A 204,088-nucleotide genomic window follows, 5' to 3' on the forward strand; every position below is an offset into this window, starting at 1 on the left:
TTTTTGAGGGTCTAAAACTAAACCATTTTGAAAATAAGTTAGTAGTTTAGAAAGTAGATTCAAAGGACTATTACTTTTATTTTTGTCATATCTTAAAATTTTGAGCGTAACAATATTCAAATTCTTGTCAAAGTTCAGAAATTGGTAATTTTAGAAAAAAAAAGTGTCCACTTATACCCCCCTTTTGGCACCACAACTTTGTGCACTTACCCAGAAATAAGAATTCACACATTTTGAAACAAATATTTAACGTGAAAATCTTGCAAAGGGAAAAACCACTTGGGAACCAACAACCCAATAATTTCACTCTTCTGAAGTGAGCTCTACTAGGAGCCAACCATGTTAAAGGTTTACATGCATATTTTTAGTGTGACCTAGTTAGAGGATTTTAACCTAAGATCATCTACACCTTATCACTCGTTATCATTACTAATGAGTGACCTACTCTAAAGGACTTATAAACATCACTAATCAATGTTACCATGTAGGATTTCACAAATGTGTTGGGTCCACTTGGTTAAGATATTTTATCTACATCTATGGTAAGAAAGTAACAATCAAATAATCTACTAGGTTTAGCACTACCTTGCTTGTTCAGATCTCAGTTTCACTCAGTTTCTTCCTTTTGATCTCTTTCTAGCTAATTCACACACCATCTCTTCACTTTAACACTTCCCTTGCTTGATTTATTCACCACTATTTTTTGTACTTCACCTTGTCTTTATCTTCTTCTTCAATTCTTTCATGTCATCAGAAATACCAACAAACAATCAGCAACCAAAAATTGTCTCATTCATCTCCTTAAATAGCTAACCTTTTCCTTCCAGATCCTTACAAATTTTGCCGCTTAATTCAAATCATAGATCTCAAATTCATTACATCTAGTCATTCAGTCAGTAATAGTTCACCTCAAAGTTTGTGCTCATTTTGAAAATAGAAACCTTCTCCATTCAAGCATCTTTGAATTATTTCAGCTTTTGATCTCATGAAAAACTTCATCTTTATCCTTTATGCTTCTCGAACATTCTCAAATTTCATCATTTGTTAGCCTCAAATCAAGTTTTTCTTGTTTTATTCACTTTATAAACATTAGAATTACTTGGTTAACACTAAACTTTAAATCTTCTTTGCTAGGTGCTCAGTGCCAACCGTAATCACTCGATTAATATTGTGTCTGTTCTTTCACCAACTCACTAGTTATGAACTTAGTCACAACAGATAATGATTGCAAAACAAGCAAACCAACATTATATTATCATAGTCAAATTCATTTAAGCAACCATTAAATACCAATACTTATCAACTCTGTCATCATTATACTTTCTTCAAATCCTCCTCATCAATCAAATGATATGGTACTATATTGAATTAGCATAATGTCTAACCAACTAAGGCTTGACATCAATGAAAAAATAACAATTGATATGAATCTTTTACATACATTAATAACATTATTAGTTACATGATTAGTTGGGGCTAGCAGAACCCATGTACTTAAAATCCCAAAAAATACTAAATACAATTGTAAGATTACTCATTTTTAATTTATGATAATTTAAAAAGTTTCTGGAGCTTCATTAATCCCTCGTAGCTAACACAAAAATGTGTCACATTTGAGAAACCATTTCAACTTGAATAAAGAAAATTGATCTCTTTGAAACATTTTAACATTTCTTATCTTTCTAGTTCTAAAAAGAAGCAACTTGAACTTGACTAAGAAGTTTCTTGCATTCAATAACAACCTTGCATCAACCAAAAACATTTTCTTTGTTTTATGTTTCCATTTTGTTGACCATGTGAATAGTCTTGCTCCTCTAGCTTTGTTTCATCTACGAGCATAGGTTTGTGGAGAAGACCTTTCTTGGATCATATCTCTTTGATCGCAGTTCTTAATGTTTTGTCATTTTTGTACTCTTATTTGTTCTTGCTTGTGGTGTGTTCTTCTTTTGGCACTTCGTGTAGCATGCGAGGATTTGATTACATCATGTTCAACCATGTATGGAATCATTTGTGGCTTCTCATGTTGGTTTTTGGATCACATGTGTACCTATATTTGGGCTCGCACATTCTCTTATGTATAATTGTGTGTTCACTCATCTCTTTTATTGAGACATGACCTATATGTTGTAATACATTTCCTAAATTGAGATTTGTGATCTTCTAGCCAAGTTGCACGTCAAGGTGTCTATATTATATAATGAATTATGTACCATAAAGGAAGAAAGATTGGATAGATTAAGCTCTTGAGCAATTAAGCTCACACATAGGTTTTTCTATTGTAAATCAAGGTTGGAATTGTTAGCATGAATGTTGATGATACTACTTTGGGGGAGTATCCTAAGCATTGGAAAGTATTGACGTGTTGCATTCGTAACTCTATTTATCATTGATGTCAACATAGTATGGTTTCTATAAAGATTGACTGAGTAGCAGATAGAGATCTTAGTCGTATGAAAAATGGTTTGATTGTCTGGTGATGTGCAACCATGGATGTGCTCTTTAATATGTCTTGATGATGTGGTTTAGTGCACAAAATATTAGTCAGAGATGTATGAAAGTTGTACCTAAGTTTCAGAAAGCAGTTCAGAGACAAAGCATTAGGAAAGCAGTTCCTGATGGTTATTTGGTATCTTTCATCTAAGATGTAACGAGAAGATGTGCAGTCAAGTAGTGACAGAGGACAATCCATTGGTGATGTCAACAAGTGTGCAAGCCCTAGTATCACACATGTGAAGTTTTATATTGACTGTGAGCTGACAGTGCTATTGTAATTGTAATTAATTAATTATCTTATTATAATTAATTGAGAAAGCCTCAAGGTCGACTCAAGGAACTATTTTGAAGATATGGTATAATGGAAAGATGTTTTCCTTCATTATAATGTGTCTTGATCATTGTATGAAGTGTGAAGTGCAAAAAGGAGTAGAGTGTTTGGTAAATGCGTGTAAGAAATCCAAGGAATTATTGGATGTGAGATTTGTGACCTAGTTACAAGATTAGAAGGAGCAGAAGTCTGGTTGATAGGACAGAGGAAGAGGAAGGAAGTACATTTCATTTCTATTATTCTGCAAGGAATAATACAAAGATCATTTAGACAGTGGGTTCATTGGTCTTAACCTTGAATCTATTTTGGTAGTGGGTCCAACCGTCTTCCACAACTCCTAACAAGGTTGGTGCAACTCCCAACAGGGTTGGAATCTCCTAACAAGTATTCAAAGTCTCCTAACAGGGATTCATATGTACTGAATGTATTCATAGACTCCTAACAGAGTCCATCCTCTAACAAGGAAGATTTATATTAGTACATCATCTTGTGGGTACCATTCCCACTGAGGTTTTCCCTTTGATCAAGGGTTTCCCTTGTTAACATATCTGGTGTTATTGTGTATGAGAATCTTGTTGTGGTTTGTGATTATATTGCTCATATGGTTAAGTTTGTTTAAGGTTGATAATTGTGATAATAGTTGGATAATTTATTCACCCCTCGCCCCCTCTCAATTATATTGGTGGACTATATATTCTAACAATCAAGTAGGCATTACACTCGGCATGTTGTAAGCAAATTGAATTGGATCTTTACTGAATTAGTTGAATTTTTTTCTTTGCTTCTTATCTCTCATGTTTTGCTCCCCTGTGTTCACTCTTGCTGCTCTGTTGGACATCTCCTTTGGGGATTCTCCATACCTTGCCTCATTAGGTTGTCTCTATTCTCTTGTGAAAAAATCTATAAAGAAGAAAGGTTTTAAAATCTCATCCAAGCTTTTAAGATCTTTAGTTCACAAACTAAGCTATACATCCAATTACTAGTTTTGAAGGCCCCATTTTCTATATTGTAGCCACGATAATACAAAATAATACAATATATGATGCTTTTGTTCCAATTTCTCTAGAAAAATTTTGGTGCATCATGGTAGGTGGATCCCTTCAACATTTTAGAAGAAAATTCTCTATCTACTCTCGACAAAGACATCGATAATTGCACGTCCTTAACCAAAGTGGACTAGAAGGTGACTCCCCAAGCTTACATTATTACACTAGATGTTCTAGGTAATGGTTTTCATTTTAGGAAATTTGTTGCACATTCTTCTGAAACTCTCACATTTACAACAATCATGAGTGGATGAGATAGAGAAGTATTTTTTTGAAAATTCAGCTATGTGAATTTGGTTTTTCTCATTAGTATTTTGTATCATAAAATGAAAAATTAAATAGATGTATTGTTGTTTAATCCCTACCATTTATGACATAAACCACAATCCTTAATGAAAATAAATGATGACTTAATTATATTTGCATGGGGTTAAAAAGAGGTGTTAAAAAGAGGTTGAGTATGTAAAGTGAGTGAGTGGGGAAAGTATGAAGGAAGAGAAAAATGATTCTAAGAAGTGACATTGGCCAAAAAAAAGTAGAAGACAAGTTTATTTCATATAGAAGGAATCAATTCTACTCTTAAAAAATGTTGTCCATAAATGTCTATAAACTCTCAACCATTAATAAATATAAACAATTTTTTTTAATTGGTAAACAACTAAAATCTAATTAATCATTTTTTTTAATGTGTTAAGTGAATTTGATCCCAAGACCTCCCATATAAGAAGCTTACAAGTTACCATTGTACTATAGGCTCTTGCCCATAAATATAAAGATAAACAATTTTAATCTATACAATGCTCCAAAAAATAAATTTATTTAAAAAAAATTATAAATACAACTTTATATATATATATATATCAGTGCAAGATATTCTCTTGAAGTGCCCATTGTTAACTTAATTGTCATGTACAAAATATATATATACAATTATTTTTAAAATAAATTAGAGCAAGATATTCTCTTGAAGTGCCCATTATTAACTTAATTGTCATGTACAAACAAATTGAGAAGAATATCTCTCCGTCAATTTAAATAGCTTTACGCTATAACTGAAGATTTTCAAAAAGATTTTAGATTTTTTCCCCCAAAATGTTTATGATTCTTAAAGACGCCTCATAAGGGTACTTTATAACATCTAATTTACTTTCCATTTTTGCTGTGGACGGCAGCGGATTTTGTATCAGGTGACCGTTAACCCTCCAACGTCTTTATTTCTTTGTGCCCTAGTATATTCCCATACTCAACTTTCCTTTTCACGGTGATTGGGATTTGAATTCTTTGGTCGGTTGCTATTACCTATAAGAAGCATTGCCTTGCCTCTCCGAATATTTTCCCTTCATTCGATTAATTGTCTTGCATTGTGTCCGATTTCTATTAATTTGTAGCAGTGTTTCTCTTTGATTTTCTGTTTTGGGTGTTGGATGCTCTCATTTGGGGCACGCCCTTTTATCTGCAAATTGTTTTCTTTTAGGGGTTTGCATAATTACATTCATAATCACAATGGAGAACGAGTTTGTAACTCCTGCAAAGCAAATGGCAACAGCAGGGCACTTTTCCTGTCCCCAGGTTGCATCTGATGAGAAAACCCCATCAACAGAAGAAACGAAACTCGCGCCTGCATTGACGGAGCAGCAGAGCAATATAATGAAACCCACCAAAGGAGAAGGCCAAGAGGAAGAAGAACAAGGGAAAACAGGTAGACACCCCGAGCGCGTTATAGTTCCTCTTCATCAGCAGAAGAAGCTATGGAGCATGGATGGAAGGTGCAATTTTCAGCCCAATCATACAGTCCGTTAAATGATAGTATATGTGTTTTCTTGTGAATATAATACATGGGTTCAATGCAGGTACATGAGCCCTACAGATCGCATTATGTCTCCAGTCACCCAAGTCCTACTTGCAAGGAACAAAAAGGTTCCTCTTCCGCCCTCAAAGGTAGGTTTCCTCACAGAACTTCGAATTCTGTGTTTGTCAGTAGGCATAATGTTTTCACACTCTATGTAAGTTATTAGGTCTTCGTGTAAAAAAAATCATCATAGGTTTGTATTACATTGTGGGGTTCATCATTTGAATGAGGGGAAAAAAATGATGGATCACGGAATGTGATCTACCATGTTGATGAATTAAACTTAGTCCTTTTTTCCAGAAGTATTTTAACTTCCTCATTTGTTTTTAATCTACGAGTGTTGGATGCGGGGCATACAATCTAGTCCTCAAACTGATTTCGTGTACGCCCTTTGTTTTCGGCATGCTGTGCTTCTCTTCATTTTTCTAATGATTGCAGTAAAATTTGTGTAACAGGCTGTAGATGGCATTTGTAACGATTCCGAACCTTCTGCACCATGAGTTGTGTATTAAGAAAGCTTTCTGGACGTTGATGCGGTTTCCAGACTTTTCCTGTTGTTTAAAGTTTTTCATAATTAGGGTATGATTTTAAACTGTCAGAATCGCATTCGAGACAGTATACCTTAGATGTGTGCTGGAAGTTGAAGGCAAAAATTGTACAGCTTTTGTTTGATAGGTGTATAGATTAACTGTGAGGAAAATGATGGTTTGTCATTCTCAAATTTTGTTTGAGATTTGTGTTTCTCTTTTAAATCAAGGCAGTAAAAAGAGGATTAAAATCTTCCGCTTCTTGTTTATGTATCTTTGATCCTTGAATTATTATGATGTATATTTGATGATATGAACTCTGCTCTTATTTCACATATATCTGTATTGTACTAATCATAATTGTTCTGTTCTGAGCAATCTGTCTCTACTATAAATTATAAAACGTCTCCTATAGATTTCAAATATCGCCGAGCTTTTGACGCTTCACAAGCATTTATATTTTAACGTGTATATTGATCATCGTTGCTGGTTATTTCCGAGTATATTCTCATAGTTGCCATCATCATCATTGTGGTCATTTGGACTAGGATTTTTCGATCTCTGTTTTTTTATGTGACTCACGGCTCTTCCAAATAAGGGTCTCTTAGTACATTAACTGTGGTTGCTTGGACTAGGATTTTTAGTTATGTTTGTTTATATGATGGATAATGACTCTCGTCTCTCCTAAATAAAGGGGCTTTTGGTACATTAGTCCTCTGGTTGCTTGGACTAGGATTTATAGTTCTCTGTTTGTTTATGTTATATAAACAAATTTAGCACGAGGCATAGTCAGTTGTGCTGTTCAACTAACACCTCTCATATTATCTTGTTTTTGGCATGTTGTGCTTCTCCCACTGATGACTGAGGCCTAAATAAACAAGAATCTGCTGATGTTTTTCCAAACAAAAAGACACAAGCAAATTTAGAATCAGCAGAACACTTTGTAGCATACATATAATGCATATTCTCCCTAATCATATGAAATGGCTGAAAATTGTTGCAAGCTATTTCTGGATTTGATTGTGTAAGTACTTTTGCATCAACATTTTGGATCACACTCCATGATCCTGATGATGGATCACACTATACTGATGTAGTTTGCAATGACCTGATATAATGCATATTCTCCCTAATCATATGAAGTGGCTGAAAATCATTGCAAGCTATCTCTGGATTCGATTATGTATGTATTTTTGCATCAACATTTTGAACCACTACTACATGATCCTGATGATGGATCACACAATACTGATCTAGTTTGTGATGACCTCATATGATGCATATTCTCCCTAATCATATGAAATGGCTGAAAATCATTGCAAGCTATTTCTGGATTCAATTATGTAAGTATTTTTGCATCAACATTTTGGATCACACTCTGCGATCTTAATGCTGGAACGCCCAATACTGATACAGTTTGCAATGATCTCATAGATTGTGAAAATCTACTTTTGCTCATGGCTGAAAATATCAGTTTCCTGGCATTTTGAACATTTTCAAACATAAGAAAAAAAATGAAGAACTAAGTTTTCCTTGTTCTTCAATCTTTTCTCCCCTTTCTCTGCATTTTCCCTTCATCCAATATCTAATTGTTGATGCAATATTTTTTCTCTTTTCTCCCCACCACATTGTCTGTTTCTGTTTTCCTCCCTTTTTTTATGTACACCAGATGCATAGGAACTGAAAGGTACTTCTCAAATTGTGGGATGATGGATAAATGATAGAATAGTTGTCAAAAGTACCACGTCTACGCAGTTATGTATGTCATAATGTGAAACAACATTGCAGATAGCACACAATAATGAAAGCTCCATAATATGGAAGTGTATGCAAATAATCACTATGTAATCCAGATTGTTGATGCAATATTTTTTCTTTTTTCTCCCCACCACATTGTCTGTTTCTGTTTTTCTCCCTTTTTTTATGTACACCAGATGCATAGGAACTTAAAGGTACTTCTCAAATTGTGGGATGATGAATAAATGATAGGACAGTTGTCAAAAGTACCACGTCTATGCAGTTATGTATGTCATAATGTGAAACAACATTGCAGATAGCACACAATAATGAAAGCTCCATAATATGGAAGTGTATGCAAATAATCACACCTGCCCACCTCCGCAACTAATATTACTCACCTTATTTAGTATGTTACAACAGTTTTTCAGTCCTTAGAAAAACACTAGCATTTAATTACAAATTTAACATCAACTATCTTTTTCCTATATATTCTGTTAACATAATTACTAACTTATTTCTCGGCCAAAAATCCAATTTTTCAAAAATTCTCATTAATCACAAAGGAATTTTTAAGGATGAGATGGAAGTTAAAATCATATTATGCAAAACAACTTTGTTTAGCTAAAAAGTAGGTAGACATAATATTTAGACTAGATGAACCTCTTGAACCTTTCCACAAATACATTAAACCTCCATGGAAAGTTCCTATCTGAATTCAGATGTGGTCTTTTTCCTGGCCTTATACTCTGTTTACATAATGACTAATAACTCAGCCAAAAATCCAATTTTCCATAAATTCTCATTAATTACAAAGTAATCCTTTTAGGATGAGATGGAAGTTAAAATCATAAATGCAAAACAACTTTATTTAGATAAATAGTAGACATAATATCTAGACTAGATGGACCTCCTGACCTCTTAAGAGAACCTGCATGGAAAGTCTCAATCTGAATTCAACTCTGTTGACATGTATACAGACCTGCATGGAAAGTTCCTATCTGATGTCAGATATGATCTTATACGAAAATACGACAAACTGGGTAACCTCCCTGTTTGCCCCACCACATTGTCTCTGTCTTGCTCTGTCTCTCTAATCATGGGACTGAAACGCACTCATACATAAGAACTGAAAGGCACTCAATCATGGGATACAATTCACATTGAACCTGTGTGGAAGTTCCTATCCGGGCTTAAAAACTTCACTCCATTTTAGTGAGGGTGGAATCCTACACCAGTTTAAGTCCAACTCCAAATGCAGTTGTCTTTTCTAGGGGCTTGATCAATGGATATGTATTGGAACTTAATTGATCCCCTTTGAACCTTGTCTTTAAGTGAAATGATGTTTGAAACAATGTATTGTTTGAGAGTTCGGCAGAGCTCTAATTATCATAGAAAATGATTATGGGATCCAAGTCTTGATCAAACAATGTGCACGAAATTTGTGGTCTTATACCAATTTAAGTTTGACTCCAAATGCAATTGTCTTTTCTAGGGGATTGATCAATGGATGTATTGGAACTTAATTGATCCCTTTTAAACCTTGTCTCAAGTGAAATGATGTTTGAAACAATGTATTTTTTGAGAGTTTGCCACAGCTCTAATTATCATAGAAAACAATTATGGGATCCAAGTCTTGATCAAACAACATGCACATAATTTGTTAAGCCAAATGACCTACTAGGCAATATTGGCTGCTACAGGCTTTGCCCTAACTATGCTTAGTGCCACTGAAGTTTACTTCCTAGTCTAAGCAACAGCACAAGGTGTTCTTGTTTTTGGCTGCAGTACTTCCTCAATTAGAGTCTGTATAACTCTACTTCTTCAATTCTCCATCTTATTGGCCTGACTATGCTTGGTGCCACTGAAGTTTGTTGCTTAGTCCATTGATGTTCACTTCCTGTTTGCTGCACTACTTGGTCATTTAGAGTTTGTAAGAACCTTGCTCCTTCAATTCTCTATCTTCAAGATATCTCAAACCATATTCCAATGGGTCCTTCGAATATTCAAACAAATGTTTTTGCTAAATAAGGCACTTGCCTTGGTTATAACATGAACTAGTATTGACCAAATTCATCGAGAATGTATTTATTGCCTAAACAGTGTGTGGGATAAATCACCTCTGTGTTTTAAGTTGTTTACCTTCTTTAAATAAGTGATGTTTATGTAATTCTTAATTTGAAAATCTCTCTAGGATGAATGCTCATCTTAAGATCTCACTAGGAAAATCTCTCCTGATCCTTGTGAAACATCATACCCAATAAAATAATGCATTAGGATGAATGTCCGTCTCAAACTCAGGATTCAAATTTGAGTTGCTTTACACCTATAATGAACAAACCATCTAGATAAAATATCAAAATAAGAATATCTACATACAATATCAACAATTATGTAATACAAAGTAGATTTGCTTCACTTTTGCCAACCTCGTAGTTAGTAGATTTCCATCTACTGTAGAATACAATAATCTCCATCACTTTTGTAAATTCTAGGCTAGATTCTTCTGGATTGATAAAAACTTGTTGATTTCATAACCTTTATCGTACATCACTGTAATTGAAAGCAAATTCTTTTTGAGAGTAGGAACAAATAAAACATCATCCAAAGCTAGCTATAGAGGTTCTTAGATGTAGTCGAAAGGGAATTATGCTAACTATAGAATTCTGCTCTCAAAATATGTTAAAATATTTCTAGGTTGATGTCATATGTTGAGAGGCCCCATTGTCCACATACCAAGCACTTCACAAAATTGTGCTAGAAAAAAAAAATCATTGAGAACTCTTTCTCAAACTTGTCAAAAAATTAGTTCAGTCAAGTTTTTGCATAGGTTACTACTTGTCTTTGGGTGCTATTTTCCTTGGTTCTTCTTGTTTGGACAATGATGCTTAATCACCAAACATATGAAAACCAAAACACTTGTTTTTACCCTTTCCCTCACTATTAGGATGTCTCCTCATCCTTTTTGTTACTCTTAACTCTCTTCCATTCTTGACCCAGAACTGTAGGTTACACTTGCTAACCTAGATAAATTGTGTCAAAAAGCCACTCGAAATATAAACCCTAGATGTTGCTTCAAACCCTAGCAATAACCTCAAAATATTGCTGCTTTTAAATGAAAGGAAATTGAGGTAGCAAAACAACTTTATATACTAACCTTGTGTAATGTCCCTGTTTGGGAGGATCTTGGATCTTGCCCTAAAATAACAAGTTTCATAAAATGAAGAAACATAACATAATTAGAGTTATATATAATTCTACCAATTAAAATGTTTTAAGCAACATAAATCCTGGTTTAGGACTTGCAATCGTGCTAGATATTATTGGAAATATAATCATAAGACCAATTTGTTTTATTAGCATTAGGGTTTAGCAACTAATGGTTGCATATAATCAGTAGCATTAGTGGTCATTTGTAATAACATTAGATCAAACAGGCAACATACTTAAACATACTAATCAACCATGTTGGAGTGTTGAGTGAAGCAACATGATATGGTGCATAGAACATCCCTCATCTAAGCTCAAGTGGCAAACACTTTGGACATCCAGCATGGGACGATTTACATAGTGGGGAGCCTGTTTCTGCCTTACCTATTTGTGCTACTTCATCTAACCCACATACAAGTGCACTGACCATCAATCTACACAGGTTTCAGAGGAAGCCACAATCTGGCACCGAAAACGTCTCATCCAAGCTCAAGAGCAGGTCATAGGCACATCAAACATCTAGTGTGGGGTGGTCTACTTAGAAGGAGGTTATGTCTCTGTTCTCTCCCCCTTGCACTCCCTTACTAAACTTGTCATGATTGATAGCAGCAATAGAGAAGATATTATATATTATTGCCTATATCTAATACATGAGAGGTTATGTAAATATTGTATCATGTTGTATACATAGTATTTCATATGTGATAATTATGTATAGAAACATTATCATACAACAATATTTTCTATAATCCCAAATGGCTGCATTTTGAGATACAAACCTCTTTACTCAATACTGGCTCGTCTTTCACTTCCTTGATTTCATGATCTTCTTATTGAATACCTTCTACAAATCAGGCTTCCTTCCCTTTATATCCTCCATATAGATAGGGTCATACCTTTTTTTTTTAAATTTGAAAGGATGGACCTATTTGCAATTGCTGTCCTTATACAAAGTCACAATCTTAATTGCTTTCGTAATTCTTAATTTAATTTTATTTAAATGCTTTTAGAAATCACTGCCCATAGAAGTATCAAACATATTAATGGATTGATATTCTATGAACTGGTATTTTCTTTTATGAGCACCAATGCAAATTGGATTGCTTTCCTTCCTTGATGCCCTTTTTTTCCAAGAGGAACAATTTTATATAGCTGATGGGAGGTTGAAGCACCACAACACTTACAATGGTGGTGTCCCTTTCTAACTTTTTCACTGCCCTTCCAAAACTAAATGCTGCTTTATTTATTAGTTAGCTGCTACTTTAGGCACTAATCTAATCACTGTCTTTTATCTATGATAATCAATGCCTCAATTGCGTAGATCGTTGTCTATTAACTGATTGCTACTTTTAATTGCCTGATACATGGATATCTGGGCAAGATAAGTTCTATTTGTTTTACTCTTCCTTAGACCAGGTCATGACACCTTGGGAGGAGGGTTAAGCAGGACTTTAGAGATCTTTACAATAATTACAAAAGTTTAACATCAATAAACATAAATATCATGCATACCACTACAATGATTTACATAGGGAAAATGCTTTCAGGAGATAAATCCCACACTCTAAAAACCACTCAATGTATTATTAAAAAATCAACAATAGATTACAATTTACTTGCAAAGCAGACTTCTCATGGGAGTATCACCAACGGAGATCCAAAAGGAAACTCAACAATTATCAGATTCTGAGAATGCATCACAATACTGAACCATGATACAGCACCCTCTTAAAATAAGGCTTCCTTCTAGGGCAAGCATAGCACACAATATTCACAAAAAGCACACAATATTCACCATTAGATCTATGACCTAATAATAATGGTCAATATTTAGAATGACAAATTTGACATAAATGTGGCTTTTGGGGGTACTGCCCTTGAAACCCCCATTGGAAAACCTCCCATGCAATCTCCCATGCTCATTTATCAACAGTAACCTTCTATTATTGCAAGGTAGAGATGCCAATTTCTGAAAATAATAATGGCTAAGAAACTCTTGCCACAAATTTAAATTTTTGCCCATTGGAAAATCTCCCATGCAATCTCCCATGCTCATTTATCAACAGTAACCTTCTATTATTGCAAGGTAGAGATACCAATTTCTGAAAATAATAATGGCTAAGAAACTCTTGCCACAAATTTAAATTTTGGAATACAAAGTTGTATGTTACTTTTTTTTTAAAAGTCTGAGGGCTTTAAGCTGCCAAGGATGCTCCTGAATTAGACACTTAGGGTAGGAGAAGACATAAGCTCCTCACTCATGCTCATGAATTTTTCATGACTTGTGAATTTTAGCGAATCCATCCAGTGACCGGCTGTGATGACTAATCTACAGGAATCGTTGAAGTGGCGTCTTTAGTGATTTTACCCTCCCACTTGATTAGGCATGTTTAGTACTCTTCACTTCATGTTTGTTTGACAACTCAAAAGTTTACTGATTGAACCTTGTATTTCCTTTTTAGGTAGCTTCTGCCGCAATGTGGAAATTGCTTTCACTAAGCTGGTCCTCAAGATAAAGGTACATGTTTACAACATTAAAGATAGGTGAAATGTCCACTCCATCTGACAATTCTATTTCATATGCATTTAAAATATTGTCTTAGCACCTTGCATGGCCTTTTAAAATTGTCCACTTAAATTTGTCACATGTCCCGTTTCAGACGTCTCTTTTCTTAAGTGGGTAAGAACTATGTTAACAACCTGAATATTTACTGTCTTCAAATCTGCATAGATATGGACATTTAATAGTTCTATGACTATCTTGACAACATATAAAATATTTGCCACCAAATGATCTACTGCTTTGTCTGTCATATGTTTATCTTCTTCTTGAATGATATGCTCCCTTCATAAATGATTTATTGTGATCTCGTGAAGACCCTGCCAATGTAGGAGGGCAGGATAACATGGGTAGGGAATAATCACCTCCCACCTGTTTTGGCCCTTTTCGCGGGGTGGGAAAGATCCTATCTATCTACCTTGGGAAGACCCTTACCTACCAATCTACTTATTGCCTAAACTAAAACCAAATTCTCTTCATATCTTCCCCACCAATATAGCGCAGTTTGAGAAAAGAAAGGCAAGTTTGAACCTACTTGGTCTGGCCCTTACATCATAGCGTCTTCTGGCTTAGAGGCATTTCAATTATCTACACCGAAAGGGGGAACCTTGAATGATCCCATCAATATCATTCACCTCAAAAAGTTCTATGCCTGAGTCATGCAGTGTGTCCCACCTTTGGATAAGTCATACAAAAATATCATCCCTCCTCCCCGAATGGAGGTCTAACTAGATTAGATTTCTTGCAAATCTTGGTTCCTTCTAGTCACTTCTTGTGTATTTTGCCTTTATTAATCTTTTCACTTCCTCTTTCTGAACTTTGCTGCTATATAAATAACTTCTCTTCAGCTTTTAATGTGTATTGATGTGCCTCATCCACAGTATTTTCTTTGACTAAGATTAAGTCATCCTCAAGTTGAAATCTTAGTCCACTGAGACATCCAATAACTGTGTCCTCTCCTTGCATGTTTGTTCTGATTTGTAGGCAGAATTTTTTTCAGTGTGGTCTTGTACAGATAATTATTTCCATTTTTAAACTTGAAATTGTTTTAACTGCTTTTGTTGGTGATTTGAGGATAATAAGATTTTTTAAGTTTTAACATCTTAGGCTGTAAGCTTACATGCTCCTTGCCTTGTCTTATTTGTGATTGCTGAAGACTATCCCACCATAGGACAGCATGTGACTTGATTTGAGTTACCAGAGTTGATTCGACTTACCACAAAATTAGCCCTCCCACACCATCCTCTCCCAAGGTTTCTATGTCAAAGTATTTCTCAAACTGCTTCCCCCAACCCACAAAAGAGATTCTGGTTTAAATCCCCTGTATAATCTGATACGTAGGGCTTATAACTTTGACTAATCTCTCCATGCGGTCTAGACCCTCATTAAAGCTCCTTGTACCTCTAATTCACCTTCAGTCTAGCTACCAAATCTTGTAATATCCTCACCACTTGTTTAATTGGGTGCCTTGTTGGCTCCCTTTTGCCTCTCTCAACTCTAGCAAAACTAAGTCTCCTGTTAGCCCATTTTCAATGACCACTTGTTCTCTGCCTACTTGTGCAAATAGATAACAACTTTATATCCTCTACACTCCTTTTTCTTAATGGAGGATACAGGGTAGCCTTTAAATGTATCTTAAGTTCTCTATCTTTCTTGTTTGAAGAACTACATTTTCATTCTGCTTCACACTTCTATAGCATAATTGATGCAGCTCTAAAGCAAGGACCAAATAATCAAGAATCCCACCAAGCAGCTTTGAACAAAATCATGCTGTAACTGAATAGTTGAAAGGTCACTTTACTGTAAGTAATTATTTATTAGTAGAACAGATATGTCCAAACAAAGGACTAACATGTCATGATTTCAACAAGCAAATTTACACACAACATATCATATACACGTTCTAGCAGTACATGTAATGATTCTGGACCCTGCTGTCCAGAAGAAACCTGATGCATGCATTCAACATGTCAGAAATTTTAACTGGACATCAGCGATATTTTGATAACTGTTTTTTAAGGTTTGTATGATTACATCATAGCGTTATTATTTTGATAACTGTTTTTAAGGTTTGTATGATTACATCATAGCATTATTATTTTGAAATGGTCAAAAGTTGCTCTTGAAATGTTATACTTATGGCGTGTGCTGTAAGAATAGTTACGTGGTTATAAAATATTGATTTGTTCACTGGAGGTCAATGCTTTTTGGACATTCTCAATTCTCATAGGAAGTTTTCTTAAATTGCTATAGGAATTGAAAAATTCACGGAAACATGACAAATCTGCCTTGTCCATAAACTTCAGATCTAGCTTGATTTCTTAACTATAGCTGGAAGTTGAAGGATGGTACAGTATGGCCTTATTCTCAGGAAAACAATGATTATCATTCTCAAATCTTGCGAATAATTAGTTTCTATGTTTCCAAAGTATTCCCAATTCTGTTGCTTCCTTGTTTCTGCATGTTAAAAATTCTGGAGATTATTATAACAGACATTGTTCAGTGGATAATAGGAACAATGCTTTTATTCCATATATATCTGTATACATGTTACATTTTACATAAGTCTGTATATTATTATTTTGTCAATTGCCTTAAGATTCTGTTAAATTCAAGCTTGAATGTTTTTATGGAAGTCTAATTCTGTCCATTTTATCTTCCGTACCTAAGCCACATGTTTAAAGCTCATTAGACTCTTTAAGTTTATGTATCTTAATTTTAAAAGCTCTAGTTTGCCTCGTACTCCATTTGTAATAATAACTAATATAAGGAGCCATAGTTGTACCAATTTATCATATGTAGGATACTGATGGATATTTTGGAAGCGTGAAACTGTATTTTTTTCTGCTGCACATGGCTTGACTAGGCGTATCGAAGTCAAAAATTTAAAAATATTATTACTTTTGAGTTTCTCACTACTAAACTCCAGGAATATTGTCACATTTAGATCGTATTCTTTACCAAACATTTGCAGTATTATCATATTCGATCCTTACATTATATTATATTTAATTTCTATCCAGATCTGGTTATATCCAGAGGTATCCTCATTTGCCAAACAAAATGCAGGTATTGTTTTGTTAGATGGATTACATCTCATTCGTCAATATCTAAATATTTTTTATTGCTTCAAATATAATTTGATCAAGCTTGAAATATATGTTCTGGAAATTTTATTGTCTTGGCTAAAGAATAATATCAATTGTTTTGTGGGGTTAGATAGTGTGACAACATCGCACATGCCTAGGGAAGGAAAGTTATTTCTTCGTCTTACCAAAGGATAATTACTATGTTCCAATGTTATTACATGTGAAATTCATCTCTTTCTGAAGAAGATCAGGGGACTATGATTGTATCCTTTGATCAGGGACTTTTGCTGGCCTGGATTCACTATTGTTATTGATTCAAGTTAAACAATACCAAACAATCCAGGAATATTCTCATATCTGCCAGTCAAAATACCTGTATAGTTTTGACTGATGAATTACACCTTTCACACTCACCTTTATGAAAATCTTGTTGTCTTGGCTGAGTAAGAGGATCAATAGATGGTGGGTTGGATACTATTATATTTGCTCTTTATCCTATAAATTGATCCCTTTCTAAAGGAGTAAGCAGGCTATGGTTCTGTCCTTTGACCAAGGACTTTGGCTGATTTTGATTTACTATTGATGTATCAATAATAAAATATTCACTACTTTTATTCATCTGAAATAGGATATCTTCGTGAATGCTTTTTTGGCAGATTGCTGTAAACTTTTTGAAATGTCCTTTTATTGATTTTGTATGATATTTCAAGCCTCTAATCAGATCTTTAAGATCAAACAACCAATCTTTCAAAGATCCACCAATTTCTCAATAAACCCCAAATCGAGTATGCCGGAAATAGTGCCAAAAACTTCACAGCTTCACATATTATTAGTAAATCTGAAAGTGGACATTTTTATAGAAATTTCAGCAGCATAACAGCCTACAAAATGACATTTTCAGATCTGTATAACATTTACACAACAACTCCCAAAGGGAGGATAAAAACAATGCTCATCGGCCTCCCAAAAACAACATAGAATAGCTCGGAAACACCACAAAAACACTAATAATCTATCACAGAAGTATAATCACGACCAAATACATATATTCAGCTCTATTTAACATCTAAATGTCTGAAATATAGCAGCAACTCAAACTGATATGAAATACTCAACTAAAAACATCAAACTCTTACAAAAAACACATCCGAAAAAAATCACAAATTTGCACTGTTCAGCACAAAGGCAAACTCCGCATGAGCATGCACATGGAATGGCTTCAAACTCCTGTCCTTAGCCTTCCTGGAAACTTGCAAACTCCCGTTCTTGGGTCTCCTTCTCCACAGGTTTGGCAGTCTCTGAAGAATAACAAAGAAATGAGCAAAAATCAAGTTCTGAAATCAGCCCCAAAATGCCTCCAAACCCCTTAAAAGAGGGCATAACCCTAACTCACGTCCAAGAGGGGTTAATAAAACATATTTTAATAATAATTTTCATTTATTAGTCCATTAGCTTTCAAAGATTATCCCCTTTTTCTAAAATTTCACCTTTTTGGGCCTGCATGCCTTAGAAAATATTATTATTTTTTAATTATTTGAAAAGGGGACATGACAAGTCCTCCCCTTCCAAATATTGCTTGTCCTCAAGCAATGGCTGAACAATAAACCAATCAATCCACCTGGATCCCAAATGTAGTCATGAACTATACTATTGTCAATTAACACAGGCTCCTGCAATATCCTCTGCAATATAACCAAGAGGAATCCATAATCAAACTGACAATTACTGCTCAACCAAACTCCAAAGTCACAACTTCCACAGTCAGAAACCCACGAAACACAAACTCTTAGAACATCAAAACTCAAGTAAAGTGGACAAATCAAACTACCAACACAGTAAATACCATCAACGCATCCCACTGGCCTATATGGAAAGTACAATCCAACTCTGCAACAATGGTGAATGCTCCTGAATGAAACTGTACCAAGTATGGAGAATCCACACACTATACAACTCCTGCAGTCAACACAACTCTGCAGATCACTCGCCATTGTCTCATAACCATAACTCCCATGTACCCTTGAGGGTGAAAAGCCATCACAAGATAAACAATAAGAAATGGAACCCAAACCAAATTTGCCATGAACAAGTGATATAGCCCACTGTGATTGACCACCAGCTAAGTCAGGAGATGTCATAGCCAAAGGAGTAGAATCAGTAACAACAACTGCTGAAGCATCACTCCCAAACTCCTGCTCTAAGTCATGTATTATCAAGCTGTCAACTACAGAACCTATCGCCATGTCGTGCCCATCACAACTCTCATCCCGAGGTGTCAAACTATTCCATAACTGATGATAAGCACTAGGAACCAAATTACATCTCTGTATCATCATCTCATCAACATGGTCATCAAAGGTGAATTGATGAGCATATCTCACAATGTAATGTTGATAGAATGCGCCAATCTCAGTAAGTGGCTCAGACTGCAATTCAAATGTAACTAACTGCAATCAATCACTAACCAAGTTGGAACTGACTACTACTTTTGAAGACATTGCCAAGGGAGTAGTATTACTAGTAGGAACCATGCCAACTGTCAGCTCACCAACATCACACATGGTCTTTGATACAACATCTCTAATTTTCGTGCCATTACTACTAGAGGTCACCACCATGTCAGGCATACCACAAGAATCTACTGCAGCACCCAACTCAACTGAACCTGACTTTAGTGGGGATGAACCTGATATGCCAATGTTAGTATCAAGGATGGATGCATCCCCATCTCCACTGTCTTTGACAATCTCGACCATGGACATCCTCAGATCACCAGACACCACAGCTTGTGACTGTACAGAATCTGGTAAAGACTGTAGTTGCTCTAACTCCATGGTCACCTTAGCCAAATGAAACTGTGACTCCTTGAAAGCCAACTGTGCACTCTCAAGAATCTCAGAAGTCACCTCAAGCTGCTGAGTAAGCTCACTCACCTCATCTTCCTTGGCCAATAATGCGTCATATGCTGTACTCCCCCATTCCGTAAGATAATCTTTGTCGGCTACCAACTGCATATAATTTTGTCTCAAAATCCGAATAGCCTCCCATAAAGAGTGGATCTCTGTCAAGGAAAGATAACTACCTTCTTGCTCATCACTAGTAGGAGAACCCCATCCATAAACTGCTAACAACTGACGAGCAGCATCGAAATGCTGGCAAGTGATAGCAATGTCTCGGTCACTAACTCTCAACTGATTAGACACATGATGGCACTGGCTTGACTGTCTCCTAGAAACCTCCTCTGATGCACTGTCTAAAGGAGTATCCTCAAAGTTACTAGTCTCTAGAGTATTACCATCCATATCCTGTGAATCAACCCTAAAGCTCATATCAACATACGGAGTATCAAAAACTGTAGCACTGCTGTCCAACTCCTCTATACCCAAGGAAACTAAGTCTTCAAAACTGCCCACTGCATCCTCTGGATGTCATCAATGCCAATATGATCCTGGGACTCATCTGTACACACTGCCAAATATGAAAGATCATCAACACATTCCAGCAAGTATGGTCGACTGGATATATGAACAAAGCCCAACACCGGTGTATAAAAACTAATACCAACATCGAACAAGCTACTAGCACAAGAAAAGACAACATCGTGCAATCTGCTAATCAAATCCATGATAGCACCCAAACAAACACTGCTACCAAAAAATGTTAAAGATCTCCAGTCAACTGAATCCCAAATGCCAATATAACAATCTCGAGTCCATATCTGTAAACTAGAATCAGCTGGTAACTCAAGCAAAATCTTCACTTGAGTAATATGACCAATACCAACTAACTCCACATACCTGTCATGATGAGATAATGAAGTCACAATACTATCTTTGTTCACTTTCAGCTGGCTGGACAAATCGTGTGAAGTACTACCAGCCTCAACCTCATGTGACGAAGCATCTAATTGTGCCTGGTACTCTTTCTCAGCAAAGTCATGAATGCTCAATGTCTGCTCATCTCTACTAGGTATCTCACCATCATGCACAACAACATCCTCATAATCATCATCTGAACCCACTACGCTGTAGTCACTACCTGTTGTAACTATACCATCCTGAATACCTGTGATATCACCCTTTAATGACCTGTATACAATTGTCTCAATTTGAGTATCAAGTTGACCATTACTATCAATCTGCGTAATATCCTTTCTCACTACCTCCTGTGGGGGAGTAGAATCTGAGACCTCTGCTTGGCTATAAGCTAGTTTCTCAAACTCCTCATGCAAGTTCTTGGTAATTGTGTCATCTGCCCTGTGAGAAAATTTGCCAAATAGAAATCCAGTCAACTTATTCACCTTAGCTGGGTCGGACAACATGTCATTCATTATACGGTGGTGCTCAACCAACTGTTCAGACATGTCATGGCTTATTTTCCTAAGTTTATCTTGAATGTCTAAATAACCATCCTTTCTACTATTCTGACTCTGGATATCAATTGTCCAAGATCGTGTCCTCTGAGACTTTGTACTATACCTGTCCATTCTGGATAAAGTAGACTGTAACCCCAATAGGTTATAACTTTTTCAAACACCAAGAACTAACATGCAATTGATTAGAAGCAACATGCAACCACCAAATTCACCAGGAACTAACATGCAAATGATTAGAAGTAGCATGCAACCATAAATTTTGACATGCAAGATTTGGGTAGTTGTCAAAACTGACATGCAAACTTCTACAAACCCTCAGGCTGGCAAGATCATAGCTCTGATACCATTGAAATGTCCCTTTACTGATTTTGTATGATATTTCAAGCCTCTAATCAGATCTTTAAGATCAAACAACCAATCTTTCAAAGATCCACCAATTTCTCAATAAACTCCAAATCGGGTATGCCGGAAATAGTGCCAAAAACTTCACAGCTTCACATATTATTAGTAAATCTGAAAGTGGACATTTTTATAGAAATTTCAGCAGCATAACAACCTACAAAATGACATTTATTTGTATAACATTTACACAACAACTCCCAAACGGAGGATAAAAACAATGCTCATCGAGCTCCCGAAAACAACATAGAATAGCTCGAAAACACCACAAAAACACTAATAATCTATCACAGAAGTATAATCACGACCAAATACATATATTCAGCTTTATTTAACATCTAAATGTCTGAAATATAGCAGCAACCCAAATTGATATGAAATACTCAACCGGAAACACCAAACTCTTACAAAAAACACATTCGAAAAAAACCACAAATCTGCACTGTTCAGCACAAAGGCAAACTCCACATGAGCATGCACATGGGATGGCTTCAAACTCCCGTCCTTAGCCTTCCTGGAAACCTACAAACTCCCGTTCTTGGGTCTCTTTCTCCACAGGTTTGGCAGCCTCTGAAGAATAACAAAGAAATGAGCAAAAATCAAGTTCTGGAATCAGCCCCAAAATGCCTCCAAACCCCTTAAAAGAGGGCATAACCCTAACTCACATCCAAGAGGGGTTAATAAAACATATTTTAATAATAATTTTCATTTATTAGTCCATTAGCTTCCAAAGATTATCCCCTTTTTCTGAAACTTCACCTTTTTGGGCCTGCCTGCCTTAGAAAATATTATTATTTTTTAATTATTTGAAAAGGGGACATGACACTTTTTGCTTGAGCTGTGTTTTTTGTGTGATAGGTCTTGTGTTCATTCAAGTTTAGATGACCTGGACTCTTGGCTCTGACTTCATTTTGGGAGAAAATTGATATAATGTTGAAGTTTGGATTTGCACTACTTGTGTGACGGCTCATAATTATTCTGGTTTAGAATACCTTGTAGCGCACTCTGGTTGTGATTGCAATTTGAGAGAACTCTTGTGTGGAGGATCATGTGGAAGACCTTGGAGGATCTTATTTTGGAACTTTTTTTCTGATCATGTTTAAGTTGGGCAATCTTGGTTGTGACTTCATTTTGAGAGGACATTGATGTAAATTTGGATCTTTGTGTTTGTGTATTGGATCATGTGATTGTTTTGGTTTGGAAGACCTTGTAGGATCCTTTTTTGGAACCGTTTTTTGAAGTTATCAAGTTTTATTTGCTTGTGTTGTGGGCTATTTTCTACATTACATTGTAGGGAAAACACCAGTTATATTGTAGGGACAACAATCTGCTTGCTTATGGCAAAAGAAAGTAATTTTTCTTAAAGCTAATGTTCACATTGAAAATTGGCATATAAGACTAGGGTATACTGAGTGTAGAGCCTTATGAACCTTTTAGTGTAATGGGTGTCATTTGCTTATTCCCATTTAGATGACCAAGTATGACACTTTTGGTTTTTTGGTTGTCATAAGGAAAGGATGTACTTAATGTTAGGATTAAACTACAAACAGAAATAACAATTACATGCAAATATAAGCAATATTAGAAAATAATAGATCACAAAGAAAAGCACACAAGACACCAAGATTTAACGTGATTCACCCAATCCTTGGGCTATGTCCACCAAACAAGAAGTCCGATATCATTACGATCTAGTGATTACACCCTGATTACAATTCGTAATCCTTCACTGCTCAATACTGCCACAAGAACCAATTTTCGCATCACCACAATAAAACAACCACTAACCCTAAGCCCTTTTATACAAGTATTTTTACCGCCTTAGGGTTATAATTAATAATTACATGTCGGCCCAAAATCTCGATAAAATAGGGCCCAAATTATTTTTTTCGTGGCATAGAATTTATGAAGCATGTAAAGTACTTTCCTAATCAGTCACCACAAACTAACAATCTCCCACTTGGGAATTGATTAGACTCCACATTAGACAACAATCTCCCACTTGGAGACTGATCCTGTAGCAATACCGCTACCACATGGGGCACCCACTGGATTAAACCACCTTGGACTTCGCTGTTCTTTTGTTCCTGTTTAGTCTGGAAGACCAACCGAAGCCGAAGAGGAATTCAACTTCTCCCTTGTCACTACCTTTGTAACCATATTCATTGGATTGACATCTGTATGTATCTTGTTCAGTTTTAACTGTCCATTATCCAAAATTGACCGAATGAAATGGTACCACAACTGTATGTGCTCTGTTTTTTAATGCAGAGTAGAATTCTTTGCAAGATGAATGACATTGACTATCTGTAAACAAATAATTATCTTTTTTAGGGTGTCCCAATTCTTCCAAGAAGAACTGAAGCCATATCATCTCCTTCGTTGCCTCTATAGCAGCAACATACTCTGCCTCTGTAGTGGATAAAGCATTAACCTTCTGTAACCTAGAAACTCAGCTCACGACTGCCCCAGTAAAGAAATAACCTATAGTAGTCCACCCAGTATCAATATCCCCTGCCAAATCTGAGTCAACATAGCCCTGTAAATCACTAGTAGAGCTCCCAAAGTGTAAACACTTATTGGATGTTCCTCTCAAATATTTGAAAATCCATTTGACTGCATTCCAATGCTTAATTCCTGGATGGTTCATATACCTGCTAACGACTCCCACTGCATGTGCAATATCTGGCCTTGTACATACCATAGCATATATCAAGCTTCCTACAGCTGAAGCACAGGGTACCTTTGACATCTTCTCCTCCTCTTCTTGTGTCTTGGGGCACATCTCCTTAGTCAACTTCAAATGACCAGGTAAAGGTGTGCTGACAGCTTTAGTATTCTCCATAGAGAAACGTTGCAACACCTTCTCAACATAATCAGCTTGAGATAACGTCAATTTCTTGTTCTTCCTATCTCTGCAAATCTTCATACCAAGGATTTGTTTTGCTGCCCCCAAATCCTTCATAGCAAATGCTTTGCAATCGAAGGTTTTGAAAAACGAATAACTCACCTTCTTACCAATCCATGCTTCCTCTGGAATGCCACAACCCAAAGGATTAGAGGGACTTCTATTAATCCAATATACAATAGTATTCACAACCTCCGCCTACATGTGTAAGGACAACCCAACATGCAACCTCATACTTCTTACACACTCTATTATAGTCATGTTCATGCATTCAGTCACTCCATTTTCCTGTGGAGTCCTTGGAACAATTTTCTGTCTACGAATACCATTAGTGGAGCAATAATCTTTCAAATTCATGATTGCAATACTCACCATTATTATCAGATATGAAACATTTTAATTTCTTACCATTCTCATTTTCAACCAAACATTTCCATTTCTTAAAAGTTTGAAATACATCAAATTTATGTACAAGGAAATAAATCCATACTTTTCTAGTTTTATCATCAATGAATGTAACATAATAATGAGAGCCACGAAGGGAAGATACCTGAGCTAGTCCCCATACATCGGTATGCACAAACTCTAATTTCTCCTTTTTATTTTCTTTCTCAGTCTTCACAAAACTCACTCTCTTTTGTTTTTCATACACAAAACTTTCATATAAATCCATATTAGCACATTTTTAGACCTGGTAAAACTTTCTTTGAATGAAGTACTTTCATACCTTATTCATATGCCCAAGTCAATCGTGCCACAACGCTGTATTAGAATCTATATTAGCTATTTGTTCTCCTTGCTCAACTGCAGCAAGTGTTCCTGAACATTTATTTTTCTCTCAAACAATTAAAGTAGAAGGAACAATATGACTTGTACAAAGATATAAGGTGTCTACTTTCACACCTTTTGCTACTACAAGGGAACTTTTTGAAACCTTCCAATTTTTATCATTAAAGTAATTACACAACCCTCATCACCGAGTTACCTTGTTGAAATTAAATTCCTACTCAACCTTGGAACATGTCTTACCTCATGCAGTAGCCAATGATTCTGATTCTGCAACGTAATCTTAAGTTTTCCCTTTCTAACAATCTGATAGGGTTCATTATCCCCCAAATAAACAAGTCCAAAATCCCCTTTGACATAATCAATGAAATAACCTCTATGAGGTGTAGCATGAAATGAAGCACCAAAATCTAAAACCCATAAATTATGAACACTTTCTAAAGACAAAAGAAAAGCATCCTCTTCGGATTTGCTACTGACCCCATTTTCCTCCTTGTCTCCATTCGGTTTATCTCCTTTATTTTTTTTCGAGTCCAACAATTTTTTTTTTATGCCCTAGTTTTCCACAATACTAGCAGTCGTTCAATCCTCTCGATTGAGACCTCCTCCCTTTTGACTTTCCTCTTGATTTTTCACGATTTCTGAAATTACTTCCTCTCTCAGTCATTCTGCCTTGACTTTGTGCATTTAAAACACTTATTATGTAGATCCACTTGTGGTTTTCTTACGAGTTTCTTCACTCAAAATAACACCAATCACATCATCATATTTTAGAGTACTAGATCTAGGAACATAATTACTCACAACTATTACCAAGTCATACCAACTTTCAGGCAAAGAACACAAAATCAAGAGAGCTCTAATTTCTTCATCAAAATTGATACCCACAGAAGGTAACTGACTAGTAATAGTATTAAATTTATTTAAATGATCCGCAACATATTCATCTTCTATCATTTTCATACAATTTTGCTAAGGTTTTTACAAAACTCTTCTGTTGTCTTCACTTTTGTAATATTAAATGCTGGTGCTAGGCATAATCGAATGCTTCCAAGTGCCTTTCCATCCAAAAGATCTCAGTTGTCATTTGACATAGATCCCTGATTTTTGGTTTTGCCTTCCAACAACTTCCATAAATTCTTTTGATAAAGATAGTCTTCCATTTGTATCGTCCATAACTGAAAGTTCTACCCATTAAACCTATCAACCCTTAGCTTACCCTCGTTTGCCATTGCTCCCACTCAACCGTGAGACTCCCACTCAACCGTGAGACTTTCCTGCAAAGGATAACTGAAAGAACAACCTCGCTCTGATACCACTTGTTAGGATTAAACCACAGATAGAAATAACAATTACATGCAAATATAAACAACATTAGAAAATAATAGATCACACATAAAAGAACACAAGACACTAAGATTTAACGTGGTTCACCCAATCCCTAGGCCACATCCACCAAACAACAAGTCTGATATTATTACAATTAAGTAATTACAACTTAATTACAATCCATAATCCCTTACAGCTCAATACCGCCACAAGACCCAACTTTCACATTACCACAACAAAAAAATCCCTAACCCTAAGCCTTTTTATACAAGTATTTATGAAGTATGTAAAGTACTTTCCTAATCAGTCACCACAAACTAACACTTAAGTACAGAGCCTTATGAACCTTTTAGTGTAATGGGCGTCATGTGCTTATTCCCATTTAGATGACCAAGTATGACACTTTCGGTTGTCATAAGGCATGGGTGTACTTAAGTACAGAGCCTTATGAACCTTTTAGTGTAATGGGTGTCGTATGCTTCTTCCCATTTAGATGACCAAGTATGACATTTTGGTTGTCACTACATTTTATAGAACACTGATGCAAATGTTCAACTTTGGGACATTTGCTTCTTGTGTCAAGGGTCATGTTCTTGTGAAAGAAGAAAAATACCTTGGATCTAACATCCACATTGATTACTATGATAAGACAAGGGCATCCACAAAGCACAAGCTTATTAAGTGCATGCAGCCTTGTGGACCTTTATTGCCTCCATCAAAGAGCTCCATGATAGTAGGATCAGTGGTTTTTGCAATCAATATGTTTTTTTGTTTCTTACAGATCTATATGGTGGGTTCAAGATTACTTATATTGGCTCCTTGAATATTTTTTTAGCTCTCTATTTGACATCTTTAACTCGGATTATGTTTAATAAAATTTTCTTGGTTGCGTGGAACACAATTACTGGTTTGTGGGGACAGAAGGGACTTACGGCCTTACTTTCGATACCGCAGTGTTGACATCAATTGAGCGGTAATATGGGGTTGTGCTAATATACATATACTATAGGAGAATACAATTATTTAAAAGATGTATAAAAATTACAAATGAAACTTTTTTTTTGATAAAAAAGAGGCCGAAGCCAAGATTCATTATTATGTGATGTGATTAATTATGATTATTAATTAAGCTTGTGTAGAGTCGAACCCAAGATCTCTCGGATAAGAGGCTCACAATTTACCATTGTGTTGTACGCTCTTGCCTTAAATTACAAATGGAACTTAGGCAAATTAGTCAAATATTAAAGTTAAATAATACTAAATTTGAAACGAAAATTAACTATTTAACATTGAAATCTGAAGAATAAAAAGTATTGTATTCAAATTTATATTATATTTAGTATTTTTATAATGGTGACTATTATGAGCACAATGATGTCAAATAATAGAATGGAGTGAAGTGGGGTCTCTAATCATGCTCAAATTCGTCACTTTAGAATTGCTGGAAATGAATTCCACATGGTCAAGCTACACCAAAGTAATGTCAACTAGCCCTACCTATTTAGTGAGATCATCCTTATTAATTTGTGCTACTTGCGCTAGCTCTACATCACACCATGTTGTTAGACTCGGTTTGTACAAAAGTGTCTTGTAAAATTTGAAACAAAGGGAACAACCGATAGACAACTTTGGATGTGACGATTTTGATAATTGTTAACTTATTAAAAGTTTGAATTCCTTTGGAATTCTTTTAATGGTTGAACTAGTTATTAATTTTTAAATATATAATATTTGTTATGTATGATCAATATGTAAATATTGATTCATTAAAGTTTGCATTGGAGTATTTTTTATTTATGAAGAGAATTGATGTTGTTATTTTATTTTGTACAAATTTGAAGGAGACATTATTATATAATAAGAATGAGATACTTTTTCGTTATTATAATGTTTAGCAAAAAGTAAGTATCATTTGGGTTTGTGATATTTGTTCTATTTACATATCGAATTAGTAAACATTAATTTTATATCAATGCATTTTTAATAGTAACTGGAATGCAATTTTAAAATTATAATATTTGAACATAACATTGTATGTTATCATCAAATATAAATAAAAAAATGTTTATAGTTAGCTACTATATAATGTAATAATCCTACATCTGAAACTAACATTTTGTATATATTTTAATTGAATACACATAATATTTGTCATTATGCAATAAGAAGTTTGTGAACAAATGTATTATAATGGGTTGTTGCACCCAATATTTGTAGATTGTATCAATGAAGACTACCTTTTTTTGATTCGCATAATCTCTTTTTCTTACATATTCATGCAACCCTAAGGCTTTTATATAGAAATATGAGGTGTGAAAGTACCCATATTGATAACAATGATGAATGGAAAGCTAAATAGTTGTACAAATGAGGGAAAGAGTGTGGTGGTAACTACAATGTATAATATTTGACAAGCCTAGTGTATAAGACTAGTAATAACATTGCCAAGCTACAAATTCATAGATCAAAAGATAGATTTCATTTGTTGTTCCAGTAGAAGAGTTGAATTGAACCTTCATTCTAGTGTGTGCATGTGAATTAAACATTCCTCTTTAGAGAGAGCATTGTCTAAAATCCAATTTCATAGAAAACTATATAGTTTGGTCATTTATAATATCAAATTGGATAGTGCCTTGTTGCTAGAAACGCATCCATAGGCTTGAGGATGATATTGTCTCAATTTTTGCAAGACATTGCTCTACTACTAGTGAGGCGTCCATAGCCCTAGTAGACTTACCTGCATTACATGATTTTCTCAACTTTTCCTTTTTTAGTTAGTTGTGTTTTAGAAATGGAGACATTGAAGTCATTTCTAGGTTGGAAATAATTATTTGTCAGGTAATGACCTTTTGATTTTTCAGTTGACACACTAACTCCTATAAGGGTTTATTGTGTATCTTTTCAAAGATGTAATGAATGGTGCCCATTCAATTTTATGTAACACATAATAAGTCTACTCAAATGATGTAAGAGCTTGTAGGATAACAATGTCAAACAAAATCCTATGTCACAAATAATTTGAGAAATTCTACTGCTTTGGTGTGCTAGAGGAAGGATTAATTGTGCAAATTGTAAAGATAATCCAATGTCCAATTTGCGTATGAAGGAACAGATTTGTGTCCTTGGATGAATTGGTGAACTATAATTATAGGAAATATTGCACTAGTCAATGTGTAGTTTTGCAACCTTATTTGTGAATAACTTTAATGGTTTGTTTGTGACAAAGTCAACTTTTCTAACTCATGTCCATTTATTCCACCAATGAGAAGCAATTTTTTTTTCTCATATTTGGTAATGTCTTCTTTTTTTCTGTCTTGTTTAAATGATTCTATTTTTAAAAATGAACATAAAATATTAGAAACTATGCATATGGAAAAATTAAATAGACATTAACTTGGTTGTGAAATATACCAATGTTTGTTCAAGAAGAAAACTATACCTTGTATGATTTTCATTTTGGGAGATTTTTGAGGTTTTATGAACATGCCAATTGATGTTGAATTGCAGGAGAGCTAACTTCTTTCAATTTGTGTTGTTTCATATTTTTTAAAAGTTGTGTCGACTGGTACCTACATTGGAAACAATTAAATTCTATTATAATTTTTATTTTTATAAATTCATAGTAGACATTTAAGAGTAAATGATATAGACCTCTCTTATCGAATGTAGAAAGTAGATCTCCAATACTTCTCTCTTTTTTTATTTGATATGTAGTAGATTCAAAATAGTAGTTGATTAACGGTAGTAACTATTAGGTAATAAAGAAACAAAAAAATACAAGATTGTCAGTATGAATACTACCACAATATTTTCCATCCATGGGCAACCTTTTTTAGGCTACCAATGTCTCCCTCGATGTGTTGTATTTGGAAAGAGTAGACTATTGTAAACATGGGATCATTTTGTTTGGTATCCTGTCATTCTCAAGTACGTCATTTTGTATTGTTGGTTATTGCCTTACTTTTATCATTCACCTCAAAAAATGTTTCTTCTGAAAATCATTCTTTTGAAATAATGTATTTGTAAAGTTTGAGGAAGGATAACATGGTGTAGTGATATACTTTTTTTTGAGATGCTAAGTAAACCTTGTATTTATCCCTTGCTTGCTCTATATAGTGGTGATGAGTAATCTAGCTAAACGAGATAGTGTACTTACATGATCTGGAAGAGCTTGTACTTTAGTATTTTATTTGCAATAGTCACTAATAGGTAATAAAGCATAATACAATACAATCTTGTCGGTATAAATGTTTTTTGAACTAATTTTGCATAAATAGCTTACCATTTTTTGTAGGGTAATTGTAGGTGAGATCTTGTCTCTATAGATGTGTTGTTTTGGCCAATTACTTGTTTGAATTCTCATTGAGAATAATGTGATGGTTCTATCTGAAGTTGTTATACGATTTTTCTTAGATAGATGACACAATGGTTCCTTGGCATTTGACTTTACCCATATTGCTTATGAGCCAATCACTTTAAAAATGTGTAGAGATGTTATAGTGACCATTCTAGAAGACATACAATGGTGATCAATCAAGGTTCTTAAATTTTGTCATATTCCCTTTGTAATGTAAGTTATTTCCATTTTTTCTTGTAGTGAAAATCAATGTAACAAGTCAATACATATTTATTTTTAAATACTTTGTAAATTTCGTAATGTATTTCTAGCATTGAATTTGAAATTGAAAAAAGAGGAATTCATTTTTTAGGAGCATTAAATAGATAATAATGTATAAAGGAAACAAACAATTTTGTGGGGGAGGAGGCATGTCAAACTTCATCCTCCCCTATTCTTCTTGTTTGAGAGTAGATCTATAGATAGTAAAATGTAGTATTTGTGAAACTATAGTAGTAATATGTATTAATTAAGCACTGAATATGATCTTATTAGTGTGAAAAATGTAGACATTTTTGGTCTTACCTTTCCTTGCTATTTTGAGAGAAATTGTAGACGAGTCTCTTCTTTTTTTCTTATAATGTTGTATGGATTTGTTTTTATTTTGAAATAGTGATCAAATGAGAACGGTGGTTGTAGTTGAAGTCCTTGTATGTTTTAATCCAAGATACTGCAGTAAAGGTGAGGTCTTGGTGTACAACTTTACCAATATCAATCTTTCCCTTCTTAAGTTTCGAGCCTTGTGATTTGTGTATAATGATAACCCATGCCATTTATAGAGAAATTTGCCTACAATTATCTCATTTTATTGGTTGTATTGATATTGTTTTTAGATTTTTTTTATCCCATGGTGGACCATTGTAGTTGTCGAATGTTACAGTCACACATGTTCTTAATTATGGTGCTTTTGGTGCTTTTGGTCATCTGTAGTAGACAATATCTTTGACTTCTCCAAGTGACCCATTTACAAGGGTATCCGAGATCCATATGTTTATCATTAGCATTACACATTGTGATTGTCTTAGTAATACGTCTTGGGATAGTTGCTCATCATTATTAGCATTACGTAGAATTTATGTTGCATGTTTGTTGTAAGGCTTAGTGAAATATGTACATTTAGTTGTTGTAACCTTTTTTTATTGTGTATTATTATAAGTTCATTTGTTCGGAATAAGTGTATGGGCGGGTCAACATATTCTTGTTCAGTTTTTGTTAGGTTTTCATTTGTGTGTATCACTTAGGATTCCCAATCTAGTTGTTTTGGTTCTACATTACACATGTTTTGTAAGGTTTCTCAAAATTGTATTTGTATTCAATTGCCACCCTCTTGTCCATTTTTTTTTTGCAATGTTGCAACTATATTAAAATTATGCCATGGATTTTGTGCAATTGTTTGAGATGCATAGATAAGTTTGTCTGTCATAGGCAATAAATAGTTGTGCAAAATTGCCTACAAGTATGATACTAATGCTCCCAAAGAAAAGATGTGTATTTTGGGGTATTACTGCATAGAGCATGCTATCAATTTTTAGAAGCATCTTTGGTCCAATGAAGCTCATCTCATCAAAGAGAATGTATCTTACATTTTTTGTCTCTTCTTAGAGAGATGTTAACAGTTGTGCTTGGAGAGGTTGCATGTATCTAATTGGAATCTTTAGGGCTACATGTTTTGTTGAGGTTTGTATATTAAATGTAGTTATTCCTATTGGAGCAAGAATAATGAGTGGGTTTACTTCATGTTTTCCTTGTCTTTGTAGTGTGTTTCTTATGCAATTGATGAGATAAGACGTCCTAGTTCTAGTTATTCCTTGTATGACCATATATAATGGTTGGTTGGAAGAGATAGCCAAAGAATTATTTCTAACAATATTAAGTGCATGTTCTTATTATAAAGATAAAGTGCTATTTTGAATGTGTACATCTATGGCTATTTATATATGTTGTTCGCAGGTCTTGTTTGTGCTTACAAACTCAAGTGTGGTATCATGCAAAGCTAGTGGACATTGCGATTTTCCCAAATGATGTTGTCAAAATCATGTCAACCTAGCATTGTAAGATCATTTAATTTGAAACTAGTAGAAAGTCTCATTTGAGATAGTAGCTCCCATTCATTTATTTATACATAATCTTGAATTTTCATTTGTTCATCTCTATTTTTTGAATGCAAGCATTCAAAGTTTTATAGGTCTATGTCTATATATTATCAGTAAAAGAATGCTAGCTATATAGACTCATCATAATCTATATTGGAAAAGAAACATATACATTTTTTGCAATAAAACTAGCTATCAAGTTTTGAAGGGAACTTGGAAACCTATACAAGCTAAATTCATATTTGGAATATAGTAAAGGAACCTTGAAGTAAAGAGTGAAGGAAAAGAACTCAAAATTAAATAGACTACTATGAAAGTTCACTTATTTGTAACATCCAACAAACTACGAACTTTATTGAAAAACATTAAACCATTTATGCATATTTTGATGTCCTTAGATTCATCCAAAAAGCTTGTGGAGTGCAAGCTGAAGTTTTGATGCATTACCCATGTTGCAGTACTTGTCATAAGCTAACTCTCACAAGAGATCATAAAACGCTTCCAATTTTCACATCTAATGTGGAATTGGTGCAATGCTTCTCCTGTAGTGGTAATTTCAACGTGTTGTACATCATTTGTATTCTCACTCACTTGAATGACAATATCACATATCTTAGTGTCAGTTTCTAGAAGGTTGTTTGACAAAATCATACTATTATTTTGGTCATTTCCCCTCCAATTCACAGATGTTGACATTTCAATTAGTGTTGGGACATCCTTGTCAAACTCATCTCTTGAAATGTCTATAATTGGTTGAGCTAGTTGATTGTTTTCAATAACCTAGAAGTGAAATATAGTGGATAAAGTAAAAAGCATACATTACACCCTAGAAATAGGGATTGCATAATCTAAGTGTACCAATTTAAGAATGTCAAATACTCTTTTCACACCAACAACAATATTGAAGGACTTAATTCAAAATAGCACAATATCAAAACGAGTGCACAAAATAAGAGCTAAAAAAAGAGAATTTGAAGAGCATTGGTTAACAAATATGTAAACCCTAACACGTAGAGGAGATCATGGAAATAACAGAATGACAAAATAAATATTTTTTCTAAAGATTGAATGGAAAAGACACACCTCTTTGTGCATGTACCTCCTCTACTTTGAGACAATCAATGCAAACCCTTGCTATAGAAAAACCAAGAAAAATAGTATTTAGTAAATAAAATGATCAATTGACACTTACTATACAAAATACAGACAATTGAAAATCCAATTTGAACCTCATTCATATGAATATTTCAAATATCTTTCAATGTGTGAGTCTTCTCAAATTTGTGGTTCTTTGAAATACTTTGACAGTGACCCTATATTTATAAGCGAAATTTTAACACATGAACATATTTATGCATAGTTTTTAAGGTAAATATTTAATACTCAAAAAATAGATTTGTTTATTTATTTATTATTTTAGATATATAGGAATCTTATTATTATTTATTCTAATATTTATTTTTTATTTATTTATTTATTTTTGTTTAGACTGCAGGAATCGGTGCAACACGGCCCCCCTATAACCTGCAGTGCGCCTGGTAAACTTTTTAACGTGACCGGTAGCGCTGGTGCGACATGCCCACCGGTACCACGAGGGCAGGGGAGACTAGAACCCATGACCAACCCCCTGCAACAGGGAAGATTTAGCCAACCGAGCTAGGGCCCCCACCCTAATATTTATTTTTTATTTAATAAAATACATAATTTATATTAATTATTTTAATTATTAAAAATAGATTAAAAACTTTTGATTTTATTGCCAAAATAAAAATAAAAAATATCTTTTTCAATTAATACAAATATGTTCTATTTAACACAAATCTATTTTATTTATTACTCTAGAGATTTAGATATCTTATTATTGTTTATTCAATTTTGGTATTTTATTTAATAAAAAATATGACTTGTATTAATTATTTTAATCATTAACAAATAGATTTAAAAAGATTACTATCAGTTTTTTTTTAAAATCAATTAATACAAATCTATTTTATATATTATTCTAGAAAATTGGGAATCTTATTATGGTTTGTGTCAATTTTGATATTTTTATTTAATTAAAAAAATGATTTTATTGGTTATTATAGTTAATAAAAAATAGAGAACAATAATTTTTAGATTTCAAGCCTTGAAAATTACCAATGGGTAGGACTCAATAATTCTATGTCTAAGTTTGGTGAGGAAATTTCTGTTCATTCCTTGAGAAACTCTTTGGACTCCCCCCACTCCCTCTGATGTCAAGAATAGTACCCTTACCTCACTCGAAGGGAAGGAAGGTTAAAATCCCTTTCCCAAACCTCGCTCTCAACCCCCCATTCATGCAGGTTCTTTTCATGGAGGTGGCTAAGGACACTGGTGGCTTGGTCCATTATGGGTTGCTGGGAAAGATGAAAGAAAAGCTTGAGAAGTAGGAAGAAACACTGTAGGAGTTCAGAGGTGAGGTTGGTAGCTTCAATAGGTGGATTGAGGACTCAAACAAGTTTTCTATCAAAGTGATACATTTTTTTTTTGTTCACTATGGGATGATGCATGAGAAGGTTTTTGGGTCCAAGCCTAAGATTAATGAAGACTATAAGGACGTGTTTCAGCTCCTTAAAGAAGAATGAACTCCCACACTGCTTTCAAAGCGTTTGGGAGGCAATTAAGTTGTTAGTCTTATGGTTTTTACTTCTTTTTTTCATTAAGAGCCAGGATGGCTTTAGAACTTTTACCCACCCTGTGTGATGTAGACAATATGTTTTTATTATGCTACAAGACTCTACTTTTAGTCGCATAGATACTTTGAACTATTTGGTTTTGATTTTTGATAGATAAAAACTATGGGTTGTTGTATATATCATGAAAATGTTCTAGTATTATTAATGTGCTATTAATTTACTAGATTTGTTACATGGGCCATCACTCTCTTGCTGCTTTTATTTATCAAAAACAATATTTTAAAGATTTTATTGTCATAAAAAAATTAAATTATGATTTTTTCAATTAATACAAATCTATTTTATTTATTATTATAGAGATTTATAAATATTATTATCCTTAATTTTTATGTAGATTTTTTAATTAATTAAATACATTAGTTTATACAATATTATTATTTATTTTTATTTCTAAATTGATTAATAAAAAGGATACTTAGTAATGATTATTTTACTAAATAAAAAATAGATAAGAAGAGAATTTTCAAATAAAATTATAAATATATAATGCTAAACATCATTTTCTTATCATGAACAATTTTTTTGACCATTGCAAAATGGTTTTACGATTTTCTAAAGGTTGTTTTGTGGTTTTTAAAGTAATTTCACAGTGAGACAAATATTACGATCGAAAAATACAAAGGAAATCCCACAATAAAAGCCTATCAACTAACAAGAACAAACTATTGTAATCTCATAGGTAAGTTTGTTCCTTTAAAGAAAGTGGGTGAAGCTATATGTAGACTAGCTCCTACTAGAATAAGAAGAACTAGAAATATTGAGATAGTAGTTGAATAGATAGAGTGGTGGTATTCAAAGAATCAATCCATGCCAATTTCACCTCAAGATCGGGTATTATAAGCCATATCCATTTTGGTTACCTTAAAAGAATTCCTAAGAGAGGAAAAGTTGTGCACTCGATAAGAATGATGTTAGCCTCTATAGGATGCTACATCTCTCGGATGGCTTCAAAGAGTCGTGCTTTCACCTCAATATCATGTATGTATGCATATAACTCTACTTGATCTTTGCATGTAATACTTGGGGTTTTTAATCCAAAGCCAACTATGTGCAATGTAGTGACAAGATTCTCCCTTCGATGAATGTAGAATGGTAAAGTGACGTTCTTTTGTTGCACGATGACTCATTTGGTTAAGTATAGTATCAATGCACTAATGCACCTTTCCAAGGCTAGGTCCATTAGCATCCCCATATGTAATGACATGAATAATTCAAGTAATGACGAAGACTATAATTTGCATCACCCCATAAATCATCTCTAAACTACATCCTTCACCTCATTCCTTTCTCTATATTGGACTCAAGTCATTGATTCTATTCTAGTGCAACTCAAGCATTTTGTCCAACAAAATAAAATATAATGTACATATAGTCTCCATAATTTATAGGAATTCCTTCTTAGAGAAGGTTCTAAAGAGTGTATATGAGGTATAGTATTTGTAGATAAGTATCTATAAATCTCTAGGATCATTGACCTCTATTTTGATCTAATAATCTTTCCCATGTCCTCTAGTGCAATGTTCATAGCTATACACAACAAGGTGTCCACAAAAAATATCTATGAGTTGTATTGATTAACTTCTCTACAACCTTCCATACATGGGTTCCATCTATCACTACTTGGAACATATTTTGTGGCCTAAACTCTTTAGTAGCACCCTTGTGTTAAATTCTAGGATCATTTCTGTAGATGTAGAATCATAGCCATTGTTATTGATGTTCTTCCCAATGTAGATTTGAGGACTCATAGATATGAGAGGAGACATGTCTCATGAAGAGACATGTCTCTACTATTAAACATCACTAGTTAATACATTAATATAATAGTAATATAAATAACCATATATGTAATATTATTATATTATTATATAATGTAATACACACACACACACACCCCATCAACAAGGTATCTCATGATAAAATCAACCCAACATAAGCTACAACCTTAACACTCCCTCTTAGCTAGGGAGGATTTATAGAACATATTATGCTCTCAAGAATATGAAGAGATGTCATCTTAATATGATACTCAATTCACTATGAGGCTAAATTTCTCACCTTTCATAACACAAAATTGAAGCAATTTTCATAACTTTAAAACACCACCTTAAGTGTGGTCTATAGCAGTAAATATGGTGTCTGGCAAGATCCATCCCAAAAAACCATAACAAGTTGGTTATCATGGTGTTCGAAAAAATCAAGCCCAAAGAACCATGATAATAGGTCTACCATTTATGTTGGTGTAATTAAGTATTTACCAATTACACTTTACTTAAAGTTTACTTAGGTTAATGCATTAGCATATTAGTTGTCATGTAGACACCTAGGAGTTTGCATATTCATATGAGTTGTCATGTAGACAACATAGTAGTTTGTACTCCAATTGAGAACATGTTGTCTACTACATCTCTTTATGAGATACACCTTTGCATTCTTATCTTCTCATTGTTGCACGTACATTCATGCACAATGGAGGATAATCCACTCTTGGTGGAAATGTGCTTAGTTGTTATGATCATCTCTTTGTTGACTCCTAGTCATATTAGTTGCCTTTATATACAAGGCATTTCTATAATGTATTCATCCAATTATCTGATATCCAATCATCTAATACCCATTCTCATTTGATCATCATTTGTCTCTCTTGTGCTATCTACTGAGCTTCTTGATCTTGGCTTTGAATTATTGCCTTAGGAAAATTGTTACATGGTATCAGAGCTATACCAAATTCTTACATGGTATCAGAGTTATAGGAGTTTCATTTTTTAGCCATTAGAGAGATTTTTTTTCGCAGGTCAAGATTAGAGCCTGCTGGTGCAAATCAGATATTGGTATCATATTCAAAAAGTCAAAAAAACCCCAAATCAACTATTGTTTCATCAAAATCAAACATCTCACGTGAAATCTAGAGTCATTTGATTTTTGGAGGTGCGACAGTGACAATTCAAGAAAAATAATTATAAAGAAGATTTTCAAACAACGATATCTCCCTTATACGAACTCTTTTTTTCAAGCAATTTTTTTTTTTTTTTGGGGTAGAATTTTGTGATCTACACTAGTGTAGGTTGTTTGTGATCTCTGCTCCTAAATGTTTTTGAAAATTGCAATTCTCAATTTTTACAACTTCAGAGGCTTCATTCGAGCTCATATGAACACATATTCAGGTGCTTTTTTTTTGAAAGTGCATGATTTTTCATCTACTTTCCAGATCTAGTATCAGTTTGGAGTAACTGTAAGTAGATATTGTACTTTCAGCATTAGGTCATTTGTGACCTATTTTAGCACTTGTACTTGGTTAGATCCTTGAGAGATCTAGTGTCTCCTATACTTGAGTTTGCTATAACTTCATCTTTTCTATTGTAACTATCAAAATCAAAAGTCCACTTTTTTTCCATTTTGACAACTGGCCAATTGTAAAAGCACTATATATAAAGTGCCAAAAGCATCACTTTTGGGGGTTTTTTTTTGATTGAGTAATTTGTGTGGGGGTGTCTTGTGTTCTTGTCTCTCTCTCTCTCTCTCTTTTGCTCCTTCAATTTTTGCATCATGGGTTCACCTAAAACTCCACTTTAACTTCACACAATTATACTACATGGAAAGATATTGTATGGAATAGACTAATGGAAAAAGGTTTAAATCTATATGTCGATGGTACAATTGTAAAAACCATTGATGTTGATGCATATGTTGATTGGAAAATTAAAGACAACCAAGATTTAGGAATTATGAGGAGTTGTGTTCGTAGAGATCTCTTCTTCCACATTTCTAGCTTTAAGGATGCCAAGGGTGCTTGGGACAAACTTGAAGGGTTGTATGGTAAGGTGGATGAGGAAAAGGGATTCCAAATTGAGGATGATCTACTTCTCTTGGATTCTAAGAATTTTGACACAATTCAAGACTATGTCAAAAAGCCAATGAATTCAGAGCACTACTTAAGGATTGTGGTAATCCCATGAAGGATGATAGATTGATTCATCACATCTTGAAGAGGCTACCTTTAGAGTATGCATCTTTTGTTTCAAGTTACAACACTCACAAGTTGACCATGGGAAGTGCCTTCACCAAGGCTTAATTTGATGCATTTGTAGAAATGTTGATGTTGGAACAATCCAAGTTAATAGATATGGGAATTCTCAAGTCATCAAAGTCTAAGGCATTGGTGGCTAGTAATGAGAACCAAACAAATCAAGATGGAAAAAGTTTCACCAAAAATAAGAAAAAGCAATGGAAGCCAAAATCACAATCAGGGACACAAAAATCTTCCTTCTTACAACAAGGCAATTCTTCTTCCAACAAGAAGGGAAACAACAACAAGAAGGATAAACTATTTTGTGCATATTGCAAGAAACCAAATCATGATAAGCATCATTACAAGACTAAGAGAATAGATGAGTTGGAAAACTTACTTAGGAAGAAAAAAATCAATGTGCCAAATGCTTCCAAGGATTCAAATCCATCCACTTCAAAGGGAAAAGGGCAAACACTTATGGAAACTTCAAGTTCTTCAAGGGAATGGATTCTTGACTCAAGTGCCTTACATCATATGGGTTCTTCAAAAGAACATTTTTCTTCATTGGAGCAATCTAAGATACCTCACATCTTTGTAGGGAATGATACACAAGTGGAAGTTAAAGGGAAAGGACAAGTTGAGATGGAAAATGGAGAGTTCAAATATGTTCTCAATGTTCCTCGCCTTAGCACCAATCTCCTTTCAATTTACCAAATCACTCACTGTGGAGGTGGAAATAAAGTTGAGTTCCTTCCTGATTCAGTAATGGTATGAAATCTTATGGATGATTCATTGGTTGCAATGGGTAAAGTTAATCATGACACAAGGCTTTATTCTTTCTCCCACTCTGTGTCTAAGTCTCCTTCACATGCATTATTGACACATTCACAATCACAAAGTAAATTATGGCATGAGTGGTATGGACATCTTGTCTTCCGCAATGTTCATCAACTTAGCTCAAGAAATATGGTCAAAGGTCTACCTACAATCAACTTTTCTAAGGGTGAATGTTCAACTTGTTCAATGGATATGCATCTAGAAGAGAAGTTTGACAAAGGGTAGTCTTGGAGAGCATCAATAGTTCTTGAGTTGGTTCACATGGTCTTGACAGACCTTTTTTTAGTGATATCAGTTAGCAAGGGTCACTATGTCCTCACTTTCATTGATGACTTTTCATGCCACACATGGGTCTACTTTCTTGATCACAAGAATGAAGTGTTTGATAAGTTTCTAGCCTTCAAGAGTCATGTTGAGAAGAAATCAAGTAAAGCCATCAAGGTTCTTCATATGGACAATGGAAGTAGATATGTGAACTCAAGACTTAGAAACTTTTGTGAAATTGAGGGTATCGATCTTTAGAATCCTATAGCATTTAGTCCACAAAAGAAAAGTGTTGTAGCAATGAGGATTGGAACTCTTAAGTCAATGGAAAGTTGCATGATTCAAGCTAAGTCTCTTGATACATCACTTGAGGTAGAAGCTATAAGTAGTGTCAATCACATTCTTAATAGGTCTCCTTATAATGTCTTAGATGGAATGACTCCTTTTGAGGCATGGTGCAAAAGAAAACCAATTGTGAAACACTTTAGAGTTTTTGGTTGTCTAGCATGGGCACACATATCTTCAAGGGACTACAAGGAACCACCACCAAAACCTTGTACTTTCATTTGATATGAAGAAAGTGTTAAGGAATATAGACTTATGGATCCTGAGACTCTTGAGATATTCATAAAGAGGAATGTTCACTTTGAGGAAAGTTCACTGAGCTTACTCTCTAATCCTCTCCATACTTCATACATTGTGGAAACTGATAGTGACAACAGTGATAGTGATTCAAAAGGCTCACTTGTGGGGGATCCTTTTGAAAAATGCAGGATGAGGTCACAACATCAACAAATTCCACATGCATACAATGCTACAGTGATAGGTCCATGTAACTCAATACAGTTGGGTACACCTTGTCTTCTAGTTCCAACATTAGGGGATGACTACTTGATAGATATTTCAGGTTTTTTTGTGGAATTCTACATAGCAGATATGGTAGACATTATTGATGATATACATCTTCTCTTTGATGAAGATGATCCTTCTTCAATTGTTGTGAGGGAACACTCTAACCCTCTTGACCATTCTCTACATGATCAATCTTACAAGGTTGATATGATTATGGATCCTTATGTACAACAGTTGTAGGAGGTCTCTTTATCATTCAAGGAGACAGTTGGTTCTTTGGGATATGTTCTACATCCATCCTTGCTAGATTCAAACTTGTTCTTTTTAGTAGTTTTGGAAGGGGTGACCATCAGTATTGACACAAGGATAGTTGAGCAATTTTTAGACACCATTCATCTTCAAGATTCTTTCTACACACTGGGGAAGCATCTCATATGTACCTATGACATTGTTTCTTCCTAAGGGAAGGAACGTTATTCAACAATCGTGGATCAACTTCTACATTCATCTTGGACCAACTATCACTAATAGGCATTCTACATTAAGGGGAGACTACCTTGTCTCCTTTCTTGTTGTTTTACTCCTTCTCTCTTATAGGGGGGACCTTTTCCTCTTATGGGGTTTTTTGTACTTCTCATACTTCTATATTGTATATACATGATGTATGTTGTGATTTTTTTTTTTTGGGGGGGGGGGGGGGGGTGTCTTAATTACTCCATCCATCCATGCATATTATTTTTTCATCTCTCTTTTAAGGGAGGCTTTTTTCCATGAGGTTTTCTCTCTTTCTCTACTTTATGAGAGCTTGTATTCTTTTTTAAATTTTGTACATGGGTACCTAACATGGCCTAGTAGTCGGGACCCATATTGCATTATCATCTAGCTTTTTTGAGCTTAAGTGCATTCCCCTAAGTTGCACTTGGGGGGGGGGGGGTTGGTGCAATTAATTATTTACTAATTACACTTTATTTAAGTTTACTTAGGTTAGTGCATTAGCATATTATTTGTCATGTAGACACCTAGGAGTTTGCATATTCATATGAGTTGTCATGTAGACAACACTGTAGTTTGTACTCCAATTGAGCACATGTTGTCTACTACATCTCTTTATGAGATACACCTTTGCATTCTTATCCTCTCATTGTTGTACGTACATTCATGAACAATGGAGGATAATCCACTCTTGGTGGACATGTGCTTAGTGTTATGCTTATCCTTTTGCTAACTCCTAGTCATATCAATTGCCTTTATATACAAGGCACTTCTATAATGTATTCATCCAATTATCTAATATCCATTCTCATTTGATCATCATTTGTCTCTCTTGTGCTATCTACTGAGCTTCTTGATCATGGTGTTGAATTATTGCCTTAGGAAAATTATTACATGGTATCAGAGCTATACCAAATTCTTAAAATTTATAAGATTGCTACCTTATAATGGTTACCTTATGTATGGTTGTTATCATGACTTACAACACTCTGGGACAATAATTTAATGAAGTCTATTATGATAACAAGTCTACCATTTATAAGATCGTCATATTATAATGATTACCTTATGTTTATATATGTCAATGAAAGATCGTCACCTTTCATTACATATCATAACAACATCATGTAGTAACTTACATGATATCCACCATGAACCACCATATCTACTACTAGAGGGTCGAACAAGGATTTTCACCTCAGACTTCTCTCTCATAGAGGAGAGCACATTACAAGGAATTTCACTTAGAACTTCTCCTCATAGAGAAGATATCATCCATAAAGGATTGCATCTCAAAATTTCTCCGTTTGAACAATGATCCTAGGAAGTCAAGTCATGTAGTCACTTTGTCAAAAACTCTCTTCACCCAAGGATGCCTATCGAACTCACTCTAAATCTTATATCAATATTTTGATTTTCTAGTGATAAGTCAATACTTCCTCATGATGCATTCTAGAGTAGGCCCATCAAAATCATGCAGTCACATGCGTGTATTTCTAGAATCCCTTTGAGTATCAATCTTCTAAGCTCCTGCATTGGTTTAGAAGAAGTTTCATACTCCCTCTTAATGTAGAAGGATCTCATAATCTCAATCACCAAAGATGTTTTGTTCAAGACCTCACTTTATCCATCGTGATCATCAGGACTTTCGGAGCTACTATCACTAGATTGATTCTACACAATATTTGGTATCATGTGTAAAGTACCAACCTTCTTTTCCTATAAGAACATCTTGGAGCATAAAGGAAAATATCAAGGAAAATAAACTTATAATATGCATAGAATTACAAATAAGAGAGAGGCTACAATGAGTAGATAAATGTAAAAGATGAGAATACTTATTTGCACATGAAGATTTAGAATTGTCTTCTTAGGTAATTTGAGAACGGAATATCTCCCATCTAAAGAAGGTTCAAGTGGGAATAGAACATTGACTATTATTCCCCACACAATGTAAAATTCCCACTCATTCTTATATTTTTGACAATTTTGTATCAAATATGACAACTCCTTCCTAAGTTCCAACTTGCTCTTTTCATCCATTGAAGGTCCAAACATTCATTTAGCTTAATAGTAGAAGCAAAAATGTCCTTCAATTTCTCAAACTCATCCACAATATGTCAATATCTTGATTGAGTATGATTGTGCCACATAATTGAATCTACAACTCAAATGTCAAGTATCATTCATCAAAGAGAGACTAGTAGATAGTTCAAATGAATCCTTAAAAGCTTCATTGATGTCTCACAACTACTCAAATTTCCTTTGTTCATGCAAAGGTATTTGTTTGATCTTTTGATTAAACACACATCTTGCAATCTGTATATTCCAAATTTATATTATTAGTGAATCCTTCACAACGTGGTTTACTCCCTCTGAACTAATATGATCAATGATCACCAAAGGTTGACTAAATCATATCCTCTATGTGCTCCCGCTCTTTTAAAGTTGCCTCAACTGTCAGCCCTCTGAATTTCAATCTCTCTTTTTAGAATAACATTCTCAAAGGAAAAGATCAAGACACATTGCTCTTATAATATGTATTGAAAATAAATAAAATAAGAGAGAGACTACACAAATATTTAAAGATAACCAATAGTTCTACATAATAATACTATTCCAATAAAATATAGATAAAACATATTTTAAACATACATGCATATGTTCAAACTTTTCTATGTATATATTAATCTATATTTTAATATGTTATGTTTGTCGATCAATTTGTGATAGATATTTTTCTTTTACATTTTATATTTCATAATATTTCCTAATTAAATTTCATTATTGAAATATTATAGCATCCTTATACTTTTACATCTATTAGAATACCAATTATGTGTTAATAACTTCTACAACACATTTTAATAATATCAAAATAAAACTTAAAAAAGATGGTTTTTCTTTATTATTTATGTTTATGCCAAGGTAGGGGGTGATTGCTTCATGATCATCCTTATCACTTTTTTTAACACTTACTTACCTTTGTTCCATGCACATTATTTCTTTCTAGTTCAATTCATCCTCACTCAGTCAACCTTGCGCAGGTCATGTAGAATTTTTTAGAGGAACTCGAGACTTCTTCTTACTTTTAAAGTTTAGCCAAACACTAAAACACCAGAGGTAGGTGTTGGTGATGGATCTTAGTTTCATTGGGCATGTTTTTGGCTTTAGATGTTTTGCACACTTTATCAGTGGAGGATAACTCCCACATGGAGGAATTTCAATTTTGAAACTCATTTATTATCCTTTTTTTTTTCTTTAACACACATTATATCGATGCCATGTATTTCTCCATAGTTTTACCGCACTCAACATGCATTTTGATTGGCTCAATGTAAGTTCTTACATTTTTTTATAATCGTAATATATTTTGCATGTGACCATGGTAAGTTATTGACATCTTTGCATGTGACCATGGTAGGTTATTACTTCACTCGATGATATATTATAAAACTTGTAGGAGGAGCATGCCCACTGAAAGCCAATTTCTTGAAGATAAATGTTTCGCATATGATTACCAAAAGAAAACTATCGTTTCTTTAACTTGCCTAAGGATAGTCTCCATCTTGCAGAGACTTGGGAAGGACCGCTCACTAGAGATGATTTATTTCTTACAATAATATTACTGCTTCTATGATATACATTGGCTTATCTTTGCTCCCTTTTGATACGATGGTCTCATTCAGTGATATCCATTGCATGGACTTTTTCATCACCTAGGGAGACACAGTGATTCATTTCATTGGTTGTTAGTCTTCTTTGGAGATGTATGATTTTTACCCATCATTCAAAGTTACAAGTCTACAAAACTAAAACCCAATATAAGATACTCTTGGTGAGAATTATAGTGATTCCTTTCCCTTCCATGTTTCCATTTCTCATTTACCTGTATAGGCTAGTGGTGACTAAATATTTCCTCCTTTTATTTTCTACATTTGCAGCCTACAAATCTGATACCATGTTAAATTCTATAATAACTTTTGCAAATGTAGAATCATAGCCATTGTTATTGATGTTCTTCCAAATGTAGATTTGAGGACTCATAAATATGAGAGGAGGAGACATGTCTCTTCATGAGACATGTCTCTACGGTTAAACATCACTAGTTAACATATTAATACAATAGTAATATAAATAACCATATATTTAACCCATCTTAAGCATATATGTGATATTAATATGTTAACCATATATGTAATATATTATTATATAATAATATATAATGTATACTATATATAATAAATATTATATTACATATTACATATTACATATATATTATATATAAGATATTTATCTTAAAGATGATTTACCATCAACAAGGTATCTCATGATAAAATCAATCTGACAGAAGCTACAACCTTAATACCTTAAGGATGTGATACATAAATTTGACATCTATGCAACATCTTAAACAATCAAGTACCTTAGGAAAATATGGGTGTTCTAAAAGTATAATTATAATATTGATAAATAGATGATGTCTAATATGTGTACACCCATCCATTGACTATACTGTCATTCCAATGTTCCCCTTTATAAATATGAAGCCTTTATGGAACAAGTTTGACCATCTCCTAAAGTTTCTCTTATTCATGAGGATATTTTCATGCAGGAAGAGGATGTTATTAACAATTATTTCAATGATCTCTTTCTTGAAGATGAAGCATTGAAGAATGGTCATGACTCTTCTCTTAAGACTTACCTCCTTCGTAAGAATGTTTTGGTGCAAGAGAAGCATGGTTTTAAATGGACAATTCAATGCAAGAGGAGCATGCCTTAGACATCAAGATAATCTGAATATTGACACATAATGGTCACAAATTCCTATTTTCTCCTAGGGACTACTTTATTTATCAAGACATTTTATTGCAACATGATGTTGTTCATTTATTAATGACATGTCACCTAATTTTATATTTTGTAGAGATGAGACATTGAAAGATACAAATAATCATAATGTTCACAAGAATAACCCAATGAAATGAGACTTCTCTACTTCCCACTTGGATATGGATGATGTTAATAAACACATGTGTCCTTCCAAAAGGATTAATTTGTATTCATTTATTCATCCCTATAGTATTTCAAAGCATTCTTACACTAACCATTTCAATGACGATTGTGATGAAAGTCCTTCCCTTGAGAGTTTCATACACATTACAATGTTGGTTTTGACGTGCTTCTTGTTAAAGTAACTAAGATCGTATCTACAAATGTACTTCCATTGTCATTTTAATTGATGATTTCTAAATGCAAATTTGGATCTCATATATGTATAATATGAGAGGAGGAGACATGTCTCTATAGTTAATCACCATGTTATAAATAACTATATGCATAACTCATCTTTAACATATATATAATATATATGTTATATATATATATATATATATATATATATATATAACACATAATATATTATATATTATATATATAAGAATCAACAATAACAGTTTATCTAAAACATAAACATAGATATAAAAAGCATCATTTTACTTCTATTGATACTAAAACATTAACACTCCCTCTTTAGCAAGGGAGAAGTAAAATACCATTTGAATTTCAGAGTAGAACACTTGATAGCTTTATTTGATCTTCACACAATGAAACAGTTATAGTTAGATTAAAAAAATCACCATGTTATAAACACTATCATAATGTATATTATAATCTCTAATTATCTGAAACAATATCTAGAGTAATCACAATGAAAATGTTACCGATGATCTCTAATTGCCCAAAGCAATGTCTAGAATTGTCCATAGTGATAACATAAAATTTCATGATCTCTAATTGCTCGAAGAAATGTCTAGAGATGTCCATGAAAATTTGTTACTTGTGATCTCTAATTGCCCGAAGCAATATCTAGAGATGTCCATGATAGTGACATGAGTTTGTTATCTATGATCTCTAATTGCCTGAAGCAATGTCTAGAGATGTCCATAGTAATAACATAAGATTTCATGATATCTAATTGCTCAAAGCAATGTTTAGAGATGTCCATGAAAATTTGACGCTCATGATCTCTAATTGCTCAAAAAAATGTCTAGAGATATCCATGGTAACAGGCCTATTATTTACAAGATAATCACCTTTTAAATAATTACTATCTGAATAAATATGTCCATGAAAGATCATCACCTTTCATTACATATATGATGCTACTAACTAACAAAATAGAAGCATAAACTCACATGAATTGAATTTTTTTTAACTCAATATTCAATATTACAAATCATACCAAGTTTTTTTCTTTAGAACTTCTCCTCATAGAGATGATATCATCCACAAAGGATTGCATCTCAAAAATTTCTCCCTCTGAACATCGATCTTGGGAAGTTAGGTCCTCTTATTACTTCCTCAGAAACTCTCTTTTCCCAAGGGTTCCTATCAAACTCATCACTTCCTCATGATATACCTAGGAGTAGGCCCATCAACATCATGAAGTCACCCACATGGATTTTTAGACTCCCTTTGAGTATCAATCTTCTAAGCTCCAGCATTGTCTTCGAAGAAGTGTCGTACTCTCTCTTAATGTAGAAGAATCTCATAATCTCAATCATCAAAGATACTTTTATCAAAAGCCACACTTTATCCATCTTGATCATCAAGGTTTTTGGAACTACTATCATTAGATTTAGTTTGCACAATATTTGGTAGGATATTGAAGTACCAACCGTCTTTTCCTGTAAGAATATCCTCAAACATAAAGGAAAAGATCAAAACAAATGACCCTTATAGTATGTATGGAATTACAAATAAATGAATAGATAAATGTAAAAGATACAAGTACTTATCTACCCATGAGGATCATGGAATATCTCCTTTTCTAAGGATGATTCAAGTGGGAAAGAAATGTTGCCTATTATTTCCCCCACAATGTAAAATTACCATTCATATATCATCGAACACTTTCACATCACATCAGATTTGAATACTTCTTTCTAAGTTCGAACTTGCACTTTCATATCATGTACACAAGGGGTAGGTCCATTAAGATCACATAGTTGAATGAATTATAGTCCTCTTTACTATTACAATTTATCGATCATTGAAGATTCCATCACAACATGGTTTACTCCCTCTGAATCAATATGATCAAAGATCACTAAAGATTGACTGAATTATATCATCTATTTGCTCTCTCTCTTTCAAAGTTGCTTGAAGTAACATTCTCGAAGGAAAATATCAAGGCACATAGCTTTTATAGTATACATAAGAATCTTAACATTGGTTAGGATTCCTACAACATAACTATATTTCTCATTAATATAATCACGATTCACTATATAAATAATCTACAATTGTGAGAAAATAATTTTACATTTATAAAATGAAAATTCATAATGATCTAATTATGTATATAATATAATAATCTTTATATAATTTCCAATATAATATAAATCAAATAAATATTTAAATATATACATATATTCAATATGTATATTTTAATCTATGTTTTCAATATATTATTTCCTCATTTTAATATTAAACATATTCCTATTACTAACAATAACATAAATAATTGTAATATTTATATTTTCATTAATAGAAGTAATAACTTAATCTTCCATACTCCCATATTAGATCTCTCAATCATTATATCAAATTGAATGTCATCAAATGTAATTATGCATATATAAGTACATGCATACAAATTCAAACTTTCAATTATATGTTAATACACATATAAATAATAAATCATTACCACTTTGCACAAAGATAAATTAACACAAATTAATCAACACAATACTTACTTTTTGATGAGATCAATAGAATCATACCATGTTTTAGTGAATCGTCACCAATGGATGTAATGTGATGAAGAGACGTCATTGTTATGATAGTGTTCTTACATCAATCCAGACTTCAGTAGAATCAAACCTCCAATAATCATTATTGATTACTCCCCTGTTATCTACCTGATGCCCCTTTCTCCTTTAACAAATTGCCTTCATTCTATTCATCACATGCACTACAACTAATACCAATCAAGTTTTCTTAGAATCGACATAGAATGATTTGAGAATTCCTTTTGGTGTATCTGAATGATTTGTCGATTCCTTATTTCATATTCTTCACTATATAATTCTTTGAATTCTTCTTCTCCTCCACACACTTACTCTAGTGTTTCACTTCTCTGCCTTATTATTGCTTACATTTTTTTTCATTTTTTTTTTATCAATTTCTTTTAATCTTTTATATAGGATTCACAAGTGTTTTCATCTAATAGTCATGTCCCTTCTTTTATATCTGATGACTCTTCATAGATAATCTTCTAATTATCATTTCATATTGTTATTTTAATTGCACTCTTCAAAAATGTTGCTAGCTTCTTTATTAACATTTTAATATTATCGGCCTTGTAATTTCTTTCCATCAACTTATGTAGCGACTCTTACTTCTGCATTTTAATAATCAGTTGTTGGAGACTATTGTTTTTGTGTCTCATATCTCCTTGGAAAACTATCTGTATTCTTTCATTGCCAATATTCTTTCAATTTACCATTGTGACCATGTTTGTACTACACTTTATTGATAAATCATTTCTCACATATTTCTCTCTTATCTTGGATGATTTCTCTTTTGTCTCTTGAATGATATGGAGGATTTTGACATTGTCTTTGATACAGATTATATGTTTCATGGTACATTGACTTTTTCATTCAAACCTTTATGCCACAACATATTCTAATTTTTATGGCTACTTGGTCATTGTAGTTGGTCTCGATGTGTAGAAACCTAAAGAAAGTCTCTTTGTTATACACAAACACTATTGTACCCTTCATTTCTTTGACAGAGTAAATTCATATGTGGCTCCTCTGCTGGAAAATTATATCAATAAGTTTGGTTCATCTTTCACAACTGATGATGCCTCTATCGGTGGTACTACAATGAATCTCCCGACAATGTGTTGTTCCATATATCCCTACTTTTAAAGGATTACCATGTCGTTGATTTGTTTTTGATATATGAAGGCTACTGATGGTATTTCTAGAAAATGACTATAACAACCTAGGCTATCATATGCATAATCTTTGTGTTGCCAAACATCTTTTAATATTTGATTTTGTTGTTTGAACTCTTATCAAATATTCATCGTTGGCTTGTCATCTTTTTACTACTGGATTCAAAATTTGAATACGATAGATAGGTTATTGCATATTTTCTTTTATTGCAATCCATAGATTATCTGCATCCAATTTATTTGATATCAATTGTTTGCCATCATGTTGCTCTAGTATCGTTGTAGTAATCTAAATGTTTTCTGTGCATAATATACCATTTCACAACTCCTGTGACTTACTATGGATACTAAAATATTTGATATCTTCTCCAACCTATACGTGTTTGACTTCTAGACCTGTAGGTGTTGCAATCATAGCTACTATATGTCTTTCTTCATTCTTTAACAACCACACTATATTTATATGTCTATATATATTCAGATTAATGTATTGCTCTTTATTATCTCGATGTTCTTTATACTGATGTTATAATCACTTCACTATATATTTCTTGTCCACACACTATAAGAAAAATTAATCTCCTACTTCATAATAGTTTGTTCCTTATCCCCTTTCTCTTATGAATGTCGAAAGAAAATTTCAGATTCCAAATCTAGTCTACTAATATACTACTCACTTGCATTCGATGCTTTGATTTCACACCTCCAGTCATATAATATTTCAATGCCTTTCACCATAGTCATTTCTTATCATTTTTTTTTCTTCCATTTACAACTAGGCTCTGCTGCCATGTTAAAGTAACTAAGATCATGTCTACAAATTTACTTGCATTTCCATTTTAATTGATGATTTTTAAATGTAGATTTGGATCTCATATATATATAATATTAATATATTAACCATATATGTAATATATTATTATATCATTATATATAATGCATAATATATATAATACATATTATATTACATATATAATATATATGTTATATATATAAGATATATAATGCATAATATATAATATATATTATATATATAAGAATCATCATTAACAATTTATCTAAAACATAAACACAGATCAAATAAGCATCATTTTACTTCTACTGATGCTAAAACATTAACACTTCTAAACAAGTATATAATTGACATGTACTTCAAAATTGAACAATGAATTAGGGTCCCTTTAGAACCCACAACTCATTAGTATAAATGAATAGGACTCCCTTGTATTTTCCCTCCACATCCTCTATTATCTCCAAACATAAAAAATCAATTTCCTTTACCTGGCATTGACATAGTACCTAAGAAATTTCATTTATTTAGAGAGGATATAATCTTGTTAAGACTCTTGAAAGGTCATTTTATGCAAGATTATAGAATTATAGAATCTGATTACATATATATCTTTTGTGCTTACCATCACATTTATGGCATAATATTAAGTAGAACATTTAAGAAAGAAGTCAGACAACTTGTTCACTATTCCTATGACATAATTCGATAAAATATTTGGCATATTATGTTGCTTCTCATGTTGTGTTTGTAGCTTACCACTTTAGGGCTCATTTCCATTCATGGTGATACAATTCCGTGTTTAATCATACATAGGTAACAACATAGCCTAATTACTATTGTCTATTCATAGGTGGCCAAGAGTATTTTTAAAACGTATATCCTTTATAAGGTTCTACTTCATCTTTTGGAGATGTATGTTTTTAATGATTTCCTTCGTTGCATGGAATTAGATGTCCTTTATGATGAATTTTTCATTTCTTGAAGGTGTACATAATTGATTATGACATTTTCCTTTCTTGAAATTGTGTATCTTTTATAAATGATTTATTCATGGTGTTGAAAACATGTATTCTCCATTGAGAATATTGTATCCCAACTCTTGGAAATGAGTGTATTTTTGCTAAGGACCTATTACTCTTCTATGAATTTAATGTCTTGTTTGTCTGAAAAGGATATTTCTTCGTAAAGGTAGCTATCCTTAGACAAATATTTCTTCTTCCCTCTTTAATAGTTGATTATCTCTAAGATGAGGACTCATTTACCATTATTGAAAAATGTTTCCTTTACAATGATATCTTGCTTGAATGTGTGCATTCTTTATAAGGATCACCTTCCTAGCATATTTTCAAAAAGGACATGTCCTTGGTGGTGAAGGTGGTTATGGATCTATATCCTCCATAAGATGTCAATGTAGAAACATGATACCTTAAAGGGGGTAGATGGGGTCTTTTTTAATCTTGTATTCAATGATGTACACTCCAAAGTGGTTGTGTTGTATTGCATAATGCCTCTTGAGTTTTTGTTATTAATCTATCTCCAACAATTTTAATGGCATATAATCATTGTATTGATCATTTATTGTATTGTAGCTTACTAGTATGATTCCTTGAACCATTAATATCTACGGATCACCTAAAATAACACAAGTTGCTAGCCAGTGGTATCCATATGACTCATCTTGATCATTTAGCATACACAAACTACTATCTTAATCCCCTTTGAACATTCATTACACACTTGGAGGTGTTGATCAACTAGTATAGTAATTATTGGTACATTAATCTTTGTTTATGTCCCTAAAGCATTGGTCAACTAACATAACAAACCCTCTTAGCATGTCATTGTTATCATTTAGCACTCTTGAAGGTATTGATTACATAGTATAATGAGGTTTGTTATGTTTCCCGACTCCCAAAACCAATTGGTGAGGTAAGATTAAAGATGATTAAAATAACAAATTTGATTGGTTTATCGGGCTAATAGAAATTTTGAGAAATTGAAAAATAGAGTAGCTAAGAAGCTCATCTTGGCCATACCTAATTTTAATAATGTTTTCACCATTGAGAGTGATACAAATGGATTTCTATAGGTGTTGTTTTGACCCAAAAAAAAGATGTCTATTGCCTTCTTAAGTTAAAGGTTTAATGAAGCCAAACAAAAGTATTCCTCTTATCGTCTTGAAATGTATATCATGGTATAGTCATTGAAAAATGGAGACATTAATTTTTCCTAAGGAATTTTATGTGTATACAAATAATCATGCATTGCAATTTCTTAGTAGTCAAGAAAATCTTAGTTGTAGGTGTGTGAAGCAAGTTGAATGCCTACAAAGTTTTACTTTCACTATTAAGGACAAGAAAGAAAGATCTAATATGGTAAAAGATGTGCTAAGTAGGAGAGATTTTTTGATATAGTAAGTTCAATTACATAGTGTTGGTATTGATTCTTTAAAGGGCATGTATTTGGATGATGAAGATTTTAAGGAAATATATGTAAATTGTACACAACCTTGTGGTAGTAGCCATGAAAAGTGATTGAATTTTTTGATTCAAGATGGCTTACTAATTAATAGGGAAAAATTGTGCATTCCTAAGAGTTGCATGAGGACTAAGTTGATCAAAGAGAAGCATTACAGTAGCCTTGCAAGACATTTTGGCTTAGATAAGACTTTGGAATGCCTTAAGAGGCATTATTATTGGCCTAGGATGCAAATAGATGAGAGAAATTTTGTGGAAAGTGTACTATTTTCAAAAGAGTTAAGGGAAATGGAACCAAAGCAATATTGTATCAACCACTTCTATTTCCCAATAGGCCTTATGACTCAATAATCATGGATTTTGTGATGGGATCACCAAAAGCTCAAAGATATTGACTCTATTTATGTTGTGGATGGATTCTCTAAGATGAACCACCTTATACCCTATAAAAGTACCAATGATGCCTCTTATATAGAAAGTCTATTCTTCAAAGAAATTGCAAGGATCCTTGGATTGCCCCTTAACATTGTTTCATACTATAGTAAAAAGTCTATGGGTCCTTTTTTGGAGAAACTTGTGGAAAAAGTTGAGTAAAATTTTGAGTTATAGTTATACTTATCACCCTCAAAAAAATTGCAGACTAAGGTGGTGAATAGAAATCATGGAAATCTTGTTAGGTTCCCAACTAAAGACCATGCCATACAATAGGGTCCAATCCCTGCACGAGTGGAGTTTTCCTACAATGAATCTATGAATATGACTTTTGGGAGAGCACATTTGATATTGTATATGGTTTGTAGCCTATGGATACCTTTGAGTTAAGAGATGTAAGTAGATTGGAAAGGATAAGTGCATAAGTTGAGCACTTTATTGTGGTTACACAAAACATACAAAAACTTGTCTTGAGATCATTCTCCAAAAGAGTGTAGACAAGTATAAGGAAGGTAAAAATTTGAAGATAAAGGAGGTTCATTTCAAGGCAGGAGATTTTTATTGGCTCATTTGAGGAAGAAGAGGTCCCTTAGAGGAAAATACTCTCAACTACATGGAGAAGATAAGGCCATGCAAATTTGTCCACAAGTTTGGGGAGATTGTCATAAAAAATATCTTCCTCCCAATGTTTTCATTTCTCCTATTTTTATTTTTTCTAACCCTTATCCTAAGGGGGATGTTGTAGGTGAAAGAAAAAGTTTATTAATGCTCTCAAATGAGGATAGAGTTAGAATCTACCCATGCCAGCCATTGAATTAGGAGTGCATATTGGACAAGGAACTCAAGAAGACTAAGAACATGATCTATATCACTTTTTGGTTAAGTGGATAGGTATTCCAATGTAGGATGAAACTTGGATGAGAGGATGGAATTTTTAAGCATGGACAAACATTTGTTGACTTGTCATCAATTGGGACATGATCACTTATTTCCCCTACGAGTATGTTCTAGAAGTACCCATAAGCTTCATGTCTCTACAAGGCACATATGGTCATTTTGGTTGATCTAGTATTAATTCCATGAAATAAGGTCTTATTAGACCATGCTAGTTGTTAGGAGTCTAGTTTGGGTCATTGGCTATTAAGAAATGCAATAATGTTCAAAGTCAAAAGTTTACATGCAACTTTGTACAAAAAATTATTTTGTTAACTTTTAATTCAAAAGTGGTTGCTAACCATTGGGGAATGTTGGAAAAATATATAGCAAGCCTTTTTTCATGACCAAAATATTTGGTTGGATGATTCATAGACACAAGCAATAAACCGTTGTTATTTCTACAACTCTCACATGTATTTCTTTATTTTCTTGCATTATACGGCACTGTACTAGATTAGGACTAATTGCAAATAAAAGAGGGGTGAATCTAGTTTCTAATACAGTTGGTCTCACTTCATATCATTGAGTTGATAAGAAAAAAGTTGTATTTTATTTGTAGGTTGCTTGAAACTCTAAGTTAGGGTATAGTGACCATTAAAAATGTGTTTCTTGCCATTTGACTAGTGAAAAATCCTCTAACATGGTTAAATGATGTATATACATGTTTGCTTTGTTTTCTCATACTTGCAGAAGAATTCAAGGTCTGATGATCTTTTAGAGACCATGAAGGACTGATATCTCTATGTTTCAATCACAAGAAGCCTGAGAAGAGTGAAATTTTTCCTTGAAATTGATTGGAGGAAGGGATTAAGGTTAGGAATAGTTTAATTGGGCCCTAAATGACGAGTTTCATGTGTTGAAATAATAGTCTGAACCTTTGAAAGATTTTGGAGCTAAGCCCTAGCATCAAGCCTAAAAATCATTGTCAATTAGGCCTAGTGAAAGAACATGATGGTCAATTTTTGACCCCTTCAATCCAAAGAAACCCCTACCCATTTCAATAGGTGTTACAAAAGAGCCAAATGGGTTTCTTAATTTTATGTTGGTTTTGGTATATGAAGCCTACCTTGAAAGTTATGCTTTGTTAGACACAATTTGGAGGGCTACTAGAAAATATCCTAATTATGAGCAAACTCTATAATTGAATCATGCCCAAAATCAATTGTGCATGCTTGATTTAGTTGAAAGATTTTAATCCCCTCCTTTACATCAAAAATATATTTTACATGAAATGTTACCATAAATTAAAGCTTGTTTGAATTTTAATATCGAATTATACCAAATTAATAAAAATATAGATGAAAGAGTTTCAACCAAAATTTTTGTGCCATAGAGGTGCTAAGCAGCTATAGATGAAATGGTTACTATCCAAATTATTTTGTTTTCCCAAAGTACAACATAGCTATAGGCTTGGACCCGTACATAAATACATGGACTTTAGTAGCATCAAAAGATCTCGTCAGTTGCTATCTATATATCTAATCAACATCAATCCAATGATTTGATGTATACCAAATGGAAAAATTGCATGCCATATACATAATTTTCTATTGGTTTTATTATAAACAAACAAATTTTACTTGAATTTTGTATAATTCTTGATAGTTAACTTACATTGTACATGATATTATGTCTATTGATGGTAAGATACATAAAACTACTTACGTGTGTACTTATTCTTTCATTACCATGATTGGTTAAATTCTAATTCACATTCAATAGTGATATAATCAAGTTACCCATTTCATTCTAATTGTATCAAGTGATTCAATTTCATACTTTACTTGTTAGATAAAAACATCATTATTCAAGAGTCTTTTATTCCATAGAACTAATGTACGCTAACATGAATCTTACCATTTTAATTCATTTTTCATGACATTTTTGAATTCATCTATTAATATTTCACTAATGCTAGTGTAAATCAAATTATAGATGTAAAAGCTAACTATATACTAAAACATTAATACCTATGGATTTGCTAAAGAGTGTAGGTTCACTTAGACTCCTAAAGTTATTTTATCTAAAATTAAGTTTAATTATTCTACTATGATATAGGCTCTTGGTGCTTTCTTGAGTCCATAAAGATTCTTTTCTAACTTAAATTTTGAGTCCATAAGCATCTTAAAAAATCATGCGTAGGCAATGACATTAACAACTCCCAACACAATAACAAAGACATACAAAAACCTTGCTACCACTTGACATAAATTTTCACTTAATGATTTCATGTAAATATCACTACTACCTCTCATAGCTTGAGCTCAACCATGATTCCTTGCAAGAGCCAAAGTTGTTACTCAAATCTTGTAAAGCTATGGAATTTAATGAAATCTATATAACAAAGGTCTCTAGTGAAATTAAATTAAATTATGATTATTAGCTTGGCACTCTTAACATCTCCTTTTTTACATTTCTTAATTAAAAATAATAATAATAGATTAACAAAATGCAAACTCTTTCAGATATGCAAAACAAGTAGGTTAGACATTCAATTTTAGAAAGAAGGCTAAAAACCCTCATTCGCAACTTTTGTCAGGCAACAGACCTAGAGCAAATGTGAAGACTCGGGTTGGACCACAATGTCCTCCTGACATAAAAGAAATGGAAAGATAAAAACTGCAGTCAAAACTGCAAATAAATTCTCCATTCTGGAGAAATATGAGGAGAAAGAAAATTAGGGAGATCTTAATCACCATAAAGCCATGATAGAAAAATAGGAAACAAGAAGACGGGTGGTCAATCCATCTATGTTCAACTACTCCAAGTTTGAATCTCCTTGCAGATCCTCTGAATTGATAGGTCTTTGTAGATCTCAGTCAATTATCTTTACCACTGACAATCTAGATAACCAGATTAGGGTTTTTAATCTTACTAAGTACACCCGTTCAAACAGCTTCAGTCTGTCTCATAAATAAATAGGGTCTTGTTGGAATGAGTCTACAGATCAGTTTCATTATCCTTTAGATCATTCCAACAGATTAGGGCTTTTGTATCCACCATTTATAGGTGCCTCTCGTAAATCGTATATCCTCCCCATCAAAGATCTGTGATTAAGAATTTTAATGGTCCATCAAATCCTAGTAGGCATCTAGGTAGTCTGGCTCCATCATTTTCTAAAGAAAATCCTATCATTATCAACAATGTGGCAAGAGAAGACAAATGGAATGAATCTCAAATAGTCGGGGTCTTTGATTATTGGAACAGTCCCAAGAAAGATTTACTCAATCTCGCTAATTGGCTAGAGGAAAATTGCGAAGAGCAGGTAAGTATCTCTCACTTTTCAGATAGAATTCTTTATTTTCACTGTATGGATGAATATGTTTAAAAAGATTTTATTTTTACTTCTATGTTTTTTCAAAGGTCATGCCATTAAATTTGTAGAATGGTTCCCAAATTGTAGAGAAGAAGTTTTAGATATCATGTTACCAACATGGTTTAGCATACAGTCTCTGCCCCCAAATTTGCTTCAATTAGAGAATCTTAGAAAATTAGGCTCTACAATGGAGACCTAATAGGCATAGACTCCTCATAACACTATTGTAACAATCTGAATATGCTCATCAAAACTAAGATTAATCATTATGCTTGTATGCAAAAGAAAGTAATTACAAATAGAGCAACATATAATCTAAATTTGCATACCTTTGAAGGTAAAATATTAGAAATCATAAGATTAGATGATAATAAAAAGATCAGATTCAAGACACTACCACTTACATCAGATTTCAACAGTAAGTTCCCAATGAGGAGAATCAGGAAAAATAGGATATGTCGAATGGATGTTGATCATAAGACTCCTATACATTTTCAAGAGAAGATTGAGATTCATTCAGATCCCACATGCACAGAAAGGTTAGATAAAAAAGGGAAGGGGGATTTAATATCAGCAGTAAGAGTAAATCTTAAGTCGGTTATTGTGGCCAATAATAAGAAGAGTCCAGGATGTAAACAAACAGACAAGTCAATAGGAAAGCAAAGGTCTTGTAAAGAGAATCAAAGAGCTTCAAATAGCAATAAAGGATAGAGTAAGTCAGCAAAAGAAGGTAAAGGCAGTGAGATCAACACAAATTTACACCACTCTGATAGACAGTCAAGATCCTTATATATAGGGAAGGAAAAATATAGTCTTATTGATACTAAGTATCAAGGACTTAATATAAACTCCAGCAAAGACAATATGGATAAAAAATTTAATCTAATATGTGAAGAAGTCAAAGATAAGGATATCACAGAATTACAAAAAATAAAGGCATCATTCGACATTGAAAAGGGTAGTTTAGAGGATGCAGAGAACTCACTCTTATTTGAATTAAATGTAGGAGAAGGGGGTTCAAAAATCCTAGAGGAAGAGATTAAATCTAAACAATGTCATGAGCATATATAAAGGATAAAGTAGTAACTCCCATCAAAAAGGCTCCTAACAAGTTATGCAAATTTTGGCAAACTCCATCAGCTTCAATTATTTCACCATTTACCCTAGGTAGCACTCAAAAGGAGAAGAATAGTGATTTAAAAAGAGCAGATACTTCTCTTGCAAAAGAACTTCATGATTTCTTACATAAAGATAATATATGGGAAGAAGATTTGGAGAACATGAGCATATCAAAATCAAAAGAAGATAGCCTTGAGCTATTAACTGAGGAATTAGTGCAAGTGTTTAGTTTTAAAAATATAGACAAAAGCATTGAAGCTCGAAAAGGAGACTTAATCCAGAGAGTACTCAAACTAGGAGGAGACAATTATACATGCAAAGATTTAAAAAGAGACCTGTTAAACATTGAGAATGAGAATAAAGTTAAGAGTCAATTCTAGGAGAATAGAAATGGAACATATACATAGCAAAGGGATAAGGCTTTGGGAAAATTCAACAAGAAATGTTCAAATCCAGAGACGGAAAAACAATCAAGCTTAATAAATCAAATCTTAAGAGAAATGGAAAATGAGGATACAGGAGGGAAAGATAGCTCCAAGCTGATAGCTACTCAAAATGCAAAAAAAAGCATGGAACAGCTTGGGATTCAGATGAATCAGGAAGGTCTAAAATCACCTAAGTGTGGTAAAGTGAAAGGTAAAAGAGGAAGAAAATCTTTGAAGGAAGTCAGGGAAGTTGATGGCCATAATAGAGAATAGTAAAAGATAGATTAGTTATTGAACAACGAGAAGGGGAAGTGCCTTCCTAAGGACTTATGAAGAATAATACATGGAATGCTAGGGGATTAAATGCCCCTAGTAAGAAAAGCCTATTAAAACTAAATCTAAAACCATTCGAATCTAAAATCATATTATTACAAGAAACAAAATTAAATAAGCTAGAAGGAATTAAATTAGATAAAAAATTAGGCATTTGGAGTTCTACATTCCAAGAGTCTTTAGGTGCATCAGGGGGTATAGGATTCATTTGGAATTCTAGGAGGGTAACGTTAGATATTTTAAACATAAATAATAATTGGATTAGTGGTTGTGTCCAAAGTTTGAAATCCAATCTAAAGTTTATTCTAATTAATGTTTATGGTCCTATAAGTAATCTAGAGAAAAAAATAGTTTGGGAAGAAATCAGCATGTTTATGAACAATTATAAGGATAGTCTGATCTTAGAAGGAGGAGATGTTAACACTATTCTAAATTTAAATGAAAAAGATTTTAAAGAATGGTGTGATGTTCATAACCTGATTGATATTCCACTTAGTAATGGGAACTTCATATGGAATAATAGACGGAAGGATTTTGCTTATATTGCTAAAAAAATTAGATAAGTTTTTTGTTAAAGGAGATTTGGATGTAAACAATTTGAATATCCAATCTTCAATTCTACCGATTGTTGGGTTTGATCATTACCCAGTTCAATTAGAATTTTTGAAGCCCCGTTAACCTGCAAGGAACCCATTTAAATGCAAGAAAATGTGGTTTTTAGATCTCATCTTTTTGGGAAATATTAAAGAATGGTGGTCACAAGGTAATTTTGAAGGATCTAAGATGTTTATTTTTGTCTCCAAAATGAAGATGCTTAAGGAGAAGATTCTCAAGTGGAATAAAGAACATTTTAATAGAAAAAATTAAAGAGAAAATTGATATTGAAGAAAGATTAAAGGAATTAAATTATGAAGTAATTAAGAATGACATGAATAATGATAGCTACTTATTAGAAAAATAATTACTCACCAAACAAGAGGATATTTTATTCAAGAAGAAATTTTCTAGGGACAAAAATCTCAGGAGAGATGGTTAGAGGAGGGGGATTGGAACACAAAAATTTTCCACAATTCTACCCTCTATAACAGAGCTAAGAGTAAAATATCAAGCATTAAAAATCATATAGCTATCTCTACTAAAGATCTAAATGAAATTGTAGAAATTTTTGTGGATCACTTCTATAAAACATTAGACAATTTTGAGGGGTCAAATAGAGAAGATCAAACAAATTTGCACAAAGTTATCCCCAAAATTGTCACAAAGGAAGATAATAAATATTTAAGTAAACCTATCTCATTGCCATAAGTTAAATCAGTGGTTTTTCATATGAATTCGGATAAATCTCCAGGTCCAGATGGTTTTTAGACCTTCTTTTTCTAGAAATATTGGGACATCATTGGTCTAGACCTCTGGAAAGCTACTGAAGCATCGAGGAATGGTGGAGCTCTATTATCAGAAATCAACTTTTCCTTTCTCACTCTGATCCCCAAAAAGGCAGAGTCTGGGAGTCCTGGAGATTTCAGACCGATTGCGCTTTGTAACACTATTTATAAAAAAAATTCCAAGATATTAGCAAATAGATTAAAGAGTATCCTTCCAAAAATTATTTCCGAGGAACAAACAGGCTTTGTTCTAGGAAGATCCATTCTTGATGGAATCCTCACCATCCAAGAAACTATTCATTCAGCTTGCAAGAGTAAAGAGGCATGTATGTTCATGAAGCTTGACATTCAAAAAGCCTATGATAAGGTTGATTGGCATTTTCTTTGTAAGTCCATAGACGCTTTCAATTTTGCTAAACAATAGATCAAACTTATTTTTAAATGCATATCATCTACTAAAATTTTAATGCTTATCAATGGGACCCCTAAAGGTTTTTTTTGAAACTTTGAGAAAAGCAGATCTTTTATCTCCTTCCCTCTATATAATTATGGCTGAAGCATTTGGGAGAGCTCTCACTGAGGCTTATAATAAACATAAGATTAGAGGCATTACTGTCACTAGGAATATCCCAAATATCACTCATCAACAATACACAGATGATACGATTCTGCATGGCAATAGTACAGTAAAAGAGGCGATTGCGTTAAAATCCATCATAGACTTATACATGAAAGCATCTAGGCAAAAAGTTAATGAGTTGAAATCGAAGATATATTTTTTGAATACAGACCCAAAAATAGAAAATCAGATTTGTCACATCATGGGATACAAGAAAGATTTGTTTCCATGCAAGTACCTAGGCATTGAGCTAGAGAAAGGTGTGAAATCCTATAAGGTATGGGATAGCACGTTGGAAAAATTGGATGCTAGGATTGGTGGTTGGAAAGACAAATGGCTCTCAAAAGTAGGTAAGAGCATTAAGATAAGCTCTATTATGTTAACTATTCTGACTTACCCTCTTTCTTGTTTACCTTTATCCTCGTGCCTTCTTCATAAATTTGAGGCTAAACTCAAAAATTTTCTTAGGAATGATTGCGAATAATACAAAAAATTGGCTCTTATTAAATGGGATAATATATGCAAACCTAAGGATATGGGTGGATTAGAGATTAAGAATTTGCAATGGAAAAATGAAGCATTAGGGGCTAAATTAATTTGGCATCTCTACAAGGAGAGAGAACGTAAGTGGGCAAATATTATGTATAATAAGTATCTTAATGTGGATGATCCTCTATCAATTTTTAGAATGAAGACCCCTTCCTAAAGGGTCAACAAGTTGGAACTTTATGATAAAGTGTCGTCTTCTTATCAACAAATATCTAACTTCGAATGTCGGTAAGGGAAATGACACCCTATTTTGGGAGGATTCTTGGGATGGACATCCCCCAATAGACAAGAGCCTCATCCCTATAGATCTCAAAGAGAAATTAATCAATATATGGGGAAGTAAAGTCAATGATTACAAGACCGAGATCACAACGAAACTTCTAGATGGATATGGAGATCACTAAAGGGCATAGAATTGGACCCAGTTGTAGTTTAAACATGGGAAGAAACTAAACAAGTTAGAAATGTCAAGCAGTCTAAGAGAAATGACAAACTCATTTGTGCGGCATCAAATGATGGCAAGTATAATGTGAAAAATGGATATAAAGCATTAATACATTCAAAAAGATGGAGTGGAGTGGAAATTCCACTTAATCTCTACTAGGACCCCGCCTGTTTGCCAAAGGCAGGATTTTTCTACGGCTAGCATTCCAAGATAGGATTCTATCCGTAGATGGATTTCGTAAATTAGGCTATAAAGGTCCTTCTAGGTGTGTTTTGTGTAAACAAAGCAACGAGGACACTAACCATCTATTATTCAATTGTTCATATTCCCAAGTTTGTTGGGATTTGCTTAGGCACATGTTAGGATGGCCTTCTCCATTGCCTAATTCATTCATTGATCTCCTCAAAGGATGGCCTGTCAACCCCTGTAAAGGCATTTACAGTAAACTCTGGAATATTTGTCCTTTTATTCTGGTATGGGAAGTTTGGAAAGAAAGGAATAAAAGAATTTTCTATGATTCAAAGTTAAATCCAGTAGAGTTAATTTTTAAAATAGAAGCCAGTATAGTTGAAATAGCTAACTCTCATCTCAAGAAGTCCAGGAAAGAAGAGGGCTCCTTTTCTATTTGGGATGGTCATATGGAAAAGAAATGGTTGAATTTGATTAATTTTCCACTGGTCTATGTTAAGAAAAGCAAGGAGGCTAGGGAAAATTGCAAATGGTTCTCCCCTCTGAAGGGATGGGTAAAACTTAATTTTGATGGGGTAGCTAGAGGCAACTCGGGAACAACAAGTATTGGTTGTATTATTAATAATGGTTCAGGTAAATGGATTGCTAAAAAAGCCATGTCTAGTAATCCAACTTCCAATAACTTGGCAGAACTCAAAGCTTTAGAAAAAGGGTTGCAGCTTTGTTAAAAGTTAGGATTTTCAAATATCGTCATTGAAGGTGACTCGCAAATTGTCTTAAATTCGATAAGGAATCAAGTAATCCCCAAGTGGGTTCTTAATTCTAAGCTAGAAGAAGTTCTTGGGCTCCTAGATCGATTTGGAAATATTTGTATATGTCATATTTATCAAGAAGGTAATCAAAAGGTGGATCACCTTGCAAATGAGGGAGTTGATGGTGTGAACTCTTTGGTTATCAATGATAGGTTATAACCTTCAATTTCAGTTATTATTTTAATTTTTTCTTTATTCCTATTAGGAGTGTTCTTTTAGATTAATGTAAATATCATTTATAACAGTAATTAATAAAGCCTTTATCCTAGAATTTACTTAGTATAGGGAAGTATTTAAGGTCTCCAATGATGGTAAGTCAGTAAGGCTAGCGGCTCATCTTTATTTTCTTAACCCATTTTTTTCATCCTAACATATATTTAGGGATTTGTCGATATGATTTTGGATTTATGATGCATGTTTTGCTTATTATTCATCTCACTTTATCATCATTAACTAGCCAAATTTTGATCTATTTAATGTCTCCTTGTCGCTTTGGTTCCCATTGAAGGGAAGGCTGTAGTATGATTACACTTATGTCACGTCAAGCCACTAAGATTTTGAAAGAAGAATCAAGGTGATTCTAGAGTCTTCAAGGAGTTTTTTGTCTATTCTTTTTGTGTAGGCAGTGCCTAGTCTGTGTCATTGACTTGCAGATTGTAAGATGGAAACTTTCATATGTGTCTTCCACACATCAGAGGTCTGCACCATGGCCTTCCGAGGCAGTATCAAACCAGAACGATGGAATAGGGTGCTGAGGTTGATTGATGGGATGACATGTATTGCAATAAGTAGGGCTAGAGAGGGTTGCTTTGAATATGACTTCACCTAGAAGACTAACAATGACATAATAGGGACCTTCATAGGGTGTATGGCAAGAGCTAGGATTAATAAATGGGACATAGTGAGATTGTGCTTGAACTTATTTGACCCTATTTGGTGGCTAAATTGAAGTGGTTATGAGCCTAGATGAGATGACTAGAGTGCCCCTGCCTGAAATGTACATGAACCAGCCTCCGGGGAGCCTTATTGTGGCAAACATTCTGAGGTGGCCTACATTGGTAGTAAGGGACCAGGTTTCCTTTAATAAGGTATGGCCAAAGATGGAATCTTATTATCATTTCCTACTTAGGTGAAGAAAAATTAGGATGGATAATGGCACAAAATGGCTCAGCAATTATCTCGGTTTGTTTAATGCATACATTCACTCGAGGGTCAATTTTAGTAACTTCGAGGCTCCCAAATTTTGTACTCCCAATCTTGAGAAATCCAGTAGGGAGAAGTCCACCCTGGAATTCCTCGCTTGTTTCAAGTTAGAAAACCCTAATGACATTGCAGAAGTCATTATGGTGTTTTGGAAGAAAAAAGGAGCTCCTGAATGCTAGTAGGACTACATTGGTTTTTGATGGGTGTATCTGCTTGCTTTATTATGTTTTGATGGTCTAGTTTTGGTCCAGCGTTGTATCTCTAACAAGGAATTTTGCCATCCTTTCCTTGGTCTTAAAGCTTTTAAGATTCATATTATCTGTAGTATTCAGTTTCTCTCTAGTACAGTTCTACCCTTTAGGGATTTTGCTTCAGCAGTTTGGTTTTATAGTTAGGTCCCAGTCTGGTTTAATAGTAAAGGGGCAGAGCAGTGACCTATGGTATATAGTTGGTTCTGTACATTTTTAATGAACTCAAAGCCTTAATACATATGTGTTATTATTACCAGATGAGACTCTCATGATTTAATTGGTTGATAGCATATTCTCATAATTGCAAATTTAATGAGTTTCATGTGGCTTGTTTCATTCCGATTAAAGTAAGAGAATATAATTAGATATGACTTGCTAGATTGAAATGAATTTTGGGTATCTCTTGATAGCACAGATACATAGTTAAAGTAAAATTCAAGGTTTTCAAGAAAACATGGCTGCTTGTAGAATGGAATAGGGTTCTCAAGTGGTTTATTTCGGGGTAGTCCTCATTCTGATTATGTTGTCTGTTAGGTCTCCATGATCAGATAGTAGCTTGTCTAGTAATTTTTTGAACATAAATGGGTAATTCTATCATAGTTTATTTATTAAAGTTTTCCCCTCTTTTCCTATTCTATTCTTGTTCTTTGATGGCCCTATCAGTCCTTTAGATTTCATGTTTTTTGTTTTTAGCTATGGAAGATGCAATCAGTTCATGGGTTTACTAAGATTGCTATTGGATGTTTAGTTTGTCCTTGATTTTCAATAGGGCAGTATGTTCTTAGAGGAAATCAAGATCTCCTCTGGTTCTAATGGAAGACTTTAGCTAGTTTTAATACAATAAAGGTTGTAATGTATGGATGGTTGATTTGTATTGACATTATGATTTATGTAATTATATGTAGGATAAGTTTATGGATATTTCATTGAATAAGAAGGATGGTTATGAGTATTTTGTTAGATATAGTTGTTCTGATCCATTCCCTAAGGCTATCTAATTGTTTCTTATTAGGCAGATTTTGAATATGTGACTACTAATCATTTTGATGATCTTGTTAGAAAGATTTTCAATGATATAACTCTTAGCGATGAATGGAGCTGATACCGGTTGGCTTGGTTTTGAGGCCATAAGTTTTCAAATGGTATAAAAGACAATATATTAAGCAATTTTATGGATTTAATTCATAATATTGTAATAAGATCAGATGTGTAATAATTTGACTAGGGTATGCCCCTTTTTTGTAATAATAAAGGACTACGGTCCCAAGCAAGACTAAAGGTTTTCTTCTTCGTTCTTTCCTACTAGTGCCCATCTGAACAGAGACATTCTTTTGTATAATATTTAACCTAATTAATACAATCGAGGCTTCAGTCATTTATTGATCAAAATAATAATAATAGATTAATATGTTTACCTAATAGGAACGACTCCCTAACTCAACAGCCTTAATTGACACTATTTATTATAGGTCAATGGAAGTAAAAGGATCATTACATCTAGGTTACTAAATAATTTTCTCTATGGGGGATAAAAGAGATGTCTTCAAATACTATCATCATCAATTCAGGCTTCTCTATTGAGTTTTAAATTGTTTTCTCTTAATGAGGGTAGATAATTATCCTCGTATCAAAATTTTCTTAAATAAAATAATGATCCAAGAGAGAAGCATGTCATTTTTTTGGGTTTTATATTAAACTTATATAACCAATTAGTTACTTATTATATGAATATAAGCTTTTGTTTAATTTTTTACTGTTTAACATCATATTCTTGCATTCAAAGATTTGATCTATGATCAATTCATTTAAAGTCCTGTAATTTGCTTGTCTAATTCACTAAAACTAGATGTGACCTTTATATTTTTAATTAGGAAGTTGTATCTCAAATTTAGTTTAGTTAGTTATTTGAAATGAGAATACAATATTTTAGATTAAGATTTCCTCTATTAATAAGCAAAGAGATATTCATTCTTGTTCAACCGATAATCATTTTTTGTCAAAATTGTCTAGTATATAATTTTAACTTCATTTCTATATCAGAACCATAATTATGCCAAAGGCATTCCTATAGTGAAGTTGTTCAACTTCAAAAATCAATCTATTGCCAAAAATTCCTTATACTGGATGCAAGATGATTGAATCAAATTGGTTCGTCCGCTTTTTATTATACATTTATTATATTTCCAATAAAAAACAATAGACACAACGCAATAAAAATCATCAAAATATCAATTGATACTGAAAAAAGCCACATGTTTACCTCCTTCTGTAATAGACATTAGCAGAGTATTAAAAAGTCGGCTCCCATTATCTTCCTTGAGGGCCTGTTTGGCAATGGGAATACAAGCGGAATAAGCATATGTAAATTCTTAAAATTTTGAATTCTTTGTTTGGATGCACCAAATTAGAATAGGAATATGAAGTAAAATAGGAATACATATTCCAATTTTAGTCAAAAAATGAGGTTTTGTGATTCCATCCAAATAGGTGGAATTGGAATACGTATTCCTATTCTAGTTTTATTTATTTTAGAAAACATAAATTTTTGGGTCCGCAAATTCCCTATCAAATTCTGGCTAAACCAAACAGAGAATAGGAATACGTACCCCCATTTTCTATTCCAGAATAGCTATTCCTATTCTCGCAACCAAACAGGCCCTGAAAACATTTCTCATTAACAACCCATAAAAATTAAATTGGCAATTTTACTTTTTTAATGGGAACTCTTTTGGCTGCTAATAGTGGTAAAGATATTAGAGTTTGACAAATAAATTAGTACATTTATATAGTTTACAATTTGATATGGGAATTTATTTATCTCAATTTAGTTTAAATTTAGTTTAGAGTAAGTGTTAAGGTGATTAAACTTAATATTAAGTTTATAATTAGAGTTGAATATTTCTTATTATAATTGCAATTTATGTTCAATTTAGATATTTTTAATTAGGATTATAAATTCTAAGATTTAACATTTATTATTTACAAAATATAAATTATTTTTTTGTTAATATTTTATATATAGATGAAAAGTTTAGTATTTTTTTAATTTTTTAACATTTATAAATTAAAAGTTTTTTTTTTAAATTTTTTAAATTAGAATTTATATATAATATAGACTAATGTAAACAAATCTAATTTTTTTGTAGTTCTTATTTTACATTGATGCAAATTTATATTATTATGTTATTTTAAATTAAATCTTAATTATATTATTATATTATATCTATAGTATAAATATATAAGAACAAATGTATATAAAGATCAATAACATTTATAACATAATTAAATTTGAAAATTATTTATTTATTTAAGCTTACAAATATTTATAATTTTAAGTATAATGTTAATTTGATTGAAATCTAAGTTTAACAATAACCATTCACTTTAGAAATATAGAAATAAAAACTTAAATTTAAAAAGTAAACCATATCAAAGCTATAATATTAGGTATGTTGATAATGAAAATTGGTTTGATAAACATCTAAAGATTCAAAAGGTATATTTTTATTAGCATAATACTTTCTCTTCTTTTTTCTCTTTTTCATATTTGATTTACCATATATTCTTCAATATTTTTATTATTATAAAATCAAGTGGATTTTATAGATTATAGAATTAATTTTTAAGTTTAAGTTAAGATGCATAGGTATTTTAATAGCTATTATTTCTCTATTTAGACATATTTAAGCTAAAGGCGTCCCTATACTGAAGTTGTTCAAAGTCACTTTCTACATCCATGATTGACACTCAATCTTAAGGCTTGCAAGACGACCAGAACAATCTAAATTGTCCATTGCCTTTATCTACACAATCACCTCAATAGTTCTCTGAAATTGCTAAAAAGTGGGGTGATGATTTGCCACATCTACATGCGGAGGATCTCCTCTACGAAAGCGGTATCTTTCGAATGAAATATCATTGGGCTAATTAAAAATTCCATTTGCTCAATATTGGGTTGCAAATGAGGAACATTTATTTTGTCCTCCATATTACTTAGCCTTCTAAGAAATGCTCGAATGTAATTAGTGATATTGTATTCTTATTTCTAATCAAGATATTACTTCTTAAGAAATATTATTAATTTTAAAAGTTACCTTCATTTTAATTTAACTATTAAAAAATTATTAGTTATTATTATTTATAAATATTTGAATTTTAGTATAAATATATTTTTTGTTAACTAATTCTATAAATCTAATTGTGTCCTACTGTATAAGAAGAATACACCAATTCTGAATATTTTCTACATGATAAATAAGTTTATTTAAATGATGAAGATAGGTGTATTTTTAAGTATAATGAAATCATCTTTCTTATGTTAAGGATGTATAATTTAGGTTAAAAATAATTATATACTTTTAATTTTAGACTTAAATAAATATTTATATAGATGTGAAAATATCTTAGTTGAATCAATCTAATCTACTTAACTCTAATGTAGGAAAATCAATTTAATTTGATCACTTGAAATAGGCATTCAGTCTTCATTGTGTGGTCATCTCCTCTTGGTGCGTATTAGTGTATCTTGCAATAATTGTAATCCATAATCTCATTTTTCTTTGATCATAGGTTAAAAATATATATTAGTGCTCACCAAACTTCTACACTTGACATGTATGTAAACAAGATTTTTATGTATAGCGTTAGGATTGTTGTCATTGCAAGGGTAAGCATCATGTATTTTATTATGGTTAGGGTTACAATTTTGATTACAATTATGAGTAAGGTTAGGTTTGAGGATTTATTTACTTTAGCTAATTTTATGGTTCAAGTTAGGGCTTTTATTAGAGGTAGGATAATGGTTTCAATTTATGTGGCGACTAGGGTTAGGAGTGTATTTACAATTTGGGTTCTGATTTTATTTAGAATTATAATTTTGGTTAAGATCATGCTTCAATATTTGCAATAAGATTCAAGGTTAAGGATTATGACAATAGAACATGATTATCTTCCTCATTGATAAGTTTACCTAAATTTAATTGAGGTTTATGATGGATAGTAGCAAAAATGGAATTTTTTGCTTTCCATGCCAACCTAATTTGCTTCATTCCATCCATCCATTTTAAACCCTTAAAGCTCAAATATCGCTTAGTCCAAATAAACCCAATATGTGTGTATGCTTTAAACTAAACAAAAAGAAAATAAGAACAATCTATGTATTGGAAACCCTAAATAAAATCTCTTTGGTTGTTTGAGTTATGAATTAGCTCAAACATAGATGGATCCATTTGTGTTATTGCAAATTATTATCCAAATCGAATAGACCAAATACTTCTATGAATTGAACTTTAATATATCTTCGGCGCACCCATTACACCTTACGGTGCGATTGCTAGTTTATACAAATATCATTTCCGAAATAGTTAGCCTACTCACCTTATTAACTCTATAAATATGTGCAAAATAGATCTAATTTTATTTATCTTAATTGCCCTTATATATCTATTCGGCATACCCATTGCACCTTAAGATGCAATTGCTAGTTACACCAAAGGCATACCTATACTGAAGTCGGGGACTTCAAATTTGCATCTATGGTTTGCATTTACGCAATGCAAGACGACTGAAATGTTATTGATCGTTTGATCGTGTTTACCACCATTATGCCTTTACACCACATTGAGTCATTTCGCTCTTTGAGCCACGCACTTGGTGTGGTGTTCTATTTGTAGCACAATAATTAAGAAACTACCACGTGCTAAGCAAAGAAAATACGTGTCCCCTTTCATCCTCACGAGTTCCTGCAAATTCCTTGCCTAATCAAACCCAAAAAAAATCATGTCCACAAGAGAAGTGTCTGAAAAAATAAATTGGTCTTTGCTGTAATTTGCGAGCAACAGGCATGTCTTTAGCCGAGAATAGTAATAACAACGACGATGATTCAACACATAATTGATTAGACCTCATTAGGCTGGATGTTGTTGGATATGTGAGGAAAATTCCCAAGAAGTTGTGGAATGCGAATAATCAGTGAATAAGCAAATGCCTCTAGTACTCCTGAGTGGGCAGTTCAAAGGAATCATTTCTTTCAAGCAATGATATCCAAATTCAAATAATTTTTTCCTTTCCAACAATAATAAAATAATTAATTACGCCAAGGCATCCCTTTTTCGAAGTATCAAAACTCTATTTAAATTAATATTGTTAAATTAATCTACAACATCTATTTGATATGTACCATATAATAGGGTGTTGTCCACGAGACAACATATATGCACCATTATTCAATAGAAGTATAAAAGACTTCCACTATTCAACACTTGGGAGGGGTGCATATATGTTGCCTCGTATCCACTGGCATATAATAGGCATGTAAACTTTGTAAATCTTCTGACATGACATAACAACTATGTTTTCTGACATTTTACTACATTTCCCATTGATGTGTTTTCCATTTTGATCCGTCTTTATTGTTAATTAAATCAATGTACAAGAGTTGGTAGAAAATACAGTAACATCAGAATTTTTCAAAATAAACAATTAAATGTGTTCTCATCATCTATCTTATTTTGCATTAGTGGAAGACTTTTAAGTTTCATGTTAAAAAAAAATTTAATTACTTTTAAATGATATGTAGAGTAATTCTTAATTTTGTAATTGAATCGATTGATTTATAAAACATATTTAATATATCTTTTAAGAAATTAAAATTAAGTATTTGTGTATATTATGTTGACATAATTATTATAATAAATATTGACATAGATATGTCTTTAATATTGATTTTATTTTAATCCTAATCCTATTAAGAGTGATTTATTTAATTTTGATTGTTTAATAATTTATAATTATAGATATATTTAAGATGAGAAGTATTTTAGTTTTATATTAAAAGGCTTGGAGATGAATTTTATGTTTAATTCTTTTTAATTTTAATAAAATTATTAGTAGATTTCATTTTGATGTTACTTTTAATTTTTTTTTAATATTTATTAATAAGACTTTTTTTTTAAATTAAAGTAATCTTTAATTTATTACAATCCATAATATTTTTAAAAGTATTTAAAATATATATATTTATTTTCTTTAAAAAAAAGGTTTATATTTAGATTATCATTTAAGAGCATCTTTCCCAATCCCTGAAAAGAAGGAATTAGTTTTTAAATACAAATTAGATGGTTATATATATTTATTGTAAACTATTATTTAATTATTTAATATACTGTTAAAATATTTTTTATTGCTACTAAGACAAAATAATATTTTTTTTACTACTATGCAATTTAATATATTAAATAATATCAATTTAGTAAAAATAAATTTAAAAAGTATTTATGTCAAGATTAAAACTAAATATTTTCTAATAATAGATTTAACAAATTATACATAAAATAAAAATATATTTTATTTATTCAATATATACTTTAAATTTTGTTTAGAAAAATACATTTAATAATCATAAATTTAATTAAAAAATTAAACTAGCAATTAAAAACAATATAAAACTAAACATATAATCTCTTACGAAAATATTCAAATGAAATAAATGTCGTAAAAAACATTCAAAATAAAAAACACTAATATAAAATAAAATAGATGACCAAAAGTAAATTTTTGAAAAGTCTAAAGTCTATGTATATATTACTGACGGTAATATGAAGTCTGTGCACATGCTTACTTAACCGTATTTGTGTTAGGTAGTACGTCATATCATACATGAGATGGGCATATAAATGGCTAATGACTTGGTGAAAATATGTTGCACTGTAGCATGTGCCCTACTTATTGACTACTTTACAGTTTCGCTATTACGAGTGCATGATAATAATTTCTATTTAGGTTGTGCCTTTGTGGCTCTGCGATATGAGCTACTACCGTCCTACATTTTGGTGCAAATGGGATAAGTTTCTGAACTTACCAAAAATTTCGGCTGCACCCTTCAAAGCCTTTGTCAATTAGCTTCATTTGTTTATACTACGTTTTCTACTTCCAAATTTTCTTTGCCTTCTCTTTGTTTGGATAGATTTCATTAGGTAATGAATTCAATGTTTTTTTCCCTCGAATGGTTCTACTAATGAAGAATTAAATTAGTTGATTTATTTGAAAACTTTATCTCTTTGCCCTTTTATGTTTATGGTTTGCTCTCTTTTGTTGAATCTTCTGACTTATTTTTCGAGTTGCAGCAATTTCTGCAAAAAAATTACTTTGTTGTGTTTTTTCAATTAATGTGGGTGTGTTGTTTTTGCTAGGTTTTTGGAATGTGAATGGAAGGATGGCTTCTTTTCGTTCAGGTGACAAATTCACCTAGGTTGAGGGTACAATAGGAGAAATATATGAAGCGTGGTGGCTTTGGGGCTTTGTGTTGTCTGTGCATATGAAGCATGTTGTCTTTGGGGATTTGTGTTGTTTGTGCACGAAATTGAAATTCTCCATCTTGCTAGGATAATTTTGGTAAGAGGCTCTTTCCCTGATTTGAGGTTTGGTAGAGGACGTCGAGTGCTATGTTCTAGCGCAGTGGCTTAGTTCGTGGTTTTCCTATGAGGGGGCATTTTGTGTTGGAAATTTTATTAATGTTCCTCAACTTTTACCTAACTATTATGTGTGCAGTTGCTTATTTGGTGGTTTTAGCTTGGTGGTTTTAGCCCTCTCCATTTCTTGGTCTCTTTTGAGTTCCTATGGTTTGACCTACGTTGGAGAGGGTGCTCCTGCCCCTTCAATTTTTTAAGAGGATATTGAGGCTTGTGTTGGTTGAGTTGTAGGTGCTTTGTTGAAAAGTGTCTCTTGCCTTGATACTTCATTGCAGGGAGTCAAGGACTGGAATGTTTGAGCTCGCACTTCTATTTCTGAATCCCTTTGTGAATTCCTCTTGGGAGTACTCTGGTGTGTTTTAGGGCTTATTTTGATAGAGCTTGCTTTCTCTTTTAGGTCTTTCAAGATCCCTCTTATTGGCTTCTGATTGTTGTATATCGTCCCTCTCCATCTCCTTCTGTTATGAGATCTTGTGTGTGTTAAGTTCAATAATCTATCTTTTGAGTAATTGATTTATTGAAATTAAGGCTTCTATTTGTAGTTACAACCCCACAGTTTGCAATGTAGAAAAAATGAGACAATTCTTTTAGCGTAATGCTCATCAATACATTTTTTTGTGTTTGAAAATTGATAGTAGCTTCTGCACCATTTATATCTTTGTGCTTTAAACTTACAAGGTATTCCTAATTGTCAATAATATTTGATGAAGCTATTTTTCTCTTTTCCAAACCTATCTATATCTGATTTAAGAAAATGCAAACAAGACATCTCAATTTCCTTTTGGAGTGGCTCCTAGATTATTGGGTTCATGATCAGCATATTTTATGGAAAAGCAATGACTCCCTATAATGGTAATCAATATCAGTCGATACATGCTACAAATATGTTGGCATAGATTTGATATGACCCCAAATAGAAACTTACTTCTAGCATAAAATGAGTATGTATAGATGATTGTCTAAGCAAGCATGTATGCAATCTAACACGCCTTTCTATGTTATATAGAAGAAAACATTTATTGATTGCTACTTCGGTACTAGACATAAAATTCAGCTCAAGCAATTCATAGTTATCTTGAATAAAGGCTATTAAGTTTCCTTTCAGAGGTCTCCAAAACATGATAAAATTTGAATTTGATCATTTAAACTGAGAATCTTTAAATGATATACGCTAGTCATGACAGTTGTTCTATTTGAATTGGATCATATTAAATTATTGATGTCCTCTGCTCAAAGTCTTTCTATTTGAGTTGGACCAGGTTCATCTATCAATTTTGTCCACCAACAACCTCTTTGGTACCAAATTAAATTATCAAACCAAACATTTCTATCTGATTTGGGCCATGTTAAATTATTATACCGATAGCTTACAATCTTTCAACTTGAGCTGAACAAGATTAAAATTATAAATGTCGTATTCTAACAATTTTTCCATTTAAGTTGACCAGGTTAAATTATCAATGTTGTCCTTCTCTTTGAGTTGGACCAGCTCGAATGATCCATGTTGTTTGCTACAAGTTTGTCAATTTGTTTTGGGTCAAACCAAATTAACAATGTGTCTTTGTATTTGAGTTTGATGAGCCTCATTTATATAAGTAAATCTCATTTTCCTTCTCAAAGCAAGAACAAAATAGAGTTGGATCTAGTTATAGCAAGAAATTTAGATGACAGGAACTCCCAAATCATAAATAAAGGGTTGGTTGTGTATATTTAGATATCATAATTGCTAGGATGGTAGGTGTGCAGAGTGAGACCAAGATTTTGATTGCAGGGGGCGGCATAGGTGGATTAGACACTAGACTTACTCTCCATAGGTAATTTTTCTCATTTGAAATGAAATCCTGAAGGAGTATAAACATTTCAATAAAAAAAATCCAATTGTGGTTAATCTGCTTGCCAAACCCTAGAAGAATTCAATTTGTGTCAAATACAAAAAACAACATTTCCACCTACTAATGGTTAATGGTGTAAACTTCCAAAAAAAAAGGACTAATGAACAAAACGGATTACAAAGTTTGTAATTCGAATAGTAAAGCAATTGAAAACTCAACAAATTGTCCTCACAATTCGTTCCAGAAATTATGAGTGTGCTTTTATGATTTCAAGTCTTTGTTGTACATGAACTACAACGAATATCCCTTTCATTTATGTTCCTTCTATTGCTTTTAGATTGTCATATGGGTTTCTAATATCCATAAATTTATAGAGTTGAATGATCAACAAGTTCCTTTTTTTATTTCCAGTGATGACAACTTTATCTTTCACATTGAATCTGACAATTGGATTCTTTTTTTGAAACAATTTTTCTTTCTATGACATCCCAACTTTATCTTGGCTTGTCACATCATGGCTCAGATATTGAATGTTACACGCCCTTATAAACAAACCGAGGTATGTTGTTCTCACTTTTTAGCCTATTCATTTTCTAGAAAATTCTTTGGAAAAATTAAATGATCAAGATTCTTGTTAGGTGAATTTGGTAAGGTGAGCTATAAATTTAAAATTCTCCATTTCTTCGTTTTATGATGAATCATGTTAGCATTGTGTTGCAAATCGATACCAACTAGTTCTGTACAATGTTATTTTGTTTAAAAATCATTCCATAATTTAAATAATAGCAAGATCTTTTGATTTTAAAGTTTTATATGAAATAATTCATCTCTAACCTATAGAAAACATGGTAATAATTGTTTAGAATTTCTGTAACCATTTTTCATTTGATATTCATCTTTTATAGGTAGGAATTTGATAGCCTTTTGTCCTTTTGCAAGATTCTATTGAGTTGCATATGCTCATACTAGAATTTGCTTTGGAATTGATCAAAGAGTCACTCCATTAAGTGGTTTACATAAAAAAATACCTTGCTTGGAAAAGAAGAAAATTCTCTAGATCACTAAAAGTTGTTTTCTAAAAATATTGTATTATAGGCTAGGATCTGGAGGTTATTTGTTGACAAATTTGTTATAGATTCTTCAATGAAGGCTATTTCAAGTACATTGATACCAAAAAAAATTGAGATTTAAATTTTGCAATTATCTGCTTTCCTTTTAATAAAAGAGTCTTTTTCTATGTATTGTTTTTCCAATCGCATGCACCTTGTCATTACATTTCTGATCTATGTATCATTTTTTCAAAAAAACATATTGGTTTTTGGTATTATTTGCCTACCTGCTAGTTTTTTTTTAATGCTTTTGTGTTTTCCAACATTCTCTGAATGTCATTTTCCTTTGTTGGATTTGTTATTTGCTAAATTGTAGAATGCCATATATCATAGCCAAAAAAACAAACTCACATGGGTTTGCAATGCTAATTAATCTTGAAATCATGTTCAATGCTTTACATAGACAAATCTTACGCATCAACATTTTATTTAGTTTTTTTTTTTTTTTAATCACTCTAACTAGCTACATCAAACAGCATTTTCGAAAAAATAATATTTAGTTATATTTATGTCTTTTACTATGATCTTCATCCGTTACACTCAAAGGTTCTTTGCAATTAAATAAAGTTTCAAATTAGAAAATAATTGAAGGTTAAAGTTTGAAAATTTGAAAATTTGAAAATCACATTCACAATCTCATTGTTGTCCTCTGCATTATATACCACAAAATACATATTCTAAAAAATAAAATAGTACATTATTAAATACTAGTAATTTAAAATAAATATAATATTCTTCGGCATTTTTATTGCAGCCTTAGGTGCGATGGCTACTTTTAACTTCATTTCTATATCAAAACCTTAAAACCTTAAATCCAATCAAGCTTGATTTCTAACAGACTTGCTCAGAAGCTTGATTTATATTATTTTTTATTAAATAAATAATTTATATTACTATTATTATTATATATTGATTTATTTGAGTTATAGTTCATATAGACCAGTTAAGACTTGAATCTACGATCTATCATTTGCTACTATAGAACTTGAACTTATAAGATAAGATAAGATAAATATATTAATGTCCAACAAAAGACCACAACGTGGGTCTATGGGACTAGAAGCTTACAACAAGGAAAAAGCAGACAAACGGAGCACCAAACAGTGTCCAAAAAAGAACAAGCACAACAAAAGAAGAAAGCAGGAAACATCACGGAAAAGATTAGGTATCTGTCTTCACAAGGAAAAAGTCCAACAATGACTGATCTGTGCGGCTACCAGAAGCCCTGTGATGAAGTTGAGTGCCATGCCACTTCTACTGTTGTTATATTTTGCTACTTAATATGGTTTTCAATGGACATTTTAGATTTTCCTCTCTCAAGTAGGAAGTAGTTTTTGACACTTTATAGACAACAATCTATAACACAATGATGAATTGCAAGCTTCTTTATTTCATTAATTTTTAAAAAAATTGTAATTTTAAATTCGTTTTGAAGGTTTCACTCTCTTCATTGTTCCCAAGTCCACACAACCTTCAATCTTCATGCCTCTCTATAATTACCAATAGGTAACAGCTCATCGGATAGTCTCTACATCTCTGCATGCAAAAGTAAGTAGCAAAGTGGAGAAGAAAAGGTTAATTGGTTCAGTTTGACAAAGTTTAGACGTAAACTATAGAGTCATTGTCAATGTATTGATTGTTTGTAGGCTAAAACCTTTGTAGTCTAAGTAATAGTTCATATATATATATATATATATATTTATATTTATTTATTTATTTATTTATTTATTTATTTTGAAATAGGTTTGACGATTCATAATGAGATTGAGATGATATAGATGCAAATTTCAATATTACTATATTTAATTAAATTATAAATCATTTTATATTTAGAGTGACTATCTTGACTGTATATATTTTAATTAAAATTTTGAAATAAGCTTGACAATTTATAATGAGACTGAGATGATATAGATGTGAATTTCAATATTATTATATTTAATTAAATTATAAAATCATTTTATATTCAGAATGACTATCTTGACTATCTTTATTGTGATATTCTTATACATTCATATTTTTTAATACATTCATAATTTGACATAGTATGAGATAACCAAAAAATTAATTATTAGTAGCCTTGATATATTGATCAGTAATACATTGTAGCGATCATGATATATTACTTACAATACATGCCTTTTTAAAGTTACAATTTATAAATATAAAAAATATATATATAAATATAAATAAAAGAGATAAAACCGGGGAGATCACAAACAACCTCATTATACTAACAGGAACATCCCAATAGAAATTTAAACTATGGTAACCCCTAACACCAAGATCCAACCATCACACAGTACAATGGATCATTCTAATATTTAACCTTTTAATGTTTGAAAACACAAAAATAAAAAGTTCAACTTTTAAGCAAGATTGGTTCGGTCTGAAGATCATAATGAATTGTGTTGGTATCAGGAAGGAAAGAAAAGGTAGATGTGGTGCATCTGACTCATGCAACAAGCTTTCCGTTTTCCATCTGAGATTGGAGTTCGCCTCATTTGCCGTAGCACCCTTCTCTGTGAAATGGTACATGTTGGTCTTGTTTATGGCTAATAAGCAACGGCATTTTCCTGGCTTTTTGGATAAATTGTCTAAATGGGCTGCAAATTGAAACATGAATCGTTCCGCCAGTACACATTCTAGGTATCATGCATCCACTTCAGCTTGCTTTCTTCTTTCCTCCTTCCCTTCATATGTATCCTGAGATTTATATATTTACTCAGTTTGAATGTTGTGTTGGGTGTGCATACAGTATTCTCTGCCTTCGGAGAGTGCAGGGTGACACAAATTCATGCAAGATTCCATCTTGGAGGTGAACAAGAAAGAAGCCAAGGTTATCAGCTTAGGCCTGCTCAACCAGGTAACCTTCTATTTGAATTATGTTCTCTCAATTCTCATAGTGGCCACAATGTATCTGGGCTATTTGTGCATTCTGATGTCCGCAGGTGACAGTATAGAGTCCAGTCCTACACCTATTCCATTTCACGTCCTTTGATAAGGTTCTACAGAGTCTATGATGATAATTTTCTGATTATAATGGGAACATAATAGAGAAAGCTTATACAGCCAGTGTGTTGAACCGTAGGAAATGTATGGTGTTATTCTGGCATATTAATTAGAACAAACTGGTTGTTATCATTACTACTCATTTGGATATATGGACGTGATTGGTTATTGATTATAACAAAATAGTTTAGTTGAAATTATAGAGATCGTTGAAGATAAAGTTTGGATATTATAAGAGATGATATTAATATTGTGTTTTCATGACTTTCAACTAAAAATGTTTCAGCCTAAAACTTGTTCTCTGTATCTATATCAAACTTATTCCGTGTGATTTTTTCTTATTGATTGATCACTGAATGTGATCCTAAACATCATCTAATAAGTTCTACACAATTTTATCCAGAATTTGATATTCAATACATCAAATGTTCATAACTAAAAAACTATTAGTCACTACCTTAACTTATTTGCCATCCTGTTACCATGTGCAATTATTTATAAGCATCAATGACTATTCAATTGAATACTTTGTTCTCTTGTACTAATGAGGGAGGACATGGTAGAGTGGGGATCTTAATGCAAGCGAAGGGCTGTCTCTCCGAAAGCAACGAGACCTAAAAGCCCGTAAAGTGGATGGAAACACTCTGGCAACTGTTCATGTGTGGAGGAGAGACCAAGCTTGGATATGCCATTGTCCGCCTTCTCTCTGAACGAAGGATCAGAATTCAGGTACCAATTTCATTTTTCTCTATAATAAAAAAACACACAAAAATTTGAAAGAACATATCCTTTTTTTCGGCTGAAGAATGTATAATGATTGGTCATCTTGTTTACAAGATAAATTGGTCCATGCAAGCAGATATGAAGCAGGCAACAACTGCAAGGTGAGGCATCCATACCCATTTTATTAAACTATTCAAATAGATTGAACATGCCCATGTTACCAAACTCTTCAGGTATTTTTAACCTTTAAAAAGTATGAATAGATGGTGTAGTTTTTAAAATATTTTTAATTTTGACTTGTTTAAATGACTCCTGACAAATAATATCAGTAGATGGATTCTATTGAAAAAATTAGAAAGATTTGAGAACCAACTTAATAAATAAAAGCTTAAGATATTTTGTTTAAATCCCACCACCAAGTTAATAAGCATATGAATCTTTAGGATGTACAACAGTATAGTTTAAATAGTACACTACAAGTTTTGATATGTTTAAATGGCTCCTTTTAAATCGCCCTAATACATGAATCCTTCTAAAAAACTGTTGTCTGAAACAAAAAAATCAAAGCTCAAATTAGCTATTTAAGCTCGATCATCATGAATGCTGATAGGTACATATATAATTGACCACCTCAATTTTAAAAATCCATAACCATGATTCATATGGTGCAGATATGCATAGTAGGGAGGTAGGTGAGTTCGAAAGATCAAATGCAAGCACACCAGGGAGCGCACTTTGTTCCATTTTCGGCCTTTCCAATAACAGATGCTAGAGAAGACTGCACCTACCATAACACACAAGCTATTATCACCCAATTCGGAAAATGTGCATAAATGTGAGGTAAGATGAGGCTTAAACATGCCACTTTGGAGAATACCCAATCACAAATAATAAACAATGTTAGAAGAATAAGCTGCCACACATGACTTAATAGGAATGAAAAATGGAAACAAATGTTGTTTGATTTCTATGGTGGGATTGTGTATCAGAACTGGCTACCAAGAAGAGTAACGAGCGCATGGAGGGCAGGAGAAATAGCGAATGCCTTACAAGGGTGGGATCAACATACAGCAGATGTCAATGAAGTGCGGGAAGCTGCACTCAAACATGGCTTTCTTCCTTTCAGTCCTTCGCTGAGAGAATGCGTGGACTGATTCTTCTCCTCAGTTTAAGATCTGGGCTTCTCGGGTCGGCAGGTAGGTGGCGCCCCTCCCGCCTGTTCCCGGCATAGATGATGTCACGTATAGAATGGAATACGAGCGAGCGCCCTATCCATAGTAGCTAGGGCCCCCGGGCGGTGTTTCGGAGAAGCAAGTTCGGATGATAGTTACTTAAGAAGCTCATAGAGACTCACTCAATAATTGGTGGGCGATCTCTTTGGCGCTGCTTTTTCGTATTCTATAATGCATGCCATCCGAGGGAACCCGTATTCTAGAATGCCATCCGCCTTTAGAACAGTAGGGGGCACCCTACAATTCTATGGCTCGCGGACAACAACTATTGCCCTACTATTATATGCCCGCCACCGATGCAGGGTGTGATAGGAGAAAAAGTGATAACTTTGGTAGGTAGGCACACTCCGGTTCAATCGTGTTCAGTGAAGGTTTAAAAATGGATGGTAGGCAGCTTAAGATCCCTCCATCAGCTTTATTACCTGCCCCCCCCGGTTCATCGCCTATTGCCATGGTAGGGGGATGGTAGGCAGCTTCTCCATCCTCACGGAGCTAGATGCCGTTGTTTCCTCCCACAGGGGTTCAACCGTTGGGGCCCCTTCCTACAGCCCCGGTGGGCCTATAATTTATGGGGAGCCCATAGAATTGTAGGGAGGCCCTATTATTCTATTATTGCCTACCTGAGCTTTCCCTACTATCTATAGGCTCATCGCGGGTTCTCATGAGCTTGATCCAGTAACAAAGCAGCAATTCTAGAAATGCCAGGGCACCCCCTGCATGCAGGGTTCATGAGGATGGAGACTTAAGCTGCCTACCAATCTACCACAAATATTTTGACCCCACAGCATTCTGACTTATATTGAATCAGCCTTCTCATCACATTGTGTTTTTCATTGTTTTTAGTTCAAACATGTTAATGTTTTGTTTAGAAATAAAGATGAATAGTGATAAACAAATGAATAACAATAAGATACATAAAGATACAACAATTTATTTTGGGAAAACTTTCTAATTAGAGTTAAAACTCAGGTACACCAAAAATAAATTTCTTTTATTAAATAATAAAGATTCAAGTACAATGCTTCTAACTAAACACCATACTTAACACACAAAGTAATCATATATATATTGAATTGAGAGAGACTTCATATCATAACCAAATGTCTCTTCATTTTCAAAATTCAAGTCTCTTCATATTTCCAAATACATCTCTTTGCATGTCACATGTCAGATATTTAGAGTGAGGCTCCTAGCACACCTTGAATGCCACATCCTGCTAACTCGATTATAAGAAAGATACAAATGAATATGACTAGACATTTCATCATAAATTTCTTCTCCAATAATATCAGAGGTAAAGATTTCTATCAGCTATAATCTTCAACAAAACATAGTTTACCATAGCAATAGATACACTTTTTCTTAGCGATACCTGCCATTAATACTCTTCAATAAGGTGTAGGTAATCTGCTTTACCAGAAAGCTACAAGATTATTATCGATTTCAAGATGGAATTATGTAGATTATTACTGTGGGTAAGGTTATTTAAAAAAAAAAAAAATCTAAAAAATTATTATTTTTATTTTATAAATTTTTTTTCCATTCAATTTTGAAAATAAGTTCTCTCCCTTCTTTTTCTTGTCTTTTCCTTCATGTAACTTCTAAAAAATAAATCATCAATTGAAGTTCTAGATTTCCACCTTACTTCATTAGACAACAAAGATCGAACCACCTACTCAAGCTTCTGCTTAGAAACTGTGATTTTTGTCCAATTGTAACAAGACACTATTAAAAATATAGTAAAGAACATAATAAGGTTAAGCATTGATCTACATCATCCATTTTGATAGCATTGGATCTCAACTTATTTATTAGGATGCTGAAAGTATTCAAACTTTCCTTAATTCAAAATGCACAGCTTGATAATTAAACTAGCCTATATCTAATATTTGGTCTCCAAGAACCATTAATGTGGCCAATTAACTAACATGTTTTCCATTTTAAATTTTCATAATTCAAAATCCATTCTATTAAATTTTTCAATATACATTTGTCAATCTCAATTAATTGCACCTAAAAAAGATTGATTTCTATAGGTAACTCTCACTAAAATCCAAGGTTTTACCAAATCTCTAAATTAGAATCAAGAGTTGAACAAGCAATGATACTAAATGAAAGGAATGATAAAGCAATCTATCTTAATTTTAGTAGAGTTATTATGAGTTACAGAATATACTTCAACCTTATAGCAAAAACACAACAAACAATAGAACTATTTATAACATATATTACATTTGTTATAATGATACATAACAAGAATGAAGCATGTTTTATTCAAAAGTTTTCAATATGGAGAAGTTTTAGTTAGCAACACACGGACCACCTTCTTAGAGTAATAACTTACCTGCGCTCCAATTTCTAAAATAGACACTAGATTTATAATGAAAATTAAATGATCACTTATACTACTTAAATGCCTCAGTCTATGCACAACATAGGATAAAACAAAAACCACATCCCAAGAATAACATAATAACATTGTGTTGCTGAGAAATTGTCCCTCTAAAAAAATTGGCAGCTGTATACAGTATAAGCATCGTTTGCCAGCAATTTATTCAAAAGACTATACATTGCTAAGTAGTTATTGATTTACTGATGAAGTTGCCAAGTTCCTGAAATGCCACCGTAGATTATTTCTTATTTATTGTCTTCTAATTGATCTCTGAACATCCTAGCTATCAAGTGATATCATGTTCAAGGAGTTTGTTCCGCTGTAATTTATTTGATTTAATTAAGTACGGTGAATAAAACAGCTTAATCACTAAACAAATACGGGTAAATAAGATGTTACAATCTAAATCATAATTTTGAATAATGGAATAACGAATTGAAACATTTTGAACCCGGTATACTTAGCTACAGGTTCCCACTTTATAGCAGTTACAAAAACCATAGGATCCTTGTCCTGTATCACCTACATACTGCAATAAGTTTTCCGCGGTATGAATATTATATGAATTGAGTGTTAATAAGGCAGCTATATTAGGCCACAGACTAACCAGCAACCCTCATGGGTACATCAGTTCTCCTCGGGGAACAAAGAAATTTCAAAATAGCTCAAATTTGCACCTCTTTATGCTTAGATATTTAATAAGATTTGTGATGAATCAGACCTTGTCAATCTTTCTGAGTTCCACATACACATAAGTACAGATATAGTTAATTTCTTATCCACTATAAGTTTACCAGCTATAAGTAGTTAGCATCTAAAACTTTGCTGAGTACAATTAGCTTCCTTTGATTGCAAGCAACTTCTCGGAGTTTCCCTCACAACATCACTTGTCCTTCCTACAAAAGACCAGCGACTGTTTTAATTGCATTCTATTGAAGAAATCCCCAACCTTGCATTGGGTATGTCATAGACAAATTTATAGGTCTGCTGTTGGAAATTGCCTAACACAGAGCGTCCAGAGGAACTAGGAGCAAATGCAAAGCACATAACTCCCTCATCAGCAGGATAAAGTATATGCACAGGATTCAAATGAAGATCTGCATTATTTTGGAAGTGTAAGGTAATCAAAGGTATGTTTATCTCATAAATAGAAGAAACTTGGAAACAGGTATCAAAGGGCGAAACTGAGGAAGCTTTTTGCAATTTGGGCATGTTTTGGTTAAAGGTGTCCCTCAATTTACCATATATAGATTGCTCCAACCTAGAAATCACTGTGCCTGAATCAACCATAATGGCGGTAGATATGGCAAGTAGGTCATCACCAACACTAATATTTATCAATTTAATGAAATACTGAGAAGAGCTGGATCTGCTACCCACAAAAGGGGTAAACTGCACGTCATAGTCCAATGTAGCCGCTTCTCCAAAGTGTAAAAATCCAGAAGGCACAGAAGAAGACACACTAGGAAGGCAATATGAAAATACTTGCCCGAAGGCTGAGGAGGTCTGAGATGGGAATCCAATGGAGCTTTGACCCAAACCCAGCAACCCTGCAGCCCCACTAAACAACCCTCTATTGGCATGCCCACATCCAAATGCAAAATCTGGTACTGAAACAAGGCTTGTATCACTAGATCTCAGTGTTAAAATATCAAGGGAAAAGTCTCCTTTTGTCGTCGAATTGTCTCCATAGGAAACTCTATAATTGCAAGAGGAATTAAAGCATACCTTTGAAAACCTCTTGAGCTGCTGACATGTGGAGGAGTTGCAGGGCAGGGCCCTGTACGAGGTGGATGCCATGGGCTGGAACATAGCGTCCTGCTGCTTGTAATATTGAGGGCAAGGATCACACTGGATCCATGTAATGTCACTGCCCGTGTCAATTAGAACATACATTCCAGAAGAAGGGGTGCCAAATCCTACTCTGACAATGTAGTTCCCTGTACCAATGGTCTCCCCTGATGCAACCCAACTCTCCAGATCCCCACTTGAATCAACGGTATTAGCATTCTCCCTTGCAACATCGCTTGCAAGAATCCCATGAGCAACTTCAACCAATGACACATTGGCAGGCCTCTTTATTGGGGAACATGAGCCATAAACATGATGTATTTGAAATCTAAAATCGTTTCCCTGCCCTTGCTCAAAACCCACATTATTTAGCCCAATAGGGCAAGGATCAATAAGCCCTCTCCATTGCAAAAACTGCAGGTTGGTTACTGCAAAGCCCTTGCTGGATACCCCTTTAGTGAATTCTATCTGTACATAGATAAAACACAACACAAAACCGATTCCCAGCAACCTTTTGTCTGACATTTGTTAAACCTCTATTCACTGAAACAATTTCCCCGAATTGGAAATTTTCTACTAAAGATCCATACAACTACCCATTTAAGCCTAATGTGCTTAAACTTAAATGGTCCTTGTGTGGTCTGACCAACTGTTCCAGTTCAAAAGGTTTTTAAAAATAAACAAAATTCAACTTCACCCAATAGGAGGACATGTATACCACTATATTTACCAAAAAATGCTGCGTCGTAAATTGAAGCTAATTTAATGTTATGGGCAGAACCCACATGTAAACCTGCTCCTACTTACCTTGTGGGGCAGCCTTGTTACTTTGAGAAGCCAATCCAGTAGAATTAATGCTAAAAAGCACTGGTAAACAGATTTTTTCTCATCATTGCCAAAACGCCAACTTTCAGGGAAGTCCAAGCTTCAGATTACAGTTAGCACGTACTCCCTTAACTTCCAATTGGAACCGGCTACAAAGATGTCATCTGAGTTCGTTCTCGGCTCCCCGGGCCACGCTGAGTTTCGCTCCCTAGTGTAATTTCCAGTAAAACCTTGAAATTATACACCCGAGTAACAAATTTTGAAATAAATTTCCAATTGAAAACCTATAAACCTACAATTGGCTAGACAGAATCATAATTCATGACCAAACATTGAATCTTAGCTACAGACTAGGCAAACGACCTAGATACATCTAAGTGTGTGGAAACGACCTAGATGCACTTAAGTATGTGGAAATTGAGAGCTTAAAGCTAACCTTTCAGCTTTGTAGAACTCATAGATGCCAAATAGTCTAGAAGTGTCATTTTAAAACGTTTACCCGATTACCCGTCAATAAGACCCCCAAATAGTGGTTATAGTACTTTTGGCACAAACAGACCAATCAACAATTAAGAAAATTTTAAAAAGTTTTAAAAGCTAACGGCTATTGGTGTTCATGGTGATTTGTTTTGGCATGTTTGTGGGTAGGTACTAGGTTTTTTGGACGATAATTGGGGGGAGAGGTAACAGTTAACTGGTTGGAGTGAAAGGAAGCAATAATAAAGTTGTTAACATAGCCAGGAACTGCGTATTGGGCACTCACATGAGAATTCGCCTATACGATATCATAGCTAACTTACCCCATGTCCCCATGTGGTTGCTTAAGTGCAATTTGTGGTTAAGTTTAAGCAACTACAAAATTTAGAATCTATCGCTATTCTTTTGGAGCAGCCACTTCTTAGGTTGCGGTCCCATGGAAGGGGGCTTCTTTCAGCTTAAAAATTTTAACTCCTAAATTTAAGGTCCATGAGTTTGAGAGTGAAAATGGTATTAGATTTTAAAATTATTAATTAGCTTTGATGAAAAAATAAAGGAAGTATTGACATGTGGCAACAAATTCCCTAAGCTCAAGGGGCTATTTCCAACCCCACCCCATTTCCACCCCCTCAAATTGAACAAGCTAAAAATTGGAGCTCCTATTTAGTAGGAAAATATTCTAAATAAACCTCAAGCCCTACCCCTCCTTCCCCCAAAATTTTAAATTATCATGGGGTTACCCACTCCACAAAAATAGAGCCCAAGCCCCTTCCATGGGACCCTTGTCTTCATATTTAAAAATAAGCTTTGAAATAAATGGGGGACTAAAATAAGCAGCAGAAGTTGTTTGTTGAGAAAAATGACACATGGCTTCATAAGAAATTTCCCATTTTTTAGTGTATCTGATTTTTTCTCACTAAATTTATATACAAATTTTATTAAGCCTAACAGTTGCATAGGGACCTGCCCTTAAATACAACCTCCAAACTGCAACTCCCTGAGTATGTATGGGCATTAAATGCACAAATAAGGACATTGACTACATCAACCTTTGAATAAAATATATAGGTGCCTAGAATAGCACTGTCTAAAAATGCATTGGTTAGACAATTTATTTACCATTATGGTATCTTAAGTGAATTAGGAGGAAAATTTGGTCTATTATTTTGCTTATATATTTTTGTAACTAATAAGGGTGGTTAGACGATTTAACCATGCTTTGTTATAATAAACTTTATCTTAAAACTTATTAGAAAAATTAAATCATAATCTTAACCATAACCTTAATCCTACATGAGTTCATAACCTAATTTGTAAATACAACCCTAACTCTAATCATGAATAAACCTAAACTTATATCCTAATTCTAATAGTAATAAAGACCCTAAATTTAACCATAAACTAACCATGTTCTTAAATATAATCTCAAATGTAAGCTTAATCCTAACCATAATCAAACTTTTAACCTCAACCATACAATAATAACCATGATGTAACCTCTTAGTCTAACTAAATCATATTGACATCCCTAACCTTAATCGTAATTATATCTCTAACCCTAACATAAATATCAAACCCTAATTCTAAACAAATTCATAACACAAACTCTAAACCCATGATGTAAATTTATGAACTCTTTTGTTAACCCTAAACAAAGTTTTAAACTATAATGAAAATCCTAACCTTAACCATAATTACAACCACAACATAAATCTTAAACCTATTTCTCATAACCCTAACAATAAGAGTAATGATGGCATAAAGGTCAACCTTAACTATGATCCTAACCATAAACACTAAAACATAATCATACTCCTAACCATGAACTATCACCATGAACCATGATACTAACCATTATGCAGATCATTGTTAATTATTTAATAAATTTAATTAAATTCTAAAATAAATAATAAACTAATAAAATTGATAAGCATATAAAAATTATAAGTTAGATTCATTTGATTAACTTTATTTATTATTTATATAAATAATTGAATTAATTTGTCCATTAAGTAAAATCTCAAATAAAAAATTACAAATTCATTTTTAAAAATAATTATATTTACAGCTTTAATTACCAAATTTACTATTAACTTCTCCTTTAATTTTTTCACAACATCAATAACAATTTATTTTGATATCTAAACATAATTTATGCAAGGCATACTACCCCACTTATTGTTGTTTATATTCTAATCAAATTTTGTTGATGTTTGGTAGCTTTTGTCGGATAAACTTATATATAAATTATATATGAGATATAATTTATATATAAGTTTATTGTTATGTGAGAGAAATTGATATATATATATATATATATATATATATATATAGCTAATGAATAGACACCTCCCACATGTCCCATTCATGGGACATGTCTCTTCATGGCTTGTTCTCAATTTAAATAAAAGGTTGTTGCCATTTGGAAAGCACATACCAACGACAATAGCAATGCTTAATACATTTACAGCAATCCTTAAATAAACCAACATGATATCAAAGCCAGACTATTAATAACATAGAGTTCTACAAAAGTAGTTCCAAGTTTTCTAATGCTGGTTTGAAATAATGATAGGTAATATAAAAAATATAATAGGAAGTGGACTTATTTTCTTTACACATTTTATGCGAAGTACTCGAATCTTTTGTCGTTTTAGAGCATTTTAAACATATTTGGTACAATATGGTATGTTATATTGAACAATGTAAGCTTTGCTACAACATGGTCTGATGAATGGGAGTTTCCTAGCTTGATTGAGGATGAATCCATTTCAATAACATAAGCATTTGTGTGTTTAAGTGCATCTAAAATCTAGCTCATACTTGATACAACTTGCAAAGGATTTTTAGCGCATCTTGTAAAGCAATTTGATTCCAATGTTTGCAAGAATTCAAAATTGTAGACAATTGAATGTGAAGGGCAATTTTGTAGAATCAATGTCAGTTGCATCATTAGAAGTTGTGTTTTAGTGCAGAAAGTTTTAAAAGTAATTCATTTCTTGATCTTAGATATGAACAACTAGTGTCTACAAAACATTCACATCAATGAATAATAAGGATATCACTATTTGCTAAGAACGATATTGGGTCAAGGATGACTGTGCTTAATATCATGTGAGAATGTTATGATCAGGTTAAACATATAATATAGAACAAAACAATAGAGAGACATGTCCCTCTGAGTATCCGATAATTGTCTATTTAATATGACTTAATGATTATGTTACCCAACCGATGGCACAACTACATTCTAAATTTAGATAAGATAAGATAATTTTATTAATGTCCAACAAAAGACCACAATGTGGGTCTATGGGACTGGAAGCTAACACCAAGAAGAAAGCTGAAAAACGGAGCACCAAATGGTGTCTAAAAAAGAACAAGTACAACAAAAGAAGAAGAAAGGAAAAGACATCATAAAAAAGATTAGGTATCTGTCCTCATCTAGAAAAAGTCCAACAATGATTGATCTGTGCAGCTACCAGAGGCCATGTGATGAAGTTGATTGCTACGATAGGAGTTTCGTTGGTGAAGAGATCACCTGTGGGGTCTCACAGATCTAGAATGACCTGTGTTAGGGAAATTGTATGGTCGCTTCACACCCTGAGACGAAGCTAAGGGTGAGAAGAGGGGCATAATAAGTTGTGTTTGGGTCTGATGCCTAGGAAATGATAGCTATAAAGTATGGTCATGAAGTTGTAAGGACTCACGGAGATAGATCGCAATGCAATGCTAATTTGTGTACCTATAAAAAATCTAAGACGAATCTGCAATCTCTAAATAGACAATAAAATCTCCCTTTAATCTCGTAGTATATAGGGCATCTGAAAAGGAAATGGATCTCAGATTCTTCCTCCACTAAGGTACAAAGTCTACACACCCGATCCTCTCTAGCAATATGGTGATCAACTTGGATCTGGAGTTTGTGCTAGCCCATCTTGAAGGAGCCAAGGGAGATACGCAGGCCGTGTGTCCAGTACCTGTGTAAGTAATCAAGGCGTAAAATAATCTCATACCGAATATCTAAGAAGTGCTTGGCGTAGAAAGCCATCCTTGGATGTAGTCCCCCTAGAGGATCCACCTAGGTCCATATGATATACTGCCTATAAATGTCAAGTTTGACATGCCCGTTCAACTCCTACCGAGAGGGGAGTAGATGAGCAAGAGCGTCCAATGAGAACTAGTAGGGATGGAAATAGTCAATGTCGATCCCAACTGAACTCAACAAGACAATAGCCTAAGCATACCAACAATGGGCTCTAGTGGCTGGATCGGAGTCTGTAATAGCAACTGAGGAGTAGTAGGCTAAGGGTATCTATGTTGGCCTTCAGGTGAGTCTGCAAAGCCATGAAGACGGTGGAGAAACCAGATCAGGTCAAAAATGATTGCAAGCCTAAATGGGTGAGCTCCAAACTCAACCAAAATAATATTGTGAGGGGTAGATCTATGACATCTGATAATCCAACGGAGGAGCATAGTTTGGGTATGCTCCATCATGGCCCAATCCAAATCTAAAAAGGAAGGACTCAAACCATTGAACCATAGAGCACTCTGGGTCTTACAAAGGAATCCAAAAGGGATAGCTTAGACGATGTATCCTGAAAGTGGTGTCTAAAGCACTATTTCTTGAGCATGGCAAGGGAACCCAACCCTTTATTAATCTAAGGTTGAATGGTTGGTCTCAAGCTAAAATGAGATCCAGAAAACTTAACCCTAAGGTATGTGTAAGATGATGTAATCTCAACTTCCTGACCCTAGAAGTGAAAATGGAGATGTGAGGTCTTCAGACCATTGAAGACCATAACACAAGTCTTCTCAAGGTTCATGACCAACTGTCTTATGTCGCAAAAAGATGCAAGTCTACCAAAAGCCTCTGAAGATCCTCAAGAGAAGAGGCAAGAAGAACCACCTCATCAACAAAGAGAAGGATGGAGATCTATACCTGGTGTAGATGACAACCATCATCCAGAAGCGAGGATTCACTAAGAAAGGCCTCAGGCTCATCAATGTAGATCCCAAACAAGGTGGACAAGAGGGGGCAACCCTACTTCACCAAATGGTGCTCTGGATAGGGTCGGAGAGGCCCTCTATGGTCCTGAGTCTACCAATCACTGTCTCATATAACCTAATGATAGTTGTCAGTAAGATCTCAAAAATATCAATATCTCTCAATCTTTGAAAAAAGGCCGCTCTAGGGACAGATTCAAAAGCCTTACGAAAATCCACAAAATAGCAGTAGACTTTCTTCAAGTGGTGTTGAGCCTCCTCGATAATAGCTTGTAGTGTAAAGATATGATCCATGGTCTGGTAGTCTGCCTTGAATACTGCTTGACTCTTAGCCCTACAATTCTTCCTATCAAGCTCACTAGATAAAATAGTATTCAATGTTGTAGCATAAAGTTTGGTAAATGTATGCCCAATCATGGTGGTCCTATAGTTTTCGAGATAGGAGGCCAACCCAAACTTATGGATCAGGTGAACAACGTGTCTTGACCATGAGTCTGCAAAACCAAAACAAACCACTCTATTAAAGAGTGTAGAGAGATAAGGGCCCAGGATTATGGTACCGAGCTTGAAGAGCTCAGCTTGAAAACCCTCCTCATCAACCACCCTGTTGCATCTCATAAGTTTGATGGCCTCGTAAATGTTGGAGGTGGAGAATAAGTGACAATGGGGGAGTGGGTTGGGAAGGGGAGAGAGCTAACCCAAGATTTCATACAACGTGGAGACATGGGAGGCAAGGAGGCAAAGGTTGGGGTGGACTGGGGTTGGCTAGACCAGGGGAACATGATACGCAAAAACAACTTGGGATATTGAATAAGCGTGTCACGAAGGGATCTGTCCTGTGAAGCAATAAATAATCATTTCTTATGGCGAAGAAAGCATTTGTAAGAGTTGTAAATTGGTGAAAGTGAGGGAATGAGTATCAAAAGCCAAGTGCAAGGAGCGGTGGAAAGTTTTACAAGCATCATTAAACCACTGGTTCATGGGACAAGTGTTATGTCCAACAAATCTGGGAGTGTTGGGAATGGAGCGGTGGGGGATAGAGAGGAGGAGTCAACTCCCAAATTGCGGTAGCTAGTGAGTGAAACATGGTGGATACCTGATTGTGATCCGTGAAGCTAGTAGGGCAAAGGAATCTTCTCAAATGAAAAATGAAGAGGTCTTAATCACTATCCTCAAAATAGAAACAAGTATGGAGGTGGATATGGGTAGGGTGACTAGAGGTGGGTGGTAGAGGGTGGGAAGAAACACGAACCGAAAGGCTAAGGAGGGCATGATCAGCCAAGGGAAGACAGAAGATAGTAAAGTTTTGGATGGAGAGGAGGAAAGAAGAAACAATGAGGATATAATCAACCATGCTTGCACCCCCACTATAAGGCCAACACGTAAAAAGCTTAGAACCCGAAAAGCAAGAGAGGCCATTCAAATACACCAAGTCGGAGGACTCACAGAGTTGGAGGAGGTGGCAACCATAGCAAGTTAGAGGTCCACTCTGATCCTCGGACAAATGCTTCAAAGCCCCATACTAGTAGGATCCCTCTTAGTAGTACAAATCAAGTTGGACCCATGGTCATACTAGGGGTCTGGAGATCTTTAGTCCGTGCATTAAAATCACCTAAGATTACGATGTCACTCATAGCCCCAAACTTGGAGCTGCTCTGGAATAGGTCTGTAAAAGGGTTCCCATCCTCAATACTATCACAAGGTGAGGAAGTCAACGGAAAGTAACATACGGCAATAAAGATATCAATCTGATAGCAACTGGTGCCTCCAACCGGGATCCACATAAATATGGCATGAGTGTCAGAAAGAACCAATGTGGTAGTACTAAATAAATCATCTATAATCAAACAAGGAACCCCACCAGAACCATGCACACCACCTGAAGCAAAAACCTCCTGTCTGCAAACTGAAAGCCATTGATACCTTATGTAACTTGGAAGGAGCCGAGCAAGACTCTCGTGAGTCTTGGTAACAACCAACAAATCAACATACCCAACTGCATCATGAAGTAAGACTGGCAAAGACCACAAGGAGCCATTGCCATTCCAATAGTTGACAAGCAAAGAGCCAATGAAGGGCTTAGACTTGCCCAATTTTTGGTGCTCAGACCATCATTTGGCTTGGGTATGTTTCATATCCCAACCTTTGGGAGGTGAGTCACGAATAACTGCTTTTAGATTCCTTGTTACTGCCCATTTTTTGTTACTCCTTTCTTCTACCACAAGACTCCTAGAGTGCTTTAGTTCAGCTATTTATGATTTTGTGAGGTCCTCATCAAGAAATATCTTTGTGGAAGAAGGAAGAGCTTCTTCTTTGCCTTAAGAGCTTGTAGTCAATCAGCCAATGAGAGAAACCTAAGAAAAAGAGTACCATCGTGTCCAAACCATGCTCTATTTAATGTAATACTAGAAATACCCAGTTGCTCGCTGAGAAATGAGTAGCTTGTGGGGAGAGGATCAATGGAGGACGAAGGAAGATCTCTAACCTGAAGGTTGAGTTCCCTGAAGCGCCTAACTTGGTCTTCTGCCAACTTCTCTTGGACAATTTTTTTGTCCTTTAGTAGAGGCGTAGTGCTAGAATTCTGCAAGTGGAGGCTCGAGATTTAATTTTCTATTTTGTTTCAGTCAAGAGAGATGTTTATTTATAAACAAGCTCGGTCTGCTTGTCCTTGAGGTCTCCAATATCCCCAAAGTCTTCAATAATGGAGCTGATACCTTTTGCAATGCTTGTTGTTTGTGTGGTAAAAGTTTCAGAGAGGTCTTGGATGCGTGAAGAGTTAGTCACAACCTGTTGGTTTAAGTCATTTAATGATTCAAATAGGGAGTGAATAGTGTCCTAGACAATTTGGTTCACTGATTCGAACTTTTGCAACTATAGTAAGAGACCTTGGGAAACTATCAAGAGAGAAAGAGTTGTGACTTTCAGAGCTGCATTATCCTTCTCTGATAATGTCAAGCGGTCAACTATCTATTGTAATGTTGTTGGATTAGGTGGGGGGTTGATGATTCAAAACAATACTAAGTAGTATATGAATAAACAATACTAAGTTGTATTTGAATAAACCAAAGCAGATATGATACCAGACATTTTGTCAAATAGTTCTCATGCAATTTGGTCTTGATATTAGGGTACCGTGGATAATCTGCTTGCAGAGGTATATTGTCAAACACTCAGTCTGGTGTACCGGCACCCCATAGTATAATAGCATCTGATCAGTGATTAAGAAACTAAACATGACTTAGTTCACCAACAGATACGATGCTAACAAATGTTATGAGTATGGTTATTTAAGAAGAACAAATGTCATATATCTAAGTCAGCAAATAACTAATGGTGAAATTAGTAAGTGAAATAAAAGAAAGGGACCACAAAAATAAGTCCAAGTAAAAGTACTTACGTCAATTTAATAAACATCAAATCAAGTGTGGAGTGTAAAGAGCAATATATAAACATCTCTACATCTTTGAAAAGATACCCCATATGGATACCATCAAAGTAGGGGTAGGGACCACTATTCATACATTTATGTGGTAATGTCACCCGCTAGATGGGGAGTTAGTATAATATATGAGAGAGATCTCAAGCAACGAAGATGTAAGGACATAAAGGATAACATTGGAAAGAAATGACATTGGCCACCCATTATAAGTAATAAAAAAATATAAGAAGGTGAGAATACAAGTAGTCTAATTTAAGGGATAGGACTATAAAGGGGGTAAAGGCATCCTGCATTGACCCATTAAGGTATATATAAAGATATGGTTTTAGGCATTTTATTATATATCATATGAGATATTATAGTTGAGAATATATACGCTCAATAACATATAATGTGTTTTGTATAGAATATTGTGATATATATATAAGTTCATTCAAAAATGACATTTGATGATTTGATTCATTATGAGAGTATAAAAGGTAAAGGTGAAGTTTAGTATTATATTATGATTAAAATTAAGTATTATGTTATCTTAATTCTATTATTGAAAATATAAAATAAAAAGTTATCTTACAATTATTTATGTTATATTGTTAGTAATAGGCATGAGTTAAATTACTAACATCTTGATTAAACTCAACATTCTATAAGAGTTATTTGCCTTGATCTTCTCCGAGAATGTTGTTGTAGGAAAAGGGAAATTGATTTCAGTGTCAAAGGGAGTTCGACACTTCTTCAAAGGTAAAGGAGCTCAAAAGATTGATATTCAGAGGAAGTCTAATACATTCATCTAAAGGAGCAAATAGAGGATATGGTTCAATCAACCTTCGGCGATCTCTATCGTATTGATTCAGAGGGAGTAAACCATGTTGAGATGGATTCTCCAATGATCAATAAATTGTAGCAGTCAAGAGGATTGTGATTCATGAATATACATCATGACTGTGATTTTAATGGGCCTACCCCTCTATGTACATCATGAAGAAGTGATTACTTCCAAATGATGTCACTTGTATTTGAAGAAGTTATTGAAAGCTGACAATCTTAGAATAACTTGATTTTCTATTATGATGGATATCTTACAATGTCCATGCAGATCATGATAGATTAATACCTTGCATGGTGGATGTTTATATAGTAAACATTATGGGAATGTGTGTGCACATACCTTATAAACATTTTTTGAGTATATGGTGAATGTTATGCAAATTGATGTTCTAGAAGCCATTACACAAAGTACGTGGTGAATATCATATAACTTGATGTTCTAGAGGCCATTACTCATAGTACTTGGTGAATATCTTGCATCTTAACATTCTGAAGACTGATACTCATGATGTCAAAATGTTAGATATCTTCTTATCAAAGATATCCTTAATCTTGTTGACTTGATATTACTTTGAGGTAATACATGTGTTTATCCTCCCTAACTAAGAGGGAGTGTTAATGTTTGGGAGCTTCTGTTGAATAAACGTATATATATATATATATATATATATATAAGAATGATTGATTTTTTATCATATTAATTATCTAACTAATGAATAGACATGTCACATTTCATGGCTTGTTCTCAATTTAAATAAAAGGTTGCTGCCATTTGGAAAACACATACCAAAGACAATGGCAGTGCTTAGTACATTTTAAAAATCAATAAATTTAGAGTCACTTACTAATTAAAACAAAACTAGACAATGAAGGTTCCTGGATTCAAACTCTAGACTATAAAGGAATTCTTTTCCGTTGTAGGGTCTGCTCCGGGACTAGACATATTGTTGCATACTATCCTACGGAATTGAGGAAATCAAAGAAAAGACCTTGGTGGTTTGGGGATTTTGTTCAGCGTTAATCTGTCCTTAAAGACTCTGCTCCTATGGATTCCTCTGCGTTTGTGATGCAGGAGCATCTTGGGTTTGCTTGCACTCCTACATGTTTGGAGGGATTTTGGTTAAGTGTTATGGAGCTTGGCAAATACTGGTGTTTGGCATACACTAGGAGCTTGGTATGGTCTTTGGTTGCTCGGCATGGTCTGGGGACTCGACATGGTCTTTAGTTGCTCAGCATGGTCTGGAAACTCGGCATGGTCTGGGGACTTGACATGGTCTTTGGTTGCTCAGCATGGTCTATGGACTCGGCATGGTCTTTGGTTGCTCAGCATAGTCTATGGAGCTCGGCCTTGCTTAGGAATTTGGTGCTTGTTGCAGGCCATGTAACTAATTTTTCACAATGATTTAGAGGATGCAAATTTTAGGGATTCAAGAGGGCCTAGAGTACTAACTACGGTTCGAAGTGTGAGTTCTAATTCATTTGGAGCTAGGAGATATCGCGATTTTACTCAAATATTGATTTTGGGCATTTAATTGTTGTTGCAAGCCAACTTGTGGCATTTAATTTATGTATTGTTATTTAATTTGTGTTCTAGGCCGACTTGTGGCTTAGATTGGTACAAGTAGAGGTTGTGGGGAAGTCTTTGGTCGTTATTCATCCATCTGGAAGAAGAGGAGGTGGTAGAGGAGCAAATTTTGAGAAGGGCTAGTAGTTACGGCTTGGAAAACAAGTAGATTGCTTGGTGGGCTTGCGAGCATGAGTTTAGATCTTCCTTGGAAGTTTCTACCAGAGTGTGATCTGGACTAGCTTAGGTTTGGATTGGATCTTGAGGGATCTTGCAGAACTGTTATTGTAATTGCTATTGTATTTGGCCATAACCGAGAAGGCCTTACAACCTAGCACATTGTATGTAACAGTTATTTTATAAATAAAGAGTTGCGATTTGGTATTAGATCTTGCATTGTTACTTATTTCTTTTGTATTTTTGTTGCATGGTTATTTGTTGGGGGCTAGGACATCTCCTTTGGGGATTCTCCTTCATTGCGCTGCATCAGATGGTATCAGAGCAAAGGTTATTCCTAAATGTGTTGACAGATTGTCAAAGCAGAGGTAGTTTACACCGGGACTTGCAGAGAAAGTTGATCTTTTGGCTGATTGATCTTCTGGATTAGTCAATATGTTGCTTAACGTTTGCTAAATTTTGGAAGATGCCTCCAAAAAGATTGGATCCTAAGGAAATTGATGATCTTAGTGATGTTGTAGAAGAAAGGATCTTAAAGAAGGTTAAAACAAATTTCAGATCTGAAATGGAGGAGGTTAGAGTAGAGTTCAAATCTCAGATAGCATTGATGAAGAGTGACATGATTGTTGAAATTGTGTTTTAGGTGGTGTACCTAGGCATGTGGGTATTGAGGGTAGTTATGAGGAAGTTGTTGAAGACTTTGAAATTGCTAGATCTAGTGGTGAGGACAAAACTGATCATGTGGAGAGACCTATCGGAACTAGGGCTGGTCAGTTTGCTAGACCTGGATCTCAATTGAAGTTGAAGCATAAGATGGAGGTTTCTAATTTCTCAGGTACTTTGAATCCTGAAGACCTGATTGATTGGATTGGTGAATTAGAAGACTACTTTGAGATTGAGGATATTGAGGATCCACTCAGAGTAAGGTTGGCACAAACTAAGTTGAAAGGACATGCTGCTCTTTGGTGGAAAGAATTGCAAAGAGATAGAGAAGAGGAAGGTGAAATGAAGATCACTAGGTGGAGATTGATGGTGACTAAGTTGAAGGATAAGTTCATTCCTGTTGATTATGAACTTGAGTTGTTTAAAAGATTGTATAATCTAAAGCAGAAAGATATGTCTGCGAAAGATTATACAGAGGAGTTGTACAAGTTGACTATTCAGTCTGGTCATAGAGAATTGTCAAAGGAAATGGTACCTCAGTACATTAATGGTTTGAGATTCAATATTCAAGATGAGGTTGGTATGCTAAATATTTCTTCAGTTGAGGATGCTTATCAATATGCTTTGAGAGCAGAGGATAACCTAAAGAGGAAGAATTAAGGTAGTTTCCGAGGGAAGGAGAAGCAGGATAGTTCAGCACAGACTAAACCAAAAGCAAAAGGTGAACCAAAACCTGTTGAATAGAAAAGAAGGACAGGTGGAGGTGGATTCAAAGGTAATTGTTTCAAGTGTGGTCAAGAAGGGCATAGATCTTCTGAATGTCCAATTGGTAGGACAATTGTTGTTGTGAATGAGGTTGCAGTCCAAGATAGTTAGCCTGAGCAAGGAGAAAGTTTGCTGGCTTGGCGAGTACTGGTTAGTGAGAGGACATAAAATTCTTGTCAGAGGACTAGTTTGTTCAAAACTCATTGTAAGTCTGGTGGTAAAGTCTGCAAAGTGATTTTGGATGGTGGTAGTATTGATAACCTTGTTGCTGAAGAGATGGTTTTGAAACTTGGTTTGAAGAGAATGAGACATCCTTATCCTTATAGAATTGGTTGGCTGCAAGGTGAGCATGCTTTGGAAGTGAGGGAGCAATGCCTTGTTGATTTCCAGATTGAGCAATATAAAGATCAAGTGTTGTGTGATATTGTGAATATGAACAGTTGTCATGTGTTGCTTGGTAGACCTTGGCAGTATAATTGTAGGGTTGTGTATGATTGTGTCAAGAATATGTTTACTATTGAGAAAGGTGGTAGGAAGTTTTTCTTGATTCCTGTGCAGAATAAAGAGCTCAGTAGGAGGAACCTAAGTATTGGCAGCTGAGTTGAGTTGGCATATTTTGAGAAGGATGGAGATCAACATGGAAAGAAAACGTATGGAACACCTGTGGTGGATGTGAAGAAGAAGAAAGACAAGGGAAAGAGTGTACAAGTTGAAGACTCAGAGGATATGTATGTGAAGAACCAGTTTGGGATTTATGTGTTGAATCCCATAAGATGTTCTTCCAATTACTAGAACATCTTTTCCTGATGCAGAAGCATCTTAGGGTTTCTTGCAACCCTGCATGTTTGGAGGGATTTTGGTTAAGTGTTATGGAGCTTGGCAGATATTGGTGTTTGGCACACACTAGGAGCTCGGTATGATCTTTGGTTGCTCGGCATGGTCTGGGGACTCAGCATCATCTTTAGTTGCTTAGCATGGTCTGGGGACTCGGCATGGTGTTTGGTTGCTCGGCATGGTCTTTGGTTGCTCGGCATGGTTTGGAGACTCAACATGGTCTTTGGTTTCTCAGCATGGTCTATGGACTCGACATGGTCTTTGGTTGCTCGGCATAGTTTATGGAGCTCGGCCTTGCTTAGGAATTTGGTGCTTGTTGCAAGCTATGTAACAAATTTTGCACAATGAGTTAGAGGATGCAAATTTCAAGGATTGAAGAGGGCCTAGAGTACTAACTATGGTTCAAAGCGCAAGTTCTAATTCATTTGTAGCTAGGAGATATCGTGATTTTACTCAGACATCAATTTTGGGCATTTAATTGTTGTTGCAGGCCAACTTGTAGCATTTAATTTATGTATTGGTATTTAATTTGTGTTCTAGGCTGACTTGTGGCTTGGATTGGTATAAGTAGGGTTTGTGGGGAAGTCTCTGGTCATTATTCATCCATCTGGGATAAGAGGAGGTGGTAGAGGAGCAAATTTTGAGAAGGGCTAGTAGTTGCAACTTGGAAAACAAGGAGATTGCTTGGTGGGCTTGCAAGCACGAGTTTAAATCTTCCTTGGAGGTTTTAACTAGAGTGTGATCTGGACTAGCTTGGGTTTGGATTGGATGTTGAGGGATCTTGCAGAACTATTATTGTAATTGCTATTGTATTTGGCCATAACCAGGAAGGCCTTATAGCCCTGCACATTGCATGTAACAGTTATTTTATAAATAAAGAGTTGTGATTTGGTATCAAATCTTGCATTGTTACTTCTTTCTTTTGTATTTCCGTTGCATGGTTATTTGTTGGGGGCTAGGACATCTCCTTTCGAGATTCTCCTGCCTTGCATTGCATCAGTTTGTGATTGCTAATGGTGATGGTGGCTCTGCCCTGTCTAACCTGGCTATTGATCCTTTGTTGGATGTGGTTGTCACAGTTTCCCCTCCCTCTGCGGGTCGAGTTCCAATGGGCAATTTATCTGGTGAGGTTTTTCTTGTTTCTCCGATTGGGCATGTCAATGCTTTGGTTTGGAAGAAGGCTTCTCTAGTAGTGGAAGGTTGGACAAAGGTTAAAGGGAAAAAATACAAATGTACCCAACTGTTCTCTAATCAACTTCTTAGATCTCACTCCTTTGGTAGTAAAGGGTCCTAAAGGATTTTATTGAGTATTATGTGGTAGCAGAAGTGTATTGTGATATCTATGAGGCCACCCTGGTCACCTTATCTTGGTTGGTGACCTATTTCACCTTTGGTCTCTTGTATCTTTTGGTCGGGCTCCAATGAAAATATTTTGATGTGTAAATGGTTTGAGGCTCCCTTCAAAACCTATTTTACTTAATCAAAAACAAAACTAGAATTTAAAATAAATTAATTATCCAAACCATGAAAAATATTTATAATTGTATCTAAGTTATTTTATATAAATTGAAAATTTGTCTTTAAAATTGATTTTATAATATTATTAGACTATACAAAATATATGAAATAAATAAATATAAAATGTTGTCATACATTGTATAATATAATTTATAGAAAGTCAATTTATTAAAGACCATTGAAAAGTGTGTAACTAAATCGCACTAAACTTAAGAATCTAGACACATATGAACCATCAATTATCAACAAAAGTAGAAAAGTTACATGTTGGCCAGTGGATTTTGCGATATTTTCATTGTTCTTTAAAATATGATATTAATGAGGAGCAAATATAAGGTGATGATCTTAAAAAAGAAACTTTCAAAGGATAATTTACAACACAATCATTAAACTACAACAAGAGTGGGTAGACAATTCACCCACCATTTGGGAAAAGGATGGAAATATGAGGAAGAATTACCTTTCCTATGTTGTCTAACAATAGACCAAACAATATTATCATTAGGATTCCCTCCACACAGAGCAATAGGTGAGCAAATCCTCTTTGTGAGATTGTTAATAAAAGAGGCAAAGTGTTGGCAAAGGCTCACATGGCCTAAGGGGGTCATTATCTTTTTCCTTTTTACTAAGGATATTTGAACTCAATACCATCTAGGCATCTACAACATGGCTAGGTCATTACACCAAATGCCTCTTGTAATTTAAAATTATTCTATAGTCATATGAGATAAATTGAAACCATAGAGTACATAAAAGTAAGTTTGTTTTTTTGTGCAATATCTTATAAAAAGTTCAATTTATTCAATGATTTATTAGATTCAATTTAAAATATCAAAAAAAATTGATGTTTTAATAAACATGAGTTGTTGTAGCTGGTGACAAAAAGGATCCTTGTGGTAAGGTACCATCCATTGAGAAGACATTGGATGTGAGACCACCACAATGCACCCACCGATAATGTGTTATTTGTCATCATTAAACTTGAAATTTTGACCCACAAATAAAAGTGTAAAAAATGATATCTATATATATATGACTGACGTATCATAATAATTAGTAGATTTATAACTAATCATGGATTTGTAAGTTGTGGACTCAGAAATAGTGGCAAATTCATCGCCAAGAAGGCATCTTGTCAAGAGCTAAAGAATAACAAGCATATGTGTGTCAATAGCTTGCAATCCTAATAGTTGATATGTTTGTTGTTTATTATTTATTATTTATTATTTATTATCTCTAGGCTCTAATGTAAAAGGTTGTCCCACTTTAAAATGGTTGTATTGGTTGATGTGGCAATAAAATGGATGAAAAACAAAAGCTTTCACAACAAACATATGCACACTAATACCAAAAACTATCATGCCAAAGTGAATAAAATACTGCAATAAACTAGTATATGTAAGAGAGGAGGGTAAGAGTAGACCACTTATTATCCTCCAAAAATTGTAAAAATGTGGGAAACTTAGGACAAGTGTGAGAACATCTATAAAGTCCCTGTGTGAAGAGATATAAAATAACTCAAAAACCTTTTAATGAGCATAAATATAGTTTGAATAGCCTTACTAGGGAAAAGTAAACTAGATAGTTAAAGCTAATCTTTACTCAAACACCCACCCCTATTCATACTTGGGCAAAAGGCTAGAATCGTTAAAAAAATGAATCCAAGATCTAGACCTAATAAGATACACGAGCACAAAAAATGTATCTCACAAATGGAGAAAGTGAGAAGAAAAATCCCACAAGAAAAAACTATCACTATAAAAGGGATAAATACAACCATCAACAACTTCATTTACCCCAAGCATATGTCACAAATCAAGATAGCAAGGTGATGCTAAAGGTTTAGTGAAGATGTTTGAAACCAACCTTTAGTAGACAAATACTAGGGAGATAACATCATAATAGATAAGCTAACAAATGAAACGCATATGCATATTGATAAGCCTCACCATTTAGTTCTCCACTAGGTTGTGATAAATGTGAGTGGTACTTTGGTTACCACACCAAAGAAAAGTAGGATGATCATGAAATATACCAAACTCTACTGTAATTGACCAAAGCCTCAAAATTAGTAAAAAGGTAGTACTGTGATTGAACTCTCCGGTAGTATGTTACACTGGTTGCAGTCTGTAGTTCAGAAATTTTGAAGGCAGCAGTCAATTAACTGTACTGCTCCATGGAAAATTGGAGGAATTTGATACGATAACTTATATTAATGACTATGAACCTATCAACCATAATGCAAACAGGAGCTGCATTTATTCATAGAGGGAAATTTTTTGCAAAAACCCAGAAAGTTGATCTGGGTACTAAGTCTTGTTTTCATACAAATTGCTTCTGTAATAGGCAAGCATAACGGGCAAAAGTAGTTAGTTTAAGTAGAGAATGGAATCGCTAGCAGATCCAATACTAAATTGTGAGTGTACTTGCCAGCAACTGATAATTAAATGATCATTTCGAACAAAAATCCAAGCATCATTACAAGAATTACTTGTGTATACTTTGGATTTAATCACCTTTTGTATAAGATTGTTCTACTCTACCTCTAAACTTCCTTTTATCCTCATGAATATTATAAAAATCTGCTAGATATTCAAGGGCTTCTAAGTTACATTTACACACTTTCCACAAGGAATCAACTTCCCCATCAGAAACAGTGCCCCACTGCTTACAAATATCAAGGAAGTCAAAAAGTTTAGAATAGAATCCATCATAACTCATCAATACAAATGGAACTGGGTACTTTGACCCAATTCTTCCCAGTTGGAAAAGGGTCAGGATCTCAAAAATCTCATCTAAGCTACCTATACCCCCTGGCAAACCAATAAATGCCGTATGGTCTACAAGATTGTTTCTCATGGCTGCATCAACTAATCCATGCTTTCGTGCTGAAAAGAATCTGTTTGACACAAAATCAGGACACATCAGCTGATAAGAATATACCACTGGAATAGCAGAAGCATATAAAATTACTCAAAAATAAACCAAGAAATAAAAAATTGTTTGTTAGCATAAAGAGTGACAAGCCTGCATGTGAGATATGTTTCTGAAGGAAGATAAGGATGAAAATTGGAGCTTGTCCACTGTCCAGCTTCTTGTGCGATTTTAAGTCCTCCAACTGGTTTCTCTGCCTTTAGTGCACCCTTGGTAACAGCATCCATCAATCCCGGTCCAGCTCCTGTCCATGAAGTGCACCCTAAAAGATCTGCCGTCTGCCAAAATAGGCCATTTTATTTCAAATTTTGTCTAACTAGCTCCCTCAAACGTAGCAGTTGAACAATGTTTTTTTTGAGGACGTTTAAAATGACAAGTCCTCCTTAACATGTTAGGGACACCTCTTACTCTAAATACAGATAATAATAGGAGGTTATGATTTAATGTCATAAGGAAGTACATTTTCAAATTATTTTTTAGGGAGAAAGTGATGCTTTGCCCATAAAGCATACATCTGCAATCAGGATACTTGTAGGTAGACACCTTTTACTATTTTAACATTATATGCCATCTTCATCATTGTCTACAACTCCAGAACTTGAGGCTACATGACATTAGCCTCAGATCCATAAAGTGTCAAGTTCCTCATATCACATACAAAGGTTTGGATTTTTTACTTCTATGTCCCAATTCAGCTGTGGATTTATCTTTCTCTTTTCATAATGTAGCAGTAGCGCTTTTTAGAGAGATGACAGGTGACCATACTTGAAGCTCCATGCCCTAAAAGAAAGATGAAAGAAAACAATCTCGCGTTTTAAACATAACGCCACAATGTTTTAATTTCTCCTTTGAGCACATTGTACCATTGTTGCAAAAAAATCTTGCATTTTTAACATAACGCCACAATGTTTTAATTTCTCTATTGAACACATTGTACCATTGTTGCTCAATAGTCCATGCAGATTTAAAACCATCAGTTTTAATAGAGATGATCGCTGGGAAACGAGATTGATATGTAAAATTTGCACAATGCAGAAAACTCACGTGGATCACATATATTGTTTATATGGCTATAACAACCCTTGTTCAAGGGTTAAGAGAGTCCATTACTTCATGGAACAATGGGACTCAAAGTGATCCTAATTTGAATTGGGAAATGAAGATTTGGAATCCCCTCTTGAGAATTATGTGAAAATGAACTTTGATGGAGCTTCTAGGCATATTCCAGGTACTGCTGGGCAATTGATAGTTTACTTAGAATTTGTGATATTCTGAGATAATTAAGGATAGATCCAGAAAAAGCTTGGGCAATTTTTGGGTGGTCAATACTACGATTTCTATTATTTGGCAAGTTTCTACTGAAAGTTCATTAGAAAATTTAATGGGATATCTGTGCCACTAACAGATTGCACACACTAGGTAGATTTGATTGATCAATAGTTGTAGGGAAGAGCTTTGATCTTCTGAAGAAGGAAATGGATGCCCCAATATTGGCACTCAAAATTTTGAAAAGGTGTCTTTAGTGAACTATAACATCAACAGTAAGGCTATTGATGTTATTTTGAGTCAAGAATGAAAACCTATTGCATAATTCAGTGAGAAGTTGAATGAAATTAAACCTCAGTACTCAATATTATTGTTCAAGCTTGTGTAAAGAAGATATTACTTATTGCCTAAGGAGTTTTGTATTCTGATCACGAAGCATTGACGTTTCTTAACAATTAGACAAGGCATAATCAAAAAAAATGAAATTGGTAGAGTACTTCTGATTCTCTTTTGTTCTCAAGCACAAGACAAGTCTGACCTGGTCTGACCAATCAAGTGTCAAGAAGCTTGCACAGAAGGCAAACATTATTAACTACCAAGACAATTGAGATGGTAGGAATAGAAGTAAGGGTTCTTTTGAGAATTTCTTTTGGCAGGAGGGATACTTATTCAAGAGAAGATAGTTGTGTATGCTACAAAGTTCCATAAGAGAGAATCTTATCAAGGAACTACACAATAGAGGATTGGGAGGACAAGTTGGTCATCAAAAGATATTGACCATGTTCTAGGAGTGGTATTTTATGGTCATGTTCACAACAAGATGTCAAACAATTTGTGGAGAGATGTCCAATTTACCAAATTACAAAGGGTGACAACTACAAGATTATACAAGCCATTACCATATCCAAAAAGACCTTGGGATGAAATTTCTGTAGACTTTGTTCTCGGATAGTCACAGACTCAGAGGAGTTATGAATTTATCTTTGTAGTTGTTGAAAAGTTGTCAAAAGCGGTGCATTTTCACTCCTTCAAATGTTGAATAATACTTCTGGGATTGCACATTTCTTCTTCAAAGAGGTAGTAAGTTATATGGGTGGGTTTCCACAAAATGTCATCTCACAAAAAGATACTCAATTATTTAGTCATTTTTCGCACATGCTATGGAAGAGATTGAACACACAATTGAATTACAATCCAACTTATCATCCACAAACAAAAGGTTGAACACACGTTTTTAACAAGAGTGGAATACTTTGTTGCCACAAGAGGAATTTGCATTCAATAACTCTATAACTGGTCTATAGGCAAGACCTCTCCTTTTTAGATTATTTATGTCCGCATCTCCTTGGGGTTGTTTAGAGTCGGTTCCCACCGTCTTCGGTGCTAGACTAATCACCACTTGTTCCAGGAGGATCGGATTTTCCGCCTCAGTACTTTATCCGAGGTTTATACCGAGACCCATTTCATTTTTAGGTGTCGTATCTACTATGAGATTAGAGGCAGGTTCTATTGCCTATTCAGAGACTACAAATCTCTTTCGGCCTTCTTCAGCTACTTCGACCAGTGGTGTTTAGCTCTTTACCTCTGGGAGACCTCCCAGCTACGAGACCATACTTTACAAATCATATTTCCTCAGAATAGCTCATTACTGCCTTTTTTCCGTCTTTGTCTCCTTCGCGAGGTATGAAGCGACAACTTACTACACCCATCTCCGGACATACCAGATCAGTTAGACCTCGCCATAGTTTTCTTAGATGGTGGCACCCTACTTCCAATGCTTCCTTGAGACGGGCTCGGACCCCTATTTGTATTGAGCCTTATCCTTCTATGCTTGACTTCTATTCACCAAGCAAGGATCTCTAGTCCTTCTCATCTTTTGTTCCCTTTGATTGGTTTCTTGTTTGTGCTTTCCCGGACACCATTTGGTGTACCAACTATTTTGATCTCTTTTGTGTTATTGTATCCTCCAGTCCCTTAGACCCTAGTTGGTCTCTTGTTGGAAATTAATATTATTATCTTATCTTATGTAACGTCCTCAAAAGGTATCATAGACTTGTTGAAGATCCCCGATGAAGAGCACATTAGCATAGATGCATGAAGAGTATGTTAGAATAGATGCAGAAGATTTTGCACAACACATGAGGTGTATACCCAGGTACAGAAACAGTTGGAAAAAAGCAGTAGAAAATATAAGGCAAGTACAAATGAAAGATGTAATGACCCCACTCCTTGGGACAACTTTACCTATAGAATTTATTAGCAACATTGTCTATTAAATTGAATTCTAGTGATTGACAATCAAGGAATTCCATTATTTCTACACACCCTTAAGGATCCCTTTAATCAAGCTTCCTAACCCTCTAGGAGGATCCTCTGTGTCCCAAGGAACAATCCTCGATTAGTCGGCCTTCCTCCCTGAAACTACTTTTCAAGTCGAGCTTCATAATCCTCTATGAGGACCCTTTGTGTTCCACAGGACGACCCCCGATTAGTTAGCCATCTTCTTAAAGGTTACCTTTAAGGTCTGTAAGATTTGTCTATTCGATCTTCTACATTTGATCTTAGTGTAACCTACCATTATTTCTTATAAATATATTTATATTGTCTAATTTCTTACTAATGTATAGCAATTACTAATTCTAATTATACTCCTCAGAGTTCTTTCATTTAGTTTATATAGTCTAAATTGATAATAATACTATTACTAAATATTAGTAATAATACTATTACCAAAATAACTAAATACAATATCATATCCACATATTTCTAAATATAATTAATAATAAACATTACTTTTTAAATATAATTAATAGTAAACCTTACTTTTCAAATATAATTAATAATAAACACTACTTTTTAATATAATTAACAATAAACACTACTTTTAATAAAGGTAATTACCTTAATTCCACTTACCTCAAGTGATGCCACCGTGGGCCCTAATTCCTTTGTCTTGTCCTTTTTTTATGGATTGCGTATCACCTTTTGTGGCAGGCTATGTGTTTTGGCACCGGCTATGATGCAACTTATTTGCACCGTGCCGTTTGCATTTCCATCCGTCTCCAACGCCTGTGACACTTCCGTCCTCCGTCCTCCTATTTCATCGAAAATTGTGCGTTGTTTCCAGAACATCCGTATTCTCAATTGTTTTATATATATTTTTATTGTATGAGTTTAGTTTTGATTTAAGATTATTTTTATTGTATAAGTTTAATGTTTTGATTTAAGATTTAAAGAAAAGTATTGTATTTTAATAAATTATTAATGGGTTTAAAATATTTATATAGTATGTTAATAATATTATTATTTTTATAATGAACTATTGTAATAGATAATTATTATTAGTAAATATTAAATTATTATATTTATTTATGATTTTATTTATTAACTTTTTAATATGTGTTTAATTTAAATAAATTTTTAATAATAGTTATTCATATATCTTAATAATAATATGTATCTAATTTAAATAACTTTTGTATCAGTTGTTGGACCCTAATTGCCTTTAAGGTGGTCTAGAAAATGTTGCATTAGAATTCTATGTTTATAAATACTAATATAGTATAATGTATGAATGTATATAAAGAGTATTGCTAACATGAATAAAGAGTTTAAAATAGAATTAGAAAATAAATTAGACTTAGGATAATCAAATCTTTAGAATTGCTTTTGATAATAAAAGCGACCAAAAGCAAGGGGGTCGGCCCAAATACAATCAAAAAGCTGGTAACTAGCACATTACCAACCAGAAACACCAGTAGTCAAAAAATTAACTAAGCAAAGATCCAAAAGTCTGCAACCACAAACAAAGACCAACAACTAAGCTAAAACCAACAAGGCTACAAACTAACTGCTAGATTTCAACACTGTCCAAAAAGGTACCCAAGCCAACCCAAGTCTTAATCACAGCTGATAACCACCAAAACCAATACTGCCAGTAAAGTATTAAAAGTCTTTGGATCCAAAGATCCCAATAACTGATAAGAACATAAAAAAACTTAGTTTTCCTTTTTCCCTTTCCCCTTTGCATGTAGTAGGATCTGGGTCCAATCATCAGCAAGAAACTTGAAGAGCAACTTATGGTCCTCCATGTCCAAGCCCGCATCCTCCTTTTCCTGTGCCAGCAATTGAAGGGTTGTTGCCGCAGCATGGGTAACTTTAATGCCAAATTTGGAAAAGGTGAAGACCCCTCCTCCAAAGCTTTGACCCTTCTTTCCAGATGCATATATCGCTCGTCCATCACCTCGGTCCTATCTTTAGGCCCCTCGTCTCCCTTTGCAGCAACCTCCTTCATTTTCTGCACTTGTGATTTATCCTGCAAAACTAGTGGGTTAGAGGAAACCTTCGAATTCTCCTTAACAGGGGATGAAATGGTTATGGGGGAATTATCCTTCTTGCTGTTCTCTTCACAAAAGGTAATAGGTTTGAGGGAGAAGCTAGCAGACACATGGGTGGTCTCAGTTTTCCCCGCTTTTCCATCAGACACCTGGGTTTGAGTATCATCCACCAAATTGTTCCCAGAGTTAAAACTTTTCTCCCCCTCCTCATTACCATCATCCTTCTTGGAGTTGGGAATATCTTCCTCCTCCCCTCTATCACTGTTGTTGCCAGAGCTATCTTCTTCCACCTCCTCCACTGGGTATCTAAGGGACTTCTGTTTGCACCTAGCCTGGGATTTGGCAAGCCTACCAGACGACCTTCTAGGTTTACCCCCATTATCCTCCCTCGAATCCTCTCCAACAACCTCCACTAATTTTTTAATTTTAATTCTTCTTGTTTCCCTTTTGTTCTAAGGCTATGTCGGAATTTTTCTTTTTCTTAGTTTCCTTACTAGGGGATGGCCTGGGGGTGTGCATTTTTGTCCCCATGCTTGAGCTCGGGGGGGAGTCCTGACCATGGCATGGGTTTTCCACAACCACCTCTCTAGGGGGACACAAGGCGAGGTGAGACTGATAAAGGCAGAAAATTAAGCCTTGATGAATTATGGTAAAATTTTAACCTTTACTCTTTTTTTCCCTAACATCAGCAACCATGTCTTCAAGAGAGTATAGTAGAAAAAAAGGAATAGAAATGAAGTCCCTATTTTTGAAATGATTCAATAGAGGAAAATGGTAGTAATAGCATACACCAAACTTGCCCTCCAGCATCAGATACCTCATAAGGACTAGGCACACATCATCCCAGGGAACGGGTAACTTGTCTCTTTTAAACCCACCCCTGTAGCGAATCGGTTCCTCACCCTCCGCGAAAAAGCTATTCATGCTGGCCTTGTTTGTAATTTTGGTAACTTTCCTCCATTTTTTGCCCTTCATGGATAGGCCGGTCGCCATGGCAATTACTTCCTCTGTGACTTGGAAGGTGATACCATTGATTCGTAACCTTCCTATCATTCCAACTATTCACAAGCTGGTGTGCACAATTATCATCATATCTAGCCATCGACATCATGTAGGGCAAAAAACCCCCTTCCTTCAGTAAGAACCAGGTAGCCATTTTGTCCTTAAAGTTCTCAATTTTCATTGGCTCCAACCTATTCAGGTTCCCCCCATTTCAATTTCTCCAATTTCCGACCCCGCTTCTTCAGAAATATGCATTTGAAATTTTTCGGCTTCAATCTTTCTGCGACTACTCTCCTTCTTAACTCTTTTGAAAAATTGAACATAAAAAGTGCAGACCTGTGTTTGATGAGCTCCAAAATCCCATACCAAGTTATTATGAGATTCGTGGATGTGAACAATCATAATTTTCTCACCCCGACGATTTCTAACATCTTGATTAATAATATCCTTCGTACTTCTTTAGAATTGTTGATTTGTGTAAAAGATAAGAACATTCTTATCTAAGTTGAACAAATATGACAAATAATTAATCTAATTTCTAAACGATTAACCTATAATTTTTCATAACATAAATAAGAACAAATTAGTTATCTATTAATCATCTAAATTAGTTATTTGCTCTTATTTATGTTATGAAAAATTATAGGTTAATTGTTTAGAAATTAGATTAATTATTTGTCATATTTGTTCAACTCAGATAAGAATGTTCTTATCTTTACAAATCAACAATTCTAAAGATTTGATTATCCTAAGTCTAATTTATTTTCTAATTCTATTTAAAACTCTTTATTCATGTTAGCAATACTCTTTATATACATTCATACATTATACTATATTAATATTTATAAACATAGAATTCTAATGCAACATTTTCCAGACCACCTTAAAGGCAATTAGGGTCCCACAACTAATACAAAAGTTATTTAAATCAGATACATATTATTATTAAGATATATGAATAACTATTATTAAAAAATTATTTAAATTAAACACATATTAAAAAGTTAATAAATAAAATCATAAATAAATATAATAATTTAATATTTACTAATAATAATTATCTATTACAATAGTTCATTATAAAAATAATAATATTATTAACATACTATATAAATATTTTGAACCCATTAATAATTTATTAAAATACAATACTTTTCTTTCAATCTTAAATCAGAACATTAAACTTATACAATAAAAATAATCTTAAATCAAAACTAAACTCATACAATAAAAATATATATAAAACAACTGAGAATATGGATGTTCTGGAAACAGTGCACAATTTCCGATGAAACAGAAGGAGGACGGAGGATAGAAGTGTCAGAGGCATTGGAGACGGAAGAAAATGCAAACGGCACGGTGCAAATAAGTAGCCAGTGCCATGTGTTTTAGTGGTTCCTTTATGTGCGGCATTTTCCTTATTCAATACACTCGATGACCACTTGGAAGCACGTTTTCCACGTTGGTTCTTAATACTGGCAACGGCTACCCAACCAGTTATTTCGACTGGCTGGGTATGATGCCGTTTATCCCCTTCGTCTCCTTCCTTCCGCGTCTTCCCATGCACGGACCCTGCGGCACCCTTTTCCGTACCATCAGCGATGTTTATGATGGTACTCTCATTCGTTATTTTGACAAGATTGTTTTATCATATTGACTATGATTAAATTGTATTTAATCATCTTTGTTTTTAATTTACTTGGCTTTTTGTATTAGAAACAATGAGTTTGTAACAACTTTGATTTTTCAAATTGTCACGTGTTGTAAATATAATTAATTTAGAGAAGAAAATGTAAGAATATTAAATTTTAAATTGAAGAAAAAATTATGTTCTATCTTAAAATTATATATATATATATATAAATAATTTTAAAATAGAACATAATTTTTTATCTTAAAATTAAATATATATATAGTAACAAAATAATTTATGTACTAATTTGTTTTTAGAATTTATGTTCTATCTTAAAATACATAGTAAAAAATAATTTGTAGAATTAATTTATTTTATAAATTAGTAGTGTGTTGTGTATTTATTTATAAAATAAAATAATTTCTAAATTATTTCGAAGTGTTTATCTAAGAAAAACTAATAAAAAGTTCATACTATATATTATAAATAAAAATTTAATTAATTTGTAATTTAACTACAATTAATTTTAAAAATTAAAAAAGATAAGAGATATTATTTATCTTATATTTGATTTATTGTATACAAATAGAATGATCATCTAAAAAAAATCTTCCTAGAAAATAAAACTATAGCTAAAAGATTTGCATGGTTAAAAAACAAGTCAATTAGAAAGGCAAGGAAGAAAGCTCCCAAAATAGCATTTCAACTAATTATATAAATTTTCATATGATTATTAAAAAGATAATTTTATTATTTTTTATGTTAAGAGACATTTTTAAGATAATTAGCATGAGGTGAAATATGTATTAAATAGATTTAAAATAATATGTGATCAAATTAATAAATATTTATGTGAATTAGTATAACAAGGTCATAAAGTTCTCAAGATAAAAATTCGTGTTCAAATTTCTAAAGTGATATCTTGTGATTCAAGTTGAATAAGTGACTAGTAGTTGATTATGTATTCAACTTGATATCTCTTCACATTTTTTTATATACTAGTGTTATGGTCTTGAGGCTAATTATTCACTTGATCCTTTTAAATGTAAATTTGGTTCAACTTTGAATAAATGATTTCTTACACAAATCAATTAAATATGAGTTCATAAAATTTATTAGTATGTTCATTTATAAGTTATTTGATGCATTCATTCTAGATGTCCATGACTTTGAAACAAATGTGTGTTAATCTTCTACATTTACACATCAATTGGTACAATAAAAATATTTTAGATCTACATGAGTATTCCTAAGAGCTTTAAATAGTTTTATTTTTTAGGAGTTAAATATACTCTTAATCTATATGAGTATAATTTTATTATATGTTTAACTTATTGTTATCAAATTGATTATATATATAATTAATAGTATATAAATATATTATATTATTTAATATTAATATATATTAATATTAAATAAATGTCCCTAATGTTTATATATATTAAATAAATGCCACCAATGTTTATTTAATATTAATATTTAGTTATATATATATATATATATATATATTATAAAAAAAATTTAAGGAAGACACGCTAAGAGAGTTAATTTACCATTAAAAAAATTCAATCAAACCATAAAATGCAGGCCCCATACTTTAGAACCTTGGCTTAAGCATAAAATGGTTTGATTGAATTTTTTTTATGGTAAATTAACTCTCTTAGCATGCCTTCCTTAAAAAAATTTTATAATATATATATATATTACTAAATATTAATATTAAATAAACATTGGTGGCATTTATTTAATATTAAATAAACATTGAGACATTTATTTAATATTAATATATATTAATATTAAATAATATAATATATTTATATACTATTAATTATATATATAATCAATTTGATAACAATAAGTTAAACATATAATAAAATTATACTCATAGAGATTATTATACTCATAGATTAAGAGTATATTTAACTCCTAAAAAATAAAACTATTTAAAGCTCTTAGGAATACTCATGTAGATCTAAAATATTTTTATTGTACCAATTGATGTGTAAATGTAGAAGATTAACACACATTTGTTTCAAAGTCATGGACATCTAGAATGAATGCATCAAATAACTTATAAATTCAAACATACTAATAAATTTTATGAACTCATATTTAATTGATTTGTGTAAGAAATCATTTATTCAAAGTTGAACCAAATTTACATTTAAAAGGATCAAGTGAATAATTAGCCTCAAGACCATAACACTAGTATATAAAAAAATGCTAAGAGATATCAAGTTGAATACATAATCAACTACTAGTCACTTATTCAACTTGAATCACAAGATATCACTTTAAAAATTTGAACACGAATTTTTATTTTGAGAACTTTATGACCTTGTTATACCAATTCACATAAATATTTATTAATTTGATTATATATTATTTTAAATCTATTTAATTCATATTTCACCTCATGCTAATTATCTTAAAAATGTCTCTTAACATAAAAAACAATAAAATTATCTTTTTAATAATCATATGAAAATTTATATAATTAGTTGAAATGCTATTTTGGGAGCTTTCCTCCATGCCTTTCTAATTGACTTGTTTTTTAACCATGCAAATCTTTTAGCTATAGTTTTATTTTCTAAGAAGATTTTTTTTAGATGATCATTCTATTTGTATACAATAAATCAAATATAAGATAAATAATATCTCTTATCTTCTTTTTTTTATAAATTAATCATAGTTAAATTACAAATTAATTAAATTTTTATTTATAATATATAGTATGAACTTTTTATTAGTTTTTCTTAGATAAACACTTTGAAATAATTTAGAAATTACTTTATTTTATAAATAAATACACAACACACTACTAATTTATAAAATAAATTAATTTTACAAATTATTTTTTACTATGTATTTTAAGATAGAACATAAATTCTAAAAACAAATTAGTACATAAATTATTTTGTTACTATATATATATATATCATTTTAAGATAGAACATAATTTTTTCTTCAATTTAAAATTTAATATTCTTACATTTTCTTCTCTAAATTAATTATATTTACAACACGTGACAATTTGGAAAATCAAAGTTCTTACAAACTCATTGTTTCTAATACAAAAAGCCAAGTAAATAGAAAACAAAGATGATTAAATACAATTTAATCATAGTCAATATGTTAAAACAATCTTGTCAAAATAACGAATGAGAGTACCATCATAAACATCGCTGATGGTACGGAAAAGGGTGCCGCAGGGTCTGTGCATGGGAAGACACGGAAGGAAGGAGACAGAGGGGATAAACGGCGTCATACCCAGCCAGTCGAAATAACTGACTGGGTAGCCGTTGCCCTTAATGGCCCCCTTCCCTTGATGTTCCCCTGTCCTTCCCGATGACATGGGTGGTTTACGTACGCTCTAGAATACGTGCATCTATGTCCCCATTGTAAGGATAATATCCTAATATTTATATGGGGCAAGGGTAAAAGGATTATGTGTATGGGTCGTGTCTCTTAGCTCATTTACTTTATTTCTTAAAATATTGAATAGATCGATTTGTCCAAATATTTAAATATGATTACTTTTAATAATTACTTGGAGTTTTATTATATAATTTAGAATTATATTTATTTGCAAACATATAGTTGTTGTTTCGAACCATCATGTATAATTATAAATGGATATTATTTGTTTATTCATCAAATGGTGGTTTTTATTACATTTCAACATATCATATTTCTCGATTTAATAATCTCCATACATATTTTAACATATGAACTATTTTTATTAATTCGGGCTCATGACAAAAGAAGAGTAAAGATTTACTCAAAGACTGGTTTATTCATGGTGTATTTGAGGAAGGATAGTTTCCCCAAAGAAACATAATAAGTTGAAACCAGGGAAGTGCAAAGTTTTGTGCAGAACTTCTACAAAAGTGAGCTAGCTGATTTGGATATCTCGCTTATATTCAATGTGGGTCACCTATATGAGCATCATGAGCATAGGGTGTGGAGAAGAACATGCCGTCACCAGGAACTAGAATGGAAGCATCAGGTGTCTACGAGGCCAAGAGACACAGAAAATTTGTTAATTTACTGAATTTGGGCCATCTCATTTCTCTTCTAAATTGCCTTTGTTACATGTTCTCATTGGATATTTGTTGTTTCTATGTTTGGGCTGCATGAATAGGTTGTCTTTCATTAGACTTTCTAACCATGACTGCAACAAGCACCAAAGTGACAAGCAAAAAAATGCCGTCTGAAATCTCAAAATCCAAGACAATATCAGATGTCCAATCCACTGAACCCTTTGATGTTACATTGTGTCATAATTAGATGTGGAGTTTGAATGATTCCATGTACAAGCAGACACAGATGATGGTCTGTCACAAGAAGGCTCGGATGATGCTAAAGCATACCCCATCTCCTATACGCTAACATGTGGCACAGCCCCTCAAAATTTAAAAGATCATTACTTTGTCGGTTTGAATTAAATTCTGCCGTTTCTTCAATCCATCTGTCTATATAAGCAAATTTGGTACAAAATGACAAAAAGTGACAAGCCACAAGATAAGCAGCATGATTGGCAGAAAATAATTCATAGAAAGAGAGGGAAATGTCTGGTCCCAGGAAAACATCACCATCAGATGGAGAATGACTGAACTGTCAATTTGCTATAGGCTTACCAAAAGCGATTGGACATTGTTCTTGCACAGTGAATATGGTAAGAAGATTGGAAGAATACCATGAATAGGCATGGAGTATATCAATGGCATGACTACCATACATAATGCCTTGCACTTTCCAGACATGCTTTTAATCTTGACTATTGATTCTAATATGTGCGTAACAGATAATGATTTATATGCAATGTGCATGCAAAGTGAAATAAAACTAAAGGTAGACAGAAAAGCCTAGTCACTAGGTTGGCATGGACACCGTTATTTAGTGGATGGCATGGCTCTTACTTTTTTCACCAGGGTAAGGGGACTTAGATTCCTCAACGGATATTCTTAAGGGCATAAAGTGTTATGACGCAGGGACAGATCCATGCATGAGCCACTACTGGCCAACAAGAGAGAAGAAATGTCTGTTACATATTTTCTTCTTCTTTTCCTTTGATAAAAGACGAGTATATTAGATTAAAAGAGAAGTATAATAAAAAATTTGTTCAAGCTTAAAAGACAACTATAATAGGTGACACTGCGAAAAGAAGTATGCATTGACACTGACCTTAGAAAAGTGGATCCTTTAGAAAATTTGTGATAGTCATCATTGTTTTCCTAATCGGACAGCTGATTGGATATGCCAATTATCAGATTCCATGCCCATATGCCTGCCTAAGACAGCATTGTATTGATTGCCTTCTTTTTAACTCACAGTCTTACTTTACAAACATACTTGCCTCCGAAAAGAGTGTTTTACAAATATAGAGGCTTGCTTGCTCTTAGGATGTACTTTTTAAATTAAGAAAATGGTTATCTACATAGGTTTTCACAAGACTTCCATATAACTTATGTTGACAGGGTTATGCATATAGGGATGCCATTCTAGGTACCAAAAATTAATCTTACGATCAAAAAATTTAGAAAATTAGAAACGTTAGGTTTCCATAGTCCATAGCAAGGAAATTGTGAACCTTTTGGAGGAAGAACGTAGCAGACTTTTACATCAAAGTTTCAGATCACCCTCCATGATCCATCACCAATAAAACAAAAGAGAAAGGACTATTCTGTTTAGTTTCACATACAAAATATTCAGGATGGCAAAATATGTGTTAAGCCACCTCAGGAAGGTCACGAGCTTAAGAGGGCCTCGAGTTATAATATAAAGAAAAAAAATACAAAAGCAGTTTGAAGGTTGTACAACTACAGCCTATCTAAAAACTAACTCAAAGAGGAAAATATTGTTTTAACAGCTTATATTGAAAGAGAAAAGTTGAAAAAGTTTAATTAGGGATAAGAAAATATGAAAGCGAAAAGTTGTTGAGCCTCTTCATACAAAAATCAAACACTTTTGAATGCAAACTAAATTATCAGTTTGTTCAGATTAGCTCCCAGACCCAGATCTTATTCATAACCATACAGAGAGGGCTCTAAACAGTCCGCTTGGGTGGCTCTATGCCCAAGGGAGCTCATGGAAAACAAAGTACCATTTTTTTATCTTATTTTATACATATGTAGATGTAAATGTAGCTGTAGGTGTAGATGTAGATGTGTGTGTGTTGCCATGATTTCAGTCCCCTATTCTTAAACTTCTAAGGTTGATATCAAGTCAAGGGTTAGGATCTTGTTTGTTTCTAGTTTGCCATTTAGGGCTTCTTCTCTCATCTCTTCCCTAAGTTTATATTGGTGGGAATCAATCAAATTAAAGTGCATTCAAGTCTTGCTAGGTGATTTAGGTGGGAGGGTAGGTATCAATCCATTCTCAGATGAGAGGGAAGCAGTTCTAATTCTTTAAGAATTTCTAACTTCATGGTCAAAGGTCTCTATCTAAAGGAAGGATACATTTAAAAGTGATCACAGGCATATTCAGAGCAAACAGTAGTGGATAACATTGAAGACTGAGGCTAAAAGATGATATGCAAATTGTAAGAACGAGCCAGAAACAATAGCTGTTAAATTCAATGCAGAAATGGCGAAGAACACGGTCAAAGGTGGCAAAAACTAAGTTGAAATCGAATCGACGGTCCAAAACACATCTAAGTGTCCATGTCATCGAGTTGAATAGTCAAGTCACCTTGGAAATAAGATCTTTTCCATGGCTATCAGATCTTAAAGGATATACGGTTGTCGCTATGTCGCTATAAAGAGTTGCACGAAGAATAATCAAAGCAACATAACAATAGCGTGACACATGGAACAAGTGGGACCTCCTTTCAGTCATGTGCAGTAATTAAGAAACACAACAAGGGTGGTTGATCTCAAGATAGATCTACGGTTGTCACTTTGTCGTTATGGAAAGTTGCTCGAGTGTTAATTATAGCAACATAACAACAGAACAACACGTGTTTGTCATGTCCCCTTTCTAGCGACATGATTCCTACAGTAGATTTGCCTATCATTGACTCTCGTAGGCAAATGATTTTGGAGAGAGAGTCATCCTGTTGCCAGATGATTGCATTTTGCTCTCGGAGAGTTATAATTAATCCTACATCCAGTAAGTGGGGCCTACATTTTCTAATGTTGAATTGAGATTGCACTTTTAATTTTATAAAGTTATTTATTTAATTTTATAAAGTTATTTAATAATAAAGTGCATTATAATAAGATTTTATAAAAATATGTTTCTAGAAGCTCCCAGTGACTTCTTAAAAAAGTGAATAAATAGAGGGCAGGAGGCACCCATTTGGACAAGCGATGTTGTGGATTCTACTTCTAATTATATTGGAGCAATTTGTGGTCTTTGGTCTGCAAATTTCCATTAAGTCTTTGAGAACGAAAACTCCCTTGGATCTGCATAACTGAGGAAGTGAGATATCTTCCGAAGGGTTGCTCATTGGAGATGGTATTCAACCATTTCATGTTGGATGAATTTGAGAATCGATTTTTAAGGGTTTGAAGTTGGTAAGGAAAGTAAGGCAATTTTGTTACATCCAGGGAGGCACCTTCAAAAAAAAAAAAAGGGTTTACAACAGATTCGAAATTCTACAATTCAGGGTAATTTTCCATTGGTTAACCTCTTCTGGAGCAGCGTTCTTCATAAACAATAATTTTGGAGCTAACCTCCAACACCAGCGACCATTTTGTGAGCCACCTTCATCATTGGTGTGGAGTCTAAAGGATCATTTAAAAAATCGCAAGCCTGGAGTTAATTGTGAACTTTCGAACCAGGGTTGGGAGCAATTTACAGCTCGAATTGCATTATTTTCTAGAGTCGGAATTAAAAGTTTCAAGACGTAACAGGAGGTTGGGAAGTGGTTTGCAATTTGCCCATCACAAAGACTTTCGTATTGACTGTTCATGGACTGCAAGCAAATCCGCAATCTTCATTGCAGGAGGACTGGAGGATAATTTAATATCTTCGTAGCTGATCCATATTGCATGCGACCCAATGCATTTTGCATCTTTATACCAAGCGGACTCAAATTAGACAGGGGTGCGAATGATATTATAAATCGCATCAGTATAGTAAATACTGGCAGGCGGGCCAAATTAGCAGTATATGAATTAATTATGCGGCATCAGCTATAGTCCCAAGTTGTGGAGGACGGATTAAGAAAAAATCTGAATCGATCGCCATTCAGCTAATCTCATTCAAACAGCAAACAATGGAAGCAGTAATCCCAGGTTCTTAATATTGCTTGGTTGTTTATGTATAGACTCTGTTATTCATTTCAATTGGATTGTTATTGGATATGGGAAGAACTCGTTATACTATAACAGATCTGTCCTTAGAATATTTTTTCCTGAATACTGTTGGTACTATCATTGTCCAATTGCATTTGTTACAACTAGCTCATTTGGTGAATTGTTTGAAACATTACATTTTTATTCACTTATCGTGTGTATGCCAAGTATTTGACAAATTTCCACAGTTCAGTATTGTTCTTTCGAGACTCTTATAGTGAGGGTCATCTCAGTGTCCCTGTGGGCAATTACATTCTATGAGATACAGTCAAAACCTAGTCACGAAGTGCCACGAAGCAGACCAGGTCAATGTCAAATTCTCCAAGCAATGGAATAGTGCCACCTATTTGCCACGATGTGCATAGTTGGAAAATGGACCCACGGTGCAGAGCAAAACAGAGACTTAACATCTTTTATCACCACCGTTAGATTAAAAAGAAACCAATGCTTGTCGTTATGTCGCTATGGAAAGTTGCTCGACTGTTAATTATAGCAACATAATGACAGTTCAATACATGTGCACAAAGGGACCCATGGAGGAAAATGTAAAGGAAGAGACAAAAAGGTTTATAATGATTTGATCTTGACCGTTGATTTGAGATCAACGATAGAAATTTAAAGCTACAATGACCGTTGTATTATGAATTATATAGGTTTGGAGCGAAACAACAAAATATGAACGAAGAGTTCAACAGGGTTTTCTGAAGCCGCATGAAGATGAACAGTTTCTAGGTGTTCTAAGAGGTGCCATGGGATGAGGACATCACTGGGAATGATGTCACATGTCTATACCATGTTGAAGATTAGATATTTTTCATGTTCATATTTTCTTTCTATTTTGTGACTGTTGCTCTACCAGAACTGAGGGGGCCTATAAATGTAATTTCTTCTGATAATATAAGGATCGACAATTCTATCTAACTTTTCCCCCACATTTCCAAATGTTGAGTGAGAATTGAAGAGTTGGATGGAATGAAGGATTTGTATGATGTTTGCAGTTAGGTAATGTGATTGTTTTGATTCCATTTAGAACTAGTATGCCTAGGTTTCTTTCATTGTCTCTTTCAACTGAGCTAACCTTGCATTTTAGAATAATTTCTATGGGATTGTAGGACAGATGTATTTGAAGCTGATGATATCTTACTAGATTTCATTTTAGTGGAGGGTTATTAGTCAAGGTGGATTCCATTTCATCTTTCATATGCATCTCTGCTCTATCTCTAGATTGCATTTCAGTAGGACTAATCTGCACTTAGAATTAGGATTAGATGTTAGAAGAACTTCAAGGTAGCTTGTGATATCCATTCCACTGGGTGTTATAGGTTGCCCAAATCTATTTCTGCCTAGGGTGTTTGTAGTTATGAGCATCCGGGTTTATCCTCTTCTTACTCTCAGGTTAAGAGCATACCCCTATCCCAATGATCTATTAAAAACACAATTCATTGCATATATTGCATATAAGGGAGTTGTACCTTATGATTCAGAGGGCAGTGATATAACACATACACTGACCCATTTGTTGGTAACATCCTTTTGTTTCCTCACATTTTGGGCATCTAGAGTCAAGGTAAAGCCAAGTTAGCAAGAGGGTATATATGTCATAGTTTTGTGACTTGGACTTGCCTATGACTCGACAACAAGTCCACAAAATGAAAAAAATAAAGATTTTTAACAATTTAAAACTTGTTACATACACCCATTATTGAATAAAGCTTAAAAACACTATAACATCATCAAATAGAAGCTAATTTGATCGCATACAAAAGCAAACACCCATCACATAAATACGAACGTAAATTGTAGCTAAACAAAATAGAAAACATAGAAATGCAAAATTACAAATATTGTCAATTATATATAAAATCCATGAAATCCATGAAATCAAATGTTCCCAAACATGTGTAAACAAAAATAAGTCTATGGCTTAGGCTCTAGCTTAGCCTCAGCCTCGAAGTAGAATGTCTACCTCCTACAGAGGCGTCTAAGGTAGGTCCTAGAGGATTGACATGTCATTGTCTCTACTTGTGAGGTGTCACTTTGATCAACATCAACTACACAGGTGCCTAGTCATACCTTATCCTCCTCCTCTAACCTAGCCACAACCTCAGCCTCTCTGTCTACCTAGTCAACCCACTCATGGTCCTCTGTGAAGACAGAATTAGTAGACTCAATAAGCCACTTGGACTCTGAATCAATATCTACTAAAGTGATTGCAAAGGAGTCAATGGCCAAAATCAATGTACTCCTAAGATGGAGGTTGTAATGAATGAAGACAAGATCATTCAAACTCTCCACAATAAATATAGGATGTGCTCGAACATGAACCAATTGTGCTCACATCCAGAAGCGTTGCATGGCTGACTCAAAATATGGATGACAAGTTTTTGAGGGTTTGGGGTTGTAGGCTCAAACATTTGCCACCATCTCTCTAAAATAAGGAAAAGAAAAAAAATTCAGTCTCATTTCCAAATTTAAGGATAGATTATAAAATCAAAATGCATAAGCCATAAACTTAAGAATCTTAAATTTAACATATCTTTCTATCTGGTTGCAATGTTGTCCTAGTGTCTTTGTACATCTTGCTTGCAAAAAAAACCTTTGTTCATTATTATATGCATTTATCTCCATCACTGTAGATGTGTCAACAGTGCTACACATCTTTTGTATCACTGTATATAGACCACTAAGAACCTCCTCATCCGGCTTGAAATTTTTAAGGAAATGGAATGACGGATTAAGGAAATAAGCTGCTGCATGAATGGGCCTATGAAACTGGTTTTGCCATCACCTGTCAATGATCTCCCAAATGGGGCCATAATTATCCTCGGCTCCTACATACCTAGATGTAATGGTCTCATTGGCCCTATCAATGCCCTCATACATGTAGCCAATCAACAATTCCAAGGAACTACAAGGGGCTCAATAACCTACATATAATGTTAAAAAAATAGTCAAGTCACAACTAGAAGTGTGCACAAAAAAAAATTCTTGCAAAGTTGCAAACAAAACAAAAATATACTTACCTACATGATCTCTACACAGGGGTCCAAAAACCTAGCTCATCGAAAATACAATTTGCCACATCCATCCCTACAATGGTCACAACATAGGATGAAGCAATCCACTTCTCACCAACAAACACGTCTCAAAATTGCCTTTGATTTTAACAAAGATTGCAGTTTGGTGAGAAAATTTGAGGCAAATCTCATGATGTCAAGACAAGCCAACTCCTTTTACCTCGTGTATTGCCTCATCATGTTAAGGACCAATGCATGATTGTACATAAACGTGCAAATGTTTATGGCTTTGTCAACACATGATTTGAGATTTGTAAAGTTAAACTTAAAAAAGAATTTAAAAAAAGGAAAATCCTTACACATAAGAACCAACAAAATCTACACAACTTAACACTTACCTCTTTCAAATGAGTTGAGAACTCTTAGAACAATTTCTATGGAATCCTTGATGCTCTCAATGCAAGTCTATGCCTCCCCAATGTGATTTTGTGGACTCGTTGATGCTCTTCCCCCTTGCTGGTTGCAAAACTACGGCCTCTTGTTTTTCTTCTTCTCTCTCACTTTGTCTCTCTTCTTCTCATAACAATCAAATAGAATGCCTTTTAGGATAAAATAGAAAGCATTTGTCAAAAAAAAAGATTGAGAAAAGTGCATTCTTTTTAATGTTGTGCCTAATTGCTATCAGCCAGGTCATAGGCCACAAGCTCGACGGGTCATAGTATGATCCACTAGCCTTGCGGGCTATGCAGGTCATAGCTCATAACTCGATGGGTTATGGTAGCGGGCTATGAAAACTCATACAGGTATACCTGGCCCTTGGGTAGTCAGTACTCGCACAAACCACGATGAGTTATGAATCACTAGCATGTTGTCTAGTAAAGTTATAAAATAGCTAACGGGTAGATTAGCATGTTGTCGATGAAGTTATAAAATAGCCGACGGGGTTAAGACAAGCCAACTCCTTTTACCCCGTGTATTGCCTCATCATGTTAAGGACCAATGCATGATTGTACATAAACGTGCAAATGTTTATGGCTTTGTCAACACATGATTTGAGATTTGTAAAATTAAAAAAGAATTTTAAAAAAGGAAAATCCTTACACATAAGAACCAACAAAATCTACACAACTTAACACTTAACTCTTTCAAATGAGTTGAGAACTCTTAGAACAATTGCTATGGACTCCTTGATGCTCTCAATGCAAGTCTATGCCTCCCCAATGTGATTTTGTGGACTCGTTGATGCTCTTCCCCCTTGCTGGTTGCAAAACTACGGCCTCTTGCTTTTCTTCTTCTCTCTCACTTTGTCTCTCTTCTTCTCATAACAATCAAATAGAATGCCTTTTAGGATAAAATAGAAAGCATTTGTCAAAAAAAAGATTGAGAAAAGTGCATTCTTTTTAATGTTGTGCCTAATTGCTATCAGCCAGGTCATAGGCCACAGGCTCGATGGGTCATAGTATGATCCACTAGCCTTGCGGGCTATGCAGGTCATAGCTCATAACTCGATGGGTTATGTTAGCGAGCTATGAAAACTCATACAGGTATACCTAGCCCTTGGGTAGTCAGTACTTGCACAAACCACGATGAGTTATGAATCACTAGCATGTTGTCTAGTAAAGTTATAAAATAGCTAACGGGTAGATTAGCATGTTGTCGGTGAAGTTATAAAATAGCCGACAGGGTTGAGTCACCCCTTCAGAATGGTATATGTACAACTTTGGATCATCATTGTAATCATCACTGGAAGCGCTATGTAATCTCTTCGGCATATATGCGAATAATAAAAGGAGTACTACTGTGTTACATGTTCTTGTCTATTGTCTATATGCCTTAAACTATTTACCCCATACGGTAAACATTTGGCGATATTGCCCAATGGACCTGGAACAAAGGCAGAGGAATGAAGACTAATGCCGAATTAACTTAACAAGGATAGGAATAAGATAAAGGAAACAAATGAAATACGCACCGAACAAGAAATTTTAATTTTGGCACAACAGGTCGAGCACAGATGGAGGTTGTGATATGAATATCAAGATTTAATTGTGTGATTTTGAGTCAAACTCGATGACCCATGTTTCATGAGTAGTGATTCAACATGAATCAATCTCTCATGAGAATAAATGGAACACTTAGCACTCATTGGATCTAGGTGATGCTAATTGGATCTGCAAATGGCGGTTTCAGCAAATTGCCGACAGACACTGAAGCACCGAGGAATCGTTGGAAGAGACTCGACAACGGTTGAATTTGGTGGAAGAAACAAGGGAGGAATTTCTTAACCTGTACATGCCGAGGGAAGAGAATCCATACGGAAGGGAATTAACTTGCACGACTCGAAGTGCCGAGAGAGCACAAACGTGGAGTGAACTCTTTGTTCGTGATAAACTTCCAGAACGGACAACTTTGCTTGAGGAAAACCCTTTTTCACCAAGTAACGCGGCTGTTGGAAATAAGACGACTGTCCGAAATAGCACGGGTGTCCAGAGCAGCGCGGGAGTGCAGAACAGCGCGGGCACACAACAAGTACCTCCAACTCGAATAGTAATGGCTGGACCAAAGGAAAAATTGCCAAAGTTTGATGGTGATGGAACGGCCGATCCAATCAAACACTGTGAGACATGCGAAACAATTTGGACGGCGAATGGTGTAACCGACACAGATGAATGGGTCCGACAATTTCCAACGACCTTAAATTGATTGGTTTGCCGATGCGGATCCCCAAAAATTAACTTCATGGGCAACAATTAAAACGGAGTTTATCACCGAATTTCAATTGCTACGAGACGACAATGAGATCGTAGCATAAATTTACACCACAAAGCAAGGGAAAAATGGAACAGTCCATGTATATGCCAGTAAACTAAAAGAATTAATAAATAAAATAGAAAGTAAACCAGTAGATGGGCTGAAAAAGAGATGGTTCATTAAAGGACTACGCCCGAAGTTAAAGAAGAAAATGAAGATTGTGCCGCCATCATCATACACCAAACCATACAATCAGGCAATGGACTTAGAGAGTGAACAAAAAATTTAAAAAAATTTTAAAAAGTAGCTCATCCGACTCAAATGACGCATCTTCGGAAGAAGATAGCAGCGGTGACGAAAAGAATAGCAAGAAGGTCCAAGCTCTCCAGAAGGATATGATCAAAATGATGAAGGAATTTAAAAATATGCATAAAGAGACGAAGGGAAACGAGTTATGGTGCACAGATTGCAAGACAAAAGGTCAGACGAAGGGATCCTGTCTGAAAAACCAATTCTGCGATATCTGTCAAATTATGGGACATTCCACAAAAGAATGCCCCTTTAATATGAAAACAAGAGGGCATCAACAAGTGCTCCTGACACAGGAGGCTTCTGCATCAGGAGGGAGCGAAAACACAAGCAATGATGGTGCCACTTCAGGTGGGTACAGAAATAATAGGGTACAGAAATAATAGAAGAGGGCCAAATAACAATACCAATAACAATACCAACAATAATAATGGCGACTGCAGCTGAATTCAGTACAATGTGAACGGCCGCTCGATGGTTCAATGCCGAGCATGCAATTTGTGGGGCCACTTTTCACAAAACTATACATCAGCGAATACACCAAAGTTGTTATACAGATGGTGCGGTCCTGGAGATCATGGAGATGCCAAGTGCCCGAAATCAAGAGTGAATCTGATCAGCATTGGCGCGAACGAAGAAGTCTTAGCAATCACCTGTAAACAAGCAAAAATGTACCTCGACCTGACGAAAGAAAAGAAGAGATTGGAAGAAGCGCGGGCGAAAATTGAGAAAGCAATGCAAGCAAAGAAATCACAATTAAAGGACACTACTGGTACCTCAATGAGGAACTGCGCAGAACAAAACATCATACAGAAGATATTACAAAATGAAATACCAATCAAGTTAAATGATTTGATCCTCACAATGCCTCAACTACAAACAACACTCACAAACATAGCCCCAACTGCTAAACTACCAGGAGAACATGGAAGGGAAAAGGAAAGCAAAGCAAGTGCAATAGACCCAATGCTATTAGCCCTCACATCCAGATGGCATCCGGCGATCGTCGAGAAGGGTATATTAGGAACAGTCCTTTCAGACACAATTGTGGACGAAGGTTCAGGGGTAAACATCCTACCAAAAGATATCTGGAAGAAGTTGGGATGGTCGACGCTATGGCCATCTACGTTCCAATTACTAACGGCAAACCAACACGACATTAAACCTCTCGGGATCCTGATGGCACAACCAGTGATTATTGGAACACAACCATTCCTACTCGACTTCGTCATCATCCCGCTAAAGAGGAGAGGATATGACGCCATTCTGGGCCGAGGATGGCTAGTACAAGCAAAGGTTAAGCATAACTGGAAGAAGAATACACTATCAGTGGAAAGCAAAGGACAAAAATTCATTATTGATTTACATACACAACTGGTGGGTGAAGAAGCTCTATCATCCGATTCCGAAGAAGAGGATGAAGGAAAGCAGCGAATGGAATCGGATGAGGAAGGAGTCCTACGGTTGGAAGGTGGATTGACGAACGATGATTTGGATTCAGTGAACAGATTGTTTCACTGGCAGATGGAGGATTATGAGCTATTCCAGAGCTGCAACATACTAACGATAGAGGAAGGGCACAACGAAGACAGATTTCCAAGAGAATTCAGGGGAATAAAAGAAGGGGACGCACCGCTGGATGAAACACCTGCACATGTATTTGGTGAGGGAAAGTCGATAAAATATGACGAAGCCACAGTACAAACCATGAATTTGGGAGATGAGGTCTAACTAAAAAATATACTAGTGGGGGATAACTGGAATCCAATACTAAAAGTAGCGGCATTTAAAATATTTCTAGAATACAAAGATGTATTTGCTTGGACATACAAGGATTTGAAAGGAGTACTGCCGGAGCTGTGTGTTCACCACATTCTATTGGTTGAAGGTGGAGTGTCTGTACGGAAGTGACCTTACACGATGAATAAAAATTAAGCGGCATGGGTCACAAACGAAATTAACTGAATGCGAGAGGTCAGTATTATTTTTAAGGTTCAAACAAGTGAATGGGTGTCACCCATAGTAATAACCCTGAAGAAGGATACCACCCAAATCAAGAGATGTGTCGACTTCAGATGTCTCAATGCGGTAACAATCAAGGACCCCTTCCCAATACCATTCACAGACAGTATATTGGAGGAGGTAGCTGGACATGAGATTTATTCATTTATGGACGGGTTCTCTGGATTTAATCAAATTTGCATAGCAGAAGAGGATAAACTTAAAACAACATTTGTGGTAGGAGGGGTATATGCGTACAACCGAATGCCATTCGGCCTGTGCAATGCGTCGGCTATGTTCCAAAGGATCATGTTGCACATATTCAACAAAATGTCTGTCGGAAATTTCAAAGAATTCTTGGATGACTGGTCTATATTCAGCACCGAAGACAAATATCTAGCGGCATTGGGCGAATACATGGAAAGATGTCGAAGGGCGTGACTTGCCTTAAATCCAAAGAAATGTTGATTCATGGTTCGGCAGGGAAAATTATTGGGACATAGTCTGTAAGGAGGGATTGAAAATAGATTCAGACAAAGTCAAAGTGATAATGGAATACCAACCATCTACAAATGTAACGGAGGTGAAGTCATTCTTGGGACACATAGGATATTATAGAAGATTCATCAAGAACTTCGCTAAAGTATCATACCCGCTGGACAAATTGACATGCAAAGGGGAACCGTTCAAATGGGAGAAAGAACATGATGAGTCATTTGAAGGGTTGAAGGTACAATTGGCTACAGCACCTATATTGGCGTACCCAGATTGGAACAAGGAATTTAATGTTCACGTCGATGCATCCAATTATACAATAGGAGCAACTTTGGCGCAGACAGGTAACCATGGGTTAGATCACCCGGTGTATTTTGCTAGCCAATTACTGTCAAAAGCAGAGCAAAATTATAGTACAACACAACAGGAGGCCTTCGGAATGGTCTATGCAATGCAGAAGTTCCGACATTACTTGCTGGTGATATCGTTCGTGTTTTATGTAGACCATCAAGCTCTGTTGTATCTAGTAAATAAACCTATCATTGAAGGAAGAATCAGCCGGTGGCTACTTTTGTTGCAGGAATTCACCTTCAAGATCATTGTATGACCCGAGAAGAATCATGTCAGCGCAGACCATCTGTCGTGAATTAAAACAAGTGAACCGGCGGACAGAGTGAATGATGATTTTCCTGATGCACAGTTATTTCAAATTGCAGTACTACCAAAATGGTACACGAGTATTAGGGAGTACCTTTCCACAAGACAGCCACCGAAGGAGATGCCACAAAATGAAAGGCGGAAATTAGTAATAAGGAGTCGTACATTTCAATTGATTAATGGATTAGTGTACAAAATGGGGCCTGATCACATCCTGCGACAGTGTGTTAGAGGAAATACCGAGTGTTGAAAGAAGCACGAGGGTCTAGTAGGACATATGGGACTTGATACCACGCCAAAAAAAATATTATTGGTAGGAATATGGTGGCCAACAGTGTACGACGACGCATGGGAATGGGTCGTCGGGTGTGACACTTGCCAAAGGGCTAGAAAGTCGTTAAAGAGAGACTTTATGCCGCTTAACCCTTCACATGCACAAGAATTATTTGAACGATGGGGATTGGATTTCGTGGGACCCTTGCAAGTAAGTCGAAGGCACCAATGTCGATATATAGTTGTAGCTATGGAATACCTAACGAAGTGGGTAGAAGCACAAGCTCTACCAGATAATTCAGCAATCAGTACATCAAAATTCATATATGAACAAATAATCACTCGATATGGGATTCCACTTCAGATAACGAGTGATCATGGAGGGCATTTTGTCAATCACTTCATTAAACTGTTAACAACAGAATTAAAGATATCACTCTATCGAGCCCATACTACCCACGAGCAAATAGACAGGCTGAGGCTACAAACAAGATCCTGATAGCAATCATCTACAAGCCATGTGCGGTCGAAGGTGAAGACTAGGAGGAAAAACTGTCGTCTGCCCTCTGGGCATACCACACGGCATACAAGGTGACAACGGGACACATATCGTTCCAATTGATGTTTGGACAAGAGGAGGTGATACTAGTAGAATTTATGATACCGAATCTGAGGATCGTGCTGAAGAATAAGTTAGGCGACATGGAAACCCTGAGGGAAAGGTTGCATAATTTGAACAAACTCGAGAAGCAGCTGTTGGCACAATAGGCCACAGAGGTAACGCAGAACAAGCGCAAAGCGTGGCATGATAAACACCTAAAACTAAACAAGTTCCAACCAGGACAGTTGGTGTTGAAGTATGACAGACGAAACAAAATTAACCAGGAAAGTTTAAAGTCAAATGGGTCGGGCCATACAAAATCCGGGAAGTAGGTGATAACTAAGCAATAAAGCTATGCACATTGGACGGGCGGGAAATTCCAAAAACGGTGAACGATTCCAAGTTAAAAAAATATATCATGCCAGAACTGTTCCCCCGTCGACAAACAATGAGGAGCAATAGTTTCAAAAAAAAAAAAAAAAAATTTAAGTCACGGTATGGTCATCGTATGGCAACTTCAGCAAAGTTGAAAGCCACAAGACAAGCATATTAAAGTCAGTCCTTACGGCAAAAAGGGAAAAGAAACAGGTAAAAAGCAAAGCCCATACGATGTATGGTGAAGAAGAAACAGAGGCAAAACAAGAAAAGCACAGTGAAAAGGAGAGATAAGACCTAGTCGTACAGTGAACAGAAGAAGGTGCCAGTTAAAGAACCGTATGGTGGATCGGAAGGAAGGCAAAGCTCATATGGTGTATGGTATAGGAAGGTGAAGGAACAAAAGTCTGTACGGTGATTTGGGAAAAATAAAAGGAGGCAAAGCATAGGCCGTACTACATACGGTAGAAAAAGAAGCAAAGCACAGACTCCATATGGTAAGAGCACACAAGCCGTATGGCATACGGTAGGCGAGTTAAAGCAAAAACAAAAAAAACAAAACAAAAACCATACAACGCTGCATTTGTACGGAGAAGTCAGTATGGCCGAAGGAGAGGTGAAAGATCCGTACGGTCTAAGAATATAAAGGGAGAAGGAGGACCGTACGGCATGCGTTAATAGAAAAAAGAACAAACCGTACAGCCATAAAGAAGAAATCAGAAGGGGAAAAAAAAGGGGAAGCATACGGCCAAGGCATGAAATAAAGAAAGAGCCACTTTTGTACACCAAGTAGGGAGCCATTTTACTAGACGGCTAAGACAATCACAGGAGGAGATATCATTCAGCAAGGAAATGTTGTAGCCGTACAGTAGAAGCTAGGATAGGGTCGTACGAATCCATACGAACACTAGGGAAGGAGAAGAATTTGTGTACAAAGGGATAACTGACCTAATTAAGCAGAAGAATAAATGGAGTTGACAGGAAAGAGGCAGTGGAAGAAAAATTTAGAGGAAGAATCTTCAGCTGGTACGAAAATGTTGCCCGTAGGTAACCGGAGTGAAGGCACCAATAGCAGCAGCAAGAAAAAGTGCAAGGTCAAGCACATGCACCTGCAACTGCTGAAATCACACCACAGAATATAGTATTTGAGGGACTAAGCGGTATGGATTATAGGAAGTGGTGGCAGGAAACCCCTGACAGTCATCCAATAAAAGCCAGCATTAGAAGGGCACAAGTGGAATGGGCAATTTGGATGCCTGTTTTTTGCATCCGGGACTACAAGTGTTTCCTGCGCACCATGATCGATACTTATGGCAAGGCCTCTCGAAAAAGCTCGTTCTCATACCTAGGAAGAGACCTGGTAGTCTCATTCAAAGCAGCAAATTTCACGCATGTGTTTGGCATACCAAGGCCGCAAGGAAAAAAGGTACAGCCCAAGAAGATTACCAAAGAGGTAAAAATGTTTTTGATCAGGCTGGTATGCGGAGACATAGCTAAAGCAAAACAGGAAGTATTGGCTGAAACATCAAAAGGTAGGGGACTAAAGAAAACAAACATCCAAGAGGGACCGTGGCGATGCCTGATGATTTTAGTCAAGAGAAGACTTACTGAATCAAGTAAGGCATCTAATATCTCATTTCCATAGGTATCCATGATGAACGGCATAATGAATGGGAAGGTGTATGATTGGGCATCTGTGCTAGCTGAACGCATGTATGAATTTATGACACTCCAACATAAGACATTTTATATGCCGCATTATGCCATAGGCCTCTTTCTCAATGCTACAATGCAGATGATTCCAGAAGATAGGTTGGAGGCGAAACTTAGACCATTAGCCCCCAGGGAACCTCCTATCATGCGGTGGAAACACTTAGCCTCAGCCAGTGGGCAAAAGGGCACTACAGGGCAAAAGAGACCTCGGCTAGATACAGGAGGTGATATGGACAGCGGACAGCAAGAAACATCTTCCAAGGAGAATAGCACGAGAAAGGAGGAATGGGAAGACGATGATGAAGAGGTTGAGATTGTCACAACCACCCCCTTGTTATTTCTGCGCCATACACTATCCGCCACTTCCTACCTAGTCCCAGTAGGTGTGCACATGGCACATATACTAGGGTTTGGACAGACATGACAGCCAATAGTGATGACTGCAGCACCACAGCAGGCGGTTACGGTAGCTGCACCCTGGCAGCATGGGGTAAGACCTCCCCCAATCCGACCGATCGAACCAACAGCTGGGTTTGCCGTGGGATTTGCACAGGTGGCAGAATCCGTCAGCCGAGAGAGTATGCCAACTCCTGCTGAAGCACAACCAGTAGCAAAAACCGTAGCACCTGCAGCAAAGTGTACCGGAGGAAAGAGAGGAGACCACCATGGAGGTACCTGAACTACTAGTACTGAAGATAGCAGAGAGCCAGAATACACCTGGTGTGCACTTGGATGTAGTGGGTTTGGATGCAATAGTTACGGTGGATTCAGCACTCTTAGCATCACCTGAGCTTGATAGGGAGAGTAGAACTCAGAGGTTGAGTACCTACTTAAGTACACAGTTCCACCGTACTCCACTACCTCAGATAGCCTACATGCAGACACCTACGTGGGACGAAATTCCAGAGGAAAACACTTAGCAGGCATAGGTAGTGGAGCCAATACAAGATGTGGAACCATCACATAGCACTATTGAGCATATGGCAGAAGTAGTAGAAAAGGCTGTGGGGGTATGGCAGGAACACCCAGTGGCATCAAAAGCAATGGAAACATTCTTGCTGATATAACTGCTCTAGCGACTCGAGCTCGACAGGTGGTGGCATCTACGGAGGCACAGGCTTTAGACTCAGTGGTGAAGAAGCTAGACGGAGTGGTATCTTTTATGAGATCAAGATGCTTGGCTGCCTTCACAGTTTGCTTTGAGGAAAGAGGTTGACCAAGCGTGGAAACTACAGAAATGTGTCAGGATTGGGCCACCACAGGGAGTCTGGGCTTGGGGAGACAGATAGAGACATTGACTTAGGAGATTGTGCAGATATACACAGAGGCATATTACACCTTTTGGAGGAGCCAGGCAGATCAGGCAGCAATTGAGAGGGCTCGAGAGGAGTCAGTTGTCGAGTTAGCCACAGAAAGGGCGGATTGGGAATCCGAGAGGGCAGCCTTGCTAGAAAAACGGAGTCAGTTATAGCATTTGGCAACAGAGAAAGAGAAGCTAGCAGATGAGAAAGAAAAGGAATTGGGAGAGATTGCTAGGATGATGCAGTCAACTCTGGAGCTTCAGATAGAAGCGAAAGCCGAATTGAAAGTCCAAAAGGAGCAAGTCTACAAGCTACGGGTTGAGCTGAGTGAACTGAGAGCACGGACACCTACCATGCCAAGGACCCATCCCCCTGCCTAGTATCTGTGTATTGATGTAATTAGTCGTGCAATTTTCAAGTTTTGAGTTTTGTAATTGTCGTCTGGAGACGACTTTTCTTTTTTTTGGGGGGGGGGAGATGTTGTCGGTAAAGTTATAAAATAGCTGACAAATAGATTAGCATGTTGTCAATAAAGTTATAAAATAGCTGACAAGATTGAGTCACCCCTTCAGAATGGTATATGTACAACTTTGGATCATCATTGTAATCATCATTAGAAGCGCTATGTAATCTCTTCGGCATATATGCGGATAATAAGAGTACTGTTGTGTTACATGTTCTTGTCTATTGTCTGTATGCATTAAACTATTTACTCCATATGGTAAACATAGCATATGTGTACATATACATATACAGATATGTATATACTGCCATATACCTATATGTACATGTATATGCATATGGATATGTACAAAATACATATAAATAACACCCATATGATAAAACAGCCACCGAATTGAACCCATGACTGCCTAGGACAGGCAACAACCAAACAAGAAAACAGGGTTAGCATTCCAGCACTTGACCTAGGAGGGAAAGGGCTCCTCTATCTAGGCCAGCCATGACATGAAAAAATGGGCACAAATTATGGCTGCTTAGGATAAACAACAAGTCATAAAAGAATAAAGGGTTCTTGTTCATCCAACCCCTTTATCTAGGCTACACCATGGGACAATACTCCCCATTGTCTACCCTTATTCTTACTTGAATGCCATTATTGCTAGATGGGATGATTGGAACCAAAAGCCTAGAAAAGACAGGTAAGCTTTGTCTCCTAAATGCAGAATCATGTCCAATGATGGTCAATGAGTATCTGCTGAAAAAATGATGTTTTCGTGGTGGTGTTATTACCTGCTGTATTTCTTTTAAAAAGCAATAATTGCTGGCTTCACATTGCTAAAAACAACACAGTACCTTTAACTGTCCACCACGTTCGTACCATGGGTGGGTACTCGTGTGTTGAAGAACCTAACTATATATTTATAATAGATTAAAGATTTGACTAAGTTGTGTGTGTGTGTGTGTGTGTGTTTTGTACAGACATATCCACAATGTGCGGATCCCATAAAAACTGTTGCCATACTATCACACCTCCAAACTTGTACCCAAACCAATAACTTTAATTTTAAACATTGAAGAGAGAAGATTTGAATATCACTGAATAGGTAAGGGGGACTGATATCTAAAACAACCAGAAGAAAAGCAGAATAATAGAATGTAGAGACTCAATAAAAGGTAACATACTGAAGATCAGAGTATAAACAGATAATAATCAGGTCACAATTTTTATGTCAAAAATAGGTTGAAGGCGAGGAAGAATAGTTCAATATAATGATAGAAAATGCATGCAGTTAAATAGTTAAATCACATGTTGAGAAAAAAATGAGAAACGACCATGTTAGAATGGTTTCCAATGAGTATGATGCCAATAATAAGGAAAACACATTTTCTGAATGTTTAAGGAGGCTAACGTCAAGGTCAATGAGAGCTGCTTCAACTATCAGCATATTTGGCCTAAACTAGTGTTACAAAATCTGATAAATATGCTGAGAACATTAGCCTCCTCAAACAACTAACATCCTTACAAAGTTTTCTATAGCTAGTGTTTTCATGAGTGCATGCAAACAAACCAATAGTCCATAAAGACCTAAAGTTAATGTGTGTTAATAGACAGAAAATCACGAAGTTGATAGACCATCAAGCAATTTTTGCACAAATATATAAACACAGAAGAAAATATTCTACTGTATTATACCTCTCTTCCAAGCTCCATAGCCTGCAAAAAGTGGGGATGATCTTGTTTTGTTCTTGAAGAACCGAGGTACACCACTCCTCTTCCAAGTCTATTAACAAGCTGATAACATTTTTTTATCTCTTCAAAAATCTGAAAATATTCAAACAAAGCATAACATACTGTTGTTACTATTTTGTATAATTAAATAAGCCAACCATAAGAAGACTAAGAATTTAACTTCAATCGTTGAGAATAGGTACTGAATTTATTCTCCATGATTTATAAATTGTTTGGCTCAAAAGAACAAAAAATAAATTGCATTAATATTGAATTAGTAGAATCTACATAGTGAGGAAAGGATCTATGGGTTAAATTGTCCTAGTTTTTTGCATATCAACTTATCAAACCACTAAAGTGCCTTAAATGTTTATTGCATTGCTATCTTAATCAGATTTCTCTATGATTATTGTATTAGTAACATAATGTATCCAATAAGAAGTCTTGCAGCAGTGAGGTTTTTAGTTGAACTTAAATGAATAAACGGGATTAACATGCAAATCGGGGCAAAGACATATCCAAATGGATCGCTCATAGTTTACAAACTAAGGAGATGATTGTTTGATGGCAATCAATGATCTAGCACAAAGAGTTACATTAATTAGCAAAGCATTATACATGGAAGATTATAGAAAAATTATATACAAGACGTGCCAGGAAACACTGTGCTCTGATTCCCTTCATTGGCAGTTGGCATATGAGGAAAAAGAAAGGGTTGGACTACTGGACTAAGATTGGACTACTAACTCCAGGATAATGAGTAGATGTGTCAATTCCAGGAATGAGAGTGAGTTCATCACTTTTTGCAATTGATCCACCAGCTGCTTCTGAAGGTATGGACAAGATCAGCTGCTCCTACCAAGTGAAGTGGTGAATGGGAATTGGTTTCTTTTTAGCGGACCTTGGCTCCTCTCACCTGGCAGGTATTGGTCTCTTCTGTGGTGTTTCAATTACCAGCTGCTTCTTGTCCATCTTTTCTGGTTCCATATGGACCAAACTGGTTTACTCTTCCACCCGCACCAATGATGTAGGATAGGGATCCGCTGGCCAGCCAACACGGCCTTTATAAGACGAAACATATATTCATATATCTCAAATTTCCAACCAGTAGGATCTTGGGAGTAGCTAAAATGTTACAAAAATGGATGGGGACTAAGGTCAGCCTAATTGGAAGTTTACACCACAAAACAAAGCGACGCTGGTAACATTTGCTAATAGGATAGACTCTTTTGCCATTCTTCAAATATACTTGGACATAAGAGAATCGAGATAACTGATGTGTAGAGGAAATGATGTAAGGAAAGAGTGGACACAAAAGGAAAACAAAATAAAAACTAACAAAAAGAAAGACATACCTACAAAAACCAAAAAATTAGACTCTTTTATTGTTGTGGTTGTTGATATTCATAATCAGATTCCAATCTATTGTGGGAGATCTTTTAATCAATGCCATAGGCAGAGATTTAATAACAAAATGTTTGATTAAAAAATTATTATGCAAGTTATGGTGATGGAAATTGTGTGGAGATGGTAGAAAGAGAACATTCGATTTGTTCCATTCCACTTAATCTATCTGCTCCGCCTCTTTCAAGATTATGATTGAGATGAGTAGCTTTTTAAAAGCGCCCTCATAATAGTAAAGCTTCATCACAACTTGCATGTTGACCCTTGGTAAAAACAATGGAGTTGTAGTATGCCATCTACAAAATTTTAACAATTTCAACCATGCCAAAAATATCATTGATTTAATAGACTGAGTCCTTAGCAAGAAAATTCATAGTTTCTGCCTTATCATCAATCTATGCATGATGAGACAAAATGACAACACTATCTCAAGATGCAAATCCACCTTGCTTGACCTTAGCGTCAATGCCCATTTTTAACTTACTGAATGGTATGCTTTTCCTCCGAGAGTCTCCTACAAGGCTTTCTTGGTCTAGCTATCTTCTAAGAAAAATTCCATACAGAACTGTAGGTGGCTAGCAAGTCAAGTCAGTTCCTGCATCATTGAGTTGAGGGAGATTTGTATTAACTAAAGCTGCTAGTTGTCCTTGTTGAGAACTTATTCCTAAGATTTGAAGCTATCCTATTGTTTGATCAATTCATCTCACTCGACAATGAGTTCCCTTTCTCAAAGAAGGCCTTCGTAAACAGAAGGTCATCTCAATCCTTTAGTAGCTCTTTTTATTGTTGCTTGTTTTGTCACTCAATTGTTTGATATTTATCTCTACTTTGTTAAAATAAATCATCATGCCTTGCTGAGTTGGACTTTCCAAGATCCAAAGTCATATTCAAAAGATCTTAAAATTAGTTGCAAGTCCCCTAATCCCAAATCCTTTTTCTTTGTCAACTTTTCTGCATATCCTAGCAAGCTATAAGTCGTCACCTTGGAGTCATATGTAAGCTTGAAGTCAAACTCTACCTCCATCTCCTAGTTGTGACATGCCCAAGATGTCCACAAATGATCTTAAATACTCTTGGGAATCTCATGGTGCTTCTCTCTAGATATCAAGTGTTGTTATCTTTTAAACTAGTCAAAAAACAATGGTTGAACTAGGAGAGATGAGAGGCATGCCAATAAGTTGCTCGACTTAATGGTTAGTGTTTCCTTTTTTCTTCTCGAGTGGCCTTGAGGTTCATGCTACTAGAGATTAAGTGAGCACATGTAGGTATAAGCAAATCATTTATTCCTACTTCTAGAAATGGAATCAAGAAGCACATAAATAGGACTTACAAAACCTAAAAGCTCATTTCCAAAACAGCCAACATCACCAAGGCATCCAATAAGCATGAAACCTATATTATGCATCATTGAACTAGGACTCAAAAGATTTAGGTTCTAGAAGGAAAATAAAAAGGTCTATATAACTCTAATGAAGTTTTTAGGCATTAGGATGCCAAAATGGGGAAGATATGAGGGAAAATAGGGGACACATGTTTGGCATAAAGGAAAGCATTAAAAAGAATGTGACAAAGGCAATAACAACCTACAACATAACTCTCAACAAGTCTCTATGTCACCCCACCCTAAACCGTATTTGGAGTATTATTTTGCCCAAAAGTATAGCAAAATAAGCTATTAGTGAGGTCATTTTGAGGGTTATAGTCCCAATTTCTTCTTCTCAAGAGGCCTTGAGCTTATTATTGCCAATGGACTTAGGGTGTGTTGGTATTCCAAGCTCGTTGCGTACAATCCTAGAGAATTATCTAAGGTTGAATCCTTGAAAATGCCAAGCCAAGCATCAAACAAAGCTCATGATCAAACCTTAGGTGGTGATGGAACTCTAAAATTTGACAAAATTTAGAGTCCCAAATCCTATGTCAAATAAGTTTTTTGTATGAATGATGAAAAGAATACAATATGGGGGATGATGTGTTGAAGATTCGTTACTAGTTTGTAACATATATACAATAAATTTTTTGTACAGGAGCTTTAAGATTTTGGATTGAGTGCAGCAATGTTGATTTTGAGGGTGCTACTCTGGTAGTGTGGGAAGATGAATCTATTTCAGCTTCTCTTGATTGTGCTGCATCATGGATCAATGAATTACCTTATGCTATGTCTTTGAGTGGTTACTGGAATTTCTTTCTGGTTCCAAATCCTGAAGAAGCCCACTGGTTGCTATCGAAGATCTTTCATTTTTCCTAATGAGTGGAGAGATTGTTGTGTGTTTCTACACTTTGAGGCAGTTGATTCAGCATTCTATGCTTGGATAAAAGGTGTGCTTATGGGGTACAGTCAAGATAGTTGGTTTCCTGCAAAATTTGAGATCACTGGAATTTGCTATGAAGTCGATTCCTCCAAAAAAGATATATTAGTAGTTCAAGTGATAAGGTGGAGTGATGGATCTTGTTTGGAAGATCAAGGTCATTGGTGGCTATCTGGTATTCATCGTGATGTTCTTCTTCTATCAAAACCACAGGTTTTTATATCAGATTACCATTATAAGACACATCTTACCTCACAGCCAATTTGGGCATATTCCATGTTGGACCGTCAGAGATAAAAACCATTCATGCATTATATCATGGTCACTAAGAAATGAACCAGGATATTGACCAAATCATTCAGCTTCAGCAGGTTAGTTGCATGAAAGAAACCATACAAGCGGCATTTCAAACAGGATTCATGGTCGAACCATTCCATCAATATTTCCTAAGATAATTTTTTGATATTATTATATATTAATAATATATATTGGTCAAAGGCAAAGTTGGGAAAGTAAATTTCCGAGAGGAATCCAGATGTGGTGACGATAAAATACAAGGGAGTTTTGAGTATGGCATAAGCCAAAGTAATTAATTGGCAATAAACCCGAGAATGAATGAAGAGATTCTACCACCAATAATGCCGTGACGACAGACACCTAGCGTCCATGATATATCCGCAGATGAAAATGCTTTGTACCAGATGGGAGCGTCTGTTCTGATAATCTACCACGTTCGTTGCAATCTTTGAGTGTTGCCGTCTCACACAGTGATCTCCTAACTCGCGGGTTTGTCAAAAGGAAATGTCATAACACATAGTTTGATCCATCTATAACGAAGGCAAAATAGGGGTTTACGGCAGCGTCTGAAGTTCATCACCCGAGAAATGATCTGCTAATGAAATATAATGCGATTAAGGAAATTTACGGAAGCTACCTTCGATATCATTGGTAAGTGAATTAGTTTCGCTTTGGATAAATTGAGATGTGACTTGGAACGATCTCCATATGAGTGGACGGTAAAAGTTTGGAGGTTCGATAATACAAACTTGTCCCTACCTAGATATCATGATAAAAGCAGAAACCAATGGGCTTCATTCATATTTTGACAAATATATTCTGTTAAGAAAAACAGATGAGACTAATAAAAAGAAGAAGATTTAATAAAGATGCTCGACTACATTTATAAAGTTTTTAAAGGAATACGATTAGCGTCTAAAATTAAGGAAAGGAATATTTCATTTTACAAGAGAGATGACTTTTGGGTGAAAAGTCATATCCTTCTAGGTATTGAGATATAAAAAACATTCATTCAGATATTCACAGGAAGAGATAAAATATTTTTTAATTTGTATGGAGAGATAAGGGCAATATTATGATTTTGCAATAAAGTCTATTATTTTATTTTTAAATAAAATAAAAATGTCTTTTGTTTACCTTTAATGGCACGGAGATTCAAACTGCAGGCGAATCGTCCTTCATAATTATAGTTTAAAATTCTGTATATGATTTTGTTATCAGATAAGTGGACATGGTCAGTTAGCATTTTAAATTTGATCATCATAGGTGTTGTGAAATATTTAATTGTTTCCGCAGCTGTGTCCAGTTTGTCTCAGTGGAGTTAAAATTCAATCTGGACTAATTTAAAGATTGCATTATAATTGATCTGTCACATCTGGATTATCAAAATTATTGGCAGTACAAGTGCATTAAACATTATGAAGTTGTATGTAAAAGTTCACCAAAGTTGACTCTATCGTCCGGATGAGCAAAGGCACTGGTCTTTTTATTGAAGTCAGAAAATCTATATATTCCTCCTACAAGCATCAAATTAATTACTATTCAATTGTTCAAAACATTTAACCATTATTCAGCATTTCAGTTTCATTTTGATTGAGTTCAAGGACCTTGCCAGTCGAGGAACTCGCAAAGTTTAAATTCGCTATAGAAAACCCTTGAATTGAGTAGTCAGTGTTCAAGGTGAAGGTTTACCCGCCTAGGTGTAGCGGAGCCCGAAGTGCAGGGGAATCAAGAAGTATTCCCGTTCGTTGGCCAGAACTGATTGAGAAGTCCTATCGAAGAAGTGGCAAGCTCTTAGATTTCCAATCTGCAGTTTTGGGAACCAACAGGTGGATTTCCACCATTTGATGAGAGCAATAAATTCTTTTATATTCTAGTCTTTGCTAGACTAGGGAGGATGTTCCCATGAGACTATAAAAGGTAACTAAAGAGAAATCATATTACAATGCCACACAAATGAGGCATACCCTACATATGAGGATAGCCTTTCCACTAATTACTCTTCATACTATTGACTAGAATTGCAAGCTAGGATCTTAAAAAAAAGAAAATAGAACAATCCAAAAATGAAAGGTTTGACAATAATGACTTTTTTAAGAAAGAACTCTACAAGCATGTCAAATATAGTCTCCTTGGAGCACTTGCACTTTTTAAAATAAAATTCAATCTTACTGGTGGTCCCTTGTGAAAACAACAGTCAAAATTAAAACAGCAGTCCCCTATGAAATCTTTTTGGCAGAAACAAGCATATTCCCTTTAGAGGCCTCGACAATGGTTGGTTATTAAGCTTTCTAAAGAAAACCCAAGGTATGGAAAAACATCAGTGGCCAAAATTGATCATAGAGGAAAGACTCAATAGAATAAAGAACATGTAGATGAAACAAAATATCAAATGGACAGAAAAATGGAATGTTAACATGCATGAATGTTTGAATAACAATGGTTGAATAGAATAATTTGTGAAGGAAAAATTCAAGAGTCTCATATGGGAAAAACAAAATGGGTGCAAAAAAACATTATACTATCAAAGAAATTAACTCCACAGGAGATCAAGGGGAGAAGGCATGCATAGACGCAACTATCAAATGGAGAGCTATAATGCTCATACACAGCTTAGGACAAGTTCTCATTATTTGAGGTGTGAAATGGGTAGATGGACGATACCTAAGGAAGAATGTGAGGAGATAATATGTTTATTTTGTGACACAGGAGTGGTAGAGACAAAGCAGCATTTTATCATGGAATGTCCAACATACAATGACATCCAGTCTAGATCTGATGGTATTTTAGAAGTTGGCAATTTAGGTACTCTTCTTGAAGAAATACGGCTAGACAAAACAACAAATTTAGTGATCAAAAGTTATTGTCAAAGAGGTGACTTAAAGAAGCAGCTTTAAAAGGCCTAATGTTTTGGCACACTATTTAGGGGTATTTGTTGTTTTTTAGGAGGTCCCATAGGCTGCTATGGCCTCATGGACATTATTGAAATCTTTCATTCATTCAATGAAGGATATTCGCAGTTCTATAAACATGATAAGATGCATACATATGACTAATGCCTAATACATTAGTGACAACATCAAATATTAGACACAAAGAATTGCTATGAATTTTATGTTAGACATTGAATATGGCTCAAATGAAGCAAGTGAAGCAAAGATTGCCTATCAATCCCATTAAATGAAAACAAAGGATTAAAGAAACATCAAATAACAAGAAAATCAGTAGTGATCCACAAATGATCTAGTGTATCCCTTTTTGTAGTTTGAAAATAGTTTACATTTAGTAGCCATGCCAATTTTCAAACAAAGGTCCACTCTTGACACCAAAGAGTAGTGCAGATTTAAAAAGAGATTAGTAAATGTGATCCTAGAAGGACAAAAATAATTACTCCCAAAAATGCTATGCTAACCATGAAATGCTTCTTCCAATAAAGAAGTTTCACAACTATTAATCCTTTACAACTTTAAAGACATGCTGACTTACATAGGCTAGGAATTAAGCTATACAGCACTTCAAACTTGAGAAATGCACTAGGGGACACTAGTCACCAAAAGGAAGGCTAAAAACCCCCCACTTAGGGACGGTTACTCTAATCTATTGCAAAAGGGATAAGGCTTGCCAGTGTCTCTTCTTTACGTTCCATGCATGAGAGTACTTTTATGATTCATCTATTTCCCACCACAAACATCTGAAATGTTGATTTGGCATAAAGAGCGGCAATTAAGAAAGTTCTAACACCGTGTCCTTCCCCTTAATTAATAATTGTAGTAATTTGAAAATCTGATAAACCTTATGAACTGATCATTCAATGGTATTGCAAATATCATGATGTTACTATTAGGAAAATGGTTTCTCAACCTTGCATTTAGATAAGGTTACTATTATAAGAAGTTTATAGCTAAGCACAAATTGGTCTAAAATTTTCCCCAAAACTGTGTATTGGCTAAATAAGCATGTCGGTTGATTTTCATTGCAAGAACATGTCTAGATTTGAAGATATTATTAGTTTTTATTTTTCCAAGTTTCATTTGAGAGTTTCAAAGTCAATCTTTAGAGGCCTTAAGGCAGTTTTTGGGCTTGGAAGTGATCAAAACCAGCATAGGGGATTGTATCTTGATAAAGCGCTTCACAAGCTTTTGAACACTTCAAATAGTTTGGGAATCAAATGCACTAACAAATGCTATAGTGTTCAGAAGTAGGGTCTCCTAAAATCGGAAACATACAACCATGTTGAACGACAATGAATTGTAAAAGGGAGTTGCACATGTTGAACAACAATGAATTGTAAAAGGGATTTGCACATGTTGGGCGTGTTTTGACACATTGTAGGACATCATTGTAATGTCCCCATTTTAGCAGTCTTTTGTAACTGGGCTTAGTTAGTTCATCATTGCGACCCTCATGAGCTGACAGTGTGATTAGTGTCTTTGTTGATTGACTCGCTATTTATAGTAAGTCAATTGTGGGCAATTCTTATTTTTAGCGGTGCAACTAAGGCACTAGGTGGTTTGGCTTCTTCAGTGATTGATTGGCTAAATTCATGGACCTTTATATTATAAGTTGTTTATTAAGATTATCTTAATAAACGACTTTATCATATAAGTGTTAAATTTGATGGTGTGTTGAAGAAGCCTCTGAAGTGAAAAGTGTCTTCATGAAGCCATGTGCTTGACAGTTATTTATGTAAAATAATTAAATGGAAGCTTCTAATTGAAAGGTGTGTTGACGAAGCAACTTTGATGAAAGGTGTATTGGAGAAGCCAAGTTGCAATATAAAAGAGCTTTCATGAAGCAAATATAACCATTCTTGTCTATTGCTTTTGATATTTTCTTGGTGAGGGTTTGGAGGTTGTGAATTCCTAAGAACTGATTCCTCTTGATTCCTGCATCAATTTACTGCTGTTGTATAGTAAATTGGATTAGCATTTTGAGCCTGAGTTTTGCATTCAATTCATCACTGAGGTAAAGTGAATTCAATCATTTATACTATCTGATTTTGGACACCTATATGGTTGTTACTGTGACTTGAAGGGCTGTAAGTTTGGCACTTCACATCTCTATTTTTGGACACCGTTGTGTTGGCTCTTGATTTGGCAAGATTTTAACCACCTTTTGAAGTTACTCGGAATACCTAGGAGATAACCCAAAACCATAACAAGTATTCTAAAGGTAAATCAAAAGGGCCAACTATTAAGACTATTTTAGTCTTCTTCCTTTTGAATTTTGCAGGATTCAGGCAGGTGTACCTTGGAATTCATAGGACTTCCACATATTTATCAATTCTTGATATAAATTCCACAACAACAGACGAGTGCTTGTGATTCTTCTAATTTAAAGACTGAAGAAGGGATGCCAGATGGCTAATTCCTCAAACACTAAGACTCCTCAAATCAAGTGCAGGCTATACTTTCAAATTTACAACAAAGAAATTTACAGATTTGATTGATTGATTTTGCACTATATAGTCCATCCAAATTTTTCCAATTCTAAACATGATCACTGCCTTATCCATTGAGCCACTCACAAAACTTTGACACATAAGATCAGATCTATCCTATCGCTTTGTGAAAAAAGAAAACAATACTCAATCTAAAACCTCATTCTTATTATAATCTTCTTTTGATAACTTGCAATTCTCCAAAATCACATCAAGCATTTGCATAATCCATTAGATTATCAGCAAAACATGAACTAAGATATAATCTGAAGTGAATTATAACTGAGATTTAATGGACATTGTCATAAAATTCCAAAAAAATAAAAGCAACAAAAGAAGAGACAAGATCTCGATTGAGTACCCAGCCAGTAAGTGATTTTGTGTTATCTTTCTTTGAGAATATAAACTTATGTATCAACTTTTAGTGATAAAACTCAAACAGATTCAGCACTCTAACTTTGTACTTCCATTAATGACATTCCTGGAACAATAAGACTATACAACTCTGGAACAACTCAAAACATCAGAACATTCATTCAAAATGAAAATCTCAGACCATTCTCTAGCCTGGGAACTCACTTATATAGGGTGAGTTGCAACAAGCTTCAGGCTTAGAGGAAAAATGGCACCTGCCCTTTAACAAAACATAGTTACATTTGAGACAAAAAGTCATTATCACTAACCCAAAGGACAACTGATCTAAGTACATGTGGCATATTCCATATGATTTGAAAGTAGTTTCATGATTTGTTATATAGGTATACCCATAGTGGATGAACCACAAAAGTAAGGTGTCCTATTGTAATAACTACTTTATTTTCTCCAACAATCATTTCCTGCCATGTATCCTAACTGTCTGTGCTTCTGGTGGGGCAAGAGCTTCATCACTTTTTTCTTTTGTAAGCTTTGTAACAACCTCTTGTGCTTTTTGTTTAATTTCCTCTCTGGCTTATGGGACCACCTTTTCTTCTTCTTGGATTTGTTCCTGTTCAATTGTGTCTGGGTCATGTGGTTTATCTTCTATCATCACTTGTGGAGATCCTATTATTGAGGAATATTTCTTTATCCATTCATAATAGACAGCATCACTCGGCCAATCAAAATTGATGATCTCTTTCTCTTTAATCATAATATTCCTCAAAGTTCTCTTTAATTCCCTAAAATCAGGCTCGAAAGAATCAAAAAATATTTGGACATTCACGATTTCTTCAACTGTTCTTGCAAACAAAATGTTATTGTCCTTAATTATAATGTCATTTATTTGTGAGCCCACAATTTATTTCAATTCATTTCCCCATGCTTCCTTTGTTTTAATATCAATTGGGTTATTTAGGGCATGAGGGAAAAATCAAAACTCTTATTAACAAACCTGGAGAAACATGTTTTCATTTTTCTCTATAGTATTTCCCTTCTTGTATCAAAATCCAACAGATCAACAGTCTGATCATAAGTTTTTTCTACCCATGTGCTAGTATCACTCTTATCAATTATATTGACACACAAATTGGTTACCTCTTGTTCTCTGCTGATCCATTTTATCCAAACTTTGTCTTAAAACAACTTCATTCTTATTCAAATCAGTCCATATGCTTATCAATTTGGACATTTCATAATGAAACAAAGGCCAATTAACATGATCAACCAAAAATAGAGTTGTGTCGCTAATTTTGTCTCCATATCTTTGTGATACTTCAGTTTGCATAGCCTTGAGCCTAGTCTTCTCCTCCTCTATATCTTCCCTAGAAGATTCTTCTGGGTGCACCAGAGTCTTTGGGATCTCAACAATAGGGCTAGTAGAGGGTAGTGGAGTAGTTGAGGATGCAATCAATCTTTGGGAAGATTCCCTACCTCCAACTGCTTAACTTGTCTGTTATACATGGCAAGCTCATTTTCAACCTTCATTCTTCGCCTTATTTCTTCATTGTAAGTTGCCAAGACCTGTTCATACTTTACATGCAATTCATCCATTATTCTCTTTTCTTTTCTTGCTGTGGCCAACGCAAAGTTTGCTGTCTCAGCATTCATGATGGTAGCTTCTTCATTAGAAGACTCTTTGACTCTCTTCACAATTAAACTTCCCATCAAATTTGGATCAGATTGCTTAGAAGGTCAAGACCTATCCCTCTTTTGCAATGACCATATGACTAGTGCAGCATGGTCTTCTTCATTTTTGTACATTGTGTTTGTTTCTTTCCTCACTGCATCAAAAACCATGGCATCCACAATGTTTCAATTAGGGAGAAGTTGTACCCCATCCTCTCTTATCATCATTCTCCCTTCTTCTGGAGTTATTTTATTAAATTCTTGCATCATCTCTTATCTTATTTCATCCTTGATAACAAAGTCCTCTTTGTTAGGTTGCTCTGTTTGCCTTTTCTAACATCTTTCCTCAAAACTAGAAATGTGCAACCTCCAAACAAATTGAAAGAATGCTCTAGATTTTATAAAACTATCATCTGACAAAAGTTTATGGCAAGCCTGTTCAATAAGAGGGTCCAGTTCTTTACCTTTAAAATTGCTTACAATTAGGTCCATGATTGGCATAGGGGGGTCCTTCAACATCCCTTCCTCCAACTCAGATGAAGTAACAAAGACATCACCCTAGCTCCACAATTGCACCAACTACTCAGCTGCGAGTTGCTCATTTTCAAGCCATAGAGAGGAGTGAGATGTTGTATACATCTGACTTTCTGATGTAGCCGCTTCTCCAATCTTTTGTCTCTTAGATGCATGCTCAGCAGAGTACATCTTAGATGTGGGCCTCTTATGTGCTAAAGAAGAGGGTGCATTGGTATCACTTATTTCTTTCCCTCTCTTAGTAGGCTTTTCTTCGATTCTAACTACACTATACCCTCGTCTCTTCTAGATAATATATTGTCCCAGGTTTATAGCAGTAGTAAAGGCTAATCTCCTCATAACTTCTCTTGACTAATCAAGGTATGTTTTGATCAGAAGTGCCTTTTTCTCATTCAATGTCTCCATAATCTCAGCAAATAAAGTCATTAGTTTATTTACCTTATCACCTATTGTTTTCACATTTGCTAGGGGACTATAATTTGTGTCAAAAGCATTTACAAATTCAAGGACCCTGCAATATACTCTCCACTTCTCCTTTTTAATTTCTTGCTCCTGTAGAGAAAACTCATTCCTTATGATATCTTCAGGGTAATAAAACTTATAGTCATGATGATTTGCCTTGGTCCTCTTCTTGAACATTTCATAAAATCCCTCAAGATCGGAAAATCTAGCATGGGGTGTAGCTATCTTGTAATCTAAGAATTTATATAAGAAAAGCCATCCCCCTTTTATGATTATAAACTGACAAGCAACAATATACGTAGGGAAGATGCTACCTTTAGATTTCCTTGCTAGCTCAGCCTCCTCCAAGCCCCCAATTTGTCAGAAGATCTCTGCCAAACCTACCTTGAGAGGCACCTAGTAAGGTAAAACATGGGGGGTTCCTTGGAACCCATATACTCTGAAAACAATAGAAATTGGATAAGGAATAACATCAGCTCAATTGTGGGAAACCTTCAATCCATAGTGAAGTCCATAGACCTAATAAATTCTAACAACTTTGGAATCCTCAGACTATTGCCAAACAACAATGTAATTAACTTCGATGCAAAATACCTATCGAACTTGACAAAACTGGCATCATCTACATCCCAGGACATGTTTGCGCTCCATAACTAAACAAGTAAGACTTCTCCCTCATGTTCTCTTGTTAGTTGCATTTCTTCTCCAAAATAATTAGCTCCCTTGAAAAGGAACATGTGCAGCAGCATTGAATAGCATCCAAAAGGCTTCTTAACTCTGCCTTTTGCAATTCCAATTAATCCGTTATGGATATCTTCGGCTAAAAACGAAGCAAAATAAAAAATAACATCAACTCTAAAACATAAAATTTGAACCATCATATACATTAACCTAACAAGCATATAGCTATGTTCACCCTCTCCAAGAACCCTACACAAGGACATGTATATATCTAGGGCACGAGAAGTGAAGAATTCTTTCTTAAAAGGCTCTAAAGTTGAGGATGTAATCAAAGTTGTAGTTCCAATAGCTGCTAGATGTTCCCTAAAAGGTCCATGTCTGACATAAACCCTTTAAGCTTGATATCTTTTTTCCAACTCCTAGAAATCAATGGCCCCATGGTATTTAGAGAAAGGATCCATCCCGAAAACCTCAGGAATCTCCTCGGTCATTATCTTGATGATGCAATCTCCACTTATGCCTCTCACATACTCGGCAACCGGATCATGCATCCTTGCAATGGAAGTCAAGAGGTTTGAATCCATAAAAACTCTAGGAACAACCAACTTTCCAAGGTCAAAATTCCAAATATTTCCATCTGACACAAAAAGCTTTCTCTTAGAGAACCACTTCTTAAATAGTTGCAAACCACTCTTGGTAGTTTGTGCATCCCCGGTCCAATTGCCCTTGTCATATAAATCCTTTGCTAGCCTTAGGCATGGAGTGACAGAGACTATTTGTTTGCCTTGTGCTGAATCATTTGTTGATCCAATTGTTCCAATAAATCATCACACACATTCCTTTGTTGCTAATTTGTTTTCCCAGTGAAATCTCTCCTTGGTAGCATTTTGAAACAACTACAAATTTTACCCTACCAACAATTTTCTATATTTCCTTAGCTACACAAGACAATTCAGGAAAGGAATGAGGATTTAACAATTTTTACGTTTAATTCTCCAAATGTTCTCAATTCACTGCTTCAATACCCACCTACAAATCTCCTCAACTCTACAACTTTGCTTGTTTGCTTCTTTAGAAAGAATCTCGTATTTCACAGTGGGAATAATGTACTTGTGAAATTTTCTTTAAAATCTAATCGCCCAAAGGTGAATTAATTCTTCATAAATTTCTTTGCAAGCAATGAGCATGCACTTCCAAGGACAAGTTTAAAAGTAGACTATTGATCAAAAAGACATTGAACAATCCCAATTGAAACTATGGTAGCTAAGTCACCTTCCTTTTACTGATGGGGCAGTCAAAACAATCCTTTCATGCCAACTAGAAATGTTTTTACCTTGTGGGCCCTTGTCTTGCCACTGAAGATTTCCCAAACACGTGGCACATAGTCGCTATGTCGCAATGAATAAACATCATGCACCTAGGCATCACGACATAATGACTGCCATTGATTCACTTTCCATCGTGCGATGCAAATTAAGCCCCGTTCCTTTTAATATTTTATTGTGTGGCTGGGCCACCCTCAACACGTGGCACCGCGTTGCTTAGTTGCATTAGCTAGCCTTCGAGCATCTTTCCTTAGTGACACGACAACATCCATTGATTTCATCATGATCCTACGGTTAGAAAATCTATTGATGCTTGGTATGGCTGGACCCACAAGGGACACACGTCAGAAGGTCACATTGTCAACATAGTTAACTCGTGAGCATGTTCTTTTAATGCCATAGCAACAATCGCAATTTCTTTTTCAAATCAATGGTCTTCGTTTACTTGAAAACTTTCACGGTCTGGCCCTCTTTCATTGTCACGTTGAAAGAACTTCGTGCATCTTCTCACAGCGATATAGTGACATCCGTGGATCTTCCTTCAATCCAACGGTTAGGATATCTGTTGCCCTTTTAATCGACAGGCCCATACATATTGGTTATCGCATTGTCACAGAGGATAAAAGCCACACATTTTGCTATAGTGACAATGCAATGACCATAGATCTTCATCCACATCAACAACCTTCGATTGATTTCAGAAAATTACTTACTAACCTACCTGAGACACGTGGCGTGATGTCGCATAGTCGCATTTGTTTACCGTACGGGGTAATTAGATTAATGCATACAGATAATAGATAAGAACAGCAGTACTCCTTTTATTATTCGCATATGCCAAGATATTACGTAATGCTTCTGATGATGATTACAATGGTCTCGAAGGGTGTATATATACTTTCCTAAGAACCTTCCCGAAGGGGTCCGTCAAAGACATGACAATAACCTTCCCAAAGGGGTCTGTCGGCTACATAACAATAACCTTCCTGAAGGGGTCTGTCGGCTACGTAACAATAACCTTCCCGAAGGGACCCATTGGCTACACAATATCTACTGACGACATACATCCTGTCAGCTACACAATATTTACCTATGACATCATCCCCCCAAAAAGAAAAAGTCGTCTCCAGACGACAATTACAAAATATCCGAGACATTAACAAAACGGAATACATTAACTAACTAACTACAACAAAATAGATTTGCTTCTATCGCACCACTTTCACGCTCCTCCCGTGCCTGCACCAAATTGGTCTCCAAACCACGTTGCATCTGTAGCCTTTGTTAACACAATATTGTCCTTTAATCAAGTTGACCTTGATAGCCACCCGTGTTGCTTTCCCTGCTTCCTACTCCTGGGTACCCTGAGCCAAATGTTGTTGTACTACCTTCAACTGGATGATCAGCTCCTCTCGAGCTCTCTATGCATCCACCAGGGCAGCCTCACATCCAACACCTACTCCAAGTGCCTCTAGTACACAGACACTCCACGCCTGGATAACCGCACCGACTGGGGGTCTAGGGCCCCCTGCGGGGTCGAGGGGCAACGCTCTCAAGTTCCAAGTTAGCACTCTCAAACCCACACAAAACTGCATGGAACACACTATTTTTGTGATTTTCTTCCGATTCCACTCTTTCTGGCAACTGCTAATGTTTTACTACTTGTTTTATGTCTTTCCCTTCCATTTGGCATCATGCATTACTCATTTTGAACTATTTTGATCTGTCGTCATTTTTTTTCTTTTTTTTTGCTCCTTTCTCTTCTGATTGCTTCCTTCTGCCTTCTCTTCTGACTGCTTCCCGTATGGTATTTGTGCTTGCACTGGTTATGCTTTGCTTGCTCCTCTTGCGTGTATGACGAACTGGTTATGTCCGTCTTGCATCTTCTTTCCTTACCCGTGTACAGTTTAGTTGTCTTCTTTAAATGTCATACGGATCTCTTTGTTGCTTCTTGTGAGATTCACATGCCTTCTTCACCGTACACTATCTGGCTCCATCCTGCCACTGTAGACGCCATTCAGATATAGGAAACTAGGATGGTTCTGCAAAATTAGCAACCTGTAGGGGCTAGAAGCCATATGGTGCTTAGAAAACATGAACCTAGCAATTTCCATATGGCAATATAAAATCCATAAGAGAAACTTGTATTGACCGTCAACGGAAGCAAATAAAGGGTCCATACGATGATTATTCAGCTCTTGCATGTAAAGTCCGTATGGTGCTAACTTAAGCTTTTAAACCCTTTCAAAAGTTTGTACGGTGGAAAAAACCATTCTTGCTCTTTGTTTCGTACGGCTAGAAGACTTCAAATACCGTATGATTCCCAGATAGAGTATTTAACCTTCAAAATCCGTACGTGCCCAAACAGAGAACTTCATCTTCAAAATGCGCACGGCCCAACAGAGAACTTTATCTTCAAAATCCGTACGGGCATAGGATCAGTTAAAAAAAAGTTCGTACGGTGCTTCCCAGGTTACTTTAAGATACCGTAAAGTGACTTCTTCTTTCTTTTCTTTTTTTTTCAAAATTCCACTGCTCCTTGATATTTGTCGACGACAAAACAAGTCATGTCTGATATATTTTCAATTGCGAACTGTTCACTGTTTCCAAGATTTCCTGCCCATCCAGTGTCCACAACTTTATTGCTTTGTTATCGTCTACTTCCCGGAACTAGCATGGCCCAACCCATTTGACTTTAAACTTGCCTAGTTTGATTTTATTCCGTCTGCCATACTTCAACACCAGCTATCTCGACTGGAACTTGTTCAATTTGAGGTGTTTATCATAGCATGCTTTATGCCTGTTTTGTATCACCGTCGTGGCCCATTGTGCTTGCAATCGTCACTCATCAAGTTTATCTAAGTTACACGATCTCTCCCTCAGGTTTTCCATATCGCCCAGTTTGTTCCCGACACTTAGTACCATGAATTCTATCGGCTGCCACTCCTTGCCATCAATAATTGTATTCTTGATTTTAAAACCTTCACTCCATACCGCTGAAGCTTTTATTAAACCTTTCCTCTTTGTTTCCTGTGCAGACCGTATGATGTGTTTTCCTTGCTATTGGCACCTTTCTACTATATCCCTGGTTCATTGTGACATTTTCTTTCTGCGCAGTCATACGGTGGAATCTTTCCTTTTTCTGGGTTCGTACTATATGTTCTTCCCTTCAGCTTCAGTTGCAACCCCCTTTCCTTCTTTCGCTTCTTTGTATTCCTTCGAACATTCATTTCTCTCTTCTTTCTCACCTTCGTCGACCCTTAACATATTACAGCTCAGAAAGAGCTCGTAATCCTCCATCTACCAAGGGAAAAGGTTGTTCAACGAGTCTAGGTCGTCCTCATTCAACCCTCCTTCCAATCGCAATATTCCCTCTTCATCAGGTTCCATTCTCTTCTTCCCCTCATCATCCTCTCCACCTTCGCCTTCGAAATCCGACGACGCTGCCTCCTCACCTACCATTTGTGTGTGCAGGTCAATTATGAATCTTCTGCCTCTGCGCTCCATTGATAGGGGTACTCTTCTTCCAGTCATGCTTAACCTTTGCTTGTATGAGCCATCCTCGGCCCAGAATGGTGTCATATCCTCTCATCTTCAGCAGGATGATGACGAAGTCAAGCAGGAACGGCTGTGTTCCGATAGTGACTGGTTGTGCCATCAGGACTCCCAACGTTTTGATCTCGTGCTAGTCCGCTATTAATAATTGGAACGCAGGTGGCCACAGTGTCGGTTGTCCCAACCTCTTCCAGGTGTCTTCCAATAAGACATTCACGCTTGACCCGCCGTCCACAACTGTATTTGTCAGGACAGTTCCCAAAATTCCCATCTCGACAACTGCCAAATGTCGTCCCGATGAGAGGGCTAGCAGCATTGGGTCCGCTGTAATTGCTCTATTTTCCTTTTCCCTTCCGTCCGTTACACTTGCTCCGATTTCCTTCTCCCTTTTGTGTTCTCCTGGGAGTTTAGCAGCTGGAGCGATTGTTTTGAGCGCCAATCGAAGTTGAGACATTGTGAGCAGCAGATCATTTATCTTGACTGGCACTTTGGTTTGTAATATTTGTCGTACGATGTTCTATACCGCGCAATTTCTTGCTGAGGTACTAGTAGTGTCCTTCAAGTGTGCTTTGTCCGCCTGCCTCGCCTTCTCAATTTTCGCCCTTGCTTCCTCTGATCTCTTCTTTTCCTTCGTCGAGTCAGGGTACAGTTTTGCTTGCTTCCGTGTGATTGCCAGAACCTCCTCTTCATCTGTCCTGATGGTGATCAGATTCACTCCTGATTTCGGGCACTTGGCATCTTCATGATCTCCAGGACCGCACCATCTGCATAGCAACTTTGGTACAGTCTCAAGCAAAGTGGCCCCACAAATTGCATTCTCGACATTGAACCATCAGCCGACCGTTCGCATCGTACTAAATTCGACTGCGGCTCCCATTACTATTGTTGGCATTGTTGTTGTTGTTGTTTTGCCCTTGTCTATTATTTCTGTACCCTCCAGACATAGCACCCTCCATACTGGTGTTTCCGCTCCCTCCTAACGCAGAAGCTTCTTATGTCAGAAACACTTGTTGAGGTCCTCTTGTTTTCATATTGAAGGAGCATTCCTTTGTGGAATGTCCCATGATCTGGCAGATATCGCAAAACTGGTTCTTTGGACAAGATCCCTTCGTGTGACCTGTCTTACATTCCATGCACCAAAGGTCGTTTCCCTTCGGCTCTTTCTGCATGTTCTTAAATTCTTTCATCATTCGAATCATATCCTTTTAGAGGGCTTAGACCTTCTTGCTGCCCTTTTCGTCATCACTACTCTCTTCTTCTGAAGACACATCGTCATCTAACTTGGATGAGTTGCTCTTCTTCTTTTTTGTTTTCTGCTCACTTTCTAAGTTCATCGCCCGATTGTATGCTTCAGTGTATGACGATGGCGGTACAATCTTCATTTTCTTCCGTAACTTCGAACATAGTCCTTCAACGAACCATCTCTTTTGCAACCCATTAGTCGGCTTACTTTCCATCTTGTTTATTAAGTCTTTTAATTTTCTAGCATATACTCGAACTGTTTCATTTTTGCCTTGCTTCGTGTTGTATATCTCTGCTACGATCTCATTGTCATCACGCAGCAGTCGAAATTCGGTGGTAAACTCCTTCACGTTGTCCCAATTGGTTAATTTTTGGGGATCCGTATCAGTGAACCAATCAATTGCTATCCCCCTTAGGGTTGCTGGAAATTGTCAGACCCATTCATTTGTATTTGTTTTGCCATTCGCCCTCCAAATTGTTTCGCATGTTTTACAATGTCGGATTGGATCGGTTGTTCTATCACCATCAAACTTGGTCAGCTTCTCCTTTGGTCCTACCATTATTGATTTTGTGTATGGGCGTTGGTCGGCACTGCGACACCGGCACTGTGTTGCACTCCAACCCCGATGCTTTGTATTCCGACTTCAACGCTCTACTCTCTGGTACCAATGCTTTGTATCCCGACACCAACGCTTCGTATTTCAATACCAACGCTCTGCTCTCCGATACCAACGCTTTGTATTCCGATACCAATGCTCTGCTCTCCGGTACCAATGCTTTGTATCCCGACACCAACGCTCTATATTCTGATACCAATGCTCTGCTCTCTGGTACCAACGCTTTGTATCCCAACACCAATGCTTTGTATTCTGATACCAATGCTCTACTCTCCGACACTGACGTTGTTTCGAGCAGATGTCTTATTCCCAACAGCTGCATTGTTTGGTGAAGAAGGGTCTTTGTTAAGAGAACTTGTCCATTCTGGAAGTGTATCACGGACAAAGAGTTCACTCTACGCTCGTGCTCCCTCGGCACTCCGAGTCGTGCGAGTTAATTCCCTTCCATTCGGATTCTCTTCCCTCAACGAATACAGGTTCAGAAACTCCTCCCTTGCTTCTTCTGCCAATTCCACCCACTATCGAGTCTCCTCCAACAATTCCTCAGTGCTTCGGTGTTCGTCGGCAATCTTCTAAAACCTCCTGCATTCAGCTTGTTGTGCCAAAATTAGATTTCCTTGTGCTGTGCGTATTTCATTCTTTTCTTTCAGCTTATTCTTATTTTTGTTCAGCTGATTCGGCATTAGTCTTCATTCCTCCACCTTTCCAAGTCCATTGGGCAACGGCATCAAATGTTTACTGTATGGGGTAAATAGATTAACGCATACAGATAATAGATAAAAATAGCAGTACTTCTTTTATTATTCGCATATGCCAAGATATTACATAATGCTTGTGATGATGATTACAATGGTCCCAAAGCGTGTATATATACTTTCCTAAGAACCTTCCCGAAAAGGTCCATCGGCTACATGACAATAACCTTCCCGAAGGGGTCCATCGGCCACACAATATCTACCGACGACATACATCCTGTCGGCTACACAATATTTACCTACAACAGCGTTACTTAACAATCTTGCACTTGCCTGTAGCGGCATTACGACAGCCGCTGATCTGATTTTGATCTAACGATCATTAATCACTCAATATATGCATCCCTTCAAAAAGACCCCTCACCTGAGATCATACCACATGGAAGCATCAAAACATGAACAAGAATTATCAAGTGTAAGAACATTTTCGGTCCCACAAAAGTCCTTTTACTATTTGGGACCCACCATGGACGCGTGGCATGCTATAACATTGTCGTAATGGTTGAAGACCTTGCATGTTTCAATAGCGACAGTGCGACAATCATTGATCATGACGAAGATCAACAGTCTCAAACAAATTTTCAGAAATCTGACCTGCTACAAATATTCCTGATCTTGGCATGTGTCCATCATCTACAACATATATGCTCAAAATCCACAGTACCAAGGGCCCACTACACACACCTGTTAGGCTATCGCAATGAATAAACATCACACATCTTGGTATAATGACATAACAACAACCCTTGATCTGATTTTGATCCAACGGTCCACAATGACTTCAAATGCTGCACTTGATGGTCCCACTGGACATGTGTTGGAAGGTCACCTTCTTGCAGTGATTAAAACTCTTGCACATCCCAATAGTGATAAAGCGACAATCGTTGATTCAACCAAAATTTGAAAGCTACAAAACAATCCATAGCATGGGTCCACAATAGGTATTATCGAGATTTTGAAATTTCAAAGGATCAGACACAATTAATTGCTCAAGACAAAGGAATATGTAAAATAAAATCACAGAGGACTCAGGATATGACATTTTAATAAAAAGACTCAAAAATAAAGCAAGGGTAAACCTTCTCTTTGTTACTTAGGATTTTAGATAATAAATTCCTGCTCTTAAAATTCAAAATGAAACTGTTGGAAACCAATTTTCAAATTCTGACTTGAATAAGAGACCACTCCTATAAAGGGCTAACACATTGTACTTGAATTTTGGGCATATATTATCTTTGTTTAAGGCGGCATTGTCTCTGTTATTAGCGTCTGATATTAGGCGACTTTATCTCTACTTCTCATCGTTGTCAATTCCATTGCCATTCACACAAGCTGGGCGCATATTTCTAAACGTCGGGCTGCATTTCAAACGCTCAGAAATCACCTATCGGGCTGCCTCTGCTGACACCATTTGAAGGTAATCCCTTCTTCTGTCATCAAACGCCAATATTGGCAATTGTTCTTGCTGCTAATTACTCATGCTTGGGTGTCATGTCGTTTATGCTGGCACGGGCTATCTAATTGGGTCGCATGTGTGAATTTGGACCTGCGGTTTCAATGTTGCAAGAAATGCAACATCCAAGTTGCAGGCGTCACCTAGCTAGGAGTTATTATAGTGGCCATAAAAGGTGATCAATCATTCATGTTCTCTGCTGAAATTGGGCAATTACAACAGTCATTAGATTCTTTCGATTTCTGAATGTAATTTCTATTTACCGTACTGGGTAAAGAAATCAACGCACAGACAATAGATATGAATAGCAGAACTTCTTATTATTATTCGCATATGCCAAAACAGTACATTATGCTCGCTGATCTCTGATGATTAGATTCTTTACAATGACTTAAGAGGGTGTGTAAATACTTTCCGAAGAACCTTCCCAAAGGAGTCCGTCAGCCACATACAACATGTCGCTACACAACAAGAACCTTTTCGAAGGGACTTGTCGGCTACATAACAAGAACCTTCCCGAAGGGACCCGTCGGCTGATACACAATTTCTACCAACGACATCATCCCCCCCAAAAAGAAAAGTCGCCTCCTGACGACTATAGAACAAAACTCAAACAACTAACTACAACAAGATAGATCTGCCACATCACTTTCACATTTGTTCTGTGCTTGCACCAAACTAGCCACCAACCCACATTGCATCTGTAGCCACAATATTGTCTCCTTAGTCAAGCTGACCTTGATAGCCACTTGTGTTGCTTTCTCTGCTTCCAACTCTGGGTCCACTGAGCCAAGTCTCGCTACACTGCCTTCAACTGGATGATCAACTCCTCCTGAGCTCTCCATGCATCCACCAAGACAGCTTCACGTCCAACACCTACTCCAAGTGCCTCTAGTGCATAGACACTTCATGCCTGTAGCAGCTCCAAGCCTCATCAACGGGTCAAACTTCCCATGACTGATATCCGCAATGACTGGGGGTCGAGGGGCAGCGCCCCTCACCGCCAAGACCAAATTAGCACTTCGAAACCCACACAAAACTGCATGGAACACACTATTTCTGTCATTTTCTTCTGACCTGATACTCTTTCTAGAAACCGCTGATGTTTTCCTTTCCCTTTGGCATCATCCATCACTCATTCTGAGCATTCTTGAATTGTCGACTTTTTCTTTTTTTTTTAAATAAGAAAACCTCCCTTCCTCTTTTGAACATGTCCGTACAGCAAGCAACTTGTTCTGCAAAGTCCGCATGGACAAACTGGAAGCTCAATTTGCAATTCCGTACGACAATAATCTTCAAGGTTCGTACGCCAAAACCTCAAGCTGAGAAACTTGAAGACCGTGCTCTGAAAGTAAAAGAAAATCCGCATGATAGAGGTTCTCCAGATCAATGTTTTCACAAATCCGTACGGTGGTTTAGGCTAGAAAAGCCATACGTTGAACCTTGCTGAAATTGATTAGTTGAAAATCCATACAATACATAGGCTTTAACAATCCGTACGCTAACTTGGTCTTAGAATCCATACAATGACTGGCTCCAAATCTGTACGCAACCCTGAAAGGAAATTCCAAATCCATACCGTGCCTATTTGACTGCATCTAAGAAATCCGTACGATGACTGCATTAAAAAATCCATGCATAGCCCTGCCTGTTAAATACTGTATGGTAGCCTTTTAAAACCCGTACACTACATCTACATTAGAAAAGCCGTACGGTGAACAATTATAAGCCGTACAATGACTTTGAAAAAGCCGTAGAGTGGAGAGTTGGTCAAAAGCCGTACGGTTACCTGAGAAATCCATACGGTGGTTTCTCACACTTAATTTTTCTCCTTTTTTTCTTTTCAATTTTTTTGTTTTTTTCTCTTTTTTCTTTCTTTTAAAAAAAAAAAAAAATCAATTTTACATATATACAGTATTTACAGTCGTGCTTTCCTTAGTTGTTCTTCCACGGAGGTGCATTACTTCTTTCATGGTAGACATTCAACTTCGACCTATTCACTGCGTCAGCCACTTCCTTTCCCTCTAGCATCCATAGTTGTATTGCTCTGTTATCGCCCACTTCCCGAATCTGGTACGGCCCGACCCATTTAATTTTGAACTTGCCTGGTTTGATCTCATTCCGGTCGTCGTACTTCAACACCCATTATCCGAGTTGAAACCTGATACGCCTGTTCTGTGTCATCTCCATATCGCCCAGTTTGTTCCCAAAGCTCGCTACCATGGACTCCATCAGCTGCCCCTTATGTCCGTCAATAACACATTCACTCTGTACTGCTACAACTTTTATTGAACCCTTCCTCTTTGTTGCCTGTGTAGACCGTATTGTGTGTCTTCCTTGCTGCCGGTACCTTTCTGCTATATCTATGGTTCGACGTAATACTTTCTTCCTACGCGGTCGTACAGTGGAATCTTTCCTTCTTTTGGGTTCGTACTGTATGTTCTTTCCTTCAGCTTCAGTCATACCCGCCTTTCCTTCTTCGGCTTGTCTGTGTTGCTTCAGACATTCATTTCCATCTTTGGCTTCTCTTTGTTCCTTCGGACATTCATTTCCTTCTTCGGCTTCTCTGTGTTCCTTCGAACATTCATTTCTTTCTTCTTTCTTACCTTCGTCGATCCTTAGCATATTACAACTCAGAAAGAGCTCGTAATCTTCCATCTGCCAGTGGTAAAGACCGTTTACTGAATCCAGATCATCATCTCCTTCCAATCGTAGGACTCCCTCTTGATCGGGTTTCATACTCTACCTCCTCTCATCCTCTTCTCCTTCAGAATCCGACGATAGAGCTTCGTCTCCAACCATCTGAGTGTGTAGATCGATGACATACTTCCGGCCTTTGCTTTCAAGTGACAAAGTATTTTTCTTCCAATTGTGTTTTGCCTTGGCTTGTATCAGCCACCCCCGACCCAGAATAGCATCGTATCCTTTCAGCCTCAAGGGAATCACAACGAAGTCCAACAGGAATGGTTGTGTTCCAATCGTTACTGGTTGCGCTGTGAGTATTCCCAAGGGCTTGATTCCATGTTGATCAGTTGTTAACAACTGGAAGGTAGGTGGCCACAATGTCGGCTGTCCCAACTTTTTCCAGGTATCCTCTGGCAGCACATTGACACCAAATCCTCCGTCCACGATCGTGTCTGTTAACATAGTTCCGAGAATGCCCATTTCGACAACCGCTGGATAGTGTTCGGATGAGAGGGCTAACAGCATCGGATCTTCTGCACTTGCACCACTTTCCTTCTCCTTTTTGTCCGCTGTACTTGCTCCACTTTCCTACTCCCTTCCATGTTCTCCTGGTAGTTTACCAACGGGAACGATGTTTGTGAGTGCCGATCGAAGCTGAGGCATAGTGAGCAACAGATCATTTATCCTGACGAGTACCTCAGCTTGCAATATTTGTCGTACAATGTTTTGTTCTACGCAGTTCCGTATGGAGGTAACACGTGTATCCTTCAGGTGTGTCGTTTCTATCTGCGTTGCTCTCTGGATCTCTGCCCGTGCTTCCTCCAGTCTCTTTTTTTCCTCCGTCGGATCAAGGTATAGCTCCGCCTGCTTCCGAGTGATTGCCAGAATTTCTTCCTCGTCCGTTCCGACGGTAATCAAGTTTACTCTAGACTTCGGGCACTTAGCATCGTCATGATCGCCAGGTTCACACCATCGGCACAGCAACTTCGATGTGTTCGCCGTTGTGCACTGTTGAGCAAAGTGACCCCACAAGTTGCATGCGTGGCATTGAACTATCGGTCGGCCATTCGCATCATACTGAATTCGACTCCTCTCGCCATTATTGTTGTTGCCGGTATTGTTGTTGTTGCTGTTGTTGTTGTTCTGACCGCGCTAGTTGTTTCTGTATCCGCCCAATATGGCACCTTCCGTACTGGTGTTCCCGCTCCCTCCTGATGCAGACACTTCCTGCGTGAGGAACACTTGCTGTGGTGCTCTTGATTTCAAGTTGAAAGGGCATTCCTTTATCGAGTGTCCTAGAACCTAGCAGATCTCACAAAATTGCTCTTTCGAGCAGGATCCCTTTGTATGGCCTTCTTTTATGCACTCCGTGCACCATAGCTCATTGCCCTTAGTCTCCTTGTTCATGTTCTTGAACTCCTTCATCATCTGAATCATGTCCTTGTGGAGGGCACGGACCTTCTTGTTGCTGCCCTCATCATCGCTGCTATCTTCTCCTTAAGATGCATCGTCATCTGAATCGGATGAGCTGGTCTTCTTCTTCTTTGTCTTCTGGTCACTTTCGAGGTTCATTGCCCGATTGTACGCTTCAATGTATGTCGATGGTGGCACGATCTTCATCTTCTTTCGTAGCTTCGGGCGAAGGCCTTCAATGAACCATCTCTTTTGTAGCCCATCAATCGGCTTATTCTCCATTTTATTGATCAAGTCCTTTAACTTCCTGGCAAAGACTTGGACTGTTTCTTCTTCCTTTGTTTAGTATTGAATATCTCCACTACAATCTCATTATCGTCTCGCAATATTTGAAATTCCGCAATAAATTCCGTCTTAATATTATCCCAACTGTTTAACTTTTGTGGATCTGTCTCAGTAAACCAATTAATCACAACACCCCGTAGGGTAGCGGGAATTGTTGAATCCATTCGTTTGTATCTGTTATGCCATTTGCCCTCCAGAGCGTTTCACATGTTTTATAATGTCGGATCGGATCGGCGGTTCCTTCACCATCAAATTTAGGCAACTTTTCTTTTGGTCCTACCATTATTACTAGATGTTGTGGGTTTTGTTGTGTACCTGCGCTATTTTGCACTCCCGCATTGTTTTGCACTCCTGCGCTATTCTGCACACTTGCGTTTCTACACACCTATGCTATTTCCAACACCCGCGTTCTTCCCAACACCCGCGCTGTTTTCAACACTCGCGCTATTTCCAACACCCACGATGTTTTCAACACGCGCTATTTTCGACAGTTGCGCTATTTGGTGAAGAAGGGTTTTCTTCAACCGAAGCTATCTGTTCTGAAAGTATATCTTGGACGAAGAGTTCACTCCATGCTCATGCTCCCTCGACACTCCGAGCCGTGCGAGTCGATCCCCTTCTGTCTGGATTCTCTTCCCTCGGTGTATGCAGGTTCAAAAACTCCTCCCTTGCTTCTTCCACCAAATCGAGCCGCTGTCGAGTCTCTTGCAACAATTTTTTAGTGCTTCTGTGTCCGTCGGTAACTTGCTGAAATCTCCATCTGCGTTCAGCCTATTGTGCCAAAATTAAATTTTCTTGCGCGGCGCGTATTTTGTCCTTTTCCTTCAACTTATTCTTATTCTTGTTGAACTGATTCAGCATTTAGTCTTCATCCATCTGTCTGTGTACCAGGTCCATCGAGCAACGGCGCCAAATGTTTACCGTACTGGGTAAAGAAATCAACGCACAGACAATAGATATGAATAGCAGAACTTCTTATTATTATTCACATATGCCAAAATAGTACATTATGCTCGCTGATCTCTGATGATTAGATTCTTTACAATGACCCAAGAGGGTGTATAAATACTTTCCGAAGAACCTTCCCGAAGGAGTCCGTCGGCCACATACAACATGTCGCTACATAACAAGAACCTTACCGAAGGGACCTGTCGGCTACATAACAAGAACCTTCCCAAAGGGACCCGTCGGCTGATACACAATTTCTACCAACGACAATTTCTTAGATGAGCAATTAAGTTGCAGTACTGATTGGTTAGTAAATTGTGATTGAGGTTTTGGCATTTCCATTGGTTATTGAATCTATATTTTATTTCCACATTCCTGTATATTTTGAAATTTACAAAAAAAGTGCATAAATTCCAAAAACATAAAAATTGCAAAAACATTTCCAAGCAAATTCCAATGTTTCGGTGGTGAGAGCCAGTAGGATTATTACAGTGGTATCAAAGTGGTTTCCTACCATCTTGTGGGCTAGGAAAATATTTGTTATTTTGGATCTGCTATTTTAATTTGAGTGACCAGCAGCTCTCTTGCACTTATTTCAGCTATGGACAAATACAGAAAACCTAGTAAAAATGGGAACCAATTGAACAGCAAGGTAAGTCTTAGGAGGCAAACAAATACCATTATGGAAAGTATGTAAAGGCTTAAACAACATCAAAAAAGGATGGATGCAAGATTTTTGACTCCAGTAACAATTGACAAGGTAGCTAGGTATATGGTTTCCATTTTTAATAGATCTTCACCGAGAATGCAAAAAGATAGGCTTGAATTTTTCACATGTGAGACATCCAAAAGTCTTCACCATGAGTTTTCCACAACTGGCAATCACAGTGACAATGATCCCATGCTTAGTGGGGCAACTGCTAGTCCTACCTGCAGTTATGATGATGGAGTTTCTACGCAAGAACATGTGGATGTGTATGTTTCATAAGTGGGCAGCAGCACTAAGTTTTAGTAGATTGGGTATTCTAGAGTCGGTGCTTCAAAAGATACTAAGAACATGCTAGCTATTCTTTGATGATAGTCTTACATCAGTTGGTAGTAGTGGGGATATGGGTGTTACAAGGTGTGATTGTCAAGACACTAGTCCCTTATGTCAGCATGTTGATGATATTGCGGATAGTGCAAGGGCAAATGATCCAATCATTACCCCTTGCTAATTTAGACTATCTTGAGGAGGGAGTTGTTTTCGAAGACTGTGTTGGATATGAGCACTGAAAACTCTGATTTTTATGATTGTTGTTATAGTGTTGAGTCAGTGCAAGAGGCAAACGTCTTCTCGGATGGGACAGATGAGGACATGGAGCTACCTCATTATGACACTCATGGATTGAGTGTTACAAAGGAGTTAGGTGTAGGTTTATGCCTTGGTGATGCTCATCTTCATGTTGACATTGAGTCATGTATGCGGAGCAGGCACAGGGGTCTCTGATGGACAGTGTTGATGCTAGTGTGGTAGGGACCTTTGATGTTTCATGTGTTGATGATTCCCGCTCCAGCGAATCTAACATATCATATCAAATTTTGGGTGATGACTCGGACCAATTATTGGATGATGTTACGTCCTAGGATCGTTGTTTACAAGGACTTACTGATGAGGGGGAAGCAAAGACATACAAGGAGTTTAACACAGCAATGATTTCCATTTCTTCAAAGGAGGTATTGGTAGAGGTACCCAATAAAAGTACCTTAGTTGTTGATGTGTGCGAGGATGATAACACACATGATGTTAGTGATCTTGTGGTGAGCAATGCAGATACAATCTCCTATCATGATGTAGTTAGTGAGTCAAAGAGCTTACATAGGAGTTAGGGTTTGCAGAGACATCATGTGAACAAACAGCTGAAAGTGAGTGATAGTGACATATTTTCAGCTCTTGAGCATTATGATGATATTTGATAGATGTTAGTTGTGTCTAGTTAGAGTGCTCTATGTCAAATTAGCACAATGGTAGTTGCCTTTCCCTAGCTGAGATTCATTTGCTTCGAGAGGCTGTCAAGATCTTGAACCATAATTATTTACAATCAATAGCTGAAAGGGATTACGTTCTTGATGGGGGTAGCACTTGTTATGAGGCATTGTTAGGGAAAGAGGAGGAGGTGGTTGAGTTCACCCATGAGCTTGAGGTGATTGTGGCCTTTTTGCAACATACTCAGTTGGCTTTGGGGGAGTCACAGTCAAGTTTGGATGGGGTTTCCGTAGAGTTGAAGCGTGTATAGTCGACACAAACCCCAAATCCAATTCAGCTACTTATGGTGGTGGCTGGTGGTGAGTTGACTACCACAAATAGGGATGATGGATGTGATGATGATGTGGTTACGTCCATCATGTATATGAGTGCACTATTACAAAGGAGATGAGTGCATCAATGGAGGACTACAAAGAGATTCATGTTGTACTAAGTTCCCCAATAGTTAGCATGGAAGTAGTGGATTCTTCATCAAAGGGATGTGTGTCAATTTCTGACACTATTCCCTCTTCTTCACAGGACTTGGGAAAGGTATCATCTGATTTGGAGATGAGCTATCATGGGGATTTGTTTCCTTCTGACGAAAGCAAATCTATTACTTCATCCCATACAGTTGTTAGCATTGGACGGTTGGCAGTGCCACGGTTTTAGAGGGATCAACCATGGATTGCATGGGAGCAGGTTTATGCTTCCTCTTATAATTTCTACTACACAAAGTTGCTTATGGAGTATCTGCTAGAGAGCTTGGAGTTGTGAAAGGGACCATACAAAGCTTTTGAAGGTACTCTCATCCGAGGCTCTTGTAGTATTCAGTGGTTGTTGGGAAAGATTGTAGAGAACTTGGTTGCAATGCTTCCCCACAGGGATCTCGTGGCCAGATTTGTTGAGAGGGTTACCCAGGATCCTACCAGACTAGTTGCGCAAAGTCATAGATGGGAGTCATCTCTTGATTTCTGGTTTGGTATTAATGAGCCTCTAATAGAGATTGGAGCCTTTTATTGCGATTACATAGTAGAAAGGGCTCATCATTTCTCTTTTGACCCATAGGTAGAAGATTTGGTTTCATCTAAGTGTGGGTTGGCTCCATTGTCATATCATCCTTTATGGGATGGATTCGCACCATTTGCAGTTGATGGGGTTGGTAGTTGCAAGTTAGTAGCAGGCTACTTGCAAAGTCAGCATATCCGCAACAGTTTACAGAGCACAGATAATTGAGGTTATGGCACAAATGCTTTAGGGAGTACTAGTTCTTATCGCATAGATGGACTTCACACCCACGGCAATTTAGTAGGGTGTGCATGAGTTTTGATCTAGTAGGTTGTTGGGTGGATATTTTGCAACCGACAGTTTTGAGTAAAAATCTAGTCGCAAAATAGGATGACCAGCCACAGCATTTGAGATAGTCTCTCCTACCTTAAAGGGAAGGCTACCCCTTCTCACCGTTTCTTGGATCAACTCAAGGTAAGCAAGAAGTCGAGCGATTTTCTAAAAGGGGTGTTACTAATATTCTTTCTTCTTAACTTTCAAGAAAGAATCCACTTACTCGTGGAGCAAGTAATGGCAAGGTGAAATCTCTAACTACACTTCTAAAGCTGGAAACGGTGATACCGATAAACCAACACTAACTCAAAGGCTAACTGAAAGTGTACCGGTTTGGCTCTAAGTCCGATCGTACTTCTATATGAAAAAACTTTACTATTAGGGCACAAAGACTTCCAAATGTAAAGATATCTTAACTATTTTGTGAATTAAGAAAGAAATATAAGCTACAGACAAAGCTTTTAGCTATATATTTCCACAATTGCTCCTAGTCAAAGCTCCAACTCCAATTGCTTCTTAACTCTTTTATATTCAATTATCAAAAACACAAGGTAACATGAATCAAAGATAACGTATGCAAATTACAGACAAAGCTTCTAATTCACACAAGTAGCAATCTCACTCAATCAAAGTTAAGTCTAAATTGCTCCTTTTTATTCACTTTTCTCTCAAAATAGTGCTACACAAACAAAGTTTTGCTGGCACAATTTCTCCAGAGCTCTCTTGCATACAATATACGATAAAAAATGATTTTACAATGAAGGAGGCACTCCTTTATATAGGCACACGAGTTGAGAAATAGATGGAGGAAAAAGTGGGAGCAACTCAACCAACTTTGACCTAGTCTAACTAAAAAGAGAAATTATTGGGTTACATGCAACTCGCATTACATCTTTTCATGCACATGTAACTTGCATTATATGTAATTACATCTTTTCATGCAATGCATCCTCTTAGACCTATAAATAGAAATAAAAACAAAAATAACAATCTTAAAGATTGTTTTTCAGTGCCTTGAACTTGATGATGATATCACGCACTGTAAGAAGATCAGCAGTCTCCATTGTATTTGATATGGCATCTATCCTCACTTCATCTGCATGTGCAGATTGTACAACCTTGGAATTTATTGCCAAAGAATTTAACAAGTTCTTTGTCGAGGATTTATTTAGGACAAACTTGGTCATCGTGTGAGAATCCAAATCAGCATTGATCCTGATTGTATATTCTGAACTTGCCCTTTCAACTACAATGAGATTACCATGTTCATCAAGAATCTAGCATCCCATTTGTTCCAAATCACAAGTGACACCTATTTCTACTACTTGGCAATCTCCAAGGGCTGCCTACAACTTTGCTATCAGCTTCCTCAATGTTTCCTCTTTGTATCCCATAAGTCCTTGAAATCTGAAGAACATTCACATGATGGAAGAATGTCACATGAGATCAAGGCATCTAGATCAAATTTTGCAATTTCTTCCTAGTCATTAAGAATCTCCTTCAAACCATCTGCTTCTCGAGTCAAAGAAGAAATCAAGTTTTGCTCCATTTCATTCATCTCTTTAACACGCCTAAGAACTGCAAATGTTTCCGTGATGGCTCAAACTCCTTCAGAGATGATTTCTCCTATCCAAGACTTGACGGCTTCAATCAGCTTTCTTTCCTTGGATGTCTGAGATGTAATAACAGCACTTTGAGAAGATTGTTTCCGAATGACTTCATTTAGACGAGAAACCTCCTGTTTGAGTTGATTTTTCTTCTCCCATAATTCATGATTGCTTTTGGATACATTAGCTAATGCATCTTGAGCATCTTGTAAACAACTCAAATGTGATAGTTTCCCAATTTCAACCTTAGTGAACTTGTAATCAGAACAAGTAAGTCCTTCAAAAGGTTTGTCCACCAGTGGCTCAACAACTTCTACAAATTTGGTTTTATCTGAATCAACCAAAATCCTTGAAACAATCTTATCTTTCAAAGATTTGGATTTGGTTTTCTTGACAGGGAGATTATCCAGAGGTACAACCACTTTTCTTCTATTTGTTGTGATCCTGCTCAACCATGCAGGCAAGCTGAAACTTTTATCTGTGGAAGCAAGTATAGTGGAGACCATTAGTATTGATCCTGATTGTATCTCTGTCGTGACTGAACAAGGTTCAATCTGCACAACTGAATTCATAGGTGCATGATGAGAAGACTCCGTCATGAAAAGCTCAAAACCCATCAAAGATGTATCAAGTTGGGAAACTTGACCATTTGTTAGAGTTGGAAAATCCTCAAACACGCTTCCCAAATGCTCGTATTGTTCATTTGCTAGGATGAGAGAAGCGATAGAAGAAATAGGAAGAGTCATTGTATTGACTTCGGAAACTAAGATAGGTGTGAAAACCGTGGAGAATGAATCCACATCATCATCTACTTCATCCAAAAAAGGTGCTTCATGCATGGATGGTGCATGAGTTTGTGCAAGCCTTGGGTGAGATATGATCATAACTTCCCCTTCTTCTTTTTCCTCATCTTCTTCGTCTGATTCTGTCTCTAATTCCTCCTCTGATTCTTGAACTAGTTCAGAGATCTAAGATGACTTAGATCCCTATCCGCCCTTTAACTTGAATTCGAGGGAACTCTTCACATTAGAAGAGGAAGCACCATCTTTCCCTATAATTTCCACCTGTGAATTCCTTCCAAGAGGGCCAAAGCTTCCACAATCCAAAGCCAATTTAGGATTAACTCCTTTTAGGCCTTTAATTTTCAACCACTTGTTGGTGTTTGCTAAAATGGATTAAAATCTATTCAAGATAGATGTACCTTCCTTTTGTTGCCACTAAATAGGAAAAGGGCACGTTTTATCAAAACCTACCTGATGAAATTCCGGATCAAGGATGTTGCCATCATCTTCGGCTTGGAAATCTGAAAGAATCTTCAGCATGTTAAGATCAATTCTCTGCTGCAAAGTTAATATGCAATAGTCCATCTTCATTATATCTAGCTCTATTCTCATGTAAATCTAGACATCCTTGATGTGATGAACATGTGTGAAAGCCTTCTTGATTTAAGAATTCATTTCTCGATAATCAAAGTCGAATTGGGCTTTGAACTTCTTCAAAGTAATCAACTGCAATTTTGCTTCCATATTCTTTTCTTTGTGCACAGAGTTGATCAAATAGTTACTGATCGTCAAGGGTTTGGCAGAAGTGATACTGAAACTAGGCCTATGCAAAGTATGTTGATTAAATTACACTTCCATGAGTTGTCTGGCTAACTACATTAGGATGATCTTATCAGTGGCATACCTAGGTAAGGTATACAACTCACCTTTAAAATATCCAACTCTTAAGTATGTAAAAGTTGGAAACTGGATAAAGATACAACCATATTGATTTACCTTTTCCCAAGCTGCATCAAATACCCTCTTGATGGATAACTGTCTATTGAACAAGCACCGAAAATGCCCAAAGCAAGCATCTTGGACTCTTCTGTAATGGAACTTACTATTAGCCAGAGTGATGTAGTCATAGTAATCCCAAACTGGAATCTGATGATGATCTCCTTTGGTTGAGAAACCAGAGAAAGATCCCATGGCAGCAGCAATGTAGACAAGGTAGGAGTTCATGTAAAAAGGCATGGAGGTCCCTATGTTGAGCAACTGTTGGCAGAGTGGAGTGCTAATCAACTCTCCCCAAAAGATGTGTTCTTTGTTTTCCATGATTTGGAAGATAAATTCGTACATTCATGGCTCGAAATCAGTGGAATCTTTAAGACCGCAAACTTTGTTGAGAAGAATGATGAGATCATTATTTTCTTGCTTGAAGTTAGACCTATGAACGGTCTTTGGCCATCTTGAGAAGTTGTTCCTTTTAGTATCTAACCAGTATTGGTTAACATAGTTCTGATAATCACCTTTCTTCTCATTCCAGCTTGCCAAAGATGATTCTTTGGTTAGATCTACACATTCTGCATTATGTGGTACCTTGAAGATTTGATTAATAACCTCTAGATCAAGACTAATGATAACCTTGTCGTCAGCATCCTTGATTGTCTTCGATTTTCGGCTGAAACGTCTTGTACATCCAAGAACGAAATCAGGTTCCATGGCAGCCATAGGAAATGCAGACACTAAGTGAATGTGACTTCTTTTGATGCACTTCATCTCATGGCCAACAGGAGTTTCTACTCTCCGCAAAAAATCAGCCATGTCCACATGACCGATCTTTATGTCCAGCACGTTATCAAGAATAAATACGATTGATGATGGAGTTGCATGAGCCAACTCTTATCAAATTGATATTTCATCTTGCCTTTGGATTTTGATGTTGAGGGCATCTCTTGCGCTTGTGATGAGGATTAAGTGCCAAAAATGGAAGGAGAATCTCCAAATTTGGAAATTTCTTAATAAATCTTGAACCTTTTCAAACTTTGCCAAGGGAATAAGTAGAAGGCAACAAAAGAGGTGTTTTCAAAGGCCAATGCCAAAAACGTGCCCTAGAAGAGCTCAAGAAACCAACTTTTGACTTTGGCATGCACATGGGATGTTTTTCTCCAAAAACATGTTTCTCCAAGGTATGAAACGAAATCGTTTTGACTTTTAAACACCAAAACGTGTATCACAATGAAATGTGAAACATTAAAAATGCCAAATTGATTCCTCTTTGGGCCAAAGCATGAGCCAAAAATGATATTTTTTGAAGATTTTCTCAAAAACGTGCCCTTGGAAGGAGTTGAAAATCACGTCTTTTAAGAAGAAAATACATTTTCATTGTTTGAAATCCCATTGATAGGCAAAAATGACACTATTGGAGAAGATTTCATGAAAAAACATGAAGAAAATCAACCACAATCTTCAAAAATAGGTTCTTGAAGCCTCTTTGCATGTGTTTTCTCCAAAATGGGTATCTCAAGAGCATGACCATTAGCTTTTAGTGCAAAACGCACCTTTTGGTGACCATGCATATTTTTAAAAACTCTTCATAGTGCAAAATGCACCTTTTCATGGTCATTGCATATTTTAAAACATGCTTTAGCTTGAAAACTCACCTTTTGGAGGTGAATGCATGTTTTAAGTGAAAACTCACATTTTGGATGCAATAGCATATTTAAATTATAAAACTCACCCTTTTGATGTCATTGCACATTTCAAATGAGTTTATATGCAATGACATCAAAAAGGTCCACTTTTGATGACTTTTACATGCAAAGGCATGAAAAAGGTTGTAAAGTTTACTTACAGATTTCTTTTTGCAATGCTTCTTTTTGCAATGCTGAAGTATGTATATTTCTTACAAGTACAGTCAATGCCAATGAAGAATCCAAAGTGCTGCACAATATATATATTCTGAATGCAATGATATAAATATTCCTTCAAGATTGATGTCTATATTGCCTTCAGTCTGCATACATTAATCAATTTCTATGTTGCAATATTGGGCAGCATATACTATGTATACAAGTCTGGACGAGTACATGGGTGAATGAGCATGTCTCCAAATGGAGACATGACCATTCACTGATGCACCCGGTCAGTGGAATGGTCACACCCGATGTGATCAGTCATAACAAATCTAATGCCATTAAGACTTTAACTAAGTCCATTGCAATCGTTTAACAATCAATAATAATTACGATTGTTTACTGAATTCATTTCTAAGATATTACTTCAATAATAATATGCATCGGCAATTTCTAAATACTACGATCACCATAATAAAATGCAGATTATATTCATGTACATATACATATCGGTATTCAACATATCGACATGTATATATACATGAGTATAGTCTTATGTGATTAGTGCAATTTTCTGAACCAAAGCTATCTGTATCAACACTCCCTCTTAGCTAGGGAAGACAAAGTGCATATGAATTTTTCTCATTATAAGAAGTAATATCCTCAAGATATATAAAAGAAAATCAAGTCTCATGATATTATTTTCAGTTATGGTGTGTATATAGATATCAAGTCACATGATATTCACCATACCAGATCATGTTATATCCATAGATATTAAGTCACATAATATCCAGCATGAATTTGAACATATTGATCTTCAATAGATATCAAGTCACATGATATCCATCGACATGCTCTTTTAAATAACATGATCTTTCCTTGAATATCAAGTCACATGATATTCATCATGACAGTAATCTAATAATAATAAAGTTGTCACCTTATATTATCAGAATCAATATTCCATTATAAAAGATTATCTCCTTAAATAATGAACATAGGGTAGGCCCATGAGTCATAGAGTCACATATGACAAAAGAGTTTACACTTTAAACATCTTTATTTAATTAATACAAATTTACAAAGTTGAGACTCAATCTCATAAACTTACATTTCAATCAAGCCAAGTTTCTTTCTAAAATGATCAACTTTCACTTTAGGGAGAGCCTCGGTGAGAATGTCAACAGTTTGATCACCTGTATTAATATATTCTAATTGAATAGCTCTTCTTTTCACCATGTCTCTTACATAGTGGTAAGGAATCTCTATATGCTTGGATCTATCATGAAATACCAGATTCACAGAGAACTTGATACAACTTTGATTATCACAATGAATTGTGGTAGGTTTCAAAGGTTCACCAAACAAATTTGAAAGCAACCTCCAAAGCCACATTGCTTCTCTAGCTCCCATAGCTGCTGCAATATATTTTGCCTCAATAGAACTTTGAGCAACAAAAGCTTGCTTTCTGCAAATCCAAGAGATCATGGCTGAGCCTAAACTGAAGCAACATCCTAATGTACTTTTCCGGTCTTTTACACTTCAGGCCCAATCGAAATCAATATATCCATGTAACTCCAAGCTGGTATTCTCATATTTAAGTTCATACCCAATAGTGCCTTGAAGATACCTCAATACATGCTTCAAAGCAACAAGATGAATCTTGTGAGGTTCACACATGAATTGACATAACGTATTCACTGCATGGTAGATATCAGGTCGAGTATTTACAAGATACATCAAGGACCCAATTATCTGTTTACATAATGTGGGATCAACTAGTTTGGATTCAGCACTTGCTTCCTTTAGCTTGTGAAGGTTGGTTTCCATAGGTGTAGACATAGGTCGACAATCCCACATTCCAAATTTGTTCAAAATATCAATTGTATACTTCTTTTGATGTAGAAAGATATTAGCGGACTTTGGACGTACTTCCAAACCAAGAAAGTAATGGAGAATTCCTAAATCCTTCATTTTGAATTCAGAAGCCAAATCTTTCTTACACTGATTAATAAGATGTTCTTCCCCTATAATCAGAAGATCATCAACATAAGGAATTAGAATTAACATATCACCTTTAGTTACTTTGAAGTAGAGATTTGGATCAGCCACATTCTTGGTGAATCCAAGACTTAAAAGGTATTTGTCAATCCTTTCATACCAGGCCCGAGGAGCCTATTTAAGTCCATATAGAGCCTTCTTTAATTTACAAACATAAGAAGCAGCACCATCAGTTACAAATCCTTCTGGTTGTTCCAGGTATACTTCTTCCTCTATTTTTCCATTTAGAAAAGCAGTTCCTACATCCATTTGATGGATTTTACAACCTTTGGCTATTGCGATGGCCATTAAAGCTCTAACAAAAGTGTACCTGGCAACTAGTGCAAAGGTTTCTTCAAAATGAATTCCTTCCTTTTGAGAAAAACCTCTAGCCACAAAACGAGCTATATGTTTTTCAATGCTGCCATCTGCAGCATACTTAACTTTGAAGAGACATTTTGAAGACACAACAGATTTTTCCTTAGGTCTTGGAACTATGTCCCAAACATCATTTTTTAGCATAGACTGGTATTCTTCCACCATGGCGTCTTTCCAAGCTTGATGTTTAAGTGCTTCAAAAGTGCTAGAAGGTTCAAGATTCAAGCTCTTACATACAAAAGCATTATATGTAATTTTTCTAGGTCTCTTGCTTTCTCGGAAGGTTCCTGAAGAGGCTGTGAATTCATCTTCCTATATTATTTTCCTTGCCCAAAATGGCCTTTTAGAGTGATCAAGACTCTCTTCTTGAGTCTCTGGAAGGATTTCAGTTTCAGTTGAAGTCTCTTCAGGAAACTCCCTCTGAATCTCAGGAGCAGAAGTCTCTTCTGGAGATACATCAAATGTCTCTAGTTCATCGGAGGTTTTGGCTCTTCTAAAAGCAATGTCTTCCTCAAAGATGACATCTCTACTTAGTTCTATTTGTTTCTATCGAGGAATGTAGTCTCTATATCCTTTTACTGTTTCACTAAAACTAATGAGAATACCCTTTCTTCCAAAAGGTTCTAATTTAGTCCTCTTTTCCTTAGGTACATGAACATATACAAGACATCCAAATATCCTTAGGCGACTGATGTCAGGTTTCTTTCTAGAAAATGCTTCTTTAGGAGTCTTATTGTCCAAATGTGAGTGAGGACATCTATTTTGAATATAGACTGTTGTGTTGGATGCTTCAGCCCAGAAGGACATACTCTAGTTTTGATCAAAAATCATGGCCCGAGCAGCTTCTACAATAGTTTTATTCTTCCTTTCAGCAACCCCATTTTGTTGAGGATTGTAAGGGACTATGAACTCCCTCTTAATCCCAGTGAGTTTGCAGAACTCTTTAAATATTTCAGAAGTATACTCCTTACCATTATCTGTTCTCAGAATTTTAATGTTCTTACAAGAGTTCTCAATGATAGTTTTGAATTCTTTAAATTTAGAGAGAACCTCTTCAGATTCTTTGCATTTAAGGAAGTATATCCATGTCTTCCTTGAAAAATCATCAACAAATATCAAATAGTACAAGAATCCTCCTATAGATGGTATAGACATGGGCACATAGATCTGAATGTACTACTTCCAGCACTTCTTTAGTTTTGCTCAAACTATGAGGAAATGGCTTTTTAGTGTTTTTCCCTAAGGCACAACCTTTACATGATTCATTGTGAATATGTTTTAACTTGGGCATTCCAGTTACTACCTTCTCCATTGATGTTAGGGCACGGAAGTTGATATGACCTAGTCTTCTATGCCATATTTCATTTGAATCAGAGGTCTCATATACAAGTGCAAGGTTTGTCTTGGTGCATAGCTCATTTAAGAGTCCTTATCGTACTCCTATTGTTAGAGCCTTCTTAATGGTTGAATTTTTAGGCCATGCTAGTACTTTCCCTTCCATGAATGCAATTTTATAACCATCATCTTCAAGTGCGGATATAGATATTAAATTCCTCTTAATACCTGGTACATAGAGAACTCCAAAAAGTTGAATAGAATTTCCAGATTTCAATTTTATAGTGCAGGTCCCAATTCCTTTTACAAAGTGTGCAGAATCATCACCAATTATAACTTCTTCATCTATTTCTATTTTCATGCTTTGTAGGTTATCCTGATATCCAATGATGTGTTTGGAAGACCCGCTATCAACTATCCATGTATTTCTTTTTGTTGATATTTGGCTGGATAATACAAAATAGAAAGCATATTTCTTATATTCATTACGTTCATTTGACTTCTCAGATTTTGCAAAAGATGCTTGAGGTTTAGATCTATTAGGACTATTTATTGCATAATGTCCATATAGATCACATCTAAAGCATTGGATTTTGGACAAGTCTTTCTTCTATGTGGATTGTCCTTTTCCATGAATATTTCTTTTCCTTTTGTTGTTTTTCTTCTTTCCTTTCTTATGAGCATTTGTATTAAGAACTTGAACATCTCCATCTAGGGTTTTGTGCTTTCCCTTAATCATTAATCTTGATTCTTCTTGAAGACAATCTGATCTTAAACGATCCAGTTTAGGGATTTTAGACCTAGCACTTATACCTTGTACAAAGGATTCCCAAGAGTTTGGAAGTCCTCCTAATGCTATTAAGGATAACTCTTGATTTTCAATCTCATAACCAAGTGCAAATAATTGATCTCTTAAGTCTGTGATTCTCATAAAGAAAGCATTTATAGTTTCTCCTTTATTCATGCTTACACTATTTAGTTGCATTTTAAGAGCAAGTTTTATGCCTGTATTATTGATTATAAATGCATTTTCAAGAGTTCGAAACATACGATATGATGTGGTATGTTTTGCCACAATAGGTACTATGTGGTCTCAAACAGCATCTACAATTATCTTCATTGCCTTTTCATTTTTCTCGATCCATTCCGATTTCTCAGGATCATCCTTAGGTTACTCTTTGTCCTCTTTTACAAATGATTCCAATTTGTTTTCTTTTAACAACATCATTACTCTAAGTTTCCAAGATTCGAAGTTATCAACACAAATCACCATTGTGTTTGTAATTTTGTAGGGAAAGAGGATAGTTGTCTTAAAGTAAAAATCTGATCCAATAAACTTAATGTGATCTTTCCTTAGCCAAGCTCTGATACCATGTAAAGTTTAATTACATATTTCTTTTTGCAATGCTGAAGTATGTATATTTCCTATAGGTACAATCAATGCCAATGAAGAATCCAAAGTGTTGCAAAGTATATATAATTTGAATGCAATGATATAAATAATCCTTCAAGATCAATGTTCGTATTGCCTTTGATCTGCATATATTAATCAATTTCTATGTTGCAATATCGGGCGGCATATACCATGTATACAAGTTTGGATAGGTACATGGGTGAATTGGCATGTCTCCATATGGAGACATGACCATTCACCGATGCACCCAATCGGTGGAATGGTCACACCCGATGTGATTAGTCATAACAAAACTAATGCCATTAAGACTTTAACTAAGTCCATTGCAATCGTTTAACAATCAGTATAAATAAGATTGTTTACTAAATTCATTTCTAAGATATTACTTCAAATAATATGCGTCGGTAGTTTCTGAATACTGCGATCACCATAATGAAATGCAGATTATATTCATGTACATATACATATTGGTATTCAACATATCAACATGTATATATACATGAGTATAGTCTCATGTGATCAGTGCAATTTACTGAACCAAAGCTATTGTATCAACAAAGGTCCACTTTTGATGGATTTATCCTTCTAAGTTGAATTTTATATGTAATGGCATGTAAAAGGTCCACTTTTGATGACTTTAAGTGATATAATAAGCACATGTCAATTTAAATTCATTAAAATATTACTTAAGTGGGACATAAATTATATTTATACATCATATTAATAATATAACATGTAAATATCATTTAAAAAGCAATATTTACTAGAGCATTTGATTTAAATGCTAAAAAATAAATTGAACTATATAGTTAATATAGTCACTTAAGTGAAAAATCAAAAAGTAAACTCAACTTAAAAATATAACATAAAGTGCACTATAGTTACTATAGTTACTTTAAGTGAAAATTTAAATGATAAAGTAACTTCAAAAATATAACATAAAGCGAATTTAAGTTATATTTTCCAAAAAGTGAATGTCAAATTAGAAATATAACATGATATTTTTAATTCGTGTCGTTGCATCAAAAAGGTCCATTTTTTGGGCACTAAAACAGCCATATCTCTTGACTAAAAACTTTGACTAAGCTCTACTAAAAGCCATGACTTGAGCAAGACCAAAGGACTAAAAACGGACAAACACACACTCAAAAACAAAGAAAAGGACAATGAAGGTTTCAAAAATCAAGCATAGGCTCGATAGGCAGAAAAACGAAAAAGACTTTTCGAAAGCCTTCAGTAAAAGAATTTGATATGCTACTTGGAGTTGATTGATCGATCAACATTAAACAATTGAGTATCAAATTCAACTTAGAGAGATGTGAAACTAGCTTGAAAAATTTTTGTATTGTTACCTACATTTTTTGTGGTGACAAAATACAGGACAACATACTTGATATTGGATATCCACTCTTCCCTATTATGAATGGATGTGAGTTATGTCTCTACAGTAATTTAGGTGGAGACATGTTTAGCACTAGGGTTTGGTTGAGCCACAATCATTGGTATGGTGATAGTATGCTTATGATAGCTCTGCGGCTAGAGTTATTATCACTGATGCCAGGGACATTACACATACTTTTCCCTGGGATCCGGGTGCTCTTAGAATGGATTTTCATTTTATGGTCATAGAAGAAAATCTTTGAGAGGAAGTTGTCTTCCTTTTGTTAGAGACTCTTTGGTGAGACTCAATGGTGTGGACATTAGCATGCCAATTCTCATGGTGGCTTTTGGTTGCACCAGGTTGGTGCTTATATGAGAAAGGACCTATTTTGCCAATGATAAACCATTAAATCTATGGTCCCTTCTAGGGGTTGTTAGTACAAACAATCCTCCCCCTAATAACTAGTTGAGTGTTTACAACAATTGGCGGGCAGACCTTTCAATTTATAGTAAGTGACAGCGATTCTTGTGCTTGCTAGCCAAGAGCATTTTTCTTAGTAAGAGGTCTTGAGGGTTCCACAAACCCAATCAACGAGTCACTACAAAATTGTACTTCTTGACAAGTAGCTTCACCCTTGGAAGAGCATTTGATAAAAAATTGATCCTCTTTTTGCGCTTTGCTTGCTTCCTCTTTCCTTTTTCTTCCCTTTACCGTTTGCATGTAGCTCTAGGAGCTTAATAGATTAAAAAAAGCCTGAAAATTGAGCATATGATTGATGATTGCTTCATTTCAAATTTTCACCTTAATGTGGTAACTCTAGTGAGAAGTTTATCCGATTTCATCAGCCATGCAACACAATGTATACAAGCATTTTGGATCATAGTTCTTTTGTTGTTTTTGCATCTATCTCATTAAAGTGATCCAAGATACCCCCATTGTCAAGACTCTCCTTATTGTATTAAGTAACACTACCAAGAGCAATAGGTGTCTAGAAGAGTACGGGGTTCTCTCTTTTGGATAAGTAATGTTCCATTAAAAAGAGAAATTCCTGACAAATTCCAATGTGAATATCTAAGTTTTGTGAGAGGCAAGAAGAAGAAACATTTCCATTTTAAACCCACATATGACAATATAAAGAATCTCACTGTGGATATAACAGTTGCCAAGTTGTGGATCAATATCACCTATCTTGGTAGATCTAAGGCTCTCGCTGCCTTTGTTTCAACTTAAAGGGAACCCATACCCACAAGGGCCATGCTCTAATTTTATCCCTGTGAGTTTTTCAGAATACATATTTATTATGTCTTTTCAGTCTTTAAAGTACAATTGTTGATATGAATTCGAACATGAAAAAATTAGTATGTTTAACTTAGCAACTATTCTCGTCGACAACTCAAATTAAATAAGCATATAACTTGAGAACCCTCTTAACTACTCCTAACATGATCAGTTTCAGTAAGATGAAGTTCCTCATATGATCAATTTCAGTAAGATGAAGTATGCAAGTACATACAGAGGTCTACAAACATTGCCAATGGTTCTCCGGAGATTGACACACCTTGGAGCCAAACACATTTGAAGTAGGTCCCTAAGAAACAAAGCATAAAATTAGGAACAATGTTCCCTATTATGACACTCAGAAAAACATAAGGCTGGCAATTTTGAAAGATTTGCAGCAACTTTTCACTAAAATATGTAGCAATTCTTTCCCACACAGGATAACAGAGACAAGTATCAGTTGCAAAGCAATTTGCATTCCAGTCCTGTGACTTTTAACCTTCTTGTTCAAGCCTCTCCACTTTGAAATTAATATATCACCCTTAATGGGCCATAGTGTGTCATCCTTTCATGCAAAGAATAAGAAATTCTTGGTTGAGATTGCCCTAGGGGGTTGGGTGTAGTAAGATAGTGTTCATTTGCTGCATTTGCAAAACAAGAATAAGGATGTTGTACAGATGATGACTGTGTTATTGAAGGCCTCATGAAGGCAATAGCATTGAATATTGCAAAGAGATAACAGAAAGAAAAGGAGAAGACCATACTCTCCTAGAATTTATCCCACAATGGATTGCCCCAAGTAAATCTCATGTTTGTGCTCTGTTCTTGCAATGTTGTCGGTTCATGCATACAGTACTTCATCTAAGACACAACAAATAAACAACAAATTTATAAAGCAGATATTCATAATTTCCTTAAGAAAATCATGAAAGAACAATTGATTTGAGAGATACAACTCATGTTGATGAACCAGAGACAGAATTTCTATACTAATCAAAGATCAAGTATCTCCATGCTAACCAAATGGACAAAAGTACCTTTCATGTGTCTGTGTATAAAAAAGAAAGGTATTATATAAGACCTTTTTTTGAGAGGATAAACAACACTCTGGTTCAAAAACATACGTTTAGCATTGCACCTAACTTATATCAATGTTGAGACAGAGCCTGATAGTTTGAAGTTTGAACCAATAACAAATCTAATTGCATTGATATACAAAACTTATAATAACTTGAGGTTGCATAAGAACAAAATGAAATGCCAACAATGGGATTGTTTCATTACTGAGTATTTATTGTTATCCATATAGATAATGAATTATTTAGGCCATTAACAACCCTCCAACTGCCCTGCTATGAAAAAGACAAAAATCTAAATCCAAGAATCACAGAAAAAAGCTTATTATGGCAGGAAAAGAAATGCTGATGGGACTCTATGTAAGTTATAAGTGAGTAGAGAAAACTAATAAACACATCTAAGACAGAAATATAAATATAAAGACAAAACATGTAACACGGAAAATTATAGTGGTTCACCAAATTTGGCTACATCCACTCTCACAGATGGGAAATACCTTTATTAATGTTTTATCAATACAACACCATTCATGATCTACGCACAACCATTTATACAAACACACACAGCTATCAAATGAAGAGACAAGAAGGGGTAAAGTGATGTGACAGTTGGGCTTCACATTCTCAACAATCTCCTACTTGAAGTCCAACTGGTACAACCATGAACAGTGACATTCCTACTTTCCACTTCTAATGTCACATCATAATCAGGCCCATAAGAGATTTAAACTTTGCCAAATTCTGTTCAAGCCTTCTCCAAATTTTGTCAGGATGAATACAATCTAACAGCAAGATATTTTCTCTTATGCTCACAAACACTAATGTGTACATGTTGAAAATATGCTTCTCTATTCACAAAAGTATCCTTGAGCACATACACAAAATGGTCACCTGTTCTTGTGCTTCCCTTTTCTGCAACACTAAACAGAGCGTCTACATGCCCGTCATCTTCCTCTGGAATTGTTATTTTTATTGTATTGCTTACCTCACCAGCCCAAGGTTTCAACTCCATGGTGCCTACACTAATTTGTTCCCATTGGTCCACCATTTGACCATCACCATCTCTGCAACATTCTCCCATATAAAAAATACACTCAACTTTGTCCGATACCTCTTATTGTTGTGGGATGCAGAATGCCAAAGACTTCTTGCCCCACATATAACTGCCAAACTGAACTTCCAATCGCTTTTGGCGACTTGTCCTCTGTTATACTATCAACTAACACAACAATATGTCTTTCCTTATAGACAGCCTTAGTGGCTTCTCCTGAAACAACCACTTGAATAAGATCATTAAACGATTCATCGAGAGCTTCCATATGGGCTTTGAGGGCCAACAACTTCACCTCCTGCTCAATATGCATCCCCGTCCCACCCATCATTTGAATCTGCCAAATAAAAATGCTTAGTTACAAAAACAATCTCCTTGTCACAAATTGAATTCCAGACCTCTATCACCTGCAGGGTAACAGGCTCGCTTTGGCACTGATTATAAATATATCCTGCAGATATAGCCTGAGCTTCAAATAGTACATTGATGAGATTGTCACCAGGCACTCAAATGCAGCAAGCGCAATCCTGACATCAGATAAAAGCCTGGCACTAACACACCACTTTCATGTAGTAATCCCTCTCCATATCATTATCAAAGTCCAGAGCATTGTACAAGGCTCTCATAGCAGCCAATCTGACATCATCACCGCCATCATTCGGAAAATTCGAATTCATACCCTGCACAATGACATTGAGGATCGAACTTGCCTCATCCACAGCCAACACATTGATTGAGACCCCCACAAGGGGGCTGCCTATCCCAGCAGATGAACCCTCCAAAAGCAAATTAAAGGCATAAGTTGCTCCCTGCCTGCACCCCAATCCAATCCTACCATTCCTGGCACCAGACCCAAATATTTAAGTGAATTCGTCTTGGGGGATTTCTTCTTAACGTCTATCTGAATTGACTTCGCAATAGTAGAGCTTCATCCAAATTCACAATCCTTGACCGATCAGACTTAACCATCTTTGATCTGGGCAATGCATAATCCTTTTACTGTGTGGATACTTTCTCAAAAGTCCTTTTCCGAGAAACAAATCCTCCGTTAGCACAGATGGTGTGACTCTTCCTTGCCCTATTGTATGTACTCTTCAAAACTCCAAAAACATGCAGTCGTGAGAGCATGTATTACAGTTCCAACTTGATCCCCTCTTCCAGCTTCAATGTTAGGATCAAAACTAGGAAACTCTGGCATGCTATGCATACATAGTATCAGCATCTTCTTCGCAATTTTCGCAAGAAGATTGATAAGAATAATAATTTCAGAGCACTGAAGCAGTGTGACATTAGGAGATTGCAAGTGCTCTAACATAAGCCCCAAACTCTTAATAACTTCCTGGCTTGGCATTCATCAGCATTGGTGGCTGATCATGTGTGATGATTTTCTTAAGCCTCTGTTTTTCACAATCATCCGATCTATCAAAAAACTTTGGTGACGTCTTAAAATCTTTGAGAATATGGAAAGACTCAAAGGACCAAGCCAAGATCTGTTTGGTCGTCTCAACCTCCTTTGCATCCAAATATGGTTTTTTCTTGTCATTTTTCATAGAAGTCTCATGCTTTCGGTCATTAGGTGCAGAACACAGCTCCATATTGCTCCTCTGATTTAAACCATATATTTCAACTTTATCTCTTTCCATTTCAGTTGCAAAATATTCATCAAGATTTTCATCTATTTCCATGGGCAAAATTTCATGTTCCACAGCAATAACAGCTCTTTTCTCACCAGATATTACTACTTTTGATTTCTTAAATGCAAAGTTACAATTGTAATCCTCATGATCATAATTTCTAATTTTATTTCTCAATTTCTTATCTTTCATTTCAGCTACTCCTTTTTCACTTTATGGTGATTTGAATTCTTAGAAATCTTGCGCCAATGTTTTGTGCCATTGTGAGGAGTTGCCATCAGTAGCTCCCACTTCATTTTGACTCTCTAACAGGTATGGTGTATCCAATCTGCTTCCTTTTGCAATCACCAAAGACCCTTTTGTCACCTTCTATTCACCAGATTCAAACCTGGCATTACATCCTTGAGAGATCAATCGCTCAGCTAAAATTGAATTATTTTTGAATTGAGGGACATACCGAACATCCCATAGCAGCCAACTAGTTCCATTTGTTAGTTTCAACAAAGCATCTCCTTTTCTAACAATATTAAGAGATTTATCATCTGCAAGAAAGACCTTACAAAAACTACTGCTTTAAAAGGTTTTGAAAAACTCTATACATGAAGTTTTTTTTCTCTACATGAAGTAGTGTGAAATGTTGCTCCTGTATCAAACACCCAAACATTTGCTGCAATTTCTTTAGTAGTTAAAATGAGAGCATCACCATCTTCTATATCTGCTCCTTGGATTTAACCAAACTCTGATACCAATTGTAAGTTAAAAACGAGCAGATAAAACTAATAAACATATCTAAGACGGCAATAGAAATATAAAGGCAAAACCCATAACACAGCAAATTATAACATTTCAGCAAACCTGGCTACATCCACTCTCCAAGCAAAGAAAATAGTAAAGAGGACAGATTTCCACATTCCATAGATAATGCTTGACAATTTTCGGGGTAGATTGTGCAATATTTTTGTGAATGTTTTGTCAATACAACACCATTCATGGTCTATAGAACCACTCATACGAAACAAATACAGCTATCAAATGAAGAGATGAGAAGACATAAGTCATGACCGTTGGGCTTCACATTCCCAACACTTTATGCGGCTATTTTAAATAATTAACTGATCAAAGATAACTCCACCAAGCCTCATCAGATTTTGAACTGGTTGAACTAGGGTGATTTATGTGGATTGGCAAGGTTGGATTTACTCTGAAGTGTCTCCATGAGTTAAACTTACAGAAATTAAACAATACACGTAAGATAAATGAGAAAGGAACCTTCTTGTAGGCTTCCACAGCTGGCTTTTATAGGCAAATCAACCTTTGTTTTGCTTATGACATGGAAAACAATCTTTTGATCTTTTAGGTTATGAAAAGGGTTTATCTTACAATCAAAAAATGTTCGTGTCTTTTACGAGTTCATTTCCATAGATTAAGTAAGAATCTCGGCAACAAAAAGATTCACCAGAAATAGAACCTTCAGGATCACAGTAGTAAAAACGATATTGAAGCCATTGAAGGCAACGGTACTACAATTTCAATTGACAATGCTTTTGTATAGGGAGGTCTCATAACCGAATCCGTCTCCTATTTAAAGGAGAGCTTTTAAAAACGGCTTATTTTACACCTTTTAATAAAAGAATAAAAATGAAATGACAGATATTCAGATAAAATACTGACAGAATTTTTAGCAGAAACAGCTGAAAAAATAAAAAAGACGTATAATTTTTAGTGTCTAGAATTTCATCCTGACGAAACTTTCTACTTAGGGTCAAATATGATTGGGGATTGGATAATTGCTTCTCTTAAGCAAATGAAGTTTTAATTGAAAGTGTTGAAAAAAATAAAGAATAAGAATATTAAAAATGTATATTTGAAAGCAATCGAACAGTTTTTCTTCGTCAATTTAAATGTGCGCTGTCTAATTTTCTAGGAATACGCACAGCCTCAACACAAAGATTCACCCAATTCCGAAATCGTATAGAACGTCCCAATAAAATTCGACCATCAAACATTTGTACTAATTTACTAATCCAGCTCTTTCCTCCTTGAGATGAGTAAAAAATATCTTTACCTCATTTGCACTGCTTCTTTCGCGAGACTCTTGCGTGTAAGATGTGGGATCAATTTTTCTGTTGTAAATCCTGCTCCTATTATTGTTGTGGCAAATGGCTAATGCATGAAACGAAAGAGAAAGACAATGTGCATTGCCAACAGTTAAAATTGTTGAGCTCCCAGAGTAACGTAGTCTGGTTGTGATGATGCAATTTTTTCCAGCAGTTGCAGAGGAATGTAGCCGAAAATCCTGAGGCTTTTTCGTTGAGAGTATGTGAGGGGTCTGAGCCATCGTGTGTGCAGTGCGCACGTATCAGGTAAATCAACCAGACTGCTTCGCATTGCAAAGCTTACCTGTCATGGCGGATGTCAGAATCCATGGGGAAAATGGAATTCTCGACCCATTATTTTAATGGAAAAAGGAGCATATACAAAGTTCATATAAAAGATTGACTAAGTGGCACTTGAATCCAAAGGTAATGCAAGGGGTACGCCCATAGTATCTAAAAAATATCATTTCTATTGTCTTAGATTTGAGAGTAAGTATATTAAATAAGTAATAATAAATGAACATTATGATTAATATATTTCTAAAATAAAAATATATTACTTAAAAACTTGTTTACTTTAAATGAATAAAGTACTCATTTACTTGTAAATTTTAAAAATAGAAATTAATCTACATATATATAAAATATTTATTCTTTTTCCTATTTGCATACAAATTAATTAAAATCTAAACTTTAAACTACATAAATATTTTTAAAATATATATCCATCAATAATTAGTTTAGAATAAAGTAAAATCTAAAAATTAGACACATATAGAATCTTTTTAATTTCTAGATACATGTTTTTCTAATTTATTTCTACAAACATGCAACTGATATTTCTATTATCCATTTTTTTCCATTCTAAAAAAATCTAGATGTAAATAGAATTTTTTTAGATGCATGCAATCTTTCTAATTTTTTCTACATACATATATTAACATTTCTATTTTATATTTTGTTTTTACATTATGGTTATTTCAATCAAAATATCTAGATGTAAATAGAATTCTTTTCAATAAATCTAGATGTATATAGAATTCTTTTAATTTTTTACATACATAAAATCTTTCTAATTTTTTTCTACATACATAAAAGAATAATTTCTATTTTCTATTTTAAAAAAAAAGCTATCATAAAGATTGATAAAAAAATTGATTGCATATGCATTCTTTAGTTTGTGCACTAAATGCACAAAATAAATTGTATAGATTAAAACTTCCCGTGCTGGGCACGGGAATATACAATAGAAATATCAGTTACCAAGAATAGTCGGCCATAAGCAATCAAATCTTAAACTCTGCAAAATTTCTTGCAAGCAATCTTTGTTCTGTCTTCGGCTGAAAAGGAAAAAAAGAATTTCAGATCTGAGATTGTTTAGATTGCCCTATTCGATTCAAAAAGCCATGGAAGTCACCACAATTACATCTCCAAGAGGCCTAATGTGCCTTGATTTAGTACCCACATGCTTATCTCCATGAAAAACTCTGCACAGGTCCTCCAGTGGCCTCAATTTCGGTCATATGAACAGAATTCTAAATCTAAATGAAATTAATTAAAATTGAAATATAAATCAAAGTAGAATATTATAACTAATTTTGAATTTCAATTTACTTCTACATCTAAATCTAAATGAAAATGTAAATAAAAAATAGAAATCTCACCTGCAAAAATGTTACTCCAAAACTTCAATTTACTCCTATTCAAAAACTCCAATCTAATCCTCCAATAACCTTCACCTCTTCCTTCCTGCAAAAACATAAAATGAAAATGAAATGAGGAGCCTTGGTTTTATAACTTCTAAGAGGCTCCTCATATTCCCCAACAGACGTCTCTTCGCATTCCACGAATTTGTTTCAAATTCCCCCACTCCCCGCAAAAAAAAAACATGAATGTGCATGCAAAATTATATTTAACAAAAAAAAAAATCATATTGAAATTATTTCGCCCCTATTTTTCCAAGTCCTACTTTTTCGGGCCCTACTTTTTCGAGCCTATTATTTCGACCTCCATTTGGCTTCCTATTATTTCGGCCAGCTATTATTTCGGGAATTCTTTTTTAATATTTAATTTGGAAGTTTGTAACTGCTCCCAATTCTTTTTTATTGACAAGGAATCTTGGCATATTCCCGTGCTGGGCATTTGTGCTGCCATTGTATAGAACGCCTCTCGGCATAATAATTGAAAATTTATATAAGATGGTTGCATATGTTTTTATTTTTGAAATTATATCTAACATCATGAATATTTAGTTTAATACAGATATTTTGAAGTCTTGAAAGGATTGAAATCATGCAAGTCATTGATTATCTTTTTTAGAAACTATAGTCACAAATGGATAATGAAGGATAAAGGTTGATTAAGTCAATCATTTGAATGCTAGTGCCAAAAGAGATACATTTACATTCCATGATATAGTTGCCATATTCTTTTAGGTTGCGAGTAATTTGGTGGTTGCATCCTCAACTACCCATAGTTTGTGCAAGATATAAGTCATCCATTTCAAGTGACATTTATTTTGAGTTGCACAATCAAAAGGACTTTCGAGAATATTAAAAGAAGGATGTCTTCTAGGAGGATTCATTCAACATTTTGCACATAAATCCCTAATTAAAAGTCTCATTTTGAGAACTTATGACAACATAATTAGGAACTTTAACATATAACAGTTGTTATTTTGTGGTCAGGCACGATTCTTAAATCCAAACTAATTATATCTAATATGTTCTTGTAGCTACATACATGGTAAGGTTGATGTTATGCATTGTTTTCCTACTCAGAATAATAATCATGGATATCAAGTGTTGTTCAAAGTACAATATAACTTGTTTCGATTTTTCGATACAGCCAATAAAGATAAAGTAAAATAGTTAATTGACTATCCACATCAATAAATTACAACATGTAATTCCCAACAATATATGGGTGTCTAGATCATCCAAAATGCTTACGAATGGGATATGTATCTATAATTACTCCCACGAATCTCTTTTATTTTTCCTTTTTATTTGGCTCCCATCTTGTGGCTAGTAATGTTAGGAGGTTTTGTCAAGAAGTGTCTTAGTGTGACATCTTAATCCATTTTCAGATTTTTAACAACTAAGGATTGTAAAATATTTAGTTTAGATGTTGCAAGATGATGAACACTCCATAATTTGGTACACTTTGTCTCGAATGCCCTTGAGTTGTGAAATAAAAATAGTATGGTTTTGTGCTTAGTTATCCAATTAAAAACATGTATATGTAAAAGTCCATGTTGGCACACAAGAATACTTAGTACCCTACTAGTGTATATTCCCTTGGAGAGCAAATAAATGGTATCTGAGTTTTATGAAAATATATAGCAAATTATTTGATTAGTGATGATATAGGATTTTTTATTTGATTTCCATTAGTTTTTCTTATTATAAAAAAATTGGGCCTACATTATATAGAACTTAATTATTTTGTTTTGTCTATACCCTTGGTATAAGAGGATTTGCAAAGTTTGATTTATCACCACACTAGAATCCAAAATGAGAGTAGATCATACCTAGATCAATGGGATATGTGCAAAGAGAATGGAATAGAAAATGCAACATGTGAAACTAAGTAGAAGATACATATTTATTGGAAACATGCTTAGAATTTTAGTATAAAATTTTGCAAGTAAGAAAATTCATTTTAGTAAAAATTCTAGAACTTTAAACTCAAAATGTTTCCTTGTTCATATGCTTGTGAACCCATATTTCCATTGTTATTTATCAATATGTACTTTTCAATTTGTGTACTGAAGTGTCGGGGATTTCCATTAAGGACATAATGTAGTGACTAATCATTGAAATTGCATACTTTGTATATTGTTCCACTTTTCATCTCATCTTGTCCCGTGTAACTTTCTTATTGTATATTTTGGTATGAATATTGTTTTTAGATTGGTGTATTATATTTGCATTGAGTCTCTACATCATTTGAGGGAATATTTAGGGGTGTTTGTTTGGGAGATGAGTCATGCATTTATATTTTCTTTTTTCCTTAAACATGTGTAGCACTTGAGTTTATCCCTTTTACATTACAATATAATATTTTTAATTATTTATTTGGAAAAGAAACTTAGAAATATTTAAGGCAGACATTAAACAATATTATTTAACTAAAATCATCAAATTTAATTTTCTTTCACACATAAAATTGACATTAAAATCTTACCCACTTCAATGTAGTTTTCATTTATAATTTGAAGTGATATCCTTATAACAATGTGATCTCGAAAATGCCATGCATTTAACTAAAATTGAGTCACAACCTTGGCTAGCAACCAAGACATTATTTTATTAAGAAACTGTGTGAGAAAGGTGAAAATAAAAGACTCTCAGAGAAGTTGATGAGAAAGAAGAGACATAGAATTGCAAGAAAGGAAGAGAAGTAGGAGGGAGTGAAATACAACTACGACTAAAATAAATGTGTACAAAAAGTGGTGTGGCTTCCAAAGCTAAGTATCAGCAAAATAGGAAAGGACATCAATTAAAAGATTTGTTAATGCTATAGAACAACTATTGAGAATTACTGTACTCACAGTATGCCCAACCTAGGATTAAATTCATACCATTTAAATAATAATAAAGTTGCTTCTATTACGATCATATAAAGAAAATAACATATAACCGTTAACAGATTATTCTTTTACATTTTGTTGTCCAAATTATTGCTTTGGTATCTTTTACCTTAATGATTCCATTCTTTTATTGATTTAATAGATTTAGTATATTGTAATTTATTCGTGTATGATATTTCTTTCATCTAATTTACAAACTTAGTATTTTAATCTTTATTCTTTTTCCATTACCCAACTTATTATTTTTGTATCTCAAGACTACCTTTTATTATTCAACCGAGCTTTCCCAAACAGAAATCAAAATAGAAAAACTTTTGTTCAAACAAATTAAATACAAATTAATGAGATATTAATCTCAACTTTTCTTACATTTTGAGTAAATTTTCGTACATTCCGCTTAAAATAATTTGAATAGCTTATAATAATAATAAAATTCTTTCCCGAATTTACAGATTTAATATTAGCTTATATCGATTCATTTCCCTAATTTTCAAATAATGGCTCTTAAACCTTACCATGTTGTGACGTAACCCTACCGAGTTTACAAGTTTTGCATCTTGAACTAGCTTTATGAGGCTAAGATTAAAAACTTCCCTTGAAATAAGGACAAATTGTGTGATATATATTGAGGCTTCCCATTAAATCAGCTCGAACATACATCTTGGATCGGTTGAGCTTCAGTGAGAGAATGGACAATAATCTGTGGTATCGACAATAATGGAGTGGTTGATTCTAGGCTACGCTGCATTTCTAGAGAGATACAGGAACTGCTTTTATAAAATATTATGCCCACCAAATTGCTGGCACTAAGCCATCCATCTCATGAAAAGACTCGGTGAGCAATGACTGGGTAAATGAATCTAGTTAAGACCTATTTGTAGATTAGGTGAGCTATGAATGACATGCACTCTAGTTATAATTTGATTTTGATCTAATCGAGGATTTGATTCATAGTTCAATTTTGATTTGATGAGAGATTTGATTAGATCCAAATATCTGATTTGATTTGATTTGGTTTGGATATCACAACTCATCACAAAAAAAGCTTTGATGGGAAAGCAGTTTACAATGGTCAATGGTATGCAGTTTTGCAAATATGGTGGGTAATGAAGATTTGATACGATAGATTTGCATTAATTGATTATTGAGTATTTTTCAAACTATTAATGGTATCTTGCATATGGTATGTATGAACAGACAGGTTTTGCTGAAATGCCCACCTATAATAGCCTATTGGCTAATTATTTCTTTTACTTTATTTAATTATTGGTTTATTCAGAGGTATTTCCACAATTCAACGAATTGAAAGGATTTTGACCATTACTCACTCTTTCCTCTTTTATTTATCTTTTATTTATAATTATCCTATGATAATTAAGACTTCTTATCTATATATAGATGACCTTTTATTTTGATCTCTAATTATGCTCTTGGCTTATATGAACCCTTAGTTTTCCTTGAGCAATCATATAGTTAGGTGGAGATGCAAGTCAATATTAGCAAAACAATAGTGATGGTCTTCTCTAATAACAATAATAGAAAGCATAATTGACATACTTGTTTTATTTTGAGGGTAGTACTTTTGAAGAAGTGATTAATTACAATTACCTCAAAATTGACTTTATTAAACATTTAAGTTGGAAGGGGTGTAGAAAAAATGAACTTTGGAAGGTTGGAAATTATTTTATGCTTTTTAAAACAAATGCAAAGAGGCAAAGCTATGGGATCAGTAAACTACGTAAATGTTTTTGGGCGTAGTGCTTTTGATTGATCTCTATAGTTGTGAATTGCGGGCATGTTTGTTCCTCAAATTGTTGTATACCTTATGAAAACTGATTTATCTTATTTATGCAGATTTTTTTAATTGATGTTCTTGAGATTATGAGTTGTTCTCAAAAAGAATTTGGGATTAGGTGTTTATGGTAAATGTAAAAGATGAATGAAAATAACTACTTAATGTGGTGTCGATAATCAAGTAAAGAATTTCAATAATTATAATTATTAATCAACTTAATCTTAGTGAGACCAATCCTTTGTCATTGGATATATAGAATGTAACTCACATAATCAAACTATCATCAAACTCTAAAGACAGTGTGCACATCATCAATTATTGGACAGAGAGCTTGAAGAATATGAACCCTAGTCTAAATCAATTTAACCCCAGTTTTAAAGACCAATTAGATGAACATCACATAGTATGTCATATTTGATAAACAAATATGTATATAAAGTTCAATCCATTAACAATAACATAGATTCAAGAGGACAACGTTGATAGTGAATTATTGAACATCCAAATATCTAAATTGAGCATTAAATGAAAGTATCTTAATGTTTCTATTTGAAATAAGGAACAACATCAAAACAATGTAAATTGCATAAACCTTGAAACTACATCAATCATTAAGGTTCAACTTGGCTTTGTAATATAGCATAAAGGAAATATATATGATAAAATTGTATCTATTTTACTTATATGAAAATGATATTTTGGTTCCCCTTCTTAAAGAAAATGAAGGAGTGCAACAAAGCTTTAGATCTCTTCAAAATACAACTATTCATAACTAACTATGCAATCACAAACTAATTATGCATATAAAAAACTAATTAATAAAACTTTATGTTTACCATTATCCAATGATAGTCTCCTCCTCCCCATTGATTCTTGCTTCTACCTACACTGATTCAGACATTGTCATGTAATCATTGGTCCACTTTGAAATATGAGCATGAGCTAGCCATACAATTTGAGAAAATTCACAGATGAACTTTTGTAGGTCCTGTCATTTCTTCCTTGTAGCAATGCGTACATTTGTTTAGAATTTTTACTCTCCGAGATAATGATCTTATCCAACAAAGTATGGAATTCACTTAGTTGAAAGCCCTTATTTTCCTTCTATCGAGACATTACCCTCTAAGGTAGTGTCATCATTTCATTTCTCCATTCCTCGAAGATTTTGGTCCTTCCCTCACCATCCTTAAGAGAAAGTATAATACAATGTTCAGTAGAAGCAATGAGCACTATCTTTTGTTGCTTTTGTTCCATGTATGTTAAGTTCTTTGATATGACTTCTAGTTTATCAACAGTACCTCTAATCTATAGGGGAGCATTAGGATCTCTTTTAGTAATCTCATAAAGCCTACTCAATTCAAACTAAGAGGGTTTCCATTTTCCTTCCAATTCAGAGAGTATGACTTAGTTTTTCTCGAAAGAGTCAAGCATGTAATTTACACTTTGGAACCCTTCGTATATTTCATTAAACTTTCCTAGAATCATCTTCATCCTAAAGCCTAGGATTTTTCAAGGTTCATGTAAGTACACTCTTTATGTACATCTTCTTCTCTAACTTCTTCAGGTTGTTTTTTCTCAACTGCAACAATAGGAGTCACCTAATGAGCTAAAATTGCACCTGGTGCAGGAAGGGCTTTCCGACTATTGAGTTTTTTCTCTATCCTCCTAGTCTTTGTATGTGTTTTATTTATTATCATAATCATGTATATTTCTCCTATCAATAGCTATTGATTCCTCTCTTTCTTATGTTTCATCTAAACCCTATTGAACATTTCCCTATGCATTAGCTTGGTAGTAAAAACCAAAGGGTTGATGTTTTTAATTGTTTAAAAAATTGTCATCCCTTGTGTTTGCCTAGAGATATCAATCAACTTGGGTTTATCACCTTTGAATGTGATCCAAGTGGCTAATTTTTTTATTTTAGGGTCAAATCCAAATCCTTCTATTTTCTCCAATGTCTCAATATCGATGGAAAATTTGCATCTTCTTGCTTTCTCACTTGGTCTACCAAGAATAGTTCTTTAAGTGTTAGCCTAGGTACAATAAGGATATCAATTTTGCACAGTCTCTCTAGCTTCTTCTTTTGTGTAAGTTACGTTATCTAAATGCAACTCATCAATCATTTGTTGTATTATGGCAGCATGTTAAATGACACATCAACTCCTTCCATCCTTTTCTTCTTTCTTTCATCAAAGTCCTTCATTTTATATTTAATCCAAATTTCCTTAAACTTTTGGATCTTAATGAAATCATCTCTCTTAATTAATCTCTGAGAGATAGCCTCTCTCTCATCCTTTGTGTTAATTGGGCATTCTTCTTCATTGTTAGTAGTTGATAACCATGTACTTTCTCTTGGAACACCAATGCATGTTGTGGCTCCTTAGTTGTAGTATCTCCCTCAAACTCCTCAAAATATGAGCAAATTCTTCTAACCTTTCTTTGTCATTTGAATCATCACGAGTAACCAAGGGGTACTACTTCCTTCTAGTTCATCAACCTTTTATTCAGAGAGGGAGGATTTTGAGCTACCTATCAGTATCTTCGTTTTCTTTTGGGCTAGTTAAGGTTGTGGTTGTTCAATTCCCTTTCCCTTCTTTTGTTTTTCATGCTCTTGATATAACTTATCAAAATATTGGATGCTCTTGTCAACCTTAAGTGCCTCCAACTCTATCTCATCATAAAAATGAGGGAGTCCTTGACTCAACCTTTGATTTTCTATATTCAACAATATACCCCATTTCTTTACCCTCTACATTATTCCAAGAATATGATCATAATTTGTAATAATATCTCCTCCCATGTTAAACTGATTATCATGTCTTTCAATGAATGACTTTATGTGTCCCTCGATGTCATATTGTCTCACTTTGTAACTCTAAAGTCCAAGGTTGACCATGATATATTCCTACATGTCTTTTATATTTTAATATCCTATTGTAAAACCATCAAATTTAATGAAGTGATACATGTGATTTCCCTTTCTCCTAAGGTTTGCAATGTCCCTTTCTATCCATAATAGTTGCCAAATGAATTCCATAAAATGTACTCTTTCATATATAAATTGGGGTAGTTTGTGAGGTTGGTGCCTACACCGATATAGCCTAATTAATGTGCATTCAAATTTACATATCCAATCCCCAAATTTGAATTCATACTACTTATCATGAAAATGTTCTTTGGGTCTCAACATAATTCTAATCTGTTTGGTTGTCTTGGTGATTGATCCTCCAAGAAACCTGGTAATCCATACAAAAAACACATCCCTGAACACTTTATAATCTCCATCCCTACCATGTTTATCCCAAGCTCTACACCATATCTGAATAGGTAATGGGTTACCTTGTTCATTGGTTGTGGTTAGCTTAAGGAATTCTTGAACTGGTTAGTGTTTTGAAATAAGAGTAATTGACATAACAGAGAATAATTCTTGAAGGATTTTATGGTCCTCCATCTAGTTGCCAATTGTGTATTGAGTGTCCTATCAGTTTCACTAGCAAAGTAAAATTCTAGGTAAGAATGGGGGTTTTGAATGCTCATACACATGTACATGTGATCAAGAGAAATTTTCTCTTTCGAATCTTCCCCAATTTTTTGAGCCCAACCTTAATAGGTATTCCTTAAGAAACTTGTAAATCTATCCACAAAATGGGGACCCATGTGCTCAACTGGCATTAACATGTTATTATGTCCCTCCCCTATTCATAAAATGTGCAATTCTTGTGGCCTAAACTTCATCATTCTCTCATAATGAATCTTGAACTAATGCCTGTCAATTTTTGTTAGAGCTTGAGTGCTTAAACCAAAACATTCTTCTATGCATGACCTAGTAATGAGCAGCAAGGGCATTCCATCTATATTCTACCTATCCTTGTTGTTGGTTCATAATTTCCAGTTAAAATATTGATGAGTTCAATGTTTATAAACACATTTGGAGCAATAATCTTGGCTAAGTCTAGTTTCCAAGCATTTTTCCTAGGTTCTTTTTCAATCTATGTTCGCATAGAAGTACCAAAACAAAGACCTACCATTTATTGGAAGACTTGCATCCTTACACCAATTAAACTCATCAAAAAAGATAAAAATAGTTATAGTAGCAAAAGAATCAAGGAATAGTTTTAAGGGTGTTTTTTGAATAGTTTTCTATGTGTTTTCTCATTTATCTTTTCTAACAGTTACTTCTTTCTTAGTGCCATTTTTTTCTTATGTGCCATTGAAAAGAAGCTCAAATTTAGTCAAAAGATTTAACTAATGGTTTTGAAATTTGTAGATGCAACCACACAACTCTCTTTCTTGTTCTCTTGATTCTTCCTCAACTCAAAATGGTAATTTGCATAGAATAATTTCTTGCCTTAATAACTTTTCATCTTTATTTCTCATTTAATTTACATTCATGACCTCAGACATTTTGTACAAGTGGTAACTTCACTTCGCTCATCCATCACCTCAAACATTCCTATAATTAATGTTTCATACTTTGTGGTACTTGAATGAATTATCTTGCCTTTTAAGTTGTCCATGTGTTATTTTCACATTTTCGCTAGGCATTATTGCTATCCCTTTTGAAACAACAAAAAATTGCCATTTTGTAGTGCTTCCTTAGTAGTACTCTTGAAACAACAAAAATTTGCCACTTCACGGGCACCTCATGTTAGCACATGCAATTTTCTCAAAAATTTCTACTTCACAAGCCTTCCATCTTAACTAATCTGAAATAGCAAAATCACTACTTCGCAATGTACCCACTTTGTCTTCTCCAAAGTAGTGAAATTTCACAATTTCATAGGTATCTTTAATCTTTTCTTCCAAAATGATGAAAATGTCCTTTCTAGGGTGTTTTCCAAGGAGAAACTAAAAATTCATGATGCATTTTGTATGAGAATCTCCAGGGTCTACCAATGGCTCTTTCTAGGGACATATGTTGAATTTAAGCATAACGAGATCTCAGTTATCTTTAGAGGAAGCAAACCAATATCATAAAAGAGGATGTTATCATATCTTTCCTCTATCAAAATGCTTGTGTTGTTAATGAAGGATAATTCTTGTTTCAAGAGTATTATTTTTACCTTCCAGGTTCATGGAGTGTTCAAATACAAAACTTGCCTAATTTGAATAACAAGTGCACCTATGATGTCTATGTTCCCAATATGCTTCATTGATCCTTGACACTTTAGTGCCTCTTATGCAGGGTAGATTTTCAAAAAGGGTATCTTCCTTGTCACATAAATACTTCAAAAAATAAAATGTTCCATTTATTATGAAGGTTTTTTGATATTGCACTGACTACTTTCTTTTGTATACATCAAAGAACTTCTTTTAGCCTTGTTTGCATTTTTACCAGAAGAACCATGTTCTTCTTTCCTCTTACATGATTCATATTTTTTGATATTTATGTTTCCATGGTTAATGGTTTCATATTGTTTATTATACACAATACATTTAATTACACTTATTGAGACTTGCATAGTATGTTCTTCAGGACCATCTTTCTTCATATTGTCACAGTTTGGGCTTATTTCCTCTTATGTTACTGTATGTTGTAATTCCTCCTCTTCCTCATCATACAAAGGTGCATTAGTTTTTGGGAACAAACTTGAAGAATTTTTTTGGTTGTTTTCTTTTATATTTTTCTAATACTCAGTCTCTGGTAGTTGTGAGATTTTATCTTTACTAAGTTAGATTTCCTTTTCACTCATCACTTCTTTGCATTTAATGGCATCATTAATGAATTTAGTTTCTAAGTTGATCTCATCATTTTGTTTCCATCTTTTTGTACATACTTCTTTTTCTTTTTCTTGTGTTATCCTATCCCACTTACATCTTTTTGAAATTACTCTATCAGAATTATTAGCTTTCTTTAAATTACCCACCTTGTATTGATAATTTTTTGGTGTGGCCATTTTTTTTGCAAATAAGTCTTGTATATATGTATTGGAAGACACTTTATGATAACATGCAGGCATCTCCTTCCTAGTGGAAAGCATGCATATTTCATCCCTTTCCCTTTGATCGTTCTTTTGATAAATATAACAAAACCACTGCTCAAATTTGCCCCATGACGAGATACTTTCTAAGGGTAAGGATTTGCACCTCTCTCTTTCTTCTCCTCTCAAAGTTTTAGTAAAGAGAATCATAATATTGCCTTCATCATACATCTGATATTCATTCACAAAGTTATAAAATGTTTCTAAATGATAGACTGCTAATTTTTGTCATTCTCCATAAAACTTTGGCACAATGTTGAACAAACTAGAATACAACTTATTAGGTCTATAACTAAATATTCTAATATCTAATGGCTTGATACTCATATGGATTAGTGCCTTTGTTTGGGTCAAATAATTCATTTCTTCTTTAGAGAAAAATTTGTTTCTTTTCTGGGGCACTTTCCTCAATAGAGTCACCAACCATTATCTAAATAGAGTCACCGCCTCTTTCAAGGAAATATCAGATTTCATTTATCTCCTAAGGTTTTCCCTTCAGTAGAAAGTTCTTTACTTTTATTGGTTGACAAAACTAAAAACTTTGGGTAACTTCAAAATGGAAATTGAGAGAAATTCTCCCCACTAGAGTCACCAATTTGTTGGTTCCTCATATTGTTGGTTGAAAAACCTATGGGCCTTGTCTGCTCAATGTTGGATAATTCAACACAGTTTGGCCAACGACTAGGTTTAAAATGCTTAATGATCAAATCATCTTCTCTTTGGGATCTACCAACAAAGGCAAGTATACTTTATAAAAATTAATTTATCTTATTTATGCATACTTTCTTAATTGATGCTCTTGATATTGAAACTTATTCTTAAGGAGAAATCAAGCTTAGGTTTTTATAGTAAATGTAAAAGATGAATGAAAATAGTGACTTAATGTGGTGCAGGTAATAAGGTAAAGAATTCCAATAATTATAACTATTAACCAACTTAACATTAACGAGATTAGTCCTTTGCCACTGGGTAAATAGAGTTTAACTCATAAAATTAAAGTATTATCAAACTCTAAAGACAATGTGCACACAATTAATTATTGGACAGAGAACTTAAAGAATATGGACCCTAGTCTAAATGAATTTAACCCCAATAGTGGAGACCAATTAGACAAACATCACATAGCATGTAATATTTGATAATCAAAGATGCATATAAAGTTAAATCCATCAACAATGACATGAATTCAAGAGGATAATGCTAACAACAAGTTATTGAACATCTAGATATCCAAATTGAGCATCAAAGCAAAGTATTTTAATATATTTTTTTGGAATAACGAACAACAACAAAACAATATGAATTGCATAAACAATGAAATTGCACCAATCATTAAGGTTCAATCTATCTTTTTAATATTGCTTACAAGAAATATATCTGATAAAATTGTATATGTGTTACTTATGTGAAAATGAGATCTTGGTAACCCTTCTTATAGAAGTGAAGGGGGTGCAATAAAGCTTAAGATCTCTTCAAAATACAACTATTCATAACTAACTTTCCAATCACAAACTAACTATGCATATGAAAAACTAATTAATAAATCTTTATGTTATCATTCTCCAATGATGGCCTCCTCCTCCTCGGTGGTTGCTTCTTCTACCCATGCTAATTTAGGCACTGTCATGTAATTATTGATCCACTTTGAAATATGAGCATGCATCGATCATACAAATTGAGAAACTTTTAGGGATGAAATTTTGTAGTTCCTACCATTTCTTCTCTATAGCAATATGTACATCTATCTAGAATTTGATGAACTTACTCTCCAAGGTAATGATCTTATCCAACAAAGTATGGATTTCACTCAGTTGAAAGTCCTTATTTTCCTTGTATTGAGCCATGGCCCTCCAAGGTAGTCTCACCATCTCATTTCTCCAGTCCTCTTAAGTTTTTTGTCCTTCCCTCACCATACTTCAAAGAAAGTATAATACAATGTTTAGTAGAAGTAATGAGCACTATCTTTTGTTCAATATTTTGTTGCTCTTGTTTCATGTATGCTAAGTTCTCTGATATGGCTTCCAACATATCCACAACAACTTTAATTTATGGGGGAGCATCAAAATATATTTTAGTAATCTCATAAAGCCTACTCAATTCAAACAGAGAGGTTTTCCATTCTCTTTCCAACTCAAGAGAGTTTGACTTTATTTTTCTTTAGAAAGTCAAGCATTTAATTTACACTTTGAAACCCTTTATATATTTCATTACAATTTTCTAGAATCATCTTCATCATATAAGATATGATTTCTTTTAGATTCTTGTAAGTACACTCTCTATCTACATCTTCTCCTTTAACTTTTTCAAGTTGTTTTTTCTCAATTGCAACAATAGGGGCTGCCTAATGAGCTACAATTGCACCTGGTGCTGGAAGGGCTTTTGGACTATTGAGTTCACTCTCTAGACTCCTAGTCTTTTTATGAATTTTATTTTATTTTATCAAATTTATATCTATTTCCCTTATTTGTAGCTCTTCAAACCTTTCTTTCATGTGTTTCATCTGAGTTGTATTGAGCATTGCCTTATGCATTAGCTTAGTAGTAGAAACCAAAGGATTGGTGTTGTCAATTGTTTGAACCACTACCATCAACTTGGGTTTATCACCTTTTGATGTGACCCAAGTGTGTAAAGTTTATGTTTTAGGGTCAAATCTAATTCCTTCCATTTTTCTCCAATGTCTCAATTTTAGTGGCAAATGTTGCATCTTCTTGTTTTCTCACTTTGTATAGCAAGAATAGTTCTTTAAGTGTTAGCCCAGGTACAATAAGGATATCACTTATGCAGATAATCCTAGCTTCTTCTTCTGTGAAAGTTATGTTATCCAAATGCAACTCATCAATCATTTGTTGTATTGTGCTATCATGTTGTGACTCATCAACTCCTTCCAACCTTTTCTTCTTTCTTTAATCAAAGTCCTTCATTTTGTATTTAATCCACGAGTCCTTAAACTCCTAGATCTTAATGAAATCATCTTGCTTAATAAATCTCTGAGAGATAGCCTCTCTCTCATCCTTTGTGTTAATTAGGAAATCATTCTCCATTGTTAGTACAAGATAACCATGTACTTACTCCTGGAACACTGGTGCATGTTGTGTCTCCTTAGTTGTAGTGTCCTCCTTCAACTGCTTAAAATATGAGCAACTTCTTTCAACCCTTCTTTATCATTTGAATCTTCATAAGCAACCAAAGGGGTACAACTCCCTTCAAGTTCATTAACCTTTTGTTTAGAGTCAAAGGATTGTGAGCTACCCATCAACAACTTCCTTTTCTTTTGGGTTGGTGAAGGTTGTGGTTGTTCAATTCCTTTTCCCTTATTCAACTTCACATCCTCTTGCTATAACTTATCAGAATCTTGGATGTTCTTGTCAACCCTAAGTGTTTCCAAATCTATCTCATCATAGAAATGATGAGGGTCCTTGACTCGTCCTTTGATTTTTTATATTCAACAATATTCCCCATTTCTTTACCCTCTACATTATTTCAAGAATATGATCACAATTTCTACTAATATCTTCTTCCAAGTTGAATAGATGATCATTTCTTGTAATGAAATACTTTTTGTGACCCTCGAGATCATACTTCTTTTTTT

The 204,088-nt window shown here is 35.1% G+C and overlaps 3 protein-coding genes and 1 pseudogene across 4 annotated transcripts; 2 read left to right on the forward strand and 2 right to left on the reverse strand.

Annotated features, from left to right (window-relative positions):
* Nucleotides 1–5,011: 5,011 nt before the first annotated feature.
* LOC149567016 (uncharacterized) lies at nucleotides 5,012–6,624 on the forward strand. Its single transcript, XM_089820222.1, has 3 exons — nucleotides 5,012–5,636; nucleotides 5,721–5,808; nucleotides 6,175–6,624. The coding sequence occupies exons 1-3, from the start codon at nucleotides 5,374–5,376 to the stop codon at nucleotides 6,217–6,219; spliced, it is 396 nt and encodes a 131-aa protein (XP_089676348.1). The 5' UTR covers nucleotides 5,012–5,373; the 3' UTR covers nucleotides 6,220–6,624.
* Nucleotides 6,625–60,843: 54,219 nt separating this feature from the next.
* LOC149567017 (very-long-chain aldehyde decarbonylase GL1-6-like) lies at nucleotides 60,844–83,259 on the forward strand (annotated as a pseudogene).
* Nucleotides 83,260–85,714: 2,455 nt separating this feature from the next.
* LOC149567018 (aspartyl protease family protein 2-like) lies at nucleotides 85,715–88,348 on the reverse strand. Its single transcript, XM_089820223.1, has one exon. The coding sequence runs from the start codon at nucleotides 87,633–87,635 to the stop codon at nucleotides 86,238–86,240; it is 1,398 nt and encodes a 465-aa protein (XP_089676349.1). The 5' UTR covers nucleotides 87,636–88,348; the 3' UTR covers nucleotides 85,715–86,237.
* A 17,285-nt stretch (nucleotides 88,349–105,633) lies between these two features.
* Nucleotides 105,634–188,561, reverse strand: LOC149567019 (Putative lysine decarboxylase family protein). Of its 2 annotated transcripts, none has more exons than XM_089820224.1 (4): nucleotides 188,099–188,561; nucleotides 138,331–138,459; nucleotides 106,235–106,419; nucleotides 105,634–106,106 (listed from the first exon to the last, which is right to left on the reverse strand). In XM_089820224.1, the coding sequence occupies exons 1-4, from the start codon at nucleotides 188,369–188,371 to the stop codon at nucleotides 105,716–105,718; spliced, it is 978 nt and encodes a 325-aa protein (XP_089676350.1). In that variant the 5' UTR covers nucleotides 188,372–188,561; the 3' UTR covers nucleotides 105,634–105,715. The 2 variants fall into 2 exon arrangements, with proteins under 2 accessions (XP_089676350.1, XP_089676351.1); XM_089820225.1 differs by having other exon boundaries at nucleotides 106,044–106,106; nucleotides 106,239–106,419; nucleotides 188,099–188,504.
* Between the last annotated feature and the right edge of the window lie 15,527 nt (nucleotides 188,562–204,088).

Source organism: Cupressus sempervirens, chromosome 3 (genome assembly GCF_028749045.1).
Source record: "Cupressus sempervirens isolate cs-2001-9-10 chromosome 3, ASM2874904v1, whole genome shotgun sequence".
Lineage (NCBI taxonomy): Eukaryota > Viridiplantae > Streptophyta > Pinopsida > Cupressales > Cupressaceae > Cupressus > Cupressus sempervirens.

Excerpts from the sequence above, each read along its gene's own strand:
- LOC149567019 (XM_089820224.1), bottom strand. The coding sequence starts at position 188,371 with ATGGCTCAGACCCCTCACATACTCTCAACGAAAAAGCCTCAGGATTTT. Across the intron at positions 138,460-188,098 it reads AAAGAAGCAGTGCAAATGAG|ATTTTTGAAGAGATAAAAAA; the intron begins GTAAAGATATTT and ends GAATATTTTCAG. Across the intron at positions 106,420-138,330 it reads CTATGGAGCTTGGAAGAGAG|ACGGCAGATCTTTTAGGGTG; the intron begins GTATAATACAGT and ends CTATTTTGGCAG.
- LOC149567016 (XM_089820222.1), top strand. The coding sequence starts at position 5,374 with ATGGAGAACGAGTTTGTAACTCCTGCAAAGCAAATGGCAACAGCAGGG. Across the intron at positions 5,637-5,720 it reads CTATGGAGCATGGATGGAAG|GTACATGAGCCCTACAGATC; the intron begins GTGCAATTTTCA and ends GGTTCAATGCAG. Across the intron at positions 5,809-6,174 it reads TTCCTCTTCCGCCCTCAAAG|GCTGTAGATGGCATTTGTAA; the intron begins GTAGGTTTCCTC and ends TTTGTGTAACAG.
- LOC149567018 (XM_089820223.1), bottom strand. The coding sequence starts at position 87,635 with ATGTCAGACAAAAGGTTGCTGGGAATCGGTTTTGTGTTGTGTTTTATC.